Source organism: Phyllostomus discolor, chromosome 14, assembly GCF_004126475.2.
Source record: "Phyllostomus discolor isolate MPI-MPIP mPhyDis1 chromosome 14, mPhyDis1.pri.v3, whole genome shotgun sequence".
Taxonomy (NCBI): Eukaryota; Metazoa; Chordata; class Mammalia; order Chiroptera; family Phyllostomidae; genus Phyllostomus; species Phyllostomus discolor.
The window spans coordinates 37,912,135-38,195,472 of NC_040916.2; the positions used below are offsets into that span (position 1 = coordinate 37,912,135).

The 283,338-nt window shown below is 46.8% G+C and overlaps 8 protein-coding genes, 2 long non-coding RNA genes and 1 other non-coding gene across 29 annotated transcripts; 5 read left to right on the plus strand and 6 right to left on the minus strand.

Moving 5' to 3' along the window:
- The first annotated feature begins 2,141 nt into the window (after window positions 1-2,141).
- On the plus strand, window positions 2,142-48,483 carry CTTNBP2NL (CTTNBP2 N-terminal like). 4 transcript variants are annotated; one of them, XM_028502665.2, is made up of 6 exons: window positions 2,142-2,225; window positions 14,680-14,803; window positions 17,698-17,805; window positions 39,190-39,420; window positions 42,625-42,732; window positions 44,445-48,483. In XM_028502665.2, the coding sequence occupies exons 3-6, from the start codon at window positions 17,707-17,709 to the stop codon at window positions 45,924-45,926; spliced, it is 1,920 nt and encodes a 639-aa protein (XP_028358466.1). In that variant the 5' UTR covers window positions 2,142-2,225; window positions 14,680-14,803; window positions 17,698-17,706; the 3' UTR covers window positions 45,927-48,483. The 4 variants fall into 4 exon arrangements, with proteins under 4 accessions (XP_028358466.1, XP_035871183.1, XP_035871182.1 ...); XM_036015290.1 differs by having other exon boundaries at window positions 2,157-2,225; window positions 17,706-17,805; window positions 44,445-47,148; XM_036015289.1 differs by lacking the exon at window positions 2,142-2,225 and adding an exon at window positions 2,682-4,161 and having other exon boundaries at window positions 17,706-17,805; window positions 44,445-47,148.
- Window positions 5,265-9,775, minus strand: LOC118498132. Its single transcript, XR_004900654.1, has 2 exons — window positions 9,517-9,775; window positions 5,265-5,541 (listed from the first exon to the last, which is right to left on the minus strand). It is a non-coding gene; the product is annotated as an uncharacterized LOC118498132 (long non-coding RNA).
- ST7L (suppression of tumorigenicity 7 like) lies at window positions 36,884-152,853 on the minus strand. 6 transcript variants are annotated; one of them, XM_036015292.1, is made up of 15 exons: window positions 152,604-152,852; window positions 150,768-150,850; window positions 146,512-146,674; window positions 142,055-142,109; window positions 138,950-139,065; window positions 133,147-133,225; window positions 127,858-128,012; window positions 126,031-126,128; window positions 125,654-125,768; window positions 120,532-120,604; window positions 119,554-119,656; window positions 103,986-104,136; window positions 100,536-100,628; window positions 95,516-95,655; window positions 36,884-37,073 (listed from the first exon to the last, which is right to left on the minus strand). In XM_036015292.1, exons 1-15 carry the CDS (start codon window positions 152,815-152,817, stop codon window positions 37,050-37,052), a joined length of 1,662 nt encoding a protein of 553 aa, XP_035871185.1. In that variant the 5' UTR covers window positions 152,818-152,852; the 3' UTR covers window positions 36,884-37,049. The 6 variants fall into 6 exon arrangements, with proteins under 6 accessions (XP_035871185.1, XP_035871188.1, XP_035871187.1 ...); XM_036015295.1 differs by lacking the exon at window positions 36,884-37,073 and adding an exon at window positions 81,670-82,872 and having other exon boundaries at window positions 152,681-152,789; XM_036015294.1 differs by lacking the exon at window positions 36,884-37,073 and adding an exon at window positions 81,671-82,872 and having other exon boundaries at window positions 103,986-104,040; window positions 152,604-152,853.
- Window positions 64,672-79,069, plus strand: WNT2B (Wnt family member 2B). 2 transcript variants are annotated; one of them, XM_036015296.1, is made up of 6 exons: window positions 64,672-64,982; window positions 65,229-66,113; window positions 71,774-71,994; window positions 73,021-73,298; window positions 73,986-74,250; window positions 77,269-79,069. In XM_036015296.1, exons 2-6 carry the CDS (start codon window positions 65,917-65,919, stop codon window positions 77,496-77,498), a joined length of 1,191 nt encoding a protein of 396 aa, XP_035871189.1. In that variant the 5' UTR covers window positions 64,672-64,982; window positions 65,229-65,916; the 3' UTR covers window positions 77,499-79,069. The 2 variants fall into 2 exon arrangements, with proteins under 2 accessions (XP_035871189.1, XP_028358468.1); XM_028502667.2 differs by having other exon boundaries at window positions 64,672-66,113.
- On the minus strand, window positions 136,343-136,476 carry LOC114489287. The gene has a single exon (XR_003683853.1). It is a non-coding gene; the product is annotated as a U11 spliceosomal RNA (small nuclear RNA).
- Window positions 152,854-153,469: 616 nt separating the features above from the next.
- Window positions 153,470-188,216, plus strand: CAPZA1 (capping actin protein of muscle Z-line subunit alpha 1). The gene is made up of 10 exons (XM_028502668.2): window positions 153,470-153,611; window positions 164,348-164,411; window positions 166,580-166,631; window positions 170,369-170,432; window positions 175,574-175,780; window positions 178,569-178,648; window positions 179,235-179,313; window positions 184,588-184,659; window positions 186,166-186,228; window positions 186,611-188,216. The coding sequence occupies exons 1-10, from the start codon at window positions 153,573-153,575 to the stop codon at window positions 186,749-186,751; spliced, it is 861 nt and encodes a 286-aa protein (XP_028358469.1). The 5' UTR covers window positions 153,470-153,572; the 3' UTR covers window positions 186,752-188,216.
- A 3,218-nt stretch (window positions 188,217-191,434) lies between these two features.
- Window positions 191,435-193,130, minus strand: LOC118498131. The gene is made up of 2 exons (XR_004900653.1): window positions 192,996-193,130; window positions 191,435-191,987 (listed from the first exon to the last, which is right to left on the minus strand). It is a non-coding gene; the product is annotated as an uncharacterized LOC118498131 (long non-coding RNA).
- Window positions 192,598-212,804, plus strand: MOV10 (Mov10 RISC complex RNA helicase). Of its 3 annotated transcripts, none has more exons than XM_028503046.2 (21): window positions 192,598-192,759; window positions 193,007-193,223; window positions 203,179-203,349; window positions 203,574-203,809; window positions 204,004-204,262; window positions 205,359-205,490; window positions 206,167-206,335; window positions 206,994-207,148; window positions 207,435-207,611; window positions 207,714-207,861; window positions 208,236-208,394; window positions 208,656-208,759; window positions 208,920-209,017; window positions 209,113-209,332; window positions 210,144-210,261; window positions 210,458-210,649; window positions 210,848-210,922; window positions 211,797-211,922; window positions 212,016-212,104; window positions 212,378-212,502; window positions 212,587-212,804. In XM_028503046.2, the coding sequence occupies exons 2-21, from the start codon at window positions 193,087-193,089 to the stop codon at window positions 212,676-212,678; spliced, it is 2,982 nt and encodes a 993-aa protein (XP_028358847.1). In that variant the 5' UTR covers window positions 192,598-192,759; window positions 193,007-193,086; the 3' UTR covers window positions 212,679-212,804. The 3 variants fall into 3 exon arrangements, with proteins under 3 accessions (XP_028358847.1, XP_035871179.1, XP_035871180.1); XM_036015286.1 differs by lacking the exon at window positions 192,598-192,759 and adding an exon at window positions 202,991-203,003 and having other exon boundaries at window positions 192,863-193,223; window positions 203,174-203,349; XM_036015287.1 differs by lacking the exon at window positions 192,598-192,759 and having other exon boundaries at window positions 192,864-193,223.
- A 501-nt stretch (window positions 212,805-213,305) lies between these two features.
- RHOC (ras homolog family member C) lies at window positions 213,306-219,319 on the minus strand. 3 transcript variants are annotated; one of them, XM_036015297.1, is made up of 5 exons: window positions 219,105-219,319; window positions 215,861-216,061; window positions 215,238-215,358; window positions 214,800-214,930; window positions 213,306-213,952 (listed from the first exon to the last, which is right to left on the minus strand). In XM_036015297.1, the coding sequence occupies exons 2-5, from the start codon at window positions 216,014-216,016 to the stop codon at window positions 213,779-213,781; spliced, it is 582 nt and encodes a 193-aa protein (XP_035871190.1). In that variant the 5' UTR covers window positions 216,017-216,061; window positions 219,105-219,319; the 3' UTR covers window positions 213,306-213,778. The 3 variants fall into 3 exon arrangements, with proteins under 3 accessions (XP_035871190.1, XP_035871191.1, XP_028358454.1); XM_036015298.1 differs by having other exon boundaries at window positions 215,861-216,018; window positions 219,105-219,317; XM_028502653.2 differs by having other exon boundaries at window positions 215,861-216,024; window positions 219,105-219,312.
- A 2,404-nt stretch (window positions 219,320-221,723) lies between these two features.
- Window positions 221,724-227,059, minus strand: PPM1J (protein phosphatase, Mg2+/Mn2+ dependent 1J). The gene is made up of 10 exons (XM_028503260.2): window positions 226,573-227,059; window positions 225,148-225,262; window positions 224,377-224,664; window positions 223,999-224,111; window positions 223,641-223,725; window positions 222,966-223,084; window positions 222,698-222,761; window positions 222,438-222,545; window positions 222,170-222,321; window positions 221,724-222,042 (listed from the first exon to the last, which is right to left on the minus strand). The coding sequence occupies exons 1-10, from the start codon at window positions 226,896-226,898 to the stop codon at window positions 221,895-221,897; spliced, it is 1,518 nt and encodes a 505-aa protein (XP_028359061.1). The 5' UTR covers window positions 226,899-227,059; the 3' UTR covers window positions 221,724-221,894.
- Window positions 227,060-230,089: 3,030 nt separating this feature from the next.
- On the plus strand, window positions 230,090-256,069 carry TAFA3 (TAFA chemokine like family member 3). 6 transcript variants are annotated; one of them, XM_036015047.1, is made up of 6 exons: window positions 230,090-230,445; window positions 231,630-231,683; window positions 233,272-233,387; window positions 234,027-234,176; window positions 235,094-235,218; window positions 255,952-256,069. In XM_036015047.1, the coding sequence occupies exons 3-6, from the start codon at window positions 233,273-233,275 to the stop codon at window positions 256,060-256,062; spliced, it is 501 nt and encodes a 166-aa protein (XP_035870940.1). In that variant the 5' UTR covers window positions 230,090-230,445; window positions 231,630-231,683; window position 233,272; the 3' UTR covers window positions 256,063-256,069. The 6 variants fall into 6 exon arrangements, with proteins under 6 accessions (XP_035870940.1, XP_028358841.1, XP_035870939.1 ...); XM_028503040.2 differs by lacking the exon at window positions 255,952-256,069 and adding an exon at window positions 236,296-240,068 and having other exon boundaries at window positions 230,096-230,445; window positions 231,626-231,683; XM_036015046.1 differs by having other exon boundaries at window positions 230,099-230,445; window positions 231,626-231,683.
- The last annotated feature ends 27,269 nt before the right edge of the window (window positions 256,070-283,338 follow it).

The window sequence follows — 283,338 nt, forward strand, 5'->3', positions numbered from 1 at the left end:
TGACAGAAACCTTTTGTTGAGAAAAGCAATCTGAAAACCCTGAGGATTCTGAATACCACAAGGCAAAGATGATCTTAATATTGCTGGGCCCTCCCACACTCAGGAATGGTCAGAGGAATCCCTGGGAGTCAGGGGAGCTGATGAATGCTATTTAAAAGGAGTAAGCCACGGAGCACTACAGCCTGGGAGTAGAATGGGTGGTGGTGGGTTAGCAGCTACAAAAGGAAGGAGGGGAAGGAGGGAGGAGCTGATTCACTAGGACAACTCTTAGAGTGACTCAGGCTTCAGAAAATAGCCTGTTCTCCCATGTCTGCCTCATTGTCAGGCAATGAGGCACTTCCTCATTGCACACCCATGGGAAGGGCTGAAGGGAAGAGGAGGAAATGGGATTGTTGTAGTTCATGGGCCTATTCCAGTACCTGGCCTCTGTGTAACCATCAAGTCACTACTTATTGAGCACCTACTATGTGCCTGGCCCTTGATCTTGCCTTTCACATGGTCAGTCTCCTAAACACAAGGAATAATGTCTTTCTGAAGTTCCGTATTTCCTACGTCATTACCTACAAGGCACTTGGGCTGCCGTTGATCCTCCCAAGCCTACAATCAATAAGGGGAGGCAGGGAATTTTTTCTGGTTCTAATGCTGATTTTACAGCCATACAGTCCCATTCTCCAGACGTGTCCTCCTTGTGAGAGTCAACAACAGCAGAACACAGCCCAGGTTGGAGTTACGCATCCTTGTGGGAAGTTCTTTCTGTCCCATTCACTAGCTCTATGACTTGGATCGATTTCTCTGAATCTCTATCATCTCATTTGTAAAATGGGCACAAAGAAATCTATCCTACAGGTTAAAGATTTTTCATATAGTAGTGAAGATTAAGTAAAGATGAAGTAAGATATAAAGTGAAGATAACTTTATATAAAAGTACCCAGCACAGTGGTCACTGGTTTACTTCCTTCCAACTTCCCTGTGATGAAACAGGCTGACCGCATCCCTCCTTCAGAACGCAAGTTGCATTAGGGCAGGGCTCCATCTGCCTTTAGGGCTATGTCTGCCTAGGTGAATACTAAACCCCTAATACTGCCTTGCTTAATAATGAAGATTAGAAGTAATGTATTAAAATTAGTACACTATGCATTATATGCAGTGGGATTATAAGTATTTATTGTATTTAAACTAATGTGGTTATTAATCATTTAACTAGCTGAATCAATCTGTGAGCTGGAAAAGGAATCCAGAAGACTTGACCGCAGGCAGAGATGTATCCTCTCCCCTCTCTGGGCTTTGTGGTCCGGGTAGGGTTTGCTGCCACCAGCAAGATCTGCATTTCTGTGTTCACAAGAAGGGGCAGGCACTCCTTGAATCCTTTACACTGTCCTTTGTTCCAGCTTCAATGCAAACGCCATTGCCCACAGTATAAGGTGGCCAAGGACACACGAAAAAAGTCCCTGCATTTAGCAACCACAGCCTGGAAAACCTTGACACACAATTTGTAATTACTCATTCGCCTTCTACCTTAAGGCAAGTCCGGCTGGATTTATTATGCTCATCCGGGTACTACCCGGCGCCCCCACGCCAGAGCATCCTCTCCCAAATGTACTATGAAAAGAAAAGGAGGGCGGGTGTCTCCGGGTTTTTTCATCTTTGCGCCCTTGCTTCTAGCAGCACATCGACAAACTCATCCACGAAAAAAAAAAAAAGCAGGAAAGACACGTTATCAGGTATTCAACAACTAGTTCTAAACCAGACACCAAAGCACACTTCAAAAACGTTAACGTGGCCAAGCCATCAGGGCACCAGCCATTCCTAAACTTCCAGGACCAGGAGGGTAAACGACGAAGCACTCCCCTGGGTCCCGCCCAGAAACCTCACAGAACGTGGAAAGTTGCAAAAGCCGGCCCGGAAAGGCACGAGCCCACCCCCAAGTTCTGGCCGGAGGGGGGGCGGAAAAATGCTTCCTCCCGGAAGTGACGCGACCTCAATCCCAGTTTGGCTCTCCCCAAACAAAAGGGATCTAGGGGCCCTGGGAGGAGCCGCAATGACTTTGGAGAAGCCCCGCCTCCAGAGAGCGAGGATTGGTGCCTGGGCTGGAGAGGCGAGGTGACGATTGGCCCTGGTGAATGCCATTGCCCCGCCTGGCGATTGAGGGGCGGGGCCTCGGAGGGCTGTGGATGGAAGCGGGTGGCGGAGGCGGCTAGGAGAGGAGCCGGGCGCGCCGGGAAAAGGTAGGAGCTGCTAGGGCTGGGGCTTAGCGGAGGTTGGGAGGCCGTGATCGCGAGAGAAAAGCTAGGGTAGGACCCCTAGGATCCTCCCGCCGCCGTCTCGAATGCCCCTCGCGCTCATCCCCGGAGGGGGCGGGGCCGTGTCTCCCACCTCCCGGTATTCCCCGAGGAGGCGGAGGCGGCTCCTCATCCTTGGAGGGTCCTCGCAGCCACTCATTGTCCGCGTCAATCCCAGCTCCGCAGAGGGGGCGCCCCTTCTGACACCCCTTATTTACAGGCCCTCTTCGCCCAGCGCTTCAACCGTGGGGGAGGGCGCACAGATTCCCATTCTGTAGGCTGCCGCTCCCACCCCCATTTTGTCCCCCCGGGAGGCCAGACATCCCTCCTACACCTGCCCCCTGTCGCTAAGGTGGCACCAGAGCTGGTTTCATCCGTAAGAAAAAAATCAGTGTTTTCCAAAAAACAGGGATGGGGCGAAGCAAAAATCAAAGACCCTATCTAGCAAGCCAGCTCCACGGATGGAGCGGCCTTCCTTCCATCACTTCAGCTCTTCCCATCCCCCAAGCTGACCCTCAGCCTTTCTCCCGAAGACTCCCCGAACCTCTGCTGTCCTGTGGGGGTCGAGAGCTCACCTGCGGCGGACTTTTGTAGACTCTGGAGGAGAAACAGTAACTCCCCACCCCCACGTTCCCTTTTGTACCTTCCCTCTACTCTGTTCCTTGAGGGAGAACCCAACTTCTAAGGGGTTTTTAGATGAGAGTGGCGTTTCATTTTTGCTTTCCATATTTCTTCCCTGAAAACTTGATGAGAAACCACCCTCTCTGTGTCACAGTGAGGCGGGCGTGTTGGATATCTGCAGAGTTGGCCTTGTGTGGGTAGGAGTGCGGTGTGTATTGTTCGACTGTCAGCGAATAGCAGCATGCTTTTCCACGAAACAGTACTGACGAGTAAAGAAAGAGCATTGGGTTAGGAGCGAGTGTCTCCCCATCTACCCTGGGCTGGTGTGGTGTTCAGGGAGACTGCAGTTAACCTTGAAGCTGTAGTTCTGTTGAAACAAAAGGCAGGAAGTGCTTGAAGAAAATTCAGGTCCTGTCGTCTAGGTTTATGATTAATCTGGTCCTGTGGCCTTTGGTTACCATTCTCAAAGCCCCTCTTCTTGCGGTGGGTTTTTTTTTTCCTCCCAGCGAAACTGATATATCAATTGTATGTTATTGATTGGTTTTACAAGATCAGTATCACCTACCAAAATTTAGGGGCTGAAAAGTAAGAGCACGTTTTAAATCTCAGAGAGAAGGATAAATGAAAACGTAGTTAATTAACTCCAGCTCTTCTCACGTGTGTGTGCTGCCAGAGTGTCTGTGTGTGCTCATGAAGGCTTTGTCAAGTTGACCTTCATTTCGGCAGGTGCAGAATAGTGACGGTTTTGGCCTAGCGTTAATGCCACGGAATCCCCAGTGATCATCTATTGGTAGCACTTGCATATGTTAAAACTTGCCGTATTTTTAGCTTGTTTCTTTTGCTTCCAATCTATAGCCCATCTTAACTACTGTTCGTTACGTACCTAGCTAAAGCTGACAACAATGAGATGTGAGGACTCAGAATCACAGAAGGTGACTGGAATGGCCGTCTTGTACCTTCCTGATTAAACTTTCTCAAAGGTAGACTTCCCGCAGGAAATCACTTCTGAATAGTTAGGTTCCAAGTTTTCAGAGCCACTCAGTGCTCACAGACTTGTTCGCTGATTGTTTCCAGATCTCCAATAAAAAAAGCACAAAGAAGAAACTGTGTGGAGGGTCTGTCCAGCCCACGCAAAGTGTGCTGCTCTAAGAGGGCGAGGCTTGAGCCCCCAGCAATAGCAGCAGAAAGAACTCAGAGCAGAACAGGAAATCCCAAAAAGACAGATCTTGTTACATGAGCAGAGAACAGAAAATAAACTAAGGTAAGAGACTCAGGAAGCCAAAGTAGTGGTGATTGCCAGGGCCTTAATGAGCAGAGAGGAAAAAGCAAATCACGTTCTTTGATTATTTGGCGCCAGAAGCAAGACCAGTTTGATACATGTTTGGTCTTGGAAATGTTTCTTTTAACTTTCTCAACACCTGCTTGGTCATGGTAGATGGAGAAAAGCTTTGTATGTGGATTTTTATGTATATGTGTAATCTACCTTATTTAATTACAAATCTTTGAGTGCAGGTAGTGTGTTTTGTTTTGTTTTGTTTTTTCATCTTTCTATCTTTCACAGTGCCCAGCATCTAGTTTGACTTAAATGAGTAGTAAACTTAGTTCGAAGCTGTCACCTTAGGGTGATCTAGAAAGGTAATGCACTGTTAAGGTATGGCACATCTTGTTAGTATAGACAATCTACTTTTTGTCTTGATTTAACTTCATTTCCCGCATCTGATGTCTTAGGAAACTCCAGTATCTTAAGCGAGTCTCCAATACTAATTTTCCTATAAGAAAATAACTGCTGATTAAATATATACTTTTGCTTTAATGAAATCTGAACCAGAAATTTAATGCAAACATTGCTAGTGCTTTTAGGATTTTATTTTCCTGAGAATCTGACCCCAGAGGAATGAAGTGAATTTAGGAGACCAGCCTAGGAACTGATGGCTGATTTTTATTTAAGAATGGTCCCTGCGTGTTTGGTTTCCACAAGTTACTGATCTGCTTTGGGATTTTTCTCAAAGTAGATCTTTAGTTGCTTTTGTGCTTTTCTGAACTAGCACTGAATACGCGAACGGGGGCAAACAGTACTGGTGTCTCACTGGAGTCCTCAGACCGATCGCGGGAAGCATGGTGGGCTCGGGCTACCGTGGGTTTGTGTCTGGGTGGATTCTGGTTTGCAGAGCTACCAGTGAACTTGCAGAATGGGGTTGGAATTCATGCCTCTTCTGAGTGGAGCAGAATGGTATTTCTAAGGGTCGCCATTGAAGTGGTGTTTGGTGGCATGAGATAAGAAGCAGCGATTTCTTTCTAGAAGAAATTTGTCTAGCCTGTTGGTGATTGACCCTGGGGGTGGCTTGTCAGCCTGTTTCATTTTTGTTTTCTCATTTTCTGAATGCTGGCTGCTAATAACTAAAAACCAAGTCTTCCAAATTTCAGTTCAAAGCATTCAGTGAGAAAATGACACTTAATGTGAGGCTATAGAAAGCGGTAATTTACAGCACAGATTGTTAAGGCAAACCTGGGTTCAAATCGCAACTCTGCACCTCTTTCACTGTGCGAGCCATGGTGAGGCTGTTTCCCGTCGTCACCGTATCCCAGGTTCCTCAGCTGTGACAGAGAGTTGGGCACAGGTCACAAAGCAAGTCGCCGAGCCCTGCAAGGAGGAAGCACTGGATAAGTAATTGGTAGGTGTTGTCATTATTAGCACTGTGCATGCATGTTAAAGAATTTAACATTAAATAAACATTCTAACAGTGGTGACGAGCTAGTGTCTGGTTTTAGATGCTGGTTGGTTCTGTTTGAATTCTTCCATGTACAGCTAAGATTCCTAAGCCGAGGGAAACACAGCTTGTAGATACACCCTGACCTCAGACCCTCGGACGTGACGCAAGAATTCCTAGATTATGTGTCTGTAGCGTGGTGTGTTTCCTAATTTTGTCATGCAGATTTCCTCTTGAATTTTTTTGCCCCCCCCCCCAAAAAAAAGGACAAGGGATTTAACCATCTGATGTCTTCTCCAGATTGTCCTTGTTCTACTCCAGACTCTGCTGTCTTAAGTACCTCTGTCCTGAGTGTCACGTGAATGGTTTTGTGCTACTGTCATACGGTACCTTCTGTGAGGTTTAAGGGCTTTGCAGTGGTAATTCTGATTAAAAGTGATATTTGCCTTTTGAAGACCACTCCCCCACTACACCAAAGTAAGGAGCAGTAGTAGGAACTACCAAGACAAGTGAGAAGAGAGCCCAAGGGAGGAGTTCGGAGTGGGGGCGGGGAGGGGGGAGGGACGTGGGACCGGGGCTGCAGCAGGCGCAGGCGGTGGCGTGAAGAGTGCAGTTGGTGAGTAGATGGTTCCTCCCTGTCTGCCAGGTGTTTGTCCACCGCAGTCCAGGTGCGGAGCCAGAGCTCCCAGTCTGTGTCCTTTGCCACGAAAGGAATCCTCTCTGGCTTCAGGAGCCACAAAGGATGTAATTCTTAATTGTTACTGGGTTGGCCAAAAAGTCAGGTTAGTTTTTTCCATGAAATAAAAGATATTTTCATTTTCACCACTAACTTTATCAATGGCTATTTTGGGTGTGTCGGCTATCTCCCGCATGGTATAACGTGGATTGTTCTCAGTTAATGTCTTGATTTGCTCGCTGTCAACTTCAACTGGTCTGCCTGGCTGGGGAGCACCGTCCAGGGAGAAGTCTCCCGCATGAAACCTGGCAGACCACTTCTGACCTCTTTGACCAGTCACAGCACCTTCCCCACACACTGCACAGATCTTTTTTGTGTGTGTGTTTCAGTTGCATTTTTGCCTTTCTTGAAATAATAAAGCATAATATGCCAGAAAATATCGCGGATTTTCTTCCATCTTCAGTAGTAAAATGGCTACACAAAAAATCACCTATTTTTGATAAGTTTTGTTTTAATGCACGCTGATGTGACAGCTGTCACAGTACAGTCTAGCAAAATTGTTTCGAGTCAGTTAAAGACAACTAAGTACTACTAGAGCCATCTTACAGAAAAATACCAAACATACTTTTTGGCCGACCCAGTACTATTATAACTGAGTTTAAAAACTAATCCTTAATTATTACAGCGTTCAATAGGAACCAGAAGAGAAGACAGCATGGGATGAGGGGGGTTACAGGCAAAAAAAGACTCCTGCCCCTGAACCTGGGAGCACCTGCTGGGATCCTCTGGGGAAAGCTGCTAGGCCAGGCTCAGCCAGGGGGCTCAGGCCTGCTCGCCTTGGGGAGTGAGAGCCAGGAAGGGGGTCAGGAGTGGAAGGGAGGAGAGGCAGGGGTGAATTGTTTTAACAAGAGGTAAGGACTTGATCAGGAGGCGAGTTACAAAGGAGAGAAAAAAGAGTAACCGGCCGTGTAAGTTGTAGCAAAAGGGGAAGCACGGCTGTGTTTTGGTGGGAAGGGGGCCTCCTTGCTCTCGGCTGAGCGGTCCTTTTTGTCGTGGCAGGTCACAGAGGAGCGAGGACACAGGCGTTGTGGTTCTTAACGGGTGTCATATTTTAGGGCCCAAACATGATCTGGTCTGCTTCTGTGTATCAGCTGCTTCCTGTCGTCTTCTGTTTTTAAGTTGAAGGCACAGAAGTTTTCTGAAAAGCTTCTGCCCCTGAAGACTTCTCCATTTCTAACCCTTGAGGCCTCACCACACTGACGGACTTTGAACCCTTTCCTCTTAGGGTCCGAGCACTTCTCATTCCGCGTGGCTTGCATCCCAGTCACCGTTTCCCCTAAAACCAGTTCCTTCTCCAACATCCCCGTTTCTGTTCGTGTCATCATCGCTTTAGTCACCAGTCTGAAGACCTCAGCTGACCCAGGATAAGGCTCCCTCTCTCCCCCTTAAACGGAACCAGAATGAAGTTACCGTAGATCCTTTATACAGTCGCTTGTGTGGGCCATCCTGTCTGCCCCCATCCTGCTCCACGCAGTTCCGCCTCGGATGAGCCGTCCCAGGGAAGTTTGCTGCCGACGCCCCTTCTGCCTTCAGTCAGCTGCGTGCCTCGAGCCTTAGCCTTCCTAAAACGCTGCTTTTGTTGGGACGGCCACCTGGCTGAACATGTTTAGTGGTGTGTCATTTCCTAAAAGATAAGGTCCAGTTTGGATGGCTGTCACTCAAGGTACTGTGTGCTGTACCTTCCTTTCCAACCAGCATTTCCTAGTGTCCCCTTCGAAGCAGAGACAGCTAGGTGCTAAGGTTAACAAGGTGCATAAGACGTTTGTCTAGAAGAGGAGAGGCACATGAGCTAGAAGGCAGATGTGCAACAGATGGATTGATACAATAGAATGTGATAACTGTTGCTGGGTTATGCATGTAGCTACATACCTATGCATTTAACATAATTAAAAAATAGCTGTGCTATTTTTAGAAAACCCATTTCTCAGTCATTACAGTTTAAAGTTGTGACTTGACTAAAAGCTGTAGAAATTCAGTGGAAGCAAAGACATGCTTTGCACTTGTACGCTACAGTCACACAAAACTAGTCTAGGCAGAAGAATGCCTTTCGTTTTCTCCAGCAGTGTGCGGATGCGGCTGGCTGAAACCCGGGCTGTACGTGTGCCCGGGCCGTGTGTGTGCCCGAGCCCACTTTCCCAGCAACTGGCTGGCCTGTCTCTTTCTTGGAGCTGTCGAGTCAGAAGGGGTGAACTGTTTGGGTTTCTGAATTCAACATGTGAATGACAGAAAATGACAACTCATTGGAAAAAGGAAAACTTCATTATCCTTGCAGACGAAACCAGATATGTTCTCTCCAGGGATGAGAAATGAGAAAACTGACCAGTCACTACTCATTTAAACCACTTAGAATCCTGTTAGAGCATGTATTATTGTCTCCATTGTATAGATAAAGAACCTAAAGCTCAAAGGTTAAGTGGACGGAGGAACCACAAAGAGGCTGAGCTAGGATGCGAACCCAGGTCTGTCTGACTCTAAAGCCCGCGTGCTTTCCACTACGAGACTCTGCCTCCCGGGAGAATTGCTGTCCCCAAAGAACCCTAGAGCTGACACAATCGCTAGGTCTGTTGTGGGTCATTTTCAACTGACACCAAATTGTTAAGCCTTTTCGTAAACCTGATCTGGTTTAGAACACAAAATTTTAAAAGCACGACAGAGCCATCAGTTACAATTATTCCCGCTAGAGGTTTTGTGAAATCTTTTGCAGCATAGGGAGCGTCAGGGTTGGGGGCACAGCCGAGACACAGACACCATGGCTGTCCGGGGGCCTCCTGCACAGCACTCGCTGTTTCTTCTAAATTTCTGGTGGAGTCCACAGCTTCATCCTACAGCAGCATCCGAAGGGCTTTTATGTTCCAGGCTGCCTCTTAAATTGCGGTCCATGAATCCATTGGAAATAAAGTCAATCTACATGTAGTTGTCCCCTCCTTGTGGGATTTTACAAATCATCGTGGCATTATGTCAGAAAAGCAAAACTGTGGGGGAATGACTTTCAGTGAAATCATGTTATAGTTTCATTTAAACTAAACAAAGCCAACTGACAAATATACTTGAAATGACTCAGATTTCTGGGAATTTTCAGAGGTTAAAAGACGTATCTTTTTATTTTAATGAAAAAAAATGTATTAACAAAAACTATTATTCATTTTCATTACCATACATTCCAGTAGCTTACCTAATGTAGTTCTTCTGGTTTGGTCTTGTCTCAGATGAGCATGCTTGAAAGGGTGTAAACAGATAGCCAGGTAGACAGACCTGTTCTTAATAGCGCTGTGCTAAATGTCCTCATTTTGGGGGAGAGACGTTTGAGTGCTTGTTTATGGCCATGAGGCCACCTCCTCCCTTTCTCCAGTATACATACAGGTCCTGTTGGCAACATAAAGACAATGAGAGAAACAGATGTACGTGCACAGTGAGAGAAAGAGACAGGCATTCACACGTGCACAGGGAGATACACAAGAGACGCATGAGTCTTAGAACAAGCTAAACAAAACAGAAACCTGATACCCATCTCGGTGTCCCAGAAAGTGGGTTAGACTGCATCTTAAAAAGACATGAATGCTAGACCTAGTTTTACTATCTAGCTGTAATCTTTAGAAAATTAACTCTGGCCTCAGTTTTCACCTATAAAATGTGAGTGCTGAAATAGATTTTTCTGAGGTCCCTTCCAGCTTTGGTGAGTCACGTGTGGCCGAGCTTTTTCCACCACCCGATTCATAAAGGCGATAGAACGAGCAGATCAGATGTGAACTGGGGTTACCAAGGTGCAGGGGTTAGTGAGGAAGCCTCTGAAATCAAATTACCTAGACCCAAGTCCCATTTCCATCACATACTAGATGTGAAACTCTAAGCAAGTTCTTTAGCCTCTGTGCCTTATTGTCCCATCTGTACAGTGAGGGTGGTGGTGGTGGTGGTGATAAAGACAAAGAATTCCTCGGAGGGTTATAGCATCTACCACCTAAGCTGGCTGTGAGGATTGAATTAGGACATGTCAAGTACTTACAACACTGCCTGGGGCACATGAGTGTCTGTTTAGCTCCAGTGTGTAACCTTTTCATTGTCACTGTCACTGCCTGAACTCTTAGAGCACTGTGCTAGAAAACCGAGGTGGTGGTGATTAATGTTGGTAAGCTCAATTATATCATTACTAATTTCTATGTCAAGCATAAATCCAGAAAATCAGATATCCTGGAATCTGCTTTGAGGAGCACAGTACCACATCTTTGAATAGACTGCTGAAAGCACAGGGTCCGACAGAAGTAACCCCTGCCGGAGTGTGGTTGGTAGGAGAATAACGTGGGTGTAACAATTTATTGTTTTAACTTGAACATTTCACCTGCAATGTCATATGGTAGGCTGGAGTGTGATAGTGTTGTGTTATAGAATTAATTACATGCTTATGATTTTGTAATAAGAAAGAGGCATTATTTGTTCTGGACTCTGTATTTTAAATGTTGACCTTAAAGAGTGTATTGACAATTTTGGATAAACAAGCATCTTGATCCCTTAACACTGTTGTAATTTCTTTGTGGGTGCTCTGTTGATACTATATTTCAGGGCCCTGAAATTGACAACCTCTCAAATAGTTCCAGAGTCATTCTGTGTCATAGAATGCTATCTACAGTGTGGCTGGAAAAAGCAGACTGATAAGACAAAGCAAGGCATTCTGAGAAATATGTTACGACACTCGTGGGAAGGGGAAGGCTTGGACGTAGTTGCTCTGGTGGTCTTTAAAAGCTGTAAGTGGTTAGCACGTTGTATTAGTTTGCTGGGCTGCCATGACAAAGTACAGCACCACAGGCTGGGAGGCTTCAACAGCAGAAATTAATCATCTCCCAGCGCTGGAGGCCAGAAGTCCAGGATGTGTCGGCAGGACTGGGTTCGTGTGAGGTCTCACGCTCTGGCGTGTAGAGAGTTGCATTCTCCCTGTGTCTTCACGTGGTCTTCCCTGTCATGTGTTTGCGTTCAGATTTTCCCTTCGCATAAAGACCCCACTCCTGTGAGATTAGGGCCCACCCCCACGAGGCCTCATTTTAACTTAACCGCCATTTTAAAGCCCCTGGCTCCCAGTGCAGTCACAGTCTGAGGTCCCGGGGATCAGGACTGCAGCACAGGAATTTGGTGGGATGGGGTCAGGAGGATAAGTTCAGCCCATAACATGTTATCACACACAGACACGTAAAGATCCAAATAGTCCAGGAATATTTTTACCTTCAATTGAGAGAACGTTGATTTGGCATTTGTGGTAAAAGCTTATATTGCTCAGTTATTGTAGAATTCAGCAAAATGAGGTTCACTTTTATATGGTAGTTTTAGAACCTTTGTCACTAATAATAAATAGCAAAGACAGCTCCCTTTAGTAAATGTATTTAAAAAGTGTCTTTCTTCATCAGAAAATTATTTTCTAGTAGCACTTGGACACATTTTCTCCCTAGCCTAACCCTAACATGTCAGAAGTGGAACGAGAGGTACAGTTTAGACTGCTGTCACTCTGTACCCCCAAATGGACAAGTGGCGCTTCTGGAGAACCGGAAGTGCCGGGCGGTGGGGAAACCCAGATCTTCCAAGAGAGTCAAGGGACGCGTCAGCACCTCCCGCCCCCAGACAGGAGGCTGCTGTGCGTCTGGTTTTTACATAGCAGTGCTCTGTGTCCATATTAAGATTTAGTATTTATAAATGTGACACATGTGTTTTATTTTTTTTAAATTTCATATACAGGGTACAGCAGAAGTTAGGCCCGTTTGAGTGTGGTTGGTAGGGTAATAAGAGTGGTTAATAACTTACAGCTTTAATTTGAGCATTTCACCTAAAATGTCACATGGTCTGCTTGAGTGTGATGTTGTTATGTTACAGAATTACCTGCTTGGGATTTCGTGATAAAAGAGTGTGTGGCAAGAAAGGGGCGTCACTTGTGCCGGACCCCATGCCCCAGGTGTCTGAGGAAGCACAGTGTCTAGTGGAAAGCCGTGACAAACACTGGTTTCCTGTGTTAGTGTTGGCTCTTTGGTTTTTAAGAATTCTCCGGCCGCCTCCATCTTGGCTTTGCTTGTGTGTGTGTGAAGGAGTCTTTACATAATCGGAGCAAATTTGCTTTGTGTCTCTGCTCACGTCTTATCACTGACGACGCTGAAAACTTTCTGGATGGCTTGCATCTCAGTCACTTGTAGCTCAAGTGTAAATTCCTTACTTATGATTAAGAAGCGATTTTTATCCAGTTTTGCAGGCGTGATCTATGTAAAACAACTGGTTTGGTTGTGTACTAGCCAAGTGGATTTAACGTGTATGTGTGCAGGTTTTTTGAGGTGTTTTATGTCAGGAAATATCTAAGCATGTTGAAAAATGTTATTTTCCCTCTTTCATGTCCCATGTCGTCCTCCACTTAGGAAGTTCCACGTGAAGACACACACACACACACACACCCAGATACTGGGCAGACAAACACCGCCCTTGGACTCCACCCTGCCCCGCCCAGTGTTTACATGGCTATAGAAGCTGTTTGGGGTGTTTCTTTTTCTGCCTCTGAAACTCTTTGTGGTAAAAAGGCAACAAAGCCTGCTACCCCGTATAATTAATTCAGAGTTCCAGAGCAAAGGCTGGGACACCCTCAAGAAGGAAAAGGCACAACCAGAACCAGAATGAGTGGCCCCCCTGGGGGGCCCCCCAGGGAAGGGACAAGGTCCGAAGTAAATGAACAGAGCCCAGGCGCAACAGCAGACTCCCAGGGCAGTGTCGGCACTGCCGTGTAGAGGTCCCGGGGGCTGGGGGCAGCTTTCTCCACACCCGTGATTCTGGCAGCTGTGGGCACGAGGAAGTGGGTGTACGAGAGACTCAGCCCTCCGGGCTGCTGGCTCGGACTCGGGGAGCAGCGCGCACATAGGCCAGATGGTGTGCTGGGTAAGCCCACGTCTGAAACTGACAGGTAACTTAAAAACAGATCTCACACTTAGCGCATAAAGAGGCTAATTTTCTGAGTATTACATATATATATAACTTTGTCTTTTTATCTCATATATATATATATATTAATTTTTTCATTGGGAAAACTATGACGCTTAATTTAGCTGCGGCTAGCTGCATCCCATCCCGGTGTATAATAATGTACCCAGACAGCTTGTCCACAAGTGGTCTTCAGTTCAGATTTATAGACTGGCATTCCTCAGACAGAAATATCTGTGTCTCAACTCTCAGGAAAGGGAAAGTTGGGTCTCAGATTCTAACGGGGAATGAGCTGAGCATCTGGTGGAAATGATCTTGTCTTTCAGAGCCGCTTAATGGATGATGACAGTGACAAGTAACAGCTCATTTAGAACATGAGCAGAGAGTGAGTCTGCAGACTGCAGTATAGCACGCCAGAAATCTGGCGGTCGTGTTTCTGACGGTGACTGTGGAGTCAGAAACGGCCTTTTTCTGGAGATCCTGGGCCACGTAATTTATGTATCGGGCAGCAGTTTTTGGCAGGACTTACTCAGTGGTTTGCCTGTGCGCTGGCTCTGTGCTCTTGTTACCAACCGCACGACAGACTCGCACTCCCTCCTCAGTGGGGACACTCGTCATCGGCTCAGTGACCGACTCCTGGTTGGAAGGCACGAGCCGCTTTGACACTGTCCCTTTCTGACAATCAGGTGTCGGCAACTCAGAGAGGCTTTCAGGCCTTGGTGCTGGAAAATACAAGACAAAAACCATGTTTTATCAAATAAAATTTAAAACCTATCTTTTGGGGGGTTTTTTTTAAGTCTGCTGGGTCCAGTACACCGTCAGGACAACATTAAAAACACTTTGTATATAATTCAACATTTAATATCTGAAAATAGATGGGAAAAAGCAGAAGCTTGGGATGCGTAATCAGCCTCATAGACGAAGTCCAGGCGGTGGCAGGTGGGTTCGTTGGTTTGCTGGTTGGCAGGAGGTGAGGGGAGGAGGACGTTGCTCACACAAATTGGGCACCTGGGAAAAGTTGGTCACACTTAGCTTGTTTTTCTGAGTCCGTCATGTGTACGTCGTGAGGACTCAAGCAGATGGGCTGCAGTCCGTTCAGGGGGAGAACGTCAGTCTCTGCTAGAGGCGTTCACAGGTCGGTCCTTGAAGTGACGTCTTAATGTGCAGAAGAGACCGAGCGCCCCCACCTTCCCTAACTGTGACTGCAGAGAGAGGGCAGCCGAACCCCTGGTGTCTTTGCTGTGTCACTCGGCTTCAGCCGGAAGAAGCGGCACTTTCCCCCTTGCTTTTCGAACCCCTACAGCTGCCAGGCCGCCGCCTCATAATGACAGTGCCATTCACGGGACTTAGAAACGGTTTCTAGTGTGGCCACACAGGCAGTAAGTTTCTCATTATCTTGCAGTGTTGGATGCCTTCTCACCATGTTGACGGCACCGTAAATACATTCGTCAGTTTCCCCAAGTTTTACCTGAAGAAAACTCCAAGAGTTTATATTTGAGGACTAAGGTGTGACCGCCAGTTATCAGGTCAGTATCACCCCATCCTCTCCCCACCCCTACCCCGCCCTCCTGCAGCATAATGCAGTTTTACTGTCTTTCGTACAAAACATGTATCGCCCTGTCTGCTGCATTGAGAGTAGATTCAACTGTAGGAAAAAAGCAAACAACTGCTCAATTTTAATGTTGAGAAAGAAAGGTTCCTGGAATATGCAAAAAGAGTTCTTTCTATTGGAGTTTGGGTTACTGCACAGCGGTGACCTTGCCGCTCCGCTCCTGTGTCACCTTGCCCTGCTTCCACCTCGTGCAGACACCAAGCTGAGCGGGCTGGTGCACGTTAGCGGAGTGGTCCGGGTACGACAATCTGTGTGCAGGCGTGATTTACAGATGTAGAGATAACAGGGTTATTGTTCTTTATGCCCTTGACCAAGAATAGACTTTTTTTCCTGCCTAGGCCAGACTGCTTTGTAATTGAAGTGATGCTGAAGATTGTTTCACTTTTATTCTTTTGTAAGGAGGTGTATTTATCACAATAGATGAAAACCTTGGATTAGGTACAGTCTGTTTTAGTTCTTTATATACAAGGGCGAGCAAAAATAGGTTTACAGATGTGAGAATGAAACAGTTTGTTGTAGTATTACTAATTATTGTAGTACTTACTTCTATTACAGCTGTGTTTATCTCTTATTTAATTGAATTCTCTAACAAATCGTTCTTGATTTTCACCCATAGAAGCTTAGAATGGAACCAAGAAGGACTTTAGAGATTATCTAGTCTAATTTTTTTTTAACTTTTCACTCCATAAATGTTTTTATTTACATTATTTTACTCAGGCCAGTCTATCTAATTCTACCAGTGAGGGCCCAGTGCCAGAGCAACTGGGTCATCTCTTCCCCTCCGCGCCATGCGGCTGGCCAGGGGCAGAGCTGGGACTAAGGCTCTGCACTGCTCGCTCCGGGTCTGTGTCCCGCTGACAGCCCACTGCCTCCGGGAGCCACAGGTCTGGATCGCGCAGTGAGACTATTCACGGACTGTAAGGGTGTTGAAGAGGAAAAAGTAATATGCAGAAACACTATCAGCTGTACCTCTGTTCCCACGTCCCTACCCTGGTGCCTGTACAGCCAGGTGACTCCAGTGCAGTTGGTGTTCCTGGGGTCCCCTCAGCAGTGTCCGTTAGCCTGTTTGACACTGCGGGGGGGGGGGGGGGGGGTGATAATTCCGTTATTCCAGAACTGGAATAAAATGACTGGGTGTGTCCTCTGCCTCATCATCTGTCTGAGAGAGAGAAAAACGTGAAACCATCGGGAAGATTTGGGGAGGGTTCCATCCAATAAAGCAGGTGACTCAGCTGGCAGACCTTCACCCCTCTAGAGGGGTGCTATCACCCTCTTCTGTTGTTGTTGTTTTTTTTTTAACAAAGGGCAGCTGAAGTTATTTCTGAGGTCACTGATCTTGGCTGCCCCCAATTTTGGTAATACCTGTCTTTGAATTCCTTTGGAAAACGAGAGATGATAGTAGTTACTAATAAGCCACTGACTGTTCGGCCTGTGTCAGGAACTTGGCGGTGAGTTTTGCATTTACCGTATTAAGGCGGTTTCCACAGTAACCATGGGAGCTGGAGATCATCACCCCCCTTTCACAGATAAGAGCCCTGCAACCGGGAAACGGGCCCCAGTTACACAACTGGGAAGGTGCAGCCCTGGCATCTCTCTGCAAAGCCACGGGCATGCCCAGCATTCCATCTTACATTACGTTACGCTTTATTGGGTTTGTTGTTGGTTGGTTTTTTTTGTTGTTGTTCTTATGCTAAAAAATCACTGCTCTGGGATGTCTCCCTCACTCCGATGTGAGAATCACTGACTAGTCTTAGGACTCACTGGTTAGAAAGTTAGCACTTGAAAGCTAAAGTTACGTTGAACGTGTTTTACCATGTTGCAAGTGATTTGCCCAGCACAGCCGGGACACAGTCTAACGACACAGCAAAGTAAGGGTTTTCTCCATGTTTCCCGTCACCCGAAGGCGGGAGCTCCGGAGGGAATCTCGGTGAGGCGTTGCGTGCCTCCTGACGTCGAGTGTGCGCGTGCGAGTCCAGGGCGTGTGACCAGGCGGGCCCTGGTGTGACTTCTCTCTGCTCTGCAGGAAACTGTGTGAGACTGGCGTTTCGGAAGTAAGAAGTAGGAGAGGGAAACGAGTCCTTGCTCTGCTTTGGGAGCTATAAAGTGTGTTTTACCATAAATGCTGGTCAGAAGACCCTAAAATAGCCTTCTGATTTGTATCTGTGTGTGGTGCCTGAGAAGTTAGTCTTGTGGAAAAGATAAGAGCTTGTGCCATTTAACATATTTCAGAAGATGCATGGCTTTATACAAGTGTGAACTGAAGTGAAATGCACTTAGTCGCCTGGCCAATTAAGATGTTTAAAACAATATATTTTTAAGAAGTTATTTAAAATTACTTTTTTACATGGTTGCATCTAAGTCTTATTTTTCTACATGGAATATAAATATTGTGATAGATGTTCTATGTGAAAGTAGACAATTTAAAAGAAAAATTTCTCCCATACTCCTGCGGACCATTATCTTTGCTCAAATTTCATTTCACCCAGTTTCAAAGGGACACCAGGTTTCAAGTCTGGTTATCTGAAGGTGGGAAATCTTTCTGTGGTCTAACAATTTCTGGTGAAATACTATTCATTGTAACACAATTTCTAGTGAAAAAAACTAGTGACTAAGTTATTTGTAAATATGCCTGAAAGAAAAAATGATAAAAATTGATTTTTGTGAGTAGCAATGAAACCAGTAAAGGGAATTTTATTTTCTCAAAGCATTTAAACTGTAATTGTTGCTCTTGTCTGTCTCTTATTTTTCTTTAATAATATCAGATTAACTCTGTGTTTGGAGATTGTGTGATTTTTGTCTCTGTTTTAGGCTTTCAGGATGAATCTGGAAAAACTCAGCAAGCCCGAACTCCTAACACTATTCAGCATTCTTGAAGGAGAGCTTGAAGCTAGGGACCTTGTTATAGAAGCCTTAAAGGTATGTCGTATGTTTTGAGAATGGTTTCATTGGTTGTCATTTATTTAACCAGAGTATTTCTGTAGCCCTGTTGAAGTTAGAGGCCTGGGTATACGCATTGCTCCTTAGAGTGGCAGTCATCTATGGGGTGTGATTTTAGGGACACTGAAGCCTTTCTGTCCCCAACATAGTTCCTTTAGTCCCTGTACCTGACGTCGACCTGGAACTTCGTTCTTTAGCTTAGTGACCTTCACTGTGTTTGAATGCCATCCTCTTGACAGCCTGATGTGGCCTGCTTCCCACAAGTGTATACACCCATATACCCCAGTTCAGGATGTAGTATCTGCAAGGTCAGGGACCCCGTGAAGACCACCATGCATTTGCTAGACTGCAGAATAAGAATTCTGCAGTTGTTTCAGTATTTGATGCCCGTTAAAATATAAAGGGGGTGGGGTGTTAACTGTATTCTCCACGGGGTGTGGCTGTAAGCCCAAAACTGCTCTAAAAGACAAGGTCTAATTTAAAAAAATACAAGGTGGGGGGCTGGGGTGCACAGGGGGATAGCTCCTTCCCGGTGTCATAAACTTGTACACCTGGCTAGGTAAGGGTGTTTTCCCGTCTGTCTTGAGATGAGGTCTGGAGACCTCACGGCTGTCTGAGCAGTAGGAAGAGGATCCCCCACAAGGAGGGGAAACGGCCAAAGAAGATGAGACTCGAGCGTGCCGAAGGAAGCAGAGGCCCCTGCCGAGTGTTGCTGAGTCTGAGTGTCCAAGAAGTTTTTATAGTTTAAAATTATAGTTTAGAGGTTACATTGATGTGCATCCTAAAGCTCATTAGGTTTATGGAGTGCTTTACTGCATTTTTCCAAAATTACCCTAGCTCTTTATATTAAGTAGCATGGTAATATGTCATGTGTGTTTATATGAAGCTCCTTTGTTGAAGGTTTTTTACAACAAAGATAACTTTCTCTTTGCCTCTCCAGGAGGCTTAGAGAATGGGGGACTTCCTGAGTGACCAGCTGGGGGCGGGGGTGGGGGTTCCTGCGGAAAGCTGGGTCTCTCCGTCTTTCCTCCCTCCCTGCGCCAGGACGGAGTGGGTGTGTCCCTCCACTCGTGCCTGGGTAGGCTTTCTTGGATTACTCTAAAATTACAATTGTGATAAAAATAATACCTAAACCTCTTAATTCTATGTGCTCTTAAATTTAAAGTGACACTAATTTATGTTGCTTAAGACTGAAAAGGACTGACATTTCTATCTAGTTAAATGTGCTTCGGGGTAGCTTTGCACTGAGGACTGTGGCTTGGTTGTATTCCCTTGCAGCTCCGTGACGTGTGCAAGTAGTTTCCGGTGGTTTCGTTTCTCCAGAGTGCACAAGGCAGTGCCCTCGTGACGTGGGGGTGCAGTCTGTCTTACTGTCCTTTCCCTGCTTGCTTCCGTCTTGCTTTGCATGACAACCCTGTGGTTTTGGACAAAAGTCATACGTTTACACCTTTGACACATGTGTAGTCACATAGTGTTAAGGTTCTGTGCCCGAGCCTGCCTGTCATGCCACTGAGCATAAAGGTGTGGCCTTAGTCAAGCCATTCCCTCCGTGAGGACCAGAGCTTCCCTGCCTGGAGCACGAGTAAATGGGTGATAACCAGGGCCGATGTGCAGCATCGCAGTTCTCACGGCATTGCGAGTGCTCCGGTGCTGTGGGGTTCGTGTCGGTTTCCCTGTCTGTGTATTCGGTCAGCGCAGGTCCCGTTCCCCAAACCCAGGGAGCAGGCCAAGGCTGTCTTCATTTGAACGCCTGTCTCGGATGCCCTCAACGATGCCTCATTTTTTAATGACTCCTCTGCCAACATCTGTTACTCATATCATGGGTCACTCTGGTCGGTGACTCATTTCTGTCACATCCACCTACACTTCCCCTTGGACACCAGTGGTGATTCTCTTCCTGTCCCCAAGCATTCCATTCTGTTTCTCTGAACCCCGTCCCCCATCACCAGCAGCCCTAACCTGCTGAAATGCCCCCTGTTTCTCACGCTGTGCTTGTCTGGTCAGTGAAGAGAAGAAAGGGGGCAGCGAAGTTTGAGCTGGGTCCTGACCCTTGTTCCCGGTGCACGTTGTTTTTCCCACTTCCTTCCCCCGGTTCTCTGCGACTCCTCACCCTAGGAGGAGTCTTCAGCTCAGAACTGGCCGAGTTTCACTCTCTGCGTGGGCTGAACCAGGAAGAACTTTGTTCATGGTGCCCCCTCGTAAAACTCAGAAAGCATTTTCCAGGAGGAGCAGTAATGCAAACAGCAGTCAGAGTTTATGAAACTGTGGCAGTGTAGCGGTGTGCGTTAGACAGACTCTCCTGCGGCTCTGCTGCCTGTGTCCTGGGGCCCCGGGGAGCGGGACCCCAGCAGTAGCACCTCAGACCTGCACAAAACCCTGCCTCGGCCCCTCGTACCTGGGGAAGGGCTTAGGGAGGGGTGGCTGCCTTTAATGGAAAAATCAGAGGGAGACCTTGTCTTCACTTTGCTTTTCAGCCTTAGAAAGCATGCAGATCTACAGAGCTTCATGTGTCTGTTTTTTTCATCTCCATATCCTCCGCATTCAGCATAGCACCTAGCACGTAGATGCTCGATAAATATTTGTGGAACAGAGGAAATGGTTGTGCCATCGTGGCATATTGCTTTAAAAGATTGCCATAATATTTCAAAGTGAATGTTGTAAATCACTACATTTTACAGTCTGCTCTTATGTATGCTATAACGCACTGCCTTCTGGTTTTAATGTTAACAGATGCTTAGGTGCTTGGTGCACATGTTTTCCTAAAATATACATTTTCTGCAGGAATCCAATTTTAGTTACTTTAGGCCGCCTCTGACAAGTTGAAAGAGCAGCTTGAGAAGCAAGAGCTATAATTAAGGGAGCATTTTGATATAAGATACCATTCAGAATCGGGCACAAGTGTTGGATTCAGTCTGTGCAAACGGCTCAGAGGCAATACAGTTATCTTCTGAGGCTTAAGCTGGTGCAGCTTGGGTGAAACGAATAGCCTCACCAGCAGTGGCGGATCTTTAAACAGTCTATTGTTGGAGAAAATAAATAGCAGCTGGGGTCCAAATTGTTTCGGTCCTTTGAAAAAAAGCAACTGCTCTAACAGATTCTTAAAAATTAAAATGAAACCTCATTTTATTCGTGAAGAAGTTTTTGGTTTGGTTTGTTTATGTTTTGCTTCTGTAATATGTCGGGATTTACTGCATTAGTTCCATAGCTCTTGCTTAACGACAGCCGCCTGTTAGACTTCTTGGGCTGATGGAGCAGCTTACTGCTTTTCTTCCTTTAGTCTTCTTTCTTAACTCACGCTCGGTGGGCTGAAAAGGGTTTGGTCTTTGTTCTAAATAGCTGTGATTGGTGTGTTCTTTCTGTTTAAGTAAAAATAGAAATAAAAAGCTTGTCTTTTTTTGTCCTCTTACCTCCAAAATAGATTTTTTTCCTGGACATAAATCTAGGTTCAACCTTGCACCTCTAAACAAAACCTTATTGGCAGGGCTTGGGTTTACACGGGAATGTATTACAACATTCCCACAGTGTGTACGGAGACCCTACCCATAGAGCTGTGATTATGAAAGAGCTTCATTCATTTTCCAAAATTCCTGCAAAGTGCCAGGTGGCATCTATACCCTTCTAGAGCCCCCACAGTTATGTTCCCTTTTTCCCCCAAAATATAAAAGCCTCCTCATTCTTCTGTCACAGCCAAGAGTCGTTTGGCAGAGAACCCAGGAGGCCAGTAAAAAACATATTCAGCCTCTTCTATATTTGAAGTCTGATTGTTATACAGAGGCCATTTATGCTGTATTTGGTCCTAATTGAACTTTCTATAAAGTGATTTTCTGTTTTAGAAGGGATTACATCACAGAAAAACATTCTTTATGAAAGTCTTTCCCTCCGACCACCAGCTGCCCAGGGAGGCTGGGGTGGAATCACGCAGTTAGCAAGAGAGTCCCAGCTCACTGCTCCCAGGCAAATCTAGGAGATGGCTTCCCAGCCTGGTCTGGCTGCTCCAGAGGAAGGTGAGGGGACCTTAATCGATAGCCATTTTAAAATTTAGGAGATAGATGTGACTGCTGATAAAAATAAGACTAAATAGTTCACTTTCGAATCTCCCACACTGGGTACGTCTGTACGTCTCAGGTCTGACACAAAGCTACATTTCGTTGTGACTGCATAGAATCTGCCCTGTATTGACGAGTGTCATTTTACTTGCAAGCATCCGTTAAATCGCTTGAACAGTAATCAATGTTAAAGTATTACAACTTTTATGCAGAATTAGTTTAAGGAGTCTTGAATTCCTTTCCACTGATGTCTCAGTCATAAAGCAGGTACAACTCTTTTCAAGCTTAGGGTAGAACTCTGTTGTTTTTGGCCTAAGGCCATTGCAGAATTCCCCAAGCCAGATTTACAGACGGCATTATAGACAGAACAGAGTTAGAAGTATATTTAGAGTATGAGACTGTAATATGTCACTCTGGTTTAATGGTTTTGAGTTTTCTAAGCAGCCTGGGGTTATAAGTAAGAAATCCAAATGTTACGTGTGAGTCTGTGTTGAAACAACAAGTCCTTTGCAGGCGCACATTGTCGTGCTGTGCTTCACTGCAGTGCCGTGCTTCACAGGTGATGATGCGTTTTTAATAAAATGAAGGTTTGGGGCAACCCCACCGCAAAAGGTTACGACTCACTGAAGGCTGAGGTGATGGTTAGCATTTTTTAGCAATAAAGTATTTTTTAATTAAGGTATGTATATCAGGTTTTTTAGACATAATGCTGTTGCATACTTGGAAGTGTAAACATAACTTTTATAGGCACTGGGAAACCAAAACATTCAGTCAACTCACTTTATCATGATACTCACTTTATCATGGTGGTCTGGAACCAAACCTGCAATATCTCCAAGGTACGCCTGTGCTTTTGCTGAAGATATTCTTAAAATAATAATAAAGTGCCAGCGATATGTACAGAGCAAAACAAAAGTTAACATGTAAGATGCTGCGGCTTCACATCATAAACATGACAAACACCGTTTCCGGTGAGCAGAGTGACACCTGCTTTTGGTCGTGGCCTTGTACCTGCCCTGGGAGCAGATGTTACAAAAGCCGGTCTGAGGGGAGGGGGTTAAATTGAATTTAGTGATCAGCACACGTTATCCTATATCCGTAAGCCTGTCAAGAATGTTTGCATTAAAGAAAAATATCAAGCCCTGGGTGGCGTAGCTCAGTGGATTGAGCGCAGGCTGCGAACCAAAATGTCGCAGGTTCAATTCCCAGCCAGGGTACATGCCTGGGTTGCAGGCCATAACCCCCAGCAACCGCACATTGATGTTTCTCTCTCTCTCTATCTCCCTCCCTTCCCTCTCTAAAAATAAATAAAATCTTTAAAAAATATATCAAATAGTAGTTTTCTTAATAACACATCTGTGAATGTACTTAAATGGACTCCAAGTTGATAACATTCTTCAGCACTAATAAGCCTGGACCTAACATTATTCTTTGGCCAAAAATGATCTCATTTTGATGGATGATTTTTCAGAAGAGCTTTCAGGGTTAGAGTAATTTAAATCGTTAATTTAGATTTTTTATGTATTATTTTTTCAAATATCTTATTTGTTTATTATTAGAGAGGGGAAGGGAGGAAAACATCAGTGTGTGGTTGCCTCTCATGTGTCCCCCACTGGGGACCTGGCCCAGCAACCCAGGCATGTGCCCTAGACTGGGAATCAAACCAGGGACCCATTGATTCGCAGGTGGGCACTCAGTCCACTGAGCCACACCAGCCAGGACAAATTTAGATCTTTGATAAAGGTCACACGAACATAAAAACTAAAACTGAGAGAAGTTCACTTTGTGCGTGGATAAAAGAATTGGAAAATTAAGAAGCAAACAGAACTTTATTTGGAAATTGGATTATAAGATTTTAGATTTATATTCATAATCTTTACAATACAATATGGTTTAGAAGGGAATTAATCAGTGGCCATTCTGGGCCATGTTTTAATGTGTTTTTTTTAATAGTTGGAATGCCTAGTGTTTTTTATTCCTGCTCTTTCTGACTAACGTCCATACGTGAAATCCTAGCTTTTCAGAAAAGAGACATAAAGATAATTACTAGGCACTCTACAAACCTATCAGCCAGAACATTCAAGTGCAGCTGTTAAGAGCATGAGCTTTCAAATCAGCCAGGTTGGAACTCTGCAATTAAATAATTGCTGTGTGTTATTTTAGACCAGCTATTTACCCTGAAAGCTTTATCTATAAATTTGCTTAATCATTGTGTGGATGAAATGAGATAGCAAATGCTAATCGAGGTGCTCACTGCTCATTTTCTGTTAATTATTATTATTAGAATACAGGTTTCAAATTTATCTATTTAGGAACAAGTTATGTTTCATAAAGCATACTGTGTTCCATGATACGGTAATGTACTGTCCTTCATAAGATGAATATTTAAATCTTTGTGCCTCAGCAGGGCTGGCACATTAGCTCGCTTTCCTTGTGGGAATTGATGGTTTTGAGTTGGTCTGTCCCCACCCCCCACAACCAGAAGCACGTATTTTGAGCCCTGGCTGGTGGCTCGGTTGGTTGGACCATCATCGCACACACCGAAAGATGGCAGGTTTGACCCCATGTGGGGCAGTCAGGGCGCATATGGGAGGCAACTGATCCATGTTCTCTCTCACCTCTACGTCTCTCTCTCTCCATCTCCCGCTCTCTCTAAAACCAGTGGAAATATCCTCGGGTGAGGATTTAAAAACAAAACAAAAGCGTGTGCTCTGAGACAGCTGGCGAGGGTGAAGGTGTACTCCAGGGCATGAGACAGGATGTCAAGATAGATTCCCCTTTCTCTCTCCATGGTGAAAACAGGAAATACAGGGACAGTGTGGAAGCCTTTTTAGAACTGATTTTTTTACCATCGATCTCTATTTCTTTATGTTTGATTTGGCATAGTTATATTTTGGGGTTTGTTTTAAACAATTTTATTGAGGTACAATTGATACACAGCAACCTTCATGTATAAAATGTGTACAAATTGATGTTTTGATACATATATTCTCCGTGAAACTGCTACTACAATCATGAAAAGGGATGTATTCACCGCTCGGCGGAATTATCTTGACCTCCATCCATGTCGTTGTATGAATAGTTCATTTCTTTTTCTGCCGAGTAGCGAGCGGTCCATTGCATGGATGCACCACAGTTTGTTCTGTCTGTTCATCTGCTGGTGCACACATTTACTGTTTCCAGTTCGAGACTCTCGAAAACACAGCTGCTGTGTAATCCATACACAAGGCCTTGTGTGGACACATGCTTTCGTTTCTTTTGGTTAAATACCTAGAAATGGAATGGCTGTGCTATCTGGTAGGTGCATGTTTAACTTTCTAAGGAACCGCCAAACTGCTTTCCATGGCGGTTGTCCCGTCTCGAGTCCCCACCGGCGTGTGTGCGAGCTCCGCTTTCTCCACGTGCGCTCCTGCACTTGGTGGGGCCGGTCTTCTCGTCTCGCCTCTTCCCAGGGCGCCTAACATCTCCCTGCAGTTGTAACTGGCAGCTCCCTGGAGACTGGTGACGTGGAGCCTCTTTCATGTGCTCATTTGCCGTTGGTGTTGTCCTCTTTGCTAAATTACGTGTTCAAATCTTGTGCCCATTTTTCAAACTGAATTCTCTGTTTTCCCATCATTGGGTTTGGAGCCCTCCCTCTTCGTCTGGCTGCCAGACCTTTCCTAGGCACGTGCCTCTCTCCCAGTCTGTGGCTCATCGTTTCATTCTCGGCTGTATCTTTTGAAACATAAGGTTTTTGTTTCGAAGTTCGGTTTATCAGTGTTTCTTTTATGGATTTTGCTTTTCGTGTCAGAAATTGTTGCCTAAACCAAGGTCAGAAAGATTTTCGTCTATGTTATTTTCTATAATTTTATAGCTTTAACGTTTACACTTAGGTCTGTGATACAACTTTCATTAATTTTGTTATGTGGTACAACATACTTTTGGGTTTTTTGTTTTGTTTTGTTTTTATAAATAGACTTTTTTGAAAGGATTTTATTTATTCATTTTTAAAAGAGGGGAAAAAGAAGGAGAAAGAGAGGGAGAGAAACATCAATGTGTGGTTGCCTCTCACATGCCCCACACTGGGGACCTGGCCCACAACCCAGGCATGTGCCCTGACTGGGAATCACACTGGTGACCCTTTGGTTCACAGCCTGCACTCAATCCACTGAGCCACACCAGTCAGGGCATAATTTTGTTACATTGTACAACACGTGGATCAAAATCCAACCCCCTTTTTTGCATGTAGACATTCGATTGTTCCAGCCCAGTTGTTGAAAGGACTGTCTTCCTCTGTAGAACGGCCATGGCCCCTGTGTCACAGTCAGTGTCTCATATATTTGTGGGTTTATTCCTGGAATCTGCTCTGTCCCATTGGTCTGTCTGTCTGCCTTGATGCCAGTACCACGTCGTCTGGATTACTGTGGCCTTACGGTAAGCCTGAAAACCGGGTAGTGTTAATCCTCCGGCTTGTGTTGTTTTGGGTGTTCGTGATCCTTACAAATTTTAGAATCCACTTGCCAATTGAATTTTGTCTTCCTTTCTCTTCTTTTTAGGGGGTCAACCAGAAATAACCCCTGATTAATCCCAAATCACAAGGCAAACACATGCAAGGAAGACACAATAAGAGGAAGTCAGAGTAACAGGAATGAGCCATTTCCCTTTTTTATTTGTTTTCATTTGAGGCTGAATGGGTGCGATGAAACTCCCGGCTGCTGTAATCTTTGCTGAAACCTCTCCGCAACTGCGGGAGGATCGAGTGTCCTCGAAATAGGCAGCATGTTACAAGCAGAATTCCTCCTCTCTTTGCCCAGAGGCGTAAGAAAAACAGGCCCCGGGAAGGTGTCAGTTAGATGAGAAATTTGCCTATTTCTTCTGGCACCTTGAACCCCTACATGCCACCATTCGTAATGTGAACAGTGGCATGTGATAAAAGGTTGTATAGCAAGTAGCTGATACCATACAATTATTTTAAGTGTTAACTGTTACATATGGGGGCTCAGAGTTTTTTCTGAATGGAACCAGGAGGCTTAGTTACATAAGAATGCAATCCTCTTTCTTCATAAACACCCGACTTATAAACAACCCATACCTACCGTCAGCCTTTGTTTTTTCCTTTGGCTCTTTTCTGCCCAGCACCCGGGCACCCAACCTGGCTCTTCCCTGTCACTGATTTCATCCCCTTCCCGGGGCACCGAGGGGGGAGCCTCGCCCTCCCCAAGGGAGCCCTGCCCGGAGGGGAAGGAAGAGGCTTTGTGAGATACAGTTCGGGCTTCACTGGTTGCAACTTTTTGTTTAAGATTTTATTTATTTATTTTTAGAGAGGGAAGGGAGGGAGAAAGAGAGAGAGAGAGAAGCAACCAGGGCATGTTCCCTGACTGGGAATCGAACCTGCAACACTTTGGTTCGCAGCCCACACTCAATCCACTGAGCTACACCAGCCAGGGCTGCAACTTTTTTAAAAAAAAAACTACACACAATGTTCTTTCTCTTATTTTTCACTTATTATATCTTGGAGAATGTTGCCCATGGAGATTTATCTCTCATTCTCTTTAATGGTTGCATAGTATGCTACTGCACAGTCATACCGTTTAAGAATCACAGTGTGAGCAGTGGGATAGCAGGAAACTAAGGAAACATTTACTGTCATTACTGCTGAGTATTTTTACTTTTCACATCATCTGTATTAATTGCAGAGTATAGTTAAAGAAGTGGAGACAAGCATAGCATGTCTAGGAAGGACGTGTTATTTCCATATCTCTGATTTTCTTCCCAAAAGAGCAAAAAGTCCATTCCCACTAATTTTCAAATTCTGCTTTTGTACAGGAGACCTAGCAGATCTTTGCACAGGACAGGGACTCAGATTAAATAAGGCTGACAGTATGTAAGCAGCTACATGATTAAAATTTCAAGAAACTATCATAGCAGGACACCTGCCACCTTTCAAAAGTATTTTTCCTGTTTTCATTTTTATGTTTAGTTAATAATATTCCATCATTTAGCAGCAAAGAGAATCTTCTGTCTCAGAGAGCCAGCTGTACCCAGTGAGGTCTACGAATGCATGACTTTTAAAACTACCGTGCTAGACAGCACAACAAAAGACTGAATTCATTGGTAGAAATGAATATATGCTTGTTCTTACTGATTGGAGACTTCATACACAGAGCCTCTCCCGTCATTATACCCAATAAATTTTTGTAGAATTGAATCATGCTTAATGTGGTTTCTCTCTCTGTCTGTACTCAATTAGTGATAATATGAGGCTGTTTGTTCATGCTGAGAAACATCACAGATTATAGGGATTTCATCTGTTTTCTTTCTCTCAGTCTAATATTTCTTTTTTTTCTCTTTTGTCATTAAACGTAAGCTCCACAAGGGACGGGCACGTAACCTTGGTCAGCACCGCGTCCCGAATACCTAGAACCTAGTCGGTGCTTCAGAAGCGTTCTGTTGTGGGAAGGAAGTTCAGGGCCTTTACGTCTAACTTGAATGCGCTGGCAGTTAAGGCTCAAAGTAGACTGCTGTTTATCAGTTCGTGTTTTTGAGAAGAAAGGTTAGCGATAGAAATACAGTTCCGTAACTTTCACTGTCGTTGACAGCTCTCACCCAGTGACACTGGCTGCGTGTCACCCCCTCACTGAGAAGGAACAACTTGTTCTTCGGACAGGAAGTCACTGCCTTGTGTTTGTTTCCACATTTGTAGTAAAGGAAACCAAGTGACTGGGATGTGTGCCTCGGTTCACGCTGTGCTTGCACTGGTCTAAAAACACCAGAAACTGTATTCTAGCTTTCGACTCCCGTTTTCCCCCGGAGCCCTTTCCTGCCAGGTCGGGGTGTGATCACCTGCATTTCCCGACGGGGAGGAACGGGAGCTCTGTACGCCTTGGAGAAAATAGTGTGTTTTTAAGAGTATAATGTTGCCTGTCTCTCTTCGTCCACCTAGATATGCACCTAAAAACATTGTTTCCCAGACGCCTCAGAGGCATCCCTCTGAATCTCGCACGTTCTCGCTCTGCGGTTGGGGACGGTTGGGGACGGCTGGGGACACCGTCACTCCTCCCCCGTTTCTCTGGTGCTTGCTGTGTTCCGGGCTTGCCCAGATCTCCATCACCCTCCTCCGTCCGCTTTCCAGACTGATAACTGCGTTCTTCTCCCTCTAAAAGCTTCCCTTCAGTCTCTTGTCCTTCCTTCCGGGTAGTGTCCTCCATCGGTGGGACAACTGACATCAGACCCAGAAGTCAGGAAGGAAAAGAATGCTGAGACGGAGTCTCGGAAGCTTAGATAGAGCCAGACCGCCTGTCCCTTGGGAGGCTGAAATGGGGGAGGGGTCTCGGTTGTCCGTTCTTGTCCTCGATGTCGTTGGCGGTTTCCTAACCGGGTGACCACCCTCTGGGATGCAAAGGAGGAGCTCATGTGTCTCCTAACAAAGGGGACTCCTCCCTTCCTCTGGCCCGTGCACAACCAACCCACTGGGAAGACGAGGGCAGTCGTGGGGTGGGATTGCTTGGAGGTGACAGCGTCCGTGGCCGACTTGGAGCACGCCTGACCTGGCCATACGCGCTGCGCCTCGCTGCAGCGATGGGCACTGCCAGTCCACCTGTGCGGTGATCATGAGACACCCGCGGTGCGCGTATGCCTGCCATTCACTTTTCAGGCCTACCTTCCTCACCCCTCTTCCCACTCTGTTCTTGAAGGAAAACAGTCCTTCTCTAATTTGAGTCGCGGTCTACCTGTGTGACTGCTGGGTAAAGCTGAATGGCCAGCCAGCCAGCTCTGTAGAAGGCCGCGGTGGCCATAGAACTTGCCACCTTTCCAGCTGCTGACTCGCTCTCTTCGTATGTCATCCTGGATCCTCGGTTCTGCCTTCTGTCACTAGGGTTGTAGGGTAGCCCGGTCCTCGTTTCCCTGTGCTGCCCTGGCATCTTGCTCCCGGAGCCCGTGCTGTGGCTGCAAGCCACATGGGTCCTGTGTCCTCATTCCACCCTGTCCCGACGTGCCCCTGCACCCTCCTCTACCCCACGAGCTCCCTACTCCTGGTTACTTAATAAACTTCTACCTGGGAGCACTCCGGCTTCTCAGCCAGGCTCAGGACCCGCTCCCCAGGACCTTGCATTCGAGCAGCTGGTTCCTGGCCGTGCTCTCTCGGAGCAGCAGTCTGTGTGTGCAGCTGAGGAGTCTTGCTTGAAACAAACCTTTAAAGTTAAGGCCCATCCCACAACTGTACATTTTCCCCCCCAGAACCCCCTACTAGAGGAAGAAGATATTCTTTCACAGCTCCTTTAGTGAGCTCTTTTTTACCACTTTACCCTTGGCGTTAGCTTCTGCAGTGTCGTTGCACAGCGGGCGGGAGAGCCTGAGCCCGTCACTGATGGAGGAGGCTTTTCGAGGTGACCATTGCTTCAAGTGTTGCAGCCGGGTACAGCCTGCAGGCTGGCTCCCTGTGGGTGCACCTCAGACAGTTTTGGGTTGCATGCCCCATCAACCTCGTGGCGTTTCCTGTGATTCATTAAATTGCTGATGGTCCCATTTGTCTGCCAGAGCCCGCCCACTTCCAGGGTTGGCCTTTTCCTTCCTTTCCCTTATGAGTGTGTGAGGTCTGAGTCTTAGAAAGTTCTGATCAAACAGGCCGTGCTCGGTGCTCCTCTCAGCGTAGGTGTTGCTGTTTCTAAAGCATTTAACAAGCAGAGGCAACTTGTTTATTTCTGCTGTTAGGCGTTAAACTTGCCTGGCAAATTTTAAGCTCCTTCAGAGCAGAGGACTACATCTTAACTTTCGTCACATCTGCACCCCAGATCATGGCCCACACCATCTAGCGTGTTTAGTGCCCGGCACACTGTAAGTGTCCGAGCAAAGCATTCCAAGCATGTGCCCGCAGCCCAGATGGCTTTCCCAGACTTCGACCGTGCTGGCTTCGGCTGTCTAACCCTGATAACACGGAGAGATCGTTGTTTGTGTTTTGTTCTTTATGTTTTGTGTATTTGCTCTTAGGCTGACATTCTGGTTTGTATACTTTTATCACACTCATTAGCTTAAAATGAAAGAATTGTACTGATTATATATTACTTTTAGCTATTACGTATTTATCATAGCTTAAACTGGTTAAAATCATAAGTCCAGGAGTCAGGCTTTTGGGTTCTTCTTCATTCTACTCTAACATTTTTCAGACTTGCTTGGCAGGGACACAGTGAAAATAGACTTTATAGTGTTACCCAGGGGACAACCAACACACACACACACACACACACACACACACACCTGTGCTCTTCTGCCAAAAGAAGCTTCTCAAAACAGCACTCACCGTATAATCCTGGGGAGCTCTGTTTCTGCATCACTCAACCCATTACCTTGGTCAGCACCTACCGTACACTGCTCCCTGTTCCCCTCCACTGCCTCGCTGGCTCCGTGACCTTAGGGGAGCCACACGGTGACGCGGTTTCTTCTCTGGAGTGCAGACAGAGCGCCAACCTCCAGAGGAATGTTGCTCGGGTCAGCTGGGTATGCAACACTCTGTGCTCTGCTGGGCAGGCAGCAAGGTCTCCAGTGTTAACCCTCCTTTGTCCTTTCTGCTACTGTTATTGTTACTAAAACTATGTTGGTTTCAATTTCCCATGTTTCCGAAGCACCGTCTATAAAGTATATATTACATATAACTTAATTTTCCCTTTAATGCTCATTATATATTTTATATTTTTAAACTAAAGATATAATTCAGCCCGGGCTGGTGTGATCTGAGTGCCGGCCTGTGAACTGAAGAGTCACCGGTTCAACTCCCAGTCGGGGCACATGCCTGGGCTGCAGGCCGGGACCCTGGTGGCGGGGGGGGGGGGTGCGAGAGGCAACCACACATTGGTGTTTCTCTCCCTCTCTTTCTCCCTCCCCCTCTCTCTAAAACAAATAAATAAAATCTTTTAAAAAATAAAATAAATAAACTAAAGATATAATTCAGATATTTGGCCTCTTAGAGTGTAGTCACACGGAATGTATTCTTTGAAGTCTGGCTTTGTTGTTGTTCAGTATGGTAACTTTCGGGCTCATCAGGAACTCCTTTTCATTGTTGAATCGTATTCCATTGTCTGAATGCATCACATTTTATTTCTCTCTTCTGTTGACTGATAATTTATTTAATTGTTTCCTTTGGGGGCTGTTATGAATGAAGCTGCTGTGGACAGTTGTGTGAAGGTCTCTGTGTGGATATGTGTTTTCATTTATTTTGGATAAATACTTAAGAGGTGGAATTGCAGGTAGGCGTTTTTCTGCCTTTATGAGAAACGTGCAGATTAGTTTCCAGAGCAAACAGTCACACCACTTGTGCTCCCACCGGCAGTGTGTGCGTGCGCCGGTCGCTCCGCGTCCCTTCGGCGTGTGGCGTGGCCGGCCTTCAGCCTCACCCTCTCTCGGGGCTGGGTGGGGTATCTGTCACGGCCTCAACGTCCACCGCGCTGCTCCCCGAGGAGGCGAGCCCTAGTTCACGTGCTGTTGGCCATTCCTACTTGGTCTCCAGGCCTGTGATCCACCTGTTGGCTGTGGGTGTTATGAGGCAGGTGTCCACTCCCATTTTAAGAGATATACGGTCTCCTGGCCAAAGAGATTAGGCTCTAATGCATCATTTAAAATTATACTTAAAATCCTTAGTTTATACTCGGAGCATTAATTTGTTCAGGACTTGTTGAGTCCCTTTACACGTTTCTTCCCCATTTGAAAACGTCGCAGACCCAGCCCAGAGCTTACCTGCAACTCGTTTCAACCGCATGTATTCCTTTTCTACCAGGAGTTGCACAGGGCTCCCTGGGGTTCGCCTGTTGAAGCAGCTGCGTTGCGCTGCTTACCCGTACCCCTCTGCTGTTACCCAGCCGCCCGCGAGCCAGAAGCGCCACACGTGTAGCTATTTGTGTCACCCTCACCGTTACCCTTGCCATCGTCAGTCTCCAGACGAGTGTCGTCCACTTCGGTCCAGTGATGATACACAGTCGTCTGTCCCTCTGTAGGCGATTGCTTTTACAAGTGTCTGTGCAGGCAGACTGACTTCAGAGGGCATCTCTGAAACTCGTTTTACTTCAGAGTCAGTTTGCTAAATGTGTAAATCGATAATACCTCAAGTCAGCGATTGTCAACTGGTGTGCCACAAGAGTGTTTGAAACATGCAGCACCTGACTGTTTAGTCAGGGGCACTGGCCTCTTTTCCCGTAGACTGTCCAATTAAAAAATGACAGCAGTCAACCCAACAGTAGCCATTCAGTGTGAATGGACCAAGATATATGAGGGAGACCCCCCCGAAATGGAATTTATTTATTAAAAGTGGTGTATTTATTCTTACGTGTAAATTTCAGTCACCTTCAAAGTACTGTCCATTTAATTCAATGCACACCTATCGGGGCGTTTTTTCCCACTGCTCAAAACAGTTTTTGAACTTGCCAATTTTGATGCCTTTTAGTACTGTGCTGTTTCACCTCTTCCACATCAGCAAAATGTTTCCCTTTCAGGACTTTTTTCATCCAGGGAAACAAAAAAGTCATTTGGGCTGAGATCAGGTGAATAGGGAGGGTGAGGCCGAGGTCATGCTGTTTTTAGTCCAAAACTGTTCAACACTCAGAACAGCAGGTGCGCTCGTAAGTCACCCCTCACGAAATGGGCAAACACTTCCAAGTGTTCAAAAAAAATTCACTGAAGCCAAGTGCAGCCTCTCACCACACCACCAGCTGGTCCACTGATACAGATGGGTTCCTGGAACACTCTCCTAGTGGGGGAAGCCTGAAAGACAAGGGACCCGCCGTCTAGAAGATAACTCCAGGGTCCCCTCTCATACTTACATTTTTGGGGGGGTCAGGTGAGCAGAAACAGGTTTTGGCTATGCTGCAGAATTTTAGCAATTACTTTATGTGTGCCATGAGATGAAAAAGGTTGAAAATTGCCGCCTTTAAGTGATTGTACTAAGTAAATCAGATTTTACTAACAGTGAAGTAAAATATTGACCTCCAAAAATAGTGAGAGTAAGGAGAGGCGGAGACATGAGGAAAGAGGCTGAAAAGTAAACGTGTTAAGTGTCTTGGGCTTCAGCGAAATATAGGATGCAGAAGAAGAAAGATGTGAGAAATGCTTCTTTGAGCTGCTTATAATTTAGGCAGGAAGGAAAAAAGATAAATGGGGACTGTTCAATTGTAATGCAGGAGATAAATACTAATTCCACATACATAGATACAGAATGTCACAGAGCAGTTCAGGGCTAATTGCTAAATGAGTAGGTAGTTACTGGTTGTCACGGTTCCCGAACAGCCAGGAACTACTTTCAGTGGTGTGTTACTTTGGAGTTATCTGGGGATTGGTGGATTCTGTTTCGCTTTTTAAATGAAGATTTCCTGCCTCGGTCCAGTTTTACAGAATCTTTCATCTGCATGGGTAGGTATAGTCATTGGGCCCACGATAAAGGAAAGCCAGTATTCTAAACTGGCTGTTAAATAATTCATTCCTATTTATAGTGCTTACTCTGTGCCAAATACTATAGGAAGCATCTTCCATTACTCATTTAATTTTTATAATAACCCTATAGGTGGACCGTTACTCTGATTTTACAGTGAGTAAGCTGGGGTACTGGGAGAGGAATGGAATTGCCGGAGCTCGCACAGGCAGGAAGTAGTGCAGCCGGCTCCAGCCCCAGTCCTCTTAGGTTCTAGAGCTAAAGCCGATTCGAGAAACTAAACGTATGGAAAAGGCTAGATTTGAGAATACAGCATTTATGGTGAAATGGAAGGAGCGCTGATTTTCAGTAAGATATTGGAAATATTTTTTAAATCATGAAAATACTTGCTTTTTACTCCCCTGTTAAATTTTGTACCTTTTTTCAAATATTAAAGTTCAGTTAAGTGAGGATAAATCCTCTTTTATCGATACTGTCAAATATTAAAATCTAGTCTTACTTCAGCAAGTGAAAGGAATTTCCGGAACAAAGGGTACCCTTGTAATGATGTTATCTCTATCCAGAATGGTTGCTTTATTTCTTGTTGCTCAGGAAGCTATTTATAGCTCATCGAGGACTCTAGGGTGTAAATTATTTGAACATTAATAGATTCAAGTTGTGTGAAAAGGATTCCTTTTAACATGCTTTTGGTAGCTTTTGTAAAATCATCTTGAAATTATGTTCTTTTGTCTTTCTGATCTCTAGCATAGAGGAAGTACTCAGGTACTTTCAAAGACACAAAGTATATCTTGATAATTTAAAGTGTCACTTTAGAATTTTCAGTAAATGGCAAAGATTCACTCCTTTTTCTTTAATTTACTTTTTTACTTTTTAAAATTGTATTGATTCTAGAGAGAGGAAGCGGGGGAGAGAGAGAGAAACACTGATATGTTGTCCCACTCATTTGTGCGTTCACTGGTTGATTCTTGTATGTGCCCTGACCAGGGATTGAACCCACAACCTTGGCGTATCAGGATGATGCTGTAACCTACTGAACTACCCAGCCAGGGCCCAGACAAAAATACATTCTAATACAGTCATGGTACCAGCCTGACTCTTGAACATAGAACCTTGTACTTGAATATAAGCCCCAGTTAAATAGACCTTAATTCTTCACGTTTAGATGTGGGACCGCTTTCATGTTGGTGATTATCATCCAGAGAATAAAGAGATTAATTTCCTGTAATAGTATAAATAATATTGGAAAGGGGAGAGGAGGTGACTGCTTCATGTTTCTTTTTGAAGTTTGTCAGAGCAAAGCTGAAATTTTTGGAGAGTGAGCGTGGCAGACTCCAAGATCCCATGTGGTTTTGTTTTAAGCTTCCGGTAGTGGTGTGTTTCACTCAGCCTGTGACGGTGGGGATGAGTGAGTACTGGGTGACTGGTGTGTTTTGTCTGCTGCAGGAACACCCTGTATAATTGAATCTGTCTAACCAGCCAGTTATTTTCCTGTCGTCTGAAACTAAAAAGCATTATGCTTTCTGACAACGTAGGAATTTCTGTACAATTAAAATATATATTGTCATTGAAGTGAAAATAATAAATTACAAGAAATTGATGGATGTCAGCTATATTAATGAATTCCTCCCCCCAAAAGTCACATCAAGATCATTTACGGTTTTTTATGAAGTAGCCGACATACCATTAAAGTACTAAAACTCAGCCTTGACGGTTGTCACTAAATTCACACTGGGGTGCGGGTGGTGGCAGACTGAGTCATCCACCTCATGCTCGCCAGCCTCCCAGATGGCCCCCAATGGTCCCCCCCCCCCCGCCCCCGACAGTCCCACCTGTACATCGTCCCCTCTCGGTGACCAGGGTGGGTCTGTGTGAGCAACAGAGGACAGCAGAAGTGACGGTACGTCACTTCAGATTGTTACAAACGATCGGAACCCTGGGGCTCCCGTCGTGGTGTGTCGGTCACTGTCTCTTGCATCACCTGCTCTGTGGGGAACTAGCCCACGCTCACCGCCCGACGCTCACCCAACGCTGCAGTGCTGGCCGGCAGCTGGGCTGCAGCCTCGGGAGGCCCTGGGCCAGAACCCCCCGGCCGGCCCCTCCCAGACTCCTGACCTTCAGCATCTTATGAGATAAAAAAACGTTCACTGTTTAAGCTGCTAAATTTTGGGGTGACCTGTTACGCAGGAACAGATAACCAACATTTATCTCCGATAAAGCTCTTCTTTCATTCTTCAAATCTTAACATCTATTTTTGGTTGTTGTCGTTATTATCTGTGCTATTAACCTGTCATCCTTACAACTCACTTGATTGAGGCATTAAGTTAGTTGAAAAAATACCATACTCTGTCATTTTCCAATCTAGCGTTTGGTATAACAAATACAAACCTTGAATTCACTTTGCCTGTTAGAACATATTTAAATGAACTGTTTTGTGACAGGGAGCCCTTTTTAGATTATTCCACAGATTCTTTTCATTTATGTGCAAAGCCACCCATTTTGTACAACTTGTAATTACTATGCGAGTGATTATGGAATTACTGCGAAGTGCTTCAAGAGAAAACAGGCAGCTTAACGACTGTTCTCGGAAGCCTGAGCCCTCACCAAACAGGCTCCTCACCCATTACTCGTAATTCAGTGATGCCTATTAACTATACAGGGTAATAACAGTGTGGGTTTTAAAAAGTCATATTTTTAAGGATTAGTTAACTATATACTCAAACCTGAGAGAAGGTTTCTCAGCACCTCTGATGTCAAGGTCGTGAATGGTACCCCCAGCTCCTGCTCTGTCACCCCACTTTCTCCGCGGTATTCTGAAAAAGAAAAGGTCATAAAATAATCGGGTTTGCAGGGGGTTTTTTCTTTTGGGGGGTTGCCTAGTAAGCCATTTTCAGTACCCTTAATCATCCCCTCCCCATCACTCAGCATACAGAAATGGTAACTGTGAATAAGAAATGTGTCCAAACACTTTTCTCACTGTGGATTTGCCCCAGGACATTAGTAGCTATAAATAGATACTTTCATTAAATCTTTGGTTATCAAGCTCATGTTTTTATACTTGAACATAAAGAAATAGACGTTCTTGGAGAAAGGAAAACATTGGTGAGTTCCATGTTGTTTAACACAGTTGCTTTTCGAAGTGTAACTGAAAACTAGCTTTTTCATTTTATTCGCACTGTGATTTTTAAATAGAATAATAACATATGAGTATAAACAGGCAATTCTGGAATGGATCTTGTCTTCATTCTAAATGGACTAGAGCTTATTTTGAAATTTTACTGAAAATTTCCTTTTCAATTTGGAGCTGGAAAAAAAATAGGATTCTATCTTGGAATCTGTCTTTCATGTCCCTCCACCATTTAATTCACTTGCTCACACACACACAATAAGGTAAGGAAGATGGTTATCAGTAACTTAAAGGAACACAGAAATTTCCCGTTTTGTATTTCCAGTACACGGGCATTATCCAGATACTCCAACAATGCCATCTTTTTGTCAACACAAAAGTAAAACCCAGCTCTTCCAACTCTGCATTGAACATTTGCCAGTTGGACCAATGCACATTAGTATTACTGCATAGTCTGTGACTCCCGGGACTTGAACCTGGACTGTTGAATGAAAAAAGGAAGCATCATATTTTCAGCACTGAAACACTTCTTTGTCAAACAAACTCCATGCTTTTTTGGTTTTTGGTGTTTTTTTTTAAGGGTTTTTTGTCTTAAGCATAGTCATTGAATTGTGCATTTCCCTTTTCAAACGGGCTCCTGTTTGTGGACAGTGGTGCTAAGGAAAAGAGAGCTCCTGATGAAATAATTTTTTAACTGATAAATGACAGTGATTTTCTTAACTAGGTTTCATTTGAAACTTTAAATCATCTGGTACTCTGCTAGCATTTTCGAGAAAGTTTCCTCAGTGCTATAGTAATACTTTTTTGGTAAAATGTCTCCGGAAGCTTTAAGGTCCGTGCAGTAAAGTGATTGCTGTTACGTCCCCTGCGCATGACAAACAGTGCTCGTGTGAAGCAGGACTTCAGGGCCTTCCCAGCCGAGATGAGAGGAGCAGGAGCCCTGAGAGTGTGTTCTGCTCCCTGACCAGACTCTGAGCACTAGCCCGCATTCCCTGCTCACCCCCTCTCTCGTCCTCAAACTCCCCCCCTGAAGGGGACAGGCAGGAGAGTGGAAGAGAGCTGCCCACACAGAGACCGAAGGGTGGGCGGCCGGGGGCTTGACAACAGCTGGAAGGGATTTGTCTGCGCCTTTCATTGTAAGGGCCTCCGCCCTCCTGACCCACCAAGTGAAGTTCTGTACATACAAATCACAGACAGTCCCAGATCATGACTCGAAAATATTTTTAGCATCCTTTACTTATCTACAGCCTCCTTGTTGGGTCTCCAAATATGTGAACTCACAAAATCATCATGCGTAGCCTGTTTTAGAAATTCAGGTGCTACACCTCAGGAAGAAAAGATCAGATGCACCTGTCGGTCATACAGCATCATAGCAGAGGCAGTGAGCAGGGTGGTTAAGGGGCCGGGTGTTAGGACCAGGCTGCCTGGGTGTGAATCCCAGCCTGACCCCTTGCCGGCAGGGTCACCCAGAACTAGTTACCTGACCTCTCCATAATAGTTTCTCAGCTGCAAAATGGGGATCATAGCACCTGATAGGGCTGTAAAATTTGAGTACGTTCATGTTCATGTAAGTGCTTAGAACAGTGTCTAATACGTAGTAGCTCTGTGTAGTGTTTGTTCTCGTTAATATTCACGCTGTGCCCATCCTGAAACTGTTTTTGCATTTAGATGATGGCCCCACTGGATTTGTGGTCAGCAGGTGACAGGCATACTAACTCGCTGCCCTTAATGTATAACTACTAGCACATCCCCCTCCTAAACTGTTTTAAAGAGCAACATGCAACTTGTTCTCTCTTTCCCAGGCCCAACACAGAGATACCTTCATTGAAGAACGCTATGGAAAGTACAACATCAGTGACCCTTTAATGGCTCTGCAGCGAGACTTTGAAACCCTGAAGGAGAAGAACGATGGCGAAAAGCAGCCAGTCTGCACAAACCCACTCTCGATTCTCAAGGTGGTGATGAAGCAGTGTAAGAACATGCAGGAACGCATGCTGTCCCAGCTGGCCGCTGCCGAGAGCAGGCACCGAAAGGTGGGCCCGCCCGGGGGCACGGGCCGCGTGAACTCTTGGGGGGGGCTCGTCAACAGTGCCTGGGATTTCTCGTCAGCTGCCAGCTTCTGAAGTAGTTCATTCGGAGGTCCCACAGGTCTCCGAAAGAGCCTTAGCTCACCGAAGGGCCAGGAGGTAGGAGAGAAAACACGGTCACTGCAAGTGTTAACTTTAGGGAGTGTGCCAGACACGTTCAAGACAGCATTCCTTCTTGATACGACACTCCAAACACTCGGTATGTTTTCTCAGCTCTCGGTCTTGCAAACTTTGGCAGCAAACTGGGATTTGACCAAGCTTGTAACTGAAAGGAGCGGTCTCTGTTTGCTTACTCAAGTGATAGATAGAAAGATTAACAGGTATTTGTGGAATGAGAGAGAAAAATTTACCAGACTGTAAACATGCAAGATTATTTTCATTTATTTCTAGTTCTTAGTTTTGTGGCATTTTACTTCATGAAAGCATACACAAACAGTCCCGAGGGGCGTTCACCTTCAAGCTGAGCTGCCCTGCTAGGGAGGTGGGGAGGGGCAGGCGGGGGTGGCTCCAAGTCTCACAGCCCCTGGTCAGGAAAGCAGACCTGTGCTTGCCTCATCTCGTTGGAATTCTAGCACTTAGGATTCTATTCCCAGTCTCATCATTTACTACTCAGATTTGGCCTGTAAAGCACGCTTGGCTAAACTATGCATTTTTTTTTAACTGTTGGTTTAGATTTATACCAACGAGTGGGGACATCAGCGCAATTAGTAAGAAGCAACTTACTCTGAAAAGATGGGTTAGCAGCTGCAGGGTCATGATCCTTAGTGCACTTTCCTGGTTACCTCCCTTAGAGAGCCCTCCGCTTCGAATGCCTCGGACAGACAGGTCGCCTAGGGCTGCGCCTTGCCCGTGGCTCTTCTGTCCCTTCACCGAGTCCGAACGAGAGACCAGAGTGCAGGTCCTTAGCCGCGCATGGGCCTCGGGTGTCTCATGATCCCCCTAAAAATACCCAGAATGCCAAAAGCTTGTGCATTTTTATAGAAAATGAAGATTTCTATGAAATATCTTTATAGATTATCTTTAATTGAATTCTAAAGTGGCCCAAGACCCAGCACACTGGAACCTCTGGTCTACTGAAGGAGCCTGATGACATCTGTGCCCCTTCACACATGAAGTCACTGAGCTGTGCTGAGGGGCTGCTGGCCGTGGTGCCCACGGAAGGGGCGGCTTTGGGGTGACGTGTGGCTCCGGGCGATCGGGGAAGGGAGAAGTTAGAAATAATTCAAAATTCTTTTTCTTTTTTACAAATAAACTTTATTTCCTGTTCTTTTTTTTTTTTTTAAGATTTTATTTATTTTTAGAGAGGGAAGAGAGAGAGAGAAACATCAATGTGCGGTGGTTGCTGGGGGCCATGGCCTGCAACCTAGGCATGTGCCCTGACTGGGAATCCAACCTGCAATGCCTGGTTCGCAGCCCGCGCTGAGCTGCACCAGCCAGAGCATAATTCAAAATTCTTAAAACTGTATTTTGACATAAGATTCTTTGAATGTTAACTGTTTAAACCAACTGCCTGTCTGATCTTCAGTGTTTTATTAAAGTAGAACACTGACTTTGTTGGAAATCAAGAGGCTTATAACTGGGGTACCTAGCATCCCAGCCTGCCTGAGAGACCCAGCTTATGCCTGCCCACCAGCCTGGTAGTTAACAGTGTACCTGCTCCGTCCGCCTCTCAGGAGTGGTTTGGACGGTGAACTACGTGGTCGCCGTGCTTATTGTGAAAAGTAGAGGTTCCTGGTCCACCCCTTCCCACCCCCGCCCCTCAGTATGCAGACAGCCCTGTTTTTGAATGCCCATTTATTTGGGTAGATGGCTCCCATATTTCTAAATAACAAACAGCTTTCTCGTTCAATCAGTTTTAGACACTTAACCACTTCCTTTTATTTTAGACATGGGTTTTGTCGCCTTACACCCCACCCTCCCCATCCTCCCAACACAAACATAACCTGCTTTCCTCACCCCCACTCCCCATCACATCTGCTCTTCCCCATCCCGAGCCTGCCCGTTCAGTGTCTGCAGAGGACAACGCTCTGGCGTATGCCTGGGCCATAGGTGCCTGACTGCTAATACTCTACGTGTAAAAGTAAACTTAGGAGGCCCTGGCTGGTGAGGCTCAGTTGGTTGGAGTGTCATCCCATAAACTGAAAGAAAGGTCGCAGGTTCGATCCCCGGTCGGGGCGCATGCATGAGGCAACCGATGGGTGTTTCTTTAGGAAGTATGCCAAAACGGTTTCATTTTTTTGTGTGTTTAATGGGGTGTTTCATGTCCCAGAAAATACCGTGCCTCCATTTATAAAACTTGTGAGTGAGGAGACACTGTGAGCCGTGGCCTCTGGGGCGTCAGAGCTTGGCCCTGCGCCTGCCTGGCCCCGCCGTAGCGTGAGCGGCAGCCACTGCGGAGCCCACTGCCCTTCGCACAGGGCCGACATGCGCGGCCAGTAGTAGGCGGCGTGACGCGGCGAGGGCCCCTTTCAGTGTGTGTTCTCCTTGAAACTGGGCCTAACCCGCTGGCGTCAGGAGAAGTGCAGTGGGCAGGCAGGTTAACTAAAAGGCCGTGTGGAAAATCTCCACTTAACATCCCAGTAACTGAGCCTTTTTACACGAAATCAAGAGCCTTTTCCCCTCTTACCTAACGATGTGTAATTAGTAATGATCTTCGTTAGTAAGGAAGCAGGGCACAGTTGGGATGCCCCCCACTGCAAATGTTTGGTTCCGGGCCCTCTCTTCGGTGCCCCCGATGATGTGTGCGTTTGGGGAGAGCGTCTCGGCATTCCGCTTCCCGCCGTCCCGTTCGGCCTCATCACCTGTGCCTGTCCGCTCCCCTGCTGCCGCCAGACCACCCTTCTCCTGGGTCCTCCGTTAGTTCCCTGAAACCTTGTTAGCCCTGCAGCTGATTACGTGCCATTGCCCTCTGCTGTCCGCGTGCCGTTTTGTGTGTGGCTCAGTAAAGCACCCCCTTACTGTTTGCTAGCACCCCGCTTGCCTTTCACCCCACGAGACAAGGAGCTTCCTGCGGGCTCTGCCTGGGATGCCTTATCTTTCTGACTCGGGAACCATCTCAGTTGCTTAGTTAGATAGGCTCTTAGTATTTAACTGTATTACAGCTGGTATTCCTTGGTACTTGGAAATGACTGTTTCTTAAATTCTTTAAAGGTGATCCTAGACCTTGAGGAAGAAAGGCAGAGGCATGCCCAGGACACGGCTGAAGGAGATGACGTCACCTACATGCTGGAGAAGGAGCGAGAGCGCCTGACTCAACAGGTGATTAAGGCAGAGGGTTGGCCAAGAACAGCATTTCTCAGAGACAGTCCTGCGGGGTGTGAATTGGCGTAACTTGAGAAAAAGGGCTTTATAGTTAAGTAAGTCCGGGAATGACTGGATTAAACAAAGTTAAGCAGGTTTCTAGCTTCAGTTTCTTAGCAGTTTCAGGATGCAGAAGCACATCATGAGTCTCCAGAAAAATATAATGTATCCTGTGTTTAACAGTTCTGTGTTCTCATAAGATCTTTTTTGATATAGATCACTCACTGTGGGACTGTTGTTCCATAGAACACACTCACAGTTCTTCTGACTTCAGACTCCCAATAAGAAGTACATTTAACAACCCAGTTATATACACAGAGGCCTGAAACAAAAATACCATGAAATCCCACATCATCCTTACTGCTTACAATACACATTGATGTTTTATCTTCCAGTTTATCTTTTAAAAGTTCCAGTCATGCCCTGGCTGGATTGCTCAGTTGCTTGGAGCGTCACCCCATACACCTAAGGCTTGTAGGTTCGATTCCCAGTCAGGGCTCATACCTCGGTTGCGGGTTTGATCCCTGATTGGGGTGTATACTGGAGGCAAGCAGTCGATGCTTCTCTCTCACATCGATATTTCTCCCCCCACCCCCCTTGCTCTCTCTAAAATCAGTGACCATGTCCTCATTCTGGTCATGACTCATTAAATTGGTTTCCCCATCCGTTAATGGGTCTCACAGTTTGAAAAATACTGAAAGGGTTCCTTCAACCCTTCCCTTTTAATATGGTTGAGATGATGATTAAAACAGACTGCATTTGTGCAAAAAGTATGATTTAAATGGAACTATTTAATGTGTGTTTGTTTTTAAGAACAGAAAGAATTGTTACTGAAGCTTATTTAAAAGTTTTGTTTTCAGCAGCATTCATCACAAAATCTGGTTTATATAGCTTTTTGTTGTCTGTTTTGATTGCTTCTAATCCTCTGAACTCGCCACACCTAAAACACAGCAATGGCTCGAACTCCCACTAACAACCCTGAGACTCTATAACACAGGCGGCAAACACAAGGCCCGCAGGCCAGATCCGGCCCTCTACCTTGTGATATCTGGCCTGGCACCTTGTTTCTACCCAGCAGCAGCACCGAGCTCCTTGCCCCTAGTTAAGGAGTAGTTACATGTACACAGTCCTAAAATTACATTCAACCCTTTGAAGGCAACCTCGAGGCTGATGTGGCCCCCGGTGAAAATGAGTTTGACACCCCTGCTCGGTAAGAACTAGAGGCGCCTCCTAAATCATCAGAGAAAGATTAAGTTACAATGTGTGACCCTGGCCAGTGTGGCTTAGTCAGTTGGAGCATCGTGCTGTGACCCAAAGGTTGCAGGTTGGAGTCCCCACCCAGGTGTGGGTGCTTGTGACCTGTGGTCCACGTGTGCACAATCCCCAGTCCGGGCATGTACGGGGGGCAACCAGTCGATGTTTCTCTCTCTCCCTTCCCCTCTCTCCAAAAGCAATGAAAAGATGTCCTCGGGTGAGGATCAAAAAACCCACAGTGTGCACAGTTTTGTGGTAGGTGTCCTGATACTATAGGACACCCGACCTAAGCACAGGGCCTGCATGTTGCCTTGTGTGCCAGGAACAGCTGGCCAGAGCACTCTCCTTACAGTTCTTTTTCCATGTAGCTCCGTTCCCCAACTCTAACCAGCATGTGTGGTGGCATTCTTTCCTAGCTGGAGTTTGAGAAGTCCCAGGTGAGAAAGTTTGAGAAGGAGCAGAAGAAGCTGTGCAGTCAGCTGGAGGAGGAGCGCGCCCGCCACAAGCAGCTCTCGTCCATGCTGATGCTGGAGTGCAAGAAGGCCAGCAGCAAGGCCGCCGAGGAGGGGCACCGGGCCGGCGAGCTGAGCCTGCAGCTGCAGCAGGAGCGCGGCCGCGTCAGCGAGCTGGAGGAGGAGCTGGCCGCAGAGAGGAAGCGAGGCTTGCAGACGGAGGCCCAGGTGGAGAAGCAGTTGTCTGAGTTTGACATCGAAAGGGAACAACTGAGAGCAAAACTGAACCGAGAAGAGAACCGGACCAAAACTCTGAAAGAAGAGATGGAGAGTTTGAAGAAGATCGTGAGGGATCTAGAAGCTTCTCACCAGCGTAGTGGTTCTAACGAGCAGTTAAAGAAACCAGTAACCACATGTAAAGGCACAGTGACCGAGCCCCCCAGGCTAGCGTCTGTGTTCTGCCAAACGGAGAGTGTTCAGGAAGAACGAACCCATGGGAGCAGTGCGGCCAAGGCCACAATCACCGGGCTGCCTGGTCCCACCACTCCTACTTTCTCTTATGCCAAAACCAATGGCCATTTCGACCCAGAGATGCATGCTGCCAAGGAGCTGATCACGGGCAGCAGTGTGGAAAACCAGGTGGCTCCACGGGAGAAGTCTGTGGGATCCGCCCAAGAGAGAGCGGTGGAGAACGGTGGGTGTCCTGTGGGGACTGAGAGTCTGGTCCCAGCGCCGAGTCAGCTCCCCTCCAGCGGGAGCTCACTGTCTCCCAGCAGCACCGCGTCCTCCTCTCTCACATCCTCCCCTTGCTCGTCCCCAGTACTAACTAAGCGCCTCTTGGGGTCCTCGGCCAGCAGCCCCGGCTACCAGTCATCCTACCAGGTAGGCATCAACCAGCGCTTCCATGCGGCTCGGCACAAATTCCAGTCCCAAGCGGATCAGGACCAACAAGCCAGCGGTCTGCAGAGTCCCCCGTCCAGGGACCTGTCCCCCACCCTCATGGACAACTCTGCCGCCAAGCAGCTGGCCCGCAACACGGTCACTCAGGTGCTCTCCAGATTCACCAGCCAGCAAGGGCCCATCAAGCCCGTCTCTCCCAACAGCTCCCCCTTCGGCACAGACTATCGAAACCTGGCCAACACCACCAGCCCAAGAGGTGACGCCAGCCATTCACCAACACCAGGGAAAGTGTCCAGTCCTCTGAGTCCCCTGTCTCCGGGAATCAAGTCCCCGACCATCCCCAGAGCCGAGAGAGGCAACCCTCCACCCATCCCACCCAAAAAGCCGGGCCTTGCTCCTTCTCCATCCACTACCGCTCCACTGACCAAAACTCATTCCCAGCCGACGCCGTTGACCGGCACAGAAGACCTGGCGAGCAGCTGCTCTGCGAATGCTGTCGTGGCCAATGGCAAGGACGTCGAGATCCTTCTGCCTACCGGCAGCTAGTCTCCGGGAGGGGCCCCACACTCAACATTCCGTCCGACGCTGTCCCGGCACTCAGAGTCACCGCTGAGTCAGATCACGTTATTTATTTTGATAGTAGCTGAAACCATCTGTGTAATACATTGAGTGTATTTTATCTTTTTGTATTTTTTTAAGTAGAAACTGAGTAGTTTGGATTTTTATGATTCACCTCTTTGTACCATAAAGCTACGAAGGGCACCTCGAAGATGTCTCCAGCTCGGTGGTCACCATGATGTGAAGGTGGCTGAGTACCAGGTGGTGACTTGCTCTCTTTTGGGGGGACTGGAATCACTTGACACTCATTTTTAATTATGCAGAAGTGGTTCATGCAGATTTTTATTCCAGATGAACATGTTTTAAAAGTGCCTGAAATAAGACTGCCATATGAATGTGATTCTGCAGCAAAAACAAACCGGCTCGTTTAATTGCAGAAAATGAGATCCTCTGTGAATTCTGAATGTTGAAAACAAACTGCTTCTAATCCTCTTTTACTGTCTTGAATACCACCAGCTGCACGAGTAGCGTGGGTGTCCTGAAGGTGGGTGTGAACTCACCGCACGTCGGAGCCTTCCAGAGCCGTGAGACGCCTCCTGATCATTAGGTAGCTGGAGTGCTGATTTTCTTGTACTTTTCAAAAATTAAGGCACTCCCAGGTTCCTGCATAAATTCTTGAATAGAAGGAAATCACATCTCCATTCAGAAAACGTCTTCAGGCCTCTACTGTTGTGTGAGGAACTTCTGGTTCCGATTGCTGTTACTTGAATAGGAACTGGTTACTCATTCTTGTGTAACAGTTTTGCAACAGAATGAGATCTTTAATTCTGTAATCAAAAAGCAATAACTTAAAATTCACTCTTTGTAATATTGTAAGTCAGAATTATATAGGTTTTACCAAATTGTTACACTTATTCTCCAGGCTGGCAGCACCTGGTGTCTCCATCTGTGTAACTTTTGCCTAAATGCAAGTGTTCATATATTTGTATAGACACACGCCCCTTTACGTGTTTAACACACACACACACACTTACCACATAAATATCAGCGTGAGCATATCTTTGGAGTTTGCAATATAGCATAAAGGATGAGCAGAGATGCACGTTAAGATTACCTCCCAAAGCACCTGGACGGGTCCGGACCCCGGGCAGCCAGAGGAGCGCCTTGTCCCCAAGGAGATGGGGACGTGCCCAGTGAAGTCGGGTCTTCGGGCTCATGAAAAGGCAGAGCCACACTAGCCCCGGTGTCACGGAGCTCGACTGGCCACGCAGGTGAGCAGGACGGGCACTTGGTCACGTGGCGTGATGGACCCGTAGCAAACCCGACTGCCCGAGCCTGTTTAAAAGGCTCGTCTTCTCCTGTTCAGCTCCAGCTGCTTGTTGCCATGCAAAAGCTACGTTACTGGCTCCTCAAATTTTCATAAAATCCAAATTTTCATGAGAAACATTCTCATTTTAACTATCAAGAAACTAAAAAAAAAATGCTCAGCACTGCTAGTTAAGCACTTCTGCAGCTGCATTTAGTCCACAAGCTACCAAGTTGCAATATCTCCTTTGTTCTAGAAACTTACATCATTCCATCACGGCAAGTTTGTGAGGACAGAAGCTGTCCTTAGAATATGGTGCTGTGGTTGATTCAAAGTCCCTAGAACCTGAGAGCTGCCTCCCTCCTTCAGACAAGACGGCACACAGCCCAGCTCTGACGTGTGTTGACGTGGCTTTGCATCCACAGGGATGGGGAGGCTGTGGGTGCCTCACACACGCTCTCCCAGCCATCATCTCCCCTGATGCCCTGCTGCCATTTAGGTCTGTTCCCTCTGAATCCAATACGAGTTGACGGGCAGGTGGTGGAAACTCGTGTGTGACGCAGTTTCCACCGCTCTGATGAAGGCCAATACTCAGAAATTAAAACCTGTCGGTGCCCCAGGAGTCTTCCAGATGATGGAGGGGACCCCTTAAACTGCCTGAAGCAGCCGTGCACTGACCTTGATTCCCATGCGTAGCCAGTGATGGTGTTGATAAAAATAGCTGAACTTCCGATAATCCCGGAGCATTAATACCTCTCTTGCTTTAAATGGTAATCTTAAAAGTTGCATTGTGCTCTTCCTTTGTTTTGGCATAGATATATATAGAGAGAGATTATGAGGAAGTTTATTTCTTAGGAAGTGCACTGAATAATGTATTTCTTTTACAGTGTAATATGGGGGTGGGGAAATGGAAAAGAAATGTGTATTTTTGCTAGTTGCCTATCTTCTGAGATAAATAAGCACAATACTACAATGGATCCAATGATCCAGTTAGGTATTATAGATTAGTATTTAAGTTTGCTGTAGATTGTGTGTGCTAAGTAGAAGTTCCATGATTCGCGATTTTGGTGTTTAGCCCATGTTGCAAAAGCTGTGTCACTGGTCAACGGATTCTGTGTAACGACGTGCAACGCGTAACACAAGCATTAACTCGCCACTAACGTTTGTGAAGCCAATGCGCCGTGCAGACGTCTGCGTCCGTTTTGATGGCAGACTACATTAAAGCAAGTTAAACCCTCCCGCCTGGGGGAAGGACAGTCTGGTTTGTACAGGGCGAAGAACGTTGCCCTGCAGGGCCCGTTTCGTTCCGGAGGAAGCAAGTGGTGTAGAGGGAGTGTTCGTTCGTGGCTTCAGAAACCAGGTGAAGTTGGCAGCCCATCCAGGTTAGACCCCAGAGGAGCTGGGACACTGGTTTTCTTTAGTCTTAGAGCCGGGAGGAGCCTTCACAGTATCTAGTCTGTATCATTTTGAAGCCATTGGGGGTTCTGGGCCTTTTGAGAGTCTAAGAAAGGGTGGACTCTGTCCCAAGAAAAACAGACATGCTCCTATGCAAATTGGGGTGGTGGCTCCACAGGATCCAGAGGCCCTAGAGCCGCCCCTGGCTCACGTGCCCCGACTTCAGAATGCCTGCTGTCGTCCTGCCTCTAGCGTCACCAGTGACACATGCACCCCTTGTCTCCCGGTCCAGTGCCGTTGCCGCTACGTTGTTAGTAAATAAATGCAAGGCGTAGCCGGACAGAAGCATTGGAAAATCCTTCGATGTACAAGAGATGCTCAAACTATGGATGTTGACGTATCCTGAGTTTCCAGCATTTAAGCCAATTAACGATCATTTGAGCAAACGCTGGGCATCCCGTTTCCCCACAGCAGCCTGCCAGCAGTGCTTCCTCGTCAGCCTGCGTGTGTGTGGTTTGTGAAGAACACTTTTGGTGCTCAGATGCTGAAGCGAAATGTCGAGTGTCTTTGGAAACCCTGATGCGCTTTCTTCATACTCGTGAGTCACAGGCAGGCAATGAGCACTGTCCCACGGGAGTCGTTTTCACGTAGTTGCTATAAAACTGGCTGAGAAAATGCGAGGACCTATGTCCAGCCATCTGCCCTCGTATCCATGGCCAATTCCTGCGTTAGAGCAGAGGAGGAAGGGCGGGGGGGGGCAGTTCTCAAACCTGACTGTGCTTCAGTACGACCTGCAACGCCTGCTAAGTGCAGACTCCTAGAGGTGGGGGTGGGGCCAACGATGCAGGCGACCTGAGGGTCACCTTTGGAGAAACACTGCTCCCCCAGCCCTCCCTCACCAGGTCATCCACAAGAACTTGTTCTTTGCCTTTAAAAGGCAGTGGTATTCAGGGGCACGAATGCCTATTGGGTTCCGAGCTCTGAGCAGTGTTAATGCTTTGGCATCCGTACTGCCTTCCTGAGCTTCACGGGGGCTGTGAGGCAGTGTTGGCCCCAGGTGTGCAGGTGAGGTCATTGAGAACCTGAGACTTGTACGGGGCCCTTAGTTAGTGAGGGGCCTGGACTGATGCCCCGGGGCTTTGCTCTTGCCACGCCCTGCGTTTCATAAATAAGACTGTCCTGCCGCTGACCCCAGGCCCTCCGGAGGCCCTGGTTCAGTGGACTGAGGTGGGGCACTAGATAAGGGCCTGGTCTGGTTCTTCAGCCCTGCAGGGCACCCCGCTGCGGCTCTGCTGCGCTCCCCGCGCCCGCCCCCGGGAGCGGACGGTCGGACCTCACCAGGGAGAGCGGTGATTTCCCTCCAGCCGCACATCACTGTTAGAGGGGAGGCTGGAACCGAGGCAGCTGTTACAGAAGACAAGTGTCCCCTGACCTCAGGGCACCCACAGTCTAGTTCATGACTAGGGAAACATGAACACAAGAAGTCACAGACAACTGAGTAACACGAGGGGGCTAAAAAGCCACGTGGGGCTGGTGAAGGCCGTCCTGGCGAGAGCACTGAGGTGACACGGAGTAGCCTGTGGCTCCGTCTACACCGCTGAAGTGGCCGGCTCTGGGACATTACTGGAAGTGTCCCAGCAGGATCGGCCTTGCCCCTGGAGAGGCACCTACTTAGTTTGACAAGAGACCTGCTCAGTCATTCAAGGAGGCAGACACCCCGGTCTCCCTTCAGGAAGAAAGGGTTTCTCCCCCTGGCGGCGGGGAACACTGGGCAGTGAGCCCCCTCGGCTGTAAGCCCCGTGCAGGAACGGCCTTCACTGAAAGAGACCAATTTGACCAAGGTCACGGCTCCTTCCGTGGGCAGGCCAGTTGCTATGGAGGATGGAGGCTGGGCCCCTTGTCTCTGAGGGAGCTCTGAAGGGTCACCCCAGCTTCAACCCCCCGCCCCCCATAGGACTGGCTGAGCTGCAGCTCAGCCTTCCTTCCCCTCCCTTCCCTCCCTCCCTGCAGGTTCCAAGGGTTCTTAACTCCCTGGTAAGCGGGCACCTCAGTCTCCATCTCAGACTTGATGTGCCTTTCGGCCCTGGTCAAATCCTCCAGAGGAAGTATTTGGTGCCAGACTCAAACAGGCCTTAAATTGGTTACTTCACTTAACTACTAAGAGAGGCGGGTATTCCCACTGGACCCCCACGGTAACTGAGGCTCCCCGAGGCACACAGCATGGCCCATGGTCTGCCTGCGGAGCAGGGCTGAGGTTGGATGGCACAGCTGGAACTGAGACCTTCCCGCACACCCGCCTCCCACGGGCCCCACTGTAGCCAGCTCTGTGGGAAAGACACGCGGCGAGTTTAGAGCATTACCCTCTGTCCTTCAGATTCCTGCGTGGGAACCCTCTTGAGACTTCCGGCTCGGCGCAGGGCACTGAGGCCAGGGTTTGGGGAGGGGAAAGGAGAGGGGTGGCTGGCCACTGAGTCAGAGCAAGAAGGAAGCCACGAGACCCTTCATGCCAGCTCCCTCCTTGCAGAGGAGGAGGAGGCCCAGAAGGACCAGGTGACCGGTCCGAACCGCCATGTCTAGCTCCCAGCAGGGCTCAGGCTGAAGAGCCAGTCCGCCTCCCTTCTGCTCGGCCACCTGCTCCCCTGACCTGCCCTGAGACCAGGAACTGCTTGCTCGGCCCTGGCCGCTGCTGCCTCGGCGCGCTCCTCCTTCCCTTCACCTGGTTCTCTGGGTACCGATTGATCTTGCTCACCTGAGCTGCCCCAGATTCCAGACCTTGCCCTCTGTCCACTGGCCTAGGGCTGTCCGCTGTACACAGTACCACAAAAATCCTGTCTCCGAACCGGTTTGACGGCCGAGGGGAGGACAGTGGGGCCTCTCCTCCCGCCAGGTGCCTCCCTCCGTGGAGCACGGGCCCTGGGAAGCCCTCACAAGGCGTCCTCCGCTCCTCAGGCGTGGACATGCAGTCACTGAAGCCACGGGTGTCTGGCCCCTCCCAGTGTGTGACTGTGACCTGCCACACCTGCCAGTGTGGGAGACACACCTCCCCGTCCTGGTGGCAAACACACAGCCCTCCCAAGAAGGGCCTTTTTCACTCTCCAAAAACTCACCCCTCTCCCTTGCCTGCAGTGCCCAGCCTCCCACTCCCCTGCTTCCCCGCCCGCCCAGCCCAGTCAAAGCCTCCAGGACTGTTTGGGCCTCGGGGTGGCGGGGTGGCGCGGGGATGGTGCCCACAGCACACAGGCCCCTTCTTCATCCCTGGTGGGTTTCCCTCCCCTGAAACTTGGTGAGTCAACACCACAGGGCCACACACAAGGCTCCTATTCAGAGCTCACTTTCCTTCTGCCCTAACTCGGCTCTTGGCCTCCCTCTCGCCTTCATTCTCTGTGTGTAGGCCTTGTTCTCTCCCTGGGAAAGCTCTGCTCCCTGCCCCACGCCCCCGCGCTCTGCCCCGCCCCCCAGACACACCCTCATTCCTCATCCACACCTTCTGGGAGTTCGCAGCCCCGCTGGACACGAACACAAAGGAGGTTGAACAAAATAGAAATGTTAAACTAGGAAATCCTCATTCGCATGTTTCCAACTGGCGTGTGCTGCCTCTGGCTCCACAGACCCTGAGCCGGGTTGAGAGGGACCCACACCCACACCCACACCTGCCTTGCCTGCCAGTCATCCATTCAGCACACATCTGTTAAGCACTGACTGTGTGCCGAGCCTCATGCTAAGGGCTAGCGTTTACACTTTGAGGGGGAACAAGTTTGGCAGATAGGACGCCTCGGGGCAGTGCTGGGCAGGATGCGGCCGGCGCCCAAATGGGTGATGGGACCCCCGAAATGCCTAAGGAGTTCAGCAGAGCAGGGAACCCTGTGGGTCGAGACCCCGATGTAAGGGAACAGGAAAGGATACTGGTCTGCGTGGATGAGGACAAGGGGGCGCCGAAGTGGGGAGAGTAAGGAACGTCGGCCTCGGGTGGGTCAGCCTCCGCTAGCCTCCCTTTCAGCACAGGGGCGGGAGGGGTGGTCAGGACGACAGGAGACGGTGTGCCGCCTTTGGAGAGAGGCACAGGGCGGAGAGGGCTGCGGTCCGCGCAGCGGGGAAGGCTCGGCTCCCTTCTTCCCAAAGCTGAGTGGCTTGCGCCCCCTGGTGTTTCTGTTGCTGCGACTCTCCAGGACTGCCGAGCCTCCGCCTCCCCGACACAGGGCCCACTTCAGAGACGCTGGTGTGGCCGCAGGTGCGTCCCCTCCCCCTGGCATTGCTCGGCCATCTCCCTGTCCGTGAAGGGTGGGCCACGGCCACAGTCCCTGCCTCAGCCACGGATGGGAGCCCAAACTTGTGACAGGGAGACCACAGCCACAACTTCTCAGGGGTGCTGTGAGCCTTAAGTGAGCAAATCAACTTCGGACCAGCTGGGGCCTCAGTGAGCGCTCTGCAAGGGACAGCCCCTACTGCACGTAGCTCCTGGAACGGTGACCGACACACAGCAGGTGCTCTGTCACTATTTGTTAAACAGGGGGCAGGAGGAGTCTATCGGTATTTATTTTCTTTCGTTTATTCATTTGCCCGTTTAATTATGCTTCAAAATGTCTACACTGTCTCTCCTGTGGAAACAAACAAACAAAACGAAACAACCCTTAATGAGTCAAGTAAGGCAGCGAGAGCCAGCGCCCTGTGGGAGGAAACAGATTCCATCCGTCCGGCCGTCCACACCGCAGCTCCCACTAGGTGCCCCTCGGTGACTTAGGCACCGGGGTGGAGAGACAAGTTACTGGCCCCTAGGGGCTCCGGGTGCTGGTGGGAGAGACAAACACAAAGCATGGTGTTCTGTGGACTATAGTAAAACCAGGAACAATCTGTGGTGTGATAGTCCTCAGTGGAGCCAGGAATGGTGTCCCAGAGGCAATGATGTCTGTCCTGGTCCCGAAAGAGGGGTAGATGCCCGCAGGCAGAGGAGGGGATGAGGGGCATTCCAGGGACTGCACACAGCGTGAGCGATGCACAGAGCTGCCGAGGGCCCGGTGAGGAGTCTGGGCTGGAGGGTGGACCCGCAGCGGCAGATGGGAGTGAGAAAGGGCACGGCCAGCCCAGGGGAAGCAGTGGGACTCTCTGCGTGGTGGGTGGTCCACGGGGAGCCTGCATCGAGGGAGCATCCTGGGCAGAGGCAGGCTTACCAGGATGTTTAAGCTTCAAGGACCATTCCTGGCGCAGCCTCTTCCGGTCCCTGAAGAGCCCAAGCTGTGTGTTCATACGGTCACATGTTCGTCTAAAAGTTGCTCAAGTCAGATGGCTGCACTCAGTTCAGACGGCTGGCTCTTGCCACTCTGACTTCTCCTATTTCACACTGTGCTGGGTGGCCTTGGAGTGGCAGCCACAGTATTTTGGGAATTCAGCTCCAGGTGAGTTGAACAAGAAACTGTGCTTGAGTGAGCTATGTTTATGAGGCTCGCAGCCGCTGCACGTGCAGCTAGTGTCTGCCAGCTGTCTCAGTGTGGGGGCGGCTCCCAGGAGTGCCCTCACCAGGCACACGCCGCCTCAGTTTGCACAGGGACACAGAGACGCGACACCAGCCTGTGCTGCTACACGAGGAGGAGAAAGACGGTCTTAAATGTACAGAGCTGGAAGTTGGTCTCTAGAACATTCTTCCAGTGATTGGATGTGTAAAATTATGAGCAGGCGATTAATTTCTTATCAATGCCTAGTGAAAAGAAAACTTCTCTATTGTCAGGAAAATACCCAGTGATGCAGTGTACACAATCATAAATGTGCCATAAATACGAAGAGGTAATCAAAGAGTAAGGAGTCAAAAGGGGATGTGTGTGTGTGTGTGTTTAATTTTAGAGAATTCTGCTTCTGACCAAGATGAAATAGCAGGCACTGTATTCATTCTCCCACCTAAACATGGAGCAAACAACTGAACATGGAGCAAATACAGGAAACAACAATTTTCAAGACATTGCATATCAGACAACAAAGGACAGAGAGGAAGCAGACAGTGAGAGTCCTCTGATTGCCCCAGCAGTGAGGGGCGGCAAAGCACAGCCTGACGCCTCCCCGCCTCCCCGCCTCCCCAGGTCGGGATGGAGCTGGGGGCCAAGAGCTGGGAGGGGAGAGTACCGGAGACCAGAGTATTGGAGACCTCCAGAGATTTCCAGACGCTTCCCTGGAGGCTTCAGCCGGACACTATTCAACATACGCAGGCGAGGACCCTAGCCCAAGGCCAAGGAGAATGCCACCCCAAAGGAGTAGCGGGAACAGCCCAAGGCCAAGGAGAATGCCACCCCAAAGGAGTAGCGGGAACAGCCCAAGGCCAAGGAGAGCGCCACCCCAAAGGAGTAGCGGGAACAGCCCAAGGCCAAGGAGAGCGCCACCCCAAAGGAGTAGCGGGAACAATACTCAGAGCTCACTGAGACGGGAGTGGTTTCTGTTCTCACTGGCAGAATGACACATCTCACACCTCACAGTTTTGTCTCTACAATGGGCCACAGTTGGCTCCAGACTAAATGCTTCTCTGCTCCCACCCCACCCCACCCCACCCCACCCCCCCCCAAAAAAAACCACAGCAAGACTTGAAAGGATCAGATTGTTTTTAAATAACTGCACCCCAGACAAAACTCAAGAATTTGTATAGAAAGACAAAAATATCTTAACCCCAGAATTAAAATTCACAAAGTCTAGCACCCAGTCAAAAATTACCAGGCATGCGAAGAAAATAGATCTAGATCTATATATATCCCATAATTAGGAGAAAAATCAATCAACTGATAATTAACCAAAATGACATAATGTTAGAATTAGTAGACAATTCTATTAAAACAGCTATTATAATTGTATTCCATACGTTCAAGAAGACAGAGGAAAGACTGAAATAACCGGAGATATGAAGAATACAGAAAAGACCCAAATCAAACTTCTGAGATGAAAACCACAATATCTAAAATTAAAATATATGTATATTTTAATATATAGGATGGTATTATATATATAGGATGCTATTAATAGCAGATTACATACTATGGAAGAAATTAGTGCTAAACTTGAAAAGTAGCAATAAAAACTATATGAAACATAGAATGTAAAAGAAATATTTTTAACAATGAACTTTGGGACAAATTCAAGTGACCTAATATAAGTTTAATCAGAGTCTCTAAAGGAAAATATTTGACCATATAATGGCCACAATTTTCCAAATTTGAGGAAAATGAGAAACACACAGATACAAAAATATCAGTGAAACCCGAGCATAAAAAACATTGAAGAAAACTATACCAGGAAACATCGTAAAGTGTTCATGTCAGTAATAAAGAGAAAAACCAGAACAGCCAGATGGGGAAAAATAAACATATTATATACAGATGAATAAGAATAGTAACGACAGACTTCTCATTGGTGACAATACAATTTTGAGGCAAGTTGAGTGATAGCTTTAGAGCCCTGAGGGGGAAAAAGCTGTCAACCTAGAGGGAATTCTATACCTAGTGAAAATGCGAAGAGAATTTGCCAAAAACAGAGGCAAGAGGAGGACTTTTCTCAAACAAACACAAGCTGAAGGAGCTCACCTCCAGCAGACTTGCGGTATGAGAAGCATTGAGGGGTATACTTCAGGCAGGAGGGTGGTGACTCTCGAGAACTGGATCTGGACAAAGGAATGCAGAGCACTAGGCATGGTAACTACGTGGGTAAGTATTTGAGAGTATTTTCTATTCTTTAAATCTCCTTAAAAATTCATCAGAATGTACTGTGGGATTTAAAACATAAGAAGTGAAATGTTTGACAACAAGAACACACAGGCTGAGAAACGGAAGTATAACAGGGTAAGATTCCTATCCTTTCATGAATCAGTGTATGATATGAAGGTAGACCACAAAGTGTTGAAGATTACATATTGCAATCCCTAAAACAACCAAAAGAAAAAAGGACTCATAAAGCAACAAAAGAGATAAACATGGACTCATGAAAAGTACTCAACCTAAAACAAAGGAAAAGGGGAATAAAGAACAGATGATATGATGATAGCAAAAATGTTGACTGAAATCCCACCATCTAAAACAATTGACTTAAAATGTAAAAGATCTAAACAACCCAAAGGCAGAGATTGTCATGTTGTATAACACAGAAGATTCACACACATGCTGCCCAACGATAAATCTACTTTAAATATAAAGACATAAATTGGGTAGATTGTTATAGAATACTCCAACCAGATGCCACAAAATACATATTATTTTTGAGTGCACATACAACACTCACCATTAAATGTCTAAATATTATGTTTAAAAGGATTAAAATCATACAAGCATCTTCTCTGACTACAATGGAATTAAACTAGAAGTCAATAACAGAAATGTCTCTGGAGACTCTCCAAATAGTTGAAAAACAGCATTTTTTTAAAGATTTTATTTATTTATTTTTAGAGAAGGGAATGGAGAGAGAAAGAAAGAGAAAAACATCAATGTGTGGTTGTCTCTCTTGCACCTCCTACTGGGGACCTGGCCTGCAACCCAGGCATGTGCCCTGACTGGGAATCACACTGGAGACCCTTTGGGTCACAGACCATCACTCAGTCTACTGAGCCACACCAGCTAGGGCTGAAAACTAGCAGTTTTAAATAACCCATGAGTCAATGAAAACAGCAAAAGGAAAATTAGAAAATACTTTGATATGAGTGAAAGTGAAAACAAAACTTATCAATATTTGTGGGACACAGATAAAGCAGTGTTTAGGCAAATACAGGATGAAAATAGGCCATGATAATGAGAACAATTCCAAATAGACTTTTTTGTGTAAATATTTTTTTATTTATTTTTAGACAGAGGGCAAGGGAGGGAGAAAGAGAGGGACAAAAAAATTGATGTGTGGTTGCCTCTCACACACCCCCTACTGGGGACCTGGCCTGCAACCCAGGCATGTGCCCCAGACTGGGAATCAAACTGGGAACCCTTTGATTCCCAGGCTACCACTTAACCACTGAGCCACACCAGCCAGGGCCAAATATACTTTTGAGTACTGAAACCAGATTATAGCAGCCTAAGAAATAAATAGGAGTTAAGAAAAGTAAGGTGGGAAAAAATTGGATTTCTCCTTAATGGAGAGTGTAGACTCTATTTGCAAGAAGTTCAGAAGTTAGGGAGCCCTGGCTGGCATAGCTCAGTGGATTGAGCAGGGCTGCGAACCAAAGCATCGCAGGTTCAATTCCCAGTCAGGGCACACGCCTGGGTTGCAGGCCATGGCCCCCAGCAACCGCACATTGATGTTTCTCTCTCTCTCTTTCTCCCTCCCTTCCCTCTCTAAAAAAAATAAATTAATTAATTTTAAAAAAAGAAGAAGTTCAGAGGTTAGGGAAGGACAAGGGAGAGTAAATTGCTTTGAAAAAAGTTTTGAGATAAAGTTGGAAAAAATCATTTATTTTTAGACCAAGGGTACTTGGTTAATGGTCAGAGAAATGTAAAAAATTCAGAGACATTATATAAAAAAAGTAAAGTCAGACTTTGAGCCATGTACAAAATTCAGTCTAGGTAGAATAAAAGCTGAAGCATAAAACATATAAAGCTAATCAAGAATGTAAGGGAATGTTTTTGTGATTCTTGGATAAAGAAAGGACTTGGCAAAAAAAACCAAGAAGCACAAAATCACGTGGCAAAAATTGATAGCTCTGACTACATCAAAATTAAGATTTGTGGTCAATAAAAAACACAATAGATAAAATTAACCATTGCACTCAAAGTCTCTTCTTTTCTTTTCCCTTTTCTTTTCTTTTTCCTTTCTATAATTGGACTGGGGTTATGGGAAGGAAACCGGCAGGAGTCAAGTGTCATTCTCATCACTTCCTACCAAGTGATTCTCATCACTTCCTACCTTGCCGGCAACGCGCCTTATCACTGGCGATGCCAACCTGGACCACCTGACTGAGGTTGCCAAGTTCTTCACTGGGAAACTACCCTCACCGCCCCCCCCCCCGCCCCGACCACCACCATACCATTTATGTTCTGTCCTCTTTGGGAGGAAGTCACAACCTGTAGCCCACACATAAGGAGGGGGGGATTATTGGGGGAATTATTCATGAGTCTACCTCATTAAGGGCCAAGTAGCTATGGACAGTATTTGGAATTTTTCTGCATGGGCGATCTGTGTCTTCTCCCCATACAGTTATTTACTTACTTATTTATATCAGCACGGATTCATACGTACTAATGTTATACTTTGGGCAATAAGTTAAAAACTTTTTGTTGCTCATACTGTCTAGTGTTGACTACTGGGGGTGCTCTCAGTGGACTCCTGTGTTCGTTTTAACTTTTAACGTGGGTGGATACGACTGACGTAAACAAAAGCTCTTTGGGGTCCTTGGTAATTTTTAAGAGTGCAAAGGGATCCTGAGACCCAAACATTTGCGAACCCCACCTGACCCCCAAACCAGGTGTGGGCATTGTTCCTCTGCAGGAAGGGGCTGCAGACAGGACAGAGGCATAGGAGGCCACACTTGGGCACCCACAGGGACACAAGCTGCTCGGTGCCACGCTCCGCTAAGGTTTTCGCGGAACCTGACGTGCTGGAGTCCTCCGCGAGGACCCAACTCACCCCGCCCTGCCTTTCCAGGAAACGCCGCTGCGGGGCGCACGGCCCCCAGAGCCAGCCACCCGCCGGCGAGGCGGGGCCGCCGGTGTCTGGGCTGCAGCACAGCGTGGTCTTCCACGGGGCCGGGGTCCCTGCCGGACCTAAGACGTCTAGTCTCCAGGCTCGCCCTCCTGGGCTCCATCAGGCCTGCGGTGTGACGCTGGCGGACAAGAGCGCTTCTGCGGCAGTGGCGGGGCACGCGAAGGGGGACCGGCCGCTCCCTGGTCCCACGAGGGCACCCTGTGCCCTCCACCTGCCTGTCCCCGCAGCCAGCAGCGGGACAGCTCCCTGCTCCCCGCCCTCCCCTCGCTGGCCCGGCCGGCTGGGCCCCACAGACCCTTTCTTGTGCAATCGCACGACAGGCAGAGATAAATGGCTGCATCTGGAGACCCGGCTAATTGATACAATAAGTTCTGTAATCGTCTCAGAAATAAGGTAATGGTTTGGCAGAGGGAATACTTTGATCTTATCAGGCAAGAGAGACCTCTCCAAATGAAACTTCTGAGAGGGGCGGGAGGTCTTCAACTTGGAGTGCGAAGCCCACACCCTCGCCCCCTGTTCCCGGCCGGACACTGCAGGGTTTTCAAGAAGGGACGGAAGGACCCTTCTCTAGGAAGGAATGGACAGTGTGCGCACATATGCCACGTGTTGTGTGTGCAGAAGGGGTGGGTTCTGGGCTGTCCAGGGGCAGGGAGGGTGGAGGCTGGAGAAAAGACGGGGTCGGGGAGGGCAGGCTGGGAGTGGGAAACCCAGATCCGGCTCAGACCTGATGAGGTTCCTTACGCAGTGAGGGCAGCCGACTGGGGCTTTTCAGGAAGGCGGGTGTATGGAGAGCCTCGGTCCTGCCTTCCCAGAAGCTGTGCACACTCACACACACACACACACACTCTCTCTCTCTCTCTCTCTCTCTCTCTCTCTCTCTCACCCTGCGCCGTGGGTGTCCCTGCCTGGCAGAGGCCCCAGCACAAAGAGGATTAGAGAGATGAGCTAATCTGGTTTGTGTCCCAGACATGGCCCCAGAAAGGGACCTTGTCTATGCTGACGTTTACCGGGCTAAGGAGTGAGGAGTCCTCCTTTGGGGGCCTGCTGGCTGACAGGGGCAGAGACGCCTCCCCACCGGGAACCAGAGGGAGCCAAGGCCCTGACCTCAGGGAGCAGGGAAGCAGGGTGGATGAACTGTGCGGCAAGAAACACAGGAGGGAGGTAAGGAGCAAAAGAGATCCCCACAGAAGGAACTAGATCTCCACCCTACTTGCTTCAAGAGTGAGGAAACCGAGGCCAGGAGATGGCAAGTGACCTGCCGAGTCATGCAAATCATGCATGACTGAGTTGGGGGGAGGGGGACTGAGGTTTTCTGATTTTTTTTTCAGGCTAGCGCACTTTGCACTGTGTTGCTGGGACTGCTGGGAAGGTGTAAGGCAGAGGGCGAGAGAGACAGGGACCAGAGAAGGAAGGATGCACACCAAGGAAAACACAGAGAGGAACACAGACACACGGAGAGACTGAGAAAGCCAGAGAGAGCCAGAAGGAAGTGACGGGACAGATGGGGAGAGTGAACGAAGGAGAGACGGACTCACACAGAGTCACACAGATGGTGGGATGGAGAGAGACAGACACAGACACACACCGAGGGATGGGCAATGACAGAGACTGATGAGGAGACAGATTCAGACAGGAGGAAAGGCAGGCACAGACACACAGAGACAAATGAAGACGGAGAGATAAACACAGAGAGAGGAATAGACACAGAATGACAGAGCTATGACCCAGAGAGACACAGAGCGGCCACATGGGGAGAGCAAGAGGCAGAGTGAACTGGGGACGGCAGAGTGGGAGGGAGGCAGATAGTGGGCTCTGTAGATTCTGGTCCACTGGAGGCAGATCATTCCGGGCCCACAACAGGTGGTGGGGAGAGAAAGAAAGCTCCATGCTTAGCTTACTTGATACATGCAGGCTGGGAGAGGGGAGCTGGAGACAAAGTGGGAACCACCATCCCTTGGGGTCAGGCTGGCCAGTGACCACCCAGGATCCCTGCAGCACACCCACTGGCCTCACACAGAACCTGGGCCACCCGCCCGGGATGGCCGGCAGCCCGCCCACTGCCTGGCTCCAGCCTGATTACAGCCAAAGTGCTAAAAGGCTCCAGACCCCCACGCCCCGCCCCCTTGGTCCCACCTCCCAAGCTGCCCCTCCTCCTTCCCCTTCTCCCCCACCTCCTTCTCCTCCTTTTCCCTCTGCCCCTTGGGGCGCAGTCTACCCCTGTTTGGTCACTGGCTGGGAGGAAGGGGGTCCCTGCCCTACCAAGCCCCCTTCCCCGGTTTGGGACTGGATGCCCCTTTCTTCCAAAGCCCTCTTGGCCTGGCCTCTTTGAGACATGTTCCATGCCTCGCCTGGGACCTCATAAATACCAAGGAGAGGCCGATCAAGGCTATGTAGAAAACACAGATCCCCACCCATCCCTTAAAACCCCTTGGGTTCTTCCCAAGCCCCCCTCTCTTCCCTAGACACCTGCGTGGGGATGCTGGGAAGGGGGAGATAGGGCAGGGGCTGGGCATGGGGTGGGGTGAGTGATCCCTGTGTGAAACTGGCCCCATTTCAAATGAGACTTGCCTCGGTTTGCAAAGAAATCTCAGGAAAGGCAGCTCAGGGCCCCTAGTGCAAGCAGCAGGAGCAGGAATTCCTTGACTCCCATCCAAACCTCCCCCCAGCCCGTTCTCGGCCTTCTCTCTGCTCATTACCATCCACACCACCTCCCACCCACTGGGAAAGAGAGAAGGTCACTGCCAAAAGGGCAGGAAGGGGGGGAGGTCTGGGGCGGACAGGCCTGGTGGAGTAAGAGCTGTTTATCTGCACCCAAGCTCCTAGAGCTGATCTCCGCTCCCCTCCAAGGGCCAGTAGAAGTTCAAAATTGCTCAGCCACATACAGCTGAGAATAGCATGAAAGAAGATGAATCTTAGTCTAAGTGGCTCCACGGGGGGGGGCAGAGTATGAGATGAGGCATCGGGTGAGAGGGCAGGAGGCTGGGGTGCCACCTTGAGGAAGGAGGAAGGCCTGGCTCTGCCGGCTGCGTGGAAGCCGTCCTGCTGGAGGCGCAGAGCAGCAGCAGCCACCTTGGGGGACACGGTGCCCGGGGTTCTCTGCTGACATCTGCAGTGTGAGCCTCTGACAGCCAAGCCTGGTGCGCCGCCCTCAGATGGCTTTATTGTATTTGCAAGAAAACGCCCTTTCGCGCCTCCAGTGTCATTTCAGATGCCCTGGCTGGTGCTGGGCACACAGCAGGTGCTCCGTGAGTGCCTACATGACTCCACGCAGGCCCCTCTGGACCAGAATTTGACTCCCAAATCAGTGACTCTTCCCCTGGCCCCCATTACGGTGGAGTGGGGTAGGGGAGGGAGGCAGGAACAGGTCAGGCACTAGCCACTAACCCAGCCTCTGGCCTTGACCCTCTGCCTGGAAGTCCCACAACAAGCCCTTGCGTGAGGAGCTGAACAATCCAACTAGCTGAAGTGTCTAGGACCTTGAGGCTGGAAGTTTATTTTAAGATTGGAAGCTCCAAAGTGGCAGATCCCAGAAAACCTCTTCTCTGGCTCTGTATTTGTTCTCCAGTTAAGTGGTTGAGCACAGCTCGGCAGTCAGCTGGCTCCTACAGCCTGGGGTTCCCCCTGGGGAGCTGCGGGCTCAGAGGGGAGGGGAAGAAGAAGTGAAGCCCCATCCTGGGCTGTCCATTCTAGGATAGAGGTAGCCTGTGAGCACTGGGGAGAAGTCTTGTCCCCTCACCCACTTTCCTTTTGAAGCTACTGATGTTTCTGCCCGCCCCCCACCCCAGCTCAGCAACATGCTTTAATAGTTGAGCATCTATGTGCTGTGCCAAGACAGAGTCCCACTTGACTATAAAGACAGCTGAAGCCAAAGAAGGGGCCTCATAAGTGAGTCTGGGGCCCATGTGGGTGAGTCCACCCATGATTAGGGCTGATGTGATCATCCCCAGCTCCCCACCCTGCAACCTCAGGCCCATATGCAGAAATAAACATGGGGCCAGAGTCACGCCCAGGCCGAAGCACACAGGGGAGTCTGGGAGAGGCTGCTGGAGCTTGCAGACTGCTGCCCAGCATCGGGGTGGGACTGGCTGGGAGGAGGTGGAAGAGTGGTCCAAGGGAAGGGGCCGGGCCAGGAATGAGCCTGGGCCCACTCTTCTCCCACCTGCCCCTGTCACGAGAGCTCAGTATAAAGTCTGCCAATTTTTCAAGAAATATGAGGGCCAACTAGAGCCTCCCAGACTGAGAAAAAGGACAGAGGGCAGAGGAAGGGTCAGCCAGTGGGTCTGTGTGTTCGGCCCTCTCCCACTCCCATCTGACTGCAGTCCAGCTCCACTTCCCAACATTCCCCTGAGGGTGGGCACCTTCTCCCCTGCACCCCCTGGCCCAGCCCTGCCACCCACCTGAACCCTGCTCCTCCACCCTGCCTTCCTCTGCTCCAGCAGGCGGGCCCCTTACCAGCTCTGCACACCAGCCCACCACTCCCTAGGTCTGTGCTGGCTGCTCCCGCAGCTTGGGCGCTCTTCACCAGCCGTCTGCCTGGATTGACCCCTGCCTCCACAGAGTCTTTGCTGGATCGTCCTAGTTACAGATCTATTTTTCCCACTTATGGCTTTCTTACATACTATGTTTTACATGTGATGTTTACTGTTTATTGTCTATCTTCTCCCAATAAATGGCAAACTCCATGAGGGCAGAGATTGTTGTGTTTTGCTTTATTCACTGACAATCCTCGGTGCTGGCACGGTCTGGCACATGGTGGGAAGAAGTAAATACTTGTTGAACTCATGAACGCACTCCGCCCCCTGACACAAAAAGTGAGGAGTAAAGGAGCAAGAGGTGAGAAGAGGGGATAAGGTCCCTGGGAGCCCCTCTCCCCCAGCTGCCTCCGGGATGTCTGCCGCGTCTCTGCAGCCAGCTGTGCCCTGTCCGCTCACACTCCCGCGTCTCTAACACCCCCAACCAAGGACTGACAGTGATTCTGGGGTTGAGTGGGGTGGGCGATTTCCACAGTGTTGTTTACACCAGGGCTTTACAGTTTAGATAAACCGAGGGAAGAGGCCTGAAAGACCCGGGGATGAGGGGTTAGGTGGGAGAAACTGAGGCTGGAGAAGGGGTTGAGGCCAGATTTCAGTCGAACCCCCAAAGTTGGAGACCCAGGGTTTTAAGAAGAATTTTATGTCTTTGTAAGGACCATTCTGCCCCCAGAAGCTCCACCTGCCAGCCAGGGAAGTGCGGGGCGGGGCAGGGCTGGGGAGGGAGAAAGGGAGGGGAGGAGAAGGGAGGGGAGGGGAGGGGGGGAAGATACAGAGAGGGAGAGTGAGTGAGTGTGTGTGTGTGTGTGTGTGTGTGTGTGTGTGTGTTGGGGGAGACGAGGCGAGTCACTTTCAGCAGTAACACCTCCCACCCCTTCCCGATTTGCCACGCCCCCAGGCGGTGTGCGGTGCGGGGAGGGAGGGCCGCGAGCAGTGGAGAGGACGAAGGGTGGAACGGCGAAGGAGAGAAATGGCTCCGGGGCTTCCATTCTTTCGGCAGGACCCCCACCCCGGCCTCTGCTCGGCAAAGCCGCCCAGCTGTTTCTGATTCTTTCCTACTCGCAGCCCCGCCCCAGGGGGTGGGGGACCAAGGCACCGGGGGAGCCGGGGAAGACGAAGCTCTGCTGAGTCCGGGCTGTAACGGGCCGGGAGTCCGCATCCGGTCCGCAGGTGTGCCCCCTCTGTTTCGGCCACCGATTGCGGGTCCCCAGGCCGGAGGGAAGCAGCAGGGCCGGATAGGTGGACAGAAGCGAAATCTAAAAGTTTTTTGGTGGGGTGGGGGTCGGAGGAACCGGGGCAACGAGCCCTAGAGGAGAGAAGTCCTACCTGGAGCCGGCTGCCCAGGGCGCCCTGTTGGCACCGCTGATAAGGCAGTGGAGATTCGCCCGCAACTTCCCGACTGTGCCCATTTCACAGGAGCGCAGGAACGGAGAGAGGACCCGAGGAAATGTGCGCGCCCCTGTGCTCAGCTCCAGTGTCACTGTAGGTTAGCGGACAGGGGCAAGTATCTGCAAGCCCCTGCTCCGCGCTCCCGGCCATCGCCCACGTTACTTTGGGGCTGCCGAATGCAGGGCGCTAGGACCCGGTGGCGCGGTGTCGGATGGGACTGGGCGCTCTGGGCGCAGTGGGGCGCCGCTGCGCCCACCGCACCCCGCCAGAGCAGGTGGGGGAGCGGAGCGGTGCAGTGCCCCGGCGTCGAGGGGCGGAGGCGGCCGCCACACCTAGGGCGCAGCGGAGGGCCGGGGCTGCGCGGGCGGAGCCGCCTTGAGGGCCCCGCGTGTCCCCAGCTTCGGCCCCGCCCCGCGCCGTCCAATGAGAGCCCGCGGCCGGAGGGGCTGTCCGCACACTCTACCCGCAGCCCCACTCCGCGCCGCCGACCCCCTGACACCGCACCCCGAGCGCCGCCGTCGGCTTCCAGACACAGCTCCCTGCGTCCCTCTCCGGGACCCCGCTCCCCGACTCCTGGAGCCCAGGTGCCCCTAGGTCCCCAGCCGACCGCGAGCCTATGGCCCCCCAGGGGGGTGAGTAGGAGCAGCCTGAGTACCCCCAGCCGGTGCCGCGTCCTCGCCCCTCCGGGCCGCGCGGCAGGAGTCTTTGGGGAGCTATGCTGAAGCCGGGTGGTGCGGAGGACGCCGCGCAGCTCCCCCCTCGGCGCTCCCGCGCCCCTGTCCCCGCGCCCGCGCCCAGACCCGCGGCCCCCGACGGCTCTCGGGCTTCAGCCCGCCTGAGTCTTGCCTGCTTGCTGCTGCTGCTGCTGTTGCTGCTGCTGACGCTGCCGGCCCGCGTAGACACGTCCTGGTGGTGAGTGCGGCTCGCAGGTTTGGGAGGGTGAGGCTCCGGGTCAGAGAGGCCGGAGGCGCCGGGAGAGAGGACGCGGGTCCCGGCACCCACAGCTCCGGAGACTAGGTCGGCGCCTCGACGGAGTTAGACACGTTCCGGGAAGGGCTGTCACCGAAGTCGCGGAGGGACGCGGGCAGCAGCGAGGGCGATGTGGGGGGGGGGGGCGCCTTCTCCTCCGGAGGAGGTGGGTGCGGGGTATTTGGAGCAGGGACGCCGGTGGCGTAGGCTTTCCAGACCCCCAGGTACTGCGTCCGTGCTTCAGCTCAGTCCTTCCCGGGCACGAGCTGCCCTCCGAGGTCCTCCCGGGGTGGACTCGGAAAGCAGTCAGCCACCTATCTGCGGCCTTCCAACGAGAACGCGTGATCGCCCCCGGTCGCCGCCCTGGGAGGCGGTGAAGCGGACGGCGCGCGAGGGTGGAAGAGCCTCGCTAGTCCGCCCGCCCAGCCACGCCGCGCGGCTTCGGTGAGGCCGCAGCTGCCCCGTTAACTCCCACGGTTAAAACAAAACACTCCGGTTTGCGTAATTTAGGCTTCCGTCTCCAGCGTCTGTTTTAAGGATGCCACTTGGAACCCTGACATCCCCCTCCCGGCTTCCTTTTCCCGCCCCGACGACCCTCTCTGTCCCCTCGGAGAACTAGGGGCTCGTGGCGCCCCAAACCACCGAGACCCCGTCCGCAGGCTTCCTGCAGGCCTTAGACTCCGGACGCTTCGCCAGAGGGCAGAGGAGCCACAGGGCAGTGCAGACCGGCTGGACGTCTGCAAGGCCCCTGCGCCCGGTGCCTGGGTGGTGCTCGCCTTCCTCCTCCTGCGGAGCAGGGCAGGGGAGAGCTGGCCTGGGAAAAGGCTCGGGCTTCTCACCTTTCCTCTCCACCCCCAAGTGGCCTCTCGGACTGCACCGTCGCTCCTCTCTGCCCACGCAGTGCCCCCTTCCTCTCTTCTCTCTGCCCCTCTCCAGCCCTCCCCCACCCTATCGCCACCTCGGCGTGTGGTCTCTTCTCCCCTCGCGCCCTGTGGCTTTTCTCCTCCGGACTCGGAATTTTGGCTGCAAGGATGAGGGGTAGCTGGCTGAGGGGCCAGCGAGCTTGGGCCGAAGATTCCTATCATTTCAAGATGCGTCTCTTGCTCGCCATCCCCACCCCCCACCCCCACCCCGTTTTCCTGTTTCAGAAAAATCTCTCTTTTGGATCTTTTTTATCTCTGCAGTGTTGGGGAAGGCAAGGAGGGGGGTTCTGGATGGGGGAGCAGGGAGGCCCATATCTTACATCTGGCTTGAAACATTCCTTTAGAAAGGGAAAGGGAAGAAGGGGGTGAGGAGAAAAGCCTTTCCAAGTTCAGAGGGAGCTCAGAGCCACCCTTTACCCTCAAGGGCCCAGTCTGGCTGGGCACATGCCGCGTCGGTGGCCCTGTAGAGAAAGGGTGAACATCATTATCCATCCCAGAGGGCAGCCTGCTTTTAGGGACTCGTGGTTCCTTCGGGGGGGGGGGGGGGGGGGGGGGGGGGGGGGGGGGGGTGCTGTCTTGGGGACCATGTGGTACTCAGGTGAGGAAGAGTCAGCCGGCCTGGTAGTTTCAGCACCCTGGAGGTGGTTCCCCAAACCCACCTGGAGCTCTCCCGAGTCCGAATTCTGTCCCTTTGGCTATTCTCTTTTTCTTTCTCACTCTCCTCCTCCTCCCCACGTGGTTCATATTAAAGGTCCGGGGGAAAACACCCTGGGTGGGAGAGCTAGCTGGGGAGGCAGGCAGGGGGGGCAGGGACACAGCGGTCCCTGTGAACTGGAGGAGGGGGCAGCGGGGCAGGCTGGGCAGTGAGTGCAGAGGCTATTTCCATCTCCTGGCCTCTCGCCCTCCCGCTGCAGGCCCAGGTGCCTGCTCCCCGGGCATCCCTTCGGGGATAAAGTGGAAAGCTGCCCTCTCCAGGCAGGCCAGGCCCCCAAGGGCATTATCTCTTCCCCTTAGGAGAAAACCAGCAAGGGTGGCATCCTGTACAACCCCTCAAGGAGACACTGTGGACTACATGTGGGTCCGAGTTCCCTTCCGGAGCAGGTCAACGCTCTCCCCAGCGCACAGCCTGCTCTTCCTCACAGCCCTGCCCTTCCCCTCCAGCCACGCCCTCCCTCTCCCACTGTGTAACTGGAGGAGGACGTGATGTCTCTTCACAGTCTTTAACAGACAGAACAAGAATCAGGGGGCCCCTGGCATGTGCTCCCCTGCTCCATTTTGCATTCTGCAGGGGCTCAGCTGTAGGGCATCGCGAGAGCCAGACGGAGCCATGGATTCACAGAGGGAGAAGCACAGAGTGGGGTAACATTCACACCGTTGTTGCCAACAGTGGCTGCCATTTACTGGGCCCTCACTAAGCTCCAGACACTGAGGCTAAACACTTGTGCGCATCACTTTCTCCAATCCCTCCAGCGGTCCAGTGTGGTGGATACTACTGTCATCCCCACTTCACATACGAAGAAAGTGAGGGATAGGAAGGGAGGAGCAAGAAACTCAAGTTCAACCAATTCTGAAGTCAGATTGGCCTACTCCCGGTTAAGCCTTCTTGCCCTTGGAATGAAAATGCATGTAGACTTTGGAGCCAGATGTCCTTGGTTCCCCTGGTTCTTCTCTGACTAGCTCTGATGGATAGAGCTGAGTATCATCACTTATTCTTCCCGAACCTCAGTTTCTTCACCTGTAACATGGAGATCTCTCTCTCCCTCTCTCTCTCTCTTCCTCCCTCTCTCTCTCTCTCCCCTCTCTCTCTCTCCCCTCTCTCTCAGGATCTTTGTGTAGAAAAATGTTGTGTAAACTGTAAGGTACCATACAAATGATGTTGTATTAAGAGATTCAGGGAGGGTAAGGGTTTTATCCCTGTGCTCAAAGCCCCGTTGGGCTGGCCTGAACTGTGTGCCCTAGGGGACTATAAAAGGGGAAATCAGAAGAGGCTCCCCGGCCTCATTAACAAGACACGAACATAAACCATCTGCAGCTAGGCTGGCGGTGTCCGCGAGGAGTGACGCTGTAACTGAAGTGAAGTTCATGACTGGCCAAGGGGGAGAGGAGGGTTGGGGGTAAATCAGAGCGGTTAGGGTTTATTCAACAAGTAGTTATTGAGTACCTACTGTGTGCCACACACTGTTCTCGGTGCTGGGGATGCTGAAGTGAACAAAACAGACAAAAACCCATGCCTTCACGGAGCAGTGCATGCAGATCAGCTGGGGATGTCGGGAAAGTGCAGATCCTCATTCGGTAGGCCCGGGATGGGCCCTGAGGCTCTGCACTTCCAGCAGATCCCCAGGTGATGCAAATACTGCTCTGGCGACCACACCTAGAGTGGCAAGGGGCTAGAGCCATAGTGGGATATGAGTCACTCTGTCAAAGGAAGGGATAGTCAGAGTAGGTGAAGAAAATCGTTCTGGGGCCAGAAGCTGGGAAGGAAGTGAAAACTTCTGGATGGGTAAACAGCTGGAGTCAGGGGTATCTCGCCACTACCAGCCCGTAAACGTCTTGGTGCCCCTGACAGCTGGGCTAAGTGCCTGGCACATGGCAGGCATTTTGTGGGCACGTGTTGAGCTGAGAAGGGAATGGGCTGGGGCCCCGGCTCAGGGTCACTGATCAGCAGACAAGCACCCTGTTCTACAGAATCTTGAAGTAGCTACTTAGTGGGGTGGTAGGAGGAGAAACTTAACTATCTTCCCATCTCAGATACTGAACAGCTGTTCCCACGCTCAGTGAGGATGTGACAAGGAGGACCAATGTGGGCTACAGCAGAGTGGATTTAAGTCAGACCACAGGAAGGACTTTTTGCCAGAGTCTGGCCTGCCTCACTCCAGACTGTCTCATGAGGGCTGGATGACTGGTCTCCCATTCCCATCTAACCCCCCTCTTCCCAAGCCCCAATAAAAAACAAACAAACACCCATTGCTTAGGGCAGTGCTCGGGCTGCACTGGGGAAGCAGAATGGTGGTGAGACAGGGACGGGCTCCAGCTCCAACGGTCTTGAATCTCCAAACAAAGCACCGCGGCAGTGGGTGTAACTCCGGGCTGTGCGTCAGGAGGCCCTTTCCGGCCTGGCCCAGCCCGGGGTGTTTATTTTGTTTGTTCCTGGAAGCTGTTGCCCTGATGGACAGTGCTGTGGACGCTGATTCCATGGGATTTCTCAGAGCCGGCTCAGCCCGCTCCCGCTCCCCCTCCCCCGGGACAGATGGGCCCCATCAGCCCTGCTGAGGTCCAGAAGAGGCGAGCTTCGGCCCTCCTCGTGTTTGTTTTAGTTGGTATCGCCAGTGGTGACCCGGTCTGTGGGTGAGGGCGGGGCGTAGGAATGGGGGAAAGGGGCACATAGAGCCCGGGGCAGTCCGGCTTTGCCCCATTACCCACTGGCCACCCTCCCTCTCCCCACCCACTTCTAGGCCCATATGGGGCTCTTTCCCAAACCACAGGCTCATTCACAGCCCAAACCAAAATCTTTCCTGTCTGTGGCAGCAACTGCCCTCCGTGGCCCCCACCTGTTGAGAAAAGGGGCGAGAAGGCGTCCCTTGATGTGTTAGGACAGGAGAATGGAGAATTCCCAGCAAATCAGGAAGGTGCTGGGTGTTGGAGAGATAAAGGGGGCGTGAGAAGTGGGTGAATGGGTCAGATCTCATTTGGTGGCCTTGTGGGGGGAAAAGTGATGATACAGTCCTGCCTTCTCTGTGACATGGTCCTCCCAAGGCTCGTGGTGGAGTCCAGGGCTAAGAGTGTTTAAATGAAGAGAAAATATTGCCCGGAGAAATTTGAGAATGACTCTAGCAACCCACCCATCTTTTAGTAGCCTTTAGTAGCCAATGACCTTCTTAAAATAGTTCATACTGGGCAAACTGGGGACTGGAATATGGGGAGTGTCACTGTCTTGCTTCACCTTGGCCTTGGGCTTCCCACAGCAATAGTCCTCTGCCCATGCAGGACATCCTGCCCTATAGGCTGGGGAGGAGGGTTTGAAAGAATCAAGACTCATCAGCTACAAAAGGCCATGGGCCTGGAAATACAGCGTAAGGGGAGGAGAGCTGGGAGTGGGGTCTTCCTCCCCAGACCTCAGGTTGGGAATGGGCCATTCAGCTGCATGGGTCTGACAAGGGCTGTAAACGTTACTCAGAGTTGCCCTCTGTGTCCCTGCTCGCTGGCCCCTCCCTGTCTCCGTCCTTCTTCCTCAACCCATGTCTTCACGGACCAACCATGCAGGACATGCCTCTTACATGTGGGTGTACGAGTGTTATCTCAGACTCTCGTTTTGTTAGTTTATTTTTCCATGAGGCTCTTAATGTTTATTAAATAAACAGGCAATGGGTTTATGTGACATGCCCACAGCTTTTTGTGTATGTGACACATGCCTGGCCTGCGTGCTGCGATGTGTATCGCTTTGGCCTTTGGCTGGGGAACTGGTGATGCTGGGAGACCACTCAATTACTCTCTCTGCAACTATATAACTACTTCTCCAGAGCTTGTGGGCACTGGTTCTACCCATCAGCCCCAGGGAATGGGGGCTGGGAAAGGGGAAGGAACCACTCCAAGGTCTGAATGCCAAAACTTTCCCCTCCTTAGTCCTCTCCTGCTGCAGGAAAGGGGCCCAGATGCTCTGACAAGACCATCTCCACCTTGCAGGTACATCGGGGCACTGGGGACCCGAGTGATCTGTGACAATATCCCGGGTCTGGTGAGCCGGCAGCGGCAGCTGTGCCAGCGTTACCCGGACATCATGCGCTCGGTGGGCGAGGGTGCCCGAGAGTGGATCCGAGAGTGCCAGCACCAGTTCCGCCACCACCGCTGGAACTGCACCACCCTGGACCGGGACCACACTGTCTTTGGCCGCGTCATGCTCAGAAGTAGGGGCCTCTTCCTCCCTGCCCAGCGCCTCCTTCCCGTCCTGTGCTTGGGGTGCTGAGTGGGTAGGGGAGGTGTGATCCCCTCTCCCTGTCCTATACACTACTTCATAATCAGAGAAACGGTTGTGGGCACGGCCCAGGATACAGCTGGGAGCAGAGCCTCAGGACTTTAGATGTGCAGCCAGAGGCCCCTCTAAGTCCCAGTGTTCTGGGAAGATGGGACAAAGCAGCAGCATTCTCAAGTGCCTCCCTCTGTCTTCCTCCCTTGCCTGTCCCTCCCCAACCCCCAGTATGTGGGTTTCCGTGCACCGCCAGGCTGAGTACCAGGTTCTCATCACCACAATCACTGCCCTCGCTCCGATACTCCAGACACTACAGTGATGGGGCACGGGATAAACAGAAAGGTGATATGTAAACATTTGGAGAGTTTGCGGTTTGGCCCCAGCTCAGCGAAAAAAGGCTAAGCAGAGCTAGACGACGGTAAACTAGGAGAAAGGGAATGAGATGGGAAACCAGAAGTATCAGAGGGACAGGAGTGAGGATTCATCAGTCCTCCTCGAGAGCAGGGAAGGGAGGAAGCAGGCAGGGGAAGGTAGCCTATCTCTCCGAAGAGGCTGACCCCCCCGGGCTGGGGTCTCCGCTGTTGGGGAACTGTCCAGCAGAGTGGGCCTGAAAAGGCGTGGACTGGAGACGAGGGCAGGCGCAGCTGAGCAGGGGTTGGCACTCCGTGGGAGGCGACAGTTCACCTGAAGCTTTTTCATGGGTGGATCCAGGGAGTTTGCAAGGAAGCAAGAGTACAGGTTAGCCCAGGAAGTCAGCTGTACAAAGAAAGAGACAGACAGTAGTGAGGGGTAGGGCAAGGGGACAGCTGTTCTGGAGAATGATCTAGGAAGGGAGAGGCAATTTAAATAAAGAGCGTGCTGGGGCTGCTCTAGGAAAAAAAATAGAAGAGAAATTTCAGCTGGGGGTTCTGTGGGCTGAAGAAGGGGACCTTCCTGAGACACACTTGCACCCCCCTCTCTCTAGGTAGCCGGGAGGCAGCATTTGTATATGCCATCTCATCAGCTGGGGTGGTCCACGCCATCACCCGCGCCTGCAGCCAGGGTGAACTGAGTGTGTGCAGCTGTGACCCCTACACCCGTGGCAGACACCATGACCAGCGTGGGGACTTTGACTGGGGTGGCTGCAGCGACAACATCCACTATGGTGTTCGCTTTGCCAAGGCCTTCGTGGATGCCAAGGAGAAGAGGCTCAAGGATGCCCGGGCCCTCATGAACTTACACAACAACCGCTGCGGCCGCACGGTCAGTATTCGCGGCTGCGCCTGTGTGCTCCTGTTTGCTGGGGGTGACTGGGTGTGTACTCATGGACTAGATATGAAGGTGGAAGTGCTGACAGCTTCTGGGCTGCTCCCAAGTGCCCCAACCCCCAGGACAGGAGCAGTAAATGCAAGGGAGCTTGGGAATGCCTAGGTTCAGCCAGCTGCATAGAGTCTTCACAAGGTGGAAAGTAGGGACAGGTGGAGAAAAGGAGGGAAATAACTCTTTAAGCAGGAAAAAGCATACTTCCGTAAAGACTGAGGAGGATGAGGGCTTGCTCCAGTCAGCTCACTAGTACCTGAGCACCTCCTGTGTGCCCAGTCCTATGCTGGAAAAGGTCATGCTACAGAAGCAGAAGGCATGGTACCTTGAACTCCAAAATACCCGACGTGCCAGCATGCTGTAGTCACCAACAGAATTCTGTGGCCCTAAAGTTCAAACAGCCTATCATGAAAAGGAGAGCATTGTGGATCCAAGAAGGCTTCCTGGAAGAAGAGGTTCTTGAATTTGATCAGGAAGAATGGGTGGGATCTGATGGGGGAAAGAACAACCAAAGGGCAGCCAAGACCAGGTCCTGCAGACCTCAGAGCACTCATGTTTTTAGTTCGAGGGATGACTAAAGTGCCCTGCCTGGCTGCCTCTCCCTGACCTGCCTCCCTCCCTCCCTCCCAGGCTGTGCGGCGGTTTCTGAAGCTGGAGTGTAAGTGCCACGGCGTGAGTGGCTCCTGTACTCTGCGCACCTGCTGGCGTGCACTTTCAGACTTCCGTCGCACAGGTGACTACCTACGGCGGCGCTATGACGGGGCTGTGCAGGTGACAGCCACACAGGACGGTGCCAACTTCACAGCAGCCCGCCAAGGCTATCGCCGTGCCACCAGGACTGACCTCGTCTACTTTGACAACTCCCCAGACTACTGTGTCTTGGACAAGGCTGCAGGTGAGTAGGGAAAGCAGGTGGGGACGTGGAGACCTAGTGCCAGCACCCCTGAGTAGTCACGGTTTGTTCATCCTCAGGAGTTAGGGAGGGGATGCTGTGGGAAGAGTCAGTCTCCTCCTGACATGAAAACCTTGGAAGGAGATCCATGACTGATGACTCGGCCTGCCAGCCAGTGCTGCCCAGTCAGAGAGGAGAGGCCGCTCAGCGCCTGCAGGCCTGAGGTCCGTCTGATACACAGAAGTGAGAGGAACTGCTCAGTGACTCCTGAATGAGTCACCTGTTCTCAGTACCGAGCAATGTGTGGGCCACACAGAAGCCTAAGATGCAGCCCTAAGTCTCCGGCTTTTTACAGTCTAGCTAAGGAATAAGACGTAATAGGCAGACAGACGTAAGGGCAAAAGACAGATGACTAGAGAAATTGAGAAGCTGGTCTGAAAACGTGGAGTGTAAGCCGTTTCCGGAGTGTGGGGGTTATCTGGGTCGCTGGAGAGAACAGGCAGATGTTGTCCACGCCACGCAGAAGCAGAATGGTAGGTGGTGCGTGATCGGTTCCAGGGACAGGGAGCAGGTTAATCTGACCGAGCGAAGATTTCCGGTGAGGCAGATTAGAAGTAGAAGGATGGCTGGGATCAGACCACAAATGACCTTGGAAGGCTCCATCCGGTGTGCTGCCGTTGAACACTAACGCGGAATTGGGGAAGCAAGGAAAGAGGAGCTCCCTATGAGGGCTGACCACTGGCAGGAGGCAGCAAATATCTGTGACAGGTAATTGTGGTGGAATTCTTGGGGATGCTGGAAGGTGATGTGGCATTACCCCAAGGCATGGAGGTTACCATCTCGGGTCCGATTTCAGGTTCAGATAGGGTAAACTGGAACAACGTGCAATGCCCCGAGCGGCTCTTCCCCTGGTGACTGTCCTGGACTCCCAGACTCAGCCTCAGCAGGCAGGACTTGGGTGAGGTGGAGTGAAAAACCTCAGCTGTCTTTGGAACTGTTTTCTTTTTTCTTTAAAAGATTTTATTTATTTACTTTTAGAGAGAGGGGTAGGGAGGGAGAAGGAGAAAAGCATTGATCAGTTGCCTCTCATACACACCCTGACAGGGGACCAAACCCATAAGCCAGGCACGTGCCCTGACGAAATCGAACACGTGCTGTTCCGCTTTGCGGGACGATGCCCAACCAACTGAGTGAACCACCCCATCAGGGCTTTGGTGCTGTGTTGTCACCCATCACTGTCGTTGCTGGAGAGTCAAGTGGTTCAGAGCAGACCTGGACACAGAACCTGCAAGGGGCTTTACCCACATAACAGAGAAAACAGCCTGTGTACTTTAAAGGGTGCTGAGACAGAAAGGTTGAAAGAGCCCATCTGATTCCCCCAGTGATTTCCTGTGGTATAATCGAGAGGACTACTTTCTAAATGCCCGGAAATCATTTCATCACATCCTAGGTGTAAGCCTATGCTAGCTGACTACCACACCTAGCATGCCCCTTTGGGGAAGGATCTTTGGAATTAGGAGGGATGTGAGTCACATACGCGTTTTCTCAGAGGCATAAAATTAAGTCTCATAAAACCCAAAGTGGGCCCTGGAATTCAAAGGGTCCAAGTCGTCCCAAAGGGAATATGGAGCCAGGAATCCCCTTCAAGGCAGTGCTGTCCGACTGAATCTTCTGTGATGACAGACGCGTTCTCCATCTGAGCTCTCTAACACAGTAGCCACTGAGCTACATGTGATTACTGAGTATTTGAAATACAGCTAGTGTGACCAAGGAATTAAGGTTTAAAGGTTTAAAATTTATTTAACTTTAATTACCTTAAGTCTAAGTGATCTTATTTGGTCAGTGGCTACTACACTGGATGTCTCAGCTCCAGAGGGTAGAAGAGACTTCCCGTGCACATGAAGGACTTAAGACCCAACTCCTGCAGTTAGGAGAACAGCACACATAGAAGACCTAGTCGGCCACACCCCGCAGCAGTGGTCTTCTGACATTGTAAATTGTACCTTCCTATCATTGAAAAAATTTGAGCATGCACCTCTCATATGTGTATATTCACTTATGAATTATATCTAGGTTCTGCTGTACTAATATGTACATTATAAAACACAATAGCCCTGGCTGGTATGGCTCAGCGGATTGAGTGCCAGCCTGCGAACCAAAGTGTTGCGGGTTCAGTTCCTAATCAGGGCACATTACCTGGGTTTTGGGCCAGGTCCCCAGTAGGGGGTACATGAGAGGCAACCACACATTGATGTTTGTCTCCCTCTCTTTCTCCTTCCCTTCCCCTCTTTAAAACTAAATAAATAAAATATTTTTTAAAAAACACAATACAGAATAGGTATATTTAAATCGATAGAGTAAAAAACACAAATACAGAAGCTCTAGCATTTCCCTCCCATATCCCAGTGGGATGTGCAGACCCCTGCTATAGAAGTCAGTTAATTTACTCCCGCCTTGAACTCCCAGGCTAGCCACTTTCCCCCCTCTGGGAGAGGGTTGAGGAGATACTGTCTAGGATCCATCCCGTCCAAAATTCTATCATTTTATGATCTGTTGTCAGGATCTCCTTTGCCAGAATCAGTGAGAATGAGGTCCTGAGCATTTTCTGTGCACGGGGAAACATCATCCCTGCCCTTCAAGAGTCCCCACTGCCAGGGTAAGGCGAGGGATATTCGTCAGGAGTTCCTTAGGGGCATGCCTACCCCCCGTCAAGATATCAGTTCACCTGGTTTGAATAGAGATTGTAGAGATAACATAACAGCCCACTGAGTTAGATGCTATTATTACGCCTATTTTCATATGAGAAAACTAAAGACCAGAGGGATGAACTGACTTGCAAATCACATAGCTGAAAAGTGGTGAGTGGAGGGCCGGGAGGGGGTGATCAGGCCTGCCAGTGGGGTATTTTCAGGAGAAGAGATCCTTCAGGGTTTCCTGGCAAGCATGCAGGTAAGGGAACTCAGAGCAGCTGGAGTGAATAAGCGCCAACTTGGTTCTCACTGTCTCTCTTCCCCAACCCAGGTTCCCTGGGCACTGCAGGCCGTGTCTGCAGCAAGACATCGAAAGGGACAGACGGATGTGAAATCATGTGCTGTGGCCGAGGCTACGACACAACTCGAGTCACCCGGGTCACCCAGTGTGAATGCAAATTCCACTGGTGCTGTGCGGTGCGGTGCAAGGAGTGCAGAAACACTGTGGACGTCCACACCTGCAAGGCCCCCAAGAAGGCGGAGTGGCTGGACCAGACCTGAACATATAAATACCTCACTCATCCCTCCACTTCAAACCTCCTGACTCGAAAGCACAAGATCTTTGCATGCACACCTTCCTCCACCCTCAACCCTGGGATGCTATAGCTTCTATTTAAGGACTTGGAGCGTAATCCGGAGGGACTCTGGTGTCCTGGCTGGTTCCCGAGCCCTGGGAAGGAGTTGACAGGGAATGCGAGAAACCAAGCAGCTCTCTGACTGCCTGCTCTGGAGGTCAGAAGCGATCTTCAGAGCAAATGAGTTGCACTAAAGCACACAGTCAAGGCTCATGTTTCTCTTCCCCTGCGCTGGCTTCCTGACACTCGTGTGTGTGCATGAGGAAGGATACCTGGAGAGAGCTTCCTTTCGTTCCCACCTGGCTGAGAGTGGATGGGACAGAGATGAAACCACATATCTCTTCCCTGGGTCAGTTTGAGCAGACTTCCTTGTACCCCAGAAGAAACTCTTAGGCTACAACATGCGTCCATTATTGAGAGTTAGATGAGAGTTAGCCACAGTGGACAAGGTTCCATTCATATGCTCATATGTTTATCAACTGCTGTGTTTTGTAAGGGAAAAAATTATATAACTATACAAACATACATTCTCTTCCAATCTCTCTCCCCTTTTCAGTCTGTATCAGACAGCACTGGCCCTTTTGCTCACTGGCTGCCCGTTCAAAGTGAGGGCATGCCGTGGTACCCATGCCTGCCAGATCATTAGAATACCCGGAAACATCCTGAGGAAGCAGGTGTAGTAAGTCTGTCTAGGCCTTGGAATTTTATTTTTTAAACTCTCCATGCATTTAAACTCTACAGCATTTCCATGCATTACTCTGGTGGTCAGCAGGTGAGGGAACACGGAGAACAAGATGTACGATGCGTGGAGGTGGGGGAGGGGAGCAGTCCTGATCTCAAGGGCCCACCCGAGGCACCAGTGCGCAGCAGGCGGGCAGACAGCTCTTGCTCTGGCAGTTTGCAGGAGAGGATCCTCACCTTTGAGGCTGGGAGCGGGATCCAGTGACTGTAGAGGGAAAGGGAGCAGGGCCTTGGGGCCACAGTGGTAAACGGCTTAGAAAGCAGCCTTTCCCCATTTATTCAACAAATCTTTGTTCAGTGACTCTCCCAGTCCTGGTGATCATTGTTGTTCAATAGGGAGTTCCTTCTAGGCTACTACCCGCTGCCTAACTAAGCTTGCAGTCACCGAGTCTCCAGACATAGCAGATAGTCAGCGAGAGGGTATGACACTGTGATGTCCTATTTTTATGTGATTTGAACAGTGGTTATTTATCTCTTGCCTGCTGACATTTTAAAGGAGCAGAGTAGTGTAGAAATTTGCAGTTATAACAGACATGGGTTGGAATCACAGCTGTTTTTGATATTTTGAAGCAAGATACTCAAATTCTCTGAGCCACTATCTTCTCATCTATAAAATGACAGTATGAAACTATCTTAGATACTAAGTTTTAATTATGCCTCAAACTCCAGCCAACAGACACTCTTACCAAAGCCCCTTAACTGGTCTAGCCCATCAAGACTTACTTCAGAACAATAAAGTATTGACAGCAGGCTGTGGATTAAGGAGCCTACACAAGGAATTCTGAATACAGCCATGCCCCCCTTCCCCAGTTCCTCTCCAGCATCCCTTGGGGTCCCTGCATGTTTGTGGAACAGCTTCGCTCTGCACAGGCAGCAGAAGGGAGCCATAGCTCTGGGCCATGGGGGCAGATTTATTTGGATGATAGGACTAATATTTGTGTAACCTGCTGAGACCTGTGTGGGAGAGTTTGGGGTGGTTTTTCTTTTGGCGAGGGGGTTTGCTCCGATTTCACATCCATTAACACAAAACATGAGCTAGTCAGGGCCCTTGTGGTCTGCGGTGAGGGGATTCCTGTGGAGAAATAGGACTGAGTGAGTCAGGCCAGGGGAATGTCTTCCTCGCGGAGTGGAGTCAACGGGATAACTGATGAGCCAATGGTGGGATTAGGGAGGGGGAGACGGGAGGGGAAGAGAAGAGCTTCTGACATCTAGAGCTGGGATTAAGAGGAGGAAAGTCCTAGGGCAGTGGAAGGTGAGAGGGTTGGAGTCGGTGTGAACTCAGGAATAGGGTTAACCGAACTTACGGAAGGGTGCCGTCTCGCGTGCCAGGCCCCTGGGAGAGCCTCGGGTCCCAGCTAAGCCCTGCTCTACAAGGACATCACCCCACCGCATGAATGGTTTCCCATGGGAAACCAGCCTGAGTGCAATCTACCTGTGCTCTCGTGTCCGTCCTTTTTCGGTTCTTCCCTCGGGGAAGGAAGCCGGCCTCTTCTGGCATCTAATACTGCTCTGGGCTTTTCTCTGGGCTCCCAATTCTAATCCATAAAGACCCAAGTTTTGTGTTTTCCTATGACTGGTTGAGACACGAGTGAGCTCATCCAGAAAGCAAGAGGTTTGAAGAGTGAGGTGGACAGGGAGAGACAAGAGGTCCGTGTGAGCCCCACCACAGAGGTTTTGTGGCTCCAAGAAGGAATGACGGCCAAGCAATTAATTTTTCCTCTTACTCCTCAGCTTGCTTCTGCATTCCGATTGGCTTTAGACGACTGGCGTCCATTCTGCGCTATACAAACAGAAACTAATTTATTTGGAACAAGCAGCAAAATGAGAACTTCCTTTGGTGTAGTCAGGGCTCCACTTAGTTCTGCTGCTACTCACTCACTGCCTTTAATAGCACCCTCCCGCCACCCTCCCCCATGCAACAGCGGTCTGTCCCTCACACCAGCAGTCTCCTAGCCCCTCTCCTCTCTTCCAGTCCTTCCTATGGGTTTTCTTTCCTTTGAACTTCTAATGTTTAGGTATGATGCAGGCAGAAAGGGCTATTTGGATACAAAGTTAACTGAAGAGACATTATCCTTTAAGGATCTTGGAATCTTTTTTTTTCTTTTTTCTCTTTTTTTAGATTTTATTTATGTTTTAGAGAGTGGGGAAGGGAGGGAGAAAGAGAGAGAGAAATATCAATGTGTGATTGCCTCCTGCGTGCTCCCCACTGAGGATCCGGCCCACAACCCAGGCACGTGCTCCGACCGGAAATGGAACAGCCCTTTGGTTCGCAGGCCAGCACTCAATCCACCGAGCCACACCAGCCAGGGCAAGGATCTTAGACTCTTTTAGAGAAGGCGTGTGACTGAAGTATCTCAGCTGCACAACCTGTAGCCAGGTTCTCTTATGTAAAAGTAAGGATGCCAGCAAACTGCACCCTGAAGGTAAAAGCCAACCCGTGTCATCACTGCCAACCTGGATTAACAGCACTAATCCGTACTCTTCCTTAGAGTGATGCAGGAAAGTGCACCCAGGGACTTGAGATTATTGTAAAGAATCAAACATTGCCTGGCCTTGAGGGTCTGTTTGCAGAAAGCCTTGTAGGTCTGACTCATGACCACTCACAGCCTCATTTCTCCTCCTCCCTTTTGCAGAGAGTAATCTCTTCCCCTTTCTCTCACCTCCCTCAGCAAGAACACCGACCGCTAAGCCCTTGCCAAATTCTCAGACACACTTAGAACATTGGCTTAATATAAGAGAGATAATTAGAATTTTTCCCCTCCGCCTTTCCGAGTTTTTATTTCAATGCCCTCAGTGGTCACAGGGCAGAAGCCCAAAGGAGGACATATTTCTCATCCCCGGGAGGCTGTCGGCCTCGCTCCTGCAGCCAAATTACAGCACCAGAGAACAATGTGATGCATTCCTGGGCAGGTTGGTGGGACCCTGGGCGCCTGGGCCTTGTGGAGAGAGGTGCCAGACACAGAGCTCTCCGTAAGCAATCCTGCAGAGCCGCCCCCTGGGTGCAGAAATGAAATACGGGAGAGCTTTGCATTACACAGAGACCTAGAGCTCACACCTGGTTATTGATGGCCTTGGTGGAGGCCTCTGCCCCCACCCTCCACTTAGGAATTGCCTGCTACTATGGGGGTTGGGCATCTTTGAAGCAATGTTGGAAAACTAGAGATGCTTCCTTTTCACGCTTTGCCCTCCCCATCTGTACACAACTGTGAGGATACACACACACATGAAGTGCACATATACGGACACACATAAACGTATGTGGACATGCACATAGTTTCTCTCATTCTAGTCATCCTCCCTCTCCCCAACAGTAAAAAAAAGAAAGAAAGAAAGAAAGAAAGAAAGAAAGAAAGAAAGAAAGAAAGAAAGAAAGAAAGCAACTAGACTTCAATCAAATCCTTCAGAAATCATACCAACAACAGAGGGTAAGCAATAACCAAGCAATATTTAAAAGTCACATTGTTAACATGCAAGCAGCTGTTTGGTTTGAGGACTGGCTGTCCACTGGGGGTGGCAGGAGAAGGAGGAAGAAAGGGATCAACAACGGACAATTATCACCCAAGCAAAGGGTCAGAGACTCCTCAGGGCTGATTCACTCTGGAGACAGCAGGATTGGTGGCCTATGTGCCATGGGCAGGTCCTACCTCTCAGGACCTGTTGTTGTTTTTAACTCTTGTTGGTTAGAAAGCGGGACAGCTTTGGCTTTCCAGAGACAATCTCCCCAAGAGAGGTATTGGAGAGGAGCAAGCAGTAGCTTTCCTAGGGCAAATATGTCACAGTTACTGCTTCATGAACGGAAATTTCCCAGGGTTCTTCTGTCTGGGTGACTGGCAGGTTTCAGGCAATAGTGGGGTGTCAGTAGTATCCTGCCCCTGACCCCCCAAAGGGATAGAAGAGAGGGAGTGTTTATAAGCACATTTTCCTACTTCCCTTTCATGACCTAAATGATCTCTAAGCATCTTTATGGCTATTCCTGATTTACTTAAGATGTTCTAGTCAGCCTGGATTTGAGAAAGAAAGATAAGCATACCCTCCTTGCCCCGCTAACTCTGAACTATCTTGGCTTAAAATCTGCCTTTGCTCACTTCCACTCTGCCTGAGTTTATGGATGGAACAGCTGGACACGGGAGTTCCCTTTCTTTGACCAAAGGAGCCAAAACCTGCTGACTTTATGTCAGTACCACCAGCCCCTGTAAGCAGGCCTGACCAAAGAGAAAGGCTGAGCTGAGAACAGAAAAAAGGAATCCGGTTTAATCCACAGCTGTCCTATTCGACAACGTTCAAGGTAGGGCTTCTCCAAGAATAAATGTGGGACATTCACGAAAAGCTTTTTTATGAACAAAATGCGTTAGCAGATACATAATTCGCAACCAAACCCGTGAGGGAGGAGTTACACTCACTGCACAGGTGCTGTTCAGAGAGGCTCAGTGATTTGTCCAAGGTCACGTGGGCACTGAGTGGCTCAGCCAGAACTCAAACCTAGGGCTTAGGACTTCAAGTCCTGGGTGCTCCTCAGAGACTGAGGATGCACAGGGCTGGAGGCACCACAGTCCCAGCACCTTCAGAATAAATTAATACAAACATTCTAGGAGGGTGCATCTGAGCAGCATTTACAGGAGGAATGGACTATGGACTAGGCTTCTCTAACCTCATCAACAAATCCCCTTTTTGCTATTTCTGCCACAATTACCACTACCACCACATGATCACTATACTAAGTAGTCCACATTTAATCAACTCTGCCTCTTAGTTTTTTCTTTTTTTTTCAGAGCTCTTAGTTCTTTCTATTCCTTTTTTCTTCTTTTAAATTTATAAAATATTTTATTTATTTTTAAAGAGAGGGGAAAGGAGGGAGAAAGGGAGAGAAACATCAATGTGTGGTAGCCTCTCACATGCCCCCAACTGGGGACCTGGCCTGCAACCCAGGCATGTGCCCTGACTGGGAATTGAACCAACACTCAATCCACTGAGCCACACCAGCCAGAGCCTTTTTTTTTCTCTTTAAATTAACACTTAACCATTTGTTTTAGTTTATCTGGTCCTTTTAAAGCGATGCTAAAAGTGAAGACAATAGAAGTAGCCATGAGAAGCCACGTGAGGAAGTTAAGGCTTTGGGCTTTTAAAGTATGTATTAGAATTTCCTATGGGACATCATTCTTTTTAAGAATGCTGTCAACCGTGGGTTGAAAGAATGAACAGGGAATGACAGGGCTAGGAAAGAATGAACAGGGAATGACAGTACTACAAAACCATCCCAGCCCAGGCCAGATGCCTACTCACAGCCTAGCAGAGGTCCTGGGACCTCTAGCTGAGACAGATAATTTATCTCCACCAAGGCAAGGAATACCTACCCTGCAGAGAAACCCCTGCAAGATGAGGCAGACAACAGATTTTCACTTGATCAAAAACTTTTGCTGCTCTCGACCCTTCTTCCTACCCTCATTCAAAATGTGGGTTTCTGTTTAGATCCAAGACAGTGAAACAAAGCAGCTCCAAGACGGTGTGTGCGAGGGGAGCCCTTCCCTGTGCAACCCTGGAATGCATTTTGTTAGAGATGGCAGAAGCCCTCACATGCCCCACCTATCCACCCCTGCACCCCAACTGTGAAGGCAGGAGGGAAAGCTGCAGGAACGCAGTGTTCATCAATCACAGACCCGGGATGCTATGCCGTCCTGCCCTGGGCCCCCAGTAGAGCTGGAGGAAGAACACCTCGTGAAAACAGTCCACCTATAGGCAGGATTTGTCCCAGAGCAAACCTTACTTCTTGGTCCATCGATCTTGGCTCTCACTGCTCTCCCTGCTTCCCACCCCCACTGCCTCCGCATGTGGGCTCAGAAGTCATCATCTGAAGAATTCCATTGCTCACCTCCTGCATAACAGCACAGCCCCATGAGGCCGCACACCAGATGGAGGGGATAAAAGTACGAGGTCATGGCTTCTAGCAAGAGGCTTTTTCTTAAACTAACCCTGACTCCTGGAAAAGAGGCAGAGCAGGAGAGTGTCGGCTGAGCTGTTGACGACAGCAGCTCATAGGTCTTGTGTAAAAAGGAAGGAAAAAGCTAACTTGGCTTTCAGTGGAAATTTCCCTTACTCCCATCTCCAGGTCTACTCCTGGTTTCACATCTACTTCTTGAAGGTGTCTGAGTAGAACGCAGAGAATGTCCAACCAAAGGGTGAAATCATTCCCGGTTGTGGGGACCTATTCAGCAGGCCGCCACACACACGCTGAGGCGGCGGCCAAGCCCTGAGCTCATGCCCTGTTTCTCCAGGAACACAGCTTGAGGTGAAGGGAAGGGGTAGGGAAAGTGGACTAGAACCCAGGGGGAATGTTAAAGGTTGTCAGTGGGACTTCGAAATGCTTGTGTGTAATAAACACAGACAAGGGGGTGGAGGAGGAGCATCATTTCTAGAATCATTATGCATCTGGTGACGGCGTACAGAAGCAATAATTACAAAGAAACAGTTTAACAGACTGAGAAGTCTCAGAATTCAGGAATCAGGTGAATGGGATTTCAGAATCAGGCCTTCTGAAATCAGGCCTTCTACAACAGTTAGCTTTTGAGTTGGATTTTTAAAAGATAAGGTATGGACAGGTTGAGGGCAGTCAGAGGAACACATTCTAAATAGAAACTGGTTTACGCTGAAACTTAGAAGCAAGAATGTGCAAGCAATATATAAGGAATTTCAAGCAAGTACATATTATATACACTGGGGAATGCGGAGAAATTAGAATGCTGAGATCAGGACTTAAATAATGTGAGGTGACTGTATGTGCCTAGACTGTCAAAAGGTTCGGGGTCCCCTACAGAGATACACAGCACCTTGATCTATGTCAGCAAACACCAGGGCACCTGTGGGAAAGCACAAATGACTCCATCTGTTACACATATAGGGACTAAAAGAGAGCTACCCTATAAAGCCCAACAAAACGTTAAGTATCATTAACTACAGCTCCCTATCATTTGAGATTCTGGGCTAAATAAGAGATATCAAATATCCTATCCAGAATCATGATGTTTACAGGATTATAAATCAAGCCAAACTCTTAAGAAATTAGAATGCAAAAAATAAATAATTTCAAATAGAACATGCATACTTCTTTCCCTTACTCCCAAACTTAAACTTGACAGGTCTCCCGTATCCCATTTGGCATGTTGGGCTCTTGGAGCTGGCAAACTCGTCACACCTGAGGCCATGGAGAACAGGAGGAGGGCTATGAAAGCGCTTTGGGGACTGCAAAACCAGCTCACTAATAAGTGGGAAGACAGTTCTTGTGCACTACAGGCGGCTAGAGCAGCAGCCAAAGACAAGAGACGAATTCCAATTTCATGATTTTCAATTAGGTCCCTGGCTTCCTGCATGTGTTGAAGGTAAAACAGAGCTATCCATCAGGCTTCTGTCATACTTCCTAACTGAACTTCCCCAGCCTCTGAGGACAAAAACCACAAGGACAACCCTGTACCTCCACAGCACTTTCCTGGTGCCGCTTTCAGAGAGTATTGGAACATATATTTTATATTTATGAATATTAAATAAGCCAAAATGTGAGTAGTGCCCTAAGTTTCTGTTTTACTTAACTGGCATGATTTGGTACTGGAAGGGAGGCAGCCACTTAACAGCGATAGCACTTATTGGTATCATCTGAGTTTTTACCTCCTTCCCTAGGCAGTTTACAAAAGGTGATTTCTGAAACCCTTCACAACAGAAAAAAGCTCAAGGGTTTACATTCAACAGTGACACGACTATGAATTCATTAAGAAGCATGTTTCAGGTTGCACTATAATTTCCCTATGTAACATAAACCCATGGAATCTGACATAAGCTGATTGCTCATACTGGTTATTTTATTTACATTTCTGAATGGGAGGGATTTCAATACTCATAAAATATCTAACTGACTTATTATTTTTCATCTGCTCTCCCAGAGCAGCTATTATAAAATAGGCACAGAGACAGAAGTCTCAACTTGTATAACTGGTTAAGTAAGCAACCAGGGAAAAATTATTGCTCAAAAGCAATTTTTGAAAAATTCAATAAAGAGCTTGTGGCTAAACAAGAGATATGGTTACTTTCAATGTCATCTGAAAGATAAAAATTAAGTAACCATATTCTTTATCTTAATCTTTATCTGTCCCAGTCCTACGGGAGTAGATGGCACCTTCACAGGAATTCAGTGGCCCAGAGTGTACTTAAGTCTTTCTCCAGAGACCCAACATTCACAGACACAGTCTGGTGTCATTGCAAACACAGGTGAATGGGTGAGAGTGGGATTCTCCTTATACTGTGCCTAATGGCATTTCAATGTCATAAATATCAATGTGCCTAACGACATTTCCCCTGTGAGAAGAAAGAACTGTCCAGGATGCAGAATTATCAGCAAAATTCAGCTTAGAGGAGAGGGAAAAGGAGGCTTATTTTGGTGCCTTAATCCAATATCCTTTTATTATTTTTAAAATTAACATGATTTGTGTCCATTAACAGAATCGGTGACTGGAGGATGGAGCTTTGGCATTAACAGTGCGCGCTGGGAATTCCGAGTGGCTCTTTCGCAATCTCTCTCCACAAAGCCCATTTTAGTCTTAACCCGAGCTAGCCCACCCTGCTTCACAATGACACGGCACTATTTCACTTTCTAAACCAGGATGTCCCTTAGCGCTTACTAATCTGTCATTATGAAGAATGAGAAGGTATAAACGAAAAAGTTGAACATGTATGAGTATGGGGGCTTTTGCCTTATGGCCGCTACTATGTAAGTCTGAGGCAAGACATTCCTTATTTAAATTTGGAATTGTGGAGTGCTTCATTTTTTTTGATAAATTCTAAACTTCAGATAAATATAATGAATACCACTGTTTACAAAAACATGAACTTTGCTAGTTAGTTGTAAAGATGAAAGTCCTCCATGTCTCATTTTTAAAAATAAAAATAAAGAGACCTCTTGTTTGACTAAAAGGAATTCTAACCAATAAATTCCTCTAAAAAGAAAAGTCTTCATGAGTCTAGATTGACTTTTTGGGTCATTAAATCTTGTATGAGGCATGTGAAAATAGCTCACTGGTCACTTCTACTCAAATGAATCAATATGCAACGATGACATAATCTATTGTTGTGGCAGTAGCCTCTGTCTTGTACTAGTGCATCTCTGCCTGTCTCAAACCCCCTACCCCCGGAGTGTGAGTTATTTGTGAACCAGACTGGATTCTGTACTTCTCAAAGGTACCCAATAACGATCTGTTCACTGAGTGAATGAACAAATGAATGAATTCATTGGCATTAACATCTAAATATAATAAATTCAAATATCAAAAACTTATGTCACAGAATAACCAGCACCATATTATAGCATGTTCTAGAACAATAGTTAATATATTGTTCAATGCTGAGTCTCTTTAAAAACTAAATTTTGAAAACAAGTTAAGATAAGCCCTATTGGAGTCCTTTCATTCAATAAGCCTCTACTGAAAAAAGAATCTTTTCAGGGTATCCAGAACTGAACTGCATGTTCTAGGGCATTTTTTTGAAAGACGGTATTACGGTAGCTAAAGTATACCGAGAGCAAATTAGGAAGAGAAGTCTGCAAAGTTAAGGCTTAGTTGAATTACAGTCCCTAGGCTACCAATAAAGGCTAATTCCCAAAGGGATCAGAGTCAAGTAAATAAAAAATCCAGCTGAATTTTATCGGAAGGCAAAGTTTCAACTCTGAGTACCCCAGCAACCCAGGATGAATTATGTATAAGATTAGTACAGTGCCTACATCCACGCCCCGGCCACAGAACATTCTTCTATCTCACTGTGACTGAAGGAAAAACAGCAATGTGTTTGCCTGCCAAGAATAGTTGCAGCTATACTCAGAGAGGAGTCTAACAACACTGAGGGATTAAAATTTAATTGTAAAGCTGCTGCTACCTGGGAGTGAAAGCTTGGACTCTGGCTTCAGAAATAAACTGGGGATCCAGCATACTGAATAGATGAAAACCAGAGGTGGAATGTTATTAATAGAGTGTGAGAACATGCTCCCTTCCTAAATTGTTCCCCAAACTTCTCTCTTTGTATACCATAGTAGTAATATGCAAGAGTGCTTAATGGGAAGACAGGCCTTTGCCATGCTTTGAAGAACAGACACACATTTCATTTCCAGAAAGCTGGAAATTACAGGATGAGGTCAGAGGGTGGTTATGTGGTCTGAATTTCCCTGAATATCAGTTCTCTTAATTTTGTTGAGCATCATCTGAGCCCAAATAGTTTCTTCTTTTGAAGCTGGCTGTCAAGATGGAGCTAAGGCAATCTTAATGTTATTATAGAACTAAGAGAGGGAATTGAATTTCTTCCTCAAATTCAGATAGGATACCATTAACCCCAATCTTTTACTACATTTGCTACCCAAAACTCCTAATTTAGCAAAAAAAAAAAAAAGCCAAAATGATGATATTTTAGACCAACAGTTTATTCTGCTTTGTTAACAGCCCCCGCCATGATCCTTCACAAACTAACCGTTTGATTTTGAAAGAAGAGTGGGTTGAAATGTAAGATACGTATCTTCTTACTTAACATTAAAGCTTTTTTAAACCATTTCAGAGAGCCAGTCGTATTCTTTCTGAATCATTACCAACCACTGCCTACTGTTTCTTTAGTACCACTGCCCACAGTAGACAGAGAGGCTGAAGCTCTCTGTGTATGTGACATCAATGACCAGTGTTCTTTAAGTGGCTTACTAGCGAGGACCAGGATGAAACTAGAGGGAATCGGTTTGAAGACAGAAGCAAACGTGCATTCTTTAGAGCATCCAAGCCCACCGAAGAGGCCCGTACTGCACAGAGATCTCCGGCAGCTTATTTGTCTGCCTGCGTCTCTGCCCTCGCAGTGAGCACTGCTGTACTCCCAGTGCACTCTCCACTTTCTCCACTTAAAACCCTTCTCCACATTAATCTCCGGTAGGAAGACTGCCCTAGAAATCCATTTTACTATCGCCACTCCACCATTCTGTAACCCCATAGCATTACTGTTTTTGGTTTAAAATGTATTCTTTTGTACTTGTTTGGGAATTAAGTTGTGAAGTGACATATATACCATGACTAACGGGCCACCCATTGTGTGATTTCAAGCTGATCACTTCACTTGACCGACTCAGACCTCCCCATAACACTGGACGAGCACAATGTGCCTCCAGTGGCCCTGGTCAGAATAAGTGAGAGCGTAAGTACAACCTCTCAGAAAAAAGATAACAACTAACTGCAGTCCAAATTATTCTTGGGTTAGAATTATAATACATTATTGGTTCTTTTGAGCATTACAAATTTGATTGGTAGGGGAAGGAACTAAGTTCCACTCAAGAAAAGAGGTATAAAGCTATTCAAGATTATAGTTTTCTTCTGCAACAGTAAAAAAGAAATTGAGACAACTGTCTCAATTGAACAATTAAAAAAGAATAATTTTCTTCTGTATCACATTGTTTTCTCCATTTAGAGGAAGGACTATGATGAGTCTCCAAAACACAGAAATGTTTTCTGAAGCAAAACCCAGCAGGCTTCCTAATGTGAATTCTAACATCACTCGTGCAGTGGGTCTCGCACAGCGATTTAGGCCAGCGTCTAGGCACAGCTCTTCTAAACACGCTGCGCAGTCGCTTTGGCCCACGTGCCGCTGACCGAGCGATAAATAGATTAGCAGCAGTTACTGACAGGACGTCCCACACTTTTGCACGGAGACTTTTACTTGGAGGGGAAATGATTAAATTACTGCCAAATAAATTCAGGGACAGCTTTTGTGAACTTCATGTTTGGCAAACACATGTTAATAGGAAAAGAGAGTGCTTTCCACAAACTTCAAAACTAAATTGAACCCTGGGGAAGGGATATAGACATGCATTAAACAGTACATTGTCCGCTTTTATTCTTTTTTCCTTTGAAGAGTTCATGACTAGAAAATTTGGATAAAGAATAACATTAGTGATTTCACAAATTTCTTGCCCTGGTTCTTTTTGAAAGAGAACAATGAGAAGGAAGTATGAGAAACAATACCCTTAGAGAAAACAGGGGACATCTTTCTCTTGCTACAAATATGTCAATTAATAAATGAAATCAAAAGTAGAATGTGCCAGACTGCCCAAATAAAGACTTCACTGGCACTAACAATGGAACAAAAATATAAATATTTAAAATTCTGACCTGCAACACAATAGGCTCATTTTATTAGCAGGATAATCTTTGGGAAAATACTTCGGATATATTGCTGGAAGTAGCATAATTACAGAATAATATTTTATAGAACTATAAGCTTAGTAACAATTCAAGACATTTTAAAAACTGTATCAGTTTTTATGAACTAAAGAAGTCTCATAGCTTTGAAAAATAATTAGTTTTCAAAGTGAAGAAACTTATCTTATTTGTCAGTTTAATTCCTGCATGTGGCCCTATGTATTTAATAAAGAAAATTATAACTATCAGATGTTTTTATTATTAATAAATCAAGTTAAATGGAGGATATTAAAAAACCTTTCACTCACAGATTTCATGCCACTTTTTATGACAGTGGAAAATACAAAAGCCTTTAAAAATAATATTTTTTCTATTAGTGTATATCAACATATAGTTACAATTTCCTATCAACTTCCCTAGTTCTGAGGACATGTTTGCCCTGGAAATATGATGAGAATAGTTGACAAACCTCAAAAATTTTGATCACTATTCAGTAAAAGACATTTTGGCATATATAACTGCTTATTATTTTTTAAAATATAATTCGGAGAGAAAAATGTTCATTATTTTTGGGCAGGGACTAAAGAAACCCCAGTGAGACATTCTGTAGAGAGGTCTTTCGTTAGTATAACATCTGACCTTCTATATCTTTGGAAATCGTGCAACTTGGCTAATGTAGCCCTTAAAGAATTAATCAAGCAGATTGTTAGGCCCTAGTTACAGTGGAGCCAGCCAATTATGAGTTGCTCAGAAATTCATCACTGGCATGTCCAACCGCATTTTCCCACATAAAGATTAGAAGAAGTATGTGGAAACAGGGCCCCTTCCCACCCCAGCACAGCTATGATACGTGTTCAGTGAAACAAATGTCAACAAAGTTTTGCCTTAGTGAAACAAACAATTTATTTGGGAATCTTTCTGATGCCTTTCTTTACCATAACACTTTTTTTTTTTTTTTGGCCAACATTACAACTAAATAGTTAAAACCAAATCAGGGATTTTTATTTTCAAACACCCTCCTGAATTCAGAGCACTAAAGTCACATGCCACAAGCCTGAATTCATCAGTAAGTGACTGAAATCCCTAAAGACCAACACTATCTTTTCACTGTTGTGATAACACCCTCCCAAGGCTTACTAAGAAGAAAGCTTTGCTTGCAATAGAGAAGTGAGAGGGGCCAGAGTAGACGAAGACTGGCTCTCTAAGGAGAGGGCAGTGCTGCTCTTACAGAAAGAAGCTCCTTTCAGATAAGCAGAATCAGATTCCAGTTCATTTGGTTTGCTGGCTACCCTTACTTTGAACCCTCATATTTAACCCAGCAGGCTTCAAAGCAGGTGAGAAAATGACCTACCACTTAAAAGCAACTTTTCCTTTGTCAGGAATTCTGACCTTGGAGAACATCAGCTCTAATATCAGCACATTCCACATCTCCAGGGATTTACGCAATTTTTTTCATTGCCCTATGTCCAATGTCAGGCTAAATTTTATCTCAGCCAGGAAAGAAATCAGAAAAAAAAAAGTCCTAACTCACTGAAAATGAAGTCTTATTCCATATCACTTTATACCACACAAAAGGAGAAAGGGAATGAAAATCACGCACCATTCTAGCTTGTTCCCTTCCATTTATCAAAATCTGATATACAGTGAGGGTTATTAAGAATCATTTATCCCTAGTGCCTTGCTTCACAAAAAAGCAGTTTTTGTTAACAAATACATCTTAACAAATTCAAACTGAATTTACTTTAGCATGTGAGCTAATACAAAAAGATATTAGATGAGGAAGAGACAAGGGTAACAATGAAAGAAATTTAGGGCATTTACTTAAATTGCTTTGCCTTACTAACAGAAGACAGTATGTTTCAAACAAAATTCTTCATTCGTTTCTACTGTATTTGGCCATCAAATATCTGACTTAATTGAAAATCCTAACTTAGGCAGTTGAAAATCTAATAGCTTCTATTCTACAAGACAGTTTACCACCCCTAGAATGTGAAACACTTCCCCCCTTTGTATGGTCCACATACACATAAGGTATTGGAAGTACAGTACTCATAATATTGCTCAAATGGTTACACCACCATTTATACTGCAGTTTGCATGGGACGTGCATTTTGAATTTACTCTCAGGACATAGCTCTCCCACACGTGAAAGGGGGAGGATTTCCTGCTAAGCTGCACTTTGGTGACGATGACAGTGACAGTGGTGACGACAGCTAACACTCACCTGGTTTTTACTATGGGCAGACGCGGCTCTAAACACTTGACATATTTTAAACTCATTTTAACCGTCATACACACACACACACACACACACAAAACTTGTGAGGCGGTACTATTCTTATTTTACAGTGAGGGGGAGAAAAGGGTAAATAGCGTACTGGGCACTGCACAGCTGATTAGCGTCAGGGTTGGAATTCAAAGAAAAGCGGCCTGGCCCCAGAGCCTGCGCTCACAACCACTCAGCAGTGCTGCCCTTCTCCCCCTGAGAAGACGGCACTATCCAGGTGTTCTACATTCCTCTTGGGGTAGAGCAGAGCATCGCTGCTCGTGTTCAAGTGCCTACAGGACCACCTGGGGTCTTGTGAAAGTGTAGATTCAGGAGGTCTGGAGTGGTGCCCGAGGTTCTGCAGTTCTAAGGAGCTCCTGGCCACGGATGGTGGCGCTCCCAGTGCACAGACACACTGTGCTAAGTGGTGAAGGGGTGGGGTGTGAGCCTCTTGTTCCCTTGCTAACTGGCTGGCCGGGTGTTGAGTCAAAACGTTATGTCTAGAAGCTGGAGACTGCTCATACCATAATTATTTTCTATTAATTCTTTTTTTAAAATGATCACTAAGTTCTTTTTTTATTCATTGATTTTTTATAGCGATGGAGACACATTGATTTTGTTGTTCCATTTATTACGCATTCATAATGCATAAATTCTATGTGCCCTGACCAGGGACTGAATCAGCAATGATGGCATATCAGGATGCCACTCTAACCAGCTGAGCCAGCCAGCCTGGACCATTTTCCATTAGTTCTGAAATGAAACCTGCCCTGGAGCTTCTGTGTACCAAATATTGGTTTGTAGATAATTTCAGTAAATACTTAGCTTTTAGGAACTTAAAGTGCATATGCGAAGGCCACAGGGACTGACTGTAAAAGTTGGCTGTCAGGCACGTTTTTAACACTATATATCACCGACTATACAGATACCAAAAGACAGTAAATAAATGCCTGTTCACTGTTCATGAACTAGAATCACAGTAAATTAATAACTTTTGGCCTAAAAAAGAAGCTTCCACTTTAACATTACGATGATTTATTCTCAGACTCTGCTAGAGGGAGCGCTAAGGAGCTTGTGCGTTGCAACCTTAAAGCCCCTTCTGGTGCACCAGTGGTCTCTCAGGGAGAGGCGGACACCGCATGCTGACATCATGGGCAGAGCGGACAGGGAGCACACTCCGCGTTAATCTTAGGCAGCACCTCATGGAAGTCCACTGCAATAGCTGCCACGTCTCTATTCCAGATTCCAGATCTCCCTCCTAGCCCTATTTCACCTCCTTCCCACTGTCCTGAGAGAAACCCATATTGAAGTAGCTCTCTCAAGGCTTGCCTGTGATCTCAAACATACAGCTGCATATTTTTCCCAGTTGTTACACGGATGGGATTCTCTTTCTAGTCCATTTTTTCCCATGCCAGACTACCCAGTAAGGTCATCTCAGTTTGAGATGCACTCGCTCCCCACTCGGCACAACTGCAGACAACAGAGTTATGGTATGATCACCAAACTTCCTTTTCACACTAAAAGAAAATAAGATAGTCAGTTTCCAACCCAAATATCTATAATCCCTGAACAACAGTGGAAAGTCATTCTTCTTGAAGCTTGACCCAAAATCAAGTGTGGTCTCAGACTCCTAGGCCTACAGCCAGTGGCAACTTAACACATTATACAGTTGACCTTCAGGGAAAAAGGGAAACCAGTGCTCTTTACTGCTGGTGCCAGAAGAAAACCAACTAATCTTTAAGGCACAGAATAAACTATTCTTAAGGCAGGAAAAGAAACTGTAAGGAAACAGGGATTTAGAATGGAGGTATTTACAGAAAAATACAGAAATTATATTACCAAGTAAAGGCTAGTGTTTTTATGGTTCTTAGTGCTTTTCAAATTGGGAATAAATGAATCGTGATTTTCTTTTGGGGTTTGAACTCTTATTACTTGGTAAAAATGCAAAGAAGTACAAGAAAGACACACTTGTTAAAGGCTTAGAAACTTAAAGGGACTTATTTTTGGTAATTCTACTTTAAGCCAGTCATATTAACTTCTAAGTTTACGTCAAAGAGTAAGTAATCATGAGATAGCCTCTCTAATACCAGCCCTCAAGTGCTTCCTGGACCTGGATCAGGAAACGGGGAAATATTTTAAAAGTAAAGCGCAAAACTGAAAATAAAGGTCTGTACGTGGTTGTGCATTCAGCTTTGGGGAAGATCAGTAAGAACAGGCAAATATAATAACAGGGAAAACCTTTGAGCGAAGAGGCACATCCTGTCCCCAGGGCAAATGTCCTAGCTGTCCCATCTTAGCTACGTGCTCTCCATCTTAGTCACATTCTTACATTTAAAGTTTGGCAAATACTGAGAACTAATAATTTCATTTAAATTTTAAAAGTCAAAGAGCTTGTTTACAAAATAGGGATTTTTTTTGAATGCCAAAGAAAATGTATTTAAAAGAACAGGGTTATTTTTTAGTTAGTAACAAGTGCCATCTCTACCACCAAAAATTATCTACAAAGACCAACTTTAAAATACTATGCCATTGTATTCTTCAAACTTTTAGGCAACATAAATATAACTCAAATCACCCAAAATTTATGTTTGATATGTTTATGGCAGCAACTTTACAAATCAATTCCTGTAATTTATTAAAACAAGTCTCACCCACTGCTCAACTGGTTTAGTACAAACACATCAGAGAGAGTTTCTTTTGTGTTTACAGATACTCCACACAAGTCCTTGAGATCATACTTACAGCTTTAGCAAAAACACCCATGATTTCAGGAAACTGGTGTGTGAGAAGAGCTATCATTGCTGTGGAAGAACACAGTCCTGCTGTGAAATGGATGAAGAAAGGAAGCTCCTTCTTTGGGTAAACAGAGACATGATGAAAGGCTGCAAGGGAGAAAAGGTAGAAGTGGATTTTATTTCAGAATACAGTGTAAGTCTTAATATTTTCAAACAAAATCTATTTTTAAAAACCAAAATGGAAATTAATAAAAAAAAAGAACAATTCTCTAGCCAAGCAAGAAGAAAGTCATCGATAATTCATTCCGGTATCCGCAGCGCATTTACGTAGCCAGATACTGCGCTGGGGACTGGGACTAGGATGGTATCGTGGGAAAGAACATTAATTGTAAAGTCATGCTGAGGCGGGTTTAAAAAAAAGCTTTGTCACTTATTAGCTGTGTGATCTTGAATAAGTTGCTAAACCCTCTATTAGTTGCTATGGAGTTGTTATGATGAACTTTGTAAGCCCTTAATAAATGTCAGTGATTATAATTCTTGCTGTTTGAGAGCTCAGAGACAAGTATAGTGATCAAGAGATGGACATATGGTTGGAGATTTCCCAAAACCATCAGTTACTAATTTTACCCAGTTATTCTGTATGTGGCATTTCATTGAGCAGTATAAAAATCAAAGTAGAATACTAAAGCCCTAAGATTCTGAATATAAGTGAAGTCCCTTGTCTTATTTTACCACATTTAAACATTTACTCAGATATTTTTCTAATAATTGGATATTCCATTACTAATAGTATTCAAGTACTGATATTTTATTCAAAATTTGAACATACTTGAATAACAAAGTTGAGATGAGCCTATGACAATGCTTCTGCTTGGCACACAGTAGGTGCTCAATAAATGTCTGTTGAACTGAAAGCTATTCTGGGTTTTCATTAGTCCAGGAAGTTGAGTGCTCAGAGCTGGACACAAACCCAGGAATTCCTGATGTAATATCCTACATAAGTAAGGGATGACTAATTCAGTGCTGAATCAAGGTCAGCTATAAATTTCACTTTTTTAAACATAATGATTCACAGAGAATATTACACCTAAGTTTCCTTCAGTAGACACGATATTTTTATGTCTTATACTACATTCAGAAAGTATATACCCAAAACCAAACTCATTAATAATGCTAAAAATTTCCAGGTCCTTGAGTCATGTTTAAAGTGAAAGCACAACAAATCTAATTTTTTAAAAAATTAGAGCTGTGGACAACACTGTGCTTTCAGCACCCAAAACCAGCACTCCTTTTTGCCCCATCCCTCAGCCAGGAGAGGCCAACTGCTTCCAGCAAACCTAGAAACAAATCATAGTATTTTCAAAGGCAGGGGACAAATACTTATGTCTTCCAATGGTTACTGTAATTGCTATCATGCGAGATATAGCAAAATTAATAATATTGCTTAAACTGTACAGCATTTTATGTTTTAAAAAGTACTTTTTAATTTATATATTACTTTAAAATTGTGTTAATAACCCTAAGAGATAGTATTATTTCCACTTTATAAGGCAGAAAACTGTATAGCTGTATAACATAATTTCCTAAAATATGAGACCTAATAATTTATTTTTGCACTACTTTCTGTAGATTCGTTTGTCAGTCAATGTTTGGCTAATACATCAATATAACGAATGACTAGCACAGAAACACTCCCTTGGAAGTAAATTTCATCACTGGCTTGCAGAGGAAAATTTATCAGGAGGCATAAAAGACAACTAAATAGCTATGTGAACTAAGGGAATAGTTCAAGTCTGAACTTATGAGGTTCATAAGCAAATTCCAGAATGCTGTAAGTCATATCAAGGTTGAAGGAGAATTGAAACAAAAAACATTAAGTACTCCTGAGTATTAGAACTCCACATTATTAAAAATGTGTTCCTTCTACCACAGTCAGAGACAGAAAAAACACCCTAAGAACACAATATAATCAAACAACGCCCCCCTGCCCAGCACATCTCTCCTCCCCAATCTCCTGGAATTTGCAAATGAGTGGCACCCTAGAAATAATAAAGGCCTGCCAAGAAGCAAATTGTCTGTTCTTACAGCCTGTGGCTCTGATAACACATAATAATAACCCTGACCTTATTCATATTACTATGTAAAGTTGGCTTTACATCAGGCAGCCTTTGTAATGATTTGGGGGGCATTATTTTAGGCTAACACATTTAGCCTAAAATAATAAACTTTTGAATATTGATGTTCCTTAAGTAGAGATTTGTTCCTTCGCCTTAAATAGCCTTGTTAAAAAAAGAAAAACAAAACCTTGTTCCTGTTAAAATGGAAAAACAACAAGAATAATTACTGCCACCACCATCCTAGGAAAGAAAATAAAATTTCTCTCACCAATGACCTTCTAATTGCCAAAGTCAATAGATTCTTCTCAGTAATTACATACCTTACTTAGTATCTCAGATACTCCTCCTCATTCGAAAATGTTTTCCTCCTTTTAGTTTCTAGGATATCTAGTTCTGCTTCTTGTCCTGTCTCTCTGACCACTCCTTCACGGAATCTTCCAAACTCCTTATCAGCCACCCATTCCTTAGACATTTTTGTACCCCCATGGTTCTACCCTTAGTTTACTTCTCAGGCTACACAGTTTCCCTTAGTGGTATCATTCATGCCTAGAAAATTAGCACTAGGCAATAAAATACTTCATTTTAAATTAACGTGTATGTGTATACATGGGTATAACACATGAAATGCACCGAACTTATTTACTTCCCCCACTCCTATTCCCAAACCTGTTCTTCCTGCTGTATGATGGATTTACCATTCAAGTCACCCAAGTCAGATTTAGGGATCATCCCTGGCCTTGGAGAGCTAGGCACTCCCCATTTTAGCTTCCTTATAATCTACTCCATACTTATAGCATTTAGCACATTGTTTATCAGTCTTTCTATTAACCTGTGAGCAACTTAGGAGTTCAGAGTCGGTAAGGAGGAAGAGGTACTAATAGTTAACATTTCTACTGAGTATGTACAATGTACCTTATGGTAAACATTATAGGTATTCATAGAGGAACAGTAAAGAGAGTCCTGGCCTTCAAGTTTAAAATCCAGAAGGGGAAGAGTACGAAGTACACAAAGTACTTCAATAGCTCAAAGACAGGAGAGATAACTTATCTCAGAGGATGGAAGAAAATAAAAGACCCTGGGAGAAAAATATCAGCACACTCAATTTATACAACCTCTCCTACATTTTCATCTGTCTGTTTGAACTTTTCAGCTCATTAAGTCTGATGCTTGTAAAAGTACAACTTTCCTTCCTAGACTTCAACTCTAATGGCCCCAGAATTGTAAAAACTGTGGCATAGGTTTATATCTTATAAGGAAACATGGTACTAGTGTTTATTACCTTCAGGCTTATTGGTGAAATCATAAAAAGCAAAGTTAACAGAAGTTCACCAGCTCACAGAGAAGCGGGTGGAGGACAGGGAGTGAGCCGAGACAAAGCCAGGCGGACTGCTGGTGGAGCAGGCTGGCTGCCGGGGCAGGGAGGCGGCGGAGGCAGCCTCGGCAGTCACACCCCGGCATACGTCTGTCTGCTTCGGCTCCTAACTTTCCTACTGCTCTTTTAAAATTGGGAAACGTAGTCTGTCCAACTTCATTCTTCTTTGTAAAGATTGTTTTGCCTCTTTTGGGTCCTTTACCTTTTTGTATAAATGTTAGGATCAGCTTGTCAATTGTACCAAATTCCTGCTGGGATTTTGATATGGATTGTACTGAATCTATAGATCAATTTGGAGAGAACTGCCATATGAGTAATGTTGGGTCTTCCACTCCATAAACATGGAATGTCTTTCCATTTATTCAGATTTCCTTTAAATTTTCTCATCAGTATTTTGTAGTTTTTAGTGTATACATCTTATACTTCTTTTGTTAAATTTATTCCTAAATTGTTTGCTCTGTATTTAAAATGTCACCTTTGGGCTGTTCATTGCTAGTATATAAATATAAATATAAATATAAACATAAACATAAATGTAAATATAAATATAGAGTTTTGTATGTTGATATTATATTGTGTAACCTTGCTGAACTTATTTATTATAAAGTTCTAATAGTACTTTTATGGATTTCTTAGAATTTCCTACATAGAAAATCACCGTCTATGAATAAAGACAGTTTTATTTCTTCTTCTCCAATGTGAATGCCTTTTGTTTCTTCTCCTTGCTTGATCGCGCTGGCTAGATGCCCCAGTGCAGTGCTGAGAGCAGGGGGGAGAGCAGACACCCTTGCCTTGTTCCTGGTCTCAGGGGGAGGCGCTCAGTCCTCCACCATTAAATGTGGTGTTAGCTGTGCGTCTTTCATAGATGTTCTTTATTAGGTTGAGAAAGTTCCCTTTTTCCCCCTAGTTTGTTCAGAATTTTTATTATGAGTGGGTGTTGAATTTGTATCAAATACTTTTTTTAAATCCATTGTCCTTTATTCTATTAATATGGTACATTCCATTTTCAGATGTTAAACCAACCTTGCATTGTGAGGTAAACCCTCCTTGGGCATGGAGTATAATCGTTTTTATGTGTTGCTAGATTAAGTTTGCTACTATTTGGTTGAAGATGTTTATGTCTCTATTCATAAGGGATACTATTCTACAGTTTTCTTTTCTTGTAACATCTTTGTCTGGATTTGGTATCAGGGCAACAGTGGTATCACAGAATGAGTTGGAAAGTATTCTTTCCTCCTTTATTTTCTGAAAAGAGTGTGTGAAGTATTGATAATATTTCTTTCTTAAAAAATGTTTGTAAGATGCCTGCCCTTTTTAATATCTTTAATCTTTGTGTCCTTCATTGCATCTAACATAGGGTTTTACTCCAAAAACATTGGGGAATGAATTATATTATGCAAATCCATCCAAGAAGTGGCTAAAATAATATATAAACAGTATCCTGAATTTCAACCAAAGGTACTTTGATAATGGAGAACACTATGAAAAACAATCTCACCACCACTTCTAAGTTTAGGAAAGACAGAGTATTTACTTACTAGGTAACAGCTCTCTATCAGCAGTCTCTGTGCAGCTGGGGTAAGGGTAGAATAGATGGCCTTTCTCTAACGGGTACGGTATCATTCTAAAAGCTGAGGGAAAAAATACACATGTTGATGTTCAATTCACACTTGTTTTCACCTTATACTACATATCAAAGCTATTCTAAAGACATTTTCATAAAAATTTCAGGAAACATGTTTCATCTTACTTTCTTAGAGACACATTTTAATAAAAGAAACAAAGTAAGCAAAAGAATGACTAAAAGGAAAGGTAAGGTTTATTTAGAGACTAGTGAATGGTCAGGCTGAAATAAAACTGAAGGGAGTACTGGGTGACTAAAGGGAGACTGGCTGGGTCCTTCTGGCCTCGCTCTTCTCAAGACAAACACAACAGACTTGACTCTGAGCGCGAATTCCACTTCCTACAGTAACCTTCACAGGACTGCAACATGTATAACTGTTGTGGCCATAGTGCTGGCAGCTTACAGGGTCCTCGATGGCTTCTAACTTCACATGTGAGATGCCACCGTTTTCTATGAGCAGGGCTTAATTCAGATCAGAGTCACCAAGGTATAACCCTTTGGCCAGACCTGGCCCACTACTGGTTTTGGTAAATAAAATTGTACTAGAATGCAGCCGTGCTTGTTCATTTATACATTCTGTAAAGCTGCTTCCATGCTGCAGGAGTTGGGCAGTTCTGACAGAGACCACGGCCTGCGAAGACAAGCTATTTACCATCTGGTCCTCCAAGGAAAAGTTTACCCACCCTTGATCTAGCCTGTCACCAACTCTTACAGATTTTTAAAAAAATTTTTATTTAATGATTTTTGAGAGAGAAAGAGAGAGAGAGAGACAGAGGCAGAGGGCGGGAAGAAGGAAACGGGAGGGCAGGGGAGAGAGAGAGAGAAACATGGATCCGTTGCATTCATTAATTGTTTCTTGCATGTGCCCTGACCAAGGATCAAACCCACAACCTCAGCATTTTTGGATGGTGCTCTAACCAACTGAGCTACCCAAACAGAGCTTGTAGACTTCTTAAAGCAGGAATTCTTATTGATCTATAAAACTAGCTAAATTGTGGTAAGATTTTTGTTTTTACTTTAATGCCTCTCTCTAAACTTCTATCAAAACATGGATTTTGTTGGGTCACAATAAAAAGTAATTATTTGTCCAACGTCCCAGAGAAAATTAGTGATAACCCTATGAAATCATGCATTAACATGATTATTTAGGAAATACAATGTAAGTCACATACTTATTGGAAACCTCCATCAATGCTAGGCACTGAAGACACATACTAGGTAAATGAGATAGAGTACCTGGTTTTGAAGAGCTCACAGAATACTGGGAAGAAAATCAGAATAAAGTCTAATAACCCAGACATGCAGCTCCTCAGTTTTAGCTGTCCCAGTTTCACCAATCTGTATAGCGTCAGTGTCAAGCACAGTGTTTGACCCTGAAGTCAAAGGTTCTTACATTTTCTTGGTTCAAGGACACATGGTGTCCCCTTTCTGTCTTAGTAATTTTGTATGATGGCCATAGGCTGAAAGAAATATCTCACAATTCCACTTATTAGGTAGTGGATCCAAACAGCTTTAAACACCTATGTTCTAAAAATGTAGCAGTGATTTGGGAAAAAACTCATAAATTAAAAGAAGAAATCATTTCATTCTAACTAACCATCATACCTTACTAACGGGTACGTGAGTCAGCTGAGAGCCACACAGCTTCTCAGACCCTAGAATGAGGTTGGACGGTGCTGGCTTCATTTCCTGTTCCACACTGGTTTTTGTGTGGTACTTCTTTTGATCACAAAAACTAACAAAGTCCCACCTTTGCAAAGCTGTGACACAGGAAGAAACAGGGACTGGAGAGCCATCTAACTGTGAAACCATGAGCTACCTAGAGTAATAATCTGAATGGTGTCTGGCAGATGTTGATATTGCTGTGTTTCCAGCGAACATTTAAAATGCCCCTTGCCGCTCTGTGAATACACTGCAATGCCCCCAAGGTGCCTTAGTGCAAAGTTGGGGAACTGACGGGGTTAACCAATTGTAGCAACTGAGCACTGAATTTATTTTTGAATGTGTATGGAGAACAGAGGTGTACTTCCCAAGAGAATTATTATAAGAGTCAACTGATAAAATATTTTGATTGAGCTTCTTCATTTTCTTAGTGATTTTAAAAGTTACAAATAAGAGATCTGGTAGTTAGTTAAGGAACAGACCAGTTCTCCCAAGAAGATATATAAGTGGCCAATAAACACAGCGACAGATCAACACCACTAATATTAGGACACGCACATCAAAACCACCATTAGGCACCATTTCACACCCACTGGAATGGCTATCACCGAAAAACAAAACAGAAAATAACAAGTTTGATGAGGACATAGAGAAAGCTAAATGCTTGCTTATTTCTAGTGGAATATAAAATGGTGCAACTGCTCTAGAAAACAGCATGGTGGTTCTTCAAAAAATTATACATAGAATTTTCATGATCCAAAAATTCCACTTTTGGGTATATATACCCAAGAGAACTGAAAGCCAGAACCTGAGCAGGTATTTGTACACCCACGTTCACCGCAGCATTGTCCACAGCAGTCAGAAGGTGAAACAAATACTCACTGACAAATGAATGCCTTAGTAAAATGTTGTATACACACATTGTGGAATATTATTCAGCCTTAAAAAGGAATGAAGTTCTGACACACACTATAACATTATGCTAAGTGAAACAGGCCAGATATAAAAGGACAAATATCGTCTGCTCCCACTATATGATATACCGAGAGTAGTCAAACTCATGGAGACAGGAAGGAGAATGATTACCAGGGAGAATGGGAAGAATGAGGAGTTACTGTTGAATGGGCACAGAACTTCAGTTTGGGATAATGAAAAAGTTCTGCGGATGGATGCTGGTGCTAGTTGTACAATAATGTGAATGTACTTAATGACACTGAACTGTTTACTTTAAAATGGTTAAAATGATAATTTCTATGTTATATGTATTTTACCACAATTTAAAAATTTTAAGAATAGAATTGATATTAGTTGTGACAAAAGTAGTTTCATGTTATATACAACTGAAAATAAAACAAAACGGTCAAATTTAAAATATATTAGAATAGCACAACCACATTAAAAAGCTTATATACCAAGGATTATTAGTTATCATTTTCTTTCCTCACAAATACGTGGTTTAAATGAACATATGGCACAATACCATAACAGTTTCTCATTCTGCTTTTCCTAAATGTGGCAGCAACATAAGTTCATTAAATATCTCTCCTACCAATACACCAAACACAACACCACTGCATTCACAGTGAAGCCAATATGAGCAGCAAACCCTTACGGAGACTCAGACCATCTCATTTAAGAAGACTGCCTATGAGTGCAATGAACAGTCGCGAGATCAGGGTTACATCTGGAAAAGAATACTTACTGCCCTCCCACGTGCACTGTAACAGATTAAGAGCACCTTCTATCCGCTTCCAGTGCTGGAGATGAAAGAAAGCATAGGCAATTGCTTCACTGTCACCCCGTTTCAGAATGTGTTCTGGAGGTAAAATTAGACTTTTCATCTCTAATAAATACTAAAAAACAAAAACAAAAAAAACATACACACACACACACACACACATCACAGAAAAAAAAAAGAAAAATTAAATTGTGTTAAATTCAAACACCCACAAAAATGTAGATTCAAATTTTATAAAGTCACAAACATTAAACTAGTTGAAACGACATTGAAGATCCTATTGATAAATGTACATAAAATGCTTTCTATGCAAATTCCAAGGGCGAGAATATTTCTATAGGTAACAATAAGGTGATAAGTGGCTTATATCTAAACTTGCTAAACACAAAATGGAAACTCAAGCTGAGGTAATATGTGAGAGCAAACATTTGTTTTTCCAAAAACTAATTAAGTGTAAAAATTATAGAACACCGTTTTGTATCAACACTTTGTGGCAACATTCCTTTTTTTTTTCTCATTCCCATTTACAAGGGATGGAACTTAATTGTGAAGAAGTTCAATTAAATTAATATTTACGGAGAGCAAAGCACTTGCTTGTTAGATAATACCAAAAAACACTTTTATGGGGGAAACTTTATAATGCAGTGAGAAAGATGGAGTTCTTAAATTAATAATTATAGCCAGACGGTGCTAAGTGTTTTGTTAGAGGTATAAGAGTGAATATAGGGATAGGGATAGGAAGTACTAATTTTTAAATTTAGTTTTTTATAATAGCTCTATTGAGATATCATTTACATACTTCACAATTCACCCATTCACAATACAGGACTCGCTGGTTTTCAGTATGTTCGCAGGCACGGGCGACGTCAGCACAGCCATATTAGAGCGCCCCATCGCCTCAGCAGGAAACCCTGCACTCCTCAGCTACCACCCCTACTCCGCCGTTCCCCCTAAGCCCCAGGCAACCAATGATCTGCTTTCTGCCTCCATGGTTTTGCCTATTCTGGATATTCCACACAAACAGAATCACATAATAGATGGTCTTTTGTAGCTGGTTTCTTTCACTTAGCAAACTGTTTTCAAGGTGTATCCACGTTGCAGCATATATCTGTGCCTCGTTCCTCTTTGTGGCTGAATAATATTCCATTGTATGGATGTAACACATTAGTTTACCCAGTCGTCATTTGATGGCTATTTGAATAATGCTGCAAAAACCTCCGTGTACCAGTTTCTATGTGAACATTTGTTTCCATCTCTCTTGGGTGTATACCTGGAGTGGAGCTGCTGGGTCATGTAGTAACTCTAGGTTTAGGAGGTATTAATTCTGCTTAAGGGGCTGAAAATAAACCTCTCGATGGAATTTGGGATTTGAGCTGATATACAGAGATGGATGGAATGTGGATGAGCGGATTGGGGGTGGGTGGAGAAAAGAACAAGAGGACATATTCAAAGTACAGGGACAACATGAACACAGGCACTGAGCCAAGAGAACAAGATGCATTTAAGGGATTAGTGGGTGTGCTTGTTAAAGAAACTATAGCCTATCAATTCTTACTCATAGATGAAATTAAATTCTGTCTTAAATGCTTCAAGAAAATACCTGCCTTAATATTAAAATCCATAACAAAAACAGTATAGTCACAGTTATCACACTAATCAAATGAATATACGAATTACATGAAGATGCAAAGTTAATCACTCGTACGTCATCTTTACTATTAAAGTGCTCAACTTAAAACAAAATCTTTTAAAATTTTTAGTTAGCTAAATACTTCCTGCAAATACTTCCCCTACTAAAATAGGTTTGAAATGATCTCTTTGGTTCTAAATAATGTGATACCTAATTATGTGTCTTAAGATTCAAACCACATTAACTTGTTATAAAAAGAGAAACATTCCAGAGGTGTCTCAAAAGATATATTTTCACATTTCAAATTCTAAATTCCTCAGATTGTTGCACAAACTAATGAGATAAACAACATAAATTAAATCGTTGAATTTGTGAAAAACACTTTGTAAAACTGCTACAAGCAGGAAGAATCTTAAAAACAAAAGAAGTGCAGTGGTTTCAGTATTCAAGCCTTAGGTGACTGATCAATATGTACGTATACATCATATTATCATATGTAAAATCGCTGTTCTTATGAAGTGTGCCTTTCCAGCACTTACGGAGCTTAACGCCCACCTTCGACGACTCTTACTCCTACACCTCAATAAAGCTGAAGTTCAAGAAAAAGGAATTAATGTTAGTCTTCATGTTTCTGGCTCTCTCCTCAAAGTGTAAGAATGCAATCTGCTCATCAATTTATTTTAGCAGATGTCACAAGCTATGAGATTATTTACTAATCCAGTTTGGGGACTTAACATTTCCCATTCAGTTTCTTAAAGGAATGCAGCAGAGGTTGTGTCCTGGTCAAGCAAAGCCCATCTGCTGCCTGCTTGGGTTTTCTCCCCTTAGTGCCTTGGGCCTATATTCGGGAGGGTAATATTCTTTCTAATCCTCTCTAATCCTTGCCCATTTTTTTAAAACACAGTAAAAGATCACTCGCACCAGGCAGCTGTGGGAAAATGGACTCCAAGAGCTGACCTCTGACATGACTCCTTATGCTCCTGGCAAGTGCACGAAGGGCTTCTTCAGCAGGAAGCAAAGAAAATGCGGCCATCACAGTGAAATCTCCACCACCAGAAAGAGTACCTCAGTTTCAGAAGAAAACTTTTTAACACTTAAACCAACTCATTTGTATTAAAATTCTGCCTCATTTTACAGGTAGGGAATACAAAATGTACCAAATTATTTTTAATGAGTTTTAGAACCAGGAAGCTTTAAACTACTTTGTAGCCACTTAGCAAATGGCAAGCAAAGATATTCAGTTAACAATGATTCAAAAGAACTTTCAGAAAATGTCAACCTAATATGTCAAGAAAATAACTTCAAGAGTTTATATGTAAAAATCTTTGTTATTTAATCATTAGTAAATCTTCCTTAGGCTACCTTAACATTTTATTATCATGTCTTACCTACTACCAAATGTCCTTTCCAAAATGACTTTAAAACAAAGCAAATCCTATTTTTCAGTTTCTAATAAAGCACTAAAATAAAATTCCACCCTCAAAATATAGGGAAAATTTTCAGTTTGAAGAAAATGTACTTAGAGAAGGTAATTATAGGACTGTGACTTATTTTACCACATTCACAAACTGCTACTCAAGAACGCCTGCTCCCCGGCACAGGCTGTAAGTCAGCGCCCAACAGAAGCTACGTCCTCCACCCTCTGCTGCAGCACCTGGCACGTGATGCTGCCCAGAGTGGGCGCCGAAGTAATTAAAACTGGCTTGATCTGATATGCAGAGCTAACTCGTCTTCAAACTCATACTTATATTTCAGTTTCTACTTAAAGACAATTTCTAAATCTCTGTGCAAACTAAAACCAAAACAAAATAAAATCTGCCACCCAGACTTCACTTTTCTACGGAGAAGAATATGAAAGGTTAAAAACTAGGGTGGTTGGTTTTGTCTTTTTTTTTCTGCTTACACAAAAACACAAACACTGCAGACTTACATAGTAGAAAACTAATATATTACAAGATTGAAGAATAAAAGACTAAAGGAAATAAAGATAATCTGATTTATATTTTTTGGTATTTCCTTAAGGATAACATACCAACTCTTTTTTTCTTAAAAATAGGATCAAACTGTCATGCAACTCACTTTTTACTTCACAATACATCTTAGGAATACATTTTTTCCTGTCTCTGTACAGGTCTGACACACTATTTTTAACAGTTGCATGGTATTCCATTAAAAGCTGAGTTATTTTATAAGTTGAGAAGTGAGGTCATGCTGGAAGTGTACTACCATCCTTAAAAGGTCAAAGATGACATAATTAAGCAAAACTCATAAAAATAGTAAAATAAATGACACACAAAATTTTATATAGAATAGTAAAACAGTCAAAATAGTCAAAACTCATAAAATAAGTAAAACAGCTTAAAAGTTCCTGAAAATAATAGGGTCCAAATTTTCCTTTCTCTAATTTAGATGGGCCTTTATTGCAATGCAGATCAAAACTGAAGACATGTCTATTTACCAAACATTCCCTGAATGCCTACTTTGTGCTAGGCAGAGCATCAGACATAAAATGATGAGTGAGCCAATAGTTCTTTTTTAAAGGCTTACAGGAAACTAAGGGAAGGACATACAGACAAAAACAATATGATTAAGGTACCGAAGGAACAGAGAAGAGAGAGCCATTACCTCTGCTCGGGAAACGTGGAAAACGCACTGTTAGAGGAGGCGACAGATGGTCGGGGTCTTGAAGAACAAGCAGGAACCTGACGGGTACAGAGGAGATTGGGCATATGTGCAAAGGTAGGGGGACAGGATGAGCTGGGACCAGTTCAGGAAGTAGTAGTGCTGAAGATAAGGAACAAAGCCGATGTGGCAAGGAGTAGGGCTGGAGACAGACCCTGGGCTCAGACAGTGAAGGGCTTCTATATGTGCAATACTAAGGGATCAATCCTTATCTCATAGGCCACAGGGAACAAGCAGAGCTCTTTTGGCAGGATAAGATTTGCTGTTTAGGTAGCTAACTTTGACAATGACCAGAGTGGAGAGCAGTTGATGGCAGAGAGACCAGTGAGGAGTCTGTTGTAACAGTCCGAGCAAGAGACAGTAAACATATCTATATGTTTAGAAATGCGTAGAAAATGTCTGGCAGTAACCCTGACTGGTGGCTTTGTTGGCTGGGTGGTGTCCCACAAAGTGAAAGGTCGCTGGTTCTATACAGGTCAGGGCACATGCCTGGGTTGCAGGCTTGGTCCCCGGTCATACAAGAGGCAACCAATCGATGTTTCTCTCTCACACCATTGTTTCTCTCCTTCTCTTGCCCCCTCCCTTCCCCTCTCTCTAAAATAAAAACAAAAATAAATGCTTTTGTTTTTAAGAAAGAAAATGTCTGACAATAAATAAACCAAACAGAAACAGTAGCTACTTTAGAGAAGTAGAACTGGGAGTAAAAGAAGAGGGAAAATTTTACTTTATAAACTTCTGAGGAGTCTGAACTTTTTGTAAAAAGCACGCATTACTTTTATAATAACAACAATAATGTTTAAAAGCCTGTGCAGTGAAGACGCGTGATGGTGACGGCAGGGTGGAGAGGATGGCTAGGTCTGGGAGGCATTTCAAAGGCTACAGTGAAAGTTGGTGACTTGGGAAGGGCAGAGGTAAAGGTTAATGAGGAGAAGAGAGTGATGAAGACATACATCAGAATAGCTAACTAAGGAAAGACTGGCACGTTGAAAAAGAGAGTTAAATTTTAAAAAATTCAGTTTGAGACACACTCAAGTGTCTGAAGTACCTATTAGATACCCAGTTAAAATTTCCATAACTAGATAGGCATGGAGTCTATTGATGAGGTAGCCAGAGTTAAAAGATACAGATTTGGAGATTATCAATAAATAAAACGCAGCTGAAGATAGATATAAACCCAGCCTGGTTCCCAAGCTATGCTACAGGACCTTCCGTGTCACCTCCAAATCACCTTAGCGCTACATCTGCAATGAGTCAGGAATTGTTTGGGACAATTTTAACTAGCATTAAACTATGAACAATATGCTCAAATAATTAACTCATGCCTCTTGTTTTTCACTAAAATTATAAAAATTAAAGCTACTTTAGAAGCTATAGTTAAAAAGACACAATGATGTATGGTCTGATGGTCTCTTTTATAACTCTAAAACCATACCTATGCTTATACTCAAATTTACTTTAATTTTGAATTGCTTTGATCTTTATCATTTATCTGTAGATCACTTTGTTTCTACTACTTTGTAAATCTTACAACCGCTTTTGACCAAAAGCAATATAATTCTGACCTGAAGTAATGATAATGCTTTATAATCTTCCTCTTAAAAGCAGAGGTTAAGGAAAAATCTCTCTGAAGGCATCTGAAATTAAGGCACTTTGCTCTTGATCAGTCATGCACACCAAAAACCAATTTATCTCTGCAATTAGTTTTCTCGGTGCACATTCTATGAGATTGGACAGGCAGGCCGAACGCAAAGGCGTCCACGTGGATGCGTGTTATGGGGGAGACTAAGGATGGTTCCCACAAAGAAAGAAAAGGAATGCTCTATGAGTAAACTGGAAGAAAGGTAATACTCCCCAAGAGCCTCGGGAGCAAAGGGAACGCGATCTTATGTTGAAAGCAGAGGGACGGGAGGCGAGAGAGGCCATCTGCCGCAGGAACACCCCTTTCCGTGTCGTCCTGCAGAGCAGCTCCTCCAGGCCAGCACTCTGCTCCTCAGCCCTTCCGCCTCTCACAGCACAGCCTCGCTGTGCTCCACGTCTGGGCCACAGGGTTCAGCGCCACTTCCCGTTTCTCCTTTTACTCCTGCTAGGCCACTCAGAACCTCAACAGAGTGCATGACTCCCTCTTACCTTTTAATTATGCTGGTCTAATACAGGGAGTTCGGCCAATGAAAGGTAAGCCTGCTGCTAAAGAACTAGTGTCTTCAATGGTGAATGGGAAAAGTGTCATCTTATAGGCTTTGATTTCTGATCAGCCAGACATACAGAGTGTCATACTAAGAACAATTACATCTATAGTAGATCACTAACATTCATGGATTTAACATTTTCAATTTCAATCATCTGTGGTATCTCTAAACATTCTTGATTTATAAAAGCCATCATTTTACTGGGGCACGAATTTGAATCATGTGCCCTGAGACTTGTGTACATGTATGAATAATTTACCCAATGAATGACCCTACCTGACTCTTCAGCGTCCATATCTCAACAAGGTTCATGACTGTCCTCATGTTTGCATTTCATGGGTGAAATTACATATTACGATGGTATTTTTAACTATGGAGATTCACAACAGTTTTGGACCATATTAATCAAGAACCTCAGCCCTGGCCGGTGTGGCTCAGTGGACTGAGTGTTGGCCTATGAACCAAAGGGTCACTGGTTTGATTCCCAGTCAGGGCACATGCCTAGGTTGCAGGCCAGGTCCCCAGTTGGGGGCACACAAGAGGCAACCACACATTGATGTTTCCCTGCCTCCCTTTCTCCCTTCCTTCCCCTCTCTAAAAGTAAATAAATAAAATATTTTTATGAAAAGAATTTCAGTGGCCTATTGTAATAAAAATGTTAAAGAATACCTTCTATAATAGAAGACACATTTTTAAAATGTGCAAAGAACCTGAATAGACATTTATCCAAAGAAGATACACAAATGGACAATAAGCACATTAAAAGATGTTCAGCATCATTAGTCATTAAGGAAACGCAAACCAAAACCACAATGAGACACCACTTCATCCCTGCTAGGATAACTGTAATCAAAAGACAGACAATAGCAAGTGTTGACACGAATGCACAGAAATTGGAGCCCTTCCTCACACATTGCTGGTGGGAATGTAAAATAGCATAGCACTTTGGAAAAACAGTTTGGCAGTCTCTCAAAAAGTTTAACATATAATTACCATATGATCTGTCAGTTCCGCTCCTAGGTATATACTCAAGAAAAGTGAAACCATGTGTTCACATAAAGACTTGGACATCAATATTCACATCAGTGTTATTCACAATAGCCAAACAGTGAAACCAACCCAAGTGTCCATCAATTGATGAATGGAAAAACAAAATGTGGAATATTCATACAATGGAATATTATTCAGACATAAAAAGAAATGAAGTATTGATACATGCCACATTATGCTAAGTAGAAGTCAGACACAAAAGGCCACATATTATGTGATTCCAAATCCACGGAGACAGAAAATAGATTAGTGGTTGCCAAGGATTAGGGGAGGAAGGAGTGGGGAGTGACTGCTAATAGGCACAAGGTTTCTTTTTGGGGTAATAAAAATGTTCTAGAATCAGGTAGTGGTGATGAATATATAACCTTGTGAATATACTAAAGACCTCTGAAATGTGTACTTTAAATGGGTACATTTTGTGATATGTGAATTATCTCAATTTTAAAAAAAAGAATACCTTCTATAAAACTCCTTGATGGTTGATAATAAAGAATATGAGATGTTAGAATGGCTGAAACAGGATGCTGTGGAATAATTAAAAGGTACAACACATTTCTACTATAAAAGCTTAAAATCTAACAATTTCTATAGTACCTGAAAGATGCACAGTCTTTTTCTTGCTTGGTGACTAAAAAAAATATTCACTGAACCAAAGCCATAGTTAGGTAATGAAGAACAAGTCAAAACCCATGAAAACATACTGTTCTAATTTTTAACTATTACTATTATAGTTACTGTACACTGAAATTCATTCAGTAGATTAAAAAAAGTCTGTACAGGCAATCAATATTAATGAAATATCTAAAGCAAATTCATAGCCTGAAGAGATTTATGTGATCTTTCTCTGTTGCACCTCTAATAGTTTCCAGCTTTAACAAGTTGCACAGCCCTAGACCTACAGCCATTTCTGTTGTAGTTATGTGGAAAGTTGCCAAAAAATGTTTCCTGCTAAAACAGTTTTATCCTTTGTCATCTAACTGGTAAGATTCATGTAACATTTGACAAATTTGCATATAACATTTAATAAATTTGTAAGATTAAAAGGTTTAATATACACATATTTAAATGTCACTGTTCGCTAGGTTAAATAAGTTCAGACCCACAGCTGAAGTCTGAGGAACAAAACCCCTAAGCCCTTTTTGTTTGCTTTGCTGTAGCTGGGCGTCAGGAATAGAGAACGTAACAGGAGAGAGAGAGAGAGAACCTTTACATACTTCATCACTTGTAAAACCCTAACAAACACAGACAGCCACAAATTCCAGAGCTCTTGCAGTTCATATAACACTAATGTTATTTAAGTGGGATATTATCCAAACCTTAATCATTATCCTGTTTGATAACAGCCAGCTTAAACAATAATGTAAGGTTATAGCACCATTCTACAGAGCTGAATATTTTAAAAGAGCTGAATTGTCAACTGGTTGTGACATATAGTTGAGGGGGAAATAGGTAAATTTCTACATATAAATAAAAATGATTTTAAAATGTTCAAGTATATACACATTATATACTTTAAAAATATAAAATTAAAGTATATATAAAAGTTTTATTGAAGTCTTTTACATATCATAGAATTCACCATTGTAAGTATATAGCTCAATGATTTTTAGTAAATTTATACAGCTGGGCAACCATCACCACGAAAGTTCCCTTGCTCCAGTTTGCAGTCAATGCCCACCAGTCCCAGGGAACCACTGATCTGCTTTTCGTATGTATGGTTTTACCTGTTCTACAAATTGCACATAAATGGAATCATGCAATATGTTGTCTTTTGTGTCTGGTTTCTCTCACTTGACATCAAGTATGTGAGGTTCACCTATTTTGTTGCACGTACTTGTATCTTTCCTTTTTAATGCTAAGAAGTGTTCCATTTGATGGATGTACCACAATTCATTTATTTATTCACCTGTCTTTGAATTGCTCCAAGTTTTTGCTCTTGCAAACAATGCTATGAACAACTGCATAAAAGTCTTTGTATGGAAATATGTTTTCATTGCTGTTGCATAGATACCTAGGAATGGAATTGATGGGTCACATAATAAGTATATATGTTTAACTACAGAACTATTTTCCAAAGTAGGCAAACTATTTTACATGCACAGCAACAATGTATGAAGTTTCTCCACATTCCTGCCAACACTTGGTATTGTCAGTCTTTGTGAGTATGGGCATTCTAGTGGGTATAAAATATATCATATTGTTGTTTTAATTTGCATTTCTCAATGACTACTGATGCTGAGTATCCTTTGATGTGCCTATTAGCTATTCATGTATTTTCTTTAATAAAGTGACTATTTATATTCTTTGCCCAAGTTTTAATCGAGTCATTTGTCCTGTTATTATTAAGTTGTAATAGTTCTTTATATGTTCTGAATACAAGTCCTTTGGCAGATGTATGACTTGCAAATATTTTCTCCCAGTCTTTGGCTTACCTTCCCATTTTCTTAACGATGTCTCTTGAAGAAAAAATGTTTTCAGAAGTCAAATTTATCAATTTTTTTTCTGTTATGGGTTGTGCTTTTGGAAAAATTTTTGCCTAACCCAAGGCACAAAGATTTTCTTTGGTTTCCTTCTAGAAGTTTTATAATTTTACCTCTTACATTTAGATCTATGACCCATCTTGAGTTCATTTTTGTATATGGTATGAGGGAAGGGGTCTGCATTTTTTTGATCCTCACCCAAAGACGTGTTTTTATTGATTTCAGAAAGAGAGAGAGAGAGAGATGAATGTGAGAACCATCTATCGGATGCTTCCTATATGTACCCTGACCAGGAATGGAACCTGCAACCTCGGTATGTTCCCTGACTTGGGATCAAACCTGCAACCTTTTGCTGCATGGGATAACACGCTAACCAACTGAGCCACCTGGCCAGGGCTGGGCGTTTTGTTTTTTTAAATATATAAACACCTAGTTGTTCAAGCACCACTTGTTGATAAAACTATCCTTTCCCCACTAAATATTGAATTGTGTCGGAACACTTGTTGAAAATCAGCTGACCATAATGACATGAGTTTGTTTCAGGACTCTCTATTGTCTTTCACTGATCTATACTTCAATCTTCACATCAATATTATACTACCTTAATTACTGTAAAAATGTCTTTTTAAAAAGCTTTAAAATGTCTTGAAATTGGATAGTGTAAAACCAGTCCTAACTTTGTTCTTCCTGACAATTGTTTTGGCTATTCTACATCCTTTGCATTTCTATATAAATTTTAGGATGAGCTGGTCAGTTTCTACAAATAAGCCTGTTAGGATTTTACTAGGAATTGCATTGAATCTATAGATCAATTAGAGGAGATCTAATTGATCTCCTTAATCTTAACAATATTAAGTCTCCCAATTCATAAGCATGGCATATACCTTCCATTTATTTAGGTTTTCTTTCATTTCTCTTGGAACTGTTTAGTAGTATTTCAGTGTGTATGTGTGTTTCAAAAAAAGTATCCCTAAAAGCATTGTAGATTATCTACAGCAGATTTAATCTGGAAATTAATATATATTACCTATTCAAACATTTAATTTTGTAATTAGGGCAACACCTAGAATTTCTAGTGCCCCCCACCATGTGTTGCCAGCAGTAGTTTTAAAAAGTCCAATTCATATCATCAAAATTATTTATTACTGCTGAGAATACATTTTGCACAAGAGGGTTTCTGAGGCAGGAAAGAAGTCCACAGTCACAGGAAGAGGTCCATATTTCCTTATTTTGCATGTGAACTAAACAAAAGTTTTGGACATCTCAGTGACATATTTAATTTGAATAGTTCTGACTAAGAACTGCTGCTCATCCTCTCACACAAGGAACAGATTCCCACCCCATCCTGGGTAATAATAGCAACAATCACTTCTGTAATGCTTACTGTATGTTAGGCACCCGTCTAAGCACTTTAAAGAAACGAAGTCATTTAATCTTAATAACAGCTCTGAGAGGTAGGGAATATTATCCCTATTTTACACAAGGAGAAACTCAAGTCCAGAGAAATAACTTGTCCAAGGTCACATAGCTAGCTGGTTAAGGAGTGGAGCCAGAACAGGAACCTAGGCAGTCCAGTTTGCAGAACCCATTCTCTTAACTACTCTGAAGACTAAAAGAGCAGAGCATTTCATGTAAAAGTATTTTCAGACCTCAGCTTGCAGTAATGGAAGGCTAGCTCATTCAGATCAATCCTCCCAGACAACTGGAAAGGCTGAACAAAATATTTAAAAAATCTAATCACACACATCACAGTTGACAAAGAGTGAGGAATCACCACAACGCAAAGAAAGCAGAAGTCAGAGCAGTAAGCCACATTTGGAGCTCCTCTTATTGCAAGTGACACTTGCCGATTCTGGACAAGATGGCTAGAAGGCTGGTCAGCGTTTCTGCTAGTTTCCTAAGACTAGGGGAACAAAAGTTAAGAGTTCAAGGCTGTCAAGAGTGAGAGTCCCAGCAAAACTCTCAGGATTGGATTCAGATCCTCAAAAGCTGCCTGCCAGGAATAAGGGTGAACGAGAAATATACCGAAACTTCCATTACTCCAAGAATACCCAGGGTCTTATTTTTGCGGTAGATGGCAATGGTCGTGCAAGAATTCAGGAAGGAGCCTAAGAGCTGCAGAAAGTGCTTCAGGAAGATCAGTTGTGAGATGCAGTGTTGCTGCTTTCTGCAAACAGACAGGATTTGCCAAAAGCTATGGCCATTGGTCAGATGACGGACAAATTAGGTCTTCAGCCTCTTGGTAACAGAACATAGTATGTTCAAGCCACTCGTGCTACACAAGGAGCTGGTCTGTGTGAGGGACCTGCCTGGCTGTTAGATGAGCTTTCAAAATGCTAAATGAAACCGGGTGTCTAACCAAGGACATGTTTGACATGAGTGGTCTAGATGTGTTACAACAAAATTAGTTTGCATCTTGGTTATTAAACAGTATCTGGGACTGGTTTAGGCAGAAGATTACACTGTTTAAACTTATTTTTTGTCAATTATTGTTTACCAAGTATAATGTTTCACCTTAACAATATGTTTGGTTTTAAAGAATTCTCCTTAACTTGGGGGAAAAAAAGGGTCTTTTTAATTTTACTTCTTTTAAGCCTAAATGCCTGGACTTGGACATTGTCACACTTTTAAATAAATTTGTTTTGAATATTTTTGAACCCATAACAAATAATGTTTTAAAGTAATGCTCTTGCTGCCCTGGCTGGTGTGGCTCAGCAGATTGAGCGCCAGCCTGGGAACTGGAAGGTCGCTGGTTCAATTTCCCGTGAGGGCACATGCCTGGGTTGCAGGCCATGTCCCCAGCTGGAGATGTGCAAGAGACAACCGACTGATGTATCTCTTGTACACTGATTATTTCTGTCCCTCCATTTCTCCCTCCCTTCTCCTCTCTGAAAGTGAATTCTTTAAATCTTTTTTAAAAAGTTATTCCCTTGCTACTTTACTGACACCTTTATCATTCCTGGGACAGTCTGTTGATTAAAAAAAAAATGTAGCATTCCATTTGTGTTTCGTTTTCTGTTTTGCCAAAAAGATCTTCTATTACTGCTTGTACCAGCCAGGGAAATGTTCCAAAACTCTATTGGGATCTCTTGCACTGAGGGACTTTTTTTCCCCCATTATTGACTCCTGGCTTACACTAGCCAAGCTCTCCTTGGTGTGATTTGGATTTGATAGCTAATTAGTTCTATGCTGGCAGCAAAGAGTTCATACTGAGATTATTTTTAATACCCAACAAATTGTCTTTCTTTATATTATATGTTTTTTTATGTTTCAGGTTGCTTTTGGTATTAGCCTGACTCTTTGCTGCTTATGTTTTACTGTTTATTTGTGAGCATATCTTCATTAAGAGGTTTTTTTTTTTAAGATTTTATTTATTTTTAGAAAGAGGGAAAGGGAAGGAGAAAGAGAGGGAGAAAAACATCAGTGTGTCGTTGCCTCTTGCATGCCCCCTATTGGGTACCTGGCCTGCAAGCCAGGCATATGCCCTGACTGGGAATCGAACCGATGACCCTTTGGTTCACAGGCCCAAGCTCAATCTACAGAGCTAAACCAGCCAGGGCAATTATTAAGAATTTTTGAAAAATTCATCAAACTCAACTGAATAAGTTTTCTTCATAACCCATTTGTCATTACTCCTAATAAAATGACAAAATATGTTTAAAAGACAAACAGTTTGAACTAATTATATATAAAAATATTGCTATAGTATGCAGTTAAATTGTGTTTAGAGAGAGGTTTATAGATTTAAGTAGATATATTAGTAAGAAGAAAGGCTGGATACTAATGGGTTAAATATCTATATAAGATATAGGAACTACAAAGTAATAAAATAGGGCCAGAAGAACTTGAAGGGAGTCATGCAGAGCAGAGAGGAACGGACCAGAAAACAAACAGCAGAGAGGAACAACAAAGCCAGGGCTCCGTTCTTTGCAACTAATAAAAGGGACAGATCCCAAGGGAATCCGATCGAAGAAAATAATAGGTAGCCAGTGTTAGAAAGTAAAAAGTGGATATTATAGCTAATCCCACAAACAGTAACAAGGTAATAAGAGGATTTTACGAAATCTTTCTGCCAATAAATTTGAGAAATTTTATGAGATAAATATCTAGAAAAATACAATTCACTACAGCAACACAAGAAATAAGAAATTTAAATAATTATGGGATGGTTAAGGAAATTGAATTTATAATTGAACTATTAAACTGAAGAAATAAAATTTGTAATGAGAATCCTTCTCAATCAGATGGCTTTGTCAGCAAATTCCACCAGTTGTTTAAGGCAGAAATCATTTTAATTTTACACAAGCTATTCCAGAGAATAAAATAAAAGGGGCTCACTCCTTGTTTTATGAAGCCAACAACAAAGGAAAAGTACAGAACAAAAATATAAGAAAAGAAGGAAGCGACCACAATTAGTGTCAGAACAGTGGTTACCTCTGGACAAGAGGGAAGAAGCTGTGATTGGTGCAGGGCAGTGAGCGGGGTCCTTGGGGGCTGGCAATGCTGTTGCTTGACCTCAGTGGTAGTCTCCACTCATTTGCTTTATAATAAACCATTAAGATGCACATTTCTGTTTTTTACACTTTGCTGTATATGTATTAAATTCATAATAAAAACTTTATCAATTTAAATTTATGGAACTAGTGTCAATTAATAAGAGGATGGAATAAATATTTGTTGACTCTCATTCTTAGATTTCAGTTGTTTTCTAGGCTCTATCTTTACTCACTCTAACAGATTTACAACTTCCATATATTCAAGATTATCTTTTAGAAATTAATCTAAATAGCTTCCAAATTCTGTTAACATACATTAAACTGGAATCAACAGTTATCATTACATTTTTCTCACAAAGACAGCTATTCTTGAATATTCTATACTTCCTAACATGGGACATTGTTTTTAAAATGCAAAATTTAATCTTGGGTGATAACACAAAGATTAACCAATAATCTGTATGTCTGCAAGGTGCATAATATAAAGACAAATGATACGGGTACAGTTTCATCCGAGACCCAAAAAAACATCAACTCAGCCGTTTTTACGGGAACTTCCACATCTGCGGCCTGTCACTGACTATTTTAATCTATTCGTTTCAGTCTTTGTCTACTCGGCCCCAGCTCAAAACCCAGGCATGTGTTTAGGTGTAAACAACTTTCACTGTAATAGGAAATTTAATCTAGTAATCAGGAATATGAATGATCTTTTATTAGGGTCAAGTCATTTTATTTATTCTCTATAACCACAGTGGAGGGAACAGCCAAGTGAACGCATTTCTAATTCTATTTTGATGCAGTTACAAACCCTATAGTGAACTACTGCTGCTCCTACCGACCTTTCCAAATGCCTCTGAACATCTCCTTTAAGGTGAATAATCAGCTTCAAAATACAGTGGACTAAAACAGTTCTGACTCAAATTATGAAGACCCAAACTTTGGTCTGGATACAGTCATCAATCTGATAAACTTAAATAAAAGTAGTATTGTTATTATAAAATTTCTCACTTTTGGAACATGAGGATTAAATTCCACAGCTCTATGAATTGCTTCCACAGCATTCATTTCTGCTGTGCTTAACCCTCTTCTTGAGGCTGTTTCTGGAGAGAATCTGTAAGAAAACCACAAAAATGAAGAAATGAATATTTAAAAATACATGGTTATTGATCATAATTTAATCAGAGTTTTCTGGTGAAGCCAAATAACTACTAATCAAATTATAGCCTTTGGTCCAATATATAAAGAAAGTAGCATAAGAAATGGAAACCTTCAAATTTAGGTAGTGAAAGACTTCAGGAGAAGTCCATTGAAAGCACACTTTAAAGATAATGAAATATGAAAGGCTACATAGGGATTTCAGAGGATCTCACGAAATAGAAATACAGTCTTATCAAATGTTCATGAAAAGGAAACAGACTGCAAATACTCCATTCTAATTCATATCTAGAAGAGTAATCTAAGGTGAAAAAATATGGTCGCCTTTTGGTTGGTTTCTGAATATGTTATCTGTGAAATTTGTTAAAGTCACAATTACAAAGAACACAGAATAATTCAGAGTTATAATCTCAGAGCAGATAACATGAAACTTATTTCCCTACCACACATCTTATCATTATCATCATAGCTGCTATGTACTATATATAGTGTCTTCCTAGCATTGTTTTAGGCATTTAATGCAGACCTAATCCTCATAGAACCCACACTATTCTTACTCTTATTCTGCAGATGAGGAAGAGACTCAAACTGATTAACGTGCCCAAAGATCCACACCTGGAATGCAGTACACTTGAATTTGAGCCCAGGTTTACTTTAGCTCTAAAAACCTTGCCCTTTCCACTACACATAGTAAGAAACCACAGAAACCCAAAAGTTTTATTGAGAAGGAAGTAGGAAGGAACACAAGCATTGTTTTAAGTCAGTGGAGAGAAAACATAATAGTGAGCTTAGCAGTCTTTCTAAGTTATTGTAGTTCCTATAACTGCTTACTTATCTGAAACAGTCCTTGTCTTCAATAGTGCTGCTGTATAACAGATTGTTGCTGACTTTGGAAGGCTTATATCTGTAATGATAATTTTCATTTTAAGAATAACAAAAATATCTAGACAATTTTTAATAAACATAATTTCATAGGACAAATTCAGCAGATACGACATAGAACTAGAAGCACACAGACATGTAGTGGTAGGACCTGAGCTTGAATCTTGAGTCTACTCTTTTACTACGTATGCATCCTTGAACCAGCAGCAACACTGTTTTTGGTGTTGATGTTGCACTGTAATTCAGAAGTCAGTGTAAAAGTTTAATGCATGTAGTTAAGCTGGAAAATGTTAGTGAAACGGGAGTGGGCTTTGTTTTTCTAGTAGCAACTTCTTTGACCTTCAGTTTTTTCTTCTCAAAATAGAAAAATAGTACTTTTCTGGCAGAGATTAAATTAAATTATGTCTGTGAAAACCCTCAGCACGATGGTGAAAAGTACTCAACAAGTGCTTACAGTAATCTGCCTTCAACAACACTATTCAGGGAAAAGGCATAGTATAGTGAGAACTATTATGTAAAGACTCCACCTACTCACAGAGAAAAACTAAGATTAGAAAAAACAAGAGGGATATTTAACAGTAGTTAAATCCAGGTGATAGAACCGTGGGTGGTTTTCATTCTTTCTATAATTTTGTATTTTCTACATTTTCTTAAATGACAATTTGCTTAAAATTAAAATTTAAATCTGGAACTATAATAAAATTAATTATATAAATCTTTTCCCAAAGGATGCTCAAAATAGCCCTGACTGGTACAGCTCAGTGGATGGAGCACTGGCCTGCCAACAGAAAGGTCATTGGTTTGATTTCCAGTTGAAGGAAACCATCGACAAAACAAAAAGGCAACCAAGTGAATGGGAGAAGATAATTGCAGAGGATATCTCTGATAAGGGGTTAATACCCAAAATATATAAAGACAACTTAACATTAAAAAATCCAATTAAAAAATGGGCAGAGGACCTGAACAGACATTTCTCCAAAGAGGACATACAGACGGACAACAAACACATAAAAAAATGCTCAGCATCACTAATAATCAGCAAAATACAAATCAAAACCACAACACGATATCAGTTCACACCTGTCAGAATGACTATTTATTGTCAAAAAGACAACAAAGAATATGTATTGGAGAGAACGCAGAACCAAAAAGCACCCTTGCACATTCTTGGTGGGACTGTAAACTGGTGCAGCCATCATGAAAAACAGTAGGACGGTTCCTCAAAAAATTAAAAGTGGAACTACATGTGACCCAGCAATCCCACTTCTGGGTGTTTATTTGAAGAAATCAAAAACACAAATTCAAAAAATATGCTCCCCTATGTTTGCTGCAGCATTATTTACAAGAGTCAAGTATGGAAGCAACCTAAGTGTCCATTGATAGACTACTGGATAAAGAAGATGCCATACATCTAGACACTGAAATATTATTCGGCCATAAAAAGGAATGAAATCTTGTCATTTGCTACAACATGGATGGAACTAGAGGGCATCATGCTAAGTGAAATAAGGCAGGGAGAGAAAGACAAATACTATATGATTTCACTTATATGAAAAATGAAATAAATGAACAAACAAAAAAAACAGAAACAAACCTATAGATACAGAGAACAAACTGATAATTGCCAGGTGGGAGGGGAATGGGCCAAAAAGGTGAAGGGGATTAACCAGTACAAACTGCTGGTTATAAAATTAGTCACAGAGGTGTGAAATACAGCATAGCAAACATAGTCAGATGGGTACTAGCCTTATCATGGCGATTACTTCATAAGGAATATAAATGCCTAGTCAACATGTTATACACCTGAAACTAATTTAATATTGTATGTCAACTATAATTTTAAAGGTAAATGAAAAAATAATGCCCAAAATAATGTCATTAGGAGAGTAAGGCCACAGAATTCCCTTGAAGTTTTTTAGATTCTAAAGTTATACTGGCAAACAGAGAACTAAAGTAAATTGCTTTTAACTTCAGAATTCCAGAATGATAAAAACTGGGGACCCATAAAAATAACTGAAAACGCCGAGAAGCATATCAAAGTTGTTAGTTTAATTTTACTTTTAATGAATCAGGTCCTTTCTGATGTTTTATATTTGGTTCCTAAGCTTGTTCATCATAAGTATCATAAGCAGGCCTCACATCTGATAAGTTACATATGGAAAGGATTTTTCATAAATTTCTCCATGATCCCACACTATTCTGAATCATTTCCTAAGAATTCCAGATGTTTAAAAGAAATAAACTTCTCTTTCCAAGTGTAACACATTTCAAACCTTCCTAGTCACGGGGATTCCCAAGCTAATGTGTAGAAACTTACAAATGGACAAGTGTAAATAAATGACTGATACATTCTCTTAGAGTGAAGATATCACCAGAAACATCACACCAGTTAGGACTGCAGCTTGGGTTTAATAGCTGACCTCTCACTCAGAATGAGGAGAAAGGCTGTCTCATAAAAATTCTCCCAACTTTCTGTGTTAAATTTGCCCTGTTATAGCATAATAATAAAAATAGCCAATATATCGACTTCTTACTATTGGAAGCCTGGTAAACAAAGAAATGGATACCTGAATTTAAGTTCAAGCTTGCCACTTCCTGGCTGGAAGACCTTACCCACTTACTTAACCTTCTTCAACTCCAGTGTCCTTACTTACTAACTGGAGATAGTAAAAATACTTGTCCTATGGCTCACATGATTATTGTAAATATCAGACTAGATAAATTATACTTTGTAACTCAAAAGCATTGTAAAAATGTTATTCTGAATTACTCTTATACATCTGCTAAGCAACTTCTGTTAGCCTTCCCTGACACTCCAAAACAAACGAGGTACCATCCTACATGCACAGCACGCCATGCTTTTCCCATTATCTCCCCTAACACACCATGCTTCAGTACAACTTCTATTCATCTGTGTGTCTGCTCCACTGAACTGCAGATCCTAAGAGAACTAAGTCCATGTCTTTTTGTTCACACTGTGTGCCAAGTCCCTCACTCATATCAAGAGCTCAATAAACAAATCTTGACAGAAGAAAAGTTCCTCCTTGCAGGCTTTCGCTTCCAAAATTCCTGATAATGAAGATTCTTTTTAAAAATTATTTAAAAATTCATTAGAGTGACAGCGGTTAATAAAATGATACAGGTTTCAAGTGTACAACTCTATGATACATCATACGTATATTACTCTGTGTGTTTACCACAAGTCAAACCCCCTTCCATCACCATGTATTTGATCCTCCTTTATCCTTTACTACCTCCCTCCCGGCAACCACCACAGTATTGTCTGTGTCTATGATTTTTGTATGTTTGTCTTGTTTGTTCATTTGTTACTTTCAGTTTTATATCCCACATACGAGTAAAATCATATGGTTCTTGATTTTTTCCATCTTATTTCACTTACTAAGATATTTTCAAGAGATTTAGAAGCTTCTTTTAAAAAAATTTTTGTATTAGTTTCAGCATAGTGGTTACAATCACATACTTTACAAAGTGTTTCCCCCAATACGTCCAATACACATTTGCCACCATACACAGTTATTACAATTTAATTGACTGTATTTCCTCTGCTGTACTTTACATCCTCATGAGCATTTGGTGCAGTAGTACCAATTCGTACTTCTTTTTTTTAAGATTTTATTTATTTATTTTTAGAGAGAGGGGAAAAAGGGGGAGAAACGTTGATCAGTTGCCTCTCGCATGTCCCCAATGGGAGACCTGGCCCACAACTCAGGCACGTGCCCTAATTGGGAATCGAACCGGCAGCCCTTTGGTTCTCAGGCCAGTGCTCAATGCACTGAGCCATACCAGCCAGGGACTGACTTGTACTTGTTAATCCCTTCATCTTTTTCACCCACTCCCCCAACCTCCTTCCCCTCAGATAGACAAACCATCAGTCTGTTTTGTATATCTATGAGTCTGTTTCAATTTTGTTGATTTATTGTTCCTTAGATTCCACATATAAGTGAAATCATATGGTATTTATCTTTTCTGACTGACTTCTCTTAATATAATACCATCTAGTTCCATCTGTACTGTCGCAAATGGCAAGATTTCAATCTTTTTTAGGGTTGAATAATAGTCCATTGTATATACTTGTCTGTACCACAGCTTTTTTTTTTAAAATAAATCATGAATTTTTTAAAAGATTTTATTTATTTATTTTTAGAGAGGGAAGGGAGGGAGAAAGAGAGAGAGAGAGAGAGAGAGAGAGAGAGAGAAACATCAATGTGCGGTTGCTGGGGGCTGTGGCCTGCAACCCAGGCATGTGCCCTGACTGGGAATCGAACCTGCGATGCTTTGGTTCACAGCCCGGTACCACAGCTTTTTTATCCACTAATCTATTGATCAGAACATGGGTTGCTTCCATATCTTGGCTATTGTAAACAATGCTGCAATGAATATACAGGGATGCATATATTCTTTCAAATTGTATTTTGATTTCATACAATTTGGATATATATACCCAAATTGGATATATACCCAAAGTTAGAATCCCTGGGTCATAAGGAATTCCCATTTTTAATTTTTTGAGGAACCACCATACTGTTTTCCAGTGGCTACAGCAATCTGCATTCCCACCAACAGTGCAGAAGGGTTCCCTTTTCTCCACATCCTCACTAACACTTTTTGCTTGTTGATTTGTTGATGATAGCCATTTTGACAGATGTGAGGTGGTATCTCATTGTGAGTTTTTTGTTTATTTTTTAGAGAGAGAGGAAGGGAAGGAGAAAGAGAAGGAGAGAAACATCAATATGTGGTTGCCTCTCACAGGCCCCAAGTTGGGGACCTGGCCTGCAACCCAGGCATGTGCCCTGACTGGGTATCGAACCAGTGACTCTTTGGTTCATAGACCCGTGCTCAATCCACTGAGCTACACCAGCCAGGGTCATTGTGGTTTTAATTTGCATCCCTTAGAAGACTTTTAACAGCAATCTGTACCAATGGATTCCAAATATTGACTGGTAAGAATGGTAAGAGAAAATCACAGAAATACTAGAATAGGATCACACTTATAATTATATAATTTAAAAAATACTTTAACCATGCTATCAACTAAGACAATATCACTTACCATCATATTTTGCTAAGACTGCCTGAACATCTGCATAGGCCTGTAATTCTAAAAGTGATTCTAGGAGATTTTCATGGATGTTCAACATGGTAAAAGGAGGAAATTCTTTCATCAACTGTATATTAAAAGGAAAAAGAAATTAAAATCATAACACAGAAACTCAATGGAGCTGAATCAAATTTATTAAAGTAGAAATTCTTTTTTTCTTAATAAAACTGTGGAGACTCAACCCTTAACAAATGTATGCATATTAAATACATATCTTTTCATAAAGACCACCAGTTAAAAAAGTGATTTTACATTAAAATAATTGGCAACTCAAACCACATTTTAGGTTTTTTGAAGAATATGAAGGTCCAGTCATCAAATTCACTTACATCTCTCATTATTTTTACTGCTTCTCTTATTCTTCCTAATTTTCTTGCACACATTGCCAATCTTCTTTTAATGTATACCAGTACATTAGTATCTCTCCCTATTTAAAAAAAAATGACACAACTATCATTTTCATATCATGATTTGCTATTAACATATCCATTAATTTTATGCTTACTCTGGAAGGTTTAATTAAAATTAAATTGTGTCAGCCTGGTTGGTGTGGCTCAGTGGACTGAGAGCTGGACTGTGAATTAAATTGTGTCAGAATGATAAAGTATTAATTATTGTTGTATCTGAGTGAGGAACATTGAACAGGCATTCATTATACTGCTCTATTTGTGTATATGTTTGAAGTTGTTTTTTTTTAAGATTTTATTTATTTATTTTTAGAGAGGGAAGGTAGGGATAAAGAAAGAAAGAGAGAGAGAGAGACATCAATGTGCGGTTGCTGGGGGCCATGGCCTGCAACCCAGGTATGTGGCCTGACTGGGAATCAAACCTGCGATGCTTTGGTTCGCAGCCTGCACTCAATCCGCTGAGCTACGCCAGCCAGGGCTGAAGTTTTTTTATATTAAAAGTATACACATACACACACGGAATTACTTTTACCTCTAATAATAAGTGATCTGAGAATAGTAAAGATACAAAGTAATCAGTGTATACTTGATAAATGCATTTTAATATTAACATAAAAGAAACATACATTAACAGGAAGAAAAAACATTAACCTATCATTTTAAGTTTCTGTATAAACAATATACTATTTTAATATTCTCTATTGTTTTAATGACAAAATATTTCCAAAACAAAATTTCCATGGCTAGCGCAAACTTTTGCTCAATAGCTAGAACTAATAAATATAGAAAAAGCTAACAAATATTTCTGTAACTATCTTATAACCATGTTTGAGATTATACAAGGACAAATGGCATAACTTTTTTACAGATGCAGTTTTGTTAGTTCCAGGCTGTAAAATTATATATTCCCACGATTGTGTGTTACAACATCATACATTAATGAAACAATCTGTATACATCAATATTTAGTTTAGAGAGGAAACTACCCAAATTTTAATTTCCACAAATAAAAGATTTAGAACTTAACTGCTAGCAAATAATGTATTATATAAACATATTTCAATTTACTGCCCACTATCTGCCAAAATCATGAAACTAAAACTCTCTGGCCACAAAAAAATCACAGGAAGCAGCAGTACTACAGATCCTAACATATTTGGTAAAAGTGTTTGAATCATAGCTGAGAGAATATCCCTATGAGTGGAAAGAAAGGGCCTCAGTTGCTGCGGCCCATACGATCTCAAACGCACCAGAAGAAAATCAACCAAAGAATGGATCCATGCCAAGTACCAGGTTGGGTTTTGTGCTAAAGGGGCCACTCCTGGCACTGCATGGAGATACACACAGCTTGAAGAGCTAACCAGATGATGCTCCCCTACTATTGTTTGGGGTTAGGCTGAGGACGAAGGTTAATAGCCGGTTATCATTACGGGAAGGCTCTCGTGGCTCTTCCCGAGTTGTGCTTCTCCAATGACCAGCCCAGTTCTCACATGAAATAAATTACTATTAAGTCTTACAGCAGCACATCTCTCAACAACCAGAGCAGATCTGTTCTATAAGCATTCTCTAGCTAATACATTTTTCTGTATTGTTGGCTTATAGATATTATGACTAGATTAATTATCTCTCAGGAAAAGAAGCTAACCTTAAGTATTAAGTTTATTATCGCTGTTTTGTTGTTTTGTGTTTTAAACATAAAAGAGCTGTCTGCAGGGACTGGAAGGTAACAACCAGTTCCAATTTGCTTACTCAGTTGGGCTTCATGCTGAGGACTTTGGTGCTGGCACTGCTGTGACCGCCTGTAAATAGTCTCTCCTGCCTTGAGCGCCTGTCTGAACAGCCTTTCGGCATCCACAATCGTCGTTGCTTCTTCCTCGGCCAGTAGTACGTAAGCAGTGGCACAGCTATGAAGAAAGCAAGCAGGACAATTTTAAGTAAAACAGCAAGGCACTTATTTTCTCTTCGGTATGTCCCACTGCTCTACATCACATTTCCCTAGCTTTCCCTATACTTTCCATCTCTCAAAGAATAAAAACAGCTTCACTCAATATTTTAATTTACTAGGGACATATTGGTATATTCTTTATGTCTTGTTTCCACAATTTTTCTCCTTTCCTATCTTCATTCTCCTCTCTTTGCTCTCCATTCTCTGATCCTTTGTCCTATATTTTCCTTTTGTGGCAGAGAGAGGAAAGAAAAGATACATGTGTATAAAGAATTATCTGAAAAGTAGTTCAAAAGGACTATGCACTCTAGCGGTCATGCCTGCTCTCAGCCACTGTATACTTTTTAACATCTGTCTCGTGGATAGAGAGGGGTAGGAGAGGGTGACAATTAGGAAGAAAGTCTCACGGCTAACGAGGCGCCTTTGCCGTGCGCCCCGGAATCACACCGCAGCACTAGACCTCTTCCCCCGCACTGCGGGTTCCCTCCTCGGGCTGCCCCTTGCCCTCGCGGCCTGCACCACAACGGCACTGCAACTGGGCCTGCCCTGGCCTGCGGTGGAGTCTCCCCTCCTACACGCCTGCTCTCACCTGTCACACCCAGGCTGACTTCCCGTTTCCTTGTCTTCACCCCGCTGCAACACAGCTTTCTCTTCACGTCCTTTAGGTCAAAAGCTGGCTAGTAAGATAAACTAACTTGTCCGAGGGCAAGAAAAGAGAAGCAGAAAGTTTCCTTTGTACCCCCAGAAACAACTCTTCTGGAGACAATGTCCTAGTTCTGACGATCTAAGCCCAGATTGTCCAGTATCGTGGTCACTGGTCACATGTACTCATTGAGCAGTTGGAATGTGTCTGGTCCAAAACAAGATGCACACCAGTCAGAGCATGGTGAGTGGAAAATGCACACTGAATTTTGAAGACTTAGAAGAATGTAAAATACTTCATTAACAATTTACTTTTAAGATTGAATATATGTTAACATATTTTAATATTTTGAATAGAGCTAAATAAAATGTATTACTCAAATTAATATCACCTGTTTCTTTTCACTTTTTAAATGTGGCTACCAGAAAATTTAAAGTTACATACGTGGTTTGCATTACAACAGGGGAGAAATTATTGGTAAAAGAACAAAGCGGCCACAAAACAAAAGTAATGGCGAGATAGCAATAAAAATATTGGGGACAAGACAGGTTTTTCAGATGTAGAAAATGCAAATCATACCATTTCAGCATCCTTCAACTAATACTCCAATTTGAAGTATATAATAATTTCACTAATCAACAGAAATGTCTTCATTATATAGTATTAAGTTAATCTAGCTGTCTATTCTAATGGTTTAATTATGTAGTTTCATAATAAATTTTGAAATCAGGAATTGAGTCCTCTTTGTTCTTCTTTTACAAGACTGTTTTGCCTATTTGAGGTCTCTTATAGTTCCATATGAATTTTAGGATCAGTTTGTCCTTTCTGCAAAAATAGCTATTAAAATTTTGATAAGGGTCACACTGAATTTATAGATCCACTCGAGGAGTACTACCATCTTAACAATAGTAAGTTTTCAATCTATGAACATGGAATGTCCTTCCATTTATTTAGATCTCCTTTAACTTCTTTCAACAATACTTTGTAGTTTTCAATGTAGAAGTTTTTTACCCCCTTGGTTAACTTTATTCTTCGGTATTTTAGTATTTTTTGATGTTATTGTAAGTGGAATTGTTTTCATTTCCTTTTAGACAGTTCATTGCTAAATGTATAGAAATACAACTTAATTTTATGTGATCTCACCTCCTGCAACTTTGTTGAACCCATTTAAAAGCTCTAATAGCTGTGTGTGTGTGGATTCTTTAACATATTCTACATGTTAAGATTATATCATCTGTGAATAAGATAGTTTTACTTCTTTTCCAATTTGGAAGCCATTTTCCCAGTTTCTTCTTGCCTAATTGCACTGGCTTGCCCCTGCAGTGCAAAGGCAAACATTCTTGCCTTATTCTTGATTTTAGATGAACAGTGTTCAGTCTTTTCTCATTAAAAATGTAGTTAGCTATGGGTTTTTCACAGGTCTTTTATTAGTTTGAAGACATTTCCTTCTATTCCTTGTGCTTTTTTAGTGTTTTTATCATAAAATGGTGTTGGATTTTTTCAAAACTCTTTTCTGCGTCAAGAGATGATCGTGTGGTTTTGTCCTTTGTTCTATTCATGTGGTGGCAGACATTGACTGATTTCTCACATGTTAAACCACCTTGCTCTCCTGAGATCAATCCCACTCGTTCATGGTATATAATCTTTTTTCATATGTTTCTGAATTTGATGTACTAGCATTTTGTTGAGGATTTTTGCATCTGTATTCATAACAAATATTAGTCTGTAGTTTTTGTTTCTTATGATATCTTTGTCTGGTCTTGGTACGAAGGTAATACTGGCCTTATAGAATGAGTTAGGGATTTCACTTATATGTGGAATCGAAAAAACAAAATAAATGAACAAGCAGAACAGAAACAGACTCATAGATACAGAGAATATTTTGACAGATGCCAGACAGAAGTGGGTTTGGGGGATGGGTGAAAAAGGTGAAGGGATTAAGAAGCACAAATTGGTGGTTACAGAATAGTCATGAGAATGTAAAGTACAGCATGGGGAATTTGTCAATAATATTATGATAACTATGTATGGTGCCAGATGGGTACTAGATTTATCAGGGTAATCATTTTGTAAGTTACAAAATTGTCTAATCACAGGGTAACACACCTAAAACTAATACTGCATGTCAACTGTAATTTAAAAATAAAAAATGTCTTTAAAACTTTTTTTAAAAGAATGAGTTAGGAAGATTTATGTCCTGTTCTATTTCTCTGAAGAGTTTGAGAAGACTGGTATTAATTCTTTAAGGGTTTGATAGAATTCACTAGTGATGTAATCTAGTTGTGAGCTTTCTTTGAAAGTTTTAAAATTACTCACTCACTCTCTTCACTCATTATAGGTCTATTCATATTTTGTAGTCCTTCTTGAGTCAGTATGGGTAGTTTGTGCATTTCTAGGAATTTGTTCATTTCATCCAAGCTATCTAATTTGTTGGCATACAACTGTTCACAGCATTCTCTTAAAGTCTTTCAAATTTCTGTAAGGTCAGAAGTAAAGTCCACCATTTCATTCTTGATTTTAGTATTCTGTCTTTTCTTTTTAATTAGTTAGTCTAGCTAAAAGTTTGTCAATTTTGTTGATCTTTTAAAAAACCAACCTTTGGTTTCACCAATTCCCTCTATTGTTTTTCTATTTTCTATTTTGTTTATCTCACACTAATCTTTATTACTTCCTTCCTTTTGCTTGGAGTTTAGTTGGCTCTTCATTTTCTATTTCCTTAAGGTATAAAGTTAAATTATTGATTTGAGAACTTTCATTTTTATTAATGTAGGCGTTTACAAATATAAATTTTCCTCCGAGCACTGCTTTGCTATATCTTATAAGTTTGGGTATGTTTACATTTAAGTAATTAGTAATAAGAAAGAACTTGTTTCTGCCATTTTCCTATTTGTTTTCTGTATGTCCTTTCCCCCAACTCATTTCCTGTATTCTGCCTTTTGTGTGTGTGTTAGATATTTTCTAGTACACCATTTTGATTTCCTTCTTATTTCTTTAACCATATGTTTTTAGTTATTTCCTAAGTGGTTAATAGTTAGAAAATCTAGTTTAAATGAATGCCAATTTAGTTTTAATATTATATAAAACTTTGCTCCTATATAGCTCTTCCCATGCCCTTTATGTTGTTACAGTCATAGGTTACATCTTTATAAACTCTATGTTCATCAACATAGACTTGTAATTATAGTTTACATGCTGTCTTTTAAGTCATATAGAAAAAAAAGAACTACAGCCCTGTCTGGTGTAGCTCAGTGGATTGAGTGCCGGCCTGTGAAAGAAAGGGTCACCAGTTCAATTCCCAGTCAGAGCACATGCCTGGGTTGCAGACCAGGTCCTCAGTAGGGGATGCACAAGAGGCAACCACACACTAATGTTTCTCTCCCTCTCTTTCCCTCTCTCTAAAAATAAATGTAAACTTTGAGATTTCCAGGTACCTGGGGGAGATTTTCAAAACCTTTATTTCCCAAAGTATCTCATTCAGCAGCCTTTCCTCCAAAGCTTTCTGATTTGTTTATTGTTTGCCCTGACTTTTATCCCTTGCCCCAGGCAGAAGTATCTGCCTTTAAACGTTGTAACAATTGCCCCCCAATGTTGCTGTGTCAGTGCTGAGAGAGTCAGCATTTAACCTAAAGGCAAGTCCCTTGAGCTACCAGACATTTTAGGTTGCTATAAGCTTTTGATTAGTTTCCAGAGTTTCAATAAAGTTGATTTACTACTTTTGGAATTTCCTACACTGCCATTTTTTGTTCCACCTTGGGAAGGTCTTCTTAATAAGGACACTATGTCTGGGGGGACAGAGAAGAAGCAGGCATATAGGGGACGATACCAAATATACATTATTCAGGAAGCATACCTTCATTAATTCCAATTAGGGCCATATTTTTACTCTTGGCATTTATTTAGTATTAGATTAATACTTACTGATCTGTCCCATTTAAATATTAAGTTGACTTATAATTTAACATTTTGTCTTTTTAAAACATAAAGTTGATACAAAGGCCTATAAAAATAAATGTTAACATGAAAAAATTAGTTAGAACTACATTTTATTATTTTGAATCTCAACTCATACCTCTAATCCCATTAACAACTAAAGTTCTCAGGGCTGAATGAATGCTTTAAATGAATGATTTTAATGAAAAACAAAATTAAAACAGGTGACATAGTATTTTAGTATTTTTTAACTGTCAAGTATTATCACCAATTAGATCAGCACTCTCCATTTTAAAAAGTGTATCTAGCATAATTTCTATTTAAAAGCATAGATCAATTGACAATTTCAGAAGCAAATACATATGTCAGTGAATACTGCAAATATTGTCTCTAGTATGATAAAAGAGAAAGGAGACTGCTAATGACTCCAAGTGTCTTAAGAACGGACAAAAGGAAACATTAAATCATTTGCCTGGGTTTCCTTCAAAATGAACTTATTTTCCATATATTTCAAACTTACTCATTGTTTAATTCTAAAGCTTGATAGGCTGCTTTGATTCGAGCTGGAGGATTTCTTTCCCTCCATGCCTTCTGCATAACTGTAGGAAAAATATTTAAAAAAGTAGATGAGATGGTAAACATAAATAACCTTATGCAAAACATATTAAGAATGAGCTAGGAGAGCAAACAAAGACTTAAATAACATGTACTTAAATGTAGAAAACAAGAAACTGGAGTGCTAGCTCACATTAACCTTATGAGAAATGTACGTTAAATTTGGAAACTTCACATGTAATAAAAATATATGGTTTTTCTGTTGTATTTAAATAACAATGCATAAGGCCCTGACTGGTGTGGCTAAGTCGACTGCGTGCAGGCCTGCAAACCAAAGGGTCACTGGTGTGATTCCCAGCCAGGGCACATGCCTGGGTTGTGGGCCAGGTCCCCAGTAGGGGACATGTGAAAGGCAACCACACATTGATATTTTTCTCCCTCTCTTTCCCCCTCCCTTCCCCTCTGTCTAAAAATAAAAAATAAATAAATAAATAAAAATTTTAAATGCATGAAGTACTTAATCAAATTAATTACATCGTTATTAAACACGAATATTTACACATCTAAGTGCATATTAAAATTGAGTTCGAGTGACATCAGATTATAATCAATATAAAATTCTAGTTCTTTATCATTTTGAAAAGGTTCTTTGGGACTTCTAGAAATATACAGAACACTTAAAAACAAAGACTTTGTCTAAGCAATGATTCAATCCAGGAAGAATGTTTGTGGATTTATATTTTGTATTAAAGGCAGAATGGGGGATTAATTTAGAATATAGTACGTTTATGGAAAATGCCAGTCTCTATCAAGAGTCAACAAAGGCCAGAATTAGAATCTAAAAGAACAATATTCGTTTTGCTACCTTTTACAGTATTGAACAAAATTTCACACTAAGTAAAGATTCTTAAAAATTAAATAATGTAGCTTCATGAAACTATCTGGCCTGTTTCAGGTTTGATAAGAAAAATAGAGAATCTATAAATGTTGCTTTTGGAACAAAACCTACAACTGTCCAGAAAGAATAATATGGAAAATGTTTGAATTTTCCTTTGGAAACAAAATATTAGTCTTGGCTTAGAAAATGAGACAATATATTCTATTTGTATAACAAAAATACATTTCTGAAATCAAACATGTCACCAGTTAGCTGACAGCTAATGCTTCCTGAACTTAACAAACTGATACACATCAGCACCCATCTGATAAGAACCAGGTAAAGAATAGCATTTTGCTGAAACATTAAAATATAACAAAATTTAGTATAACATTAGATGTCATTTTTGATGATGGGCTCTCTTCTATAAGTTACATGATATTCACAAGTCAAATTTTGACACTGAATCTTTACCAACATTTTAAATGGTTTGGTAGTCTAGTGTATTAAGGGTGTAGTATAATTTATTTAACCCATTGTCTTTTGATAATTAAGTTACACCAATTTTTTGCTAAATAGAAATACTGTGATAAACACAATTTAACAACTATCTTTGTATATCCAACCAAGAAGTAGAATGTTGTTTAAAATGTTTGCATCTTTTAAACGATTTTGAATGTGTACTCCAAAACTCCTCTCAGTAAAATTGCATTAATTTACTTTATTTCAGGCAGTATAGGAGAGTGACAATTTCCCTACTTCCTTACCAACACTGAATAATATCAATCTTTGTTAATACATAAAAACTATTCATTTGCATTTACATTTCTTTTATTTCTAGTAAGGTCTTCGAATCCACCTTTAAGCATCTTTTCTCATTCTTTTATTTTCAACTGCTCTATGCAGTCTTTCAACATTATTCCTCATAACCAGTGCAGCTCTAAGTCAAAGGGGAAATGAATTAAAGGAAGAAAATATATATTTCCTTCTAAAAAAAGGTGTAGAAATAATTTAAAGCAAAATACTGATTTAATATTCAACTGTATGCTTTAAGAGCTCTTGATATGCTTAAAAAATAACACAAGCAATTAGCAATTCAACCAAATTTATTTTCCAAGTTAAATAATATCCAACATGCTAACAAGCAGAAAAGACACTAACAAAATCTACTAATATACTAATTCCTGATGACAATAGTCAAAAGAAATTTGTTATATCACACAGATACACACATCTGTCTTTTCTGAATCTAAATCTACAGCTATAAATCATTACTTTCATGTGAGTGTCTGAAAAGATCAATATGGAACCAACAGTCCATTTCTGGATTATCATTCCCAGAGAAAGTCTGTCCTTGAGTTCAGTCTTTAGCTGGGATTTTGTGTACATGAACCTTTGCAAGGACCAAAATGGGATGCATGGTTTTAAAAGAACTAATTTCTAAAGCCTCAATTTTATATGACTCTTTCCTATAACTGATCTACCAGAAGAATGTTTCTCTGATTGGTCTATGCATCATGCAGGTTTTCCATTCTTTCCAACATCCGCTCTCCCATACCCCAAAAGACATAGTCCTTTCTCCTACTTTACAAAAGAAGACTTTTCACCCACCCTGAATCTTTCCAAGGTACACTGCTGTACAGGGTAAAAATTAAAAATCTCCAGGTGCCAAAGGGGCAATTCAAAGTTCAAGTTTGAGAACTGCCATTTTAAATGAAGTAAACTATAATAGAGATTCCACCCCTCACTTGTTTCTTTTAATCGTGATGCTCAGCTTTAGAATTAGAATACTCTGGCCTGCCCTGGCTGGTGTGTAGCTCAGTGGACTGAGCAAGGGCCTGTGAATCAAACAGTCGCCGGTTCAATTCCCAGTCAGGGCACATGCTTGGGTTGTGGGCCAGGTCCCCAGTGGTGGGCACATGAAAGGCAACCACACACTGATGTTTCTCTCTCTCTCTCCTTTTCTTCTCCTCTCTCTAAAAATAAATAAATAAAATATTTTTAAAAATAAATTAAAGTACAATTGACATACAATATTAGTTTCAGGTGTGTAACACAGTGAGATTTCACATTTACTTAAAAAAAAATATTCTGGCCCTTGGATGCACTTAATTCAGGTTTACTGTAGAGTGGGGAAGAAGTGATAATTCTTTTCATTTCCATTTATCACACCCTTCTCTCCTTACTATCAAAGAATGCATTGCTCATACAGGAATGTCCCCTCACAGTAAGGCAAAAGGGACATTAGTAAAAAATAATAAAGGCAGTGGAATTTTTTTTTTTGGCAGGTGCCAGGACCAAGGATCACTAACTGCCCAGGTACCAAAAAATTGTGCTTCTGAAATCGCTTGATGTCGATTCTGCATGTAGAGCAATCACATTGCCCTAAAGGTGCCACTCACAACAGAAGCCCTTTTTTTTGGAATTTTATTTTAGCTAAGAGATAACCTCTAGGCAAAGCTACAAGACTATCTTTCTATCTTACAATTAAATTCAGAAGAGAGATAGCTGTCATGGGAGGGCATGTTCACATGAACTGAAAAACAAAGTCCGACTTCATCAGAAAGTGAGTCTCACTTGGTTAATAGGACTGACCATGAGAACTCACCCAGCCAATCAGGCTATCTGGGGGATATTTTCCAAAGTTGAAAGAACCAAATATGTAGCTCAAACGATTTGACAAAAATATAATTAAAGTACATGATACCATTTAGAACATCATGGTCAAAGGAAATTAAAATTTCTAAAAATTTACACAAAAAATTTTGTTGTGGCAAAGCACATACATGTAAGAAGACTCTCAAACCTAAATAATTATATTAAAATCATATGAAGTATGGGATAGATATAAATTCCAGAATAAAAAGGACATACAAAATTTACTGTTAAAGAGTATCTGTTCATTTATTTTTCAATGCATAATGGTATATATTAAGTCATTACATTCTTTGAAATACAATTAAATATATGGTATTCTAGTTATTTATTTATTTATTATTTATTTATTTATTTTTCACCCAAGGACACACTTATTAATTTTTTAGAGAGAGGGGAAGGAAGAGAGAGAGAGAGGGAGAGAAACACTGATGTGAGAGAGAAACATCAATCGGTTGTGTCCCATACAAGCCCCAACCAGGGACCAAACTTGCAACCCAGACATGTGCCCTGACTGGGAATCAAACCCGTGACCTTTTGTTTTGCAGGACGACGCTCCAAGCAACTAAGCCACAAAGGCCATGGCCTAGCTTTATTTTTAGATGTCTATATTTATAATATATCAAAAACCATATTCTTTGGAATTATTTAACCTCGTGATAGCAACTTAAAAATATATGAAGGGATACACAGTTTTTCAAACTTCTCTTAGAAGGTATATGAATACAAATGTTTTAAGACCACAGCTTTATTGGATAGCCATGGTTACTATCTAGAAGTCCCCAATATCTGCAATTCTGCCCGTGAGGAGGTGAAACCTCAATTTCCAGAGTCACTTCAGTCCTTAAAGTTAACATACAAAACTGATTTTCCTCTGCTATTTCCCCAACACCTACACTTTCACCATTAATATAAACATTAAGCATATGAACATAAAGCAATTCCTTTTTCTCCTATTTACAATTAAATCATTTAATGTAACCATATCAAACATCCTTGGGTTTCTTGCTACCACTCACCTTTAGTATATTTAACCAGCAAAGAGATATCACAATGAACTCATGTAAATGCTAGAAAAATGGCTGTTTTTCAGACCCTTATTATTGGTGATTTTCTTCTGCCTACTGATGCAGTGAGTAACTGCAGCAATGTGGCATAACATAGTGGTTAACAGACAGACTTCAGTTTGAAACCCAGGGTTATCATTTAATAGCTAGATGACTTAGGCATGTTACTTGATTCCCTTTTGCCCGTGTTTCTTTATTTTTAAAATGAGGCTTATAATAGTACCTACCTCATAAAGTGAATGGGAAGATAAAATTAGTACATTTATATAAATTGCTTAGAACAGTGCTTGGTACATAATAAGTGCTCTACAAGTGTTAACTCTTCCTAGTGACATTGCTGAAGACACCTGTGACACCAACACCGCTCATTCATCACACTTTTATCAGAGAATAAATGTTAATAATCACAGAATGCAGGCGCTGTGCTGCATGACAGGGATTCAAAGATGATGAGAATATAGTACCTGCTTTCCAAAGTTTCACACCCTGTTAGGAAGGAGAAACATTAAAGCAACATGATAACATTATAATAAATAAACGTTTGTGGTTGAAAATTGTCTAGTTGAGATTTGGACTAAGTACTGGAGAACTGCGGAGAAGAAAGGAGATCCCAGAGAAGGCTTCCTAGAGAATGCAACTTTTAATTGGGATCCTGAAGGACAGAAACGGAAGGATAGATATGAAAGAAGAAGGCATTCAAAGTAGAAGGCTGGTTGTGATAAAGAAGTCTGTCTTTAAGTCGTCCATTTAAGAGTCTCAATACTCTTTCTCAGAAGAGCTTACAGAGAATTAAACAGACATTTCTATGGTCTTCCACCACTTTAGATGCATTTTTACCTAATGATTAGAATAAAATTGTGTCCTGTTTTTCTCTACATGCCTTGTCCCTGTGTTTACACTTTGTCTTACTCTTTTTTCTTTTTGCAGGTGTTAATTTCTCATATCGAAACTGGGTACATTTTTCTCTGCATAAGTAGTTGCTGTATTTGATCTGAAAGATTTGTTTAAAGTAATAGTAAAAGCAGTATTTTAATAAAACACTTTAAATTCTTTGTAAGAAGGAGAGGTAGTAATAACAGCCCAGTTCAAGATCATAATTAGTTTCAATTCAATCTGGGTTTCTTATCAAACAACCCCATGTCTACCCCGTGGTCAGAGATGACACATACCTGTGTCTGAAGGACGTAAAAAGTCAGTGTCACAGGTGAAAAAGGTCTGATGGTCCTGAGCTGACAAATTCATGTCATAGTAGGTCAGAGGCTCTTTACCAGTCACCCAAGTGTATCTTTGCCAAAACACAAGAAAATATGTAAATTGAACATGAGAGAACATCGATTTGCTATAATAGACACTTTAAAATTCAAAAATATACTGCTAAAAATTCTATTTCAGGATGTTTTTTAAAGCTTGTTATAATCAGAAAAACAGAGGAGATAACCTATACCAACTACTTAGAGTATAATAAAACACAAAAACTAAAAAAGGAAAATGCTAGATTATTCAACAAACACTTCTTCAAAATTAGACTTAAAGGAATAAAACAATTTGGCTTAGATATATGTCTTATTAAATATACTTCAATAAACTCTCAGTGGGCTAGAATTAAGTATAAAACGTAAAACTATAAAGAAAGGAGAAAACGTGGGTAGATTTTTACTAGATGTCAAGTTGGTAAAGGGCTTTCAAAACAAAAAAGTGAAGAGCAACTTTTTTCAGATGTTACCAAATTAGAAATGTAAACTTTCGTTTCCCCGAGACCCACAATAATAATGGCAAGTGAACAGATTGGCTAGTAAATACATTTTTTAAACATGTAATCTCATTAGTAATTAACAAATAAAACATTAAAATAAATTTTTACTTTTTGTCTATCAAATTGGTAAATATACATACATTGTCAGGTGAAATGTGGACTCACACATACTGCTGGTATAAATGTAAGTTAGCATTTACATTTTGGTTCCAAGATCCAATTAGATAATATCTACCAGAGTCTTTGCCCTGGCTGGTGTGGCTCAGTGGATTGAGCACCGGCCTGAGAACCAAAAGGTGGTGACCCAGTTCCATTCCCAGTCAGGGCACATGCCTGGGTTGTGGGCCAGGTCCCCAGCTGGGGGTTTGCCAGAGGCAACCGATCAATGTATCTCTCACACATTGATGTTCCTCTCCCTCTCTTTCTCCCTCCCTCCCCCTCTCTCCAAAAGTAAATAAATAAAATCTTTTTTAAAAAAAGTCTTAAAAATATTGCCCTGGCTGGTGTAGCTCAGTGGATTGAGCGCAGGCTGCAACCCAGGCATCGCAGGTTTGATTCCCAGTCAGGGCACATGCCTAGGTTGCAGGCCATGACCCCCAGCAACCGCACACTGATGTCTCTCTCTCTCTCTTTCTCCCTCCCTTCCCTCTCTAAAAATAAATAAATAAAAATCTTTTTTAAAAAGTCTTAAAAATATTCACACCTAGCTAGAGGAAGGGTACATGATATTATATTATACCATTCTCTCTACTATTAGTTTTCAAATTTTCCATAATCAAAGAAGATGAAAGGGAAAGGAAAAAAAACCGTCCACACCCCCTGATTCAGTAATCCCAGTGCAACAAATCAAACCTAAGGAAATAATCATATATGTGGCTAAATATTTTTATATAAAGATATCACTCTAGTGTAAATGTTAACAGTGAAATACAATCTGTGACCCAGATAGGGAAGCATACCATAAATACAACCACTGAAAATCATGTTTTTAAATAAATTTATGTTTTGAAGAAATTCTGTGAGAAATCCACATATTCTGATGTTCAAGTTTTGTTTCTATATATGCATATGGAAGCGAGACTAGATGGAAATACTGACAGCAGTTATTACTTAGTGGTAAGAAGAGGTGATTTTTTACTTTCTTTTTCATACATGTCTTTATTTTCCCATTTTCTATGATGAATATGCATATATTTTACAATCTGAAAAAAGACTTTAAAAGTCCGTTGCATTATTTATATATGATTAAAAATATTAACTTCTTTAATAGTATGAGTTGCCTTGCTATTTAAAGATTTTAGCTATTTTATGAGAAATTATCATAAAGAAAAAAGAAAGCAATCCTTGTTCACTTAGCAGTTTTGCTACACATTCTAAAACTATAAAAATTATTTATTAACAACCTATATTATTCCCAAAATGACTTAAAACAGTTAAAATATAATATGCAGCATCAATAATACAGACTAAAAGTAAATTTAAAAAGACTCAGTAAAGCACAGACAAGGACTGGGCCATGCAGTGGGGCCTGGGTGAGGCTAACATGTGACTGCCATGTGACTCCAAGCTCTCTGGGACCACACAGCTGTTACCACTGCAGCTCAGACGGTGACAGCAGCCGCTGTGAAATGCAGACTTCTACAGAGACCAGTCATTCAAAAGAAGCCTGAGTGCTCCTGATACTAACAAACTTCTCTTTAAAATCTTCATGAAGTAGACGTGCATAATATGACAACAAATAGCCTAAAACCTTTATAATGAACACGGTGAGAAATTCAAGGACCTGTCTCTTGCAGAATCCCTTACTACAGGCTAATGGCATCTCTCATAAAAGCCTAGTTTCCACATCCCAGGACTGACTGTCCCATACCATCACGTCCTTAAGCACAGGGATGACTGCTTAATCATTTAGCATCCCCATCATTTACACAGCACCCCTACACAGCAGACACATGATGTTTCTTGTTCAATGAATTCAATAACATGCCCAGTCTATCTCCAGGTAAAACATAAAGTGTCTTTGGTCATAAATTTCAAAATATGTTTTCTCATTTAGTGCAAAAACCAGGAGAGAAATGGACATAGTAGAGCAGATAGAAAATGGCAATATAAAATATAATATAAAAATACTATATTCTGTACTGTTGCATAAATGAAGTTCACAATCACATTCAGATTGATATTTTCTAGTGAATCCTCAAATACATTTTGAAATCGAGCACATATGCATAAGAACATACTGACATTTGAAATTGAAAGGCTTTCTGCCTTTTCAAACCAGGGGCCAAATGTATGCTTGTTATGTATGACAAATGTATGGTTTGAAGCGATGTTTCTTGTGATCATAAAAGTAAATGCAGTCAAGATGCTGTCAACTAAACTTTGGGCTAATCACTTTACCTTATCATGCATCAGTATCTCCAACTAGGAGAGCTGTGATATGGTGATAAAAACAAGTGTTTCCATAATACTTCTAGTCTAAAACCAATGCCATAATTATACAGAAAGCAAAATGTAATACCTCCTGTACTCTGCTCCTCTGAAAAGATTTAGAGGGTTTCTCCATACCTTGCATTCTAAAAAACAAAGGAGAAAAGGGAGGAAATAAGACAGTTTAAGCAAATGCAATTAAATCTTAACTCACCAACATTTATTATATAGTCACTGTATGCTAAGGACAGCGCTATCCACTGATAGCACAAAGACAAATAAGGCATGGATCAACCCCACCTTCACAAAGTAGACAATCAAATCTAGTAATGCCCTTATTTCTGTCTTCACAGTATTCAGTTCACAATTCAATGACAGCACTTACCATATCATAATGTGATTATCTGTTTGGTTTTAAGTTTCTCCTTTTAAAATATGAACTCTTAAAATTTTATTCATTTCTGGAGCCTAGCACAGCATTTGAGAATAATTTTTTAAAAGAATTAAACAGCCCTGGCTGGTGTGGCTCAGTGGATTGAGTGCCGGCCTGCGAACCAAAGGGTCTCCAGTTCAATTCCCAGTCAGGGCACATGCCTGGGTTGCGGGCCAGGTCCCCAGTAGGGGGTGAGTGAGAGGCAACCACACATTGGTGTCTCTCTAAAAACATAAATCAATAAATAAAATCTTTAAAAAAAAAAGAATTAAACATACCATGAGAGTCATGTAAACTGCCACTGAAACTGTATGAAGTGCTATAGGGGAGATATGATTTGTTCCAAGAGAAAAACACGAAGTGATTAATTTTGCTCTGGGGATTAGGGAAGGCTTTAGAAGGAAGGTGATGTTTGAACTGACACCGAATCACTAATCACTGTCGATGAGTAGAAGGTTGCCGGAACACTCTAAGCAAATGAAGTATCACAAAACCACTCAACGTGGTTAGGGTATAGTATAGGGCAGCAGGGTGAGAGGGAGAGCTGTAAATAAAACAAGAAAATAGAATGGGGAAATTGGTGAAGGAGCTTACAAACTATATGAAGGAGTTTAGGTATTATCCTTAGTCAGAAGTCATTGAAGGTTTATAAGCAAAAAAAATAAATAAATAACAGATACCAGATCTTTGTTTAGATCAGCAGCTCTCAAAGTATTGTTCATGGAACTGCAAAGTAACAACTCTTTTCATAACAAATGCTACAACATTAAGGATATCTGCTTTTTTAACTGTGTTGACTTGAACTCAACCTTGAGAGTGAGGGTTTCCTTAAATATTTTATCCCAAGCACCTGACTTGCTTCACCCTTGTCCCCATCCTGCAAAGTTGAGCTGATGGTACAAAACCAATGGTGGGTAAAACTGTAACTTAGCCCGAGTCAAGGCAGTGACACTCAACTGTACTAGTTGTCATTGGATTTATTACCTCCAACATCGCTTTTTCTCGAAAGAGCCACCAAGAAAAACCTGTCTTATGGTTATAGACAGGTACCTGGCAGACATTTTCTCAAAGGTGAACAAAGGGGTCTGTCAACTTCAAGGAAGAAAAACAGCATTTGCCATCAATAATTAAATTTGAGATTTTGGCCCTGACCCACGGTGTGGCTCAGTTTGTTGGGTATTGTCCCACAAAGCAAAAGGTAGGGGGTTCAATTCCTGGTCAGGGCACAAGCCTGGGTTGTAGGGTACCCCAGTTGAACCCAGTTAACGTTTCTCTCCCTCTATTTCTCTCTCCCTTCCCCTTGCTATAAAAATAAATAAAGTCTTTTTTTTAAATTTGAGCTTTTTTAAATAAGTATTATTTTTTAAAGATCATTTATTTATTTATTTATTTATTTTTAGAGCAGGAAGGGAGGGAGATAGAGAGAGAGAGATAAACATCAATGTGCAGTTGCTAGGGGTCACGGCCTGCAACCCAGGCATGTACCCTGACTGGGAATCGAACCTGTGACACTTTGGTTTGCAGCCCGAGCTCAATCCACTGAGCTATGCCAGCCAGGGCCAAAATTTGAGCTTTTGAGTAAATACTAGAATTCTGAAAAACCTGTATCTGCTACTGTGAACCTGGCAATTTCCCAATGCTTAGACTTTCTGTGGTATTAGGGATGATACTAACAAATGTGATCTTTAACAACTATGTAATAAAATGTGTCAACATTTGGCAGATGGGCATAACTCAGTAAACAAGCATTTTCTGAATGACCAATGAATCATGTTATGAAATTGTGCATAAGTAAAAGATGTGCTCAGAGTGCAAGCTACACCAATGGGTTTTAATGCAACAGAGTGAAAAGTCAATCAGTATAGCTTTGGATTCCACACTGCAACTAAACTTTATGAAAGTACCTCTTGGTAAGTTTTGGTATAGTATCAAAAAAAGAACATCCACAATTTTCTAAAAATTGAACCCTTTTCCACCCTTTTCCAACTAAGTATCTGTGTGAGACCAGGTTTTGTTCATATACTTCAACCGAAACAATAGGTCCCAACAATGTAGAAGCGGATATGAGAATAAGGTGCCTTCTATTAAACTAGACATTGAAGAGATTTACTTATTTTTAATTTTTCAAAAGATTTTATTTATTTTAGAGAGGGGAAGGGAGGGAGAAAGAGAGGGAGAGAAACATCAATGTGCGGTTGCTGGGGACCTGGCCTGCAACCCAGGCATATGCTCTGACTGGGAATCAAACCGCGACCCTTTGGTTCGCAGGCCCATGCTCAATCCACTGAGCTACACCAGCCAGAGAGAGTCAAACTAATTTTTGATTGGAATCAATAGAATATGATGGACATGAACTGTTTGAAAAAAAAGGGGGAAATAAGAGCGATATCATCTAAAACAACCCAAAGGATTCTAGTATGGGAATTGGGTACCATTAACAGATTTTAGGATTGTTAAGAGCCCTACTGAAAGAAGATAGTTTCATTTTGGACTAAAATGTCAGAGTGAGTTTAGGGGCTTAGAGTCATCAAAGATGGAGATTTCTAGCAAAGAGTTAGACATGTGCATCTAGAACTTGGGGGTATAAATTCAAAATTGGTTCTCCCACTATATACATCTGTGGAAGATAATACTACAGAATGAGATACAGTAACCCAGGGAGAGAAAGCTGAACCAAAGAAGAACTTTGACCCCCTTCTGAGGTCAATTCAAGTATCTCTTTTGTGAAATATTTTGTGGTGCTCCTTCCAAGAATAACTAACTGTGCCCTCTTTTCTGTTACCACAGATTCTTCTATGTACTCTATTTACATATCTTTTTATATCTTTTGCCATCCTGATTTATATGTCTGTATCCTCTACCAAACTGGAATGTTAAGGTTATTGTCATGCCTGTTATGAAATGATGTGTTCATTCTTACAATAGGGAATAAGGTTCTATAATGCACCGTTGTTATGTAATTATTTACAAACTGGACTCTGAGCATCTTGAGGACAGATCTGTATCATATCCATAGTAATATGTTTCATTGCTAGGAGTTCTGTAATTCTTTTACGAAAGAGGAGAAAGGAGAAGGGCAAAGAAAATGACCATTATTCCTTCTTGTACCCTTGAGTGGCCGCCACCCCATCCCTAGTATTCCTGGTCAACATCCACTCATGCTTCAGGGCTCGGCTTAGAGGGCACTTTTTCGGAGACTTTCTCTGACCACATTTAAAAAATGCCAGCACCTGCACTCAAGTGATATTCTTCCACTAAACGAATAGAAATCTAGTGGTCAAGTTTACTGAACAAATGAGACCTTATGGCAATCTATGGAATTACTCATTTGTATGATTATTATCTATCCCAAATGAAATAAATAATTCAAAAATATTTCTATTTGGCTTCGAAAATTTTACTTTCCTAAATGTATATCATTACCATTTGTTTTGTATTACTAGATACATATAGAGAAAAAATATATAATTAAAGCATGACAAAGGAATATCCATACCTGAGTAACTATAATTCTGATGTCCTTATAAATATATTGAGAATAAAAGGCAGTAAGAATAAAAGGCATTGAGAATAAAATACATTGAGAATAAAAGAAAACAAAGTTTTCCTAACTTTGTTCTCTTGCCAGAGATGGCTAATTGTCTCTATTCTCTCCTTTATCTAATAAGGTCCCCTAATTTTTCAATATTAGGGAGGCATATGTACATTGAGAAAATAATTACAGTTTCTAACTTCCTTTACAGCCGTGGCCATTTGACAAAGGTCTGACCAGTCAGAAGTAGGTGAAACAGTATGTAACACTTGTGGGCAGTGTCCTTGGCTGCTGTGGGGTGAGGCAGGGGAAAGGGTGTACTTCTCCTGGCCTATTCTCCTTCCTGCTGATTGGAATGTGGATATGAGAGCTGAAGTCAGAGTCTTGGACCACAAGGCAAAAAACTGCATTGCGAACAAAATAGGAGTCTGAGCCTCTGCTGATTATTGCTCTCCAGTACAAGCTGTGGATTACCTATATTTACGTGAAAGACAAACTTCTCTCTGTTGTGAGTTTCCCAGCTCCCACAGCCAAACACAGCCTTAACTACGCAGCTCTGAAAACACATTAGATAAGTAGTCACCTGACAGATTCTGTCTGCTGGTTTCACTTTCTCTGTTGCTGGAAGGAGAACCTGGCTCTGAAAGGCCGTTTCCTGTTCCTCCCATCAATGGTCGCAAATGGTTCACAGACACTTGCTCCATAAAAGACGTGCCATGTTTATGGAAGTACCACCATTCAAACATCTACGATGAAGAGAAAACACCTTTCACTTAGTACAGGACTGATCAACAGATATGTGCGCTCAAATTAAAACATTATCTCAAGATGTTCCTGTTTAAGTCAGCATTTTAAATGTGCTCTCCTTCCAAAAAAAATAAGCCAAACACAAGATTCCCCAATAGCATATGCCAAACTAAAGTGAAATGCCTTTTTCATAGCCTTGTCATGAAATTTAGACAAACTTAGACAAAACTAGAAGGAAGGCATCTGCAAATAAAACATTAAAAGCAATTAAAAGGTTTCATCTGTAGGTAATCTAACTCTTATATTACATTGTCATTTTATTCTATGTCTAGAGCACAGTTAAAGAGAAAAGCAAGTCTGAAACAACGAACCCCAGAAGGTGAATTAGACTAGGGTGAAAATCCCCACATTTGACTCCTGATTTGGCTGTCTATTAGCTGTGTGCTTTGGGCAAGTCACTTAAACTCCAGCCTCTCAGAGCCTCAATGTCCTATCTACTAAACATGGTTACACAAGAATAAGTGCCTTTTGAGCAAAATGTTACTGTTCTACTACTTGGCAGTGTTATTAATGTAGTTTAAGAGTCAGGTTGATCCCCATTTAGAACCATTTAAAAATCAGGATATTCACTTGTTTCTGCTCCCATGTTTTACCACTGTTACAAAAAGAAGCTGGCGCTCGGTGCTAAGGTAGCAGAATGTGTCATATTTGGACACTGCAACCCTCTCAACTGCCTCTGCCTGGCTCCTTTGGGTTACAGGTTCAATGACACCGGCTTGGGAAACTTTTCCTGATTCCACGGAACAGAAAGCTGTACTCACATTGGATCTGTGCTTTCCTTTCAGAGGAGTCTTTTCCCTGCAATGATTCGTGGAACAACTGATCTCGGTGCTCTTCTTCAAGCTCCCAAGCACACTGCCCCTTCAGGGAGAAGTAACACAAGCCACACCGCTGGCTTCCTCGTGTGCTTCAGAGCTCTACTCAAGAGTCACTGTTTCCCTGGAGCCTCCCCTAACTTCCCTGTCTGAAACTGCGACCCTTTCCTCTGACACTTCACATGCCTTTTTCTGCTTCATTTTCCCCTTCAGCACGCATCACTAATAGTAAAAACATACTATTTGTTTTACTTATTTATTTCCTCCTGCATATTGCTCTAATATAATGTCAGCTCCAAGAGGGCAGGGACTTTTCTGTTCTGTTCATGGCTGCTAGCCCCATGCCCAGAAACAGTGTGGCACCCAGCAGGCAGGTATTCAAGAACAAATTGCCAGGTGAGTGAAGCAATGTCCACAATCACCTTCTAGACCACATTTCATGAGAACGGAATCTGTGTTTGTCTGCTTATGGTATCCCCCAAAATCCAAAAGAGTGCCTAAGAGATGAAAGGCTCTCTATAAATATTTGTCGAATGAATAATCAATCAATCAGGAACTTTATACATTAAAATTGTTCAAATGATTAGTAGCCAGTTTTCTATGCTTTGACTGTAAAATAACTTTAATGTCTTCCTCCTCTCATCTGTGGACCATATTCCTTAGAAAGTTAACTGCCAGGCTATTCTGCCAAAGGTGGTAGACAAATGTATTCCTTTATTTGAAGAATAAGCAAAAATATCCACAACTGCCTAAGAGATTATAATCTTTCAAAAAACTATTTTGCTGTGATCAGAAACACAGGCATTACACACAGAGAAATCAGTTTTTAAACCTTCAGGAATTTATCTTTTGCTTCAGTAAACAACAGAATAGATTACAAAGATGCCAAAATATGCAATAATTTTGTACTACATTGCAGCCCAATTACTCCATTGACTAAATGCTATAACATATACAGGACAGAGCTAGAAAATCAAGGTGCAGAACTTTTTCTGTCATGCCACTAATATTTAATGCTCAGTCAGGGATGGCTTCTCTTCCTGCCCACTTCTACAGAGTTAGCAGGCAGTTCATCACCAGCACATATAGCCTTGGTTTGGCTTCTATCACGTTTTACTAAGAAGTGGGATGAAACCTCTTTAAAACAACCAGAAGAAATCACAAAAACAGAAATTATTCACGTGACAGAAAAGACGGTTGGGCACAGGAATCACAAAGGCAACACTGACACACTGTCCTTCACTATATTAAATGTTGGCGGTTTTTATTAATTAATATAAGGTTAGTCTTTTTCACCTTCTGAGTCAACTTTTCAACACAAATGAGCAATGATAATAGCTGCTAATACTTATCAAGCATTGTGCCAAGTCCTTTACGTGCATTCTGTCATTCGCCCCTCATGACAACCGATTTCAGAGGGGACACCTGCTCCGGCCCTGTGGGCCACCGTGCCAGCACCCGGCGGAGCTGGGGCTCTCACTCAGGCCTGCCCGGCATCAGACCTGCGACCCACTCCACAGCCTGCCCCCCCAGCTTCCCTCAGTGTGCGTGTATATGTTAAGTGTGTGTGTGTGTGTGTGTGTGTGTGTACAAGTTTGGTATACCCGAGTGACAAAAGAACGTATAAACAATAATAACCTTCCCTGATGAAAACCCATCAGTACTGCGAGAGTACTGATATAATTTAACCTTTAAAATTTTACTTCAATTTCCTCATTTTAAAGCTTTGGTTTAAAAAAGTAATACATATGATATATATGTAAATTTCCCCCCTCTTATAAATGAGGAAATTAAGACTCATAGCTGTGACTTGCCCAAAGCATCAAACAGTAAGTGGCAGAGTCAAGACTTAAAACCACATCTTCCAGTTCTATGACCAATGCATTTTCTACTACATCAGTTATTTAAAGATAGTTCATTTTCTTTATTTGGACTCATATGCTATTGACTAAATATGCTAAAGTATGTTTAATTATGAATGGGCTTTATAAATCAATAATTTTTGAGGCTTATAGTAACCCATACTTTTCATCCTGAATTCCTCAATAATTTTTTTAAGTCAAGAGAAAAATCCCTTTCTTGTCCTGCATTTCACTTTAACAAAATGGTCAAGTGTTAGTCCTTGTAAAAAAAAACAAAACAAAACCAAAACAGTCCAACACAGATGCTATTATTTCTACTATAGCTGGAGAGCACCACCTAGAGATGAGAAAAAAGTAAAGGAAAAAGTCATTGGCCATGCATGCCATACTTCCTAAGATTTTTATGGGTAGCAGCATTTTTCCAAAGTTTATTCAAGGAAACACTAGTACCTAGGGATGTTAATAAAGATTATAAAATTCTAAAACTTTTTTTTAAATTAAAAATGCTAGCTTGGTCAAGCAAGACAATGAGAAGCTGAATTAAAGTTAAATAAGCTTCTTTACCGTAGGACTTCTCAGAATAACAATAGCCAAAATTTACTCTGTTAGTACCAGGCTGTTAAAAGCTTCTACATATCATATTTCATTTAGCCTTCATAATCCTATGAAGTAGATACTATTAATATCCCCACCCTCCCCCAGTTTACATTTGAGAAAACTGGGACATAGAAAATTAACTCGTAAATCACACCCCGAAAGTGACGGTTAACCTGACTCCAAATCCCTGCTCTTAACCACTCCAGGGAAGATAACTGGCAGCCAACAGGCTGAATTCAATACAGAGATAAATTTTTAGTTTGTCCGGTTTTGCCAAGAGTAAAGTATTATGACATTGTATAGAAAAACTTGTGTATCCGGGTTCCCTTAGAATCATTTGAAAGACCGGAAGATCTGGTAGAAATGGCCTGCAAGTCCACACGACAACCATCAGCTGCAGCCCCCCCAGAAGAAGCGTGCACTGTCCAGTCCTCAAAGCAAGCAAGGAATTCAATTTTTAATCTCTGCCGTGTCACTCATTTTCCTCCCGGAGCACCAAACTGGGCCCTGCAGGCGTTTAGTTAACAACCCACCGCCCAGGCCCCTACAGCAGACAATAGTCTTTGATGCACAAATGAAAACGGTCAACCTCTGTAAGTGGAGAGCAGAGGCAGTGGTTTTCCAAACGCTGAACACATTTTGAGACTGCTGATCCGTAAATATTTATAACTATTCTAACCATATAAAGAGATTTGATCCTTAGATAAGTGCAAAAGTTAGATAAATACAAAAGCATGAAGGAAATGGAAACTACTTACAAATATTAGTCCTGATATCAAAGAAGATGTTCCTGTAAGTGCCACATAGAATTTGGGCGTCAGTGAATTTAAAAATACTGTCACTGCCAAAAGGGAAAAAAAATAAAAGTTAAAAAAATGCAGATTCAAAGTACTTCAGTTATAAATATGCAGTGTCTTTACGAGTAGAGGAACATAAGTGGATTACCACCTAATATGAGATTCATTTGAGAAAGGTTGTAATTTTTTAAAAGCTACTTTAAATTCACATTGTATTCTACCCTTTAAAAATTCACGCATGTAAGGGGAGGGTTTTATGGTGTTGATTTGTTAAATAAACAGATTAAAATAATTTGGCTTGCTTTTGATAAACCATAATTTAGCTAAGAACTTTTGTAAATCTATAAGGATAGCTAAGCAAACATCCTGTTGCAGGAGAGGTTTAAAACACTCCCTAATTATTTCGGTGAGATAGAAGCCAGTGTTTCAAATTAGCTGGAAGAAAACAGGTTGTGTACTTGGTATGTCAGCTAGGGAGGGAAAACAGCCCAAAGACAGGAGCAAAAACTGAGAGATCCCTCCTTGACCCTGACTTCCTGCAAGTCTGCACCAGATTCTTCACTTCAAATAATTGTCTCATAAATACTTTGGGTTTTACAGAGAGAAACATTTGTTACAGTTAGCTAGTCTCATCTAAATGGTGTGCCTACATAACATGTAGAAAAATAAATGAGAAGCTCAATGAATAACATTTCACTGAGCATAAAAAATGCGTCAGCACTTCATTAATTAACCTATTACAGAGACCAAATTTGCAACTTCAAACAGTGTAGCAAGGCTCATTTACTTAGCTTGCTTTTTAGCATGTTAGTTATATCTGAATTTACATAATGCTTTTATTCTACAAAGTCCAAAATATTTCCGAGCATTATCTCGGTCTTTCGTGGCATCTCATGGGATAGAAATGGGGACATTTGCCTTTTCGTGGCACAGAATAAACCACGGTACTGACGGTCACAGTCATCCCGTAACAGAAATGCTTCCGTCTTGTTCTGAGGTTGCTGTTTCAGAGCTGGGGTGGACACACTGTAAGTGCGTGGTAAGCGGCCCCAGCTCCCATCCCCCGTGTCCTGGCTCCTGCTCAAGGGTGATTTTGCAGCACCCCACGGGGATCATCACTTCCCACTCGCTTCGTACCCTCAGCCCACACCACACCGCAAGCTCTGTACAAATGTTGAAACAAAGAGCCCGCTGCGGTCCGTGGCTCTCTTAATCTTTACTATCTGTGCTTTTCTATTGTAGTACCCCAGATAAAGCCCAAAGCCAAGAACAGCCAAAAAAATCTCCAAAACGATGGCTCGACAAAACTATTTTAAAACATGAGAATGGGTGGTTATGATCACGGCACTTTCTTTCTTTTGGATCCTCGCTCATCTTTGTTGTCCGGGTCGGCGGCCCCCGCAGACGAGCGGCGGGAGGCTCAAAGGAAGGGCTCCCACCAATGGTGGCGGTGGTTGGGGGTGGGGGGCGTGTACGGACGCTGCATCCGAGTCTGCAAGTGCTCCCAGGTCTGTCCCACCGCCCGAGGCCTGCGGCTCGGCGGGTGGCGTCTCCCCGGGTAAACGAGGACAGCAGGCGGAGGGCGGACCTTAGCTCCAGGGAGGAGCCGGCGGCCGCAGCTGGGGTTTGACAGTCAGCTGCGGGGTTGCGGCCCGGGAGAAAGATCCCGCTGGGTCGCACCCCACCGACTCCTTCTCCGAAGCCCACCGGGGACCACTGAATCTCTGCCCTTTGGCCTCTGCCCCCGGGCCCTCTCCTGGCCCCCTGCCCGTCCCCGGAGAAGTCTGGGCCTCTCACCCGCTGCCAAATTCTCACACAGCCGCAGCGGGACCCTCAGAGCGTAAAGCAGTCCCAGCCCCAGCCCCACCACGAACCACAGCGAAACCCCAGTGCCCGCCAGCCTGGCCCGCAGCCGCTCCCTCCAGCCCAGCGGCGGGCTCAGGCCGGGAGCAGGTGCCGGGGGAGAAGCCGCCGCAGTCGCGGCTTCAGCCAAGCCGCCACCGTCCGCCATCTTGCCGCTCCCGCAGGCGCCGGGCGCTGGGAGGGGGAGATGGGCAGGAAACCCGGCGTCGGGAATCCTGGGATAGTGGCGGACCTGAGGCTGGCCTCTGCGGAGGCTGAGCGGCCCAGGGGACGGGGACCGAGAGTTGGAAGGTGAAGGAGCGTCCCGGGGCTGGGGCTCCCTCTTCCTCCCGAGGGTGGGAAGGGGCGGAGAGCGGCGCCTACTCCTGCAGAAACTAGGCTGAGATGTGACCCCGGGGAGAAGCGGTGTCGCTTCCATACGAGTGAGGGTCACCTTTCAACCCCGTTCCCCCTTTTCCTGCGCTTAGAAAAGCTACCGATGGAGCAGGCCGAGCCGCACTTCTTTTGGACTCGTCTGCCATGGCAATCACTGGTGCTGAGAAAACCTATAGGAATAGCAATTGCTCTTCGGCCGCACGGGGCTCGGGCGCCAGGAGCAGTCGAAACACGCGCCCTCCATAGATGAATGAGGAAATGTCTGTAGCAGCGAGAACGACATTAGGCTTGAAAATCACTTCAGGCAAAGGCGCCTTTCTGGGGCGCCGGCGCCCGTAACTGACATGGCGCCCTCTGGTTCGGCGTTTCCGGGCGGGTCCCTCAGATGGCCCGGGCGGGTCTCTGCGACGCGCCCCCCGCACCCCGCCCCCCCACCGTACCCCGCCCCCCCCCCCCCCGGGCTTCCATCACTCGGCTTCCTTCCCGGCCTGCCTCGCGCCCGGGCCGGGCTGGGCCAAAGCAGCCAAGATGGCCGACTTCGAGGATCGGGTGTCGGATGAGGAGAAGGTAAGGGGCGCACCTCTCTCACTCTCACCTCCTCCCGCGACAGGCAACTGGGGCGCGGCCCGGCTGCAGTGGGATCCCTGGAAAGGACCCCAGCAGAAAGGAGCTTCTTAGCCCGTGCTGGCATACGCCTGCAGCACTTGGGACGCTTTTCTCTCGAGGGGCTTACCCCGGCTCACAGTGGCCGCAGTTCCCCATTTCTCGACTCCTTCCCTCCCGGGCCTGAGGCACAGCCCAGTGGCCCTCCTGCAAGAGAAGAGGTTTTCCCTTATTGAATCGTGGCTGTGGAGTCGATGAAGAGAGGGGACGAGGGTGATGTCGCGACGTATTAAGGGGCGGTTGCTTTACCGCCTTGAGCTGGTAGGGCTTCCCCCATCCCCCCATTTTTAGGGGTGATTGGGGCGAGTTTAGGGCGAGCCACTTCCTGGTCAGGGTGGCCTCTTAACTTCCCTTTCGCTCCTCCTTACCAGGAAGTGATTTTGCTGTCACGACTCCTCGACAGACCGAGGTCCCCACCCGTCCCTTCTCAAACTATAAGCTGAACTAGTTCGCAGTCATAGATGTGTAAGCCTCCTGCAGGATTCGAGCACCCCTCTCGTCCCTGTCGACGCTCCCCGGATTGTCTGTCTGTGCAGAGGGCCCCGCGGTGACTCCCTCCCTTGCGTCTTACATCCTCTTAGAGATAATCATTGAAAAAATAGTTTTCAATTTCTTGTGAACCGATTGAGCGTAGCCAGCGGATTTTTTTTTTTTTTTAACTCCAGGGTGGTTTTATAAAGCCCAGAAACCTCATGTTGACACATTCAGGTCTGGACAAAAGCATCGTGGCTTCTTTGATGCTCCACTGGGGTGTCTTTGATTATACTTGAATTTGTCAGTGTGTCATTTGTGTACTTGGTTTTCCAGCAGTGTCTGAAGTATGAGAGCATATTCTGTTAGGTAGAATTTTTTTTTTTCTGACAACTGCACACCTTTGTTCACAGTTTATCAGGCTTTTCACGTGATGGTAGGGCCTGTAGAAATGAGAGTGATTTCACTAGATGACTGTAGGACAAGAGTGATGTCTTTTGTTTCTTATAGTGGCTGTTACAAAATGTGCGCCCTTGAGTGTTCTGGAAAGGTACCTCGGCTCTTTCTGTTCTTCTATAAGAGAGATTGGGATGGTGGAGGGGACCGTTTATGATCCAGGAGTCCTCTGTATAGAGGTCTCCTCTATAGTATAGTATACCTACATGTGGCATGCCGTCTTGAAATGCACTTTAGTGTTATAAATGTTCTCTTTCTTGGAAATTCTCGTGCCTGTGTAAGTTTAGGGGGGAAAGGCATTTTACATGAATTTGTGCTGGAGAGAAAACTATAATAAACGCTTGTTCTAAGGCACATAGTTAAGATTCAGGTGAAATTAAATTGCAGTGAACTTCAGGGCAGGACACAACACTTGTGAGCCCAGTGGGTGGTCCTCGCATTTTAAGCAAAAATATTGTTACAGCACAGTTTCACTGAGCATTTAAATAACAGTAAACTTTGAAGTTTATTATGCCCAAACAATGCTACATTTACCAGTGTTCTCAGGTGTTTGTCTTTGACACTGGGTTAGAATGCCTTTTTAATTAAACTTAGGACAATATATACATGGATTTCAAAGTGCAAATTAAGATGTCTGTGAACAGTGACAGTGTTTATAATATTAATAGTGATTTTATGATAGCAGATACGACCCAGTTCTTATTTCCCAGCATGCTTCTTTTGTTGCTTAATGAATGACAAAATTAGCAAATCACAATTAGTAAGGTAAATCTGCCCAAAAATGTTGACGAATTTGATGTTCAGTAACCAGTTTTCAGATTAATCACACTATCTTCATTAGTGTGGCTAATTAAGAATAACTGATATAGTAAGTGTCCCAAGGAATCCATATAATTTGAAGTTTCTGAAATTTGTTAGATTCTCATTTACAGAGCTGAAACTGATGATGTATTTCTCTGTTGTGGATCTCTAAGTAAAAAGGAAGAGCTTTGACTTGTGAGATTTCTTCAGTTCTCTTCAGCTTCATACCTGACTTGCCTCCTCTTCCCCCAGGCTTTCTTTTGACAGAATTCAGGAATTGAGAAAGTATTTTTCTAACAAGACTCATTGAAATTAATATCTTAACATTCAGAAACAATAAGTAACCCTTAAATGAGATTTTTATCCTATAAAATTTTAACAACCAAGGCATTATTGCAAACAAATTTTTAAAAACATTTTATTTAGCCCTGGCTGGCGTAGCTCAGTGGATTGAGCGCGGGCTGTGAACCAAAGTGTCACAGGTTCGATTCCCAGTTGGGGCACATGCCTGGGTTGTAGGCCACAGCCCCCAGCAACCGCACATGTTTCTCTCTCTCTCTCTCTCTCCCCCCCTTCCCTCTCTAAAAATAAATAAATAAAATCTTTAAAAAAAAACATTTTATTTATTTATTTTTAGAGAGAGAGGGAGAGCGAGAGAGGGAGGGAGGGAGGGAGGGAGGAAGGAAGGAACATCAATGTGTGGTTGCTGGGGGCCGTGGCCTGCAACGCAGGCATGTACCCTGGCTGGGAATTGAACCTGCTATGCTTTGGTTTGCAGCCCACACTCAATCCACTGAGCTATGCCAGCCAGGGCTGCAAACAAATTTTTTAAAAAGATATTTTTAGCCTTAATTTGTATTGATTCTTCCTTGAAGGAACTCTGAAGTTTCCATTTTTTCTGTTTTTAACTAAGACTTCAACCGCATTTGATTTGAGTTAGTGCATGTGTGTCTTGATGCCAAATATGTTTTAATACAGCTTTTTATCTTTCTTACATTTTCCGAAACCACTGAACCCAGAGGTGAATTTGGTGATTTCCTTGCAAGTATTTCTACAAAAGCTAGTAAGATCGACCATTCTCATAACTAACTGCTGAAGTTTTTATCACTTTATAAAGAGGAAGTCAGTTTTTTTAACTTCTGCATTGTTACCTGAAATGGTCATGATGAGCTGCATAAATAAAACAGGAAGTTAAAAGCATAATAACTTGTAGAAATAAATGCCTTTAGCCTTATTCTCTAGTTCAGTTTCTGAGAATGAATTCTACTCTTCTAGTTACTAGGACCCTTCAAGTTACTTGGTTCCAAATGCTTACCAGGACCAAAATAAGGTAACATAATTAGGAAACTTGACATAAGAAATGAACTACTTGTTTGGGTTCTTTGCATGTCTATTTCCTTAATTTCATGATTCAGCATTTTTTCATCAAGATTATATCAGCACATAATGACTTGAAGCTTAGAACTGGATCACTTGGCCCCTTTTCTTCCTATCTCCTCCCAGTCCAGAATGCTTGCATATCTTAATAGCCAGCGTTCTCTTAGCTCTGCAATTAGGCTCAACACAATTTTCTTTATAGTTTCAGCCTTTTGGCTCAAAATCGGCCCAGGCTGCCCACTGCAGCCACTCTGCTTCCTGTCACAACGCTGCTCTCCCTGCGAGTACAGGGAGTCCTGCCATTCCTATAGCATGTTACTTTGTCAGCTGGTGCTCGCCACACTTCTCACAGAAAGTCTGTAGGGTTTAAGAGCGTTCACCAAGTTGGTGAGAGCGCTGTCTGTATGGAAAGCTGATTCATCCATTTTTAAACAAATGCAGAGAGAATTTTAAGGCTGAAAAAAGTGTGATTAGCATATTTTTTTCCCTTTAGCTTAACTAGTGGTAAAATTTGTGTACAACCTCAAAAAATACCATAACTGAAAAATGGATCTATATGCTTTAAGTTTAGATAATGGTACCACCTTTAAGGCACTTTTTGAGAACAGGTTTATCAAAATTATTTAGGAGAGATGTGGAAAATGTATATGAATATAAAAAGGGCCCAGTAGAGCTCATGAAAACTACCTAACGCTTTGAAAACTAGATCCTAATTTTAATTACCTCCTTAACTTACTAGATAAGTTATTACCCTTATAGTAAGCCCTAAAGCTTGTTTGCCGTGGCATTTTCTAACAAATCGATTGGTATTAACACTGCCCTTCTTTTATCTTTACTTTTTTTTTTCCAGTTAGCTTTGCTTAGTAGTTTTCATATAATCTATCATAAAATCCTTGGACAGGGGCATAAAGTCTGAGGAGGTACAAACTCACTTATCTGATCTTTGGTTATGTGTGTAGGTTTATTATCATTTCTTTTAGACAATCCAACTATTTTATTAGGACCAACCTTAATGCCAGGCAAAACAGTATAATTTGTCAGAAAATTCCTACCCCATGTTTGTCTGGCTCAGAAGCCATGCTTTTTTTCACTACACTTTCTTCCACGTAACAGTGAATGAAAAAAAAAAAAAGAGGCCTCCACTGAATGAATTATAAGTAAGGTTTTACGATGTAGTGGGAAAGAATGATTCTGGGTGTCAGGAGATTTGGCCTCTCCCTGCAGTGCGATTCTGGAAAAAATCAGTAACCTCAATAGGCCTCAGTTTTCCTCTAAAATAGGGAGGTAAGGGAAATTGGATAAAACCAACCAAACAAAGTTCAATGAACTTTTTCAAACTCTAATTTTAAAAAACCTGTTTTAAATATTGAAACACTGAAATGTTTGAGGAGTTTCTGTCATTGTCTGCTTTTGGACATTTGCCCTGATAATGAAACAAATTCCTTGGTAACTGAAATGATGTTTTTTTTTTTTACCTAATGCCTAGCATAGGATCCAGGTACACAGTGTAGGCACAACCTATTCTTAACAAAGAGACCAACCAATTACATCTTCACTCATTCTAATATTCACCCAGCTCATCCTCCTTCATCTCCCTCTCCACCCCAACTGTTTCTGATGATCTCCAGGTGTTTCTTGTGTTTGGGAATGTGTCCACACTCGGGGTGCCTCTTAGGGCATTTATTGCCCCTGAGCGTTCTGCTGCCAATACTGGTGCCCTGCCTTGTCACTGCTGGGAACATTTGACCCCCCTGCCCCTGGGAGCATTTTTCCTAGTAAATCCTATAAAGCTGCCAATCCTTAATGTGTACCAAAATGACTAGCGTTGCAAAACCCCTAATAAAAGTATTTCCTTCATCTGCCCTAAGTCTCTTCCTCTGAGCTCAGAAAAACACACTAGGATCAGATATCATTTGTTCTCTCTCCAATGTACAAATATTTGGTTCAGAGTATAGGTAACTAGATAAGTAAGTTCTTATGTGGATCAGCTTCTGAAAACAAAAAGCCCAGATAGGGGAAATTAGTCATCATACTGAAGGCAACTAGACCGCTTGGGGATTTCTGAACTAGGGTGATAACGCGAACTTACTATTTTCCCTTCTCACTTCATCAGAACCCCCTTTCAGCCTCAGCATTTCTGTTCATCCCATTATTCACTTTAAGTCACACAAACTCAGAACGCTGGCACATTTTTCGCCTTAGTTCTTCCTTTCATGTTCAGTTCGTATTCCAGTCAGCTTCCTCTTCCTTCCTATTATTAGATATAGGAACTATAATCACGTGTTTAAAATTAAAATGGTAGGAAAAGGCATAAGTAAAAAGTCCCCTCCCACCCTTTTCCCAGCCACTCAGTTCCTCTGCGAGGCAGCCACTATACCAGTTCTTTTGTATCTTGCTTTACACTTTATGACATGTCTAACTTGTCCACATTCCTTCTACCGTTGTCTTCATTCGGGATCTTTTCTTAAGCTTGCATTATTTTTAATGCATTTTTAATTGTTCTCTTTGCCTCCAGCCTCTCCTTTCCTTCTGCATTTTTGTGGTTTACTGAAATTCTTTACTAAATTTTGACCTGTATATAAAATTTATCTTTGCTATAACTGCACATATTGTTAGGGCAGTGTGTATGAAATAGAATGATCGGCTGGGTGGACCATATGGCACAGTGTAAGTCATGGTATAACATATAAGCAAGAAGACAGGTGATGATGGGTTTGTTGGAATTTGAGAGAACCTTGCTTTGTGACTTATTTGGCCTCTACACAACATTTAAATGCTCATTATGTGCTAGATACTGGGTTAGCCAAAAGTTCACTTAGTTTTTTCTGCAGATGGCCCTAGTAGCGCTTAGTTGTCTTTAACTGCATTCGAAACAATTTTGTTAGATTGTATTGTGACAGCTGCCCTATCAGCATGCATTTTAAAAAAGCTTATCAAAATTGGTGAATTTTTTGTGCAGCTGTTGTAATATTGAAGATGGAAGAAGATGTGCAACATTTTCAGCAAATTATGCTGTATTATTTCAAGAAAGGTTAAACTAGAATTGAAACACAAAAAATTATTAGTGCAATGTATGGAAAAGGTGCTGTGACTAATCGAATGTGTCCAAAGTGGTTTGCCGAGTTTCTTGGTACTATTGACATTTTGGCCATATAATTCTTTGCTGTGGGGCTGTCTTACACATAGGAAGATGTTTAGCAGCACCCCATTTGAGATTAAAAACATGATCAAATGTCCAGAACTACAAATAGCAGAGCAGACACATTGATGGAACCTGTTTACAGGCCTGTGCTCTTGCCCACTCTGATTCCTTTGAGTAGACAGTAAGTAATGAGTTAAGACAGCAAGCAGTTCTACTGAACTGTTGATGCAGCCCTAGGTAGGCAGCAGCCTAGTTTAATGGTGTAGCAACAAAGGTACGTCTATAGGCACTGAAGCATTGCTGTTTTCTGGTTGTGACTGCATTGTAGTTACTGCTAAATTAGCTTAGTGCCACTAAAAATGTTAGTATTTAAAATGTGTTATAAACTCAGTGCTGAGAAACACGACTTTAGGAAAGTCCTCTGGACAAGGCCAATGGCACTGTCTTAAGAAGCTATGACAGTACCTTAGAACACAGCTGAATCAAAATGTTGTGGACCAGTGCTCAGGCATCTATTTTTAATAGGCTTCCCAACACTTCTCTCTAAATCTTAGTCCTCTGCCTGTTAAGCCCAGAAGCTTGAGCCATCAGGACACTAAGACTAGATCTCTCGGGGACAAAATCATATTAGCTAGGTTGCTGAAACTAATGTATAAAAGTACAATAACAACTAATTTAGTAAATACAGAGGCACTAGATTCTGTTTCCAGGTGGCTCAGGTATGGGAAATTAAATAATATTTTTCTCCAGCATGGAGTCAGGATCAGGAAAGTTAACTGTATAGCCTAACATTTTAATGGCATTTTCATCCACAATAAGGATATGTACCCAACACCAAGACCAAGCAGGACTTTAGGTAGGGTACCCTCGGGAGTGTCCAACCTTTTGGCGTCTCCGGGCCACACTGGAAGAAGAGCTGTCTTGGGCCACACATTAAGTACATTTCAACACATAATCACAAAAAAATCTCAATATTTTAAGTAAATTTACAACTTTGTGTTGGGCTGCATTCACAGCCAGCGGGCTGCAGGTTGGACACCCCTGGCAGAAATGGACATTGTTTCTCTAGACAGATTTTACTTGGCTAGAAGGAAGCCCTGATCGAAAATCTGGTGTCACAGCTTCCTCTGCAATCTTTCCCCCTTAGTTAATGACACCTTCGTTTGCTAGTTGCTCACACCAAGAAGTTTCCTGTCATCTTTGACTCGTTTTTCTCACAAGCCACATATAATCCATCAGCAAATCCTGTAGGCTCTGCCTTCAAAATATACCCAGAATTTGACTAGTTTTCACCACATCTTTATTCTAAACACTCTGGAAAATAAAAAATACCACTGGGAGTTACCACCTGGGTTACCAAAGTAGCCTTCTCTCCGGTCTCCCCGCTTTGGCTGTTGCCACCCTCCCCCACCCCTCCGCAGTTAGCATAACTAACGCCCTCTGACTCATCCTCCCCTCCTCTTTTGTCTGCAAATCCTCTGTACCTACCTGACTGGTCTGTTGACCACTGGCTGCTTTTTCCCCATCTTTTTTATAATTATTCCCTTCTTATTGGGCCCCTTCTCCCTTCTCTCTTTCCTCTCCTATCTAAAGCACTTTGCAGGGCTCAGGTTAGGCCTCAGCTCCCTCTTCCATGGGGTGTCTTTGACCAGCTCGGCCGTCTCCGGGGCCCGTCTCCGTCTTCTTCCTCTAAAGTCCTGTGCTCTGTGTTACCTACCTGTACTGCTGATTTGGCAGTTTTGCTGCTTTGAATTATAGTTATTTTTAAGTTATTGGCAGGTCTTTATTAAAGGCAATCATTTGCATAAATTGTTTTGCTAATAGTGGGAGAGTATACAAAGATTTCAAAAGCTAAGGTGCTGACTGTATGCTTACCTTAGTTACTTGTGTCCACCATGGTGATGTACACTTACTAGTACCTTAAGGTAGTAGTTCTCAACCTTGGCAGCTCATTAGAATTACCCTAGGAAGCTTTCAGAAATGCAGATGCCCAAACCCTACCCCAGATCTATTACATCAGACTCTTTGAGGGTGGAGCTCAGGCATCAGTACTTTCAGTGACTCTAAATAACAGTGTTTTAGGTGGTTCTAATGTGCAGCCAAGGTTCAGAACCACTGGCTTAAGGCCAAAAAGAATTTGTGGACTTTTTTTGCTCTTGTCCTCTCTTGTATGTTGTAAATTTTATGCTTAAGTATGTCATTTTTATACTCTTATACTAGGTGGCATAAGATAGTGATGACCCCTGTTAAAGAAAAAATTATTCTGGCACTTGTTAAAATAATAATAAGATCCAGCTGAGCTTCAAATAAAGCAAAGACCATTGGGGATTTATAGCTGGCAAATAGAGTGAGAGGGTCAGTGGGTGGAAATTACTGAGAGGAAACGTTAAGGGCAGAGGAATTCTTGCTGGAAGCAGGTGGAGGGCTTGTGTACATCAAAGGTGGGAGATAGAGAACTTGATCAGGTATCAAGGGTAATCAGATATCAAGAGTGGGGAGATTTCTCAGTAAGCAGAAGACGGCCAGCAGGCAGACAGGATGGGGCCACGAACAAGGTCTAGTTGAGAAGAGAGTTCAGAGGAACCTGACTAAAAGTTTGGTGGAGCTGAGAGTCTTTGGGACTCCATGTGTGTTATATATATACTTTAATAAATCTTCAAGTGTTTAAGACATAACAGAAAAGCAACTATTCCTCAGAGTTGGTGGAATTTTTAGAAATGAAATTGCTTTGCTTAAAACAAACTTGCCTGCCTTCCCTTTCTGTTTATATCTGACAAAACTTATAATTGGTTACTAATGAGAACACAGTTTCTAAGAACTACTTAAAATGACTTTCAAAAGAATAAACATAAAGCAAATTATTTGGAAATAAATTTCACCATCCATTTTTTATAATACTGATCCTAATTTAAGATACACTTTTTAAGCCGTAGCCCTTACTGATAATAAAGCAATATAAAGTGCACTACTACATCTAAAATTTTATTTCTTAGTGCATTGTGAGTCTTTTTGGTGTTTCCAGGGTTAACCTAGGAAAATAATATTTAGCTTATTGGAAACTATTTTTAAACATAGCTAAGTTTTATTTAGTGAAACCATATTCCATTCCGTCCCAGAGATCACTGAGGATACATTTTTTGTAGAATTTACAGCCCAAATTAAATTTCTACTTGCCTCCGAGAACGCTCAGCCAGCACGGATTTTATTTGATAAAGGCAGTGAAACTGGAATTTTAGAGCTAATTTGATACTGAAATATATACGTGCCACACCTGTTAAATTATTGACCAGTTTATTGTTGATATTTTGAAAGTCCTAGAACCAGATGAGAAAATAAATGACACTTAAGCAAGGTGTGTTTTTAAAAAAATTTATTCTTTCATCTTATCAAAATTAATTTCTAGAGGTAAAGAGGGATGAATAGGCAGAGCACAGAGGATTTTTAGGGCAGTGAAAATGCTCTATATGATAATATAATGGTGGATACATTTAATAAATTTTGGGTGATAATGTGCAAAATGTAAGTTTATAGGTTGTAAGAAATGTACCACTCTGGTGGGAATGTTATTATTAACAGAAGCTATGCATGCAGGGGACAGGAAGTATATGGGAAATCTCTATACCTTTCTCTCAATTTTGCTGTGAACCTAAAACTGTTTTTAAAAAAAGGCTTGAAATACAAAATAAAAATAATAACATCCTGAAATCTTCAAATAGAAAAAAACTCCCATTGAATTTTGTGCAAATAGAACTTAACTTTCTTACCAGGATAACAATAAGGTAATCTTTCAGAGGGAGAAATGCAACTGTTTATCCTTGAATACTTCTGGAATAATGTAAATTAAAAAAATACATTAAAAATTTACAAAAGCACAGTTTACTGGTATACTTTTCCTGAAGTATAACCAAGTTGAAAACATTACGTTTTTTTTTTTTTATGGATCTGCCTTTTTTTTTTTTTTTTTTTTTTTGTACTCTCTCTCTCTTAAGAGAGAGAGAGAGAGAGAGACATCCATCAATGTGTGGTTGCTGGGGGTTATGGCCTGCAACCCAGGCATGTACCCTGGCTGGGAATCGAACCTGGGACACTTTGGTTCCCAGCCCACGCTCAATCCACTGAGCTACACCAGCCAGGGCTTACATTACGTTAACTTTGAAAGATGTATTTTTTTTTTAAAGGTAAGCGTAGCAGAGACATTTCGAGAACTTTTTTTGGTCAGTAAAAACGTTGCTATTTGTAGTTGTTGATGAAGATTGTAATAATGGAGAATATAAGGTGACTAGGACCTAAAGGTTTAAACAAGGGGTGTGATGAAAATTTTATAATGTACTAATTGCTCTTCTTTTATCTGTTACTCTTCATAATTCTCTTACTGTAAATTTTATTTCTCTAGGTACGCATAGCTGCTAAATTCATCACTCATGCACCCCCAGGGGAATTTAATGAAGTATTCAATGGTAAGTAAAGATTAGTATTTAGTTATTTAAGCGCTCCTTAGTAACATATAAGCACTTACTGAATACTTGCTATCTCTTTCAATCCTTACAACGTATTATAGCTATAACTAAGGAAAGCAGTATTCCAAGAGGTTAAAATAATATATTCAGTGTCACCCAGCTACTAAGTCATAGCAAACTCAGGTCTCTGTCAAAAGCATAGTCTTAACCCATACATTAGGATACCTGTCTTACATGAGAAAAGATTTAAAATAGTTTAATATCTGTCACATTATAAATCATAGCTTCAGTTTTTTTAGTGCTTTCACCCAGGAAGTGCCGCAGTATAGGAGGCTTTCTAGAGGCCCTGGAGTTGAACCGGCTGCATCTGGGAAGCTTGTTAAATACACGCAATTCAGCATTATCATCCACTAAAGATTCTTGTTCATTAGATCTGGGGTGGAATCTGTTTTACCAAGTTTTGCCAGGTGATTCTGAGTCATAGCCGGTTTGGGAAACACTATTCCAGTACATTTACAACCTTCCATGTTATTCACCATCTTAACTTATAGAATGAAAAACGTAGGTGAGGCATCTTGAACTTCATGGTGAAAGGGGTCATCATAGCCCTGGTTGGTGTGGCTCTGAGGAGGTTACCTACTTGAGAGGGACTGTGGTATTTATTCATCTGTGTCTGACCAAGAGCCCTTACATATCATAGAGCAATCAGTAACCTCCACTGATAAAATTAATTATGCAGAGAAAGAGTAACTAGGAGAACATACAAACCTTTACTGTAAAGAGTAAATAATGCAACAGGAAAAATGAGGACATTCTTTTTCACAGACTTGTTTGTGGATTTTGAGCACTACCGGCAAAGAGAGACAAATGCAGCCCTGCTTTCCTTAGTCTTTCTTCCACCAAATGTGGATTTTCAACAACTGAGCTGTTGGAAAATTCTTCTTTGACTTGAACTTTATCTGGCTGATTACCTCAGATAAAGCCTTAATAATATTAATAGTCTTTATAGTTAGAAGTTCCTTGTTTTATTTTTTTTAAAGATTTTATCCATTTATTTTTAGAGAGGGAAGGGAGGGAGAGAGAGAGAGAGAAACATCAGTGTGCGGTTGCTGGGGGCCGTGGCCTACAACCGAGGCATGTGCCCTGACTGGGAATCGAACCTGCGACACTTTGGTTCGCAGCCTGTGCTCAATCCACTGAGCTACGCCAGCCAGGGCTCCTTGTTTTATTTTTAACAACTGAAAATACTTTACAGTAATATCATGGAAGTAATTGATGCCAAATCATTAGATTAAGAATTGGCAAGCTACTTGTGGCATGAGGGCTGGTTTTTCTTGGCTTGCTATACCTCAGCCTCTGCCAACCCTTTCCTTCAGAACCTGAGTCAATGGCCTTTGGTTTGTAACTAGCCCACCTTCTTAGTGTTAATTGTTAGTAGTTTCCAGTAACAAGGACCCTGACCTTCAAAAAAAGAGTGATGAGACTCTTGACACACAGCTTTTTAAAAAATTTGCAGGGCCCCACATTAGATTATTCAAAAAAAAATATGTTCAGCAAATTCACTACCACTGACTGAATGGTGCCCAACTTTCTTGGTCTGACGTTAGATAAGTCTGCAATTCTTAATCTAATTTTAAAGGATTCTTTTAATGCAAAATTAACAGTCCTAATTTTAATGTTCTGTAAACTATGTTTTTCATTAGCTATGAAATTCCTTGAGAATTTATTGGTGGATTATTTATTGCACCACAAATAATTACATGCAAATCTATGAACAGCAGCATCTATTCATTTGTATTTTTAGATACAATATAGGCAAAAACTAACCTTCCAAAGTCTGATTTTTAAAAAATCTAATTTAGAAATACGCTAAAATCTCTCAAGGTTGTCCTCCATTGAACATTCTAATTTTAACATCTTTTTTCAAAGATTTTACTTATTTATTTATATATTTTTAAAGATTTTATTTATTTATTTTTAGGCTGGGAAATGGAGGGAGGGAGAGAAACATCAATATGTGGTTGCCTTTCGCGCCCCCTACTGGTGACCTGGCCCAAAACCCAGAATCCAACCAGCAATCCTTTGGTTTGTAGGCGGGTGCTCATTCCACTGACCAGTACAGCCAGGGCTGTAACTTGAACATCTTTTAACATTTTTTTCTTCCTCAGATGTCCGGCTACTACTTAATAATGACAATCTCCTCAGGGAAGGGGCAGCACAGTAAGTATCTTTTAAAATCTGCTTACAATGTCATTCTAATGTTGGATAAACTATGTTGATAGTAAACTCATACTCTGAAAACTAAGCTTAAAACACTTTAAATAAAGCAATTGGTTTTAGCAGTTTTAGTTGTTCTTGTAGAAAACATGTTCCTCCAAAATGTTTACTTCCTTAAAGCTTATTATATCGTTTTACTTACTATTTATTTATTTTGGTACAAATTTCCCTCATTAGAGCGATTTGAATGTTAGCTCTTAGGTTTTCCTCTATAGTTCTTTTAGCTCCTGTTGAATTTTTTAAACTGCTAGTTATATAAAGATTAGGCTGCTATTGAGGAATGAAAATGTTTCTCAGACTGCCAAAGAGTAGCAGATACTCATCAGGTGACTTTATGGTAGGAATTACCCGTAGAGTAATAGCACGATTATTCCACCCAGTCGTTGACTTCTTATCACTGTCAGGCTAATTAATCTTTATAAAATATAATTTTCATTTTGTCTTTGTCCTTAAAAAATTATAGTGATGTGGGGGTTTTTTGTTTGTTTTTGTTATGCTTTCTTCAAATCTAAACGCTGTCTAGCTTTCAAGGCCCCCTTTCCCTGGCTTTATCGCTACCATCCTTTACTGTTCAATACAAAGTTTTATCTCAGTGACTGCGCATCCAACAGGCCCAGGGTTCCTTTGTAAAACGTGATTGGATAATGTCTGGTTAGGGTAAGGTGGAGAGAGGGGGTAAGGATTTTGATGCAGAGCACCAAATAATTATGAATGCGTTTGGTATGGAATGTAATTGGTTTAGATGTTAACTGTAGAAAACAGCTTTAAGAGCTGCTGCCTGGGAAACAGTCGTCTTCTCCTGCCCTGTGCACACTGCTTTTTAGGAACTCGGTTTGGGACCAGATTCTATACACCTAAAGTTTGCAGTCCTTCACTATAATTAGCACCATGAAAGATACCCTAATTATACATTGATTTAAACACAGACTAAAAATACATTTTCCTTCTTATTTTTCTTATATGCAGAGACTCTGCCTTAGAAAAAGACCTTAATGATTTGCTAGTTCAGCCCCTGTTGACCCTCTGCCCTTTCATTGAGAGAATCTCATCTACATTTTGTCAACAGATGGTTATGCAATCTGAATGCTCCTAATAATAAGGAATTCGCTATCTTACAAGGCAAGTTCTTCAGTTTGCCAGCCATATTGGTCTTGGTTTTGTCCTTGAGAGCTATCCAAATAAATCTACTCTATACTTGAGAAGGCGTTGCGGAAGGGGGGATGGGAATGGAATGTCAAGTCCCCAGGGTGAGTGCATCCTTAGCCTTTTGCCCTATCTCCAGTTAGGAGTGACAGTAAAATCTGATGTGTGGTTCAGATGCTTCAGTTGTTTTAATTGCACTGACAATAAAGCCTTGTATTTATAAATATTCTGGTTCTTATGGACTCTAGATTCTTGGAAAACCCCTTGCTAAAAGACAGTTGTCCTATGCCCAAATGATTGATTTTCCATACGAATGAGGAATTCAGTTTTATTTCCATGACGAGGTGCTCTGGCCCTAGTTCTCGTAGTTACCGCTCAGTAAACGCTAACTGTGATGATTACGTTTCTGTAATCATCATCCTCATCGTCGTTGCCGTATGTGAAAAATGAAGAAGGCCTGAACAACCCAGGGTTTTCCCTGTTTCCTGGATTTTCACCAGAAGCATTCTCTGATAATTCTGAGCACTTCTGCACTGTGTTTTATTCTGAGAGAGACTGGAAATTATTAGAGTATTTTGAACAGAGAATGACATGATGAGACATATTTTAGAATAATCACTGGCTGCTGTGCTCAGAGGGGGAAAAGACTCAAAACGAGTACTTAGAAGGCAGAGTGGTGCCGACACACATGGGGGCAGTTTGGACGAGAGCAGTGATTTTCAACCCGTGTGTTGTGAGAATATTTAAAATGCGCAGTACCTGACTGTGTAGTCAGGGGCACTGACCTCTCTTTTAGATTGTCAGATAAAACAAATGACAACAGCCAATACAACAATAACCGTCTGGTGTGAATGATTCAAAATTATACTTTTTTTGGTCAGATCAGCAAGAAATATATTTTTGGGTGTGCTACAGAATTTTAGTAATTAGTTTATGTGTGCCATCAGATGAAGAAAACTGAAAATAGCTGCCTTAGGTTGTCAAATTGAAAAATGACAACAGCCAATATACAACAGTAGCCATCTGGTGTGAATGCCCTACCTTGAACCATAAATATGTAGGTCATATAATCGAGTTGTATTTTATTGGTCATGTCGCATAATGTTATGTCTGATTGGTTAATTTCTGGTACCTAAAATCCTGTATACAAGTATAGGCACCTGATTTTTTTAAAAAGTCACTTTGAAGCAAAAAGAGTAGGTAATTACTTTTTTTTTTAGTCCATCAAAATTATACCTAGAGTGCTCTAGAGTGATAGTGGTAGGATTGGTGAGAAGGAGCCAGACTCTAATAGGTACCCAAGGTCAAACCTTCAAGAGTTGCTGATGGATGTGGAGTGTGAGAGAAAGAAGAATCGAGGACGAGCCCATGTTAACAAATGTTGGTATTAGTGTTTGTGATCTGTAGTCTTAGGACACATCCTAGAATGAAGTACTTATTTACTTCCTACTTCTTACGCTTTAAAAAAGAAATGTGTGTGTGTGTATTTGTTTATTTATTTAATTTACTCGCCATGAACATAATCCTTTCTGAAGAGCCAGTGTGTTTAGACTCATTTTGGTAGATGGGGATGTGGCATTATAAGGAAATGATTCGTTAAAGACATAACAATAACTGCAGATGAGACGATTGAAGATTATCCTTAAATATTTGAGGTTTAAATATTTGTTACTTTGGTTTCTCTTGACAAGTCTAGGAAGAAAAGTTCAATGCTTTGTTTAAAAACAATGGTCTAGCAGATGTTTTTAGCAGGTTAAAACTGGGCTTAGAGGTGTTTATTTAACTCTTCCCTTGGCAAATGAATTCTGTGAGAGGACTGATACCTCATAAGAATGTCACACTGCTGGAAGGCAGTGTGTGTAATACACATAAGTGTAGTTCACTTATACTGACTTTGTAAGATATACTCAGAAGCCATTGAAAATGTAGTTTTATAAATCTAGCACTGAAAAATAAATAATATCAGGCATGTACTTTGAATATTTATCCATATTCTTCCTTTTTTTTTTTAATGCCCTCTACTCTGCTTTGCATTTTCCTCTGAGACTTGACTTACGCTCAGCTCTGACCTCACCCTCTCCCCATGTCAGATGCCTTCTGGTACATTTAATTAGGGCCTCTCCTGTCTTGTCCTCCCTCGGAGTCCGGAATAAAGACTGTGACATTCCCCAAATAGTGCATAAATGAGAGAATTTTTTTTTGATTTACTGAAAGCTTCTGTCTAAACAATTAAAACTGTTGGTAATTCACAATAATCAGATAGCTTATAACTTAGGAATTATCCAAGTTGGAGCTTCAGAGTGGAGAGGAAAAGGAAGTTTCAGAGCTCAGGGCCCTCGAGAGGCTGTGGAGAGGAGTTCCTGCCCGGAGCTGGAAGGCAGCGTGATGTCACCAGTTGTCCGGAGGGAACGGGGAGGGACCAGGGAGTGTTTTCACGTTCTCTTTCACTGCTACGTGAAATACCTTTGTGTTTATTAATATATAATTCTTTATCTCCCTGTCTCTCCCCACCCCGTTTTTTAACTTTTTAAAAACAGTGCATTTGCCCAGTATAACATGGATCAGTTCACGCCCGTGAAGATAGAAGGATATGACGATCAGGTAAAAATTGTTCCTATTACATAGGCTCTGCCTGAAAGGTAATAGAAGTTCAATAACCAAAGTAGATGTCTGAAGATAAGATGCGAAATGAACTCATGTCTTAGTTTTCGTGGCTTTTGTAAATATCTGCATATTAGGAAATTCTTCCTCTCTCTGATGATACTAGCAGTTTCTTTGACAGGAAAAGAGAGCTGCCCCTAACATGTAAACAAAAGGAGTGAGTTTTACACAGGTAAAACTCTTCTAATTCTTGGTAAGAATAACAGGAGACATTAAAGGTAATGGGAAAACAAGCATTCCTATTCAAATATAGAAACAAAGGACACATTCCCATTGTTACCATGGTTATTAACATTGCACAACAGGGCTTTGCAAATTTAATAATGTGCTCTTCACAGGCAATATGGCATTGAACACCAGGTGCCTTGTAAAAGTCTGAGTCCCTTTGAACACATAAGTCCACAGAATTGACCTGTGGAACATCAGTGTATAAATATATCAAAAGATTATTTGAAGCAGGGTTTTATACTAGGGAAAAATTGGAACAATCTAAATGTCTGGCTTTAAATATCTGTAGACAAAAAGACTCTGTAGACATTGAAAACTGATATAAATATTGATCTGGGGAGACATTCATGATGTATTCATCTAAAATGTAAAACAGCATATGTACAATTTTGCTTGTTTATTTTTATAGATATTTAAATGAACAGATATATACTGTATTAGAATCAGTGCATCTTAAATTCTTGAAAGGTGCATCATCATTTCGTGTACCACTGAGAAAGAAAAAACACTGCCAGTTAAACTATGACACGGTCCTAAATGCCATCAAGTATAAAATGCATCCCATTTTATGAGATATTAGGTCATGAGGGGAATGGATGCATCTTAAGAGGCAAACAAACAAAGGACATGGCTCTGTGCAGAACAAGCAGTGTGGGAAAACGTACACCAAAACCTCAGCTGTGTGTGTTGGGATCACAGTATTACTAGAACTTGTTTTGTTTGGTTTTTATTTGTTTGGGTTTATATTTTTGTTTATTTTAATTTTCTCAATGAAATTAGATTAATTACAAGTTGAAAGAATACTGGAAAGTAAATGATAAGTATTGTTTATAGTCGATACTGTATATTTTTAAAATACAGAAAAGTTATTAAAAGAATAAGGTGTATATCCAGATAGATACACAATATAAAAAATAACTTTTCAACATTCTCATATAAATAGTAACCAATTTTAAAATGTAGTCAAAGGAGATCAGATTCTTAGCCATAATAGCAATGACAACAAAAAAGGTATTACTTGGACACTAAAAGAAAGATGTTTGAGTTACTAGATGTCATCACTGCATATGACAAAGAATCAACTCACAGTGCGTTAACTAGATGGAGATCTTATTTTTGTCCTGTACGGGTCCACGAGTAATAGTTAGGGCTGATACGGCAGCTCTGTGATGTCATCCGAGACCCAGATTGCCTCCAGCGCCATTCCGCTGTCCTTAGGTATGTTCTCAAGACGGCTGCTCCGTTTCTGGGCAGCGACTCTCTGTTCCAGGAAGGAAAAAGGAGGTAGGCGCGCAGGGTACTATTGGCCATTCCAGAAGCACCTTCCATGGATAAGTTATTGCCAGAATGCATTCCATTCTTAGCTAGCAAGTGTCGTCTTTTTTTTAATTGAACACATTACCTTTTTTTGAAACCTTTGAGATTCTGTTAAGTAAGGGGGAGAAAGTGGACACTGGGTGGGAGACCGGCAGCAGTCCGCCTCACAGGTCGTACCCACTCACACGTACATTTTAACCAGAAATAAGTGGAAACCAGATGTAAATGCCACGTTTCTGAATGAGAAATACAAATAGTATAGAAAGCTTATCTGAATAAGAAATAAGTGATATGGGAACCTTTGTTTTTCAAATAGATTTCATATGATTGCTATGAAAATTGTAACCAGCCATACAGAATTGTTCTGACAAAGAACGACAGTGAAGGAAGCCTGACACTAGCAAATGTAAAGACAATGCAGTGGTCATAGAGCCCCTAAACCTAAGTGTCATAAAACAGAAGGGAAAGGAAGCAATTGATCAAGTTTATGAGATTAATCTACCACTTATTTTCAGTGCCAGCTATGTATCTAGATTATTTCTAGGTTGGGTTTAAAGGTTAACTTTTTAAAAAAAGATTTTATTTATTTATTTTTAGACAGAGGGGAATGGGGAAAGAAAGACAGGGAGACAACTATCAGTGTGTGATTGCCTCTAACATGCCCCCTCCTGGGGACCTGGCCCACAACCCAGGCATGTACCTTGACTGAGAATAGAACCAGCAACCCTTTGGCTCTCAGGCTGACACTCATTCCACTGAGCCACACCAGTCAGGGCGGAAGGTTAACTATTTTTTCAAACAAAAACAAATGTAGGAAATGGAAAGTTAATCAGAACTTGAGTAATAATGAAACATTATAAACGTAAGAAAAGTTTATAAAAGGAAGTGACTTCTCAGTAGATGAGTGGATTAAAAAACAGCGGTACATTTACACAATGGAATACTACACAGCAGGAAGAAAGAAAGAATTCCTACCGTTTGTGACAGTGTAGATAGAACTGGAGAGCATTACGCTAAGTGAAATAAGCCAGTCAGTGAAAGACGAATACCATATGATCTCACTTATAAGAGGAATCTAATGAACAAAATAAACTAATTAGCAAGATAGCACCAGAGGCTGGAATCACAGACTAGACTGACAGCGGTTAAGAGGGGCAGAGAAAGGCAGGAAGTGTTTGAAAGAAGGTGAAGGAATTAGGGAAGATGTGTTAAGGACCCATGGACATGGACAGTGGTGTGGGATTAAGTATGGAAGTAGGGGGCAAAGGGGAAAATAATTGGAACAACTGTAAAACAAAAATAAAAAGGTTTTAAAGTGACAGACGGGAAAAAATAGAAAGTGACTTCTGTGTAACAAAGTTTTACAAATAAGATTTTAAAAGCAGAAGATATGACCTTGGCTGGTGTGGCTCAGTAGGTTGAGTGCAGGCCTGCGAACCAGAGGGTCACCAGCTCGATACCCAATTAGCACAGGCCTGCCAGGTCCCCAGTAGGGGGTGTGCAAGAGGCAAGCACACATTGATGTTTCTCTCCCTCTCTTTTCTCCCTCCCTTCCCCTCTCTCTGAAAATAAAATCTTTTTTAAACTAAGCAGAAGGTATGTACCTCAAACATGATAGATAAAAAGGTTATTCAAATACCTAGGGATGATGCCAAGAGATCAGTGAATAAATAAGCAACAGACACGAACCAGTTGTACTCAATCAGGAAACACAAAGCAAACTTGGAGAATTGTTAGATTGCCTAGTAATAGTAAGTTAAAGAAGTGCAGATTAAAATTTTAATGTGATATCTTCAACTTTTAGTTGCAAAACTGGCAAAATTAAGAGAAAGCCTTGTGAAGGTTAGACTAGAGAATAATTACATGTATTATGCCTACGTCATCATAAACAAGCTGTTTAATTAAGTGTAGTCTGGTGATAAGAGCAGGAACCTCAAAACTACAAATTCTTCCGAAGAAACTTAGAAGAAAACCTTACTTTAAGGTAGAATATATATAGTGACTTCTTTCTTGTTGTTTAGTTTTTATTGCATATAGTGACTTAATGATAAAAATAGGAATAGCTTAAATCTTCTTCAGTTCAGAAATGATTATGTATACTATGGTATGTCAATATTGTGAAATGCTGTATAATTATTGAAAATGGGAGGTTATTCAAAAGACATAACAAGTTAAGGACAAGTATTGATATGTGGAACTCAAAAGACATGCAAAGGGTTAATCTCCCTAATTAATAAAGAGTTATGCTGGAAAAAGACCAAAAACTCAGTAGGAAAGGAGGACAAACTGTCTGAACAGACAAGTCACAGAAGAGGAAATATAAATGACTCTTTGTAAAAGGTAAAAAGAAATGCCAATTAAAGTTTCTGCTGATTGATGATGAACTGTAACTTGGTGTGGTACCTGATAGAGCACAGTTTGTCAGTCTCTATCAAAATTACGAATGCATTTATCATTTGACCCAGTCGTCCCACTTCAGAGAATGTATCCCACGGTTGTACTTGGCACATGTACACAATTTGTACATAATGAACATAGAAGGACATTCACTGCAGTGTCCATAATAGCAAAAGATTGGAAACAACCCAGCTATCCATTAATAGGGGACTGGTTGAATAATTTTTTTGTGCATCCATACAGTGTGGTAGTGTACAATGCTGTAATAACAACCGAAGAAGTTCTCTAAGTACTAATAGGGAAAGATCATCTAGATATATTAAGTTAAAAAAGAAAAAGAACGGTCTGGTATGCAGGTTTTTGGATAAAACAAATGGGTGGAGAACTAGAGTACACACTCGTATTTGCTTGTATTTGTAAAAAAGAATGCTGAAAGAATACTCTGAATCAGGGATTGGCCCTTTTTTTTTTCCTGTAAAGGGCCAACTAGTAAATATTTTCACCTCTACAGAACAGTCAGTCTTAACTACTTAACTCTGCCATTGTAGCAGGAAAGCAGCCATAGGTGATAGAAAAACCAGCCAGACTATGTTCAATAAAACTTTATTTACAAAAACAGGTGGCACCCCATGCAGAGCTTGCCAGCTGTTGCTCTAAATTAATAAAGTCAGTTGCCTTGTGGGGAAGGGGAAATTTGTTAGGAATTTGGTGCATGGAAGAAAAAAGTGAGAGCTTTCCTCTTTACATATTTTTTTCATTTTTGATCCATGTGAATATATTACCTATTTTAACTGCTAAGTGTAATTAATTACTAGAAAAGTTCCATGAAATATGTACAGTGGAATACAAAAGTGTACACATAAGTTATTACAGCTATGTATAAAGTATAAACATGGGTAATATATTAGAAACCAAGAAATGATGGGTATTGTTATGATGGGGGAAATGCTGAAATTTAGAGTTGACTAGCCCATTAGCATAATATTTTTATAAGAATAAAAATGATTTAATTGAAATATTGATATGAAAGAAGCCTGACTGAATGAAAAGTTAACTGTCTTCTTCAGAAATTTTGTTTTATAACATGTCCAGAACTGTCTTTTTTACAGTTACTCATATTTGTAATTATTCTTTGGAAGGTCTTAATTACAGAACACGGTGACCTGGGTAATAGCAGATTTTTAGACCCAAGAAACAAAATTTCCTTTAAGTTTGATCACTTACGGAAAGAAGCGAGTGACCCCCAGCCCGAGGAAGTAGAGGGAGGCCTGAAGTCTTGGAGAGAGTCCTGTGACAGCGCCCTGAGGGCCTACGTGAAAGACCACTACTCCAACGGCTTCTGCACCGTTAAGTATCTGCCTGCCGCGCCGCTAGAGAGGGGCGTTTCTCTCACTTCCCGCTCCTTTGGCCAGCCGAACAGCACTTCTTTCTTCTCAGTTACAGTCTCCCCCGCATTTTACTCCCTGAGTAATTTTTGAAAAGGGTATAAATGGAAAATTTTATATGGCACGTTCTTTTGTTAAATCCCAATGCATAAAAAATTTAAATCTCAGTGTATTCTATTTCATATTTTATCAGAAATTACCTTACTCCCTTCCAAAACAAAAATCACTGAAGGTCTTTTAGCTTAGACATGGAAGAAATTAAATTAAGAATGCAGGAGAGCTATCGGCCACATTTATGGCTTTTTGTTATAGCTATCTTTACTCAAAACTACTTGTACTTGTGTTGTACTTGTGCATAGATGCTTCATTGGACAATGAACTAAACAATTTTTTGAAAACTCAAGAGTAATTTGACTTCCTTTTCCTACCTCTTAGATACAAATAAATAAATAAGGCTATATCATGATTTTTCCTTTGTAAAATTGTGGCATATTATTAGGAAAAGTGTCAGAATATTTTAAATATGTAATGATGATGAGTTCATTGGCAGTGTAGAATATTATTTATGTAAAAAAAAGAAACATCCCTGGCTGGTGTGGCTCATTGGATTGAGTGCCGATCTGCAAACCAAGGAGTTGCTGGTCAATTCCCAGTCAGGGCACATGCCTGGGCTGCAGGCCAGGTCCCCAGTAGGGGGCGAGCAAGAGGCAGCCACACAATGATGTTTCTCACCCTCCCTTCCCCTCTCTAAAAATAAATAAATAAATCTTTTTAAATTTTTTTAAAAAGAAATACATTTTTTAACAAAGAATGTTGTTTAACAGCACTTACTTTGAATCTATACTGACTGGTTTCACTCCAGCCCTGCCACTTAACTAGTTGTGTGAGCTTGTGCTAATTATTTAACATCCTAGTGCTTCAATTGCTTCACCTTTAAAATGGAGATAATAGTTCTTGCCTTGTAGAATTGTGGGAATTGAATGAGTTAATAATGCATATAAAGTGCTTAGAAAGTACCTGGCACAAAGTAAGCTCTGCATAGATGTTGGATATTGTTATTATATGTTTGCTTGTTTATTTTGTTTTAACTTATCATGTATTAACCTATTCCCTATTCAAAGTTTGTCACTACCCATTCTTAACTGGGAGAGCTGTCACGCCAAATAACCCTTGTTTCTTTTCTTAGCTAATAAGTGGCAAGAGTCATGGGATTGTTGTGACAGTGTCTGCTGTCCCCAGACATCTCAGATCCTCAGCTGTTGTGTTTTACAATTCTTAATTTCATCTCCGTATTCTCTGATATTTTTTATATAATGTTTCAAACCTTTCCCCTTGTCCTTAAATGGGTATCAAATCCCTCACATTTTAAGTAGGATGGAGATTGACCTGAAATCTGTTTCTCTTTTTTCCACACTCAGAAACTTTCCTTTTCTTCCCTTGTATCTGAGGAAGAAGGATCCTTATTCTTGATATCTTGTTTGTTTTTCTTTTTTTTTTTTTTCTTGATTTTATACCCCATCTCTTTCAAGGTGTCTTTTTTTTTTTTTACTTCTTCCTCTTCTGATATATATCTCTATACTTAGAAATGTTTTTATTTCTCCTGTCCTTAAAGGGAAGAAAAACTTTTCCTCTATCCTAATAATTCCCATAAGTTACTTTTCATTCTGCCATGCCCACTCTCTCCCCACTCCCCTCACCTGCAAACACACACCACCGACCTAGGGAGCATTCTGCTTCCACTGGTATCAGTTCCTCATTGCCTCTCTGCTTTTTAACCCTGTGGGTTTGGGCTTTAGTCTCTGTTCCACAAAGATTGTTCTCTGAGGTTACTCATGGTTCCTGAATTGCCTGACCCAGTGTCCCCTTTTTTGGTCCTTGACTTCTGTATGGCATTTCACACTGAGGCCAACCAGCTACTTCTAGAAGTTATATTTTGCTTAGACTGCTCTCTCGACACCCTCTAGTTATTCTTCCTCTGTCTCTGTTTATTTCTTCTCTGCTATTTTTGTAAATGTAGATATTATGCCCCATCACTGTGTTTCTCTCTCTTGAAAACTCAGCTTATTTAATGTAGGGAAAGTAACAGAATTTGGTGTCAGAAAAGAATTGGGTTTGGGTTCTACTTTTACTACGTACTTTCTGAATGATCTTGGGCAAGAAGAAGCTCTCTAATCTTCAATTTTATCTGTAGGTGGTAACTGTATTCCATCAGATTTATCAGAACAAGGGAAAAATACATGTGAAAATATTTTGTGGGCTGTAAAGTACTGTTTTTTGTTTGTTTGTTGACTGATTTTTAGAGAGAGAGAGAGACAGCGATTTGTTGCTCCACTTATGTATGCATTCATTGGGTGCTGCTTATATGTGCCTTGATGGGGATGGAACCAATGACCTTGGTGTGATCAGGACGGTGTTCTAACCAACCGAGCTCCCCCAGGGCTGTTTACTCATCTTTCATTCCCAGTCTGTGCTTATCGGAATCTCATCCATCTTCTGAGGCCTAGCACCTCCCATGCACCCTAAACCAGGAGCAGCACTTCCCTTGGTGTTCACTGCACCACTGTCTCCTCTAGAACCAACATGTTCTGCCTTGTGTTCATGTCCCATGAATTCTTTCGAGCTTTCAGCTCATCCTATTTGGTTCTTTGTCTCCTCAAAAGATTTAGTGATTTAGCACACTGCTTTTATACAACATTTGTTGTTTAGATCAAGTATGTTTTCAGAGTCTAACTGTCTTTTTTTACAATAGGTTTATGCTAAAACTATAGATGGGCAACAGACCATTATTGCATGTATTGAAAGCCACCAGTTTCAGCCTAAAAACTTCTGGTAAGAAAGTAGATGTTCTCTTCTATTTGTATCTAGTTTATATTGGAAAGGAACCAAACGAGTAGTTGAGACACGATTTTTAATCTAAGTAGCTGGGGGGTAAATTATTTAACTAAAAGGAGTCAGCTTCCTATCTCCAAAATGAGGGATTTAGACATGATTATTTAGATCTGTTCCACTGCTAACATTTATAATTAAAAAAAAAAAATACTCTTATATTGAGTGAGAATAAGTGATTAATAAAGTGCACAGTTGTGAGTTTTACTTCTATTTGGTTAGTACTGTAGTTAATTGCATAACTCAGCAGCTCATCCATCCATTTGTGGAAGGCCTCCCATGAGCAGAATCGGCATGGGTTTCTGCTCCAGTGTGAAAAAATGAAAGTCAAAATAGCTTGGAGAAGGCTTATGATTAGGGCACTTGCATACAAACTTATATTTGAGTGGACAGAGCATGGGATTTGTTGAACTGGAAATGACTTGTTTCTCTTTCCTGTTTCCGAGCTCACCTGCCTTAGAGGGAAATCACCCTTTCCTTGTGCCCGTTGCCAGTCTGCAGTGACGCGTGTGTGTGTGTCTTTTCCTAGGAACGGCCGCTGGAGGTCCGAATGGAAGTTCACCCTCACGCCTCCTACAGCCCAGGTGGTGGGAGTCCTTAAGATTCAGGTAAGATTCCAGCATGTTGATAGGCCATGTTAAAACATCACGTATTGCAAAGCGACTTGCCAGTTGGGATTTGTTGAGTGATGAGACATAAGGAACTGCTCCGTGCAGATGCAAAGGGCGACCAGTGGCGGTGAATAGAAATAGAAGCCTCCTTCCTGAGGAAGTAAAGAGCCCTTCTGGCTTGATAAAGGAGAGTCATGTGGACTGAACTGCTTGCTTATTGTTTTCCTTTTTCAAAGATAACCTAAGGTCTTCCCAGGAATGATCAAATAATAGTTCTAGGAAATGAGAAAACAAATGATTAAGAAGTAACTGTATAGCAGCTACTGTAACTTTTAAGGTCTTTCTTGTATGTTATCTCGTTAATGGTGTACATGTAATATATTTAAAACTCAACTGTTGGGCCCTGGCTGGTGTGACTCAGTGGACTGAGCACCGGCCTGTGAACTTAAAGGTCGCCAATTTGATTCCCAGTCAGGGCACATGCCTGGGTTGCGGGCCAGGTCCCCAGAAGAGGGTGTGCGAGAGGCAACTATTTCTTTTTCTCTCCATCTCTGTCTCCTTCCCTTCCTCTCTCTCTATAAATAAATAAAGTCTTTATTTAAAAAGAAACTTTGGGGTCTGAAGAAAGCTACATGAATGGGGATTTTTTGTTTATTTTATAGTAGTGAGAGAAAGTCTAGTAAATAAAACAGGGACTAGAGAGAACGGCCAGGAGTTCTCACATTATGAAATACAAGTAACCAAGCAGAGTAGATTTCTAATGCTGGTGTCAGGACAGATGGGCAGGGGAATGAGGAGCTTGTCCACTCATGCGATGCCTGTCTTTCTGGTTTCCTAGCAGAGGTCTGACACTTTGAAAATTCAGGGCAATTTAATGCTTTTTAAATGCAGTTTAACGCCCAACTAATTCTAATACCAGATTAAATAGTGACTGAGAACTGAGAAGATCAGTACCTAATTATACCTCTATTGTGTTGTCTTGCTTTAATGAGTTAGCAACAGTGGCCTTCTTAAATGGTATAACTTAAATCACATAGTAGATGTCGTCTGTGCTCAGTCTTCCCATGCATACTGATAGCTTCGTGCTATACCGGGAGCTGCAGCAATCTCTCTGGGAGCTCTTCCTAGCCACTGGGACATGCCCGTCTTGGATGCGGCAGGCTGGAAGTGGTACATTCTCAGTTCTGGAGCAGTCCTTAGTGCCATACAAGAGTTAGTTGATAAATAAGTATGCCGGCTTTCTCACCCCTCCGGTGAGACAGCTCTGAAGCATACTCTGTTCAGTCTCCCAGAGTCGAGTGCCCACAGTTGTAGCCTGCTCTTTAATGCACCTGAGACACTTTCTTCCCTTCTGTGTCTCACTTCCTCGGTCGTGGCCAGTGCTTCTTGAGATTACCTCCCAAATAAACTGCTTCCTGTCAGATCTTTATCGTGGGGTCTGCTTCTGGGGGAGTCCAACCTAAGACAACATAGCGTTCTGTTTCTGCTACCGATGAGTAGCCTGCTCCCTCTAGACATCTTGTGACTGTGGCGTCGGCATTAAACTAGCAGCTTACTATGAATTTATGTAAGTGAATTTACCTTCCTTCTAGAAGGATACAGTTACTTATATTTCAGCTTTGCCAATGCACACCTATAAATTAGGAGCACACATGGCAAAAGATGAGGATTTTTTGATTTCATGTATTTTCAGAGAGAGGGGAAGGGAGGGAGAGAAACATCAGTGTGCGGTTGTCTCTTATGCGTGCTCCCCCACCCCCGCTCCACTGGGGACCTGGCCCACAACCCAGGAATGTTCCCTGACTGGGAACCAAACCGGCGACCCCCTGGTTTGCAGGCTGACACTGAATCCACTGAGCCATGCCAGCCAGGGCAAGTGATAGTTTCTGATCAGACTTTTATAACAGGGCCTGGTACCCACACCTCATTTAAACCTTTTAACCACAGGTTGTCTGATCACGCTTTCAGAAAAGGCTCACAATTTACATATTTTTTAAAAAATCAGTGTGAAAATTATGTGGAAAAGTCATTAAGGTATATAGCCTTTGGGGTGTTTTATAAGCAAAGGGGTACTTCTAGGAGGACAACAACTTCTGAGGAATGATGTTGGTGATCGTCCATGCTGAGATCTTTGTTAGTGGATGAGACAGACCTAGAAAAGGTTTTGTCGCTTTCGGCAGCTGGGGAAATCCCAGCCAGGCCGTGGGTGTCGGATCTCACCGTCTTCCAGGCCCTCTGCAACTCCCCAAGCCCCTCAGTACAAGGGTTTGACAAGCCCCTTCACAAAAAACAAAACATTTTTTGTTTTGAAACAGGTAGAATTTAAGCTAAATTTTTCATTAGTGTGCTGGGTAATGAAACATACCTTCTGGAATTTTTCCATTGAGTTCATAAACAGGGAGATTTACTGTCCTTTCCCTATATTCCTGTCCATGACCTTACCTCTTCAGAAGCATGATAGAAGTTCAGACCGATTGCATAATCTTTGTTCTGGGACAAAAAGATGTTTCCTGCATACCTCCTTCCGTCACATGGGTTCTGAGATATGTCTCAAACGTAATCAAATGAAACTAGCGTGTGGGTGGGACCCACCTGTGTTTTTGACATCCTCATTCTTGTCTGTTGGAATTTTAGACTTTACCCATCGTCATTACTTAGCCCAGTCTTTTTTGCCCAAATCGTGGCTGTTCTGATTTTTGCATGTAAATTTTACAGGCATTTATCAGCTCCCTGCTTTCCTGATGTACTTAAATTGTCTTTTCCCCTTTAACCTCTTTTAGAAAGCCACAAGATGAAAATTTAAGGGTTTGATAGGGTATGGGAAGCTTCTCTTACCCTTCTGGACTGTCAGTTACTTGTCCCGTTGAGGAAGGCTCCTGTTCTGTGCCCTTAGATACGCTATGTAGTGGGCTCCTGCTGCCCAGGGAAGTCCTCTTGTTTCTGATAGGATCATGGCCTAGATGTGGTTTGACTCCTTCCATCCCCTTCTGAGGAAAGCTTAGAAAAGCCCTTCCCTTCTCAGACACTTCTTCCTGGATCGGGGAGTTTCTGACTTCGTATAAAACACAGCACTGTGGCGGGGGGGGCGGGGGGGGGGGGTATTATGCATGTTGGATAAGGTTTTAGTTCTGGAATTTGACCTAGTTCAGATTCTAGCTCCTCCTCCCAGTAGATATGTGAACATGGGTGAGTTATTAGACTGCTTTGAGCCTCAGTTTCTAAATCTGTAAAATAGGATTAACAGTGGCTCCTACCTCAGAATTTTTGTAAAGATCGCATGAGATAACATTAAGTAAAATGTATTGCGCAGTGCTATTGCTCAGTGCCTAACACATAGTAATGACTCAGTGGATAATAGCTGTGGTTTTTGCTCCTTCTCCTTTCCTGCTTTATCTTGTTTTTTTTCCCCTTTAAATATCTCCTGGTAGTGGGGACTGGATGAAGGAAACAGGCATTACCTGGACTACTGTTCTGGCATTATGCCTTCAGTTTCAGTTCCCTCCCCTTTATTCTGTTCGTAACACATATAAACTGTCTAAAACATTCCCTCTTCCTGGGTCCCCGTCACCCACAATAGGTTAACGTTGGAATTCTTTACCATGGTTTCTAATACAGGTTGCTCTTCGCAGTCTGTCTGCAGCCCACCTCATAGCGCTGTCTCCCGCCACACTCCCCTCTCCACACAGCCTCACCTGCAGTCAGTTCTTCCTTCTTCCCTTACCTAACCCTCTGTGCTCCATTCGCTCGTGCTTTTTTATCCCTTTGCTGGGTGCCCTTCACTCCCTTGCCCCCTGGGTGACAGCTCCTGTTCCAAGACCCTGTGCACTTAACAAAAAGATATTATCATCTTGTCCTAGATGGCTGAATCTATCTTGTAAGTGGCCAAAACATCCTGAGCCTTAAATGTTATTGGTTATTCTGTCTTGGGTAGCCTTCCTTCTTGCTAATTGTTTTCATAATTGTAGCACCCCATGTTACCTGAAATCCTTAGAACTGCTTTTGTCCTACTTATTCTCTAGCCTAATTTACCAATAGAATATTTGTTTTTCAATCCTGTCTGGACCCATGAATTAAGATTTTCCAGCCCTGGCTGGCGTAGCTTAGTGGATTGAGCACAGGCTGCGAACCAGTGTCGCAGGTTCGATTCCCAGTCAGGCCACATACCTGGGTTGCAGTCCACGGCCCCCAGCAACCACACATTGATGTTTCTCTCTCTCTTTCTCCCTCCCTTCCTTCTCTAAAAATAAATAAATAAATAAATAAAATGTTTAAAAAAATGATTTTCCTGCACTTGGACTTAGCAGTATTGATGTTAGTATATATGGAAAAATGTGTAAGGGATTAGGACCCATTAAAATTCCTTGGTTTTCACAGAGAAAAACAAATGTTGAGTGATTTTATCTTACTTATTTGGGGGGGGGGGGCGTCAAACCAGTTTACTGAGCATTGAAGGGCTGGGAGAACAAGATCTGATGTGCTCGGCCTGGCTGGGATCTCTTCAACTTCACAGCTGCCAAAAGCTAATGATTTTATTTGAATACTGTTAGGAGTGGAATCTCAGCCCTGGCCAGTGTGGCTCAGTTGGTTGGAGTATCGTCCCACAAACCGAAAGCTCTGGCGTTCAGTTCTGGCCAGGGCACAGGGCTAGGTTACGGGATTGGTCCCGGGTCAGGGCACATATGAGAGGCAACCAGACAAGTGTTTCTTGGATCTGTGTCTGTCTCCCTCTCCCCCCTTTCCCCTCTCTAAAATCAATAAGCATGTCCTCGGGTGAGGATTAAAAAGAGTGGAATCTTATTTAAGATCTTTGGATCACAATGCCTAGTACAGTGCCTGGAATTCAATAAGACATAATAAATGTTTGTTGAATTTAATAATCATTTTGCCCTGGCCCTGGCTGGGTAGCTCAGTTGGTTAGAGTGTCATTCCAATACATGAAGGTTGTGGGTTCAATCCCCCGGTCAGGGCACATACAAGAAGCAACCAATGAGTGCATGGCAAGTGGAGCAACGGATCAGATTTTTCTTTCTTCCTCTCTAAAATCAATTTTTAAAAAAAAAAAAAACAAAACAGTTTTCCTGCTAAGAAAAGAGAATTCTTAACTTTGAGTGTTCTGTGCATTTTAACCACCATTGTAAGTTACCATTGGTCATATTAATTATTTGTTCAGCTGGTGAAGACTGGGAATGGCTTAAGGCACGGATTTGTGCCCTAAGCAGTAGGTTTCTACATGAACTGCGCATAAACCTCCTGCAACGCTGTCTCACACAGGTACACTATTATGAAGATGGCAATGTTCAGCTGGTTAGTCACAAAGATGTACAGGATTCCGTGGCCGTTTCGGTGAGTGGTACATATTTGATATCTGCCTCATTTGTGTCTTGTTTCTCTTTTAAAAATTAGTTGTGATCCTGGGGACTGACTCTGCCATTAAAAATTCAGTTCGTTTTCAGTGCTTTGATTTTGGTAGCTTATAAGACTATATAACAAACCAGCTGTATTAGTTCAAAGTCTTTGACTCAGAGTAGTGGGCTTAGAGAATTCAGGCCTTCTTCTTTCTCTTTCTCAGTTTTGAGATTTGCTCAAGGGCAACAGTGTCATCGGTCAGTGACGATCGGGAGGAAGGAAGGCTTGCCAAACCAAATCCTGGCAGGCTGCGTTCATATCATTAGAGAGGCATTTTTAGGAGTATTCAATCAAAAGTATTGTGTTCTATACCTGGAAAGAAGGGACATAATTTTTCTAGTATTCCCAGTACTACTTTATATTCGCAAAAGCTACTGAGCACTCTCATACAGCTGCAGTTTGTGCTTTCTGTCTGTCAGTATTTCTCTCATTAGACGTGAGAAACCACGTGTAGTGCCAGATGGGCACTGGGTTTGTCAGGGTGGTCACTTCGTATGGTGTTGTGCCCCTGAAACTAATGTAATACTTTATGTCAACTGTAACTGAACACTTTTTTAAATAAAACATTTTTAACACCAAACAAAGCTGAGAAATGTTAAAAAATAACAATAACAAATCCACTAGTTATTAACCTAAATAACATTTTCATTAAAAACAATTGTATTTTTCAAACCAAAAATAATTAATGAAAACAATGGCAGTGATTCGCATTTTCACAAATTATGCAATGTCTGGCCTAATAAAAGAACTGAATCTTCGTGTGCTTCACACATTCCATTGGCCTCAGAGTGATCAGATCATCACACATGTGGCTTCTGTGAAACTGCATTGTGTGTGCACAGGAGTGAGAGTGAAAAAGACAAGTAACTTTCTGTTAGTGACTGTTCTAGTTGTGACTACCTGAAAGAATGCTGAGACTGCTGCTCCGTGCATGAAACCTTACCCTCCTATCTTTAATTCTGTTGTGCTTATCGGTGAAAGGAAGAGAGAGATTCAGTTCATTTTGTACCTGTATCGCGTAAAAGCAAAATGTGACTGGTTGGTTTAGCATCATAGGTAGCAAGGACAGGAGTATATGAGCTTAACACATACATGACTAATAATGTCCATCTGCATTGTTATATGACGTCTTATGATATCTTTTGGGCATACCGTGATAGGTGGGAAAGAGCCTGGATTTGGGGGACAAAAACTGGGGCTCAGATCCCTTCTTGATCATTCAGAAGTATGTAATTTTGCTCGAGTCACTTAAGAGGATTCTGTTTTCTTCTGTGAAGAATGTAAATGATAACAGAGCTTCCCCGGACTGCTGTGAGAATCAAAGATGATAATGTGCATGGAGCACTTGATAAACTATAAACTGTACAAATGTTAGTTAAGATGGGCTTCTATCTTTATTCACTGCTTCCACTTTTTAAAAATTCCTGTTTTTCTCTCCACTAGAATGAAGGCCAAACTGCCAAGGAGTTTATTAAAATCATAGAGCATGCAGAAAATGAGTATCAGGTAAGATTTGGAACTGATTTTTGTAGATCCACTGTCGAATTATTTTGCTGTTAACATATTTTGTTAGACTCCTCTCTGTCATTTTAACATAAACATATGTGTTCATTGTTACTAAGTATGAAGAATTTGCAGACCTTGCAACTTGACATTGTGCTTCCAGTCAAGGTTTTGATATTGAACGGGACTGTGGCCCTAGTTTAAGAAATTATAAATACAGGTGGGCTTCTTAACTAACCCATTTCAGAGACTGGAGAGGAGCTCAGTAGTAGTGTATCCTGTCTGTCTTTCGGGGGCTCGGCCATGTCCTTTGACCTCAGTTACTTTCCTACGTACAGTCGTCCCCTTTCTGGTCAAGTAACTTATCTTTAATTATCTATTGCAGACAGCAATTAGTGAAAATTATCAAACAATGTCAGACACCACATTCAAGGCCTTGCGCCGGCAGCTTCCAGTTACCCGCACCAAAATCGACTGGAACAAGATACTCAGCTACAAGATTGGCAAAGAAATGCAGAATGCTTAGAGGCTGAATGTAGGATTCTTCAGTATGTGGAAAGAAAGGTTTCAGTGTATGGTCATATGGTAAATAAGTGATTTATAAACAAGAGTGATATTTTGCTAGGGCTTTCAAAATTAACAGGTTTTCTAGCCCCATGGAATACTGTTGAACCTATAGCATTGTCTTGATGCTTTCGTGTTCTCTGCCTTGTAATTTTCTGTTTTCACTATATGTAATTGTAAATCTTTTTTTTTTTTTAATTCTGCCACATTTAATGATGGAGGAAGGGATCTATCCTGGAGTTGTTTTACTGTTTAGAAAATTTTCCTAGCCTTGAAGCCCTGTTGCTGATGTAGACAGGTAATGAGTTCAGTGCTGTTGTACCCCTCCTTGCAAACACTCCTGATACTTCCGCGGCCTGTCCTCACCCACCAACAGCTCGAGGCTGTGCGACCAGCAGTAGCGGAATGGAAGACACACGCACCCTCCCCCTCCGACTGCTCGGACCGTCATCGATAGCATTGCATCACTGTAGTTTTCAAAAGTTCGGACTGGGGCTTTTCGGGTCCTTTTGTTGGGCAAAGGAAGTTTTCTGGAAATTCCATTATAGCCAGCTTCTCTGGGGAAGTTGTTTTTAAATCCAAAGACTTGAACCACATTCCCTGCACATGAACGCGTTTGCTTCTTCTCCCCTCCTCATCGTCTCCTTCCCATCTAGTACCATTATAGCTGTAGACGTCTGCATTTTTAGTAAAGTTTTACCCATTTATTATTATTTTTTTAATACTCAAGAACTGCTGACATACAAGGGACTTGAAAAATGCAGATGAAGAAACAGTAGGTATCTTATGCTTTAATGCGTTGTGGCAGGATTGTACTGTAAGCAAATGAGTCAAACAGCTATGTAAATCACAAGCAAAACCTAAAAATGAACCAAAGTGAAAAGGATAACTTCCAGGCAGTATCTTTCTATCGTAACCTATTTAAGGGAATACTAGTGATTTGTTCTAAATAGGTTGTAAAACTTGTTCCAAATTACTTTTCCTCAGCCCTGCCTGCCAACAACTTAACTGTGATGTAGCACCCTTCCTTCCCAGGTGTATTGGCAGGTGTACCTGTGATCTCAGAATATGCAGGTGACATAGATATGATGTGACAGCTGAAATGGTGGACTCATTGACATTGTTTACACTTCTATGACCAGGCCTTAAGGGAAGGTCAGTTTTTTAAAAACCAAGTAGTGTCTTCCTACCTATCTCCATATACATGTCAGAAAAGAAGGGTGTTTGTGCTTCAGCTTTGTTTTTGCTCAGTAATATAGTCAAGCAAGAGTTTGTTTCCAAGTGACCTATTGAGCTGTGTAAGCATTTTTGTTTATTTCAAATAAAATACATTTGTATTATTTGTTATTCATGCTATCTATCCATCCATACCACACTATCGTCTGTATCAGGTAGTCCAGTGGAAATATATCTGTTTCGTTCTTAAATGGTCTGAGTCTCCTTCTTGATCCAGCCAGCCAGCCTTTGTTCTCAAGTTAAGATGTGGACGAACTGTATTTGAAGAGAATGTTCAGGATGTCTGAAATTGGATCCTACCTTCACTATTCTAGATACAGTGCATGTTCCAAGACTTGCCAAGAACAGGTCCCTGTGGATCACACGGCTCCCTTCGCTCAGCCCTGGCCGGGTAGTTCAGTTGGTAGAATGTCATCCTGACATGCCAGAGGCTGTGTGTTTGATTCTCCCAGTGAAGGCACGTACAAGAATCAACCAATGCGTGCATAAATAAGTGGAACAGCACATCAAGGTTTCCCTCTCTTTCTCTAAAAAATCAAAGACAAGAAAGCAGGTTCTCAGTGTGGCGGTTGTCACTAAGCAGGAAATAGACATGGAAGAACCCCTATAGCTCCAACTTGGGTAGTCTGTTTCCCATTGACTTACCTCTCTACGTGCTGCTTGCCTTCCACACAAATCTGACTTAGCTAGGCATGTGGGAAGGGCTTTTATCCTGGTCTCCAACAGAGAGCCAGAGGAGTTTCAGTGCTTCACCCTCCATCCAAGGTCAGTTCAAATCCCCCCTCTCCCCCTTTTGAGGGGCATTTAACTGTGTTCCACTCTGTACTTGGAGTACAAACAGATTCAAACATTCTGGCCTGTGCCTTTAACTTACAGTGTGCCCCCAGGCTATCCCATGGATTTCCTTAGTCCCTACAGACTTGTAAGAACTTACTGTTTTGGCCATTAAAGCCTTCGGTTACTTACACCATTAGGAGAAAGTCAACCCTCCTTGCCAAGTCCTACAGAGACCTGACTGCCTCAACCTCCTTCTGGAGAGTATGTGCGTGAATGATGTCTGTTCTATCACACGCTGCCGAAATCAACCCAGATGAAAAGGAGTTCCCTGTGAGGCCTCACTTCTGTGTTTGGGTTTGAAATCCCACTGCCAAAGACTTGCATCTGAGCCTGGGCGGCTGTGCTGTTAGCTGCCTAGGTCCAGTACCCGTTGTCTATTTTATAGTCTAGAACTTTGATGCTGGACTCATACAGGTTTGTGAGATAGTTGGCAAACCTTGGCACATTCTCTCCAAACTCACAAAAGACTGATACATCACTGAATGCCAATTTATGATTTTATAATTCTGTATCGAGCTAGCGAGCACTTATGGGAAATCAAAGAAAGAAAGGAAGATTGGTAAACAGAACAAAAGCGCATGGTTCATCAAGACAAGGTGAGCCACCTATAATTCTCCCTTGAACAGACAGGATGTACATAAAAAGAGGACGGATCTAAGACTGAGGGCAGAAACCAGCCTCACACTTCTTCAAATCCAGCATCTCCAAAAGCACTCTGATAACATACATGAGTGTACAGTCCTCATTCTTCACAGTAGTTATGGTCTATACGATTGCCACCAAACAGTGAATTCGCAAACAGTTCCTAGGGTGAGAGGAACCCCGTACTGTGGAGTCCTCCTGGTCAAGGGTGACATAAGCTGTCCCAGACACAATCGGGGTGGGCGGGGCGGGGCTGGTGATCCTAAGTGGAGAATGCCCCCGAAGCCTTTTCTGAAAGGGCTTTTATTGAGACCAGTATGTGTAGGGGTATTTAGCATACGTGCACAGCTCATCCATGTCAAGGGGCTACTGTTACAGAAAACTGATAGGATTTATAGATAACAACTGAAGAAACACAGAAATCTGCCTCAGGTCAGGGCCTGCTAGACGTGCTGATGCAAGAGGGTCCTTAAGGCATGCTTCCTGAGATAAGGAGTTCACTCCTTAGGCTTTGAACTTAAAAACATCTGGTTTGTACCAACAGGGCTATACAAAGCAAAGCAAGCTTCAAAGGACACAATGCATTCTTCAGACCTGATTTTCCACTGGAACCCTCAGTGCTAGCCTTGGGTCATGCCTGCCTCCTGCATTCCCGAAAACTGGTCAAGGCTTACAGGTCTCTCAAGGCCTCGCTTGAGAGGGGCCACAGTCTCTGATACCACACAAAGTGGTCCCCAACACTAGGGGAAATACAAGGTGAGATTCCTGTGAGCTGCTGGTCACCACAACTTTGTTAGCTGACCAGTACACAAATATCTAACATCCCCTGTTCATTTGCTGGCATTGGACTCGTGGCCAACAGCGCTGCAATTCATGCCCGAGGTTTATCTCAAGGAATTTTCTCTACAGGGCATGTCACAAGGCTCTTGCTTAGGAACAGCAAGCACTTCAGCCCTGTAGGCTGGAGGGCCATTTTTGGCTATGAAGTCACCAACAAAAAGGACAGAAACGCCAAAAATGTGACCACAGACTAGATCACAAAAAGGGCATGTGTTTATCCTGAGCTGGAACAAGACAGAACATCACCTTTGTTCCTCCTCAGCCGGGAACAGGCAGGCACAGAGGGTAGCCCATGTTTTTTCCTGCTCTGGACGGGTCCGTGAATGACTGCAGAATTCCTGCCGGTGTTCATTTTGGGGTTCCAGGTAAGTGGTAGTAAGTAGGTGGATTTGTAAATACAAAATTCGTAAACAATACCAGCCTCTCCTTTAATCTGTGTTGGACTAACTTCAGCATTTCAGTTTATGGGCTGTTTCTAGCTGCCTTCGGGATTACAGTCTAGTTGGGACACAAAGTTAAGAGAACGTTCAATGCTGAATTGTTGAACCCAGGTTCGCCATGGAGTACTGAGAAAATACGGGGCTTTTCATCTTCCAAGTAGATCTCTTGTAAAGCTACAAAATTTATTCCAGTACCATCACTGGCCCAGGTTTACTACAAGATGGCCTTCAGTGCTATTTGGACCCATCCTAAAATCAACCGTATTTCCTTAAATTCAGCTTCTTGTATGTGCAGAAGGATCTGGGGAAGGCTCCCAGAGTGAATGTGCCCTGAATGGTGTTGCTCAGTGGGTTGGGCGGCATCCCACAAACCGCAAACAGAAAGGTAGCCCCGTTTGATTCCCAGTCAGGGCACATGCCTGGATTGTGAGCCAGGTCCCCAGCTGGGGGCCTACGAGAAGCAGCTGATCAATGAATGTTTCTCTCCCTTCCTCCCTCCCTCCCTTCCCATCTCTCTAAAAATAAATCAAATCTTTAAAGAGAGAGAGAGAGAATGAAAGCTAAGCTGAATGGGAAAGATGGAAAGGAAGACCATTCTAGCCAACATGTTTGAAAAGGGTTACAACTGCACGTAGAGTGTGTATTTTTTCCCAGAGGAGGTCTAAAGAGGTTCCATTGTAAGCAAAGCCACACCACCCTTCTACCTGTTTTGACTAGACTATGGCTGTTCAGGTTCTGAGAACGTTCAGGAAACAAGCCTAACCAGACAGGGACGAGGGTATGTGTCCAATAACGGGGACATCGCTGACTTGCTGACCAAAATGCAACCAGACATTCGCTTTGGGTAAGGTAGGCGGTAGGTTCTTGAAATGGTAACAACGCATTTCAGAAGAGTACACTCTATTACTCCCAGGCCTTGCCGGGTGTTTGGGGGAGAAAAAGGTAAAAATCCTTGGCTACTTTCCCAGTTTTCCCCTCTACTGTGGATAATCAATTTTTAAGGCAACGTTCTCCCCCGCTCTGCTTGCCCCATCCTGTAGCTTTGGGTCCCACTGACTGCATTTCCTCTTGCTACAGTCTGTTGTTCCTGGCTGTAGTTGGCCCTTGGCCTGGAAACGGTACAAGGGTAGCCCAGCTGGAGCACCACCTGGGGTCTGCACCTTCCTCACTAGGTTAGACTGTGTGACCTCCTGCAGGGAATTCCTTTGGAGAGCAACACTACTTTTGATATATTTGGAACCCTGGTATATTTGTTTAAAAAAAATTTTTTTTTGTATAACTTTTATTATCTTTGCCCCTTCTAGTGTGTTTTTGTTATGCCAGAAGACGCAGAGTTGCCAAGACTTGTTGTTTTACGTTTGTTGTGGCAGCCCCACCCCCTTTGTTTGTCTTACTAGTCTTTTTTGAAGCATGCTGGTCTTCTCTTCCTGGCACTGATGCCGCAGCCTCTTCCTCTCAAAAAGCTAATATTTTGATGATTGGGGCAACCCTTGTATGATAGTAGCAAAGGGCAGTGAAGGCTGGAGTGCAATTAAGGGTTCAAAAATATGGCTCAAGGGTAGGATCGCCAGCCTTTTCTAAATAACGAAGCCTGTGTAGCAGAGAAAAGTAATGATTTGTGCTGGCGGAGCCCCTTGTCCTTCCCTCCCACACATACACACCTTTATCTCGGAGACACTTAGTTCTTTCCCTCAAACTTCTCTGGCCTTTTGCCTTCCTCCCTCGGTCTGAAAGCCCGAGGAGGGAAAATGGGGGAGGGAGGCGTGCTGCTAGCTTCCGCACTGGTTTATGCCCCTGGCAGTCTGGGGGAGGTGCTGCCCGAGCTGTCCTAGACCTGCAGCCGCCGACCCGGTCCCAGTCCCTGCCCTTTGCTCTCCGGCTACGTCCTGAATCCCCGGGCTCCGGCGGGTGGGCGTGGGAGCAGCCCTTGCTCAGGCTCCGCTGACCTCCGGGACTGATCCGGGGGCCCCAGAAGGTACCCGCCTCCCCAGTCTGGCTGAGAGCCAGGGGAGGGAGACCGGGGCCAGGGGAGGGCCCTGAGGGAGGGGTCAGACTCCTTAGGAAAGAGTTAAATAGGCTGAGAGGGAGGGGATAGGACGGAGACCGTAGGGAAGGCTCAGGTAGGAAAAGGACAGAGAAGGGAAGCCTGGTGGAGACAGGCGACCCTGCAGGGTCAGAAGTCAGAGTTAGGGTATTTACCCCCTGCTGTACCTTCATCCTAGGGCCGCTAACTTCCTGCCGCGGCTCCGAGTTTCAGTTTCATTTCCACGGACCCTCTTGCTTGGGCCGCACCGCCGCCGCGATGCCCAGTAAGTTCAGCGTCCGGCAGCTCCGGGAGACGGGCCAATGCTTCGAGAATTTCCTGCTCGGTCAGGGACTGGACATGGAGACAAATCGCGAGCAGCTGCGGATCATTTATAATCAAAACTTCAAGACCAGGTATGAGCCGGCCCCCTCCCCAGCCAGAATCGCGGGCCCGGCTCGCCGCCACGACCCCCGGCGGCGAGGCCACCCTTCCCGCGCGAGCGCGCAGGGACGCGGCTCCCGCAGTGGCTCTGGTCGGTCCTGGGGCAGGGGCGGTGCAGACGTCCCCTCCCGCTGGGTGCCCACGCCCCTCCCGTGTCTGTCGGAGCCAGCCCGCCAAGCTCTGCCCTGGCCGGGACCCTGCACCGAAGTCCCCGCGGAAAGCCTCCCGCGCAGCCCGCTCCCCCGATGCCCCGGGCGGGGTCCTGCTCTAGGGGATCCGCGGGGGGAGGGGCGCGTTGCGGGGGGGGGGGGGGTCCCCGGCGTCGCGCAAGCGCGGGGAAGGTGGTTTCTGGTGGAGGTGGCGAGCTGAGGCGCGGGCTGCACCGGCATTCCCCCGCCCCCTCGTTGAGGGGCTGCTTCTTCCGGGGTCCACTATCCATGAGAGCCGAAGAGCACAGGGTAGGAGGGAGAACCTCAGGGGGCTCGGAAAGCAGAAAAGGCACCATCTACTTACGTGCCAACCCCCCATTAGCACCTGTGGCTTCTCCATGGAGACCGAGCACCAGGGCCAGGGCCAATCTCCCGTGGGCGGGTGGGCGGCGGCGGGGCGATGCGCGGGGGAGGGGGGCGGCTGCTTCTACCATGTGGCGGAAGGCTGTTTGGTTCCTTTTTCTGGTACCATCCAAGTGAAAATCAAAGACCTCTCTGTCCAGCCATAGAATTGTGCTTCAAAAACGCCACTAGCAACAGGCTGCAGAAAACCAAGAAACAACGGGGATAAATGCAAAGACATACAAATAAATACGGGGTTAGGCTTAATAACAGACCTGAGAAAGACTGGGCTTTAGCAGACTGAAAGCCAGTATGGCTGTAGAAAGAGCGAAAGAAGTGTGGGACTGTGTTAATAGAAGTGTGTTTTGGGTGGAGTGACTCCACATTGACCAGATTACATCTGGGATATTGTTTTCAATAATGAGTGGGACATTTTTAAGGGGGACATTTACAGGCTTGAGCAAAGATGAGACCTGTTTGTGCTCCCACACTGTGCTGGGCACTGTGGGGAATAGATGAGGATGACCCAGTCCCAGGGGAGCAATAGCTATGATACGCATACAGTATACAAGGCAACGCGATGGAGGAGATGGCATTGACCTTGGCGTTGAAGGATAGAGTTTTTAGTATTTGGAGGAGGAGGAGGCAAGGCTTCTAAGTTGATTCATAGTCAATTGTGAGACCCAGTCCAAAGAAACTGAAAAATGTTTGCCTTGGAAAGAGGAAAAATGGACCTTGCAAATTGAAAAAAGAAAAAAGGCTGTCATGATGGAGAGGATTATATTTCTGTGTCATTCCATAAGGCGAATCGAGGTTCACGCAACACACCCCCCCTGGACTCCCTACTCCAGGTGGAGATTTCTAGTCTAATTGGACGCCTGTTTTAAACCCAGGCTGGAATGCTGTGACGTCAGCCCTCATCCTCCCGAGGGAGATTCTTTGCTTCTAACCCCTGGACTCGCAGAGCTCCTTCTTCACACCCTGGTTAGAGCCGGCTTACACTGTGCCTGCGTTGGAGCTGAGCTGGTCGGGATTGTCTTCCCCACCAGACTGTAAGGACCTCAAAGACACAGGCTTTTCATTATATTTGTAACTTCCCTCAGTCCCCACCCTAGAGCCTTGTACCTAGTAGATGCTCATTAAGTGCTTGTGGAACCTAATGGAATTATTCAGGGGAGTTGATCTACAAGACAATAGGCTGTAGGGGATGTGTGGCCAGCGCCAAGCCCCCCCACCTACTGTCAGGAATTCCAGGGAGATTCCTACACTGGATGGGATTGGCCCTCTCCACCCGGTTATCTTAGAGTGTTAACAAAATGCTCTCCTCCCAGCTCTTTTGTCTTTCCCTTCTGTCTATTCATGGGCAAAAGCTACTTAAGGAGGCTCTGCTCTGTGCCTCTGCCTGCCTTCTCGCCTCTCAAGAGTGGAGTGAGGTGTGGAGGATGTGTAGGTAGACATGTGATGCAGTCCTGCGTTGGTGTTTGGAGAGCTGGAGTTCAAACCCCGGTTCTGCCCTTCGCTAGATGCCTGAGATGTTGGACAACTCTCTGTTGAAGAACAAGAATTCCACTGAGTCCATTTTAAAGATCTAACTGGCTTTATTGAAGGATTCACGAATCAGGCAGCATCCCACTTAGCAAAACAGGCCCTCTAGCAAGTTGTACAAAATGGGTTTTTTAATGTAATTTAATTTTATTTATGGATTGTAGAGAGAGAGATGTCTATTTGTTGTTCCACCAGTTCGTGCCCTCATGTTGCTTCTTGTATGTGCCCTGACTGGGGATCGAACTGCAATCTTGGTGTATTGTATCAGGACTCATAAGCAAATGAGCTACCTGGCCAGGACCAAAATGGAAGGTTTTTATAAACAGGAACTGGATCAGGCAAGAAAGTTATTAGCAAAAGAAAAGAAAAGATGTTTCTGGCTGGGACAGCTTTGGGGGGGCGGTGGGAAGGCCTGGCTGCTGGGGTCTTATCAGGCCCATTACCCCGCCAGTGCTGATCAGGAAATTCCAGACTGGGCAGTTTGCAGTCACAATCCCGGGAAAGGCCAACACTGCTGTCCAGTCCCGGTTTATTGTCCTGGGGGCAGGCCACTCCACCTTGGGCCTGTTGTTTCTTTTTCTTAACATCTCTGTTTTCCAACTGATGTAAAATAAAGCCTTTTCCTCGGGGGCTGCGGGAAGCCAAAGTGAGCTGTGGTAGGTAAGGCCTTTATCAGGTGTAGCCTACTGCTCGGGCTGTGGGACTGGTGGCTATCATTGTAGTGCAGTGAGGGTTAGAAGTCCCTTGTACGGAGGAGGGACTGGCGTGCTGTAAAGTTTCATTTCTTGGCCAGGAGACTCATTCTTGCGTCAACAAATATTGGCCAGATGCCTCCTGAGAGCAAAGTGCCACACATGTGAGTCACAAGAGGCACCACGGAAAGAACCTCACTGTCTAAGGAAGGATGTGGCGGTTTAATACATTATTTAAGGACTGTTCTGACAAGTGCTTGTAAGAAAAAGCCCAGTATGCATGTCTTATGCTTGCAGGTGACCTAGTGTAGGAATTTGAAGTTTCTGAGAAACAGAGACGTTTGAACGGAATCTTGAAAGATAAGCAGGAATTCACAGATGTAAGGGGCAGGGACAGCATTCCAGACTTTGAGTAGCACCTTCAAGGTCTTGGGGTGAACTTGGGAGAAGCGGGTGACGTGAGGCCAGCAGGAGGAGGCAGGGGCTGGGTGGCGCAGGGCCTCGTGGACCCGTGGAGAGACGCTGTGGGGCTGGTTTGTTTCCTCTTTAATCTGGACGGAAATAGCAAAGCACAGAAAGTGCCGAAGGAGGAGACCGGCAGGATCAGGGTTTTGGAAAGATCACTGGGGCTTCTGGCGCGGAGAACAGGTCGGTGGCTGGACTTCTGTCCACCGAAGAAAATACCTTTTATTTCAGGGCCTGATACACACTGTTTTCACAGAGCAATATGTGGCTTTGAAACAATCTGTGGCCTTCCTCGCTGCTTTCTGACATTTTAAATTGTCTCAATTTCAATTTTATAAAGATCCTAGTCTTGACCCACTAATGAGAGTTGCAACCCAGAGTGTGAAAAACAGGGAATTCGCTGTCCTTTTAATTTAAGGTCACTTCCAAGTCTGATACTATGTTCTGAAATACTACCCCTCTAGCTATTACTCTTTCCTGAACCGGCTCTAAAAAGATTAGTTATCTAACAACAGGGGGCAGGGCGGGGCCTTGCAGACCTGGGATGCTCAGGGTGATAAGGGTGGGGGACGGGGGCTCCGAGCTCCAGGTAGTGAGGGACTGAGGTCTACCAGGAAAGAGGGGTTGTCCGGAGGCCCGTGCTGGGGGAGGACCTGTGCCTTACTTTCTTCTCTGAAATGGACCGGGCGCAGTTGTTGTGAGGACTAAAGGAGGTTCTGTGTGGCGGTACCTAGAGAAGGCTCCATAAATGTTTTCTATCGTTGACGTTATCGTTATTTGCGTCACCATCATTAACGTGGAGGATTTAAGCACACCGTGCTAAAGCTTTAGACTTAATCCCACAGACTGAGGGGTCATAAATTGGGGGACCAGATCTGATTTGTGTTCACAGTGGACCAGGAGACAGGGGTGTGAAGGAGGAACCAGGTCCTAGAGTGTGGAAAAACGATGGGATCAGGCCGTTCACGAAGAAATAGAAATGACTGGCTAAACAGGAGGCAAGATCCTCCTGCTATAGAGTGATCGGGTAAGGCAGGAGATAGGAAGGAGGAAACTCCAGAGGTGCCCCAGGGCTAAAATAAAGGACATCACACAGGACAGAGACCCTGTTCTAAAACCGGTTGTTCCCGCTCTCTGGAAAAGCGCTGAATCATGATGAATCACGGTGAATCATGACCATACCCGTGCAGAAGATGCTACGTGACCCCTGCTTCATTATACCAGCGTTATAATCAGTTAACGTTGTGGGACCCCCTTCTCCGGTGGCCAGTCAAGAAAATCATGGGAGCCCACATGTGCAGTAGCTGTAAAGTAATGTATTTACTTGTGCATGAGCAGTAAAAGCCCGCCAAAACTAGCCAGGGAAGATACGCCCTATAAGAATAGAATCCCTCCAGCCCCCAAGGTCAATCTCTGCCCGGAGTTGGCCCGCTCCCGTGTTCTGTGGAGTGTCCTGTCGCTTAATAAATCTGCTCTCTCTCTTTCTGCTATAAACTCTGTGCTTTTGGTTCAGTCCTTTGTCGGCGATCACCAAGAACCTGGTTACCTGGGCCCACCTGTGACACAGAGAAATGCAAATTTAAACAGGATACGATCGTTTCCTACCAGGTTGTCAGAAACTTAAGGGAGTGAAGATTTCCACTGGGGTCTGGGAAAAGGGTGTTCTCAAATTCTTGTTAGTGAGAATGTAGGTTTGTATAACTTATTTAAAGGACAGTCTGGCAGAACTTACCAAAGAGGTAAAGGTTCATGCCCTTTGACCTTGTGTGGAAGTAGGCCCTCAGCTTTCCCCAGCTGGTTCCTATCCGTTTCCTGAGCCTGGCTCTCCCAGCTTCCCAGCAATTTTTTTAAAATGTTATTTATTTAAATTTATTTTCAGAGAGAGGGAAAGAAAGGGGAAAAAACATTGATGTGCAGGAGAAACATCATTCGGTTGTTTCTTGCGCACCACCTGCTGGGGACCTGGCCTGCAGCCCAGGCATGTGCCCTGACAGGGAATTGATCTGGCGACCTTTCGGTTCACAGGCCGGCACTCAGTCCACTGAGCCACACCAGCCAGGGCCCAACGTGCCAGCAATTCTAATAAAACTCTTATCCCTTAAGCCAGCCATCATTTATCTTGTTGCTTACCAAATGATGACTCCAAATGTACACAGCCATCTAAAAGTAGTGTAACCGTTTAAAAAAGAATAAAAATAATTTAAAATTTAAAAACAGATAAAAGCAGTGTGGCCATGTCTTCACATAGTTAGTTCCCTTTCGTTACCTTTCTTGCTTTACGTAGCTTTTCCAAGTCGGGACAGTCTGTAGACCCTGGCACCTAACACTCCAGGCCGTTGCTCAGCGGTGCCGTGCGCCAGCCAGCTGGCTGATGTTGGTAATGCCGTCTGTCTCCTCTGTGGACAGCACTCTGGAGTGATCCGCAGTTTCTTTCACTCATCCTCGCAGCAGGTGCCTGTGGGATAAATATCAGTGTGAGGTGTTCCAGTTGCATGAAGTGAATTTTTATTGCACAGCGTAATATAGTAATTATACTTTCTTTTTTTTTTTTTTTAAAGATTTTATTTATTTATTTTTAGGGAGGGAAGGGAGGGGGGAGAGACAGACAGACAGACAGACATCAATGTGCGGTTGCTGGGGGCAGTGGCCTACAACCCAGGCCTGTGCCCTGGCTGGGAATCGAACCTGGGACACTTTGGTTCCCAGCCCGTGCTCAATCCACTGAGCTACGCCAGCCAGGGCTGTAATTATACTTTCCATTAAAAATCAGAACGTTATGATATACATTTAGTTTTATAAGAAAGTACAAGGCCTTTTTCCAACATGATTGGACCATTTATCCTCCAACCCACAATGCATGAGTGTCCTGGCGTCCCCAGATCCTTGTCAACATTTAGTGTTGTCAGCCTTCTAAGTTTTAGCCATTTGAGTGTATGGCACATTCTTTTCCATGGGTGCATAGTATTCCATGGAGTGGGTGTTCACAATTGATTCGGCTGTCTCCCTGTTGATGGGCATGGGTTTGCTTCTGGCTCTTGGCCACTGTGGACAACTCTGCAGTAAGTGTCCCTGCACATATGTCCTTACACGTTTGTGCTTTCTTGTCATGAGATCCCTGAGTTAAAGGACACCTACATTTCAAGTGCGAGGAGGAGATAGTGCCAGGTGGTTTACGCAAAAGTTGTAGTACTTCCCCTTTTACTTCATTTTCCTATATAATAACAACAAAACACGTTGTGGCTGTTTTCCATTTTTGTTGGTCTAATGGTAATTTACAAGTGGTATCTTGTTTTTACTTGAATTTGCATCTCTACTTCTGAAGTATCTTTTAAACTTTTCCTGGGGTGGTCATCTGGATTTGTTCAAGTTAAATATTCAGTTTTTCTATTGAATTGTTCATCTTTTTTTCCCTAGACATCTGGGTGATTATATGTATAATACAGGAATTGGGTTTTGTTTTGTTTTGTTTTTTAACCAGTATGCACTAAGGTTTTGACTTAAAAAATATTTTTTGTTTATGGCTGTCACCTTAGACCAGGGAAGGAAGGATAGGTGCGTCGGGGTATTAGTGTCAGACACGGGAAATGACTTGAGAAATAGGATGGTGGCAGTCCCCCCAGTGGAAGTTGTAATATTTTTGCAAGGTTGAGTTCCTCCTGCCCCCACGCCCACACAGAAGTTTCCAGAAGTAGGCCCTGGCTGGCGTAGCTCAGTGGATTGAGCGCGGGCTGTGAACCAAAGTGTCACAGGTTTGATTCCCAGTCAGGGTACATGCCTAGGTTGCAGGCCATGACCCCCAGCAACCGCACACTGATGTTTCTCTCTATCTCCCTCCCTTCCCTTTCTAAAAATAAATAAATAAAATCTTAAAAAAAAAAAAAAAAAGGAGAAGAAGAAGAAGTTTCCAGAAGTAGGTGAATTTACATTCAAATTTTGATCTGGGCTTTTCTCAAAAGCCAGATCTGGCCGTCCTGGGCCCACACTGTCTGCTGGCGACAACTGTCTACAGATGAGGGGCAAAGGGTGTTATCCTTCTTACAGCGATGACTCGGCCGTACGGGGGGGGGGGGGGGGGGGGGGGGTGCCTGAAAGCCTGAGGGTAGCAGAGGTACTTGAGGAGCCTGGCTTCCGTCTGCATTTGAATCTGTGCTCAACCCGTAAGATGTAATGACTTACTGGCCAAGGGGCCCTGCTGAAAGTTTCTGATACTCTCCTGATTTGTTCCTTTATGACTCAGCAGCCGGTGGGGCGAGGCTGACACCTTATTCAAAGACTTCCTCCTGATACTCCTCTCTCTCTGGGGGAGGGGAGCTCTCTCTTTTTCCCTTCCTCCCTGGGTGGCCTCCTCTGTCCTCAGAGTACTCCCACCACCTGGGGAGATCCTAAACACTTCTGTGGCTGGCGCCGCTGCCCTAGGATTCCCTGACGTCAGGCTCTGCTTTGACTGGGGCCTGCGTTCTCAGCTCGAGCCACCTGCCTCTGGACCACAGGAATCTCCAACTGAGCACATCCAAGTAGTCACATGGCGTGGTCAGTCCCTCCAGCGCCCTCCTCCTCCTGTCCTTACCTCCTATCTCAGGACTGGCCCCCCGAAGCCAGGCCATTGATGTGGGTATTGTCCTCGACGCCTCCTTCTTCCCCTCTCCCTTCCCCCTCCAGACAGTCACCAGATCCTGCTGATTTTACATTCTATTTATGATGCCATCCGGCCCCTTTTCTCTCCTCACCACTGTTCGGGCCCTTGCCATCTTCCAGATGGACAGTTGCTGTGGCCTTCTCCTAACTGGCCTCCTGCCTACAGCCTTGCCTGCAGCACATCCACCCTCCAATCCTGGTGCCAGAATGATCTGAAATGCAAATGTGGCCTTGCCTCTCCCCTGCTTGTAGCCCACTAACCGGGTGGCTCTGTAGCCGCAGGGTAGCCTCTGACTCAGGCGGAAAGTAAGTTGTCGCTGCTCTTCCTCCTCCTGCTGTTAATACCGCTGTCACCACTAATACGAACACTAATCATCGCTAACATTTCCTGAGCATTTTTTTCTTTGTCTTTTCAAACGATTCCTTACCTCTTTTAAAACAAATCAGAGCCAATACAGAGTTTTCCACACAGTGTCGTTCTCATTTGTTTGGGATGAAGGGAAGGGGCAGAGTCCTAGGCAGGAGCCACCAGGAAAATGCCTCTGACTGTGAATTCTCCTCCTATACGCTAGTGAGTGCCCGAGCTGATGTGGTCTGAACAGTTAAACAATGATTTACCACGGTTCTTGGGGACTAGGGTTTGCTTTCATTCCCTAGAAAGCAGTGAAGGAGGGTTGTCAGCTGTCCAGATCTTGAGTATGCCCGTGTCCTATGTCACATGTGGAGATGCCCTCTGGCTCCTGGGTGCCAGTAAAGAAGCAGGAGTGCTGGCCTTCAAGGTCAAGTCCAGGCTTGATGGCCTGGCGGACAGAACTCTGTGTGACCTGGCCCCTGCCCGCCTCTGCTGCCTCCTGCCACTCCTTTCCTCGCACTTGTCACTCTAGTCCAACTAGACTGTGTGTGTTACTAATCCTAGCGTGCCTCACTGAGGTCTCTTTATGTGCCTAGCACTGCGTGATGTGGGTCGCTGCCCAGCTTGTCTGGGGTAACCCTCAAACCCTGCCAGGTAAGTCTGTCCTTGTGCCCACTTTTATAGAGGGGGAAAGCGAGGCTCTGAGAGGCGAGGTGACTTGGAGTGACCCAGCTAGCAGCGAACAGGTGGTCCCACGGCCCCTCAGTGCTTGTCCTCGCCTACCCCTCCGCCAAGTCGGCACTTTGCACTCTCTCTTGCACCTGCTGCTGGCTTCCAGGGAAACCTCGTGGTGGCCCGCCCCTGCCCTCAGGCTGGGCTCCGCGTGCCCCGGACTGCCGCCCCCCCCACCCCCAGTGCAGTGGGGCTGGGATTGCCGCACTCAGTCCATGCTCTTCGAGGCAGGCCTGGGGCTCTTGCCGCTCTGAACCCCCGGCACCCAGTGCCTGGCACATAACGGGTCTCTGCAAGTGTGCATTGACTAAACCCAATTTCAGGCACGGGGTGTTGAGCTCCTGTCCTCTGACCAGTTTCCCCTGTCTTCACCTTCTCTAGGTGCAAAAAGCCAAACTACCTTTGATCTCTGGACAAGGATCCTTTCTCTTTCTGCCTGGGTTCCGCCTCCGTGCTTTGGCTTTGGGGTAGAACGTGCTGTCTGCTGGCCCCCTTGCCCGCGCCCCCACACACCAGTTCCCTCGCTCCGACCTCCCTCGCTGCCCCATCGTCCCGGACCCCACATCCAGCCTCTCGTTTCCTTCCCCTTAGTCCTGGTTCTTCCCGCTGGGGTACCTGTGTCTTTTTTCTGCCCCCCCCCCAGTTTTCTCCCCCCCAAAAAAACTTCATTTCTTTCTCTCTCTTAGTCTCTAGTCGACAGCCATGATTAGGCTTTTCTCCTCAGAAATGCATGCCCACAACCTGCTGTGTAAAACTATCGAATTTTGCCTTGGGAAGTCCCACTGCCTTTCCTTAAAACATTAAAAATTCCTTCGATCCCTGGCCTGGGGGCCGCTGCTCAGCAGGGCCGGTGCGTCCCTCACAGAGCCACCCGCAGACGCCCTCCCCAGTGCGCTGCCCGCGTCCCCCGCCCCGCTGCCCTCCCTCACTCCCCGGTCTTCTCTGCTTCTGGCAGCTTTGGGAAATCCGTCCCTGGCTTCTCCTCCATGCTGTATGGAATGAAGACCGCCAACCTGGCCTACGTCACCAAGACACGGGTCAGGTTCTTCAAACTTGACCGCTGGGCCGATGTGTCTGATCTCAGCACGGACCGCAAGTCGCTGCTCGCCAAGATCTTCCATGACAGGTGTGGGGGGGTGTGGGGGGAGCTGTCTGTCTGAGAAAGTGTTGGGGTGAGCGCCCCCCTAAGGAGTGGGGGAAGGGTAGAGAAGGAGCTAGCCAGGCCAGGGCCGGGCGTGCTTCCCTTCACCACTGCCCATTGGCCGGCCTCCCCAGCCTAAAACTTGCCCCGAGGGCAACATCCAACCGGACCCTCCTGCTCCAGCGCCCCTTGCCACCCGCTCTCCCCAGGGCCGAGTACCTTCACGGGAAGTACGGGGTAGACGTGGAAGTCCAGGGACCCCATGAAGACCGGGATGGGCAACTCCTCATCCACCTGGATTTGGAGCGCAAGGAGGTGCTGACCTTGCGGCTTCGGAACGGAGGAACCCAGTCCGTCACGCTCACCCACGTCTTTCCACTCTTCCGGAGCCCCCAGTTCACCTTCTTCTACGGAAACCAGGAGCTGCCCTGCTCCCTGGGCCCCGGTGAGCGGGTTTCTGGTGGAAGGAGCCTGGGGTGGACAGGGGCTTGCCCCGGGGGGGGGGGGGGGGGGGGGTGGTGCTGTCCTATGGGCTCCTGCCTGGGGATGGGGCTCTCTGGGGGGTGCGCCCAGGACAAGGGTCGTGCCGGGGGACCCCTCTCCCGCCACATTCCCGCTCACTCAGGCCCCCTCCCCCAGGTGACTACTACGAGCTCCGCGTCCACTGTCAGACCAACTTCGTGGGCTATTTCCCCGCCACGGTGCTCTGGGAGCTGCTGGGACCCGAGGACCCAAGGTCCAAAATCGCTGGCACTTTCTACATCGCTCGCTTCTTGGCTGCCGTGGCCCACAGTCCCCTGGCTGCACAGCTGAAGCCCACCACGCCCTACAGGCAGACCCGGGTCACTGTAAACCCTATCACGACCACCCGGGTCGAGGAAGGACAGAGGCCTGACCGGTAAGCTCTCCCCACAACCCTGGCCAGGCGGGGTGCCCCGACACAACAGTGGGGGTCCGGCTGGGAAGGGCACGAAGCCGGAGGAGGCCAAGCTGCTCTTTCCCAACTGTGAGGTCTTCGCTCCTCCAGGCCTCGGGGGCCTTTTCTGTCCCAGGAGAAGGTTACAGATAGGAGGACGGCGTGGGAAAAATTCAAGGCGTTTCTTCCCTGTGGTGGATTACCAGGCTGCCCCATGTAGACACCTCTCTCCTTCTCTAACAGCTTTATCTCCTTACCCTACAGTTCGCCCAGTTCAGTGGTTTGCAGTATGTTCACAGATGCGTGGGTCTATCACCACTGTCTGGTTTAGGATGGTGTTTCATTGTCCCGAACAGGAACCCGTCCCCGTCACCTCTCACCCCTTTCACACCACACCCCACCCCGTTCCCTCCCAGCCCTGGGCCACCGCTGCTCTGCTTCCTGTCTCCATACAGTTCCCTTTTCTGAGCATTTCAGGTGAATGGAATCATGGAATTTGTGTAGACATATGCTTTTTTTACTTTATCTTTTTAGTTTATTTATTTATTTTTAGAGAGAGGGGAAGGGAGGGAGAGAGAGAGGGAGAGAAACATCAGTGTGTAGTTGCCTCTTGTGTGCCCCCAACTGGTGACTTTGCCTGCATCCCAGGCAAAGAATGGAGTATGTGCCCCAACTGGGAATCGAACTGGTGACCATTTGGTTTGCAGGCAGGTGCTCGATCCACTGAGCCACACCAGCCAGGGCTGGTACCTATTTTCTGATTTTTCTTTAATGAATATGTATTGTTACATAGATATGTATGTATTATATATATATTTTTTTAAATTTTCATTATATATATATTTTAAATGCTTCCAAGTATCATGTCTTTCCAAGAACTGAGAATGAATGGTCCACCCTTGGGGTGAGCAGCCTTAGAAGGTCGTGAGTTCTGCCTTGCCTCTTTGGGGGAAGGCCGCTGACCCCTGAAGCGATGGCATCCGTAGGATTCCTGCATCTCCCAGGGCGGGGCCCTCCCTGCATCTCTGAAGTGGGGGTCTTGGGGTTACTGACCGCTTCTCTCCCCCCACTCCTGCAGCACAAGGGGCTATGACCTGGAGCAAACTTTGCCCCTGGGGAAGTACAACCCCCCCTCCCAGCTTCGGCAGCTGCTCCCCCAAATTCAGGGAACAAACATCTTCACCGCTCCAAAGAAGATCGCTGAGATCAAGTAAGTGCCAGCCCTCCGCACCCCTCGTGGTCTCCGCGTCGGTACCCCTCCGGCTTCCCACGCCCCGCACCCCTGCCCTCGGCCTCCCAGGCTCCGCCCATTCACGATCTCCGTGCGCACTGCCGCGGGGGCGCTGTTCCAGGCGGGGTAGGCACGTGAGCGCCTTGCCCACGCTACTGGAGGAAAATGAGTATTTCTCCTGAAATTTCTCAAAATAACGTTTATCTTAAAATTTCCTATAAGGAACATTTATTGTATAATTTAACGGAGTGATGATTGCCATGAAGAACTGAACTAAAGCCCAGCCGACACTCAGGCTGGGTAAGGGGGTGGGCTGCCCTATTTTGAAGAGGGCCCTGGTCAGTCTGGGGCCCTTGGAAAGGGTGACATTTGAGCAGGGAGTGACACGTGAATGAGGTGAGGGTGGGGGTCACGGGAGGATCTTGGGGCTAGGGTCCCGTGTCCACTCAGGGATGAGGTGGGGGCAGGGGCACTGCTGGGAGTGAGAGGGAGCCAGGGCTCCCTTCTCTGAGGCCCTTCTAGTCCTGTCTGATGGCGGCTGCTGTCGGAGTCCCAGAGCTGTGGTGAGGAGAGGGTGGATGCCCCTGGGCGTGGGGGCTGCCTGACCCGTCCTCCTCCTGTCCTTCCCCCACCCCCATAACACCGTCACTGCCAGGGCCCAGCTGGAGACAGCCCTGAAGTGCACAAACTACGAGACCAAATTCCGGCTGCTGCTGCACCTGGAGGAGCTGCAGATGGAGTATGACATCCGGCACTACGACCTGGATTCGGTGCCCATGACTTTGGACCTCATCAACCAGAACCCCAGGCTGCTCACGCTGGAGGTCAGGGCTGGAACTGGGGGCTGGGGTGTGGGCTCAGCCCGCAGGCTGTGGGCAGAACACTGCTCCGCTCCTGCGGGCAGGGCAAGGCGGGAGGAAGGGCGAACCCGTTTGTGCCCCAGAGGGCTCAGCAAGGGGCAGGGCGATGGGAGGGCCTGGGTTGCAGTCCAAGCCTCGCTGCCACCAGCCGTGTGGCCTTGGGCAAGTCCCTTGCCTTCATTCCCTTATCTGAAAAGCACAGAGCTGGCCTAGAGCTCAGAGCTCTTTGCAACTCTCAGATGTCGGACGTGCTCACAGAAGCCCAGAATTACGTGGGAATGGATTCCTGCACCCAAGTACTGAGCAAGGGACCTGGTGAGAAGCAGGAACTGAGTTTTAAATGAGATTCTAAAGGCACAGTAGGAACTGAGCTGGCCAGGAGGGCAACTGGACAGGCTGGACGGCTGCTCCCAAGTCCTGGGATCATGCGTTGGAGGGTTTCCAGGACCCCTGTGCTTAGCAGCTCTGGGCAGCTTGGACAGACTTGTTTCTTCCCTTGTCTCCTGACTCCTCCGCTTTTTGGCTGGAGAGGAAAGAGGCAAAGATCTCTGAGTCTTGGGTGGAAGGGACCGTCCAGCGGGCCTCCCTGAGATAGACTCTTGCTTGTGTTCAAACCCCATAGGTTCCTGGGGTGGCCGAGAGCCGCCCCTCGGTGCTCCGGGGAGACCACCTGTTTGCCCTTTTGTCCTCTGAGGCTCACCAGAATAACTCGGTCACCTACAAGGGCTTTGTGCACAGGGTGGAACTGGACCGTGTCAAGCTGAGCTTTTCCACGAGGTGGGTGTGGGGAAACCCCGAGCTGCCAGAAGGGTCTACAGACATCTCCCTCAGGCCAGGGGAGAAGGGGTGCTTCTCCCTGAGATGAGTGGGACCCCAGGGACTGGACAGGAGGCCTTTCTCCAGGGGGACCCTGAGGTGCCTCAGCAGCTTCCTCTCCTCGAGGGACTGTGTATGAAGAAGGTCTTGGACCGTGGGAGTGGAGTCGAAGTAGGTAGAGAATCCTGGCCTTTTATTCCCTACTCTCCTAACTGGAACTCTTCCCTGTCTCTCTCCCTTCCCAAAGCCTCCTGAACCGCTTTGTGGATGGGCTGACCTTCAAGGTGAAGTTCACCTTCAACCGCCAGCCCCTGCAGGTGCAGCATCGGGCCCTGGAGCTGACAAGACGCCACTCGCTGTGGCCCATGCTCTTTCCTAGGGCCTCGCACGGGGTCCCTCTGCTGTCCTCAGATGTGAAGTTCAAGTGAGACTGTGGGCGGGGCCTCTGGGCTCCTTGGAGGGTGTGCCTGGAGCCGGGGAGGCCTCCGGGACACTGGATGATTTCATGTTCCTGGCCCTTCTGCAGGCTGTATGATCGCAATCTGGAGTCGAACCCAGAGCAGCTCCAGGCTGTGAAATCCATTGTTATGGGCACCAGCCGTCCAGCCCCCTACATCATCTTCGGGCCTCCAGGCACTGGCAAGACGGTCACCGTGGTGGAAGCCATCAAGCAGGTGGGTCCTGAGTGAAGACCCGGGCCCCCCACCTCAGGCTGCCCAGGACCGAGCAGTGGTCCCCAGGTTCTGGTTCCTTCCAGCTTCCCGCATGCCTTTGAGCTGGCGTCACGGGTCGCTCCAGCAGCTGAGCGTTGTGGTGGAGGTGGCATGCTGCATAGCTCTCGCGGTCACTGTTCACGTTTCAGCCCAGCAGTAAAGGCCCGTTTGGACGAGCAGGGGTCCTGGGGGCAGAACTCACCTTTTGTGTCACCGCTTCCCTCAGCTTTGGGAGGCAGATGTCACACGGCACTGGCCTGAGTCATGATCACACCTGAGTCTCCCCCTGCCACCTGGAAGCTGCCTCCCACGCTGCTTATCCCTTCCCCCCTCAGGTGGCGAAGCTTTTGCCCAAGGCCCACATCCTGGCCTGCGCTCCCTCCAACTCAGGGGCTGACCTCCTCTGTCAGCGACTCCGGCCCCACCTGCCCAGCTCCATCTACCGCCTACTGGCCCCAAGCAGGGACATCCGCGTGGTGCCCGAAGACATCAAGGTACCTGGGGAAGCGCAGGAGGCCAAGAGGCGCAGGGTGCTGGGAGGCGCTCAGGGGGGACACTGAGCAGGGACACTGGCAGACCTGGATTCTGAGGCCCACTATGTGGCCTTGCCTGGGTCAGGCCGCCTGTCTAGCCCTCAGTTTCCCCCGGGGCGTGAAGTGAGAGGTGGAACAAAACTGCCTGGGGACCCAGAGCCAGAGTCACCGGTGAGAGTGGGGGGCCGCCAAGCTGACTCCCCTCTCCCTTCACACCCGCAGCCCTGCTGCAACTGGGACCCGAGCAAGGGGGAGTACGTGTTTCCTTCTAAGAAGAAGCTGCAGGAGTATCGGGTCATAATCACCACCCTCATCACTGCCAGCAGGTAGTGTGAGTGTGCGCACCCGTGTGTGTGCAAATCGTGTGTGTGTGTAAGTAAAGAGGTGGCAGGCTGGGGAGTGGGGTGCAGGGCCAGTTGGGGTGAGGGTTCAGGTTTGGTGGCCCGGTGCCCGGGGCTGACCTCGGCCTGGCCTGGCCCTTCCCAGATTGGTCTCAGCCCAGTTCCCCATCAGCCACTTCACGCACGTCTTCATCGACGAGGCCGGCCAGTGCATGGAGCCCGAGAGCCTGGTGGCCCTAGCAGGTGAGGGGCTCGGGGTGGGCTGTACAGGGGCTGCCCACGTGGGTTTGGGGAGGCCCCGCTGCTCACCGCTTTCCGCACACTACCTTGCTTCCCAGGGCTGATGGAAGTCAAGGAGTCATCCAATGACCCGGGAGGACAGCTGGTGCTGGCAGGAGACCCCCGGCAGCTGGGGCCCGTGCTGCGCTCCCCCCTGGCCCAGAGGCACGGGCTGCGGCACTCGCTGCTGGAGCGGCTGCTCACCCACAACCCCTTGTATAAGAAGGGCGCCACTGGCTACAATCCCCAGTTCATAACCAAGCTGCTGTGCAACTACAGGTATCCGCCCCCTCCCACGACCCCCTGCCTCCACACCCTGTGCAGGCCCACTGGGGGCTCCGTCCTGCACTCCTGTTGCTCCAAGCCTGTGCGTTGCAGAAGGGCTGTAAGCCGGGCCTGGGGTCTCCTGTCTGGCCCCATCACTGCCCCTCCTTGGCTGTGTGGCTTAGCAAGAGGCTCTCCCCCTCGTGCTTCCCTTGTGTGTGGAGGCAGGGCCACCGGGTCCCAGACACTGGGGTGTGTCTGGTGCGGGTCCCAGATGAAGTTTGGGGGCAATCGAAGAAGTGAGGAAAATAGGGACAATGTGGTTTTCCATTAACCTCATTATTATTTGTAGACCTGGCCTTCCTCTCAGCAAGTTCATGCATCTGAAATGCTCAGATGAACCCCAAGTCCCTAATTGCCTGGAGGGACCATGGAGCGTCCAGTCAGCGCCAGCTGCTGTGCTGGTACTGCTTATGTTCGTGGACCCCACACATTAGCTCAGCAAATCCTGGTGACAGCACATGATCCTTGTGTGTGTGTTGTTCTTTCTCAAAATTGAAACCTGAGGATGGGTTTCTGACTTCTTGCTTTCTTCTTTTAAATTTGGCTGGTCTGAAATCCACAGACCGGGTCCTCTCCAGAAGCACATGTGGCGGTTTTCTGTGGCTTCCAGTCCTAGCAGCAGACATGCAGATGAGCGGGCCTACTGTGCAGGGGGCAGGGGTGCTGTGTGTGGGCCCAGCGCATGTGGGGCAGGGTCCCTGAGGGCGGGGCAGCAGTGGTACAGCCCCGGGTCTTGCTCTCCCTTCCTCCCCCTGCCTCCCAGGTCTCACCCCACCATCCTGGACATTCCGAACCGGCTCTACTACGAAGGGGAGCTGCTGGCCTGCGCCAACATTATGGACCGGGAACGCTTCTGCCACTGGGAGGGTCTGCCTCAACCGGTGAGGGGCTCCCATCTGTGCACCCCGCCTTCCCTCTTATTGAAAGTACAAGGAAGGAGGAGGCTCCGAGTGGAAGCCACGGCCTGTCTCTTCATCACCTTGGCCTGGGGGCCCACGTGGCCTGGAGGAGCTGGAGGGGGAGGGGAGGGGTGGCAGGGGTTGTGGCTGAGGGTTTCCCCCCACCGACTGTGTCCAGGGCTTTCCCATCATCTTTCACGGCGTAATGGGCAAGGACGAGCGTGAGGGCAACAGCCCGTCCTTCTTCAACCCTGAAGAGGCTGCCAAAGTGACCGACTACCTGAAGCAGCTCCTGGTCTCCTCGTCGAAGAAAGGCAAAGGCTACCTAAGCCCCCGGCACGTGGGCGTCATCTCCCCGTACCGGAAGCAGGTTGGGCCCTCTGCTGGCATCCTTCCCCACCCCCGCCCCCGCCCCCAGACAACACCTCATGCACAGCCAGAGCACCAGGTCCAGGCTCCAGGCACTCGGGCCTGTGCTGGTCCCTCCCTGGGAGGCCTCCTGCCTGCCTGACTCCCTCTTGCACAGCGGTAATGGGATGAGAGAAGGGTACCTGTCCCCCTCTTCCAGGTGGAAAAAATCCGAGAATGCATCACCAGACTGGACAAGAAGCTTCGGGGACTGGACGACATCAAGGACTTGAAGGTGACACGGACCACTGTTTCACATCCACTCTCTGCCTGCCGTGCCCCCCACTTCCCCACGTCCGGTCCAGGGGCCTCCTCGGGCTTCTGTCCTGACGCTCCAGGCCATGCCCCCCTCCCTCCCCCGGCTGCGATCCTCCCAAGCCTCTCCCTCTGAAGATCCCGACCTGTGGTTCGGGATGGGACCGTCATGCCTGCGTGTTGAGCAAGCAGCCCCACGCCCTTCTTAACGGTGAGGCTGGTTGGAGGCCTCGGCCCTGAGGATAAAGTCCGAACTCCCCGGCCGGCCTGCCAGGCACGTCACGTGAGAGTGTCCTGCTGCCCTCTCCTGCCCTCTGGGACGGGAGCTTCACTCTCAGTGGTGTTTCTCAGCATTGGCTGCAGATAACAATCGCCTGGGCAGCGTCTGGTACTACGTGTGCCAGGGCCCCACCCAGCCAATTAACACAGCGATCCGGGGGCAGAGCCAGGGCTTCCAGATTACTCCCAGCTCCTCAGGTGACCTCATGTGCAGCCAGGGCTGAGAACTTGAAGAATGAGGGGCCTCTCCCCTGGAAATTCTGATTCAGGAGGTCTGGGTTGTACAATATATTTTTAACAAGTATTTAGTGAGTGTCTTCAGGGGAGTCTGAAAAACACTGCTGAGTGTTTTCTTTCCTCGGAACACTCTCCAGCCCCCGTCCCTTTGACTGGAGCAGCTTCCAGACCAATCTCCTGTCCCCTCTGCTGCCCATGCGGACCCTGGCTCGGCTCACTCCCGAGACAACTGCCGGGTGACCTCTCCACTCCCACCGGGAGCTCAAGCTCCCTGAGGCAGGGCTTGCTCCTGCAGGCTGCCCCGCCCCCGGGCTCAGGCACTGCCCTCCCTACCCCAGGTGGGCTCCGTGGAGGAGTTCCAAGGCCAAGAGCGCAATGTCATCATCATCTCCACCGTGCGGAGCAGCCAGAGCTTCGTGCAGCTGGATCTGGACTTCAGCCTGGGCTTCCTCAAGAACCCCAAGGTTTGTGGGCTGGCGGGGGTGTGGGGGGGTGGCGGGAATTCTTCCTTCCTTGGGGCTCTTCTCTCCCGTGACGGCTCTACTTCCTCCTTCCAGAGGTTCAACGTGGCCGTGACCCGGGCCAAGGCTTTGCTCATCGTGGTGGGCAACCCGCTCCTCTTGGGCCATGACCCCGACTGGAAGGCGTGAGCATTCCCGCCCCATCATCCCCCTTGGCGGCTGCAGCCCCCGGCTTAGGGCGGCTGTATCTTCGTAGGCACCTCCTCCCGGTTCAGTCCATCCTCAGACCTGCCCATCTTCACAGCACCCCCATTTAAGTCACCTGGCACCACCTGGCACTCAGAGGCTAAGCAGCTTGTGCAAAGGCGCTGGCCAATGTGGGGGGACCAAGACTTAACCCCCAGCCTCTGCTGGTGCACCTTGGCCAGGTGCACTGTGAGTGTCCCTGTCCCCCACAGATTCCTGGACTTCTGTAAAGAAAGAGGGGGCTATACCGGGTGCCCCTTCCCTGCCACACTGGAAATGGAGCAAGGACAGAACTTACTCAAAGATCTGAGCAAGCTCGGCTCCTCCTCTACCTCAGGTACGGCTGGGCTCCAGGCAGGCCAGGCCCGGGCCAGCACTGAGGTGCAGGTAAGGAAGACAGCTCCCCTCCTCTCACTCCTAGGGCCCCCACATCACAGCTACCTCTCCCAGGACCTGGAGGGCGAAGGCGACCTGCCCCTGCAGGTGGAGCCAGAGTGGAGAAACGAGCTCTGAAGAGACGCAGCTGCCTTCCAGCCTCCTCACACCAGCCAAGCCTTACCTGACCCCCATCCCCAGACCCGAACCCAGCCTAGCTGCCCCTCTAAGGGACAGGAGAGCTGGGGGAAGGAGTTTACAATCCGAGACATTCCACCCCTTCCCCTGCTGGAGAGAAGAATAGACCAAGAGCTACTGACAGGCAGGGGAGGCAGAAAAATACTGAAAAACAACTTTGTTCTATGCAAAAGCGTCCATGTCTTCTTGGCCTGGCCCCTGCTTCCGGAGCCCCCAGACTGACCCCACAAGGGGAGATGGGACACTCCCCAAGGCCATACCCTTTCCCCTGGAGAAAGGCCCAGCCCCCACACCCAGGGAGGAAACCCAGTGGGAGGGGGCAGGGAAGCCACCCACAGGCTTCTAAGTTTAGCCCCTGCTCCAGACCACTCCCCTCACCCGCCTCCAAGGCCCAGGGCCAGGCATGACCTCATCCTCCACTGCTAGACTCCACCCTGCCTGCCCTGAGTCCTGCCTTTGCAAACGGGTGGGGGGCGGCCTGGTGAGTGACTTGGAAAAGAGGGAAGATGGGCCTATAGGCTGGTGGCCGTGACGGACCAGGAGAGAAAGACAGGAAGCTGCCATATGCGTCGAAGCCTGTGGCCTTTTTATTCATGCCCCCCACCACGTACAGCCAGAGACCAGGCCCCTGCCCAAAGCAGAGACAGCAGGGGCCCAGGGCCCCACCCTCCAAGTCCCCTACCCCAGACTGGCTTCTGCTTCCGTGTGCCAGAAGTGCATAAAGTGCTGGTGTGTTATGATCCTCTGGGAAAGGCCAGAGGGATCATGAGCCCCACCCCGATCCCCACCCCTGGACCCAGGCAGCAGCAGAACTCTGCTCTGGTATGGCCGCACGTGGCCCTAGGCACCCAGGGTGCTGGGAGGGGCGGGGGGAGGGCCTGCCACCCACCAGGGCTGGGGCCTTGGGACACAGATGCAGTCCTGGGGCTAGCAGGAACCGGAACAAGGGGCCTTCAGCATGGAGCCCTAAGAGGGTGGGACCTGGGGGGGGTTTGTGCACCCCTGTGGAGGGACTCAAGGTGTGGGAGGAGGGGAAGGTCTCAGAGAATGGGGCAGCCCCTCCGGCGCTTATTCTTGCGGACCTGGAGGCCAGCCCGAGTGGCCATCTCGAAGACCTCCCGCACCCCCTCCTTGGTCTTGGCGGAGCACTCGAGGTAGCCAAAGGCACTGATCCTGTTGGCCATGTCCCGGCCTTCCTCCGACCGAACGGGCTCCTGGGGGGGCGGAGGGAGAAGGCAAAAGGAGATGGTGGGGAGGTGTGTCTCACTGCCAACCCCAGAGGCACAGTGACCAGGAGGAACCTCTCCAGCAAGCACCCAAGGCCCAGACCCCGGGCAGCTTCAGGGCTCACGTTCACACTGAAATTCTCTCCTTCAGCCCCACACCCATGGTCAACCCTTCTCACCTGAGTAGGTACCTAGCACCTCCTAACTGACCTCCCTGCCTCCACTCTTTTAATCCTCACCCAAGGAAATGTTTATTGACTTGGGGGGGCGGGGCGGGGAGAGAAACATCAATCAGTTGCCTCCCATTTGCGTCCTGACCAGGGGCTGAACCCGAGACCTTTCGGTGTGCGGGACAGGGCTTGACCCATCCGAGCCACTCGGCCACGGCTCCACTCAGTCTCACAGCCACGCCGTGTGGCTGCCCGAGGAACATTCCTAACACAGACCCGACCACATCTGTCCCCGGTTTAAAGCCCTGGTTTAACCACCGTCAGGAGAGTCCATACTCCGAGTTTCGGCAGCTTTCTCTAAGAAAGTGATCCTCTGGCTAGAGAACCAGTGACCAGACCCCTGCTAAGCCAGCTCCCTCCCTCCAGGCCTTTCTTCCAGACACGGATTTTTCTTTGTCTTAATAGCTCCAACCCCAAACACAAAATGCCCAGTGACTTTCGGCAAGTCACTTCCTTCTCTGATGGCTGCATCAAGCACTGGATTGGACACTAGGGGCCCTTCTGGTTCCCCCTCACCAGGGTGGGTGATGGGCACCAGCGCCCCCTCCAGCAGGCTCTGGAGAGAAGGCCCCCTTCCCCCGCCCCGGCCTGGCGGCCCCACCCACCTGCTTCATCTTGGCCAGCTCCCTGCGGGTGTGCTCGTCCTGCCTCAGGTCCTTCTTATTGCCCACGAGGATGATGGGCACGTTGGGGCAGAAGTGCTTCACCTCCGGAGTCCACTTCTCAGGAATGTTCTCTGCACAGACAAATTCCAACAGGCATTGGTGCCCCCTCTGGGGCTAGAGCGCAACCCCCACCAAGCCCCTGGTGTCCCCACCGCAGAGGCTTAGAGGGTATTCAGCATGACAGTCCCTTTCCCAGCTCAAAGCCCCTTCCCTAGCCCTCCCACGGGCCAGGGTTCCCACAGTGAGGGCAGCTAGCAGCCCCCAGCGCCCCTCCCCACAGCCCCGGCCTCCGAGGAAGGCCAGGATGAGCCAAGGCGAGAGCTACCTCGGGTCGGTTGATTCCAAGGGGTTCTGGTCCCCTCCCTCCAGCGGCCTCACCCAGGCTGTCCGGGCTGTCGATGGAGAAGCACATGAGGATGACGTCGGTGTCCGGGTAGGAGAGAGGCCGGAGACGATCGTAGTCTTCCTGCCCCGCTGTGTCCCACAGGGCCAGCTCCACCTGCCGTACAGGGCCGGTGAGTGGCCAGCCTGAGCGCCCAGTCACCCCCACCCCACCACCTAGAGGTTCTCAGGGAGGCCACTGGTCCTCGAGGCTCACTGACAGCTGCTGAGTGCCTGCCACGTGCCAGTAGTGCGATTCACTGCCATCTAACACAAATTAGGGGAGTTTTTTAAAATCCTGAGACAACTGTGCATGATCTTTGGGACCTGTCTGACCTGCCACCGTGAGCACCACTATGATCTAATCCCCACAGAAACCGTCGAAGGAGCCTGTCATTACCGCCATTTGGCAGGTGGGGGCGCTTAGGCTCAGAGGCGAAGGGCGGCTGTGTGGAAAGGCAGGTGTGTTACACTTCCTGACTGTGGCTTTACTTCCTGACTTTCATTGGCAACAACAGGGAGAGGGGAGCGGGGGCGTGGGTGGTGCGGGAGGACGTCCTGCGTCCACAGGGGCGGGGCGGGGCTCCCGGCGACAGGGGAAGGGGCTGTGCCTTCTTCACCTGCTTGCCGTCCACCTCTATGTCCGCGATGTAGTTCTCAAAGACAGTCGGGACGTAGACCTCCGGGAACTGGTCCTTGCTGAAGACGATGAGGAGGCAGGTCTTCCCGCAGGCCCCATCCCCCACGATCACCAGCTTCTTTCGGATGGCAGCCATGGCTGGGGCTGGCAGGGAAAAGGCCGTGGGGATTTGGGGAGAAGCCTGATGAGTCCAAAAACACTTCTCCGGGCCCCCCCAAGACCTCCGGGAAACTGAGGCACCCAGCAGAGGGACAGAAAGGGGCTTGCTCGGGCATATGTTCTTGCCAAGAACCAATCGTTCAGGCAAACTGAGCTTGAAATTCCGTATCTCAGGGCCAGGTCTTCCCCAGTGGGTCAGGACACCGAAGCGGGAGGTAGAAAAACCGGCCACTTGGGAGCCGGACAACACGAGGTCCAACCTAATCCACTCAGCAGCGGCGGGACCCCGGACGCAGAGCGGGTGCTCAGGAACGCGTCCAGAAGAGCCGGCCTTCACCTGCTCTCCACATCAGGGTTTCCGAACACACCTCACTCGGCACCAGGATTTTGACACTTTTAAGATTTAATAATCGCTAAGATCCAATCTAGAACACGCCGTCCTGTCCCTCACCCAGCATAAGCCATGCCCTGCCCCTCCACAAATGCGAAGTCCCTCTCCAAGGCCACAGGCCAGAAGCACGGGCTACCACGGGGTAGGTGGGTAAGATACTTCGGGGCAGTTTGACAGAAGTCGTCTCCCTCAGTCCCAGAAGCGTAGAAAGGAAACGGAGAGCTTCCTATCTGCACAAATTAGGAAAGCGGGGCTCACGCACGTATTCAGCCGAGTCATGCAGGCACCGCGTTCAAGGCAGGGCTGTGTGACTTTTCTACGAATCACCCCAGAGGTGGAAGGAGCGGAGGGAGAGAACCCAGACAGCGAGGGCAGCGGCAGCAGCCGGCAGGCTTCCCTGGCCCACCCCACCCCGGTTCCCAGAGCCCCGAGTCACACAAAGGAGGCTCAGTCCCCGCGCTGCCCACAGCCCACACTCGGGCAGCCTGCCTTCCTCCCCCCCTTCCTCCTGGGCCTGGCAGCAACACTGGGTCACTCAGCCTCAGGCAGGGGACAATGACCACACTGTAGGGAGCCACACATCCAAGCGGAGCGACAGAATAACCCACTAGGGAGTCACCTCCGCCCACTCCGTGGAACAGCCCCTTCCTCCCCTCTGTCCAGCTCGCTCACCCAAGGCCCTGTGCACCCCTCCCTGTGACTCAGGGCAAGGAGTCAGCTTCCCGGGGTTTCTCCGTCCCCACCCCCAACACGAGCAGCGGCGCATCTGCACAGCTCATCACACCTTCCCAGCTCCCCTGCCCCTGAGCTGAGCCTCACTTCCTCCCTCCCAGGGGAAAGGAGCTGACCTCCAGCCGGCTGGAGTTCCCAGGCGCTAGGCCTGGAGGAAGAGAGGGGAGGAGGGTCCAGATGAAGTTTGAGACTGTCGGAAAGGCTGCTGGGAGGAGCCCCCCAAAAGGAGACAAATGAGAGCCAGTCCCAGGACCGAACAGGCAGGGAGTAGTTAAGAAAGAAGGGGAAGGTAATCTGATCTCTGCCCAAAACCTGGCTTTTTCTCTCCGTCCCACATCCTGTCAAACTGGGCTGAACTCCTTTTCTCCCCACATACCACCACCACCACCTCACACCCCTCTCTTGGTCTGCCCTGTACAAAGCCAATATTCCAGCCCAAGGCCCATTCTCTTGTAACAGGGGGGTCTGGGGGTCTCCCCCCACCCCGCACACACATGCTGCAATGAGGGGAAGTAGATATGATATGAGTCAGAGAGAGTTTACAGGAGTTGAAAGTACACAGCCGCATTCTCTCCCACTCAAAAGGGGCTCTCCCTGATACCCCACAAGACAGGCGAGGAGGCATCCACCATGCCAGTAGATCCCCTCCAAAACTAGAAACCATCCTTCAAAAAGGGGGTTCCTGGAAATTCAATCCTGGTGACCAAATCCCCCCACCCAGTCTCCTCCCTCCCACGAGTGCCTCTGGTCCAGCCATGTGGGAACAGGCTGGGGTAACAGCCGGAGCAGGGGATGCGCAGGCTCGGCGGAGGGCAGTCACCACTTGCTCAGGCTTCCGTGTGCCCCTGCCCTCCCCCAGCAGGGCAGTTTAGGTGGCAGCAGGCAGCTGGACCCCGGCATGCACTAACTGGCCTGGAGCGCCCAGCTCTATCAGAAGCCTTTCCCTTCAGGCTCTGGTTGGACCAGAAGAGCAGCTGGCCCAGGCCAGGACTCCGGCCAAAGGCCAAGACAGCAATGGCAACAGCTCCCGCAGAAGCGGCCCCACTGAAATTGCCCCGCAGACCCTAAGAGGAGCAATCAAACCCCACCCTGCGCCTGGAATGGAGCCTGGAACCCCTGGGGCCTTCTCCAAGGCCAGACAGACGTCCGCCCTTTCCTGGAGCGTTCTCTTCACTTCCAGATGACCCAGGGCCCCGCTGCTCCCTGCCAACCACCCTGAAGGAATCGGATGCCTCCTCCTCAACTGGAACACCAGGGCTCAGCCTCGGGTCTCCCAGCCCAAACCAGCAGGGGAGTGTGAGGGACAGGGGTGGAAGGAAGGCGGTCCTTACACACCACACACACACACACACACACACACACACGAGAGCAGGATCCTCACTAATCTCCCCTGCCTCCCACCCCAGGCTGGCTCCTGGCACCGTCTAGGGCGGCGTCCAGACCCTGCCGAGCAGTGGCAGCCCCCACCGGTCACACCCCGCCCCTAATCCCGCCATTCCCCCGGCCCCGCCTTGGGAAAATCCTACGTCCACCCGGCCTGGGCCCGGACCCACACCCCGCCCCAGGTCCACCTCCGGCTGCCGGACCCCGGAACCGCCGGGCCTGCGCTGGGGCTCTCTCGCGGAGCTCCAAGTTGTTGTCCCCTTGTCCGGCGGGGCAGGTTCCGGAAAGCCGGGAGGGGAAGGGAAAGGACTCCGGCTCGGACGCCGGGAGGGACGGGCCCAGCGGGGCAGCTCCCAGGGGCCCTGGCTGTAGCCCAGGCAGGGCCGGGCCGGCCGGACCCCCGCGCAGCCCAGACGCCGCGTCCTAGCGGAGGGAAGGCGGCTGGCACTCGGGCCCCAGGCCCCTCCCCAGCCGGCGCCCCGAGCGGAGAAGGGGACGGTGCTCTCCCGGGGACGAGCTCCCGCGACGCCCCGCACCCCCAGCCCCGGGCCCAGGGTACCTTCCGCTCGGCCGCCCACAGCTGCGCGGCCGGTGCCGGAGGCAGAGACTGACCCGAGGGCCGCGCCCCGCCCTCCTCCAGCCCGCGGAGGGGAGGGGCGGCCCCGGCAAAGGAGGGGCGAGCCCGGGCTCCTCCCGTCCACTGTCCCGGCTCGGGGCCACCCCACGGATGGTCGCCCCAGCCGGTGGCCCGGACTCGGAGGAGGTGCTCAGACTGGGGAAGAGTGGGCGGCGGGGCCAGGCGGCCCCCCGAGGGCTCTCCCCCTGCTCCGCTTCCCAGGCCCTAGGGGCGGACCGGCGTCGGGAAAGTTGAGAGGCGCTCGGGGTGGGGTCTGGGAAGGGCCGCTGCTGCCCTCCCGTGGCCGCTGAGGCGCCGGCGCCTCCGCCACCTGGGACCTCCCGGGAGGCCGGGACTGGGAAAGGGCGGCTTCCCGGGCCCCCGAAGAGGGGCCTGCGGAGAGGCCCACTCTTTGCTTCTGCAAGCTTTGCGGAGCCAGTACAGCCCAATATCACCCCTCAGACCTGAGACCTGTTCAGAAACTTTGAGACCGAGGCCACCGTTCCACTTCCCAACTTCCTTCCTTCCCCCCACCTGGAATTTCCAGGAGTCCAATCCCCACTTACCGATCAAAGGGCGCTCCTGGAAATCCAGATCGCCAGCTGGGAATTCAGTTCCCACCCGAGCAGTGTTTCTGTGCCGCTAGGGACACTTCTGGTCTGGTCTGAACGAACGCTTTGGGTATGTTCCTACGCATGTATCGCCTTCCCTGTAAGGTGGCTGAGGAGGTGGATGGAGGATGAGGGAGTCTACCAACATTTTACTAGCTCGTGCTGGGTCCGCTACACAGCTCCGCCGTTTTACTACTCACCACAGGCCTCTGGGTTAAGTATACCAGTCCCCCTTTGCCTGTGAGACACGAAGGCTCAGAGAGGTTACGTGGCTTTCCTCAAGATTTGCGATTTCTATGTAATACAGCGAGAATTCAGACATAGCCCTGCCAGTGTGGCTCAGCTGGTTGGGCGTCCTCAGGCAAAGTGGAAGGTCGCTGGTTTGACTCCTGTCAGGGCACCTGCCTGGGTTTGGGGTTGCGTCCCCAGTGGGGGCCAGTACAGAAGGCAGCAGCTTGATGTTTCTCTCTCGCATTGATGTTTGTCTCCCTCCCTCCCTTCTCCTCCCTCTGAAAATAAATAAAATCTCATCAGACATCAGGGTTTGTTTGGCTCTAAAGCTGGTGCTCTGTGTCTGCTGCCCCTCTGCTCCTCCAACCTGTCCCCTTCCCGCTGTCGAGCAGGGTGTGACACTTTATAGGTTGTCACCAAATACGTGCTGAGCGAGTGTTGGGAGTGGTATAGACTTTGAAGGTCTGATGTGCCACCCGCACACTCAGTAAATCAGGAAGCCAAGGACCAAGGTCCAGAGCACTTTGGTCCCCAGGCCTCGAGTGAGCGCTTTGTGTTCGCTTTAGATCAGTCTCTGCCTTCAAAGGCCTTAGTCTGAATTCAGACAACGTCGAGATAACTAACAGTTACTGAACCCTTACTACATGGGCCAGCTTCTATGTCCATGAGCCACTTTAGTCCTTACGACCACCTTACGTGGTAGTTATGGTTTTCTCCATGTACTGAGAAGCAAGTTGGGGCTCAGATAGGTGTCAGAGCTAGTGCTGGGTCTGGCCTCAGAACCCAGGCTGCAGGACTCTGGAACCCTGGCTCTGAACTGCTCCTCCACACCGGTTCCTCCCACAGACAGTAATAACAGAGGAGGCAGTCGCTGTGCCGCGCGCGTGCACGTGCCGTGGAACGCCCAGTCCTGAAGGACAGGTGAAGTGTTCGAGGGGATGTGCAGGTTTTAAATGGGCTGGAGCCACCACAGGCTTTCTGCAGAAAGGAAACCCCAGGAGAGCGGTGGTGGTGGTGCGACGGGAGGCTGGAGGAGAAAACAGTGGCCAGGACACGAAGGTCCTCGCACGCCACGTTCAAGAGCATTCTTCCGAGTGGCGGTAAGGAGCCACTAAAATGTTCTCTCAAGGGAATCGCCAACTCAGATTCTCACTGCAGAAGGGACACTCTGTCTGTTATGTCCCCGGTCTACTGGGGGATGCAGGGGAGGGGCCTGGAGACAGAGGTAGGAGACGAGTTAGGGGAGAACCACCGTAGTGACAGTAGGGGTGCAAATAAGTGGACAGATAGGAGATATTTCAAATATATCCATTAAAAAATCCTTAGTGATGAACCTGATGAGGAAGAACCACAGGGAACCAACTTCAAGGTGAACTTCCAACGTGAACAGCTGAGCGGGCGCCCACTGAGGCGACGAGCCAGAAGGCACAGCCTGCTGGGAACTCGGTGACTTCGGTTTGAGGCAGGCTGGGCTGCAGCGCCTGAGGGCTGCCCTGCTGTCCCGGAGACCGCAGAGGTCTGGGCGGGAAGTCCCAACTCAGACAACACCAGGGGATGGATGAAGTCACACAATGGAAGACAGTACATGGAGCGGAAAGGGCAGAGGGGAGAACCTGGGAACACCCCATTTTTAGGACCATCCTGGTGCACCTTCTTCCACCCCAAAGCGTCTCTCGTTGCCTTTCAGTTTCTAATCAAGCACACAGAGACACATTATCCATTATCCATCTGATTTATTTGTCAGTAGCTATAGTTTTGGGTTTAACCGACACCCCTTCTTTAGCTAAATTGTCACTAAAGAAGGTCAGGGGGACAACTTTGGAATTTGGGTTGGGAGCAGGTGAAGCAGGGAGAGGTTAGGTTGCTGGTGGGAGGGTCGGGGCCGAGCCCCTCAGGAGTAACAGCCTGGCCCGCCCAGGGGGATGATGAAGACTGAGATGTCATCCCCGGAACCCAGCTTGTTGTTGGGGAGACGCCAGCCACGGTCCCGGGGGGTGCCCCGGGCCCCCAGGACCAGAGCTTGGGCCAGAGCTGTGTACCTGCCAGGAGCACACGTGCACATTCATGTACCGACATGTACATGGGGAGACAGATACACAGGCCCTCATTGCGTCCCTTTGCCCCGTCCTTCCCCACTGTCACCCCTCGCTGCCATTCAACCCCTACCTGCTGGGGTCATTGGGCTCATAGGTCGACAGCACCCTGTCCACGGTGGCAGCAACCTCAGAGTCGCTGGTGACATCCCACAGCCCATCTGTTCCCAGGACTAGCACGTCATCGGGGCAGTGCTCGTACTGTGTCAGGTCGTACACTCGCACCTGGTGGGGAAAGCGGGTGGGCGGGGAGCTTGGAGATAAGGGACCTGGGGCAGGAGAGCCAGCCAGAGCCCCGGAGGAGGGGAAGGGAGGTTAAGGAGGCGCCCACAACAGCTCACCTCTGGGAAGCAGGAGAGGAAGGGCTTGATGGGCAGGCTGGAGCTGCAGACCTTGAGGTTGTGGTCTCCTAAGCCCCGGGTCACCCCAATAGTGGCCATCACACGAGCCTAAAGAAAAGGAGGCGGCAGTGCTGCTAAAACCCTCCCCCAGGCCCCAAACCCATGGGCCCTCCACCCCTGCCCTCAGGCGGGACCTCCACCTCCCTAAACAACTCATGGCGGGTCCTCCTGCCCTCTCCCACCTCTATCGTGGAGTTTACCTTTTTGCCCTCCCCACAGACCAGAGGAAACCTGAGATCCTCCAGCTCGATCTTTTTGTAGGCCCTGGGGAAGGGGGAGTAGAGGAGGCATCACCCGAGGCATCAAAGCCCCTCTCCCCTGGGAGCCACGCCCCTCACATAAACCCCCTGAGAAGGGCCACATCCCCCCAGCTCCCAGCCTGGCCAAGCCTCCAGATTCCACCTTGCTGCTGGCCAGGGACTGGTTGCGTTGCCATGGGAATGGGCCCAGCTTTGAGGGAAGTGTTACCAGCCGGTCATGTTCTGGTCCCGGTACAGCATCCTCTGGCCCAGCTCCTTGGGCTGAACCCTGCGGGGGAACTCGAGGTGGGTGAATTCACCACCTAGCAGCTCTGGTTTCAGGAAGCCCTAGGGTTGGGAGTGGCCAGACAGAGCAGAAAGCCAGGAGTTATTACGCTTACCGCTCGGCCTGGTGTCTAAATGATCTTAATTACAGCAGACTCTTAAATGGAGTTTACTAGGTGCCACACACTGTGTAGCATTAACAGATATTAACTCAGTTACTGCGCACAACAACCCCTAAGGCAGGAACTACTGAAACAAGTTAAGGGAATTGTCCAAAGTCATACAACTAGCAAAGTACTCAAACCAGGATTCAATCCCAGGCAGCCCAGCTCCAGCCAGGCCAAGGGCTTAAAGCTCTAAACCATACTGCCTCTCAGGGGCCTTTGCTGCTCCCTCCCACCTCTGCCTCCACTTCCTTCCTCAGCTGGGGCCACAGTGGGAGCCCCGGGGCGGCCCACACTGCTTCCTGCTGAGGCTTCCACCAGCTCAGCCCCACTCTCCTCCCACTCCTTGCGGTAAGGAGCTGTCTGTGCGGTGCGGGTGGGGAAGTCCTCAGGACCTAGGGTACAGGCACAAGACTCAACGGAGAACAGGAGTCAGGAGTTTAGTTCCTACTTACGAGCAGCTGAAGACGCTGGCGCTCGGTCTCCGGGGTGAATTCCCGGGACATTGGAATGATTTCACCATTCCGGACTATGATGGCTCTGCCCAGGGAAGGGAGAGGTTGGGGCTTAGCTCTCCTCAGCACCCCCTCGTGGAGATTTCCAGAAACACCAGGCCTTCCCCATAATGACCCTGAGAACCCCATACCCCCCACCCCCCAAATCTTTCCTCCTCAGGCGGTTCTTTCAGGCCCTCCCTTATGTCTCCCTCCTGCCCTACTTGCCTTTGGATTTAAGGCCCACCACCTCACTCTTCCGTCTCCCCATCCCACAAAGTGTCACCCCCTCTAGTCGTTTTCAGAGCCCACCCCATACCTGCTGTCACCTGCATTGGCCACGTACACCTTGCCTAGCAAGTAGACCACAACGAGCGCACAGCATCCTCCCTCCACTTGGTGGCCTCGCCGCTCCCGGGCCATCTGCTCATCCTGCCGTGCGAGGAAGGGTCAAAGGGGGGAGATGAGGAAGAGGTTCCAGGCATGCAGCCACGCCCCTCATCTGCAGAGGTAAACCCGCCCAGCCAAGCTGGAGGACAGGAAGGGAGACACGGGCAGAACACACTCTTCTTCTTCCCCTCTGAACCAAGCCCTCAAAGGTGATCTAGGTTCTCAGGGTCACCCCCTCAGGCCATCTGACTCCCACATAGAATTGACCAGAGTATCTGTGTATCTACCTAGCAGGCTCCCCACTCACCATGAGCTGGAAGGCATTCTCAATGGCCCCCACTACCAAGCTCTCGTGGGTCACTTCCTTCTGTGAAGACCAGCAAGACTGAGGACCAACCACGTGAGAGGGATCCGAGGAACCTGGGGTCCCTGGGGTGGACGGGAGGCAGAGGGGAGGTGGCGAGGGGTCCTGGAGTATCTCTACTAGGTCCTTTAGCTGCTCTCGAATGTGGCGATGAAGGAGCCTGGAGGCCATCTCCGCAGCTCCGCCCCCTGCATGCCCATCAAACAGGCCCCAGTAGTAGAAGCAGAGACCCTGGTGGAGAAGTAGAGGTAGGTGATTGTGTGTGTGTGTGTTATGAAGGGAGAAGACCAAGCCTCTGGGCATGCATACACACATCAGAGAAGAGGTCAGAGCTCAGTAATCAAGGCAAATTAGATTTATTCACTCATTTACCAAGGGCCTACTTTGTATCAGAAAGTAAAGCATCAAAAAAGCCAAACTCAGGGGATGCTCACATATTTACGGAGGATGTAATTAATTACCCACACTGGCAATTAACTAAATCACCCATAAATATGTGAGCATGTACATTTCAAGTGGAAACTAAATTCATACTGATGTGGTAGAATCTAATGGACCAATGCCAGGGAGAGGCATTCTGTGCCAGAAGATGGGAAGCTAGTGAGTGAGGAGGTAGGTCTTCCACATGTTTCAGATTTAAAACCGGATGCCTAGAGTCCCTGGGCAGATGTGTCACCCTGTCTTCGGAGGCTAGGAAGGGGGGTGGGGGCTTACCTGCGCTGGGCTAGGCTCCTTAGGTGGCCCTGCAACACTCCTCCGACCTTCCACATACACCACTTCACAGCAAGCCTGGTCCTCATTGTGCCGGCTCTTGCCAGCGTTGATGACCCTGCCAGGCCAGAGTGACCACATCAGGTTGGACACCAGACCGGGCCCTGGAATAACCCCCATCTTAGACATACACACTCTCTCCGGCCTGCTGGCCAAGCTGAGAAAGGTCATAGCCACCTGGGATCCAGGCCAGAGTGAGGAGGAGCTGGGAGGCAGGGCAAGGCACAGGGAGTTCTGTCTGGGTGTCAGGCCCCACCACCTAGTAGAAAGGCCAGCAGCAGCACCTGCCTGCCTCAGGTCCCCATCACTGGCTAAGTGGGCATCCCTAACGGTGTTGCAGGCCTGTTGGGGGCATGAGGTTTTACTTCCTCGCTTGTCAAGACCCCACCTCCCACCCTGAAACCCAATCAATTCTCCTAGCGCCTTGTCCACAGCACAGCGCCCTCGTAGGCACACCCACCCTTATCCTAAAACCACCTAGTGAAAGTTTCCACGCTTTGGCAATGAGGAAGTGCTCCAGCCCAGATCCGGAAAGAGGAATTGAAATAGGGTAGGAGTGCAGCCCACCTGGACTGTGCAGGAGTCCGGTAACCACCAACTCTTCCAAAACAGGAAGCTAAAGAGATGGTGGTGGGGCCACGGGTCCATCAGCCACCACCCTCGGCGGCATCAGCACCCCCATCTCCCGGAGCGCTCCGCTTTCCCAGCACGGGCATTCAAAATACACGCCGCCTGGGAGCAAGCGGGCTGCTTCCACCCGAGGTCCACTTCCCTGCCTGGCCAGCGCAAGTCTGCCCGCGGAGGGGCGTTCAAAGGGGACCCTCCGCTTCCCCGGGTGACCCCCGCCCCCGCCCCAGGAGAAGCCAGCGGCCGCCAGGTGTCGCGGGCTATTTCTGGGTGTGGAGGGGGAGGGGAACGATAAGAGGGACAAGGAACTGGGGCGCGGTGGTCGGGAAGTCCGGGACCGAGTTTCCCAAGCCGCCATCTCCTCTTATTAAAAGAGCCCCCCGCTCCTTGAAACTCTTCCTACGATAGCCATTAAACTGCTGGGCCGAGACTGAGAAAGGGTCAACTCATCCTATGGGGGGCCCTACACACTCTGGGCTCCGGGAGGGAACAAGGTCCCTGAGGCGGCACGAGCGAGCGTAGTCAACGACCTGGAAGGTCCTGAGGAAGGCTGCACCGACTGGGGAAAGGGCTGGGAGGAGGTGCGGCCCGCAGCCCAGAGGATAGCGGGGGATCTGGGAGAAGAGAGCTGCTGGCACGGAGCGCAACGAGGGGGACCACCCCAGCTCCAGGGATGCTGAGGTGGGGAGGGGGTGGGGGTGGGGCTCCCATCCTAATTACGGTGACCCCAGGGACGCTCACTCGGCGTAGCCCGTGCTCCAGGGCAGGCGACGGCCGGTGTCCGGGGGACTTTGCACAGCCCGGCCGGCGTGGTCATCGGCGCGACGCAGCCCCCCCGGACTCAGCTGCAGAAAGGTCGGTCGGGAGAAGCTCGCTCGAGCCTCTGCTGTCTTTGCGGGTGCCGCGCTCCCGCCCCCAGCCTTCGCCGGAGGGCTCTTGGGCGCTTCTGCAGGGGCGGCGGGCAGTGCCGAGGTCGCGTTGGGCTGGTCGGGAGACTTGGGGCGCGGGGGCGGGGCGCCCCCGGAGCTCACCAGGTGCGCCACGGCTGAGCGCACCCGGTTTAGCATGCTGCCACCCTGCCCCGCCCTCGGCCTTGAGCCCGCCCCCTAGGGCTCGCGGTGGGCGGGGCTCGCTCCCGCCCGCTATCCTCTGCCATTGGCTCCCGGCGGGCAGGGCGGGTTCCTGGCAGAGCTTCCTCCTGCTGTGGGCCACCCCGGAACCGCCTCCTCGGCTCCAAGCCTCTTCCCTCCCCGTTCCGCCTTAGCCCCGCCCCCGTTCGTTTCGGGAAGGATCGGACCGCTGTGCTGATACGGGGACGGAGGGAAGGAAACCCTATTTCAGCCGTGCTCTAGATTAGACACCAGTAGAACCTCCCCATTGTGACGGGAGGGTGGTGTGTCCTTGCCCCCGGTTCGCTGTGGCCTGTCTGCCCGAAGGGTGATGGCGCTGACGACCTGGAGCGAAGCCAGCCGCTTCGGGACCACTGGGTGTGAGTCACCTGCTGTGACAACACCTCTGGCTGGGGCGGCTGGGGTGAGAGTGAGGGCGAGCGAGCGGGTGCTGGGTGTGGTGGGGTCTGGAGCCGCGATCATGCCGGACTCGGGAGCTGCAAGTTCCCGGGCTCCGTGAAGACCACCTCCATCTGGGAGAGCGGTTGCCGTTCCTACTCCACTTTCCTTCTCAGCACCCGATTTCCCCCGCAGTTAGACCTTCCCTGGCAGTGGCAGTACTAGTTAGTAAGGATAACAACAATAACTACCATTTGGAGGACTTACTACTTAGTAGGCCCTCTGCCAAGTACTTCCCATATATTAGTCCATTTATACTACATACCAACCCTTGGGTAAAAAACCAAGTGGGTTTTTACTTTGTTTCTTTTCACCGATGATGCCCCTGTCATTTTATATGACTTGCCCTAAGAGGTCACACAGCCAATCTAATATTCACACCCATGGCAGTCCTTGAATGCCCAAAACCAAGAGCCAAGCTGATTTGTCGAGATCAGGGAGGAAGGGTTAAGAGGGAGGTGGGTGGTAGAGAGAAGAGTCGGGGTTCCTCCTCTCCCACCCTCCCTCCTCTTAAGACAGAGGCTGCAGCCTGGGGATGCTGAACAAGTTCCGTGTCTGCCGCCAGGGGGAGGCAGAGGCCAGGCTAAGCTTCCTGCCGGGAAGGGGACTTTGGGATGGGAATTGATTACTAGGCCTCCAGAGATGCCTACTACCCCACCCACAGCACAAATGGGCACAAATGGCCCTAATGCAAGTCAGTGGTAGCACCCAGCTCATGGTAGGGACTCCACCTCTAGACTTTGGGGTCAGCGTGCTTCCTGACCATAAAACTCTCTGTGCGGGGGCTAAACAGTGGCCCCAGAAGGGTGTTTCCTGGCAGCTTCCAAATAAAAAAATCTCACAATGATCATTCAGTTTTTTTAACTTTTTGTGATTATGCCTGCACTCTGAGCAGAGAGAGCCAAAGGAAAGGAAGTCACACACATACACACATATCAGTCCAAAGGCACACAGAATGTCATAGGTGGATTAAAAAAACATGCCGGTGCTATGGGTATTTCCTTTCTGTTTGGGAAAAACTAGAAGCAATACTCAGAATAATGGCACAAACAGCAGCAGCAAGCCAGAGACTTAAGAAAAAAATGTAACAGCCTTGCTATTTTTATTATTCAGTGTTTCTGGGACAGTTTGCTTACCACTTCTCTGTGCTGCCCAGCTCCCTAATCCCTGCTCTTTGCAGCACCCAGCAGGGTGTAGCTGCAAGTGGGCCACAGAGCCAGGGCCCAGAGACACCTAGTTCCAGCACCAGATGGTCAGCAGGGATGTCAACAGCTCTCTCGGGCTCCAGAACAGCCTGCTGGCTCTCTCCTCCCTGGATTTCTCACCTCCTGTTCTTGGCATCATCACACCTCATCCTCAGACGGCCCCAGAACCTGGTGAGAAGGCCGCCACCTCTGCTCCTCCCTGAGGCAGCAGAGAATGAAAAGGAAAAAAAAGTGTGGGGTAGTAGGAAGAAACAGACTTGTGAGATACTCTCCTCTGCTTAGAAATGAGACCCAGGCCCTGGCTGGTGTGGCTCAGTGGACTGAACTCCAGCCTGCAGGCCTATGGGCCTGCTAACCCAAGGGTTGCCTGTTGGATTCCCAGTCAGGGCACAGGCCTGGGTTGCAGGCCAGGTCCCCAGTAGGGGGCGTGTGAGAGGCAACCACATATTGACGTTTCTCTCCCTCTTTTTCTCCCTTCCTTCCTCTCTCTCTCTAAAAAAAAAAATCATTAAAGAAAGAAAGAAATGAAACTCCGTGCCAGGGCCTCAGGTAGGGAGGGGACTGGGCATCCTCAAGACAGGCCCCTGTCTGTACCCAGTGGCTCCGAGCTCAGAACTGGGCTCCTTCCCTTGCCAGTCCCCTCCCCATAACCTCACCCCAAGCCCACTTAACCTAAGAAGGTTGTCCCTCTTCTCAAGAGACGAATTCACACACCACCTCCTTCTTCCATTTGTCTAATACTCGCATAGTCAAAATTTCACCCTATAAACAATTATAAAATTGCAATTATGTTGCCGTTTTTGTGAAGAGGAAACTGTCTCAGAGTCTGGTTCCCAAGCTGGCGGCCACACCCCTCATCCTTGGGGACCCACCTGCTGCAGCCCTCCTGCCTGCCGCCCCTCTACCTCCATCCCTCCCCTAGGCCTTCCCACACCTTAGGACACCACTCCTAGGTAGGGACCATCTGCTTCTCCTTCCTGGATTTCGACATTTTGACAGCCGGGGGCTCACGTATCAATCTACATGAGTATTGTAGAAAAGAATTTTGTGCAATGGTGGGAGTATTCTCTATCTTTTAGTAGTCCCTAGCTACATGTGGCTACTGAGCACTTGAAATGCAGTGAGTGCAAAGGAGAACCTCAATTTTTAAATTTTATTTCATGTCTTTTTATGTTTTACAACCACATAATGGTTAGTGGCTACTGTATTAGACCGTGCACTTCCAGAATCTTTAAGGTTCAAAACCCCTGAAAGTCTGAGCAGTCACTCCTCACACCCTGGTCCCCCGCCCTCCGAAGTCTCAGTACCTGGCGAGTTTTGAAGGCCTCCCACCTCTCTGAGCCACCCCGGCCCGCAGAGGGATGCTCACCTTTACCCCACCGCTGGCGCCGGAGGGCCTCTGGTCCCTCGCCCTGCCTCGGCCGCCAGGGGCCGCTGTGTCCGGCTGCGGCCGCCGGACGGAGCGCTGGGTTCGGCGTCCCGCGCTGTCCCGAGGAGGCGGCGGCGCCCGCGGAGCTGGCCGACAGCAGCGGCGACTGCGCGCTCCCGGGCCAGCGGGCGGGAGCCGCGGACCGACCCCGGCTGCGCTCTGTCGAGCTGGCCGGGTGCGCCCGGAACTGCCCTCCTGCGCAGAGCAGGACCCGACATGACCGTGATGCCAGTTTGGCCAGCGCCCCGCCGCCTCGGGGACGCAGCAACTTGGTGAGGGGCACAGGGCTGCGGACTAGACTGCTCCAGAGCTGGGCGCTCCCGCCGGACGGGTCTCCGAGTGTTGGTCTCGGCCCAGAGGCGAGGACGACCTCAGGCCGGCGGGTGGGACCAGTGGCACCGCCGTGGGACAGGTAGGTCCCGGGGGTGGGGACTCAGGATTTGGAGTGGAGGCGAGGGAAGGTAGGAAGAGGTTAAAGGTTCTTGTGGTTCACATCCTCAACCCCCTGCTGGTTTGCCGGCTGCTACTGGGACTCGCTGTAACCTGGACTGGTTGGGAGAAAACAGGTTGGAAAACTGAGTCAGGAGCGTGAAAGCCGGAGAACAAGTCCCCAAATCCTCTTTCTCCAGCCGGCTCTGAGGGAGGGAACGGAATGCTAAAAATCAGCCTAAATGTCCTGCGGAGGCTTTTTGGGTCCTGGGGTTCACAGGAGAGTTGGGTTGGAGGGCGTGGCTTCTTGGGAGAAACGGGATAGGGACTGGAGATTCCGGATGGGGAGGAGAGATGCCGAGTCAGGGGTCAGGTCCATCTACAAGGGTGGGGAGCTGCCTGCCCACAGGGCCACCCGTTCTCGGGGCATCAGCACCGCGTCCGCGCTCCGCCCCCTTGGTCTTCTCTGGCTTCTCACTCCAGGGACCTAGGACACAGAGGTCTGGACTCTCTGCCTGGGCCACATCGTCCTCCCTGCTTCGGTCTGCTGCCTTTGGAGGCTGAGGGAGGAGAGGTCTCAGGAAGAAATGGAGGAGCTATTAGGGCCTCTGTGACTCCGAGAGCCGGAGGACTCCCATTCTAAGCGCTGGGAGTGGGGTTCATCGGGGTGAGGGTGGCAGAGTCCAGCCTTCTCCAGACAAGTCCAGGAAGCAGGTGCTGAGGGGGCAAGAGGTGGGTGGAGACAAAGAGAATTCAGGACCTCAGGGGCCTGTCGCAGGTGCCTCCTTGAGCAGCTTCCTGTCAGGTTTGGCTCAGGACCCCTGGCCTTCAGCTCCCCTCCAAGGCCAGGTAGGTAATAGATAGCGCTGGTTCTTAGATGCCTCCTGCCTTCAGTCACGCTTTCCTCCTGAGACAGAGAAACTCCTTCAGCTGTGCTCCTCGGGCTCACCACACCCTACACGTTCCCAGAGTCTGCAGGGACCCCGGGGCAGAGGAGAGACCGCCCCCACCCTGGCCCCTTGGGGAACAGCCTCAGAACTGGGCTCTGCTTCAATGCTCAGCCCACCCCCCTTGCCCTCACCCAGGCCCCTGTTTGTCCCCTGCAGGACCGTGGGCTCCCTTTGTCCTTTACAGCCCCCCATGAATTTTTCCTACTTGTCTAGGTAGAGTGAGTCTGAGGCCAGTGGACGAACAGACAGAAGCTGAGAAATCCCCCAAAAGGTGAGTGAGGAGACAGCTGAAGATGGGGAGAAGGTGCGGGGCACAGAGATCCAGCACCCTACCCAAGGGAGCAGCCGGGTCCTGGCATTTGGTTTGGCCTCTGGAGTTCCCAGCACTGTGCTGGCACCTGCGGGAGCCCAGCGATGCCCCAGAGCGGCCCCCAGCTGCTCTGTGCCTCTGCTTCCCTGGGACTCCCTGCATGTCTAGCCCATCCCCTGGGGTGGACTTGGGAGGGCGGAACCCTTGAGGGTGGAGGAGGGGAAGGGGCGGGGAGGAGGCCAATGGGAATGGAGCAGCCTGCTGACCTCTGCTGCCCACACCTGCCTGGCCGTGGGCAAGTCCTCTGACTTCTATTAGCCTTGGTTTCATTTCTTCCTTTTTAAATTTAAGTGTGTTTAAATTGAATTGCTAGGACATTCCCACCGCTCAAAACCCCAAATGTGAAAGAGTGACAGGGACAAAAATAATTCTCTCTCTTCCTTTTTACCTTCCAGCCAAACATTTCCCCTTCTTGGTGGCAACCTGCATTATTGGGATATTTTTGTACATTTCCAGAGCTAGCTTACACATACTTGAGGAACACATGTTGTCCCTCCCTTTTACACATCTTACGGTTTTTTCTTCAATCCTCACCTGAGGATATTTTTTTTTTAATTTTTAAAATAACAGCTTTATCAAGATACAATGTACATACTATACAGTCAATATATTTTAAGTGTACAATGAAATGTTTTGTAGTATATGCAGAGAATTGTACAACCATCATCGAGGATATGTTTTGAAATTGATTTTAGAGGGAAAGGAAGGGAGAGAGGGGTGGGGAGAGAGAAACATCGATGTGAGAGCAACATGGATCGGTTGTCTCCCGCAGGCGCCCCAACCGAGGATCAAACCTGCAACCTAGGTTTGTGCCCCGACCCAGGATCGAACCCAAAACCTCTTAGTGTACACGATGATGCCTCAACCACCAGCCAGGGCCAGGGCTACACAGTTCGTACACGCCATCCTCCCCCTCACTGCTGGGCTATTGTTAGCTTCCCGGCACATGAAGTGTCTCCTCATTCTTTTTCACAGGTGCCTGGACGGGACTGCATTTGTACAGATGCTCCCCAATATATTTAGCCAGTCTTTCACTGATGGTTCTTTAGGTTGTGTCTGGGCTTACTGAGTATCAGTTTGCTCATCTGTAACATAGGTACAAAAAATTTCTACTTGGTGGGACAGCCATGAAGGAGTCCAAACTGATCTGAACTGCCTGGGCCAAGTGCTCCAAAAATGGGAGTCAGCGTTAGTGTCCCTCCCGTGTCACAGCCGTCTGTGGCACCACGCCTGGCTCCCCCTTCAAGACCCCTCCTAACTGTCACCTCCACAAAGCTTCACAGCAGGATGGTCTGCCTTCCTGCTGTCTTTCCTGCTAGGAAGGCGGTCACTGCTTTCTACAGTGAGTTTGGGCCAGGCTGAGAGCGCCTGGGGACGAGGTGTGCACTGCCCACCTCTGTGCCTCCCAGGCGCCTGGCACAGAGGCGCTGGGGCTGCGCTCTGAGGGCTCCTTCGAGGGGTCGAGCGAGGTGTGCGCTTCTCTCTGCAGGATGCGTGAGAGCACCGGGTGGAACTGGAGCACAGGAGGCTGGCTGCTGGCGCTCTGCCTCGCCTGTCTGTGCACCCTCCTGGCCTCGGCTTCCTTGCAGTCTCTTACTGCCACAGGTTTGGGGGAGGTGGCGGGGCCTGGGGAGGGGCTTTCCCAGGATTCCTGGGGAGCTGGACACCCCCCATCCCATCCCACAGCAGGCAGATCTCCCAGGCGGAGCCAGATCCCTAGATCCTAGGGCTTCTGGCTGCTCCTCTTCTTCACCCGGGAAACTCTGCCCCTTCTGTTGTCCCAGCCCTGAGGAGGGGTGGGCAGAGCCATTGCCCATCCTCCCTTTCTGCCCTGGAAGGTGTTCTGTCTGCAAGGAGAGAGCCACTCCCCTGCCCCCCACCGGCCTGCCCAGCCGGCCATGGGGGCTTAAGTCTAGCCTCCTGGCCTAATTCTGTGGCTTTCCCTTTGGGTTGGCTAAAGCCTGTGTAAGCGGATGATCCTTCCCACGCATTATACGCCCTGGGGCCCTTGCCCTCCCGGAGGAGGCTGGGAGGTGGGCTGGCGTGGAACTTCATCTTTCTTCTGCCCAGGGCCAGGCTCTGCCAAAGGGCCTGAGTGGCCGCACACTGAAGCAGCGGGACGATTTCCTCTGTTCCCTCCTCCCCTAAGCTGGGAGGAGGGGCTGGAGGAGTGCCGGGGGTGGGGGGCGGGGAAGCCGGGTCGCAGGCCGAGCCTGGCGCCTGATTCTGCGCTGGTCCCTGCAGTCCCCGTGAAGCAGGGCACCTGCGAGGTGACAGCTTCTCATCGCTGCTGCAACCGGAACCGCATTGAGGAACGCTCCCAGACTGTCAAGTGCTCCTGCTCCTCCGGCCAGGTGGCTGGCACCACCCGGGCGAAGCCCTCCTGCGTGGACGGTGAGTGAGAGGCCGGGACCTGGCAGGGAGGGCCTGATCAGAGAGATGAGAAGGTCTGTCTCGGCCGCACCATCTGCTGAGGATACAATTTCCTACCCATCTCAGGGCTTCCCCGTCAGGTCTCAGATGATGGGGCAACCTCTGGGGGAGGGCACACGTGACCGTCGCACTTCATAGAGGAGGAAAGCACACCACGGCCGCCCTCTGGCCGGCGCCCACTGCCCGGCACACACACAGAGGGTCCCCACACCCCGATCCCCTCACACCTCACCTCGTGTCGGACTCACTCCCGCAGATGTGGCCTTCTGCCCTTCCCCACCTTCCCAGCCCTTCTCCGCAGGCCCTCCTCTCGTTCTCATGCCAGCCTCTGCCTCCCATCACACGGGCATGTGTGAGCCCCTGGCCTGTGCCCGCACACTGAAGCAGCGGGCTCATCCCCTCACTCCCACCCCTTTCCCACGCCCCCCCCCCCCGCGGCGCTCATTTTCTCACACTCACGTGGCAGCGCTGTCAACGTGCCTGCCTCCTTGTGCACCGCTGCTCTGTGGACCCTTCCAAACGGGTCACACTCTTGCTCACAACACCCAGGGTGTGCTGGGAGGGTGCCTGTCTGCTAATGACACAGTGACTCATCTCGAGGGTCGCTGTAGGCGCCAGGTCCCCGGCCTTCGCCCTGTGCTGTCTCTGGTGAGATGCAGGGGTCAGTGGGATTGAGGTTGATACGGCTGTGTGTCCGGGCCTTTCTGGGCAGCCCGAGTGGGGCAAGGACAGGAGCTGCAGGGCTCTGAGAAGCCAGGGATGTGCAGAAACGTGCACTTCATTCCTCACAGACCTCTCCCCTGACCCCTTGACTGCTCGCGCGCGCGCAGTGCTCCCAGAGAGCTTAGCGCGGCCCTCCGTGCGCTCTGCGCCCGCAGCCTCCATTGTCCTGCAGAGGTGGTGGTGCCAGATGGAGCCCTGCCTGCCCGGGGAGGAGTGCAAAGTGCTCCCGGACCTGTCGGGGTGGAGCTGCAGCAGCGGACACAGAGTCAAAACCACCAAGGTACCCAGGGGTGGCCACTTCAGCCCCTCCTGCTCCCCTTCACCCGGGATGGAAAAGGGCTCGCAGGAGCCCTGGGCAATGTCGGTGAGATCAGGAACCGCGTGGGCGCATCTCCGGACAGGCCCCCAGGTCTGTCTGGACGCCGGGGACTGGAGTCAGGGCTTCTGAATTTGAAATGCGTGTATCCTTCCGGGCAAATTTCCTGGCACCGCGTGTGTCTGAGTTTCCTCCCTGCCTGTAGTGAGTTTGCCTCCCGGAAAGTGTCAGGTCGGTCAGAACAAAGTAGAGAATTGAGGCAATTATTGAGATAACTCAGAGGCGACTCTAGTAGCGCCCTCTGCCCGCCCACCCCGCCACAGGCCCCGCCCCACACTCCCAGGATTCCCAGCTCCCTGCAGTTCACCCCTGCCTTCCTCTAGTCACACTGCCTGGCCTGCAGAACAAGGGGCAATTAAAATTTTATCAAATGTGTCGGTAAGTCCACGTGTGTCACGGATAATTAGTTGCATAGGTTAGTCATCGCCATTTGTACAAACGGTGTCACCGTGAGACGAGCCAGAGCTCTGCCCTGCCTTCCCTCGATTCCACCATGCACAGCAAACGCGCAAGCAAGCAAACAAATGAAAAGAAAGGCCAGCTTCGGGGTCCTGAAGACAGCAGCATTCTCGGAGAGCTCGGGACAGAGAGAGGGAGCCACAGCAAGAAGGAGAGTGGCTGGGCATACAGGAGAGCTTCCTGTCTGCAGGCCGGCAGGGGAGACAGCTGTGCCGAGTATACTGAACACCTGGAGAGAGGGCGGCCCCCTCCACTGAGCTGCTGACATTTGTCATTACCTCATAGGTTTGGGTTTGTAGGCTGCGGATCACTGTGCTTGTAGTTTTGGTAACTAACCTGAAGCCCATTGTGGTGAGACAAGGCCGATTTATGTTTGCGAGGGCTGCCTGGCCACGCTCCCCCAGGCTGGACTTCACAGGGGGAAGGGGCAGTGGCCATGACCTCTCCACGACCTGCATGTCCTGGGGGTATTCGTTTCCCTTCTTTAACCTCCCCTTCACCCCGCCCCTGCTTGCTTTCTAGGTGACACAATAGGTATTGAGGTCACTGCATGGGCAGGACTGGTCTGCAGACTGAAGCATGGTGTCCAGTTATCGGCCAGCAAACGTGGAGGTTCACCTGCCTGGACACGCGCCCCGTGCCACATGCAGTGTCACTTTCTCCAGGGGCGTTTCAGTTAAGCTGCTGAGAGGATGTGGACACATCTCCGCCCACATACCTAGTATTGTGCTGGGCTCTCCCTGGGCACACAGATGAAGGTCAAGGTACAAGGTCTGCCTTCAAGGGATGGCCAGTCAAGCTGGAGAGTTGACGGACGACAATCTAGATCATTTAGACTAAAGCGTGTGGTGCCAGACTGTGGCTTCTGGGTCACGGCCTGTGGGCATGTGGGGGTTTGGGGATGAAATTCTCACAGCTCTTCAGCCACCCCCGGCCACAGGACACAGAGGCCAGAGGTCATGTTCACCACCCACGACTCCCCCACTTCACATAAGCCCAAATCCCCGGCAAGCCGCTGACATGCTGGAGGAAGACACTCACCCCCACGCCAGCCCGGCTGTACCTCCTTTGGCCTGACTTGGGGATGGAAGGCGGAGATGGAGCCAGACTGGCCAGCGGAGCTTCTGCAGGGGCGCCCCTGGTTTCTGGGCCATTCCTTGGGTAGAGGATGGACAGGACCTTCACGCGGCCGCCATCCAAACACCTTGAGTTCTTGTTTGCTTGTTTGGACAGATGGGGACAAGTCCCAGAGAGGAGAGGAAGCTCGCCCGAGGCCTCACAGCCTGGATCTCCACTGACCTTCCCACTTAGCCTGCAAGTGGGAATTTAACCTGGGCCTTCCTTGCTGCTTTTGTCTCGAGAACAGGAACCTTCAAAGAACTGGCTGCTCAGCCGCAATGTTTTTCTTGGGAGAGCCTAGGGCAGGAACTTTTACCGAGCGAGGTCCCTGCTGTCCCATCTGAAATAAAACTGAATTCCTGCACACCGGGATGTGGGGCCACTGGATCTCCACTGTGCCCTCAGCTCCAGAAATTCCAGACAGGGCCCGTGACAGCCCAGAGGTCACTCGGCACAGTGACAGCCAGGACACTCCGAGCCGGCAGCCCCATTGCCCGCTCTGACCCATCCCTTCCAGAGTCCTTTGGCTGTCACTCTCAGAGGCTCTGGCTCTAAGAGAGGGTCTGGGTGGGTCCAGGCTGGTCAGCCCTTGAGAGGTCCTGCTGGGCTGGATGGAACCTCTATCCCGGGCTGACGGTTGGCCCGGGCGGGCTGCCACCCAGGCTCCAGGGACCCAGAGACATGGGCTGCTCGAGTATGTCATCAGTAAGAGAAGTGAAGCCTCAGTGGCGGCGGCTGGGATCAGCTGGGAGCAGCTGGGAGCAGCTGGGACGGCCAGGACTGTGGGGGGTTGCGGGGGGGGGGGGGAACGTGAGGGAGGGGTGTTAGGGAGACCAGCCTGGACAATGCTGAATTCTGACCTTCAGACTGAGGGCTGGGGCCCAGTCTCTCTCTCTCTATCTCCCTCTCTCTCCCCCCCCTCCACCCCACCCCCTGCAGGAGAACCAAGACTATTCACCCCCCATCCCCCAGGGCGTCTCTTCTTGTGTTTGTTTTGTTCTGTTTGGGGCAATGGGGGGAACGATGGTGCCAGCTTCTCACCAGACTAGAGTTCTCTCTCAGAACTAGACTTCTGACAACTGTGAATCTCAGCACATAGTGGGGTCCCAGGCCGGGTGGTCAAGGAGTAGGTCAAAGGTTCTCATCGCCTTCCAGGCTGGGAGTAGGTTAAGGGGTTGGCGGACTTTCTAGAAAGGGCCAGATGGTAAATATTTTAGGCTTCACCCAACACATACAGTCTCTTTGGTGTATTTTTCTTTGGTGTTTTTTTTTTATTTTCAATATTTTATTTATTTTTAGAGAGGGAAGAGAGAGAGAGAGAGAGAGAGAAACATCAATGTGCGGTTGCTGGGGGCCATGACCTGCAACCCAGGCATGCGTCCTGACTGGGAATCGAACTTGCGAAACTGGTTTGCAGCCCAGGCTCAATCCACTGAGCTACGCCAGGCAGGATTGTTTTTGTTTTTAAAAAACTTTTAAAAATGTAAAAGCTATTCTTAGCTCGAGGGTTGCACCGAGCCAGGCCCCATGCTGTTTTGGGAAGGCGGCCAGCCCCGGTGAACCTTTGAAGGCGGCCATCCCTTACATCTGCAGCTCAGGGCCGCTCCCCAGCCTCCTGGCCCGCCTTCTCCGCAGTGGGAACCTGAGCTCGAGGTCTGGGTCAGGTTTTGTTTTTCTTCTAATGCTCCTTGAGAGATGGGTGAGTGAATTATTTAGGCTACTAATGAGGCCGCTTTAGCAGAGTCAGGCAATGCGAGCCTGCCCTCCTGGAGGCCGGGACATGGGCTTCTGCACTGCCTCCTGCCCCTGGAGCCTGGGTCTGGGAGGGAGGGAGGGAGAGGGCTCCAGCCCCCTGCCCGTCCGCTGTGTCCACAGGCTGCTGGGCTATGAGCTGGGGAGTCTGAGGTTGGGGATGCTGCTGTGCAAACTCCACCCCCTTGGGCTGCCGACCACCGCCAGCCCCTGCTTTGGTCAAAGTCCAAGCTCCCTGGCCTTCCCTGGTCTTCTCTCATCCCTGCTTACAGAGACCTCTTTCCTTCGGCAAATGCTGGAATTTACTAATTCATTTTTTAAAAGACTATTTATTTATTTAAAAGACTATTTATTTATTTAGAGAGAGGGGAAGAGAAGGAGAAAGAGGGAGAGAAACATCAATGTGTGGTTACCTCTTGCATGCCCCATACTGGGGACCTGGCCCACAACCTAGGCATGTGCTCTGACTGGGAATCAAACCCACAACCCTTTGGTTCACAGGCTGGTGTTCAATCCACTGAGCCACACCAGCCAGGGATGCTAATTCATTTTTTAACCTCTCAAAGCATCCATTTCCTCCTGACCTATCCAGATACTTATCTGGTGGGCTTTGAGGGATGTCCTTTACATGGCCAGGAGAGTGAGCCCCACCCAGGAGGGTCTGGTGGAGAAGGGAAAGCACCCCATCTCCCAACAGTAGCTCCCTAGGGTCCTGCTTCCAACTAAGTCAATATGTGTGCACATTGTATAGCTACTTCAGTGGCAGTTTAGGAATGCAAATACATTTTCCTGGAGCACAGGCATCCTGGAGTCTTCTGTCTTCCCCATCTTCCCTTAGTGGGATGGGATCTCAGATTCCCCAGAGTTAGCTTGTGTCCCCAACCCCCTCCTTAGGAAGGTTGCCAGCCACAGGAGATCATGCAGCTAATTTCCATGACCTCCTGGCAGTTTTCATTAGTCTGTGAGTGACATCCTAATTAATGGCCCCAGGCAATTGCCTACAGTGGAGGCTGCAATTTCCTAAAATCACAAGCTTAGAGCTAGAGGGAATGTTAGAGATTGGTTAGCCAACTCCCTCATTAGACAGACGGGAGGGAGGCTCAGAGAGGCTAGGTGATTTGCTCAAAGTCACACAGCAAGCTGGTGGCTCATCCTGCCCAGTGATCCAGACAAGTGCTCTTTGCACAACTGCATGTTGCCTCTTTCCTCCAGTGCAGATGAGGAGGCAGCAAAGAAGCCAGGATTTTAGCAAGGATGGATGTGAGAGTCTCATTCCCAAATTACCCAGCTCTGAGTGCCAGGGGACAGAACAAAGAAGAATGGGAAGGGTTTAGAGATAGATACACAGAAAGAGGGAAGCAGAGACAAAAAGAAGAGCTTGAGACCACTCATTCAAAACATCAAAACACAAGCATAGCACAAAATAATTAGGAGAAAATTGATACCACAACCAAAGTGGTTGATTTTTGTCCTTTTTGGAGGAGACAGACTAGAGCCCCCAGCAACCTCTGGAAGACCTGTGAAGCCAGTCTCAATGGCTTCCAGGTTCTTTAGACCCTAGTGTGGGAGTCTGCAAACTAAGGCCCATAACTTTGTAAATAAAGTTTTATTGGGACTGTAACTGTGCTCATCTGTTTATTATTCTCTATGACTCCTTCCTGTCACAACAACAAAGCTGACTCATTGCAAAGAGAGCGTACAGCCCACAGGCCTAAAATATTTACTACTGGACGCTTTATAGACTTTTGCCAATCTCTGCCCTTGCATTTTAATCGAATCTTTCTCAGTACATCCTTACAGACTGGAAAATGATGACTCTGTTGTGTTTCTCAGTTTGGGATTGTTTTTCCTGAGGCTGTGCCTATATCCCCTTTTGTCCCTTCCGATGCTGTTTGTGAGCTCTAACAACCAAAGAAGTGAAGACGTGAAGATTAAGACACAGGCCAAGTGAAAGACTTGAAGCAAATGAGTGCCTCCCTAATATGCTGTCACACCCCAGATCCGTTCAGTTCGTATTTCCCAAGTTCATACAGCTGCTACTTTTAAATTTAAAGTAGCTGCCTGCGCACCCGAGTGTGGAGAGGTCGTTGTGCATGCTCATGTGCTGTTGGAGTTTCTGAGCCTTGGTGGGTTTGAGTATCTCCATGCCCGTGAGCAAGGCTGACATTAATAATATATAACTAGCTCAGTGCAGTGACTGACTAATCAAAGCAGATGCCAGCCTGTACGTCAGACCAGGGCACGTGGGCTGCACGAAGCCCGGCATGTTCCCACTCACCTGCTGTGGCTGAGAAGGACTCCAGGTCAGGGAAGGAAGGCTCATTCCTCCCTTCCCTGGGTATGAGCAGCTGCTGGTTCCTGACTTCCTCGGGCTTGTGATTTGTCCCTGCGTGTGGGTCTGGGTATGTGCACGGGCACAGAAGCTAACGGACTCGGATGGCTGCAAACACTGTATTTGGAATAGACACATAGACTGGGCATAAAGAGGATGAGGCAACAGCCTTTCAAGCCTCACATGAGGTTACAAACTCCCCTTCACTCTGGCTTAGGGGAGGAGGGGTCCTACCATTTCCAAAGGCTGGATTGACCTACGTGCTAGGTGACGGGCAATAACACCATCACTTCCATTAGCGAGCGCCCACCATGTGTCGAGCACCATGCTGGACTCTATATAGTTGACAGGATGTTAAATGGGAGTCTTCCCATCTCAAAGTTTGGAAAGAGGCCCCAAAGGTCAGGAAAAGAAAGATAGGTTTCACTTATTCTCAGCTATTCCCACATATTAAATCAAGATACTAGACTGTTTCTACAGGTTTGTAAAAGGAATGGTCAATGACAGTCCATTGCCCACCTCTAGACTATGTAAGATAGGTCCAAGGATTCAGGTTGAAAGCAGGCGATGATGCAGATCTGTCTGAAGTTGCTTCTTCCTCCTCCCTCAGCCAAAGGCAAGGTTTCGGTGTTGGTTCTTTCTTACTATTACCCATTTATGAGGGGAATTGCAGAAAAGAACTCCAAAAGCTTGGCTTGAATTGATTAGAAGACAGGGGACAGGGAAATTCAGCCTGAATATAATCAGGAGGCGAGTGGCTGTGGTTGGCTTGCAGGCCTGGGTAGTGAGTCTTGAGAACCATCTTGGGAGCGAGCTGCACCTGCGGAGCTTAGCAGAACATGGAGGTCTGCATGTTTTCCAAGGGCCAGATGTGGACTGCCCAAGAGGGCTGCCTAGAAGGGTGACCCCAGGGAGGGAAGGCCTGCCGGAAGCCATTGAAGCTAAGAGGGCATCATAAGGGGCCAGTGGAAGGAGATAGCACCCATATCGAGGGACCTCTAAGTAGGGGAGTCCCAGCAACAGGTCCTCTTCCAAGTCAGTGACCAATATGTAGTCCTGTGTCTCCCATAGGTCAGGTTCAAGGGCAGGAAAATCAGGGCGTTGAAATAGGGATGGCTCCGCTCGTTGTTCCACCTAGTGACCCACTAAGGGAATCTTTGCTTCCCAGACCCACAACTGGGGCTCTTCGGTTTCAGAAAATGATTTATCTGCCTAGGTTAATGCAATGTTAGCAAAATATGTTACTATAGATATCTTTCAGTGACTGCTTTAGGTGAGGCGTTTGCTGAAAACAAAGGGAATGTGCAATGAATCACAGAGAAGGAAGTTAAAAATACCAGCTTTGGCCACATGACCAGTTATGGAAGTGAACATTCTCATATTTCTTCCTTATATTAATATGAATGTATTCATTTACACATTAAATAACTATTTTCTTCCCTTTTCTCACTCATGAAAGTGACCAGGACTATTAATTACCTGAAAGCAACCAGAAGAATAAAAAGAAGCTGTATATTTTTTACCCTGAGCCCACAAAAATTTGCCCACATGTGGAGGTCAAAGGTAAAGAAAGGCATGATGAAGAATACAAGTATTTCTTGCAGGAACCCTACCATGTTATTTTAATTCAGTAAGTTGGTTTCACAAACCCTGAATTATTATTCTGCTCAAGCCCCACAGAGGTGAGTGTTATTAGCAGCAGTTTGCAGATGCAAATGCTCAGAAAGGGAGAAAAAGGCTGGGGACCTTCAGGAGCTGTCTCGCGGGCCCAGGACCCAGAGAAATCACACGATAAGAAAGAACTGAAGAGCAGACTTTTTTAATGTGAAATGTTTCATTTTCATAACAATTCCATAAGGTACATATTACGATTCTGATTTTACAGACAGGGAATCTAAGGCTCAGAGAGGTTAGGCAATTTGCCAAAGATCACACAGCAAAAAAGGCAGACGAACCAGGGTTTGAATTCAGGTCTGCCCAGCTCTAAAGCTCATATCCTCACCACACATGGGCTGTGTCCCAGCCACCTCCTCTGGGGCTGAGCTGCCCAGAGTCTGAATGCTTTATAATTAGAGCTTAGGGATGCTGAGATGGGCTAGGGGGTGGGCCGGTAATAAGTGCAGTCAGTGATAGAGGTGTATCCTCTGTGCTATGAAAGAACCTATTTAGAAAAGAAGTGAAATTCAGCACGGGGAAAGCATCCTGAGTCCAAGTCTTCAGAGTCGAGTGGGAATTAGCCAGGTAGAGTGTGTGTGTGTGAGTGTGTTGGGAGAAACTGAGAGTAAACGCTGAGGAGAAACACGTTTGCGAAGGAGGAGAACTTGCAATGAGTTTGAGGAAGCAGTCCGCTGTGGCTGGAATACAAGGGGTAAGGATAGATGTTAAGAGATGAGGCTGAGAGTTGGCCAAGGGTGAGCTGAGAAAGAAGCTGGATACCATGTGGTTCAAATTCCACCTCAAGACAATGGAGAACCTTGCAAGGGGTAACCGCAGGGGCAGATGGCAGTATTAGAGACAGGGCTGCGTTGACCCTGAGAAAGAACGTATCTACAAAGGAGGGCTGCTTGTGATTGGCCCAAATAATGGAGAGTCCGGCAGCTACTGTTTGCAGAGGCTTCTCACTCACACAAACTGCATTTTGGTGGGGGCGGGTGATGCGCGGGCAGGGGTTGGCAACCCACCGGCTGAGCTGCCAAACCTCCTCCCCTGTGTTCCTGCCCCCTGAGCCTAACTTTATAAAGGAGATCTTGGAATTATATTTTAACCAATGGGCAGAAATCTGCCGGGTCCAATAGAGCAGCACAGCTATAGTCTCATTTGCATATTACTGACCAATCAGATGGATAGTACATGTGATTCCAACCAATCAGGATAGTACAATTTGGACCAATCAAACAGTGCATATTTGGATTCCTTATTTACATAAAAATGGACCAATTAGAGACCAGGGCAGGCACTTCCTCTATATAAGCAGGCTTGCTGTTCAGCTAACAGCAGCACACTTTTAGTTTTCTGTGGATCCTATGTTCCCAAAGTTTGCAGACTGTTTACCTGAATAAAGTGTTTCTTTGTACCACACCCCAGACTGGGGACCCTGTTGGCATTGGATTGGTGGCAGTGACCTTTTGTTGACAGCTGTGAGCCCAGATGACAAGATGGATTTGCAGTCAGGAAAACCAGACAGAAGTTTTGGCAATGGTCCAGGTAAGAAATAATAAGACTTTAAACCAAAAGCAGTGGTTGCCTGAGGGTGCAGCATGGAGAGGAAGGAAGATGCTATTTTCAAGCTCTGAGATGTCTCCACTCCCTCATGGATGCTGCTTGACCCTGTCCCCCAGTCACAGAAGTGTGAGTGCCAGCCCTGACCCCTCCGTGCGCACGGCAGGTGACTGCCTCCATGCTGTTCGAGGGACATTGAACGCCCAGCATCCAAACATGCTACCTTCTCCAGGGCCCGTAACCCCCCATTGGGTTCCTTTTTTGGGGCAGTATTCACACAAAAACAAACATTTCTGAGCACTTCCTGGTGCTTTTGGTTAATGACGTCACACAGGACCACCATTCAAAACTTAGCTGATTTCGAGGAAAGCCTGGGAAACGAGTTTGGACAGTGAGTGTGGCAATTCCAGGGGACCAGATGCCCGGGAATTCCTGGGAAAGAGGAGGCCACACTGTCTGGGAGACGGGCCGCTGGGGTCAGTCCAGGAGGCCTGCCCTACATAATTCCTGCCTTTTGTTTCCCAGGGGATTTGGAGCACTGGTCTTCCATTTCACTCGGGCGAAGGTCAGGTTTCTCTTCAGCCTCTCTTTATGCACTTAAATTCCCAGAGCACCTAAACACCCAGGGGTGTTCGGCTAGAGCCCGGAGGCAGGGGAGGAGACATGTAATAGAGCATCTCCTTGGAGGTGTTTTCCACGAGGGTTGGGAGGTGGATGCTGAAAAGCTGTTGGTAGCTGGCCAAGCTTCACGTGGGCGGTGGAGGCAGCTCTGGGCCTCCCCCACATTGCAAGAGCAGCATGAGCTGCCCCATCCCACCTTGCACTGTCTCTTAGCACTCCTTAGGGGCTGAGCCAAGAGGCATCGCTGGCCCAGGGGACAGGAACGCTGAATTTTCCTCTTTGGGAGTGATACCTGGGACAGTCCTCACGCTGGAGGACTGGGTTGGCTCCGCCGCTCGCACGTGGGGAGGGCTCTTTCGCCCCCACCCACCAGCACCCAAGGGCCTACCTGGTGGTAGCTGGCCACCAGTCACTGAGACATGCAAACGTTGTATGCTTTTAGTTGCTGATTTTTAAAGACTAAGACTTTAAACCAAAAGCAGTGGTTGCTTTTGGTTTAAACTAAAAGCTGTCTAGTAAGCTGACTGAACATCAGCAATCTTTCCAGAGAAACCTTTTAATTAAGTTTACATAGGACCAATGGGTTGCAATTGCAGACTCAATGAGAAGGTGGGAGAGAGGGCGCGCGGGGGGGGGGGGGGGGTGTGGAGTGGGGGCCGTGCGTGTGCAGGTGCGTGTGCAGGTGTGTGTAAGATTTGAGGAAGGGGGGTGTGTCTGCGGTGAGCGGTTCGGCCAGCAGCGGCAACTGCAGGACGGGGAGTGTCTGGCCGGGAGGGTCTGGCGGTGCGCTCCCTGGAGCCCGCGGGAGATTGGGGGGCGGTGAACTCCTTGCAGCGGGGTGGGGGGTGCGGTGTCCATCCGAGGTGCCTGGGGAGAGATCCGTGCTGCGCCGAGGGCCCGGGAGGCCAGTGGCGATTCTGAGCAGAGAGTCCGGGAGAGGCGACGCCACCGTGGAAGGTGGGCTGAGTCCTAGGATGGATTAGAGGGACTCGACGGTTGGAGCCGGTCACCCGGGAAGGGGTCCTTCCCCCAGATCCCCCGACACAATTGCAGCTTCTCCTCTCTAACCTGCGTCCCGGGGGACCGCCCTCCACGCTCCGCCTAGGCGCTGTCGCCCTCCCCGCTCCTGCCTGCCCCCAGTGCCCGGTGGCCTCCTGTGGACGGTGCCCTCGCGCCCTCCCACGGACTCCGGTTAATCTAGGCTCGAGACAAGAGGGTGCCTTTGCAGGACTTGGGGGAGGCAAGGGCCGGGCCCAGTGGCGTGGACACACACTTGGAGTCCTCTGGGCCCACCCCGGGCCCATCCCAGCCCCACGCGCGGTTACCGAAGCAAGTGGGGACGCGTTTCCGTTGAGTAGCCTGGATCTTCGCAGTTTGCACGCGCGACACTGTCTCGCGATGGGGTGATGGGTCTCTGCCCCCCACTGCCACACCCTGCGAGGACGCGATACTGAGGGGCCTCGCCTACCTCTTCCCTCTCCGACGCTCCCTTGTGACCTAACTCCTGCCACCACCTGCTCAGGAGTGCTCTCCAGAGCTGCTAACGGTGGTAAAGCTCTTGGACTCCTCCGTGGCGGGCCCGTGGCACTGGGGAAAGTCTCCTGGTGGGAAGGCCCTGGGCCCTGTGGGTGCTGCCGAAAATGTGCAAATAATGTGAAAATAATGTCCATTCAAATTGAAGCCCAATGGAATGCTGGGCCTCCTTACAAATCAATTTTATCAAAGGGTGAGGAAGTGCGGTGAAGTGCGCCCGTTTTCTGTGGACGTGCTGGCGAGGTGTGACGCACTTGTATGCCGCTGCCGCGGTTGAGGTACAGATCGTTTCCATCCGCCCCAGAGCTCCCCATGTGTCCTGACCCGCGTGGCTCAGCTGGTTGGACATGGTTCTGCAAAGCGAAGGGTCACCTGTTCAATTCCCGGTCAGGGCCCCTGCCGAGACCCCTACAGGGCCCCTGTAGACTTGCAGGTTCCATCCCGTTGGGACACCTGTGAGATGCCGCTGATCCGTGCTTCTCTCCCTTTCTCCCACCCTTTCCCTCTCTCTATAAATAAATAGGTAAAATCTTTTTTTTTTTTTAAAGTTCCCCGTGCCCATCTTGGGCTATCCTATTAATCCCCCCCCCTCCCCTGCACACACATACTTCCTCTGATGGGGTTTATACTGAATAGCACTCTGGGTTATAGTATTTCAGTTTTTTGTTGGTTGTTGTACTATGTAGACATACAATTGATCTTTGTATATTGGCCGTTCTATACACCTATGTTAGTTCTAGTAGCTCTTTTTTTCCCTTTTAATCTTTATTTATTTAATTTAGAGGGAGAGGGGAAGGGGAGAGAGAGAGAGAAACATCGATTTGTTGCTCCACTTATCTATGCATTAATTAGTTGATTCTTGTATGTGTCCTGACCAGGGATCGAACCTGGAATGTTGGCACATCAGATGAGTTGTAGTAGCTTTAACAAGAAAAAAAAACCCCACCCTGGTTGGTGTGGCTCAGTGGATTGAGTGCCAGCCTGCCAACCAAAAGGTTGCCAGTTTGATTCCCTATCAGGACACATGCCTAGGTTGTGGGCCAGGTCCCCAGTTGGGGCCATGTGAGAGGTAACTGATTGATGTAGCTTTTGCACATTGATGTTTCTCTTGCTCTGTTTCTCCTTCCCTTCCCCTCTGTCTCTGAAAAAGCAAACAAATCTTTAAAAGAAGATTCCTTGGGTTTTCTAGATAGACAATGGTGTCACCTGTAAATAAAGATAATTTTACTTCTTTCTAAGTCCTGGCCTCCCTCAGCCCCTGACCAGGGCTGCTGGAACTGCCAAGGCCTCCAGAGAAGGCTTTGCTTGACTTCTCTGTGTGGAGGAAGTAGACTCGCAGCTCACCCAAGAGGCGGGGACGCATAGTGCTTGGACTGCGGCCTTGGAGCCAGGCCCCTGGGCTCTGAACCAGGTCCCACCGCTTACTGGCTGAGTGTCTTTGGGTAAGTTATGTAACCTCACTGTGTCTCAGTCTCTTCATGGTTACAGTGGGGCTAATCATAGTGTGTTCGCTTGATGTCACATGTCTGTGTAGAGCACCTGGCATGAAATAAGCATTTGCTTATTTTAAATCTCCCTGGAAGGGAGAGGGGAGGGTTGGGCATGTGGGCCGGAGGAAGTATGCTGTCCCCTCAAGGAAGAAACACCACTTTTGGGCTGCTGTGCTGCAGTATCTCTTCCTGCCCTTGGATCAGGGAAAACTAAGTTGCTCTGAAATTGATATGCAGATGAAGGATCTAAGAGTGATTTTCCTTTAAGGAGAAATTGGTCTCTGGCTAACATGTCATTATGGGAGATACAGGTGCTGCAGGACTGATCCTCCCTAAGCCTCCTCTTCCCTCCCCTGACCCCCTGTACCCTAGAGGCTCCTCTGAAGTAATCCCCCCTCCTCCTACCTCCAGGCCAATGTCCTGTGCTGACACTACCTTCCAACACACACTAGCCCAGTATCTATTGTACACCTTCTGTGTGACCTCTGGGTCATTAGATGTGCACTTGGAGGTGGGGATTTGTCCCCTGTGAGACCCTGATGACCCTGGGAGGAAGAACAGCCTCTTCTTCCCTCCCTAAGGTCACTCTCGTGCACAGGAGGGGTGCTCAGGGCAGCATAGGAATCATCTCCATCATTTCTCAGCTTTCCCACTCTACTCTCTGTTCTGGGCTTCTGTGTGCAGGTCCTCCCTGGGGCTGGGGAGCATGAGAGAGAGAGAAACAGACAAACAATCTGACCGAGGCAGGAGAGCGGAGAAGAAAAATTTAGCCCTAGTAGGAAGACATAGAAACCATTAAAACTGAAGCAGGTATACAGGCAGGCTCAGCCACCAAAACGTCACTGTGTCTGTAATTATAGGTAACAGAGGACCCACAGAGCTCCAAGTGGCCCTGCTCTTGCCGGCCACACCCAGCCCTGGGCTCCAAGGAAGGCACCTGAGGCAGGCCAACCTCTCAGGCTAATGGGAAGCCCCACCCCAGTCCTTCTGCCCCTCAAGGACACGGCTTCATTTATGTGGGGCAGTGCTGGGGTCCAGCCTCAGGGGGGTCTCAAGGTCCCCGAAGGAAGCATGGCTAAGGCGAAGAGACTGAAGCGAGATGCCTGGTGGGGTGCTGGAGGACAGCCAGGCTTTTTGGGCCCAACTGACTCACCGAGAAAAATCAATCTTTATTTTTATAGGGGAGGTTATACAACATTCAATGCATAGTGTGATTATTAAAACAGAAATGGTTACCACAGAAATAATTTCTAAAAACACAGAAGATTTTACAGATTAATCATGTTAAACAAAGAAATAACCGAAAAGTACAGGAAGTCCCACAGATCAACCATATTAAACAAAGGTTATTTTGACCAAGAGGGTCATTAATCAGTTAGCCAACGAAGCTATACAGGCATAAACTTTCAGGTGCCAATTAGTAACTAGGTATCTATTAAAATTCTAGGAATTGGTCTAAATTAAAAGGGTGCAAGGGATGATTTATAGGTATATAGAAATCAACTATTATCCATTAAAATTAAATTTATCTCAATCAAATAACTAATTTTTGGCCTATTTTTTTTATTTATACATCTTGGGGAGGGGCCATATTTTGTGTTCATTTTCATGTATTGAGATTATTATTCTCAACTAGAACTCCTTGTTTCTATACACTTCTGTCCAGGGTATGGGAGGGGTAGTGGTTCTAATAAATCTTAAGCTTTCAGGTGGTGACTCCCTAAGAAACACTCCTAGCAACAGCTTCCTTCAGCGTTAAGGCAGTTGGTCTGCCCATCGTTTAATTTTGTCCTTAACTTCCCAGGTGAGGGAAACAGGCAACATTAGGGTTGTAGGGGTCTCTATTCTGTGGTCAACAAGTCATTTCTTGCAGAATCAGAGGCATCGTGCAGATTTTTTATTATAACACACAGGTATGTAAAAATCCCACCACCTATTGCTAGCAGGGACAGGCATACAGGAGGAGATAGATAGGAGATCCGACCCTAGTCGCCTCTGCTGTGCAGATGCTTCTCACCCGACCCGACTGCGTCAAAGGTCAGGTGTTGGTCGGCTCCCGGCAGGGCAGGGACTGGAGGCGGAGCTGGGGGTGTTGGACTCCACTGGCGACATTTACCAAAGTCATGAATTAAATGAACATTGTAATTTGCTAATTAAAAATTTAATTCTTGTCTTAAGGTCAGAAAACATCAGAGAATGTCAAACATTGGTTGCAGAGAACTTGACAGAAATGAGAGGGCAGGGGAGTGGAGAAAGCCAGGCTGCCTTAGCTGGGGGCGGGGCGTGTCAGGCTGCTGGGGCTGGGGAGGAGGGGAGGGCGAGAGGGGGGGAGGGCTCCCTGCTTGGTGAGGGTGCTGAGTGGGGGTGGGCACTCCCAGACATTCCCAGGTGTGGGGAGGGAGAAGGCGCTTGGGCTTCCGAGTGAGGCTGACCTGGGCTAGCGTCTGGCAGCGTGGCTTGGGCACAAGCAACAAGCAACCTGCCTGACACAGAACAACTGCAATGCAGCAAGGGTTTGTACCAAAGCACAGGGCTGGGATCTAGGCCCCTTTCTGGAAGTCTGACCACTCCCTCCCCCCAACCCCCACAAGAAGAAAAACAGAAAGAAAAGGAAAGACATCTTCACTTCTCCTCTTTCCTTTCTCCTTCCTTCACTACCTCCTCGTCCTCCTCCTCTCCCAGGCCCGAGTCCTAACTCAGCGGGAGGGGAGAACAGTGACGTGGAGCGGCAGGACACGGCGCAGAGCGGAACCAGGGAAAACGGGTTCAGGGCCGATGGGGCGGGAGTGAGGCGGCTGGTGAGCACTCCGGCCACGGTGGCCTCCCTCCTGTGTCTTATTTGACCCCCGCAGTGGACTCCTTGGTTCTCAGAAACAGGGGGCCCGGGCAGGCCCGGTCTGGGAGAGTAAGACGAACAGAACGGTCACACTGGTGACACTTGCGGAGCCACTGGTCAGGCGCTGTCGTAAGCACTTACAGGAACTACTCAGTGTCCACCCTAACTCTAACCCTGAGAAGTAGGACGTCTGTTCCCGCTGCCCAGGAGGGGACACTGCGGCCCAGAGAGGCTAAGGCACTCGCCCCAAGGTCAGACGAGGAGAAGCAGAGGTTTGGGACCAAATGGACCCCATCTCTCGCCAAAGCAGCCCTCACAGGGTGTGCGCACGTGCGTGCACACGTGCACACGTGCTTGCGCCTGTGCGTGCGTGCATGCATACGTGCGCATGTGCGCACATGCGCACAGAGGCCTGCCGGTGAGGCGCGGGATGAGAGCCGCAGGAGACTGCCCTCTCGCGCGGCCCACGCTGACAGGGGCCTTTCTGTGTCTTCCGTCACAGGGCTCCAGGGAGGCAGCGGAGGAAGGCCAGGTGTTAGTAACGCGTGGGGCGTGCTTCTCCTTTCGCTAGCTTCCGGTTTAAACTCCGCTTTGTTAGAAAACGAGTCAGAAAAACGAGTCAGAGAGTCGAGTCTGCTCCGTCACCTCTGCAACGCGAATTCCCGAAGCCTGGAGTTGGGTGGAACAACCTTTGCGGGACTGCCGCCGGCCGCGGGTGCGAGCCGCGCCGCCTCTGGGGTGCCGGGGTGCCCGGCGCGTGGAGCGCGGCCCGTGGAGCCTGTAGGACAAGGGGCTGAAAGAAGGGGCTCATCCCCGCCTTTCCCTGCCGTTTGGCTGCAGTAACTTCCGGCGACTGATGAAGTGAACTGTTCAAGTGCGTTTCAGTCTAAACTCAATTGCACCAACTAGTAAAGGAGGAGGGAGAGGGAGTAAAACATTAACGAAGCTCCTGTCAGTACGAAGCTTCCTTGCCGCGGAAAGCCCAATTGCCCTGCAGAGGAGAGCAGCTTCCGCCCGTCGAGATCCACCAGGTGTGTGTTCTCTGCACTGGTCGCTCGTGGGGCGCGGCGGCGGGCGGCAGGCACGGCAGACGGAGCGGGCTGATTTGGGACTCGAGTCCGGTTCTGCCACTTACTTGCCAGCCGTGTGGCTCCAGGCACGTGCCTTCACGTTTCGGAGCCAGTTTCCTCATCCATGAAAAGGTAGTTAAGTCCTGCTTTTCAGAATCAGTGTAACGGATAGAGAACAACGTGCGTAACCCTCCCTGTGCAGCAGGCCCGCGGCGAATAGCTGCGGCTGTCGTGTGTCTGCCTTGTGGGCTGAGCGTGGGCACAGACCTAGGTGTGCGGGTTCGGAGCAGAACACGCGTCACGTGGGAGGGTGGGGGTGTGGAGTGCGGCTGTGTGTCGCCGGAGCTCTGAGCGTCTGTGAGGCCGGGACCTCTCCGTGGGTCACACAGTCCGCATTCTCCGTCCTCTGTAGAGGCCTGCAGGCCAGCGCGGAGGTAACCTCGGAGGGGCTGCCTCAGGGTCGTCTGGGAATGTGCGGGCATGGCCCCCCTTCCCTGGCAGCAGCGGCAGCAGCAGCAGCAGCTCTCAGGCCCTGACTCTGGATTCTAGACAGCGCTTCTCTGCCTTCATCAGTCCCTGGTGACTTGTTAAAAGACTTCAAAGGAAAAACTTCAGACTAGACACCTCGCTTACCATTCACATTTCTTAGCGCTGAAGATGTAACCGCACAGAACATGTCTGTGAATGGTAATGAGCCTCTTGAGAAGCAGAACGAAGAGGATAGAAGAGACACAGTGAGCCGGGCTGCTGCTTCCTGGACAAGGATGGCAGAGGCCATGATGGGGTGCAAAAGGCACTGGAGGTGTCGGCTGTGACCCAAGGGTGGTCATCTAGGGTCCCACCCCCCCAATCTTTCTTCCCTGTGTCCACTAACCCCAGCCACTGGTGTCTGCATTCCTACTTTAATAGGGAGCCCTAAAAAATGCATCTGTATTTAGCACCAGGTACATTTATAAATATTTAATTCTCACAAGATCCATATGAAGTAAATACTTACAAAATGTCCTCACTTTATAGATAAGAAAATCAAACGTCAAAAAGGATGCATCTGGGTCTGTCTCCTGACAGTGGATCAAGCTGCTTCTATGCTTTGGGTATTGAAATTTAGTTTGCTGTTAATGAATTGTTTGAATTTTCATTTTCCCTATTGATTGCCATGTAAATGCAAGCTTACTAAAATGCACTTTAAAGACACTGGTAGTTACAAAGAAAAACAAATAATTTCTAATTCATAGTGATCTCTATAGTTTCTTCATGGCTTTGATAATTACTGTAGCTAATGAGAAGCTCTGTTGGGAATTTTTTCAACTGTAAGAAACAAAACTTGACTACCAACACAAAGAAAAGAAGTGTTTAAAAAATAGCTTTTTTTTTCTCGTGTATCAGGAAGTCTGGAAGTAGGCAGCTGCCGCTGTTAATGGTTCAGCAATGCAGCCACATCTTGATAATGCTCTTAGCCTTTGCCTTGAAGTTACAAAATCACCGCTGCTGCTCCAAAAATTGCAGCCAGGTTGAAAGCAGTAAGAAGAGAAGGGGAGGCACTAGCATCAACTGTTCCTTTATGAGAAAAGAAAAAGCTATTCCAGAGGCTCCTGGCAGACTTCTGTTTGCAACCCATGGACCATAACTGGGTCACATAGCAATGCCTACCTTTAAGGGAGGCTAGGAAAAAATTTTGCTCCCCCAGACTCTAACTGAAGTGGGTCAGGCAGAAGAGGGTTGGGAATGGGAGTTGGGTTAGCTGATCATTGGTGACCCCAGAGATGCCATGCTGATTGGCTGAGCCTTTAGACCAGAAGGAAGAAGTAAACATTCAACCAGAACACAATAAAGAAACAAGAATTCAAAAAAATGAGGAGAGGGTTAGGAACCTCCAGGACAACTTGAAATGTTCCAACATCCGAATCATAGGGGTGCCAGAAGAGGAGGAAGAGCAAGAAATTGAAAACTTGCTTGAACAAATAACGAAGGAGAACTTCCCCAATCTGGCAAAGGAAATAGACTTCCAGGAAGCTCAGAGAGTCCCAAAGAAGTTGGACCCAAGGAAGCACACACCAAGGCACATCATCATTAAGTTACCCAAGATGAAAGATAAGGAGAGAATCTTAAAAGCAGCAAGAGAAAAGGAGAGAGTTACCTACAAAGGAGTTCCCATTAGACTATCAGCTGATTTCTCAAAAGAAAGCTTGTAGGCAAGAAGGGGCTGGAAGAAATAGAAATATTCCAAGTCATGAAAGGCAAGGACTTACATCCAAGATTACTCTATCCAGCAAAGCTATCATTTAGAATGGTAGGGCAGATGAAGTGCTTCCCAGATAAGATCAAGCTGAAGGAGTTCATTATCACCAAACCCTTATTATATGAAATGTTAAAGGGGCTTATCTAAGAAAAAGAAGATAAAAAATATGAATAATAAAATGACGACAAAGTCACAACTATCAACAACTGAACCTACAAAAAACAAACTAAGCAAACAGCTAGAACAGGAGCAGGATCACAGAAATGGAGATCACCTGGAGAGTTATCAGTGGGGAGGGGGAGAGAGGAAAGTGGGGGAAAAGGTACAGAGAATAAGCATAAATGGTAGGTAGAAAGTAGACAGGGAGAGGTTAAAAATAGTATAGGAAATTGAGAAGCCAAAGAACTTACATGTATGACCCATGGACGTGAACTACGGGTGACGGGAATGTTGGTTGGGGGGAGCGCAGGGTGGAGGGGAATAAAAGAAAAAAATGGGATAAGTGTAATAGCATAATCAATAAAATATATATTTTAAAAAGATTAATCAGTACAATAATGCCCAGAAGTAAATGTAAAGGCTTAAGAAAAATGAGGTTTTAGGTTAATAACTTCAACAAGTTGATTATAAATTAATACACAAAAACAAATTAACAAAAGAAAGAAAATGGATGCTAAGGGGGCAAGAGTGAAAGATGCCCTTTACCCTTTGTATCAGTTAACATTTCCTGTGTAAGAAGTCACCCCCGACTTGGTGGCTTAGCACAGCATTTCCGATGTCTCACAGTTCTGTGGGTCGGCTGAGCTGTTCTGTTCTGGGCCTGCTTAAGACTTCAGGCCCCATTCTACTCTCAAAAGTGAAATAATAGCTACTGTTGAATGGGTACCTACTATTTCTTAGATAGTGGCATTAGTCTACTAACATATTCCTCACACTTTCTTTCTTTCTTTCCCTATTCCTGATATTTTAAAGGACCTATATCCTAAGTAATCATTTTTGAGGTTCAGCACTGGGTGCTTTGTGTACATCATTTTGTAAAATGCTCACCAGAACCTTGTAAGGTATGGTGTCCATTTGCAGATGAGAAACTGGGTTCTAAGAAGTCAGGTGGCTCTAGATCCCTTAGTTCGTGATTCTGGCTAAGGGTCTCCGCATTCCGTGCATGATGTTGTCCCCACCCCACAGCTGTCGCCTGGGCCTACAGGATACAGAACCGGCTGGGGCCCTTCCCGAGCAGTCTGGTCGCTGCAGAAGTTATTGGAAACTTCCTCCTCTCCCTCGAAAAGTAAATGAAGTGCCAGCAACTCCTGAACTGAGGATCCCAAGTCCCCTCAAAAAGCAACCCTCTGTCTTAATTGTGATTATTCATAATAATTATGATTATTTGTGGTCCTGTGACTTGTGTTTTCCAGTTAAATTCTCCAACGGGCCTCAACCAACACAGTTCTCTGATGTAAAGACATCATCCGTCAGGTGGCCGGGGCTCAGGCTGCCCAGGCCTCTGACATCCCTTGAGGTGGTGGAGCCCCCCTTAAAATGGAAGGGTGGCAAGAGTCTCATCCTGGATGGCCACAGGGCCTTTGTGCCATCCACAGCTGACAGCAATGAGGAATTGCTGCTGGGAAGGAATTAGACCACCATGGGTGGGGGGCGGTCTCCTGCCTCATCACCGTGGAGCTCCAGGGTGGCCCCATGGGCAGGGGGATAACTGCCCTCATCCTCCTGGTGCAGAACAAGGGGCAACATTTCCCCAACTCCCCTTTGGGAGAAAGATCTCCATAAGGCGTCTTTTGCCATTGCTATGAACTCAATTAGAACTTGAAGTATGATCGACTAGGAAGGTGGTAGCTCTTGTCATTTAAAAAATCCAGGCCTGCCTGTGTCTACTTGTGATTGCATAGCAACTCCTCACTTAGTAGGTTCTGTGACTTCAAGCAAAACGACTAACAAAACCCATTTCACCACAGGCTGATTGGTACAGGCAGGAGTGCAGGTCCTCCGGGGCATCTCGTCGATGTTGTGACAAAACGATGCTGAACCAGAAGAGGACCTTGACGGAGGACCTGCCGCGCTGGTGAGTACGCAGCAGCAACAGCGTGATCAGAGAGCGGGGAAGGGCAGAGGAGGCTTACCTGTTTAGAGCGCGTTTTTGCTCCTAGCCATTGCTGTACCATAACAAACAAACACCCGCTGCATTGTGATGACAGTGTCTTTCTAGAAGGTTAGCATGTATTGTTGGTGAGGGTTAATTTGTTTAACTTCAATATTAAAATAAGGAATGTGAGCTGCTCTTGGAAGTTGTCATATTGACTCTGAGGGAAAATCCCCACCGTTCTTTTTCGAAGCTTCCGGAATTAAGAGTATTAAAGAGGATCCTAAGACTACAAGGCTTAAAAACACATTGCAACTATTTACAGCGACTAATTTGTGCGAATCGGGAGTTTTGTCCCGTGTGGCTGAGGTTGAGTTGGGAAGGAAACAGGATCCATGGGTCTGAAACTACCATCCAGTACTTCAATTTCACTTTTTTCTGTTCATCAAAACTTGGTGGTTATGGTTATTGCCTTTAATAAGTTAATATTATAAATTTTCACTTATAAAACATGTATTCTTATAAATTGTACAGTGATAAATTTATATGAATTACATCAGTGAAAGCTTATTTGTATAAACACTGGTCTGTTTTACATATTGGTGCTCTGCAGGAAATTGAATTTTGAAAAGTGTTCCTTTGCTCTCCCTTTATTTCGCTTGAGCTCCCAGCAGCCGTGGGCCCAGGTTTCGTTATCATTCCCACTTTACAAACCAGGAAACAGGCTCAGAGGGGTCAGCTGCCTTTCCCAAGGGAAATAGACAAACACGTAGGAGGCAGGCTGGGACTTGAAACCAGTCCTCCCAAGTGCAAGTCCAGACTCCTTTCCACAGCCCCACATTGTCCCCCGCTGCTCTCCCCACTATTCCCAAGCCCCTGGGAAGGTGTGCTCACCAGGGGGGCGCTCAAGGCCAGGACAGATGGAAAATGGTAGGAGGAAGCAGCTGTTGCTTCCTCCGGCCGGCCGGAGGATTCTCCCCGGGGGCCCAGAAGGCTATTCGGGGTGTGTCGGCAGGTTTTGTCCCCAGAACTTAGCAAACTGAACACTCCATCCAGGAGTCAGGAGGGTGACACAGGGACTTCCACCTGCCAGGAGCTCACGGGAGGGAGAGGAGCCCAGTCACTCTGAAGCCGTTCTGTGAATGCGTCCGCTTGTCACTCTGGATAAGTGTGTTCTGGCCGCAGGGAGGAACTGAAACGTAAAGCTCTTTTCCCCGGGTGGGGCTTAAGGCTTCCTTGGGTTCCAGAGGCTTGAGTTGGGGCAGAAAGCTGTGACTTGGGCCCTTTGACACAGCTCTTTGGCATGTGCACACCGCTCCTTTTCCAGAAGGAGAGTCATCAGAGGCGCAGGGAGGCTCACTTTTGGACATTGCCCCCCTCGCCCCTGCCATCGGCCCCCAGCAGGGCCCATTAGTGCGCACACACACCTGATGCTTCCTGCTCCAGACCTGTGGGCACCCTGTGGCAGCTGGAGGGAGAGGAGTGTCAGCCAATGTCTGCCCCCCGCCCCCGCCTCAGCTCCCCGTGTGTGTTCTCCCAGGGTCCAGCTGTGACCTTGGGGCCCTGCCGCACTCTCCCTCCCATACTGCATTCCCTGAATTTCACACTGCCTCCTTCCTGGCCGTGAACTGCACTAGGAAGTCCCACCTCCTCTTCAAGTGTTTTGTCTCTCCAGCACTAGACTTCCCTTCTCTTGGGATCACTGTTGCTGGAGCGCTGCTCCCCCTCTGCTCCCCCTCTGCTCCCAACCACGTGCTCTGGGGAGAGCTGCTCCCCCGCCCCAGCCCTGTTCCTCCTCCAGAACCACACAGCCGGGCCAGAGGTTACGGGCTGGAGGCTGCGGTCCCTGCATATCCGTCATGCATTGGCATTTGCTCCTGATAGACTAGTAATAGCTAATATTTACTGAGCACTGTTGTAAGCACTTGACTGATATTAACTCGCTTAATCCTTGCCCTAATCTTAGAGTTAAACACTGTTACTAGCCTAATCTGCAGATGAAGAGACAGAGTTTAAGTGACATGTTCAAGTTCACTCCAGTAGAAAGCAGCAGAGCCAGGGTTCAAACTGAGGTAGTCTGGGTTCCCCTCCTGCCTCGTCCCTCCTCTTCTCTTACACAGTTTCACACTGGCAGAAAGGCAGGCAGAAACATACAATGAATTCCCAGATGCTCACCACCTGGGTGTAATGGCTGCTAACAGTTTGCCAGACCTGCTTCACCTGTTTTGTAAAACCTCTCATACGTGAGGACTTCAAGAAATAACACAGCCACAGTAGCGTGATCACACTCAACTAAATTAACGGTACTTTCTTCATATTATCTATTACTCAGTCCGTGTTCCATTTGTTCTGATTATATAAAAAATGTTTTCTTACAGTTGTTTTATGCAAATAAGGACCCAATGTTTGCATATTACCTGTGGCTGAGACATCTCTTAAGTCTCTTTTAATCTATGACACCCCCCCCTTGCCTCTTTCTCTTAAGCCGTTAACTTGTGGGAGAAACACGGTCATCTCATGTTGTAGATTTGGCTGATGGTACTCTCATGGTGTGGTTAAGGTGTTACTTGACTGTAAACTGGTGTTTAGGTCTGGAGTGATGATTACTGTAGAGTAACCGCTGGTGCTTCTCTGTTGCCCTGGGCATTCGTTTCTGTGTGCCACGGTTGGCGTCTCCCTGCCTAAGGGCTTTTGTCTCACTGTGACGCACACTTACTCGGGCTCCGGGCAGGTCGAGAATGTGGGAGAATCGACGTCCACAGAGGCAGCCCTCAACCAATGCACGGAGGCCCCGGCCTCCTCCTGCCTCAGTTGGGATGACTCTGACATTTGTCCTGCACTGCCCACGTTCTCCTGCGAGGTGCAGCTGCACTGCCCACAGCGTACCTGTCTCACCTTTCCATCCCCTGCTGGAGGTTCCTGGGGTCACCTCCCCGAGAAACCAGTTAAAAGAATCCTAGCCTTGGGATCCTCTTCCCAGGTGGCACAACCCAAGACCATTAGATTCTGGTTCACGTTCCTTGGAATGCATGCCTCCATGTGCTTGCCATGTTCCAGGCCCAGTGCTAGGTGCTGGCAGCACAGAGAACACCAGGCTGGGGCCCGCCCTCCCTGAGCTCACAGTCAAGTGGAAAAGTGTGACCTAGAGTCATTAGAATCCAGCGGTTCATCACTCACTTCACCATCTCCATTTTTCATACGAGAGACTGCGAGGGCTGTCTGCCCAGGCCTGGTGCACGGCATGACGAGGATGCACATTCAGGTCTGTGTGGCTCCAGAGCATATTTTTTTCTCCTTTGGGTGGCCAGAAACTCCTGCCTGTTTTGTGTCCTGGTGTTGAGGTCTTTGCCATTGCTCATTATGTCTCCCCCGGACCATTGAAATGTCCTGCTGATTGGCCTCCTTGCCTTGCTGCCTCCAGTTCAGCTTCCGTCCTGCTGCCACAGTGACCTTGGAAAGCAGTAAGCAGGTCATGCCGCCGCCTGCCCAGCGGGGTGAAACCCACTCTGCTCAGCAAAGCCACTGAGGCTTTTCGTGGCCTGAGCCCAGCCCACATTTCCGGCCTCATCACTTAAGGCACATCCCACCTCCAAACCTGAGTGAGCCCAGTCCTGCTGACTCATCTCAGGTCCCCAAACTGACACTGGGCAAGTTTCTCAACCACACTGGGCCTCGTTCGTAAGGTGGGGATAACAATAAAACTATTGCGTAGCGCCGATGGCAGCATTAATTGGAAGATTATGTGTGTAAAGCTCTTACAATCCTGCCTGGAATGTTCACACACCCAATAAATGTTGGTGATATCAGTGTTATTAATATTGAGATGCCTTTCCTCCCTCTTGGTCTAGCAGACCCTACCCATCTTTTAAGGCTCACTCTCCCACCATAAAATCTTCTTAGACATCCCCGAGTAGAACTGGCTGTTGCCTCCGTGCGCCCCCACCGCACAGAGACTGACCCCATTCTGTTCACTCACTAGTTAACCCGTCTGCCTCCCTCCTGAACCGAGAGGCCCTGAGTACAAAGACTCAGCGAACTCAGCGAGATCGGCGTCTCGCTGATCTTATTTTCCAGGACTGAGACAGTCCTGGGTCCTGTACTCAGTAAACGTCTGGCCAGTGGATGAAGGAAGGTTACGGAGCTCCTCTGGCCAAGGACTTCTGCTCTCTGGACAGAGGATACCCAGGGTCACTCCCCGGACCCTGGCCTGGGATCTTCCCCCTGCACCCGGGAATGTGCGCTTCTCACTCCTGGGAAAGAGGCTGCTCCTCTTTCCCGTCATTCCTGCTCCCGGCAGCTGCCCCCTACGCCCCACCAGCCCCAGCATCTGGCTCTGTCTGATGAAGGGCCGGATTACTAATAACTCTCATTCAGCCTGTACAGTTAAAGCCTCACCCACAGCTGTTTGTGTTTTATCAGAAGCTTTGGTGCCCTCTCTCCGCGGCCCCCAAAGCCGTGTTTGGAGAGGAGATTTCAGTGTGGGACATTCAGATTGGCAGCAGCCTATCCCCAGGCTTGTTTTCATCTCCTTCAGTCTCCTTACTTCCAGGCACTAAGGAAGCAGATGGGAGCCTGTGGAGGGAACCAGGAAGATAAAGGGAGTCCAAGAATTCATTCTTCCCTCTCAGAACAAATTAATTAATGTCTGAGTAAGTCTGAGTCAAGCTCCACTGGAGGGGCTGGAAGCAGGGGAAGGATTTAATGTGAATAACGAAAGCTCTCCTGGATTTAGGACTAAATACTTCAAGCTCGGTTATCTGTTCTCTCCCTCTCTGCTGCTTGGGGGCTATTGCTGGGTGATCAGGGCCAGCATCTACCCCCCATCCTCGGAGACCCAGCCGGCTTCCTTTGTTCTAACTCTGGCCCCAGCGATTGGCATAATGTTGCTCTCAGTGGAAAGACACGGCTTGGAGTCTGGGTGGGACCCAGTGTGGGTCCTGGCACCACCGTGATCCAGCTGTGGCTCTAAGCAAGTCATCACTCTTCTCTGGGCTGCAGCTCCCTAACTGAGAAATCGGGAAGCAGGATCTCAGCCCTGTCTCCCTCACGCGGCTGTTGTGAGGGTGGAGTGTGATTGTGGAAATGGCCTGTTTACTCGCCCGACCCTTCCACTCCACCATGCTCCACCGGCCAGAAGCGTGTCTCCTGTTCATCATCGTGTTCTCTGCACCTGGAGGAGTCCCTGGCACAGCAGCTCAATAAACTGTGCAGAATAAATCATTGTAAAAGCGTCTCCTCTGCTGTCAAGTGCCCTACACAGGACTGTGTGTGCTGCGGTCCAGTGTGACTGACGGCCGGCTGGAGGGAGAGGAAGGAGCCGTGGGCCGGGCTGCTCTCCCGCCACCATCTTCCCACCAGTGGGTGTGGGTCTGTCCTGTCAGGCTCACGCTTCAGTCCTTCCGATTTCCAAAGAACTCTGAACTTTCCCTTTCAGCCCTGGCTGGTGTGGCTCGTTTGTTGGGTGTCGTCCAGCAAACCAAAAGGCTGCCAGGTTGGATTCCCAGTCAGGGCACACATCTAGTTGAGGACTGGGTCCCCAATTAAGGGTGTACAAAAGGCAACCAGTCGATGTTTCCCTTGCACACTGATGTTTCTCTCCATCTTTCATCCCTTCTTCCCCATCTAAAAATAAATAAACAAAATCTTTCCCAAAAAAGAATTGTAAAGCATCTTTCACACACACTATCATACTTAATCTTACACCACCTGTTGAAGAGAGCAGGTCAAGTGGGGAAGCCACGGTGCATTCTGGTGAAGTGACCGTCTCAGGTGCATGCCGTGGAGAAACGGCTCAGCCCCCCCGCCCCCGGGTTCTCTGCTCTCCACATTTTTCATGTACTGTTCCCACTGCAGATGCTATCCCCTGTACTAACTGCTGCTGAAGACTCAGCTCCAGTGGCAGCTCCTCCAGGAGCCCTTCCTGGCTTTCTGAGCCTGGGTTGGACATCTCGTGCACTCCTTACTCTGCATTTGAGTTGACTCCTCTCCTAGCCCAGACCCGGGGTGGGATCCAGACTGGGGGCTCCCAGAGGGCAGGGCCACCTCTGTGTCTGTGTACCTGGCACACAGCTTTAGAAATGTCTGATGAGTGACCGGATGGGTGAACGATGCCCAGAGTGGGTAAGCGGTTTGCCCGAGGTCACTCAGCTAGAATAATAAACCTAAACACAAGCATTTTTGAAAGGTTGAATAAATGCACCATGAGCTCAGGTTTTCCCTAGTATTTTCCACTACCTCATGCCAGGTGTCCTGACTTCAAGAGCTGTCTTCTCTCCACCGCCCTCCCACGAGTGCCTGTTACCCATTAAGCCTGTCACTACGGCGGGCACCTGGAGCCCTGCCTGCTGCCCAACGTTAGGAGGTGCGTGTGGCAGGGGGGCTTGTCTCAGCGGAGGGCGAGGAGGCTCGGTGCTTATGCCCTCCTCTGGTGTCATCTGCTGAGGATTGCTCCCGGGGCCTTCAGCTCTCTGGTACTCCAGTTTGCCAGGCACGCAGATGTTCTCAGTGGCAGCCTTGGATGTGTGGAGGTGAATTCCAAGGGCATGTTGGCAGGATCCACTGAGGTTTCATCAGGACAGGGCTCCAGCCTGGCTCAGTGTCATTGAGCTTCATCTTTGCCTTCTGTGAAACAGGTAGCAACCCACCCCCTGCTGGGCTGTGGTGAGGTTGGAGAGGGTGAAGGTACACAGGACACAGGTGGCAAGGTGGAGGGGGATGATGGCAGTTGACAGTTACAACCAGTGACAAACCCCGCTCTCCTGGTACATTTATAAAGGGAGATTTAGAAATCTGATGCCAAAGAAACTGCTGGGCAGGTGACTCCCAGGAAGGATGTCTTTGGATTTAGATCTTGATTAAATTTCTGAGTTGGATGATGATGGAGGCAGGCCCACCCAGGCTGCACCCAATCACTGGTGAGTTCACCCACAACCCACGCCCAGACCTCTGGGAGGAAAAATTGCTTTCATTTCAGCTCCAGCCCTGGGTGCAAGCATTACTCTCCCGTGGGAGGGAACTGTGGGGGAGAGAGACAATGCTGCTGAGATAATGCCGGGCTGTTTACATTTTGGTGGGAGGGAAGGACAGGGAACCACAGGGCAGGATGTGGTTCGGATCAGGTGCAGCTGGGCCCCAGTGGATGCAGGCCATTGACTGAATGGGCTATGTGATTGACAAGCTCTTGCCTCTGAAGATCTCCGGGGGTCCACGGGCTGCATGTGGCCCAGGATGGCTATGAATGTGGCCTAGCACAAAACCATGAATTTGCTTTAAGACATTATGAGGTTTTTTGGTGATTATTTAGCGTGTGGCTCAAGACAGCTCTTCTTCTTCCAGTGTGGCCCGAGACGCCAGAAGGTTAGACGCCCCTGATTGTAGACGGTTCAGAGAGTGGGGAGGGGAAAGGAGAGTGAGGGCGAGCACTAAGAAAGGGACAGAGGTCTCTGTTTATTCTGCTCTTTCCCTGTGTTGCTGGCAGTAAATTCAGCAAATCTATTTGACGCTAATTTTGCTGGAGGAACTTACTGTAATTTGGCTAGCTGGGGGAGATAATCAGATTTGTGTGAATTTTCATAATGGTCTGCAAAGGCTTTATGCCTCTCGACAGATAAGGTCTTTGAAGGGCCTTGCTCTGGTCTTGGGACAGAAAAGGAGAGACCAAGCGCCTGTGGGGACCAGTGGTTCCAGGCCCAAAGAGGGGCACAGACCTGCTTTCTTCTCAGGACCCCCATTCAAAGACCTTCACTCTCCTTCTCCTTGTGGCCTGGCTGCCCTGCCAGTAGGGATCCCCAGGCTGAGGGGGAACAATGTCTTAAGGACAAGGGGTGGTTACTCTCTCTTCCCCAAGTCTAATTGCCCAATAGTTCTTCATCCAATAAGCCAATAGTATTACCTTTCAAATCTTGGTGGTTTAGTTTCTGTAGCAGCAAGCTTGATTCCTACCAGTATGTTTATCATTTTGAATTACTATTGGATTATTTCTGCTTATATATAAAGCCAAGGAAATACTTATTCTACACAATTTCTTATGCCTAGAAAGCTTGCCATGAATAACAACTATAATAAATATAATAAGCATAATATACGGAAACAGCAGGGTTTACTCACTCGCTCGTTTGTAACAGTGGGAACTGGACTCTCGGAGCAGCGGCGGGGGTCAGAGGTAGAGGTTGAACACCACGATGGGCAATGTGTGAGGGCAGCAGGCAGTCTGCAGCATGACAAGTCCTGCAGGGCGTGGCTTTGTCTTTTATTTATGGTGACATGAAGCTACCAGTCTCCTTTCTCCAAACGAACAAACAGACCCTCATTCCAATGGAACCGAAGCCTAAACAGTCATTGTTTCATCATAAAATGCAATTTGTGTGGCCCACCATGAGACTCTGCACTGGGGGGGTGGGGAGGGGTTGGAGATGTGGAAAGGTGGGGGTGGGCTCCTAGACGGGAGGCTGTATCAGTCACACGATCAGGGGAGGGGAGCTGAGATCAGAGTGGTTGCGGAGAGGTGAGGAAGCTGTGAACCTGAGGTCACTTCAGAGAAGAGCTGTCCCACTGGATGCCAGACCAGGTGTGGGGCTGGGGCGCTGGGCAATGACACATATAAACCGACTGTGGGGTTGTGAGCCTGGGGACTGGAAGAGGGTGGGATTATGAGGAGAGGTGTAACCATTGAGAAAGAGGGACATTTCGGTGGATAAGAAGGTAATTTCAGAGTTGGACGTGTTGAGTAGTAGTCCCGGGCAACAAAGTGAAATGCCCTGTATTGGTGACAGGCAGTCCAGGCAGAAGACAGAGATGGGAGGACCAGTCACTAAGAAACGTGTCTGCAGCCCCTGCTGCTCGCTGGAGTGCAGACTCTGCCCTGTGTGGAGGTGCCTGGGAGTGCAGTCAGAAAGATTGCGTGGATCTGCGGCTCGGCTCCCACCATGCTACTTACTGCCTGTGAGACCTTGGGCAAGTCATTTAATGTCTTTAAACCACCGTCTTCCCATCTTAAGAAAGGGAATGAGTGAGCCTGGCACATAACTATCAGTAACAGAGGAAATTCTCACGAGTGTTAGCCAAGATCACGCATATACGTATATAGCATTGTGTCTGGCATACAGCAAATGCTAAAAATAATGCTGCCTGCTGTTATCAGGGAAAAGTGCTTTTGATCTTAGCGATCTCCTAGTTTGATGACCATGGAAACTGCAAGGGAAGGCGTTAGGAGCTCATCCAAGTTAAAGATCAGAGAGAAGAGAGGGAATGGGTGGGAGAGAGCCGAGCTGTCAGGTGTCTGAGGAGCTGATCAAAGTGTCGTAAAAGACGATTATGAACAATTAAGTGCTAACAAATGGGACAATCTAGAAGAAATGGATATAGAAATGTATAACCTTCTGAGGCTGAATCGTAGTGAAATGGAACGTCTGAATGGACCAATTACTAGTAGAAAGACTGACTTGGTAAGTGCCTCAGGCAGCGCTTCCCACCTTTTTCATCTCATAGTGCATGTAAACTCATTGCTAAAATTCTGCTGCACACCAAAAATAGGTGATATTTTTTGCTGATCTGACAAAAAAAACAAATAAATAATTTTGATTCATTCACACCAGGTGGCTATTGTTGTGTTGGCTGTTGTCATTTTTTTATTCGACAACCTGAGGGAAAAGAGGTCAGTGCCCCTGACTAAACAGTCAGGTTTTGCATGTTTTAAAAATTCTTGCAGCATACCAGTTGAAAATCAGTGGCCTAAGTTCAAGCCTGAAAAGTCACACATCGGTTCTTAACCAGGTGTCAGACTCCTCATAAAGCACATGGTAGAGGAAGGTGAGACCAGCAGTGTTGCCGTGACCTCCAAGGTCAAACCAGTGACCGGAAGGGCAGGGCCAGGAGCTCTGAGCCACGGAGGGGTCAGCCTGGCCTCTGAACTTGGGGTTCTAGTTGGCTTCGTTTCTCTGCTTCTCCCCATCCCTTTTCCTTTGATGCCCCGGTTGGTGTTAGCAGAGAGGAAAACGAAACAAAATCAAGGCAGCTGTGTTTTCATTCTGACGTCAGACCTGTCCCCCAAGCTGGCAGTGCCCTGCAAGGCCATTGCCGTGGAAGTGCCCCAGTCGGCCACGTGTGAGGGGGACTCCAGGACTTCACTGGTGGGAGCAGGAGTGAGCCCTGGGAATGGCAGAGGTTTTCCTGCTAGAAAAGAGCTGACAAAGAATTTTCAAGTAATTTTCTCCCCTTTGTCCTTTAACCCCAGGAGATGAGGGAGATAGTTACAGACTGTTCTTGCAATTTGCATTTCAAAGTAATGTATGCAAAAATAATACATTTCCGTGCATGCTCATTAGCATAGTCAAACAAATTAGCTTTGGGTCTTTGCCGGGGGTTTTTTGGCTTTCTCATTTTTACTCCATATTCCCAAATGTGTTTAGGGAAAAGGAGGTGGAGTACTTAGGGGGAGGTAGAGAAGAGAGAAAAGTGGAATGGGGCACACAGAACCAGCTGGCGGGGTGTGTGTGTGTGTGTGTGTGTGAGTGTGTGTGTGTGAGAGACCGAGAGAGGGAGACATTATGGGGGCCAAAAGGAAAACTGCCCCTTATGAATGAATGGGAACTGGGAGGTGGACTGATGGACTGAATGGAGTGGTTTTCTGTCTTCCTCCTGAGAGAGCAGGACAACAGGAAGCTAGAGGAGGTGGCACGTTGACAAGGAGCACAGGTGGGTGAAGCCGAGATCACCCAAGGAAGGCCAAGGGCTTAGGCTCCCGGGGTGTCTTGCTTATCTTTGTCCCTCCCCCAGACTTCTCCATGCCTGGCTCGTGATTGGAGGTCAACACTTGGCGGCCCCATTTTCCAAACCCAAAACTAGGTCTTTTGCTGCTCACCACATGGTCTGATAGGATGTGATGTCAAGTAAGGAGGTGAGCGGAGCGAGATGCTCTTGTTCCTGGTTCAGGCCCTTACCCTTTCTCACTCAGACTATTGCAGTAGCCTGCTAGTTGGTCCTGCTGCTTCCCGGCTCCACCACATTCAATCCACAAAATCCACCCAGCTGCCAGTGTGAGGGCTTCCTCCCATGTGTAGGGGTTTGTACCAAACAAGGAAAATGAACTCTTGCTAACTAAAGCAAGAGGAGAATTTACTGGAAGAGTGTGGGGCATCCTGTAGCACTGTAGCAACAACTGAATGAGCGAGTCTTAGAAAGGATGGGGCTGAGGCAACTGCAGGGGTCCAGGCAGCAAGAACTAGTGGTTTTGTCACAACACAGCAGTTAGAGTCACTCGGCTCCCGTCGCCTTCCATCCTTGTGTTGCTTCCCTCAGAATCCAGGCCCTTGGGAAAGAGTCTAAACGGCCCAGCTGAGGTCTTGCCCAGGGGTGTGTCCTGTTTTCCCCCAGACCCTTACCTGCCCCTTTCTACCGTGCTCTCTGCTCTGGGGGCTGACCTGTTCGGAGGGGTTCACTTGTCCTTTGGCTTCCCATTGGGTTTGGCCATGGGGAGCCCCAGCAGGAAGAAGGGAGGAAGGAGAGGTTGGGGTACTTATTTCATCAGTTCCTTCCCCGTGGGAACTGGTGAAGGTTCCCCGTGGGGTTGCCTGCAGTGGGCTGTGCCCCTCGACCCAAGGTCTCGGCGTCTTTCAAGGCAGCCCTTTCAGCATCACCCTCTCCCTCTGGGTGCTAGGCCCTTTGGCCCGAGGGGCTGACGAAGTGTCTTCCTGTTCCCAGGTAGGAGGGTGTGTTACGTCTTCTGGTTTCCCTGCACCCCACCAACGTGTGTGTTTTATTGCTATCTGCTTGAAATTCCTAACACTTTTGCCTTGGAACTTGTTTTTGTGAGATCCAGTGGGACAGGGGGTTATGTACAGGAGTGAATCGATATGGGAACCCGCGTGTTTGTGCCCCCTTGCTGCCCCATTTACGTGTGGCTTCCTGGTGCCCAGTGAGCACTGGCCCACAGGTGCAGGAGGAATGTGCACCGGGCATGTCCCACCTGAGACCGAGGGCGGGGGCAGGACACTGGCGGCCCGTGGAGGCTATACCTTCTCCTCAAACCAGAAGGAAGGCAGTAGAGTCCTAAGAAACCAAGGAACCTTACGAAGGGTTAGAGGAACTATGAGAGTCCTGTCTGTTTATGCCTGAGCTGTGACCTTCACTGGAAAAGCAAGCTACAGTGCTGTTTCCCAGGAGAACTGGCCCTTCCCCCAGAGGGAACAGTTAGTCAAAATCACACAGGGCCCTTGGTGCGTGGCCATGTTTGTCTAGAACATATTTAATCGTAGCCCCAAAGCGAGACTTTGGCATCCCACGCGAGGGAAAGACGCTTTGCTTGGAACTGTTCCCAGACAAACCCCGAATGCTGCTGCCTCCGGAATTCCCCAGCGTCTGTGTTTGGGTGTAGGTGATTTCCTGTCCGGTGATGTATGTTCGTGATCCTTGCTTTTCTCTTTGCTCTTGCTTAATAAAGTGCTTAACTGTTCACCTTTGACTTGGGGTCTTTATTGTCTGTGAATCCGAACCTCCAAATTAAGTGGCCACGATATCATACACGATCCTTAATGGCATGCCTTATCATTTCCTTTCTTACTCCTGTTACCGCCTTGTAGTCGGCAGCCACTCTCACTGAAGACGCGGGCGGAGAAAGGGAGGGAAGGACGGGGCAACCGTGGCTGTCGGTAGGGGTGTCGCACGTACGGAGAAGCAAGCAGGAACAGCTGAGTCTGTTTTGTGTATTCCCACAATTCTGGTAAGAACAGTATGCACATAGATGTACCAACTGTGGAATATAAATTATGTATCTTTGGTGATTCTGCATAAGAACGAAATGACCTTACATTTGCATTGAAAATTGGAGTTGTATGAAATAAAGATGAACGGTAAAATATGTCAATTCAAAATCTTCTAAAACTTTGACATTAAGTAGCAAACGGACACCATAACAAATCAAGAGGGAAGGTGCAGAAGAAAGGAAAGGCTTTATATTTTAGCAACGTTGATGGCACTTTTTGCTTGCTTTTTGATCAAGGGGCCCCACCCTTGTTGATGGTAACCGGCCGGACCAGATGGAGGGGCTGCGTGGGAGGCGGGGTGAACAAGCAGGGTGCAGCGGACGAGTGGAAGTGTCCTGTGGGTTAAGTGGCCCATAAAATGCCCCGAGGAAACTTTTTCTAGTTGACTCCCCACCGCTTATAAGGCTTGAAGAGCCATGTAGCGATGATAAAATATTTAAAATGCAACTAAAGTGTTTTATATTGCTTTTGTATCAAAATATATTTTCCTGAGAGTTTCTTAATTTCTATAACAGTAGATTAACATCAGCATGGCCATGAAACCAGGAAAAGAAAAGAACAGACGGACACTTCCTGTGGGTCCGTTGGTGAAGTCTCCTGAGTTTCTCCTGGGGGCCAGCATGGGGTCCACTCCACCGGCCCTTCCAACAATTCTGTAAGCACCTCACTCTCTATCACATTTCTTGCAGCTTAAAACCCAGTACCTAGGGTGGTTTGCTTCTCGGGCAGACCGTGGTCGACGAGTAAGTTTGAGAGCACAGACCAGAGGGAGTGGTGTCAGAGACCTGGACGATGGAGACCGCCGCCCGGCAGGAGGGCCTGGGGCTGCCCGGCACTGAGTTTCTGCCTCCCCTCAACCAAATCCCTCTGGCCAGTTAAGCCTGTGCACTCCCTTCAGTATGTAGGGAACCAGAAGAGCGAGACACTGGGGAGTTACCATCTGCTGGAGAGAGCTGCGTCTCAGTCTGGTCTGGTCATGTCTGGGACGTGACTGTGGGCCTCTCACTCGCCTGGTGGTTTAAGGCTCCTGAGAAGCCTTCCAGAAGTTTTGACAGAAGCCAGAGTGAGGTTGGATGACACTACCAGGCCATACCTTCCAGCCATACAAGGTTTGAGGCAGAAGTACCAGAAGCCTCCTACCTTGTTCCATGAAGCTCATTTCCCTTTGGCTGACACTGAAGCAAAGTATAGTCACACCCGTGATGGGCGATCAGCCTTCGGTAAACCATGCTGGCTGCTCTAATGCACCTGGCGTGAAATATTCAGAGCTGTTAATGTGTTTCAGTTTAAATAGTCACCAGGGCTTCTGTCCAAATCTGTGGTGAGCTCAGGTTCTATCATCTTTTATTGCACAGGTCAGATGTGAAGTGCAGGCCAAGAGTTCCGGGACAGGGTGCCTGTGGCTGCCCCTGTGCAGAAGGTGGGGAGCCAGGTGGTGCAGGAAGATGGGGGGGGGGGGGGGCAGCGGCAGGGGCCTCACTTAACTCCAGGACTCCGTTCTCTAGCATGGCTAGAGACTCAACGGGTCACAGGAGGTCTGATTGGAGCATTATGGGATGTCTTCCCCAGTCCTTGACTGTGAGCATTTAAAATGCATTCAGTCTCTTGAGGCTTCATGGGAACTTGGGAGAGTGGGGGAAGCTGTTTGACCAGACGCACTGGGAGTGGGAGCAGGAAGCTTTGGATAGCTGGAGATTTAAGAAGGCCAAGCTCAGATAGCCTTTCAGTGGAGAGATCGTGGACGGGTCTACAAATCACGTTTGCCGGGAGCTGTGGTTCTGATTGGCAGGTGGTGAGCGCAGGGAGAATCTGAAGACCAGCCGGCTGGACCTAGTGGGGCAGCCATACTTCCAGTGCCTTCTGTTCAGCTAGGACATTAAATTAAAGAATCGTTGGTGTGGGGGTCTCTCCAGATGGACAGCTGAGTTGCTAGGACAGCTAGGCTCCTGCAGGACCCATATCCCACACCCTTCTCAGGTCTTCCAAGTGTCCCACCCTGCTCCGCCCCAGGTGAAGTCCATTAAGAACCTAACCCAGAGGGACTTGAAAGGAAGCGAGGCTTCCTGAGGCTCTCCTGAGGCTTCCCTGCCTCCTCCCTGCCCGACCGCAGAGGGATGGGGCGGAGGAGGCTTTCAGAGATGAGATCAGCTCTCTTGAGTCCCACTCCCTGAATCCCAGCTGAAAGACTAAATATTTTCTCCTCCCTGTTCTAGGGAGGCTACCCTCACTCTTGCCCCTCCTCCCATCCTGCCCCCAGCCTGGGTCACTCCGCTCTCTGGATGGGCCTCTTGCGCTGCCAGTCCCCAGCAGCTCCACTCTGAGCTCCGTGCTAACAGAGTGAGGTGCTTCTCACAGTGCGGGGCTCTCTCAGCTGATGCCGGCCTCCCCTCTCCTCGGCTTTCCTCGACCGCTTCTGCCCCTTGTGGCCAGGAGTTAGTATGGAGACAGCCCTACGCATCTGGCCCTGGGCAGTGGGCGAGCACGTCACGTGCATGCCAGTCACGCAGCTGCAAGTGTGGTCTCTCAACTTCAAACCTGCCCTTCCACACTCTGCTTTGTGATGCCAGGGCAAGAACTCCGAAGACCCTCCGTTCATGTCTACATGCTGGGTGCCCCAGGGCCTGGGTCCAACCCTGGTGTATCCCTTCTCTAGGGACACGTCCCCCCACGTGATTCCCACCCGCTCGTGAACTTCTGTGCCAGGTATTCCAGTGACTCCAATCTTTATCTCCAGTGCTGACCCCTCCCTGTACTCTGTATCTGAAATGTTAGAACATAATCGTGTGTCTTCCTTCTCCCACACTTCTTTTTTTGTCGCCTTCACCTGGACAAATGCTCCTGCCGTCAGGCCAGCTGCTCAGGCCCCAGATCCCAGGTCATCGTGGACTCCTCCTCGCCCCTCGAGACTCCCCCTTGCCCATCCCGCCCCTCGGCGAGTCTAGCCTGACCCCTTTTCACCGTTTTCACGGCTTCACCCCAGCCCAGGCAAGCGTCAGCTCGGCGAGCTGGGAGGGAAACTGGGAAAGCTCTTTAAGGAAGGCTTCTGGAACACTCAGATACAGAACTCCAGAGCAGTCACTTGCAAAAGGAAACTTGGGGTGACAACTCTTTCGGGGGCGAAACCAGACCAAGGGAATGGAGGAACGGGGTGAGGGCACGCAGAAGGAGCAGAAGGAGGGGAGCTGAGAATGGCGAGTTTCCCTTTCTGACGACATCAGCCTGTCTGCCTCACCAGGGCCGCACGCCCCCCTCATTACCTGGACCTGACTGGGACTGCGTGCTGTGCGGCGGTGCAGGCCGTAATTACCCCGTAATGACTTCACGGGGCTCAGCCCAGGTAGGGGCCCAGGCATTCCAGGATAATGGGCTTTCCCTTTTTATTCTGAGCGAGTTAGCTCCCTGCATGGATGGAAAGGCGCTTATTAACACAAGTGCCTTTGATAATTAGGTGGGCCCTGGTTTCATTAAATACTGACAAGCCTCTGGGTTCCTGCTTCTGGGTTCAGACAAGAACAGGAGCCAAAAAACCTGGATTCTTCTTCGGCCGCGTCTCTGGGATGCAGAGAGGGCAAGGGGTGCTTCCCTCTCATGCTCCTGGGTTGGGCTGAGGAAAGGGCAGACAGGGGGGCAGGTGGAAGAGGGATTTCTTCCATTCATGCGGCCCACAAGCTGAGCCTGATTTTTTTGTGTTACATGGGGCCTAGAACCAGAGACTGTCAGAGCTGGGAGGGACCTCAGCTGCTGACGCCAGCACCTTTATGCTACAGAGGAGAAGATAGGTTACGGAGGCCCAGAGGGGGATGGAACTTGCCCCAAATCACACAGTTGTGCCAAAGCGGTGTCACCAATGGGCTGTGACCATGGCTTCTGTAAAAGTCTAGCACTGGGGTCCAGGGACCCAGTGTGGACCCCTGTGCGTCTGTGTGTCACTGGGTCCTGGCCGCTGAACTGACCGGGGCCCGAGCAGGTGCAGACTTGAGAGGACAGTGCCATCTAGCTGCCCCTGGGGTCAGAGCAAGAACACAGCCCTAAAGCCAGCTTTGTCCAAGGGAGGGAATCCAGGGAGCACCTGCACACTGGCTGATTCTTCAGCGGACCCAGTGGCCTTTCCTGCCACACAGTGGGTGACACAACCTCAGCTGAGTCAGTCCCCAGCCTGGAGACCCACGCTGCTGTACGGGAGCTTATCGAAAGCAACTAAACATGTCCAACACGCACCAGCCGGTGACCAGTGACTGTCCTACTGTGTGTCTGAGCTCACACACACACAGAGTCCTGTGGGGGGTGGTCTGCCCCCTTCATGCTCCTCTGCCTTACCTCCTCTGAGGGGCTGGTATGGGGAGCAGGGGGCTGCCAGGGGTCAGAGGCCATCGCTTTAGGGCCAACAATTAGATCCGGGAGAAACCAGCTCATTCCCGTCCCCACATGCAGAGACCCTAATGAAAATTTCACCTCCTGTTTCCTTTTGTCTTTTTAAAATGTCCATGGTAGGTAATTAACTTTTCCTTTCTGTGGATAAGTAAGTAATTAACTAATAATGACGGAGATCAGAGCACTGTGACTTGCTTCGGAGTTTGTTTCTTTTATTTTCTTCCACTTTCCAAAACAAGTGGCTTCAGTGGGGGAGGTAGTGGAAGGAAAGAAACGAAAGATGCTATTTTGAGCTTTTCCGGGACTAGCCTCACAGCGAGGCTGTAGTATCGGCCTTGCCCACTTGAGGGCGCTTCACACCGCTACATCCAGCCCAGGGAGGGGGCGGTAGAGATTGGAAGAAGAGGAAGGCGCCTTCTCTGGGAAGAGGAAGGCAAGTGTCCTCCCTGCCCGCAGACACTGGCTCCTCTCTCACTTTCCTGTGTGGTCCAGCCTTGAAGGACAGTATGAAGTCCCTCTGGCAGCTGGAAACACAGCCGGCTTTCAGGCCCTGAGGAATCCATGCACCTGTATGTCAGGGCCGCCTGCCAGGGTGGTTTTGGGGGCAAGGGCAGGCACCTGGGGATTTTCCCTCAGCTGAGAGTGATGGGGGCTTGCTTGTGGCCCCCTGGCCCTTCTTGCTCTGGGGAAGAGAGATGGCCAAGGTGCAGAGAGATTGTCTGAAGCTTTCCCCATCTCCCGCACACCCCACCTCCCCGCCCCCCACCCACCTTCTGTCCCAGACGCAGAGCTTCTGCACGCCCGGGGGAACACGTGTCCCGTAGCTGTGACTGGGAGATGTCTCCCTGCCTTCTGGAACATTGTAAATGCTTATAAATATTGAGGAATTGAATTACATGCAGGCCATAAAGTTGATAGAAGGGGAGGACTTTTTAAGAACTCTGTTGAGGGGCAAAGAGTGTGGATGGGCACTACCCCACGGCTGAGTGCCCAGTGTCACAGGTTGTCCCCCACCCTACCAGGTGTTTCCCCTCCCCGCACCGCACCCCCCACCTCTCTGCCCTCCCAGCTCTCTGAGCTCCCCGGGCTTGTGTGACACACTCACACTGACCACTTTCCTTTGTGATTCTGCTTTACGCTCCCCAGTGTCTCCTCACTTCTCCAGGGGCACGCCCTGTCTTGCCCGCTGCTGCATGTCTTGGGCCCTGGCCCGGTGCTGGCACGTGGCGGGCACGGAGCCCTGACCACTGCCCCGCTCTGGGAGCCCGCCTCCACTGCGCAGGCGCTGTGAGCCAGGAACTGTGGGAGTGCTCTCCCCGCACCAACGCCACGGACCCTTCTGCAGCTGAGGGGCACCCAGGATCCATTCCCACCATGTCCTGTCCTTTGGGGGCAGAAAGCTGAAGCTGCACTTTCCAGAGGGACTCCTCGTGGGCCGGGTGCACATTGTGATCCAAGGCTTAGACCCTCCCGTGGGATTTGGAAAGTGGAAGGAGCCAGTGGCCCCTTCCTCCTGCTTTGGCTGCTCCCTTCTGGCAAGCAGGGTCTCGCAGACGGGCATCTTTTTCTGCAGCATGCCCAGCGTGCACCCCCACCCCTGGCTGCTCCCCAGATCACAGCCGTGCCAGAGCACCCCAGAACTCAGCAGTGCCAGTGGCAACCTCCAGGTGCCCAGCTTCCTTTCCCGCCTGGGCCCAGGGAGCAGGTCCTCTAGAGACTCAGCCTCCCCTCCCCCACCCGGTCACCCTGACCACCCCACAGGCGCCTAACCCTCTGTATCACATCATCACCGTTTCCTGCACTGAGCTCTGGCTGCTGTGACTCTTACTCTCCTTATGTCCCCAATGAGCAAACTGAGGCACAGACCACACAGCCAGTGGGTGGTGGAGCCAGGCTGTGAAGCCGGGTCTTTCTGGGCCCAGAGCCTTGACTCCATCTTGCTTTGGGGAAGGTGTGGTGTGCTGGGTGCGGGAGGAGGCCCAGGTGGCTCTCGGGCCATGGGCTGGGCTGATCCAGGGGGCCCTGAGCAGGTTCCCAAGGTGCCTGCCCCTTCCTGAAGCACAAGCAGCTTAGGCTCCTGGCAGCTGTCCCCAGGGCTGGGGCTGGCCCAGAAGGGACGGGTGGGGCGGGGAGGCAGCTGAGATAGCCCAGGTGTCTGGGTACTCCAGCCGGGTGGGGAAAGTGCCTTTATGGTCCCCTCCTCCCCTGTAAGGAGGCTGGGCAGAAGCCCTGGGGAGGGCTTTGGAGGGCCTCAGATGAGGAGACCTGGGGATGAGGGCAATGAAAGGGCCGGGCCAGGTGAGGAATGAAGGAGGAGAAAGAGCGGACATTAGCTTTGTCGTGACCACGTTTACTTCAGCCCTCTGCTTTTCGTTGAATGTATTTAGTTTCTTGAAATTTTCTTTGAACTAGATTTGCCTTTGGCTAGTTTTTTCATTAGTGGATTACTTCATCTCTGTGACATGCTTGATATGTGAACAGTCCTGTTTTAATTTAACGGCTGTGCTTTGACCATGGCAGTGTCCAGGATGGATTGGACTTGATGCATGAGACCCGAGGCCGGAGGTCCTTGGAAGGCCCTCTCGGGAATTCTCAGGAGGCTGTGTGAGAGCCCGACCCGGCGTAGCAGGGAACCAGCGAGGGGGGTGGGCCGGGGAGCAGGAGACAGGAGAGCTGCGGGCGGTGATGAGGAGTACGAAGGGGTTTAGGGTTTAGGAGTGCTCGAGCCTTGTTCGCTTACTTTTTGTTTTGGAATTTTAGATTTACAGAAAAGTTTGTGTAGAGAGGTCCTCATCACCCAGCTTCCTCTGAGGTCAGTCTCGTTCACAATCATAGTGCGTTTGTCAGAACTAAGAAGTAACTGCTGGACAATCTTATTCACTGACCTACAGGCCAGCTTTCCCACTGATGCCAAGACTGATCTCGGATCCCCAGGGGCGTTTGAGGGGTCACTGTTTTCACTTACAGCTCCCTGGGGTTTTGCGTGGGTTGGCTGACAAGTTGCATGTGAAAGGGCTTTTACACCATGGAGAACTGTGCAGACATCACCGCAGCTGTTTCACTGTTGTTCTGGTTCATGGTGAACGTGTTTTCCTCACTGCAGTGCGAACAGGCTCTAACTTCATGATTAAAATGGCTTAAAAACAATACACAATGCACTCTCACTTTTAATCCTGACAACAATTCAATTATACTTTGGTGAGACTCAGAGAAGTTAACTAACGTGCTCAAGAATACACTTTCGGGCTTTGTTAGGCCCTCCTGAGGCTGAGGGAGCGGGCTTCGGTGCGCGCCCGTCGCAGCACTCACAGCAGTCTTCCTTATCAGAACGGGAGCTCTGGGGCCCCAAGCACCAACTCGTCCACTGTTAGGTCTCCTCTATCCAGCAAATAGGCCAGAAAGATGCTGTAAAACGAAAAACACTGTCTAGATGGAGGGAGGGAGGGAGGGAGGGAGGCAGGGAGGCAGGCAGGCAGGCTCATCTTATACCCATTGCTCTATCCTGAAAACTGCGGTTTTCCTTGTTACTGCTTGCTGTCTGCCCCTACCTACCGGATGTAGGATGCGCGGGACATGGTTGTGTCCTGCTCCGTGCTCCGTAGTGAGTCTTCAGCGCTTCGAACTGGCACAGGGAAATGTCAGTAGTACTTGTGAGCGTGTGAGTGGAAAGGTGGGCACACTCCCTCCTGCGGCCCACCCTGCCCTGTCTTTTGTGACGTCATTGTGTTTCCTTCTGACACTGTGGGAGTCTGCTAATGTGGAGAACAGCTGTACCACTGTGACTTGGGTAACCGCAGCACACTTGGGCTTCCTGAGTTAAATGTTCACTTGCGTCTGAATGGTGCTCGGAAGGGGAACCAGGGGAATGCTGTGCCCAAGGCAGCTTCGGTCCAGGAAGGAGGCAGGGGCGGCCGGCAGCCCCTGGACTGTCCGTGCCAGAGCTTCCGTCCAGTACCCGCAAAGCCGGGCCGAGGCCCTGTGGGCTCGGTGCTCCCGGGTCGCACTCACCTCCCTTCCCCCAGAAGGCAGCTCTGTAAGAAGCAAAAGTAAATACTTAGGTAGCTAGATGAATATGTATCTGCTTATGATCGTCATTAGCTTTATTTTCTTAGAAGACAATGCTTCTGGTCAAAACTCTTATATTTCGAATCCTTTCATTTTTCCTTTGTTACTGGTGAAAAGGAAACACTCACATTAAGGAAAAAATACAAACACATAGGAAAAAATTCATCATCTCAACACAGGTATGATTGGAATTGTATGTGTATTTCTTTCCCTCTTTCCCCCCTGAGGGTATATTATATATATACTAACCTAACTAGTTTGTGTTCTGCTTTTTTCTTTTAATGTTGTAGCATCCTTATAATGTGAGGCCCTTTCCATGCTGTTCCACTTCATAGCCATCTACCTGAACACACTGCCGCACGTTCAGGGACTTTCAAGTACACAGTTCACGTCACTGCCAGATATGCCAGGAAAAGTCAACTGAAGAGCTTAAAAGGCAAACTCAAGGCACTTAGATATTTTTAAGATTTAGTCTCAGGATTAAATGTCAGAATTGAAAAATACAATTCCACTGAAACCACACAGATGCCAAGCCCAGGACAGCACGGCTGACTTCAGCAGTGCTCAGGGCGAGGTCACACACAGCACCACGGGAACAGAAAGCCGGAAAGATGAAAGCAAGGCCAAGTACAGAGGCTCCTCAGCTTTCAGCGGGCTTATGGCCTGGTAAACCCATTGTAAACTGAAAATTTACAATGCATTTAATACACATAACCTCCCGAACAGGAGAGCTTAGCTGAGCCCATCTTCAACGTGCTCAGAACACGTTCGTTAGCCTAACTGGGCAAAGTCATCTTGCTGCTGCTGCTGGCATCACAAGAAAGATCAAAATTCAAAATGGAAAGCATGGGTTCTCCTGACTAAGTATTCATTTGCACTGTTGTAAAGCCAGGAAATCACGAAGTCGAACCTCAGTAAGTCGGGGACTGTCGTACTGACAAGGCTGCAGAACAGCCAGAATTCTCCGCATTGCTGGTGGGACTACAAAACAGTCCAGCCACTGAGAAAGGGGTGTGACAGCTCCTTAGGAAGTTAAGCGTGCATGCTCGCCATATGACCCAGCAATCCAAGTCCCGGGCATTTACCCAAGAGAAATGAAAGCAGAGGTCTACAGACTTCTATGTGAATGTTCATAGGAGCTTTATTCTTAATAGTCCAAAAGTGAAAACAACTCAAATGTCCAACTGGTAAATGGAAATAAAATTATGGTACATCTACACAAAGAAAAACAAACTCTGATAAGTGCAACCACGTGGATGAAAGAAGCCAGACACAGACGGCCACTCCCAACTGTGTTTACTCGAGACACTTTTGACTCCACCAAGTGTGTGGAGTTTCCCACACCAACAATCACTTCTCCAACTCACCAGGCACCACCTGGGCGCCCTACAGTTCACTGCCATTCTGACAAGGAGTCCCCAGAGTTAGTGCCAGATTCCACAGGCTTGAAGGCTCAGTCCGAAAGACGGCCCTCATCTCAGATTCCTGCTGCCAGTCCCAGATTGCCTCCTGTACCTCTGACCATTCAGCTATGAATTGGGGGTTCCCACAACTCCCTCATGTCTGACACTCTGCTAGAGTGAATCACAGAATGCAGGGAAGCAGTTTGCTTACCTTTACTGACTTCCTGTAGAGGAGATGAATCAGGAACAGCCAGTAGGAAGGCATGCATAGGATGCCCAGGGCAAAGCATGAGGAGGAGGAGTGGTGTGGAGCACCCATGCCCCCGTTCCCACCCGGCACACCTTCTCCCAGCACCTTAGTGTTATTCATTCACCAACTGGGATGCTCTCTGAATCCTGTAGTCCGGGGGTTTTTAACAGAGGTTTCATTATGTAGGCATGATCGATTAAATCACGGGCCATTAGTGATTGAACTCAACTTCCAACCCCTCTTTCCACCTCCTCCTCTGCCCCACCCCCAGGCCAGGAGTAGGGCAAGTTTGAACCATCTAATCTCGCCTTGGTCTTTTTGGAGCTACCTAGGGCCTCCAGGCATTTCATTAGCATGCAAAAGACACTCTTACCACTTCAGAGATTCTAAGGGTTTCAGGAACTGTGTACTAGGATCTGGGGACCAAGACCAACTGTATGCTTGTATTTCTTATTATGCCACAGCTGCATGCTATGCAATTCCATTTATTCTATTCTGGAAAAAGCAAAATGATAGAAAACAGATCAGCCCAGTGGCTGCCAGGGGTCGAACTTGAGAGAAGGGGACTGACTGCAAAGGGGCGGGAGGGGACAGTCTTGGCTGTCCCAAACGCTCCGTGTTGGGGTGGTAGTTGTCTGACTAAATACTGTGGTTTGAATTCATAAAACTTTACTCTTATAAAAGGGTTTGTGCTGTATGTGAAGTAAACCTTAGTAAATATGACTTCAAATAAAAGCTATCTTGAGCACAGCCTCCAGTCAAGATGGCAGCGCAGGCAGACATGGCTCGCCTCTCCACACAACCACATGGAAATTACAACTAAACTATAGAACAACCATCACTTAAGAACATCAGAAATCGAGTTGTGTGGGAGTCTGACAGCTACGGAATTGAAGAAACCACATCCTTCAAGACTGGTTGTGATGAGGGACTCAAATACTGGAAAAATTTTAGTTTCAGATAATAGCTAATAAGCTTAGTAATCAATGCACGTAAACAGCTACTGTTCCAGGAACTGAAGGTGAGACACACCCTGACTCCAGGAGACCGTGTGCCCCAGGGGGACAGCAAGGCATGCACAGTGGTATCTGAGGCATTGAGCTCCAGGGCGAGACGCCGGGGCAGCAGCAGATAAAGACCTTCCGCCCAGGACTCAGAGGGAAGAATGCTGTGGGTTTTATCTGATTACCTTTTTCCCTGAATTCCAATCCCCTTACCTACACTTTTCTTCTCCTTATGAAAAGGGTTGATTTAAACTGGAATTTAAGGTGGTCTGTTAGGGTACAAACCTGTCTTCTCAGATCGCTGACCTTCTGAATAAAATGCCCATAGCCAATCCCTGTCTTTGCTTATTGGGTGTATTAGGTGGCAGGCAGCATGAGTGCCAGCTTTTCTGGTTTCAGCAGGAGGGGCACAGATGTGGAATGGGTTGGTCCCACACCCACATGGATAAAAATTTGGGAGGGACATCAGGAATGAGGAGTCCCAGACCCACACCAGGCCACCACCCAGCCCAGGATTCCAGTGCTAGGAAGATAAGTCCCCATACCTTCTAGCTGCAAAAACCAGTGGGGACTGAGTCAGCGGAAGAAACTTCTGGAGCCCTAAGTAGTTCCTCTTAAAGAACCCACACACAGACTCACTCAAACTCACTCTCTCTGAGCTCTAGCACCAGCGTAGCAGCCTGAAAGGCACCATGGCATACGAGGAGGGGCTGAATGTCCAGCATCAAGGCAAGCAGAGGCCAGTGTCCCTTTGCTGAGCCTACTCCCCACAGAGCTGGTAGGCTGGTGCTATATCTGAGACTCCATCAACCTGGCTAACGCTGTGTGACCCACCTTGGAGATCCTCAGAGGCTGTTCCCCACCCAACTTGCAGGCCCACCCAAGATGGTTTTCTGTAAGAATGGCTGGTCTTGGCTCCTAAATCCTATCGAACAAGCAACAGCCGGCTTTAGTGAGTCCTAGCAGCAGCCAGATTAGAGTCACAGCTTGGCTTTGCCTGGGAATCTCCAAGCCCAGTACAAACAGTAGCCATTTCAGATTGCTTTACAGCTCAGGCAGGGTGCCCTGGGCAAAATACAGGTGGGGACTGACCTTGGCCTGCACCAATGGGGAAATGCCAGCACACCCAATAGATAGCCACAGACCATATCAGAGCACCATCACCCTATCTCTGCACAGCTGATCCTCCATGGAGGGTGGAGGGTGGTGGTCAGTGGAGGGTGGTGGTCAGTGGTCGCAGCCAATCTTTGCAGCTGACTGGCCTGGGCCAACAGCAGCCAAGGCTCAACTACAAGAGGAGGGTGCACTCAGCCCACACAAAGGGCACACCTCAAGTACACAGCTTGGGTGATAGGAGAGGCTGTGCCACTGGACCCTACAGGACACTTACTGCATTAGGTCATACAATCAAGACACTGAGTCAAAGCGGCTCTTCCTAATACATAGAAGCAAACACAGAGAGGCTGCCAAAACAAGGAGACAAAGAAACATGGCCCAAATGAAAGAACAGATCAAAACTCTAGAAAAAGAACTAAATGAAATGGAGACAAGCAATCTATTAGATGCAGAGTTCAAAACACTGTTTATAAGGATGCCCAAGGAACTTAGGACCTCAGCAGCATAAAAAAGACCCGGTCCGAAACGAAGGGTACACTAATTGAAATAAAGAACAATTTTCAGGGAAACAAAAGTAGAGTGGATGAAGCTAAGAATCGAATTAATGATTTGGAACATAAGGAAGCAACAAAACCACCACACAGAAGAAAAAAAGAATCCAAAAAATGAGGATATTATAAGCAGCCTCTGGGACAACTTCAAGAGGTCCAACTTGCACATCATAGGGGTGCCAGAAGGAGAAAAGCAAGAAATTGGAAATCTATCTAAAAAATAGTGAAAGAAAACTTCCCTAATTCAGTGAAGGAAATAGACGTGCAAGTCCAGGAAGCACAGAGAGTCCCAATTATGATGGATGCAAAGAGACCCACCTCCAAGACACATCATTATTAAAAGGCTAAAGGTTGAAGATAAAGAGAGACTCTTAAAAGCATCAAGTGGCTCCCAGTGGGAGCTAGGGGGAGAGTGGGTGAAGAGGTGAGGGGATCAGGAAGTACAGATAGATGTTACAGAGTAGCCGTGGGGATGCACAGTACAGTATCGGAAACGGAGGAGCCAAAGAACTTACATGCGTGACCCATGGACATGAACAATGGTGAGGGGATTGTCTGAGGGAGTTGGGGGGGTGCTGGGTGGAGGGGGGCAAAGGGGAAAAAAACCAGGACAACTGTAATCGCATAATCAATAAAATATAATTTTTCTGATGTAATAAAGTTTTATTTTTCAAAACGTACAGCTGGTGGTCCCTGTTGCTCTGCATCTTCCCCAGCCACTGGGGTGTCCCCAGTCATGGGGTGTCCGGTGTGAGTTCCTGGAGCTCTGTGCCTGGAAACCGGCTTCCCCAGCCCTCCACTGCGGGGCCCCTGCAGGGCTGCCCTGGCCAAGGCAGCGCGGCTCTCCAGTGGCTCGGAGACAGCCTCGGGGGTAGCAGCCGGGAGCGGGGAGCTCCTCACAGAGGGAGCAGGTGTTGTTTTCAGACAGGACTAGGTGACTGAGCTTGTCCCCGACTCTGCCTGTGGACCGCTGCTCTGTGGCCTTGCCCCGGATGTGTTCACCGGGTGTCTGTCTTTCCTGGCCAACCCTCCCGCACCTTTCTCCTTCATGGCATCCTTGGGAGTCATAGGGAGACTCGAGGAGTGCCTGCAGTTCTCCCTGCTGCCTGAGAATATGCTGGACAAAAAGCCAATAAAACATAATTTAACAAAATAATATAAAATAGAAATGCACCACGGCATAGATGTTACAAGTGTTTTTTTCTGAATTAAAAGTAAAAAATGAGATGTATTCACCTTATAATATTTACCCTTACATTTACATATACAATCACAGTAGAGCTGTCTGTACAGGAAGGTCCCTTGGAGGTAACACAGTACATCTGGGTGTGGTTAAGCTCTGAGCTGAGTTGCCAGTTATGATTCCTCACAATTTGTTTTTAAAAAGCCACAACTGTTTGGTCATCAAGAACTCTCTAGTCAGTCTTAATAGTAACGTTGTCTTGCATTAAAAACATTATTTCACAGTGTCAAAATTATACTTAAAACTGTGTCTTAAAACAAGCTCAGAAAGAAAAAGTGAATAAAATGAACACCCAAAAGAAAAATTATGGATAAAACCCCCCCAAAACCCAGGCATATACTCAACACAATTCTTCCAAATTAACAAATTCCTCTTTGTCATTTGAAATTCATTTTGGCATGTTTTCTAAATATGGATCCCCCTTTTTTTTTTACATTTTAAAAAGAACATATAAACCTCAAGTAGAGAAACAAGGGAAGTTCAAGACTCTGTTCTTTACAC

Coding starts and splice junctions, on each gene's coding strand:
- CTTNBP2NL (XM_028502665.2), top strand. CDS start 17,707: ATGAATCTGGAAAAACTCAGCAAGCCCGAACTCCTAACACTATTCAGC. Junction 17,806..39,189: donor TTGTTATAGAAGCCTTAAAG/GTATGTCGTATG, acceptor TCTCTTTCCCAG/GCCCAACACAGAGATACCTT. Junction 42,733..44,444: donor GAGAGCGCCTGACTCAACAG/GTGATTAAGGCA, acceptor ATTCTTTCCTAG/CTGGAGTTTGAGAAGTCCCA.
- WNT2B (XM_028502667.2), top strand. CDS start 65,917: ATGCTGAAGCCGGGTGGTGCGGAGGACGCCGCGCAGCTCCCCCCTCGG. Junction 66,114..71,773: donor CGCGTAGACACGTCCTGGTG/GTGAGTGCGGCT, acceptor TCCACCTTGCAG/GTACATCGGGGCACTGGGGA. Junction 73,299..73,985: donor ACAACCGCTGCGGCCGCACG/GTCAGTATTCGC, acceptor CCTCCCTCCCAG/GCTGTGCGGCGGTTTCTGAA.
- ST7L (XM_036015291.1), bottom strand. CDS start 152,817: ATGGCGGACGGTGGCGGCTTGGCTGAAGCCGCGACTGCGGCGGCTTCT. Junction 125,769..126,030: donor CAGTAAAAATAATGAGAGAT/GTAAGTGAATTT, acceptor TTTAATATACAG/TTGATGAAAGAATTTCCTCC. Junction 100,629..103,985: donor ACAGTGCACGTGGGAGGGCA/GTAAGTATTCTT, acceptor TTTTTCCCTCAG/CTTTTAGAATGATACCGTAC.
- CAPZA1 (XM_028502668.2), top strand. CDS start 153,573: ATGGCCGACTTCGAGGATCGGGTGTCGGATGAGGAGAAG. Junction 166,632..170,368: donor CTCAGGGAAGGGGCAGCACA/GTAAGTATCTTT, acceptor TTTTAAAAACAG/TGCATTTGCCCAGTATAACA. Junction 170,433..175,573: donor TAGAAGGATATGACGATCAG/GTAAAAATTGTT, acceptor ATTCTTTGGAAG/GTCTTAATTACAGAACACGG.
- MOV10 (XM_036015286.1), top strand. CDS start 193,087: ATGCCCAGTAAGTTCAGCGTCCGGCAGCTCCGGGAGACGGGCCAATGC. Junction 205,491..206,166: donor AAGAAGATCGCTGAGATCAA/GTAAGTGCCAGC, acceptor CGTCACTGCCAG/GGCCCAGCTGGAGACAGCCC. Junction 208,760..208,919: donor ACCCTCATCACTGCCAGCAG/GTAGTGTGAGTG, acceptor GGCCCTTCCCAG/ATTGGTCTCAGCCCAGTTCC.
- RHOC (XM_036015297.1), bottom strand. CDS start 216,016: ATGGCTGCCATCCGAAAGAAGCTGGTGATCGTGGGGGATGGGGCCTGC. Junction 214,931..215,237: donor CGACAGCCCGGACAGCCTGG/GTGAGGCCGCTG, acceptor TTGTCTGTGCAG/AGAACATTCCTGAGAAGTGG. Junction 213,953..214,799: donor AGCTGGCCAAGATGAAGCAG/GTGGGTGGGGCC, acceptor CCGCCCCCCCAG/GAGCCCGTTCGGTCGGAGGA.
- PPM1J (XM_028503260.2), bottom strand. CDS start 226,898: ATGCTAAACCGGGTGCGCTCAGCCGTGGCGCACCTGGTGAGCTCCGGG. Junction 222,546..222,697: donor TCTGTGGGGAGGGCAAAAAG/GTAAACTCCACG, acceptor CCTTTTCTTTAG/GCTCGTGTGATGGCCACTAT. Junction 222,322..222,437: donor TCCTCTCCTGCTTCCCAGAG/GTGAGCTGTTGT, acceptor TTTCCCCACCAG/GTGCGAGTGTACGACCTGAC.
- TAFA3 (XM_036015043.1), top strand. CDS start 233,756: ATGATCCTTCCCACGCATTATACGCCCTGGGGCCCTTGCCCTCCCGGA. Junction 234,177..235,093: donor GAAGCCCTCCTGCGTGGACG/GTGAGTGAGAGG, acceptor CTGCGCCCGCAG/CCTCCATTGTCCTGCAGAGG. Junction 235,219..255,951: donor ACAGAGTCAAAACCACCAAG/GTACCCAGGGGT, acceptor ATTTCACCACAG/GCTGATTGGTACAGGCAGGA.